This window comes from Heptranchias perlo, chromosome 13, assembly GCF_035084215.1.
Source record: "Heptranchias perlo isolate sHepPer1 chromosome 13, sHepPer1.hap1, whole genome shotgun sequence".
In the NCBI taxonomy this organism is placed as follows: domain Eukaryota; kingdom Metazoa; phylum Chordata; class Chondrichthyes; order Hexanchiformes; family Hexanchidae; genus Heptranchias; species Heptranchias perlo.
The window spans coordinates 9637798-9926155 of record NC_090337.1 but is presented as its reverse complement, the minus strand read 5'-3'; the positions used below and the strand labels follow the sequence as shown (position 1 = coordinate 9926155).

The window sequence follows — 288358 nt, the reverse complement described above, 5'->3', positions numbered from 1 at the left end:
GCAGCCTCATTGTGACGATGTTTTGTAAAATGTTTTTGGTGATAATTAATCATGACATTTTTTTTTTAAAAGGATCAAGATTGTTCTGAGCCACATTTTGAAGCATTCGCAACATCCTTTGGTCTCGATGATCCACCCACTTGCTTAAGTTGTGACTGCTGAGCCACTTAAAGGATTTGAGATGCCGTACCTTTGCAGCACGATGAAATGTAGAAAGGAATTAATCACCAAAGAAGGTCGTGAGAATGAAGAGCAGAACCAACTCTCACTAGCTGTGACCACCGTTCTACCTGCAAGAGGGGCCAGTGACTATAACTGGACAATGGCTACATGTTGTGTTCTGAGGCCAAGGTAGAGGCAATGCAGCTGCAAGTACTTTACTTGAAAAAAAGCATTTTGGTTTTCAAACTCTAGCAGCACAAAAAAAAATAAAGGAGCAAGAAAGCACTGCCTACCTTAGTATTAATAATGACTACAACACCCACAGCAGAAGCACAAGTCAATAACAACCCTCTATCAAACTGTACAGTGGTAACCCGATCAGCGTTTTGAACAATGTTTTTTTCTAGCCCCCAGCAAGAATTCCGATAGTTCAAGTTTTAGAGGTTTTAGAAGGTTTCACCTCAATTCCAACAGCGGGCATTGCTTACTTTGGAGAGGTGCTCTTTAGTCACCAGGTAAGTATATCAGAAGGCCTCATGCTGCTGAAATATAAGAAGCTATGATTGCCATGCCTCCTTAAGACAAATCGGGGTAGATCTTGACTTTGTCAGATAGTGTAAAATGGGCCATAGCCGGTCGGCACTGCATCGCTCCCCATTTTTATTTCCATTGGCTTCCGTCTTCCTCTTCCCCAACCCCTGCCAACTCATTAACCTGCCACACTTACTCCCTCACTGCCAGGCACCAACTCAGGTTCTTTCATCCGTGACGCATGAGATGTAGGTAGCACGGATGTGGCCCTGGGTGACTCACAGAAACATGAGGGAACCGAAGGAGCTGTCAATGTCTTTGGGACCCAGATCTGATGATCCCCTTAAAGAAGGAAGTTTGATAAACATTATACCAATGTGCAGGCTCTGAAGTCGAGGATTGTGCTGCAAATGGCTTTCCTTTGTGGTAACATCACAAAAAGTTATCTCTTCCTTGCAGGCACCAATGGAGTGATTGGCGGCTTCATCGGAATCTGCAGCAGATCCCCAGCCAAGAAGTGATGGGGACCAGTGGGTGCCTCCACCTCTAAAGAAGCACGGGCTGCATCTCTAGAGGCAATAGGGGACAGGTTGGAGTGCAGTATCAATTAAAGCTATAACTTGCATTTACATAGCGCCTTTAAAGTAGTGAAACGTCCCAAGGCGCTTCACAGGAGGGATTATCAGACAAAATTTGACACCGAGCCACATAAAGAGATATCAGGACAGGTGACCAAAAGCTTGGTCAAAGAGGTAGGTTTTAAGGAGTGTCTTAAAGGAGGAGAGAGAGGTAGAGAGGTGGAGAAGTTTAGGGTGGAATTCCATAGCTTAGGACCTAGGCGGCTGAAGGCACGGCCACCAATGGTGGGGCAAAGGAAGTTGAGAATGCACAACAGGCCAGAATTGAAGGAGCGCAGAGATCTCGGAGGGTTGTAGGGCTGGAGGAGGTTACAGAGATAGGGAGGGGCGAGGCCATGGAGGGATTTGAAAACAAGGAAGAGAATTTTAAAATCGAGACGTTGCTGGACCAGGAGCCAATGTAGGTCAACGAGCACAGGGGGTGATGGGTAAGACATAAGACATAAGAGATAGGAGTGGGAGTAAGCCATTTGGCCCTTTGAGCCTGCTCCGCCATTCAACGAGATCATGGCAGATCTGATTCTGGCCTCAACTCCACTTTCCCGCCTGTTCCCCATATCCTTTGACTCCCTTGCTGATCAAAAATTTGTCTAACTCAGCCTTGAATATATTCAATGACTCAGCCTCCACTGCTCTTTGGGGCAAAGAATTCCAAAGGTTTACTACCATCTGAGAGAAGAAATTTCTCCTCATCTCCATCTTAAATGGGTGACCTCTTATTCTGAGACTATGCCCCCTAGTTCTAGATTCCCCTATGAGGGGAAACATCCTCTCAGCATTTACCCTGTCAAGCCCCCTCAGAATCTTATATGTTTTAATAAGATCTCCTCTCATTCTTCTAAACTCCATTGAGTATAGGCCCAACCTGCTCAATCTTTCCTCATAAGAAAACCCTTCCATACCCGGAATCAACCTAGTGAACCTTCTCTGAACCGCCTCCAATGCAAGCATGTCCTTCCTTAAATAAGGGGACCAAAACTGTACGCAATACTCTAGGAGTGGTCGCACCAGCATCCTGTGCAGTCGTAGCAAGACTTCCCTGCTTTTATACTCCATCCCCCTTGAAATAAAGGCAAATATTCCATTTGCCTTCCCAATTACCAGCTGCACCTGAATGCTAATTTTTTATGTTTCATGTTCGAGGACACCCAAATCCCTCTGTACCACAGCATTCTGTAGTCTTTCTCCATTTATATAATATTTTGCTTCTTTATTCTTCCTACCAAAGTGGATGACTTCACATTTTCCCACATTATTCTCCATCTGCCAAATCTTTGCCCACTCGCTTAACCTGTCTATATCCCTTTGCAGACACTTTGTGTCCTCCTCAAAACTTACTGTTCCACCGATCTTTGTATCATCATCAAATTTGGCCTCAGTACACTCGCTTCCTTCATCCAAGTCATTGATATAGATTGTAAATAGTTGAGGCCTCAGCACTGAGCCCTGCGGCACCCCACTAGTTACAGCCTGCCATCCTGAAAATGATCCCTTTTATCCCAACTCTCTGTTTTCTGTTAGTTAGAAAATCCTCTACCCATGTTAATATATTACCCCCAACACCATGAGCTCTTACCTTGAGCTTATGTGGCACCTTATCGAATGCCTTTTGGAAATCCAAATACACTTCATCTACTCGTTCCCCTTTATCCCTGCTCATTACTTCCTCAAAGAACTCTAATAAATTTGTCAAACATGATTTCCCTTTCATAAAACCATGTTGACTCTCCTTGATTTTATTTTGAGTCTCTAAAAGTCCTGCTACTACTTCCTTAATAATCGATTCCAGCATTTTCCCAATGGCGGATGTTGGGCTAAACGTGACTTGGTGCGAGTTACGATATGGGCAACAGAATTTTGGATGAGCCAAAGTTTACGGAGGGTAGAAGATGGGAGACCGGCCAGCAAAGCAATGGTATTACAGCTTCCAGAGCGGGGTGACTGCTGTGTGTCAGGGCTTTCAGGATCTGCTGCCATTAGACCAATGCCGATCATTGAGGTCACAGGTTAAGGACATGCCTGATGCTGCCGTCTCTCAGGACCAGGCTGCCCAGGAGCACCCTCCAAAGATGAAGGCAGTACCCAGCTGCCACGAGACAAGGCCCACCTCAGTCTCAGGAGCCTTCTGTCCAGTTTAAGGAGCCAACCACATCCCGCAATCCAGGCCCTCAGGTGGCACTTAGAAGGAGCAGTAGAATAGGAGATAGAAAGGCACGTGTAGGCACCCGGGGAAGCACAGTGTTGGAAAAGAGTAGTGATTATAGAATGATAGAGCACAGAAGGAGGCCATTTGGCCCATCGTGCCTGTGCCAGCTCTTTGAAAAAGCTATCCAATTAGTCCCACACTCCTGCTCTTTCCCCATGGCCCGGCACATTTTTCCCCTTCAAGTATATATCCAATTCCCTTTTGGAAGTTACTATTGAATCGGCTTCCACCGCCCTTCTAGGCAGATCGTAACAACTCGCTGAGTAAAAAAAAAATCCTCCTCATCTCCCCCTCTGGTCCTTTTGTCGATTACTTTAAATCAGTGTGCCCTCCTGCCAGAGGAAACAACTTCTCCCTATTTGCTCTATCAAAACCCCTCATAATTTCGAACACCTCTATTGAATCTTCCCCTTTAAACTTCTCTGTTCTAAGGAGAACAATCCCAGCTTCTCTAGTCTCTCCGCATATCTGATCGTTTGTACTTTGAAGTTATGATATTAAAAATAGCCTGTGAACTGACGTGCTGCTTTGTTATTTGTGGCGATTAAGTCATACAGGGAAGGGTACACTCAGGTGATGAGTACTGGCACAGTCACGTCAGGACTGACGTCAGGACAGATGGATAGTGGATTGAGGGAATGTCTCTATATTTACAAGTGGGGGAAATGAGGTCAGGATGTGGTTTCAAAGGTAGACTGGGTTGAACAGAGGAATAGATACGTCAACAAAGCAACAACAACAAGCATTTATATAGAGCTTTTAATGTAGTGAAACGTCCCCAAGGTGCTTCACAGGAGCGATTTTCAAACAAAATTTGACACCGAGCCACATAAGGGAACTTTAGGACAGGTGACCAAAAGCTTGGTCAAAGAGGTGGATTTTAAGAAGCGTCTTAAAGGAGGAGAGAGAGGTAGCGAGGCAGAGAGGTTCAGGGAGGGAATTCCAAACAGGTGGCCAAAGAGACAGGTTTTGAGGAGCGTCTTATAGGAGGAAAGGGGAGGCGGAGCAATTTAGGGGGGGAATTCTAGAGCTTAGGGCCCAGGCAGCTGAAGGCACGGCCGCCAATGGTGGAGCGAAGAAAATTGGAGGTGCGCAAGAGGCAAGAGTTGGAGGAGCGCAGAGATCTCGGAGGGTTGTAGGGCTGGAGGAGGTTACAGAGATGGGCAGGGGTGAGGCCATGGAGGGATTTGAAAACAGGGGTGAGAATTTTAAAATCGAGGCGTTGCCAGAGCGGGAGCCAATGTAGGTCAGCAAGCACCGGGGCGATGGGTGAACGGGACTTGGTGCGAGTTAGGATACAGGCAGCAGTGTCCTCTGATGTCCTCTGATGCCCCTTGCTGCATTCAGCAAGGACTCCTCTGATTGCACGTCCTCCTGATGGTCTACTCGATCTAGTTCTGGATCCACTTTGGCCAGGGCCTCTTCCTCAGCCATGTCAGTCAAAGCACAGCCCTTCCTGAATGGTGTGGAGATGCCGGTGATGGACTGGGGTGGACAAATGTAAGGAGTCTTACAACACCAGGTTATAGTCCAACAGCTTTATTTGGAATCACAAGCTTTCGGAGCTTTCCTCCTTCGTCAGGTGAAGGACGAAGGAGGAAAGCTCCGAAAGCTTGTGATTCCAAATAAAGCTGTTGGACTATAACCTGGTGTTGTAAGACTCCTTACACTCTTCCTGAATGGAAAAGCAATGAAAGGCACAGCAGGTTATCTGGATACCCGGTCTAGAGCATACATCAGTTCCCCTTTCCAGGCAGCAAAAAGTGCATTTCAACACCCCAATGGTCCTCTCTATCACCAGCCGAGTAGCTGCATTTAAAGCAGAAAAGTTTAAGGGGAGATTTAATAGACACATTCAAAATCATGAGGGGTTTTGATAGAGTAAATAAGGAGAAACTGTTTCCAGTAGCAGGAGGGTGGGTAACCAGAGGACACAGATTTTTTAAGCAGAGAGTTGTTATGCTGGATGGCCCGACGAGAGAGGGGGCAAAACTTGACCTCCTCTTGGGAAATAAGGAAGGGCAGGTGACAGAAGTGTTAGTGAGGGATCACTTTGGGACCAGTGATCATAATTCCATTAGTTTTAAGATAGCTATGGAGAAGGATAGGTCTGGCCCAAAAGTTAAAATTCTAAATTGGGGAAAGGCCAATTTTGATGGTATTAGACAGGAACTTTCAGAAGTTGATTGGGAGAGTCTATTGGCAGGCAAAGGGACGTCTGGTAAGTGGGAGTCCTTCAAAAATGTGTTAACCAGGGTTCAGGGTAAGCACATTCCTTATAAAGTAAAGGGCAAGGCTGGTAGAAGTAGGGAACCTTGGATGACTCGGGAGATTGAGGCCCTAGTCAGAAAGAAGAAGGAGGCATATGACATGCATAGGCAGCTGGGATCAAGTGGATCCCTTGAAGAGTATAGAGATTGCCGGAGTAGAGTTAAGAAAGAAATCAGGAGGGCAAAAAGGGGACATGAGGTTGCTTTGGCAGATAAGGCAAAGGTGAATCCAAAGAGCTTCTACAAATACATAAAGGGCAAAAGAGTAACTAGGGAGAAAGTAGGGCCTCTGAAGGATCAACAAGGTCATCTATGTGCGGAACCACAAGAGATGGGTGAGATCCTGAATGAATATTTCACATCGGTATTTATGGTTGAGAAAGGCATGGATGTTAGGGAACTTGGGGAAATAAATAATGATGTCTTGAGGAGTGTACATATTACAGAGAGGGAGGTGCTGGAAGTCTTAACGCGCATCAAGGTAGATAAATCTCCGGGACCTGATGAAATGTATCCCAGGACGTTATGGGAGGTTAGGGAGGAAATTGCGGGTCCCCTAGCAGAGATATTTGAATCATCCACCGCTACAGGTGAGGTGCCTGAAGATTGGAGGGTAGCAAATGTTGTGCCTTTGTTTAAGAAGGGCGGCAGGGAAAAGCCTGGGAACTACAGACTGGTGAGCCTGACATCTGTAGTGGGTAAGTTGTTAGAGGGTATTCTGAGAGACAGGATCTACGGGCATTTGGAGAGGCAGGGACTGATTAGGAACAGTCAGCATGGTTTTGTGAGAGGAAAATCATGTCTCACGAATTTGATTGAGTTTTTTGAAGGGGTAACCAAGAAGATAGATGAGGGCTGTGCAGTAGACGTGGATAACATGGACTTTAGCAAAGCCTTTGACAAGGTACCACATGGTAGGTTGTTACCTAAGGTTAAATCTCACGGGATCCAAGGTGAGGTAGCCAATTGGATACAACATTGGCTTGACGACAGAAGACAGAGGGTGGGTGTAGAGGGTTGTTTTTCAAATTGGAGGCCTGTGACCAGCGGTGTGCCTCAGGGATCGGTGCTGGGTCCGCTGTTATTTGTTATTTATATTAATGATTTGGATGAGAATTTAGGAGGCATGGTTAGTAAGTTTGCAGATGACACCAAGATTGGTGGCATTGTGGACAGTGAAGAAGGTTATCTAGGATTGCAACGGGATCTTGATAAATTGGGCCAGTGGGCCGATGAATGGCAGATGGAGTTTTATTTAGATAAATGTGAGGTGATACATTTTGGGAGATCGAATCGGGCCAGGACCTACTCCGTTAATGGTAGGGCGTTGGGGAGAGTTATAGAACAAAGAGATCTCGGAGTACAGGTTCATAGCTCCTTGAAAGTGGAGTCACAGGTGGATAGGGTGGTGATGAAGGCATTCAGCTTGCTTGGTTTCATTGGTCAGAACATTGAATACAGGAGTTGGGATGTCTTTTTGAAGTTGTACAAGACATTAGTTAGGCCACACTTGGAATACTGTGTACAGTTCTGGTCACCCTATTATAGAAAGGATATTATTAAACTAGAAAGAGTGCAGAAAAGATTTACTAGGATGCTGCCGGGACTTGATGGTTTGACTTATAGGGAGAGGTTAGACAGACTGGGACTTTTTTCCCTGGAGAGTAGGAGGTTGAGGGGTGATCTTATACAAGTCTATAAAATAATGAGGGGCATAGATAAGGTAGATAGTCAAAATCTTTTCCCAAAGGTAGGGGAGTCTATAACGAGGGGACATAGATTTAAGGTGAGAGGGGAGAGATACAAAAGGGTCCAGAGGGGCAATTTTTTCACTCAAAGGGTAGTGAGTGTCTGGAACGAGCTGCCAGAGGCAGTAGTAGAGGCGGGTACAATTTTGTCTTTTAAAAAGCATTTGGACAGTTACATGGGTAAGATGGGTATAGAGGGATATGGGCCAAGTGCAGGCAACTGGGACTAGCTTAGTGGTATAAACTGGGCGACATGGACATGTTGGGCCGAAGGGCCTGTTTCCATGTTATAAACTTCTATGATTCTATAATGCACTGCCTGAAAGGGTGGTGGAAGCAGATTCAATAGTAACTTTCAAAAGGGAATTGGATAAATACTTGAAGGGGAAAAATTTTCAGGGCCATGGGGAAAGTGGGACTAATTGGATAACTCTCTCGAAGAGCCAACACAGACACGATGGGTCGAACGGCCTCCTGTGCTCTATCATTCTATGATTCTATGTGGCGTTCCTTTGCCGCGATTTAGGGCGTTCTGATTGGGTTGTCAGCCATGGGGGCAGGGGTAGGCTTTGTCACCCAGAAGCCACTCGTGGATCTGATTCTCTTCCCTGAAGAAGTCAGGGAGGGCCGAATGACGAAGGATGAAGGCATCGTGGGAACTTCCTGCATATTGGGTGTTGACGTGGAGACTCCTCTGCTTGTTGTCACACACGATGTGGACACTGAGGGAGAGGAACTCCTTCCTGTTGAGGTAAGTGAGTGTTCTGTGGGTGCCTATCAATGCAATAAGCATGCATTCGACTGCACCTCCATCAAACTGTGCTGCTCTGCTGTAAAGGGAGTCAGTGACCTGACGACTGCCCGTACTGCTCGCAGGCTGATATTGCAGAGATCCCACATGGCTGGCTGAAATGACCCTGTGCTGTGGAAGTTGAGGGCGGTGATCACCTTCATCGCCACTGAGGGAGCAGTGCGGGCAGACAGAGTCTTACACCGCAGAAGGATGCCTTTCTGCCCATCATGCCTGTGCCCACTCTTCGAAAGAGATTTCCAATTAGTCCCACTCCCCTGCTCTTTCCCTGTAGCCCTGCAAATGTTTCTTTTTCCATGTCCGCGGGGTTGGGACTCTTCACATTCACCTCTAGATAACCCAGAAGTCCAGTCAGTGCCCGAACTGATAAGGAGGTCCCTATCTGGACAAGCAGCATGAATTTTACAAATGTTCTGATTGAACTCCCATCAGTTCCTTGTGCAAACATGGGGACTTTAAGCTTCGTTAAATGTGTGTCAGTATGAAGAGAGAGTGAACTCTTTAACAGGCAAACAGAATCTCTGCAGCTATAGATTTTTCAGTAGCTTAGACTCTTAAACATGGCGATGGGTCTCTGTGATCGACAGACACTCAGCTAAGTTACTTAGTAACCATCCAGCTTAATCTCATGGGATATCTGTCCTGTTCCCCTGTTTTAGGAGGGGGGGGAGGGAAATCATCCAAGGTTCTTGCTTCTGATCACAATCCAGAAGCCCCTGCTGCAAGTGCACACGTGAGTCAATGTCAGGGTGAGGAGAGGAGAGGGGAGGGTATGTGAGGCCCTCGCAGTCGAATAGCCTGCTGGCAACTGCTGCCCGAGTTCACACACGGAGAATCGTTGAAGCACCGGGATGAGACCAACACAGAGTAAGGAGCGAAAGAGGAAGGGTGGGGGGAGTAGGGGAGGGAAATCGGCAGATAAAAAAAATTATAAAATTCAAATAAAACAACAGATGCTCGCTCCGACCAATGTAAAATTAGACGGCACTCCAGCATGGGATATGGTCGCTGCTTCCTGTGATGCAGTGCTCCTGTCGCACACCAGTGAATTCTGGAGGGATAGTGAAATGTTAGCATTTCAGGGGACGTAGATGCATTAAAGGGGAAGTAAGATGCACTGAATCGCACAAGTGTTGTGTAGGAAATTGTATTTAGTGGTTATGTTATTTGACTAGTAATCCAGGGAGCGTGAATCCCACCATGGCAGTTTCAGAATTTGAATTCAGTTTTTTTTTAAAAATTTGGAAATAAAAAGCTGGTGTCAGTAAAAGTGACCATGAAGCTGTGGGATTGTCGTAAAAAAAAACCCAACTGGTTCACCAATGTCTCTTTAGAGAAGGAAACGGGCCGTCCTCACCCGGACTGGGCCTATATGTGACTCCAGTCCCACGTTGTACCAAACCACTACCAGCGGTTCAAGAAGGCGGCTCACCACCGCCTTCTCAGGGCAACTAGAGATGGGCAATAAATGCCGGCCTTGCCAGTGACGCCCACATCCCGAGAATGAATGTAAGAGAATAATCTGTAGTCTCACTAATGCCTTTCAGTTGCGCCTTTTGTGTAACTACTTTAAGCTTAAGAAATGCTAATTAGAAGCAGCGTGGCAGCAGTGTGGATAAGGTCGACAAGGCCCTTTGGCAGCATTCCCTGTTCTTGATGGAATGATGTTCTACACAAAATGGCTGATCTCAGACTGCCTATATCAGTTGCTCCAATATGGTAATATGATCGCACTTTCTTAGAACTGTTTCAGGGACCAGCGCTTTTCATCTGCGTTCCAGCCACTATTGGTTACAGACGTGCATTTGTTTAGAAATATTACTTAACGAATAGAGGTGAACAGCATCGCTAGCCATTGGGCCCGACGGCCGCCATATTCCTTTTGCCACCTCCAGTTTTGTTGTTCCCGCTGCTCCATGTCAGAAGAATGGTTTGGGCCACCAATTTTGGGAGGGCCCATTTTCTCGATGGTAAAGCTCCCAAAAGACTAAAGGGATTGCAGGTTCGAGTGATTAAATTACCAACCAGGAGCAGGGCCCATCTTACAAGAACCTTTCCAACCTAGTGGACTGTACGAGAAGAACAATGCGCGCAGTGTAAATACTTCTCAAAAGCAGCAACTCATTGATTCCGTGGAATAAAAATGTGATCATGCAGCGCCTGTTTCTCAGGCACTAAACGGCCTCCTGAGCCTCCAATATGGCAGACACTAATTACGAGCCGGAAGTGCGCCACCCGCCATATTTGTATAGGCAAGAAAATAATCCTCCAGGCTCGTCCGGGGCCCTCTCCTGAAACAGGCATAGGCTCCATTGCATATTCTAATAAGGGGCCTACCGTCTGTTTGAGGCCCCCTCTGCAATATTGGGTTGCCCTGGGGCTGCTGGCACCGGCTGCACTCAGGAAAACCAGGGCTAGATGAGGCCTAATGGATCATCCTTAAAGGGACCGCTTCAGGCCGCCACCAACAAGGTGGAACCATAAGGAGCAGAAGTGTTTCTCCCGACCCCACATTCAAACAACGTGGGTCGCTGTCGGTCCACCGGTTGCTCCCCAACCCCCCACCCCCCACCACCTTTGCGGCCTCGACCACTCACCGCCCCCCCCCCCCACCCCGATCCCCACCGCTGCCCCTCTCCCGGTGCCCCCCCCCCCCTATACTTTAATGACTTAACTGAGGGCCACTGCCGCCTGATCTTCGAGGCCTCTTCTCCGGCCCGTTGCCAGGGGGCACCCATTAAGAGTTCTCAGCTCACCAATTCAATGGTAATGAGGCCCAAGGTCCAATATTAGGTGCGTCTCAGGCTTATCTGTTGAGGCGCAGGGATTGGTCCCTGCACCACCCGTTTTTGGGTGTGCTTGAACTTCTAGGTCACATTCTCACCTGGCCGCCTGTGTGTCAGATAAAAAATCCAGGAAGATGCAAACCTTTCTTGTATAAGATTTAACTCTTACTCCCACTTGACAAGAAGTGGGGTTTTTCGACATTTATTTGGTGCTCAAAAGTTTTTCTGACCAACACAAACTAAATTTGGCCTTGGTTCACTATCAAGTATGATCTGTCTTTTTCAACAGTTCTCCAAGGAGATTAAGGACGTCTGATAAATTCTGATAAATTCTGAGATTGTATTGTACTTTATTCCATTCCATTCCCAGCAGGCCAATAATCTTCTTTGTTTCTTGATTACACCCAATTTTCATGGTGATTAAAACAAGTAATTGATTTTTGCACGTAGAAATGTACTTATCTGCTACACTGGGGTGATCTTTTCAGTCAATTAGATGCATTGTCCTGACATTATCAGATGTTTATTTACATCTTGTTGTATCAGGCTTATATCTTTCCCCTTATTGGAAATTGTGTCAGTTTAAAGTCTCCCAAAGGCTGCCTTGGATTAGGACTCGGAGGCCCAGTGTCTGCATTCCATCCTATTGTCAAAAGCAAATCCTTGGCCTGCTCCGAGGTTTGAAATTGATATCCAGATTTGAAGTCAGGAGTTAACTTTTGTGTTAAAGCTGAGGTAATACACAAAGCAAAAAAATAAAGTCAAGGTTTTATAAGCAGAGGCAAAAGTAAGAAAGTTACGCTAAGCGTTTATAAATCACTGGTAAGGCCCCAGCTGGGGTATTGTGTCCAATCCTGAGCACCTCACTTTTGGAAGGATGCCAAGGCCTTGGAGAGGGTGCAGAGGAAATTTACTAGAACGGTACCAGGGGTGAGGGACTTCAGTTATGTGGAGAGACTGGAGAAGCTGGGATTGTTCTCCTTAGTGCAGAAAAGGTTAAGGGGAGATTTGATAGAGGTGATCAAAATCATGTCGGGTTTTGATAGAGTAAGGAAGGAAAAACTGTTTCCAGTGGCAGAATGGTTGATGACCAGAGGACACAGATTTAAGATAATTGGCAAAAGAATCGGAGGTGAGATGAGGAGAAAGTTTTTTACGCAGCGAGTTGTTATGATCTGGAATGCGCTGCCTGAAAGGGCGGTGGAAGCAGATTCAATAATAACTATCAAAAGGGAATTGGATAAATACTTGAAGGGGAAAAATTTGCAGGGCTATGCGGAAAGAGCAGGGGTCAGAGTGCCCTTTCAAAGAGCCGGCACAGGTACAATGGAACGAATGGCCTCCTTCTATAAGATCCTATGATTCTAAGGTAAGTCTAGGTGGTCCTCACACAATTTATAATCTCTTGGTCTCTTTCATTTGACTCCCAGTGGTTGCATAGAGTTAAAACATCAAGAAAATGGGATGCATGCCACAAAATGTTTCCTAAAAAAATACAATCTCCAACACATATCTTTTTGCCAGTTAACACTTACCTTTAACCAAAAACACCCAGTACCCGCAGAGCCAGACAGCGTAAAAAAATGTTATACACAGCAAGATGAAGGATGTCAACATTTGGAAATTAATTTTCTTTCTACTTTTTACTTTGAACATTCACTGTCAGATTCAAGCATTTCCATTTCAGATATATATATAATGTATGAACCAGGTGCAGAGTAATGCTCCCTTTAGTCTGTCCAAACAATATGCTTTAATTTCTCACTCCAATCGAGGCTCACACTCCAGTGCAGTACTGAGGGAGCGCCACACTGACGGAGGTGCCGTCTTTTGGATGAGATGTTAAGCCTCTCAGGCGGACGGTAAAGATCCAGCCACTCTATTTTGAAGAAGACCAGAAAAGTTCATCTTGGTATCCCTCAACCAACATCACTAAAAACAGATTATCTGGTCTTTATCAGCTGTTTGTGGGATCTTGCAGTGCTGCCGCGTTTCACACATTACAACAGTGACTACACTTCGAAAATACTTCATTGGCTGCGAAGCGCTTTGAGACGCCCTGAGGTGGTGAAAAACCCTTATATAAATGCAAGTCTTTCTTTTATTTTTATTTCAATTTGTTCTAGGAATGTGGGCTACACCAGGCAAGGCCATATTGCCTTCAGGGAGCCTATGGAGGTGATTCAAGATGGGGATGATTGCCCTGCGGGACTTTATGGGACAGGATATGGGTCACTGAGTTCTGGATGAGTTGCTGTTTGTGTAATGTGGTGCTGGGAAGGCAAAGCAAGAGAGTGCTGGAGAAATTGGCCAAACAGGCTGGGGCTCTTTTCTCCAGAAAAGAGAAGACTGAGGGGGTACCTGATGGAGGTCTTTAAGATCATGAAAGGGTTTGATAAGGTAGACATAGTGAAAGTGTTTCCACTTATGGGGGCTATCCAAAACTAGAGGTCATAAATATAAGATAGTTGCTAATAAATCCAATGGGGAATTCAGGAGAAACATCTTTATCCAAAGAGTGGTGAGAATGTGAAACTCACTACCACATGGAGTAGTTGAGGCGAATAGCACAAATGCATTTAAGGGGAAGTTAGATAAACACATGAGGGAGAAAGGAATAGAAGGATATGCTGATAGGGTGAGATGAAGAGGGGTGGGAGGAGGCTCGTGTGAAGCATAGACCAGTTGGGCCGAATGGCCCGTTTCTGTACTGTAGATGGTAATTCTATGTAACTATGTAAATTGAAGCTTGAGATGATGAAGGCATGGACGAGGGTTTCAGGTGCAGACTTTGGTGATGAATTAAATGTAGGACTGGAAGCTCAGCTCAGGGTTGGATAGGACCCAAAGGCTTATGGACTTCAGCCTGAGTGAGCAAATTATTTTGGATTCAGACACTGAATTTCTTGAGCATTGCCTTCCTCCAGTGTTTAATTGAGCATGATGTATTGACAAACAGGATACCTGACAGATTCTTCAGTGTTGAATCCTGCTGCACTGGACATGACCCAGGTCTTTAAAATGCTGACAGATATATGGATATAAGCAGTTTATTTCAATATAAATTTGATTGCAGGACAGGACCAGAAACTTCAAGCAAGAATAGGAATTAGGAGGAACTTATTTTTACTGCGTTACAGATGGGTGGAATGCGCTTCCAGCAAAACTGCTTAAAGCTATCTCAGCAAAATTCTGCAGATGCTGCACTGCCAGGTGAGTATGGAGAGCCTTCCTGCCACTTGGCGCCACTTTATGCTGTGTGAGTTCAGCACATGGCGAGCGAAGCACTGGGGCGATCGAGAACTGTGAACGAGTCCCGCAAGAAGCGCAGGACCCTGATTTAAATAGATTATTTCCACCGTTAAATGTTCCTGTCACGCGCTCCTGACGCCACTGCATCGACCTTGTCCGATACGGCCGACGGGGCACTTCTGTCCGGAATTCGAGCGCGTGTTCCCTGCCCGCCATATTGGAGGCTTAGGAGGCCGTTCAGCACCCAAAAAAAAAGGGCGCGGGGTGGCCGAATTTCTAGGCCTAGGGCTGTGCAAATTGTACCCGGCCAGTTAAGTGGAGCAGTCATAACGCATCAAATGGTTCAGCTTCTTCCATAGCCACTTCACTCTCATTAGGGTGTCCATGATGTCCCAAAATATGATGTGGAGATGCCGGTGATGGACCGGGGTGGACAAATGTAAGGAGTTGCACAACACCAGGTTATAGTCCAACAGCTTTATTTCAAATAAAGCTGTTGGACTATAACCTGGTGTTGTGTGACTCCCAAAATATGGACAGAGAATAATGGATGAAATGTCCTTTATCCCATTAGTGAGCAGGCTCTTATTCGTTATCAAAGTCTTGCTCAGGAGAAACTCTATTTCCGGTAAAATTAAAGAAATATAGAACCTAACTTGTTTCCACTGGCAGACGGGTCAGTAACCAGAGGACTCAGACTTAAGGTAAATGGCAAAGGAGCCAGAGGCGAGATGAGAAGTGTTTTTTTTTGATGGAGCGAGTTGTTATGATCTGGAATGCGCTGCCTGAAAGGGCGGTGGAAGCAGATTCAATAGTAACTTTCAAAAGGGGATTGGGTAAATACTTGAAGAGGAGAATTTTGCAGGGTTATGGGAAAAAGGCGGGGAGTGGGACTAATTGGATCACTCTTTCAAAGAGCCAGCACAGGCACGACGGGCCGAATGGCCTCCTTCTGTGCTCTATGATTCAAACTTGCACTGAGAACCTATCTTTTAATTCTGTGAACATTCAGTACCTGTTGTAACATATACTTTAACTTATATCTCCCCTCTCTGCCCTGGCGACTACTCCTAGTTTATATGTCCAATTAATATATATTTATGGAATGTACATCGAGTGGTTTCTATAACGGGTGGGTGATCCGCTCTGCCAGATTACCGCCCATGTGGTGAAGGCGAAAATTTGCCCCAAATTGAGTTTCCTGCAGGGTCGGATCTATTCTCCCCCCGCAAAACCCCACCCCACCCCGCAAAACACAGATGCAAGGTAACAAAAAGAAAGATCCCAAGTGCAAGGAGGATGGGCCTGAAGGAGAGGTTACAAATTTCAATCTCAATGGCTCAGAGATTACATTGAATTACATAGAATTTTACAGCACAAAAACAGGTCATTCGGCCCAACTGGTCTATACTGGTGTTTATGCTCCACACGAGCCTCCTCCCTCCCTGCTTCATCCAGCCCTATCAACATAGTCTTGTATTCCTTTTTCCCTCCTGTGTTTATTTAGTTTCTCCTTCAATGCATCTACACTATTCACCTCAACTGCTCCATGTGGTAGCGAGTTCCACATTCTCACCACTCTCTGGGTAAAGAAGTTTCTCCTGAATTCCTTATTGGATTTATTAGTGACTATCTTATATTTATGGCCCCTAATTCTGGTCTCCCTCACAAGCGAAAATATCTTCTCTATGTCTACCCTATTAAACCCTTTCATAATTTTAAAGACCTCTATCAGGTCGCCTCTCAGTCTTCACTTTTCTAGAGAAAAGAGCAGCCTGTTCAGTTTTTCCTGATAGTTGTAACCTCTCAGTTCGGGTATCATCCTTGTGAATCTTTTGCGCATTTTCCCCAGTTCCTCTATAGCCTTTTTATAATATGGCGATCAGAACTGTGCACAGTGCTCCAAGCAAGGTTCCATATAAGTTCATGATGTGGAGATGCCGGTGATGGACTGGGGTTGACAATTGTAAACAATTTTACAACACCAAGTTATAGTCCAACAATTTTATTTTTAATCCCGCAAGCTTTCGGGGGCTTTCCCCTTCCTCAGGCGGTGTGGACACACCCGCCTGAGGAAGGGGAAAGCCCCCGAAAGCTTGCGGGATTAAAAATAAAATTGTTGGACTATAACTTGGTGTTGTAAAATTGTTTACAACCATATAAGTTCAACACAGCTTCTCTGCTCCTAAATTCTATCCCTCTAGGAATGAACCTCAGTGCTTTGTTTGCACCTTTCATGGCTTTGTTAACCTGCTTTGCTACTTTTAATGATTTGTGAATCTGTACCCCTAGATTTTTGTACCCCCAGATCCCTTTGCTCCTCTATCCCATTTAGACTCTTATTTTCCAAGAAGTATGTGGTCTCTTTATTCCCCCTGCCAAAAATGCACCACCTCAAAGTTAGTATGTTGAAATTCAATTGCCATTTACACACCTATTCTGCCAGTTTGTTAATGTCTTGTATTGATTATTACCCCACCACCCCCACCCATGCTGATGAGTCAGTAAAAGGGGTTTTTCACTAAAGTATATGAAATATTAAAATGTCTTAGCAAAGATAAGAGCTGAAGATTTCTTTAAAATTAGGCAGGAGAGGAGATCCAGAGATCATTAACTGGTACAAAGTAAATTTAAATCAGATATCATAAAGGACTTCATCACATAAAGGGTGATAATCACAGAATCATAGAAACATGGAAAAGTTACAGCATGGAAGGAGGCCATTCGGCCCATCGAGTCCGTGCCGGCTCTATGCAAGAGCAATCCAGCCAGTCCCATTCCCCCGCTAACTCCCTGTAGCCCTGCAATTTTTTTCCTTTCAAGTACTTATCCGGTTCCCTTTTGAAGGCCGTGATTGAATCTGCCTCCACCTCCCCCTCGGGCAGTGCATTCCAGATCCGAACCACTCGCTGTGTAAAAAAGATTTTCCTCATAACACCTTTGGTTCATTTGTTCAGTGTTTTTAACACAATCAGTAACCTTTAGTTTAAAAAGGTTAACAAGCACCGTTAAAATGGGAATTACATACGGATGCATCCAGCATCTGCCGCTAATACTTGTACAGGGTAATTCCAACGCTTTATGTGGCTATTTTAAAACCCTCCGAGATCTCAGCGCTCCTCTAATTCTGGCCTCCTGTGCATCCCCACTTCCTTCACCCCACTCAAGGCTGTGCCTTCAGCTGACTAGGCCCTAAGCTCTGCAAACTCCTCCCTAAATCTCTCCCTCTCTCTAACCTCTCTCTCCTCTATTAAGACTCTCCTTTAAAATCTACCTCTTTGACCAAGCTTTTGGTCACCTGTCCGAGTATCTCTTTATGTGGCTCGTATCAAATTTTTGTCTCGTTGAGCTCCTGTGAAGCAGCCTGGGAAATTTTACTACATTAAAGGCACTATATAAATGCAAGTGGTTACTGTTTTCCCATTTTCAACTGTATACGGGGGGGGGGAGGGTTCAGGGAGGAGGAAGTTATGGAGCATTCCTATTAAAATACCTTTAGAAACATGTATATGAAATCACCATGTAAACACTTTTGCCTAGATTTTCCACTGGGCCTTTATGTGGGGGGTGGGGTGTGAGACGGGGTTGGGGGGGGGAGAGTGCAGTGGGGTGGGAATCCGTCTGTCATAAAGATAACCCCCCCCTGCTGTTCACAGCCAGTTTTCCAATATGAGACTCATTAGAATTTTCCCCGTGGGCTCCATGGCCTAATGCCAGAGATTCTGGGGGGTGGTTTTCAACTGCCAGCTGTCCATTTCCCTGCCTGAGAAACAGGAGGCCGGTAGATGGAAATCAGGTGGCACCTCGGCCGACCCCCCATTGACGCCCAAGGCCCTGCTGACGTAATTTGGCCTGTTAACGGGCGAGCAACATGACTGCCTGTTGTGGGCGTAAGGCTACTTAAATATGTAGATTTAAGACGATTGGCAAAAGAACCAAAGGTGACATGAGGAAAAACTTTTTTTACACAGCGAGTGGTTAGGATCTGGAATGCACTGCCCGAGGGGGTGGTGGAGGCAGATTCAATCATGGTCTTCAGAAGGGAACTGGATAAGTGCTTGAAAGGAAAAAATTTGCAGGGCTCCAGGGAAAGGGCGGGGGAGTGGGACTAGCTGGATTGCTTTTGCATAGAGCCGGCACAGACTCGATGGGCCGAATGGCCTCCTTCCGTGCTGTAACCTTTCTATGATTCTATGACTCTATGTAAATCGGGTCCTCTCCCGGTTGCCCCCCTCGTTTCCCCCCTCTCCCAATTGTTTCCCTCCCTCTCCCAGTCGCCCCCTCCCTCCCGATCGTTTCCCTCCCTCCCGATCGTTTCCCTTCCTCTCCCAGTCGCCCCCTCCCTCCCGATCGTTTCCCTTCCTCTCCCAGTCGCCCCCTCCCTCCCGATCGTTTCCCTCCCTCCCGATTGTTTCCCTCCCTCACCCAGTCGCCCCCTCCCTCCTGATTGTTTCCCTCCCTCTCCCAGTCGTCCCTCTCCCTCCCAATCGTTTCCCTCCCTCTCCCAGTCGCCCCCTCCCTCCTGATTGTTTCCCTCCCTCTCCCAGTCGTCCCTCTCCCTCCCAATCGTTTCCCTCCCTCTCCCAGTCGCTTCTCTCCCTCCCGATCGTTTCCCTCCCTCTCCCAGTCGTTCCTCTCCCTCCTGATCGTTTCCCTCCCTCTCCCAGTCGTCCCTCTCCCTCCCAATAGTTTCCCTCCCTCCCGATTGTTTCCTCCCCTCCTGATCGTTTCCCTCCCTCTCCCGATCGTTTCCCTCCCTCTCCCGATCGTTTCCCTCCATCTCCCGATCATTTCCCTCCCTCCCCCGGTCGCCTCCCTCCCTCCCGATCGTTTCCCTCCCTCTCCCGGTCGCGCCCCCTCCTTCCCGATCGTTTCCCTTCCTCTCCCAGTCGCCCCCTCCCTCCCGATCGTTTCCCTCCCTCTCCCAGTCGCCCCCTCCCTCCCGATCGTTTCCCTCCCTCTCCCAGTCACCCCCTCCCTCCCGATTGTTTCCCTCCCTCACCCAGTCGCCCCCTCCCTCCTGATCGTTTCGCTCCCTCTCCCGGTCACCCCCCCTCCTTCCCGATCGTTTCCCTCCATCTCCCGATCATTTCCCTCCCTCCCCCGGTCGCCTCCCTCCCTCCCTCCCGATCGTTTCCCTCCCTCTCCCGGTCACGCCCCCTCCTTCCCGATCGTTTCCCTCCGTCTCCCGGTCACTCCCTCCCTCTCCTGGTCGCCCCCCTCCCTCCCGATCGCTTCCCTCCCTCTCCCGGTCACCCCCTCCCTCTCCCGGTCGCCCCCCTCCCTCCCGATCGCTTCCCTCCCTCTCCCGGTCACCCCCCTCCCTCCCGATCGTTTTCCTGCCTCTCCTGATCACCCCCTCTTTCCCAGGACCTACCCGAGGGCCGCTGCCGGCGATGCAACGGCCCAAAATTGAAATCCTCTTTGCCAGCGAGCTGCTTGGGGACACCCAGCAGGTATCTGCAGCTCGCCGGGCCTCATGTAAAGGAGACAAATATTCCCACAAGAAAAAGACAAGGCCAAAAGAAACAAAAAGAAAGACCTGGACCTAGAAATTGGTCTGCGTCCAAGGCCTTGCTGATATTAGGCCTCGGGCCTACCCGTTCCGGCACAGGGCCAATTTCTAGGCCCAGGTCTTTCTTTTTGTGCCCTTTGGCCTTCTCTTTTTCTGGTGGGAACATTGGTGGTTTCTCGTTTGAAAAGCCCTGAGCTTTTATCGTCTTAACTATCATTTGCAGGCCATTGTCTGCAGCGGTCGGATGAAGATGGTGTGAAATGCAAGTCTGCCATGATTTATAAAGACTTTTTCTAACGGTTTAAGAATTGCGACTCTTTAATCTAAACAATGCGAAAAGGGGAATGCTTACTGCACACACTGCAGTATCTAGCCTCCTCTCTCATTTCTCAGCATTTAAAGCAGATAAGGCCAGTTGACAACGTGCAATGTAAAAGCTTTTAATAGTCTCTGAAAAGCACACTTTGAAACATTTTTTTATCATAAATCATCTGCACCGTAAATGCCTTGGAAAGCTCGCATTCTCATCCAACATGTCAAACTGTCAGTCAGATGTGGAGGTTAGAACGTCATACATCTCACGGGTTTAGAAATTACACATGAATGTATTAAGTTTACGGACGCTTAATGAGCTAGTTTGAAATTCCTTATCCGCTATTTTAAGAGGTGTTAACTAGTTGAAAGAACTTGGGCTGTGGCCACATCAAAATAGCAGAGGAACTTCATGGGAATGTGTTAAGCAAATATTCATTTGTACGGTGTGAGTTCAAAGCCACAGGGTTTAAATAAAAAGCAGAAAACGCTTCCTCCTAACTGCAGCCAGATGGTGCGTTCAACTGAGAACAGATTTATATCCGAATTTGTTCCGTTAGAATTGGTCTTATCTACGACACATTTGTAAGGGGTGTAGGAGGTGCCCTGACAGCTAGGACCAAGGCCAGGTGGGGTGTCGCACACGGCTTCAACGCTCCTGGGTTAAGGTGGAGAGAGATTAGCTCGGATTCCTGCTGCCGACTGCTGTTGGAAAATAAGGATGTGTGAACGTTGGATCGGGCTCACTGTAATTTTTTTCCCGCATGGTCGAACGACCTTTCCGGATTCCTTATCTAGTTGAGAGATCAGGGGATTGTCAGCGTTCCCTGTGTACCCCCCCACTCCCAACTTGGAACTGAACCCCATTAAGAGTCTGGGCTTGGAGGAGCAGGTGGAGAGAAAACAAAAAAAAAGGGAAAACAGAAAGAAATTAGACCTTGGAAAAAAAAAAGCAATACGCTGGAAATCTGAAACCAAAAGAGCTGGGAATACAGATTAGGTCAAACATTATCTAGCGAGAGAACAGACAGTCGATGTTTCTGGTCCGTATACTTCATCAGAACTCAAGAGTACAAATCTGAGACATTGACTGATTGAATTGCAATGTTCCTCAATCTTTTGACTGAAATGAGACCTTGGTTGCACTATAAAACCAGTCTCCTTCCCTCCCCCTCTCTTCCCCCACACCCCCCTCCCAATCACCACCACCACAATTGATACACATATGGAGACACAAGCTGACATCTTTATCTCAGTGCAGTATGCATTATTCATTCTTTAAGGTGCTGTCTCTCATCCGAGGCTGCATTAATTCCATTTGGAGAGATTCCTCGCTTCACGTTATTTTAAATGCAGATGTCAGTCGGTTTGGAATTGTCAAACCAAATGTAATTCCAAAAACAGACAATAAGTTTTCAGCTGGTCTTTGCATGAAAGAGGTGATTGTCCGATAGCAGCTGCAGACTGGTAGCTTGTGATAGGGGTTTATATATTCTGTGCTGTCGGAGCAGGGTTAAAGATAAGACAGTGTATACAGGAGTTCATTAATAAACTAGCTCTTTAGAGGTTTTCTTCCTAAGCACACGTGTTTTTTTGCGGGAAGGGCAAAATGGTGGCCGCCTTGAGTAATGCAAATATCTCCATGGCAATGACCGATGCTATTCTTTACTTGAGATTTGAGCCCATAACCCAGGCCGACACTCCCAGTGCAGTACTGAGGGAGTGCTGCACTGTCGGAGGCGCCATCTTTCACATGAGACGTTAAACCGAGGCCCCGTCCGCCCTCACAGGTGGACGTAAAAGATCCCACGGCACTGCTTTGAAGAAGAGCAAGGCTGTTCTCCCCGGTGTTCTGGGCAATATTTGTCCCTCAACCAACACCTAGAAAACATTTAATTTATTTCATTGCTGTTTGTGGGATCTTGCTGTGCGCAAATTGTCTGCCGTACTTCCTACATTACAACAGTGACTACAATTAAAAAGTACTTCATTGGCTGTAAAGCACTTTGACACGGTCTGAGGTTGTGAAAGGCACTGTATAAATGAAAGTTCTTTCTTTTTATTTCACCATGCAATTACTGGAAGAGCTTTTCTATCAAGAATGCACCTTTAAAATGTCCCAACCATAAAGACAATGCCATCTTCCATCCTTAAAAGAATGAATCCGTGGAAGGTCAAAGTGCCACTGACTTTTTAACGCCTCGGGGTAAGGTGAAATTCCGTAGCTGATTATTATCACTCATAATTACTGATTTGCAAGCCTTAATTCCTGATGGTAGATTAACTTTCTTCCTTCCAGCTGTCCTTATACAGAAACCGTGGACTGACCATCTTCATCTCAATTCTACAATGCGAATATATAACGCATTTAATGTGAACTGCTGGTGGATTCCAAATCAGCTCTCTGAACTCTTTATCGTAAGTCGAGGTTGTGCTGACTCCACATCCAAAACAATCAAAGGTCTATCTTTGTCAAATGTAAAGAATCTTACAACACCAGGTTATAGTCCAACAATTTTATTTGAAAATCACAAGCTTTTCAAAGTGATTTTCAAATAAAATTGTTGGACTATAACCTGGTGTTGTAAGATTCTTTACATTTGTCAACCCCAGTCCATCTCCACATCATATCTTTGTCAAGATACGTACTCTGAAATTGAGTTGGAAAATGCCCGAGGAGAAGACAGCAGCTCCTAAGAAGGCGTCAAGAAAACCTTGAATAAAGCGGCACCAAAGGGCGGTAAGAAGTGGGGAAGGTCGAGGAAGGAGAGTCGCTCCATCTACATCTACAAGGTGATCAAGCAGGTTCACCCCCGACGCCGGCATCTGCTCCAAGGCCACCGTGACCTCCGATGAAGCATGGAAGCATGAACGATATTTTCGGCGGATGATAGGTGAGGCTTCCCGCCTGGCCCATTACAACAAGCGCCCACACCGTCAGCTCGTGGGAGATCCAGACCACCGTCCGTCTGCTGCTGCCCTGGGGGGGGAAGCTGGCCACACGCGCCGTGTCAGAAGGGACGGGGGCCGTGACCAAGTACGCCGGCTCCGAGTTAAACTCCACAACATACTGAAAAAAAACATACACAGGCCCTAGAGGGCTAAAAAAAATAACAAACACAAAGCTTTACTTAATTCACATCTCTGCTGTTGCTGCAGGACGTCCCTGTGGACATCAGCTCTTTAAGTCGCTTAATGCCAGGGCTGTCGATCCTCCCTCATTAGGCATGAAACTCGTACACATGAGTGTCTGAGATGCTCTTGCAGCATAAATGATTAAAAAGTCTGATGGTGGCCAATGAAGCATGGAAAATTTCTTGAAAGAAATAGTTTGGCAATGCACGAGGTGTGTAGCTGGAGTTAGGATTCATGGCAGCAGTGACAATCCGCCCACCTGCTCCGAAGAAGACAAGATAAGAACTCGCATTCATATAACACCTTTCACGTCCTCAGGACATCCCAAAGTGCTTTGGGACGTCCTGAGGTTATGAAAGGCGCTATATAAATGCAGGTCTTTCTTTCTAATGACCAGATAATCTGTTTCAGTAGTGTTGGTAAAGGGATAAATATTGGTCAGGATACCAGGGAGAACTTCCCTGCTCTTCTTCAAAATACTGCCCTGCGAACTTTTACGTTCACCTAAGCAAGCAGAGAGGGCCCCGGTTTAACGTCTCATCCAAAAGACGGCACCTCCAATAATGTAGCACTCCCTCAGCACTACACTAGAGTGTCAACCTAGATTTTGGGACTCAAACCCACAACTTTCTGACTCAGAGGTGACAGTGCTACCAACTGAGCTACAGCTGACACACCGACCATTTGGCACTGGACAACTATTGAATGTCCCTGAGCCCAGTGCTTATCAAAGTTATACCACTGCCATATCTGTAATACTTTTAGCTTATTGTATTTTAAACACTTGACTATTGAGCGACCATTAGTTCTTCAAATCTCTTATATTCTTTGTCAACATTTCTGTCAGTGCATTTCCTGATATGTATACACTTTGTCTGTCACTAACACAGCTTCTTGTGCCAGCCGTGGATCAGTGGGTAGCCCTTTCGCCTCTGCGTTAGAATGTCACGGGTTCAACCCCCACTCCAGAGACTTGAGCACGTAATCCAGGCTGGCACTTCAGTGCAATTCTGAGGGAGTGCTGCACTGTCAGAGGTGCCATCTTTCAGATGAGATGTTAAACAGAGGTTCCATCTGCCCTCTCAAACAGATGACCTGGTCATTTAGTTCATTACTGTTTTCCTTAGGGAAATATAATACCATGTTCTGTTCCACATCAGTATCATGATATGTATAGTAATCGATGAGATAGTATGCAGGGTGATATACTGTTCTAAATCAATGTGATAGTGTGTACTGTAAGATGCTGTGTCTAGATCAATGTGATACTAATTGAGGTAACATACAGTTCCAGACCTATATGATACAGTAACGTACTATTGTAGATCATTGTGAGATTTTTAAATATAAGTTACTCCTATACATCAATGTGATGTAATAATGTACGACATGCTGTTCTAGATGAATGTAATATTTCGCAGCATAATATTCTGTTTTAGATCGACACGATTCTACAACGCATGAGATAAAGGCTGGGGTTTTCTACAAGTGTCCTCACCAGCCTGCGATTTCATCCCATTCATTTTAATGTATAGAAAAGCCATTGGCCGGTGAGTGGAAAAGCCCGACCACATAATCGATTACACCAGCAGGAATCAGATCAATAATCCCCTACACCAGCAGGAATCAGATCCATAATCCACTACACCATCAGGAATCAGATCCATAATCCACTACACCATCAGGAATCAGATCCATAATCCACTGCATCAGAAGGAATCAGATCAATAATCCCCTACACCAGCAGGAATCAGATCCATAATCCACTACACCATCAGGAATCAGATCCATAATCCACTGCATCAGAAGGAATCAGATATGTAATCCACTACACCAACAGGAATCAGATACGTAATCCACTACATCAGAAGGAATCAGATCCATAATCCACTACACCAGCAGGAATCAGATACTTAATCCATTACACCAGCAGAATCGGATCAATAATCCACTACACCAGCAGGAATCAGATCCATAATCCACTACACCATCAGGAATCAGATACTTAATCCACTATTAGCTTAGCATCCATTTTCCTTACACCTATTTGCGAAGCACCTCGGGACATTTCATAGAATCTTACAGCATGAAAGGAGGCCATTCATCCCATCGTGCCTATGTCGGCTCTTTGAAAGAGCTATCCAATTAGTCCCACTCCCCTGCTTTTTCCCCAAAGCCCTGCAATTGTTTTCCTTTTCAAGTATTTATCCAATTCCCTTTTGAAAGTCATTATTGAATCTGCTTCCACCGCCCTTTCAGGCAGTGCATTTCAAATCACAACAACTCGCTGCGTAAAATAATTTCTCCTCATCTCGCCTCTGGTTCTCTTGCCAATTACCTTAAATCTGTGCCCTCTGGTTACCCACTCTCCTGCTGGTGGAAATACTTTCTTCCTATTTACTCTATCAAAACCCCTCATTCCTTTACATTAAACGCAGGCTGTTGTTGTTTTTGAAATATGGGCTGCCAAATAGACTAGAGGTGGCTCAATTTGGGGGAACACTGGGAAGTTGGTTTACCATTCACCTCAATGCAAAGTGGGAAAAACTTGCTGCTGTTTCTGAAGGAATTGGAACCAGCCGGAGCCAAACCAGCCCAGGTTAATACTTTGCATTCAGAATGAATCTCTGCCACCTTTTTGAATCTTGGACTTTGAAACTAAGTAACAAGATTACAGTCTCAAACGCCACCTTGCAAAAAACGATGGAAAAAGTGAAGTCACACACGGACTCTCACCGAGCCAGCACAAATTTGCAATCAGTCATGTGCTGGTTTATGACAGTGATTACCAATAGCAGGGGATGTACATGCTACTAATTTTCAAGGAAATACAAACCAAAATAAGTTGGGGCAGTTCCGCTCACTGGTGAGAACGATCTCTGTGAGAACCATTACTTCTCTCCCTCTCCCTGTCTCTCTTCAATAAAAACAAACCTTTCCATATCCTATAAAAGAAAGACTTCTATTTAGATAGTGCCTTTCACGACCCCAGGATGTCCCAAAGCAGTATTAAGTTCTTTTGAAGTTTGGTCACTGTTGTAATGTAGGAAATGCGGCAGCCAATTTGCACACGGCAAGCTCCCACAAACAGCAATGTGATAATGACCAGATAATAGGGTTTTTCTTCAGTGATGTTGGTTGAGGGATAAATATTGGCCAGGACACCAGGGAGAACTCCCCTGCTCTTCTTCGAAATAGCAGCCATGGGATCTTTTACGTCTACCTGAGATGGCAGACGGGGCCCCGGTTTAACATTTCATCTGACAGATGGTACCTCCGACAGTGCAGCACTCCCTCAGCCTGGATTATGTACACGATAAACAGACACATGAAGGACGCAACTTGGCTGTACCTCCCAGCAGGCCTCGCAAACGCTAGCCTATAGATTCTTGATGTATAGCAGTTTTATAACGGGGACAAGTAGATTTAACCCATCGACACAACTCTCTACTTGAGTATGGGCTCCCACCAGTCCCTCTTCTCTCTGTTGGGAGTTCAGTGCATGTGGACAGGAGCAAACTCAGCTGAGATGCCCCACCCACCAACGTTCCCTCCCCCATTCCAGTCAAAGCCTCTGCCAGTACCCACTGAGAAGAACGGGTACTCGAATGCAACACTAAAGGGCGACTGGAGACTGTGGTGAAATGCATGTGCAGAGTGATAAACTGGCCACTGCACATATGTAGCCTGATCATATAATCAACAATCAGTGATATCATGAAGCACAAAACATATAGGAGACGGGGGTGCATATATGATGGTGTCGTCACCGAGATCGAACCAAAGTCACGGACAATATTCTCTCTGACCATGACCGTGGTGCACTGTCCCCTCCTTGACCTCTCTGCAATCTTTGACACGATCGACCACACCATCCTAGTCAAGCATCTGTTCTCCTCGGTTGGAATTCCCTCGCTTGGTTCCGCTCTTACACATCTGATCATACCCAGAGAATCTGTGACTTCTATTCCGGCCCCCAACACGGTCATTTCCGGGGTTCCCCCAAGGATCTATCCTTGCCCTCCCTCCCCACCCTCCCCTTCCTCTTCCTTATCTACATGCTGTCCATTGGCGTCATCATGTGCAACCAGGTGTATGTTTGACGACACCCTATGTCTCCAGCACTTCTCTTGACTCCTCCATTGCCTTTGTGCTGTCAGACTGCTTGCCCGACATCCAGTCTTGGCATGAACTGCAATTTCCTTCAGCTTAACATTGGGAAGACTGAAGCCGTTATCTTAAGTAACAAACTGACTCATTTTTAAGAAGCATTCGGAGGAGGACAATTAAAGGCAAGTTGGAAGCTCTCAGAGGGAGCCGCACTCAAAGGGAAAGCAGGTCAGAGATTTGGCACTAGCCTAATCCCTGACCAGCTCCCCCCTCCCCCCCCCCCCCCCGAGCCCTCCAAGCATGGCTCTCTGCTGGGAATGCAGGATTTACTGTTTACTATTAAACAGTGTGGTATTTTCCTGCAATTTTCTGTTTTTTCCTCCGTCCTTTTCTGAAGGCGTAAATTCTTGCTGGGGCAGAGTGCCACAGGCACCAACAGGTCCCTAATAGCTCCATTCCCCAAGTCTGAGCCTTCACGGTGATTGTTACATCGAGTTACATCGAGTTATAGCGAGTCTACAGCACAAAACAGGCCATTCGGCCCAACTGGTCTATGCCAGTGTTTATGCTCCAGACTAGCCTCCTCCCTCCCTACTTCATCTAACCCCATCAGCATTTCCTTCTATTCCTTTTTCCCTCATGTGTTTATCCAGCTTCCCCTTAATTGCACCTATGCTATTCGCCTCAACTACTCCTTGTGGTAGCGAGTTCCACATTCTAACTACACTCTGGGTAAAGAAGTTTCTCCTGAATTCCCTATTGGATTTATTAGTGACTGTCTTATATTGTTGACCTCTAGTTTTGGACTCCCCCACAAGTGGAAACATTTTCCCTACGTCTACCCTAGCAAACCCTTTCATAATCATAATGACCTCTATCAGGTCACCCCTCAGCCTTCTCTATTCTAGTGAAAAGAGCCCCAGCCTGTTCAGTTTTTCCTGATAGGTATATCCTCTCAGTTCTGGTATCATCCTTGTGAATCGTTTTTGCATCTTCTCCAATATCCTTTTTATAATACGGAGATCAGAACTGTTACCAGACTATTTGACCATGTGGGCTATCACAGCTGAGCCCAGTCCTGTCCACACATAAAACCTTTCAACATAATGTGATGCGGTCACTTGTAAAGGAAATTGTACAAGTCGGCATTTTGTGATCCTGTCCCAATATATGGTCTTTAAACTTGAAAAGAAATAGCTTTATTGGTCAAAAACAAACAGAAATTCCTGACTACAGCACTTAGAGGAGTAAATGCACTCCAAGGTATTCACAATTGTGAGGGGTTTTCATAGATTAAATAGGGAGAAACTGTTTCCACTGGCAGGAGGGTCAGTGACCAAAGGACACAGATTTAAAATAATTGGCAAAAGAACTAGAGCGGGACGATGAGGAGAATTTTTTTCTACGCAATGAGTTGTTATGATTCGGAATACGCTGCCTGAAAGGGCGGTGGAAGCAGATTCAATAGTAACTTTCAAAAGGGAATTGGATAAATACTTGAAAAGGAAAAAATATTGCAGGGCTATGGGAAAGAACTGGGGAGTGGGACTAATTAGATAGCTCTTTCAAAGAGCCGGCACAAGCACGATGGGCTGAATGGCCTCCTTCTGTGCTGAACCACGATTCTATAAATGACTGGAGCTGAAACAAACTGATGGCCGAGCTACAAATCTGCGATGGTGTCCAGTCCAAGCCTCCTGTTTCAGCCAACTGACCGCAGGGAGGCCGCCCCACAACTTTGCCCTTTCTACTCTCTCAGTCATTTGCAGCAGAGCCTGCCAGAGACACGTCAATAAGTGAGGGGTGAATGCTATTCGAATATAAGTAGATTATAAGTCGGAGGAAGCAAATGGTCAATCTGCGTAGCACTCCCGTCAGGCTGCACCTTGAATAGTGCGACCAGTACCAATCGCCAAGAAACAAGAGAGACATTCAAGCACTGGGGTCTGTGCAGGCAAAGAGCCAGGAGTTACGTTTGCCAATCCTCTAGGATTGGCCCTCGGAGTCTCCAGGAATTAAAAGATTAATTTCCAGGACACTGATACGAGCAAAACCTGGGAGAAAAAATCATAAAAAGGCATTAAACAAATAGTATGTATTTTTTCATTTTCGTTTATTAATTATGAAAATATTGGATTAAAAAAATAGCTGTTTAACTGGAAGGAGGCGGCAGGTCATGTGATGAAACCTCCAGGATTACATCCGACCAGAGTTAGCAACCCTAACTCAAGGGGCTGATCCCAAGTGTCAGGGGTCTGAGTTACGAGGAAGGAATGGAGGAACTTTAGCTTTTAAGGAAGGCGTCTGAGAAGTTATCTTATGGAGGTATAGAAGATCACTGAGGGGATAGAAAAGGTTATCCTGGAATACTACCTTAAACTGTGAAAGTAAGGAACTCGGGGACACAGGTTCAAACCAGTTAAAGGTAATTTTAGGACTGATATCGGGAAATTCTTCTTGACACAAAGAGTGATCAACAAATGGAAATACACTTTCAGATGGAATAATGGAGGCAAAAACCCTGGAATCGTTTTGAGAAACAAATGGGTGGACGTTAGGATCTCTCTAGATGGACTAAAATGGGTAGAATGGCATTCCACATCCATAATTACCTTGCGATCTTCCTTGTTTCTTTTTTACCAGATATCTCAAACTTTGGTTCTTCAGAGCAAAAGGAGATTGAGGAAACTTGAGATTCAGATTTAGATTTGGAGTTTGGGTCGGCCTTGGATCACCTGTAGGCCCGTTCCCCCAGCAACAGGGTGGCGTTACCAGTGCCCGGTAACCATAGCAACCTCAACTCTCTCATACTCGGCCTGCAAATACTATACCAGTTCTCTGGAAGGAGAAAACAATAATATTTGGGTCGTAATGCCTGTGGGATTTACATATTTTGGCCCTGAATTTGCTCTCACTATTGCTGTTGGGCCGCCATAACTGCGTCAGAAGTGCGATGGAAACCCCGTTTATGAGCGTAAAGGAGGTTTCCATCGCATTTCCGACAAAGATACAACGGGGATAACAGCAGAAAGTCCGAGGAAATTCAGGGCCATTCTCTTCAGAAACCTGCCAGAAACTGTGTAAAGCGTCTGATATTTCTGTAATGTAGCATGATACGCTGATAGGGTGAGATGAAGTAGTGTGGAAGGAGGCTCATGTGGAGCATAAACACCAGCATGGACCAGTTGGGCTGAGTGGCCTGTTTCTGTGTGGTAATTCTAAGTGGTAAAAATTCTATGTAATTCTATGTAGAAATATGTATTGTAATCAGTGTGTTGCTTATACAACTTGGAGCCTGAACAATCTTCATCTGATCACAATGGTTTTCAAACTCTTCTTTGTGAGGGGACTCCTACAAATGAGGCCACACTCCCAGCGACCCTTTTCACATATGGACATGATCCTAGGTATTTCCCACCCTACCCCACTCCACCCGGGGTAAATACGAATACACACCCCGAGACCTCCTACAAATGCTGAATTATTTCCAGGGGTCTCCACGGGACCCGTTGTCGTGGCTTCCAAAGGAAAACAGTGCCATCATTGCGTGCAGCCAGAGAAATACCTTCTATTAAGTAAGGAGTCTTACAACACCAGGTTATAGTCCAACAGATTTATTTGAAATCACAAACTTTCGGAGGCTTCCTCCTTCGTCAGGTGAAGTGTGGGATTCCATAAAGGTACAGCATATATAGTCAGAGAACAATGCCTGGTGATTACAGATAATCTTTCCAACTGCCTGTCATCAAAGCAATCAAAGGAGTTGAATGGTGTTCAGACAGAGAAACATTACATACAAGACTACTGAATACACAAATGGTTAGAACACAAAGACAGAGAGAGAGAGAGACATTTGAAAGGCAGAGAAAGAGAGAGAATGACCCGTTGTATTAAAAACAGATAACTTGTTTTCGCTGGTGGGGTCACATGTAGCGTGACATGAACCCAAGATCCCGGTTGAGGCCGTCCTCATGGGTGCGGAACTTGGCTATCAATTTCTGCTCGACGATTTTGCGTTGTCGTGTGTCTTGAAGGCCGCCTTGGAGAACGCTTACCCGAAGATCGGAGGCTGATTTCAAATAAAGCTGTTGGACTATAACCTGGTGTTGTAAGACTCCTTACATTTGTCCACCCCAGTCCATCACCGGCATCTCCACATCATTCTATTAAGTACAGACTATGCATCAGTCAAGGCTCAGTTGGTAACACTCTCACCTCTGAGTCAGCAGGTTATGGGCTCAAGCCCACTCCAGAGACTTAAGCACATAATCCAGGCTGACACTCCCAGTGCAGTACCGAGGGAGCACTGCACAGTTGGAGGTGCTGTCTTTCCCAGATGAGACATTAAGTCGAGGTCCCGTCTGCCCTCTTAGGTGGACATAAAAGATCCCATGGCACTATTTCGAATAAGAGCAGGGGAGTTCTCCCCTGGTGTCCTGGCTAATGTTTATCCCTCAACCAACATCACTAAAAACAGATTATCTGGTCATTATCACACTGCTGTTTGTGGGACCTTGCTGTACACAAATTGGCTGCCATGTTTCCTACTTTACAACAGTGATTACACTTCAAAATTACTTCATTGGTTGTAAAGCGCTTTGGGACGTCCTGCAGTCGTGAAAGTTGCTGTATAAATTCAAGTCTTTCTTTCCTACTTCACTTGCCTTCCATAAGGCCTGGAGATCTACATGCTGTTGAATCGAACACTAGACTATCCTGTCTATGGCTTGTGTGATTGACTCGATCTACCGGGAGTAAACAGTCTACAGCACTGACAAATAGGATAATGACTAGAATGAGTCATATTCCCTCACAGCTCAAATACATTCCACCAATCAGGCAGTTTGTTAGCAACGTCCTCTGGGCCCTTAGTGATGGGCAATAAAATTCCCTCATGAATCATAATGAAACAGGTAAGACAGGCTGAGATTGTCAGTGCTAAAAACCACACCCGAGTGTAGTTTGGGAACTGGGGCTGGAACATTCTCAGTAAAAGCGTCACAGAGGCACGACGTAGGGATTCATCATGTCATCTGAGTTTCAGGAGATCAGTCATTTGTCCTGATCTGGATGAACAACTAGTGCTGAATCAGCCTCTCAGTTGATTAACAATCATACAGAGAGTATTGACATTAGTCACCAGTGTTACCGGAATTGATCACACTCAGAGATTTATCACCAGGTACGAAACATGACATTACCAGAAATGTTCTTTTTTTTTCCTCTTTCCGATTTATGAGTTTTCCATCTTCAGAGCGAGAGTTGAAAGTTCTTACACAACTGAACCATGGAGAGAAAATCACGGCAGCAACACATCCCCCCAACGGCCGCATCAGAGAGGTTACAGTAATAAAGAAAGGCTTGAATAATCACTTTCTTTTTACTCCTGTAAACAATTTTACAACACCAAGTTATAGTCCAGCAATTTTATTTTAAATTCACAAGCTTCACAGGAGTAAAGGAGTAAAAATTCATTTTTACTCCTGAACAGAGGAGATTAAGGGGAGGTTTTCAAATTTGTTCCTGCTGGTTGGCGAATCGATAAGAAGGGGACCTAGACTCGAGATTAGAAGTTAGAATATTTTTTTTTCACACAGAGGACTATTAGAACATGCAATTAGCACAAGCAGATAATGAAGCAGAGGCTACGATATCATAGAAAAATAAATTCAATTAAGTATTTCAACAGGAAAAATATAAGAAGATATCTTCCATCCCTCCGAGTCTGACCTTTTGTGCATCCCTCCCTCCCTTCATCCCACCACTGGCGACTGCCCCTTCAGCTGCCTAGGCCCCATTCTTTAGAATTCCCTCCCATTCTCCCCCTCCCTCTCTTCCTTTAAGACCCTCCTGTTTTTTTAGTGATGTTGGTTGAGGGATAAATATTGGCCAGGACGCCGGGGAGAACTCCCCTGCTCTTCTTCGAAATAGTGCCACGGGATCTTTGACGTCCACCTGAGAGGGCGGACGGGGCCTCGGTTTAACGTCTCATCTGAAAGGCGGCACCTCCGACTGTACAGCGCTCCCTCAGCGCTGGACTGGAAGTGTCAATCTAGATATTGTGCTCAAGTCTCCGGAGTGCGAGTGTGAACCCACGCCCTTTTGACTCAAAGATGAGAGCGCTACCAACAGAGCCATGGCTGAAAGGAAGTGAAGAATGGTAGAGGTAAAAAATTCCACCGTCCTGGGGGAAAAAAAAAACAAGGAGGTGGTGAGATGAAGTTTGATTTCCAAAGATGAATGTCCTTTCGATAAAAGGAATTGAAAATGCAGAAGTTAGGTCGGATAAGAAATACAAAATGCAATTTCTTTCAAATACGAATGCGAGAAGAGATTTAGCCAGTACGTTGTCAGAAATGTGGATCTGTGCTCCTCTCAATTGGCTACTTGTTGAGTGACTTTATCTTGATAGGTCTAAATTAGTGTTGGATTCCAACTTGTTATCTGGCACCAATAGGCTGAACACAGTCTTAACTGAATTTCTTACCGAGTGATTTTTCTTGCCAGCAAGTCAACGGGAGGAGGTGGTGAGGGGCTTTGTTTCAGCTCTGAGTGGTCCTCCTTGCTGGGTTGGTCACTATTTAGCTTTGGCGGGTTAATCATCCTTGTGATGCTCCAAATGACTGACCTTTCTGTGTGACCACCTCTGGCCGAAACCATGGACAAAGATTCGTTCAAATCTAGAAATGTTAAAAATAACCCCAGGTAGAAAAGAAGAAAAAAGCCCTGAAAATCTGAAATAAAAAATATAAAACGCTGGAAATGCACAGTAGGCCTGTCAGCATCTCAACAGGGAAAAGGTAAGTTAATGTCAGAAATGGAAAGGGAAGAATGAGGGGGGTCCCCTTTAAATGATGATCAAAACAAAGAGGGAGTGGGGAACAAAGAGAAAGGTCGCAAGTTAGATAAATAACTAGTGGAACAAGGAATAACTAATGGGTTTACATAACAAAATTTGGGATACAGTACATGAGTAATTTGAGACATGACATGTGGTAAGTGTAGCAGGCTTGGGAGGAAAAAGGTGACTTTGGACCTATGGTTCCCAAAACTCTCCACCACTGGGGGTTTTCCTCATCTCATGTCTGGGTCTGTTGTAGACTAATTGACAGAGATTGATTACCATGATTAGTCAACAACTCCATTATCATTGTATCACGTGACTAGCAAGATGTAGAAGGCGAACTAGATGGACCTTGGTCTTTTCTCGTCTACAACAACTTACGCCTTTAACGTAGTAAAATGTCCCATGGCGCTTCGCAGGAGCGTTATCAAACAAAATTTGACACCGAGCCACATAAAGACAGGTGACCAAAAGCTTGGTCAAAGAGATAGGTTTTAAGGAGGGTCTTAAAGAGGAGAGAGAGGTAGAGAGGCGAAGAGGTTTTATTTGGATGGATATGGAGATCAAAGTTTGTCCTTTACATGAGGGGCTGTGGTGGTGCGATATTGTAATTTGAAAATGTTTCATCCCAACGGAATGGTTTGATGTTGACTTGTGCCCAAGGTTCATCTCAAGGTGCGTTCCGAAATCAGACAGAGCTATCAAGATGCCATAGGGGGAAGGGTATGAGGTCATATCCTCTCCATCACCAAGACCGCCAACTTCCACCTCCATTACATTGCCCGTCTCCGCCCCTGCTTCAGCTCATCTGCTGCCAGAACCCTCATCCATGATTTTATTACCTCTAGACTCGATTATTCCAATGCTCTCCTGGCTGGCCTCCCAACTTGCACCTTCCGTAAACTTGAGCTCATCCAAAACTCTGCTGCCCGTATCCTAACTCGCACCAAGTTTCGTTCACCCATCACCCCTGTGCTCGCTGACCTACATTGGTTCCCGGTCTGGCAACGCCTTGACTTTAAAATTCTCATCCTTGTATTCAAATCCCTCCAAGGCCTCGCCCCTCCCTATCTCTGTCACCTCCTCCAGCCCTACAACTCTCTAAGATCTCTGCGCTCCTCCGATTCTGGCCTTTTGCGCATCCCCGATGTACATCGCTCACCATTGGCGGCCATGCCTTCAGTTGCCTAGGCCCTAAGCTCTGGAATTCCCTCCCTAAACCTCTCCGCCTCTCTACCTCTCTCTCTGCCTTTAAGATGCTCCTTAAAACCTACCTCTTTGACCAAGCTTTTGGCCACCTGTCCTAATATCTCCTATGTCTTTGGAATTCTTTATCCGAGATGCCTGTGGATGCTGATTTGTTGAATAAGTTCAAGGCTGAGATAGATAGATTTTTGGACTCTAAGGGAATCAAGGGATATGGTGATCGGGCGGGAAAGTGGAGTTGAGTTCGAAGGTCAGCCATGATCTTATTGAATGGCAGAGCAGGCTCGAAGGGCCATATGGCCTACTCCTGCTCCGATTTCTTCTGTTCTTATGTTCTTACGTGACTCGGTGTCAAATTATATTTGATAACGCTCCTGTGAAGCATCTTGGGGTATTTTACTTTATTAAAGGCACTGCATAGATGTGAGTTGTTGTTGTTGTTGTTGTTGTTGTTGTTAGCGGCGGGGGGGATGAGATCAATTGTTTCACAACAGGAGTGAGGAAAAGTTATCAGGGAGTCAGCATCTGTCTGTCCTCACACAGCTCTGCTTGGCTGATTGAGGAGTGCTAGGGACTAAAACCTGGCCAGGTGGCTTCTTTCCCAATCAGTGTACGACACGGAGGTGAAGAAAACACTAAAGGAGTTTTAATCTTTCTCATTTTAAAGGAAGCGCTGGAATCAATTTTCTCACGGCATTGTTCACGGCAATTCAGGCTACGCACTGCTTTATAAGGACAGGTGGATCATACCATTTAACACACAACATATTGTTCTGCAGCTAAAGTGAAGTTACCTTTAACCTGGCCTGTCCCTTTAAAACCACAGGTTCTGAGATCAATTCGTTGTTAAGGGAAGTTCATGAATTAACTGGTGTTCGTAAATTCCCTCTTCCAGGTCAGAGAGAACTAGTAGGCAATGTCTGTCTCTCCTTTTTTATATACTTCCAACACTTCAAAGTGTGACATATATATATATATAGATAAATGATAGATAGGTAGATGGACAGATAGATAGATGGATAGATAGATAGATAGATGATAAATAGATAGATAGATAGATAGATAGATGGATAGATAGATAGATAGGTAGATAGACAGACAGATAGATAGATCAGTTACATTATGCTATAGAGTTGTTTTTAGATTAAAAATATTGGAATTGGTTTTTTGAGTTAATTCAATTGCATAAAAGGAACAAAATTACACATTACTGACTTCAGTAGTTCCAATAAATCTTAATTGATATAATTATTTCTGTAGGGCATATTTTCACAATGCCTCTTCCACGCATTGATTCCCAGTACTGTCATGGGGTGAATGATCTGTCTGTGGGAAAAGGCAATGATCAGAATTGATACAGAGAGCAGTGCTTTCATGTACAAGTTGTAGTAACGTCTGAGGCTTTCGCAATGTCCGATTACATCATGTCTGCTGGTTCTTATCCCGCCTGTGACAGGGAGAGCTATATTGTGATTCCATTAGCCACTGTCAGACGTGGGTTTATTTCCATGGGCCAATTCATTTTCAAATGCATTTATCAGTGTCAGCACCCAAAGGTTTCTCTGTAGGGATTTGTGGAGTAATCGTATCAGAAGGGGTAACTTAAGATCGCTACCTGATATACCACACTACAACTTACGTTAGAGAGGCTGTCTCTCCCACGCCCTCTTGACTTGCCTGTAAATCTAATCCTACTAGGCCTCGATTGTACAAAGGCTCAAATCCATCGCATGAGGTCCAGTTTGATCCTGAAATAGGCTGTATGATTGACATCTGCTGTATAGTTTCTGGAATAGTAATCCAGTCATGTGGCACTCAGTGGATCTGCCCCTATAGTAATCGAGTCATGTGGCACTTCATAGATCTATCCCATAGTAATCCAGTCATATGGCACTTGGTGAATCTACCCCCATAGTAACCAGTTATGTGGCACTTGGTTGATCTACCCCATAGCAATCCAGTCATGTGGCACTTCATAGATCTATCCCTTAGTAATCCAGTCACATGGCACTTGGTGGATCCGGCCCTTAGTAATCCAGTCACGTGGCATTCGGTGAATCTGCCCCCTAGGCATCAGGGAGAACTCCCCTGCTCTTCTTCGAAATACTGCCGTGGGATCTTTTACGGTCACCTGAGAGGGCAGATGGGGCTTCGGCTTAATGTCTCATGTGAAAGACGGCACCTCTGACAGTGCAGCACTCCCTCAGTACTGCACTGGGACTGCCAGCCTGGATTTGGTGCGGAAGTCTCTGGAGTGGGACTTTGAACCCACGACCTCCTGACTCAGAGGTAAGAGTGCTACCTACTGAGCCATGGCTGACACAAGAAGTGCAGTGGGAACCCCGTTTACGTGCGTAAACAGAGCTTCCGCCACAGGTCCAGTGCAGCTACGACGGTGGAGTGCGAGCAGCTCCGAGGAAATTTGCATCTGCGAATCAGTGGGCAGCACTCTCGCCTCTGAGTGAGAAGGTTGTGGGTTCAAGTCCCACTCCAGAGAATTGAGCACAAAATCTAGGCTAACACTCCCACTGCAGTGCTGAGGGAGGTGCCACCTTTCGGATGAGACATTAAACCGAAGCCCCATCTCCCCTCTCAGGTGCACGTAAAAGATCCCACGGCACTATTTTGAAGAAGAGCAGTGGAGTTCTCCCCGGTGTCCTGACCAATATTTATCCCTCAATGAACATCACCAAAAACAGATTATCTGATCATTGAAAGAAAGAAAGAAAGAAAGAACTTGCATTTATATAGCGCCTTTCACAACCTCAGGACGTCTCAAAGCTCTTTACAGCCAATGAAGTACTTTTTGAAGTGTAGTCACTGTTTTAATGTAGGAAATTATCACATTGCTGTTTGTGGGATCTTGCTGTGCGTAAATTGGCTGCCGCGTTTCAACAGTTCCCTACATTATAACAGTGACAACACTTCAAAAGTACTTCATTGTCTGTAAAGCGCTTTGGGACATCCTGAGGTTGTGAAAAGTGCTATATAAATGCAAGTTCTTTCTTATTTGCACTGTTATATTCCTGTATACAACCAGTGAGCACAGGCATATTGATGAAATTTGACCCATGAAAATTCCTTTCTGCAATTCCTTCCCTTGAGATAAGTTACTGAGTACAGTATGTGCTGATGGTGGGCAAACTCCTCCGCTGCCAGTGAATACCCAGTAAATCACCCTCCCCCATTGCACCCGTGGATTATGCAATGCCATTTGCATAATCCTGCTATTTTTATTTCTAATTTCAAAGTATCAGGATAGTCGGTAACCAGAGGACTCAAAAAAAAAAATGGCCTTCACTAGTTGGAAATCCGAACAGGTTTTCTCAACAGCTGTGATGTTAGAACTTGCGAGCGAGTTCATGCAGGAGCACTGTGGTGCAGTGTAGGAATTTTACAGGTACCTAGGAGACCTGGAGCAGGAAGCCACCGGAACAAGGCCTCTGCTCCCCGCCCATTAGCTCGGAATGTCTGTCTTTATGCCCCCAGAGGTAAAACGCCAGCTCGACACTGGCTGTAGAAGTTAACATCAGCTTTAACTGGGCTGTCCCGAGGCGGAATTCATATCCATGAGGTTTCAGTTAACCCTAAAAGAAATGTGTTGTTCATCACCGCCAGGTGCAAGTCTGGTGAAGAGGCAAACAGAAGCAGCGTAATAGAAACAGAGGGCACACTATTGCCTTTGAAGGCACCAAGCCCCATCTCAGAAGCTGGGTTTCCAAGGAGACAGTGAAAAAAAGAATGAAAGACTTGGATTTATATAGCACCTTTCATGACCTCAGGACGTCTCAAAGCGCTTTACAGCCATTGAAGTACTTTTGAAGTGTAATCACTGTTGTAATGTAGGAAATGCAGCAGCTAATTTGCGCACAGCAAGATCCCACAAACAGCAATAGAATAATAATCTGATTTAGTGATATTGGTTGAGGGATAAATATTGACCAGGACACCAGGGAGAACAATGCTGCTCTTCTTTGAAATAGTGCCATGGGATCTTTCACGTCCGCCTGAGAGGGCCTCAGGTTTAACGTCTCACACGAAAGGCGGCACCTCCGACAATGCAGCACTCCCTCAGTTGTGCACTGAAACGTCAGCCTAGACTTTGTACTTAAATCCCTAGATTGGGATTTGAACCCACAACCTTCAGAGTCAGAGGCAAGAGTGCTACCCACTGAGTCACAGCTGACACCTTTTGAGACAAAGCACCACCAGAGAATATAAATGGCTGCCTCATGACGGTAGAGGGTGCTACTGCCCACCATTGTTATTCTCACAGTGGGCGGGCTGGCAACCTTCGCTCCTGTACAGGATTGCGGTGGCGGGTTCTACATCGCCGTTCCACACAGATCTTTCCCCCACCCCCCCTCCCCAACGTTAAAGAGGTTCTTCGACCGGAAACCTGAACTTATAAAACTACAAATGCCCGTCACATAGCGAAGCTTTCCAAACTATCTCACTGGTAAAAGTAAGAGGAGGCCGTGAGGAGAATACGGACCCGAGCAGAAGTTAGCAGGGGATCAAAGTCATGGTTAAAGATAAAGATGTTGGGGAGTCTCTTGAAGTCACGGAAATGATGCGGCAAGTCGGAGGGTTGAGGATGAGAATTCCAGACAGCTGATCCATGGAAAGCGAAATTGATTTTGGCAATAGCGAACTGGCCATCCGTTTTACACCCAGGACTGATTTGTCTTTCCATCGCGATCGCCCGTTTCGCACCACCAGCGAAAGCCAATTTTTAAAAAATTCATTTACAGGATATGGGCATCGCTGGTAAGGCTGGCATTTATTGCCCGTCCCTAGATGCTCTGAACTGAGTGGCTTGTTACGGTCACTTCAGAGGACAGTTAAGAGTCAATCACGTTGGCGTCGGACTGGAGTCACATATCGGCCCAGACCGGGTAAGGACGGCAGGCTTTCTTCCCTAAAGGGACATTAGTTGGGTTTTTTACGACGATCCCACAGTTTCCTGGTCACTGTTACTGGTGCCAGCTTTTTATTTCCAGATTATGTTAAACTGAATCCAAGTTCTCAAACTACCACGGTGGGATTTGAAGTCACGTTCTCTGGATCGTTCATCCGGTAACGTAACTACCCTACGCTACCGTACCCCCACAATTTCACCCCCACGATGTCCACTGATGGTCGAGCAAGGAGATGGGGGTGAAAGGAGGGGCGGCGACACAGAACGTTGCACATGTGTAACTGCGACCACTACTCCCAATCCACCCACCATTTAAACAACTCTGAAAGAGGTACAGGAACAGAGAGACCTGGGGGTATATGTGCACAAATCATTGAAGGTGGCAGGGCAGGTTGAGAAAGTGGTTAAAAAAGCATGTGGGATTCTGGGCTTTATAAATAGAGACATAGAGTACAAAAGTATGGAAGTCATGATGAACCTTTATAAAACACTGGTTCGGCCACAACTGGAGTATTGTGTCCAGTTCTGGGCACCACGCTTCAGGAAAGATATGAAGGCCTTAGAGAGGGTGCAGAAGTGATTTACTAGAATGATTCCAGGGATGAGGGACTTTAGTTACATGGATAGACTGGAGAAGCTGGGTTTGTTCTCCTTGGAACAGAGAAGGTTGAGAGGAGATTTGATCGAGGTATTCAAAATCATGAAGGGTCTAGACAGAGTAGATAGAGAGAAACTGTTCCCATTGGTGGAAGGGTCAAGAACCAGAGGACATAGATTTAAGGTGATTGGCAAAAGAACCAAAGATGACATGAGGAAAAACATTTTTGCACAACGAGTGGTTAGGATCTGGAATGCACTGCCTGAGGGGGTGGTGGAGGCAGATTCAATCATGGCCTTCAAAAGGGAATTGGACAAGTACATGAAACGAAAAAAATTGCAGGGCTACAGGGAAAGGCTGGGGAGTGGGACTAGCTGGATTGCTCTTGCATAGAGCGGGCACGGACTCGATGGGCCAAATGGCCTCCTTCCGTGCTGTAACCTTTCTATGATTCTATGATAAACCGGGTGGAATCCACAGCTCCAGTCGCCTCAGCACCTCACAGAACTATAAAACATAAGCGCCCAAGAGATTGGTTGGGAGCTCGGGTTGCCAACTCTGATTGGGTTTATTCCTGGATGTTTCATCACATGATCTCTCATCTCGAACCCTACACCCCCACCCCACCCCCCACCCCGCCACGCTCCGGCCATTGGTCCATTCTCGCGGTGCTCCGCCTTCCCCCGGCCAATTGGAACTCTTTGTTATCCGATTCAATGAATCTTGAGTGTCAGTCAAACAGTCTTTCTCCCTCCATTTCCAATATTTTTATAACGAATAAAGAACATGAGTTTTTTTTAATGCCCCCCTATGATTTTTCTCCTGGGTTTTTTGCAGCAGAGCCCTGGTGATTAATCTTCAATTCCTGGAGGTTGGCAACCCTTGTGCGGAGCCTAGGAGGCTGTTTTTAAGAGGCTGTGAATTTTTAACTGCATCAATCTGACTCACTCTCTGTGGCTGGTGTTTTGTTTCTCTCTCGCAGGCTGTAAGGTGTTGGACCTGGAATGTCGAAACCAAAAGGGAACGCAGACAGCTGTCTGAAGTTTATAGCTTTGATTACATCGGTAAACAAAGGTGGTGCTGAGCTTTGGTATGTTGCAAAGTAGATGTTTTTGCCCTATAAGGATTTAAATAAAAATGAAAGCAGCGCTCCACTTATCTAATAGGCTGTGGTTATGCTTAGGCAGCATTTTCCTGACCAATTGAAATAGAATTATTCTTAAAGGGGCAATTTCTTAAAGGGGCACCGTCTTAAAGGGGCACTGTTTCAACAACAATAACTTGCATTTATACAGTGCCTTTAAAGTAGTAAAATGTCCCCAAGGCAATTCACAGGAGCATTATCGCTGCGCTAGTGACCTCTGCCAGAAAGTGTGCGTCAAGCAAGGGGGGAACTGGGTTCAGCTCTCACACTCTATGTAGTCGAATAGCCATTCCCAAGTGACCTTTCTGTATGTGTGGGCTTAGACAGGCAGTAGTATTGCAACAACAACTTGCATTTATATAGCGCCTTTAACAGAGTAAAACGTCCCCAAGGTGCTTCACAGGAGCGTAATCAGACAAAATTTGACACCGAGCCACATAAGGAGATGTTAGGACAGGCTTGGTCAAGGATGTAGGTTTTAAGAGGCGTCTTAAAAGAGTAGAGAGAGAGGTGGAGAGGTTTAGGCAGGGAATTCCAGAGGTAGCTGAAGGCACGGCTGCCAAAGGTGGAGCAATAAAAATCAGTGATGGGCAAGAGGTCAGAATTGGAGGAGCGCAGAGATCTCGGAGGGTCAGGGGAGGTTACAGAAATAGGGAGGGGGCGAGGCCTTGGTGGGATTTGAAAACTACGATGAGGATTTTAAAATCGAGGCATTGCCGGACCACGCTGCACATTTTGTATGGCTTGTGACATAAGTGGAACTGGTGCAGATTCAAAATCCTAAGAATGACAATCTGTATTGGGTCATTTCACTACGTTAAAGGTGCTATATAAATGTGAGTAGTTGTTGTTGTTGTTGTTGTTGTTGTTGTTGCTGTTGTTGTTGTTGTTGAGGGGGTGTCACTCCCATTAAAATGATTAGGACAGTTAGCTTGCAAACACGTGACATGATATCATTTATGTAGGACCTCGCCCCAAATGTTAACCTGTCTTTTCTCTTTTCCGCTGCTGATTAATCCATTGTACATTTCCAGCACTTTTATTTTGCAATTCGTGTGAGACCCATCCCTGACATTGCAAAACATGACAGTGTTACAGAAAGGTAATCGTCTCACTTGTCTATGATACATCATCGGGGGAAATGATCCTCAGGTCCTTGCATTCTCGTTCTTATCCCACGTCAGTGGCATCCGGGCATTGAATTTAACCGGGTGTATTTTTCGGTGCATTGTGGAGTTTAGCTCGGAGCTGGTGTATTTGGTTCACGGCCCTTGTCCCTTCCAACATGACGCACGCGGCCAGCTCCCCCCCCCGGGGCAGCAGAGGACGCACGGTGGTCTGGATCTCCCGCAAGCTGACGGTCGACCGCTTGTTGTGGTGGACCGGGCGGGAAGCCTTACCTGCCAAGCGATCGAAAATATCGCTCACGGAGGAGGTCACGATGCTCGTGGCCTTGAAGCAGATGCTGGTGTCGGGGGTAAACCTGCTTCCTCACCTTGTAGATGTAGATGGAGTGACTCTCCTTCCTCGACCTTCTCCGCTTCTTGCTGCCCTTTGCTGTGACTTTACTCACAGATTTCTTCTCCCCGTCACATTCACTTTAAGACACAGAAATGTAACCTGTGCGTTACGTTAATGCAGTTGCTAGCGCATCAGGTTTAAATAGTGTACGAAGGAACTTAACAGGAATTTGTTAACCATTGTTCAAGCAACAACAATAACGTGCATTTATGTAGCGCCTTTAATGTAATTAAATAGGCCTTTTCCTGCTAGCCACCCTCCTATTTAGCCATCTCCGAATCCTACTGTACTCTCCGCCTTCGCAGGATTGCAATGACTTCCTCCTCATTTCAGGTGCGGAGGGGGGGCACAAACTAAGGTGTCGGTAAGAAGCCCATAATGGGTATGACGCACCGTGCAATTAGAGTCCATTTGGGGCTTTTAGTGTGGTGATTGCATGTAATACTGTGCGGGAAGAAATACATTAAAGTAAAGGCTGAGGCTCTAAAGTAGCTCCTGGGCATTTATGGTAAGCAATTCACTCACTTTAACACAGAGGTCATTGTAAGTGGCTACCAAACTTTGTACAAGATGCTGCAGCCTTCTCTTACCTTGTCTGACCTGGTATGGTCCTTAAATTTTTTTGGGCCATTGTGTTGCGATACGTGGGGCGGTACTTTCACCGTTCACTGCCCTGGTCACCTACTGATGCGCTGGTCTCCTTTGGGGGCTTACAACTCTCTCTAACCCAAACAATGTGGCCCTCCTCTGCTTTGCTTCAGCCATCGCCCAGTTGGTAGCACTCTCACCTGTGAGCCTAGAAGATCATGGCTTCAAGTCCTACTCCAGAGACTTGAGCACGTAATCCAGGCTGACACTCCAGTGTGGTACTGAGGGAGCGCTGCACTGTCAGAGGCGCTGACTTTCAAATGAGATGTTAAACCGAGGCCCTGTCTGTCCTCTCAGGTGGATGTAAAAGACCCCCATGGCACTATTATGAAGAAGAGCAGGGGAATTCTCCCCAATGTCCTGGCCAATATTTATCCCTCAACCAACACCACTAAAAAAAACATTTTATCCGGTCATTATCTCATTGCTGTTTTTGGGATCTTGCTGTGTGCAAATTGGCTGCTGTGTTTGCTACATTACAACAGTGACTACACTTCAAAAGTACTTCATTGGCTGTAAAGCTCTTTGGGGTGTTCTGATGTTGTGAAAGGTGCTATATAAATGCAAGTTCTTTCTTTCTTACTTCATGGAGAAGCACATCCATTGCTGAACCGGGGAGGCTCTCAGCCCTCATGCTGCCGAAACAATTTTTGATGGCGTGGCCCCTTTAAACTGCTGCAGGCCTTTAAATCCTGTAGCGGCACACAACATCTCACTCTCTTCCCCCCCTCCCCCCACCCCACCCCCACCCCCAATGGCAAACTCCTAATCAGAGTTGGTTTAACCGCCTGGAGTTGGCCTGCGATACTAAAATCAGGCCGACCTTGGAAATTCAGTGGAGTCCGCCCAATTCCTATTTAGGAATCACACTCTGCTATTTTGCCGGGCGGGTTTTTTTTTTGCCTGAGCAGATATTCCTGCTGAGTAACTCTGATCCTTACTGTCGGTCAGTGAAAGAGACGGGCATGAAGGGTGGCTCCCATTGCCAGCGAGCGTGGCAACTTATCTCATTCACATACAGCTGCCATGGTGACAAGTGTTAGAGTGTGGCTGAGATATTTAAAAGACGATTAGAACTTCCTTGATCTGGTATCACAACGTGTCTTAAAAGGGCAATATCTTAACGGAAAGGTGGGGTTTTATTTTGTGCACTTTCTTTCCCATCCAATTTTCCCCCTCGCCACAAGGAGCCGTCAGGTAAGGTTAATCTGGACCGCGACTTCAAGACACACCAAGGCTACCAGATCACTTCCAGTTCTGATGAAGGGTCACTGGCAGAAGTGTTAACCCATCTTACACGGCCTGAGAGGGTGGTGGAAGCAGATTCAATAGTAGCTTTCAAAAGGGAATTGGATATACATACGAAAAGGAAAAATTTTGCAGGGCTATGGGGAAACGAGTGGGGAGAGTGGAGCTAATTGGATAGCTCTTTCAAAGAGCTGGCACAGGCACGATGGGCCGATTGGGCTCCTTCTGTGCTGTATGATTCTATGATCTTCCATTTTACTGATGCTGACTGGCAATTCCTGTCCTTTTAGATTTCCAGCATTTGCAGTTTCTTGATTTTTTTTTTCTATTTGTACTGGTACAAGGGGGCATGTATTAAAACTGGCGAAAGGAAAGTTTAGAATGGATGTCAGAAAGAATGCCTACACGCAAGGAGCAGTCAGTGTTTGGAATGGTCTTCCTGATAGGGGAGTGGAGGCACAGACCTAACGGGAGGACTGCGGACCGATCCACCTGGATTGATAACTATGTACCAAATGGCCTCCCTCATCTTGTGGGACTTGAGGTGTCAGTGTGTGCAGCCGCCTCACAAGCTGCCATCAAACTTCTAGTCAAAACTGTTTTCTCCCTCTTAGCTATGAGGTATGCGGTTCTCTGGGTCTCCAGTGGGCCTTAATTAGGAGCAGCAACGCCAGTTTAAGTAAACAGGAAGGAGCGGTACATGAAGGTTGCAGGTCTCCAATTGAGCGTCACTCCCCCGGAGACCCATTGTGAGGATCTAAGTTGTTTTATTTTTTTCCCCTGGACTCCCGATATGATGCGGAATTCACTCTACACGGGATCACTTGCATCCTGCACAGTACGTTGGTGGACTGGGGGGTGAAGTCGGGATGGGGGGTGGCGGTGAGGGAAGACAGTCTGTTAAAGGCTTCTCCTTCTTTGAATGTTAACTTACTTGTGATCATATCACTAAGACAGGGTACTTGCATTTGTAAAGACAATAATTTTTTTAAAAAGGCTTACATTTATATGGACCCTTTCACGATCTCAGGAAGTCCCAAAGTCCTTTACAGCCAATGAAGTATTTTTTTTTAACTGTAGTCACTGTTATAATATAAGAAATGTGGCAGCCAATTTGCACACAGCAAGATCCCACAAACAGCAATATGAAAAATGACCTGATAATCTGTTTTAGTGATGTTGGTTGAGGGATAAATATTGGCCAGGACACCGGGGGAGAACTCTCCTTGTCTTCTTCGAAATAGTGTCATCGGATCTTTTACTTCCACCTGAGGGGCCTCAGTTTAACATCCCATCCTAAAAGATCGTCTCCATCAGTACTGCCTAGATTTTGTGCTCAAATCTCTGGAGTGAGACTTGAACCCACAACCTACTGACATCAGAAACAAGAGTGCTACCCACAGAGCCACAGCTGACACCTAGCTAATAAACTGAGCAGGTGATTTAAATAGGCCAGATGCAATATTCCATTCAACTCTGAATCAATACAAACTGTGCAGTGTAATCTCAGGTGTGAAGTCACCCGAATCAGACTTAGGCAGATGGCCAGGGATTGCTTTAAGCGGTTGGCCTTACATGGGCCACAGTATAACACTAGGCCAACTGGAAACGTTTTAACTTTTTTTTATATATGGTAACAGAGAGCTGACATTAAGTATCCAGAGAGTGACAATGAGCCCAGTGTCATTCAAAACACTTACCAGTCTCAAACATTTGGTGTCATTGGTCCCTGAAACCTTTTATAAAGGTTGTGTTCCCCCACCTCCCCACTTCTCAAGCCACTGATTCTTTCTTGGGGCTGACAGATTTCTGTCACCTCTCCCAAGCGCCCATTCTTCATGTTTTCAAATCCCTCCATGGCCTCACCCCTCTCTATCTCTGTAACCTCCTCCAGCCCTACAACCCTCCGAGATCTCTGCGCTCCTCCGATTCTGGCCTCTTGTACATCTCCCACTCCCCACCATTGGCGGCCGTGCCTTCAGCTGTCTAGGCCCTAAGCTCTGGAATTCCCTCCCTAAACCTCTCCACCTCTACCTCCTCCTTTAAGACCCTCTTTAAAAACCTACCTCTTTGATCAACCTGTCCTACTATCTCTTTATGTGTCAAATTTTTGTCTAATAACGCTCTTGTGAAGCGCCTTGGGACGTCTTACTACGTTAAAGGCGCTATATAGAATCATAGAATCATAGAAGTTACAACATGGAAACAGGCCCTTCGGCCCAACATGTCCATGTCGCCCAGTTTATACCACTAAGCTAGTCCCAATTGCCTGCACTTGGCCCATATCCCTCGATACCCATCTTCCCCATGTAACTGTCCAAATGCTTTTTAAAAGACAAAATTGTACCCGCCTCTACTACTGCCTCTGGCAGCTCGTTCCAGACACTCACCACCCTTTGAGTGAAAAAATTGCCCCTCTGGATCCTTTTGTATCTCTCCCCTCTCACCTTAAATCTGTGCCCCCTCGTTATAGACTCCCCTACCTTTGGGAAAAGATTTTGACTATCGACCTTATCTATGCCCCTCATTATTTTATAGACTTCTATAAGATCACCCCTTAACCTCCTACTCTCCAGGGAATAAAGTCCCAGTCTGTCTAACCTCTCCCTGTAAGTCAAACCATCAAGTCCCAGTAGCATCCTAGTAAATCTTTTCTGCACTCTTTCTAGTTTAATAATATCCTTTCTATAATAGGGTGACCAGAACTGTACACAGTACTCCAAGTGTGGCCTCACCAATGCCCTGTACAACTTCAACAAAACATCCCAACTCCTGCATTCAATGTTCTGACCAATGAAACCAAGCATGCTGAATGCCTTCTTCACCACCCTATCCACCTGTGACTCCACTTTCAAGGAGCTATGAATCTGTACTCCTAGATCTCTTTGTTCTATAACTCTCCCCAACGCCCTACCATTAACGGAGTAGGTCCTGGCCCGATTCGATCTACCAAAATGCATCACCTCACATTTATCTAAATTAAACTCCATCTGCCATTCATCGGCCCACTGGCCCAATTTATCAAGATCCCGTTGCAATCCTAGATAACCTTCTTCACTGTCCACAATGCCACCAATCTTGGTGTCATCTGCAAACTTACTAACCATGCCTCCTAAATTCTCATCCAAATCATTAATATAAATAACAAATAACAGCGGACCCAGCACCGATCCCTGAGGCACACCGCTGGACATAGGCATCCAGTTTGAAAATAAATGCAAGTTGTTGTTGTTGTGATACTGCTGCCTGTCTAAGCCAGCACATAGAAAAAGGTCACTTGGCAAAGACTATTCGACTATGTGGGGCAGCAGAGCTGAAACTGGGTCCCTCCTCGCCTGAAGTGCACACTTGTGCACATTCCAGTAGAGGTCACTTGCACAGTGATCAGGAGCAGTAAGTCTTGCTGATTTTTCCACGCCCTGGCTCAGGGGCACTAACACCAGTTGTTTGACTGGTGCCCTCAGCTAAGATCAGCTTACAGCATTGGTCTGGAATCTGTATGACTGAGTCCCACATCAAGTGTTTACCCACCAAGCCTAAGCTAAAACTTATGGGCCTACCCTTCACTGCTGGTGAAGTTCGAGGATGAAAGTTTAATGCATTTGTTATGAGATTTCTCTGCCCATGGTTTTCAAATAGGGCTTCTATTTAAAATCCGTTAACGCTGCTATTAATAATCAGAGAGCAGAAGGTCATGCAAGACCGTTAACCCTTCATCCGCTAATGGGATAAAAATGTTACTGTGCCCATTCCTGGCCCAGGACGAGAGCACACAGCGGGAAATTGCGCACTGCCAATCCTTGAATTTCTGTCCATTAACGGAATGAGAATGATACCAGGGCTTGGAGGGTTAAATTACAAGGTCAGGCTGAATAAACCTGGCTTGTATTCCCTTGAAAATAAGAGATTGAGGGGTGGCCTGATCGAGGTTATTTAAAATGTTAAAAGGATTCGATAGGGTAGATCCAGATAAAACTATTTCCTCTGATGGGGGAATTAAGAACGAGGGGACATAATCTTAAAATTAGAGCCAAGCAATTCAGGAGTGAAATCAGGAAGCACTTTTTCACACACAAGGTAGTGGAAATCTGGAACTCTCTCCCCTAAAAGGCTGTGGATGCTGGGGGACATTTGGAGCGATAGATTTTTGTTGGGTAAGGGTATCAAGGGATTTGGAGGTAAGGCGGGTAAATGGAGTTGAGGGACAGATCAGCCATGATCTAATGGAATGGTGGGGCAGGCTCAAGGGGCTGATTGGCCTTCTTCTGTTCCTATGTTCCTATCTTTATGCCAATGTCACCAACTGCCCTTGCCAAGATTCCTCCCTCCAACAACAGCACCATAAAACAGATTAAGCCTGAAAATTCCTCCCAGGGCAGACTGTTTTTTACTGATTGTCAAAACAGAATAATATTTTAAACTGGCACACACTTTTGGCTTGATTGTTTTCACACTGCCTCCCTTGGTAAAGGGGGCACTTGTCAGAAACTGACCGTTACTTTGTGGCAAGTGACGCTTATTGGTTCAAACAATAGGAAGGTTCATCCCATCTGCCGTTTATGGGATCTTGCTATGCGCAAAACTGTTTGCCCCGTTCGTCTACGTATCAACAAGACCTGAACTTCAAAAGTAAATAACTGGCTGTGATGAGCCCCGAGGAGCTGATCAGGTGCTTTATAAATGTTCATTATTTAGAATAACCCAGCACAGAAGGAGGCCATTCGGCCCATCGTGCCTATCCAATTAGTCCCACTCCCCCTGCTCGTTCCCCATATAGCCCCGCAAATTAATGTGTCGGAGGTGCCGCCTTTCGGATGGGACGTTAAACCGAGGCCCCGTCTGCCCTCTCAGGTGGACGTAAAGGATCCCATGGCGCCATTTCGAAGAAGAGCAGGGGGAGTTCTCCCCGGTGTCCTGGACAACATTTATCCCTCAACCAACATCACTAAAGCAGATTATCCGGTCATTATCACATTGCTGTTTGCGGGACCTTGCTGTGCGCAAATTGGCTGCCGCGTTTCCTACATTACAGCAGTGACGATACTTAAAAAAAAAGCAGCTAATTGCCTGCAAAGTGCTTTGGGACGTCCTGAGGTTGTGCAAGGCGTTATATAAATGCAAGTCTGTGTGTGTTTCTTTCCTTTTCTTTCATTGTAGATCACCTCCTTTAGGGTGTGTACTTTTGAAGAAGACTTTTTTCCCCCCCCCCCCTCTCTCTCTCTCTTTCTGGGGTGCTGCTGGGACCCGAAGGTCTGCAGTTGCCCCTTTAAGAGCTTAGCTCCTCCCCGGCGGTGCAGTTTCAGGCTGATGCCGACGCGTTCACGTCCTGCAAAGTCTTGTGTGTGTGTCAATGGGAAGGAAGAGCGTGGGAGAGATCGCCCCGCTTCACTCGCTTCGCTCTCGCTCGGCAAGGAAGAGAGGAGGAGGAGGAGGGGGGGACTAAGCAAACCCAGGGAGCTGCATTGGCAAATAAATGCTGGGAGTCCCAACAGAAACCCTCCACACACTGGAAGAAGACTTCAGCAAGCACGTCCAGCATCGGATTTAAAAGTGGGGGGGTGGGTGGGTGGGGGGGGAAAGAGAAAGGAAAGAAAAAGGATTTTGGTGCTTTGTCTTTTTTTTTGCCCTTTGTCGGTTTCACTCTTGCAATTTCAGATCAATTTCTTCTTCTTGGGGGGGGGGGGGGGGTGGGGTGGGGTGGGGAGAGACGGTGGTTGAATTTAGAGACAGACACACACACACACACACACCCACCTCCCCCCAAAAAAAATAGAGAGAGAGAGAGAGAGAGAAAGAAAGTGGCTTTTGCCAAATCATGAGAGAATACAAAGTGGTCGTTTTAGGGAGCGGTGGAGTGGGAAAATCAGCCCTGACTGTGCAGTTCGTGACCGGATCCTTTATAGAGAAATACGATCCCACCATCGAGGATTTCTATCGGAAGGAGATCGAGGTGGACTCGTCCCCTTCTGTACTGGAGATTTTGGACACAGCCGGCACGGAACAGTTCGCCTCCATGAGGGACCTGTACATCAAAAATGGCCAGGGCTTCATCCTGGTCTACAGCCTGGTCAACCAGCAGTCGTTCCAGGACATCCGACCCATGCGGGACCAGATCATCCGGGTGAAGAGGTACGAGAGGGTGCCCATGCTGCTGGTGGGCAATAAAGTGGACCTGGAAGGGGAGCGAGAGGTGACTTACGCGGAAGGCAAAGCCCTGGCCGATGAATGGAACTGTCCTTTCATGGAGACCTCGGCTAAAAATAAAACCTCTGTGGACGAACTGTTTGCAGAGATCGTCAGGCAAATGAACTATGTGGCCCAGCCCAATGGAGACGACCAGTGTTGCTCGTCGTGTGTTATCCTGTGATCAGATTTCTATATAAATATATATTATACATTATAAAGGTGAGATTCGATTAAGTCTTTGGAGGGAGGGAGTGGGGGGATAGCTTTCAACTAACTTTTTTTTTAATGAAGAGGGGACTGAGATTTTTTTTTTTGTTGGAGGGTGGGAAGTAAAAACATTTTAATTTTTTTAATGATAAAAATAAGAGATGAGACACTGGTGTGACTGGGGGGGGGGGCGGGGGGTGAATGGAATAGGGGAGAAGGGGGAGACAGATTAAATCTCCCCACAGTTACTTGTGATGCTACTTCCAGGAAGACAAGTTGCAACCAGCAGGGTCTCTCTCTCTTTTTATCACACCAGCCTCCTCGCTTAAAATGGTGGGGCTGATAAGTCTTGCATGTGTTATTAGTCGGAACATCCAGTGCTGGTGTCTTAATTGCACCCCCTGCTCCTTATATATATATATGTTTTTTTTTGGTGGGGGAGGAGAGGGGGTGAGAGCGAGTTAGCAGACACAGATATGCATTAAAAACTCTTTTAACTGTAAAAGGGGAGGGGGGAGATTTATTTCAGAATCCAACTGACAGTATTTGATGCTACAATCTAGTCTTTTGTTCACTGCAAGGGTGGGTGGGGGTCGTAAGTGAATCTTTAAGTCTGGTGGTGAATTCCTGATTGATTTAATGATTATGATTTATTTTTGGCCCACCCCCTCCCCCCTCCCCTTTCACAGGCACAGAATTTCTATGCAAAGTTGGAATTATGGATATAGGCATCCCATCTCTCGTGGCACACACCTGACTTGGAGACTGCGTAACAGATGCCACCCAGTATGGATCAGAGCTCCATCTTACTGCTGTTTTATTCATGTTGGGGGGGGGGGGGTGCGGGGGAAGTACATCTATTTTTTCGTTGACCTGCTGTGACTTTTTGTTGCCTCCTTTTCCTCCCTCCCGCTCCACACCCCTGCCCCCCCCCCGCAAGCCCCCCCCCCCAGGACCACCCACCTACCCACCTGCCCCCCCCCCCCCCCCCCACCCAGTGGAAAGGAGGAGGAAAGTAGGGCAAATATATTTAACAAAAAAAAAGCAACAATGGTATTTTTTTGAACTGTGTGCTGTGAATGTGATATCCGTAGACTTGTACAAACAAGGGGGAAAGAGACAAATCGACAAATGGAAAACCCTGGAGGGCGCAGGCAATAACTGACTTCTGTCCTGTGGTCCATGGACCTCCTGATCACAGGCCACCAACCGCCCTTGTGTCTAGTGCCTTTGAGACTCCGCTGTCAATGCAGTACGTGCCAATCTGTGAAAGCCTCCACGCTATCCCATTAGCTGTTGGTGCACAAAAAAAAAGTACTTAACATTTTTCCTTCGAGTGTTTCCCACACAAAGCATGGCAAGACTAAAGAGCCTCTCTGGACGGAATCTATATACGTTTCGTTCTTTTTTTCGCTTCGCCTACGTTTCAGGTTGTTGGAGAATTCATCTCCCCCCACCCTTTTTTTTTTCTCCTCTTGTTTCCAAAGGAACTGTATCACCACCAACCCCCCACCCCCACTTTGTTACTCCGTGTACTAATTTAATCTCTCTTTCACCAGGCCAGCAATGACAGAGGTGGGAGGGCGAGAGAGGGAGGGAGGGAGGGAGGGAAATCTTACTCTGGCGCACCAAGGAATTCTAACATCCTCTGTATGTTACAAATCCAGACATGCATTTAACAGCTGTCTGCCTGTTCCAAGACTTTTAATACAAAATGCATTTTTATATAAAAAAAAACAAACAAAACAATACTAAGTGTTGGGTTTTTATTGTACATCTTGCGTTTTCAAATATTATAACTTAAAATGTCCCGGTGTCAGTCTGATTGTCTGTTGTAAACTGTTTTATACATTGTAATACGTGTGTTTTGAATACGGTTTAAAAGTATACTAGATATTGTGAAAGCAATTTTGTGAAATCGAGAACCATTTGAAAGAAAAGGAAAGCTTGCATTTTCATGCTGCTGTGTCAGTGACTAATCTCGGAAATCCCTCAGTGCGCTTTGCATACAATGAATTACGTTGAAGTTACGTTGCTGTGGGAAAGATACTTGCTTGGGAATTAAGGGTAATAAGAAATATGAAGAAAAGACTGAGGTGGGGAGGGAGGAATTGTGATTAAAAAGGTAAAGAGCTGCCGTGGCCTGCAAAATGGTGCAGATGGCTTGATGGGCCTGTGCAGCAGCCATTTTGCACAGAGCAAGATCCCACAATAATAAAATGTGTAATTATTTTATTCATTCTTTGGATAGCGCCATCACTAGCTAGGCTGGCATTTATTGCCCATCCCTAGTTGCCCTTGAGAAGGTGGTGGTGAGCCGCCACCTTGAACCATTGCAGTCCGTGTGGTGAAGATGCCTCCACAGTGCTGTTAAGTAGGGAGTTCCAGGAATTTGACCCAGCGACGATGAAGGTCGTGGGTTTGGGAGGTGCCGTCGAATGAAGCCTTGGTGAGTTGCTGCAGTATGAGATTGACTAACCTGTTTTGGGTGATGTTAGTTGAACATTGTTGAAAGTCGGAATAATTTGTGGGGGGAAGATGCATGTGATTTCTGATTCTCAACGTTTTGCAAGTCTGGGTCACGTGAACATCCTAGGTAGGTGTTTCCTGACGCGTCAGAATGAGTCAAGCATTAGATATGAGAGGTAAAGTCAACGTGAGTAATGCTGACTGAAAATGATTTACTTGTAAAATGATTTATTTATTTTAAGAACTGTTCTGCGTCTCTTTGTGGGCTATTTGCCACTACGTGCTCCTGGAGTCAGAATCGTAGTCCCGTTTCCCAATCCCTTCCCTACTTTGCAGTATCTCACCTCTTGTGTAGCAATTCAAACAGCAGTCTGGGCAAGACTGGGCAAAACACAGCCACGTACTGTAGGGAGAGTCAAATAACTGGCAGGCACGACTGAATTGCAGCCTCTGGAATTCTGACTCAAATGCTGCAATATGTTAAATCTGTAGGCAGTGATTTCAGCAAAGTCAGGTGGGGTTTAGCAATGGGAGTGCAGAAAATCCAAACTGTAATCAGATGAAGACTCTCCCGGGTCTTATGTAACTGTAAAAAGGAAAGGATTTACATTTATACTACAACACTGCATTTATATAGCGTCTTTAACGTAGTAAAACATTCCAAGGTGCTTCACAGGAGCGATGTCAGACAAAATTTGACACCGAGCCTCATGAGATATTGGCACAGGCTTGGTCAAAGAGGTGGGTTTTAAAGAGAGTCTTAAAGGAGGAGAGGGAGATGGAGAGGTTTAGGGAGGGAATTCCAGAGCTTAGGGCCTAGACAGCTGAAGGCACGGCTGCCAATGGTGGAGCAATGAAAATTGAGGATGCACAAGAGGCCAGAATTGGAGGAACACAGAGATCTCGGAGGGTTGTAGGGCTGGAGGAAGTTACAGAGATGGGGAGGGGCGAGGCCACAGAGGGATTTAAACATGAGGATGAGAATTTTAAATTTGAGGCATTGCTGGACCGGGAACCAATGTAGGTCAGTAAGCACAGGTGTGATGGGTGAACGAGACTTGGTGTGAGTTAGGACACGGGCAGCAGAGTTTTGGATGAGCTCAAGTTTACATGTTGTCTTTCACGATCTCAGGAACTGTACACATTGCAAGCGACTAATGTAGACCCTCCCCACCTACCAAATGGTAACCAGGACCTCTTCATTGTTCTTTTGAAAGTCGCCATTGAGAAAAAAATTGGAATTTTAGCAATTGGGATTGACTTTTAGTTTCCAGTTGGGTTCCCATTGGACGTCCAACCTGTCAGTATCTGTGTGGTGCTGTGGTCTCCTTGCAACCTGTCTCGGTGCTAATTTTTTACAAGTTCACAGTCTCTTCGGTTTTTACTTTTACACATATTTTCAAGTGAATTATTTTAGTCTTCCAGAAGAAACTGTCGCATTTCCACAAGTGTTGAAATGGTCGGCAGCTGTGGATTATAGAGTGACATCTAGTTTTGAAATGAAGTATCAGACTTTCTACAGTGCCTTCCATGACCTCAGGTCTTCCTAAAGTGCTTGGCAGCCAAAGAAATGCTTTTTTGAAGTGTAGTCACTGTTATAATGTCGGAAACGCAGCAGCCAATTTGCACACAGCAAGGTCCCACAAACAGCAATGTGATAATGACCAGATCATCTATTTTAGTGATGTTGGTTGAGGTGATAAATATTGGCCAGGGCACTGGGGAGAACTCATGATGTTCTTCGAAATAGTGGCCGTGGGATCTTTTAAGTCTACCTGATAGGGCAAATGGGGCTTCGGTTTACTCCCTCAGTACTGCACTGGAGTGTCAGCCTGGATTGTGTGCTCAAGTCTCTGGAATGGGACTTGAACCCACAACCTTCAGACTTGGAGGGGTGAGTGCTACCAACTGAGGCACGGCTGACACAAGTATGCAAAATATTGAGTCAGTCTTTCCGTGAAAGGTTTTATTTTTAGTAAGACTTGTTTTTGATTATTGGTTGGTTGGTCACATATTATCAGTATAATAACTTTGAGTGCTCGGAGATATATGGATAACTGTACTTTCTGACAGATATGGATAGTTATGTTTTACATTTTATTTATGTTAAGACAGTATGAAAAGGTGAGCGATTAACATTGTGTTAATTTTATTGTCTAATTTACTCGTCTCCGCTCCTGTAGGCCCTGATTATTGCTAGGGTACGGTTGTACAGGTTGCTGACAATCCTGTCTGGTACCACACCCAACTGTCCATTCTTAATGGTTAAGCCTTGATATGGAGTGTCAGCGGACTATTCAACCATGGGGTGACCTTGCAGTCGAATCCAATCCTGTTCTTGACTGACACGTACACGAGAGCACATTCCTGTAGAGGTGATCTAATAACGATGAGGAACGGGGACCCCCACTTGATATTGTTTTTAGCTTTGCCAGCTGAAGGATGCTGAGGCCAATCTTGGCATACCTGCCTCTGCCATGGATCACTCAGCTATCTGTCATTTCTGTATAAATCAAACCAGAAAGTCAAAAGGAATGTGAGTTTCCTCAGCTTCAATTAGATAACAAATTCAGTTCAAAGCTAGACCAGTAGTTCGAATCATACAGCACAAAAGGAGGCCATTCAGCCCATCGTGCCTGTGTCAGCTCTTTGAAAGAGCTATCCAATTAGTCGCACTCACCCCACTGATTCCCCATAGCCCCGTAAAGTTTTTCTTTTCAAATATTTTTCCAATTCCCTTTTGAACGCTACTATTGAATCTGCTTCCACCACCCTTTCAGGTAGTGCATTTCAGATCATAACAACTCGCTGCGTAAAAACACTTCTCCTCATCTCCATCCAACCCCAGGTTCTTTTACCAATTGCCTTAAATCTGTGTCCTCTGGTTACTGACCCTTTTGCAAGTGGAAACAGTTTCTCCCTTATTTAAAGCCATTCATAATTGTGAACCTGTATTAAATCTCCCCTTAACCTTCTCTGCTCTAAGGAGAACAATCCCAGCTCTCCTGGCCTCTCTACATAACTGAAGTCCCTCATCCCTGATGCCATTCTAGGAAATCTCCTCTGCACCCTCTCCAAGGCTGATCATTATTCATGATGGAAAGTGCTCACGTGCGAACAGAATTGGGCTCAGTGACTGTGAATCTCTGTCGTCGTTCACTGTCTAAAAGAAAAAAGAACTTGCATTTATATAGCGCCTTTCACAACCTCAGGCTGTCCCAAAGCGCTTTACAGTCAATGAAGTACTTTTGAAGTGTAGTCAGTGTTGTAACGTGGGGGAATGCGACATCCAATTTGCGTACAAATAGTAATATAATGATCAGATAATCTGTTTTTTAGTGATGTTGGTTGAGGGATAAATATTGGCCAGGGTACCGGGGAGAACTCCCCTGCTCTTCTTCGAAATAGTGGCCATGGGACCTTTTACATCCACCTGAGAGGGCAGACGGGGGGGCCTCGGTTTAACGTCTCATCCGACAGTGCAGCACTCCCTCAGTACTCCACTGAAGTGTCAGCCTGGATTATGTGCTCAAGTGGCTGCAGTCTAGGCTCACAGGCCACCAACCGCCTGTGAGGTACTTGGGAGGGTGTCTGACATTTTCGGAACCATACTCCAGTATGAGTCAGCACCTTCAGGAGCCGGGGAGAGAAAAGAAGAAGTAAGATATTTTAGCAATGGTGCACTGAATTCTTTTCCGATGCTGGTTGTCAAGGTAGCACTCGTAGCTAAATGCAGTGTTGCTGCTATGTAGTATAAAGAAACATTTTGACACTGAATTGGACCTGCTTTGTGCACAGTCCATTCATACTGCGGCAGATTGGTGTTAACACTTATTAACTGAAAGAAAGAAAAACAAAGGTGACAGGAAATGGGGGCCGGAAAGATATATATATATATATATATGTGTGTGGTATTGGGAGGGGCGGGGAGGATGTTGGTATCTTGCAACAGATCCTGTGTCACAGTAGTATTGCATCTTGGGCAGCATCAAATGATAAAGTCCACAATAGTTTTTGACTATGTGTTTTTGCTACAACTTTCAACTAATGAGTCAGTTTTCCTGGTGGGCCCTAATGATAAATACACTACCCAGTGTGGCAGGAAGTGCATTCATCAGTCTGTGCTGAGTCAATGGATCTCAGTCTGGGCCATAATTTGGGCAACACTGCAATTGGCCACAAGGCTTGCTGGACTGGGGTGGGGGGGTGGGGGAAGGAGCAACCAGCCAGACTTTTCCCCCTTTCCTGATCCCTATGCGGTGAAAGTGGCCAGTGTTTGGGCTAGACTGTGACTATTTCTTTCGGCAACCAGTGCCCACATGCGCATAGCGAGGGGTTGCCAACCCTCCAGGATTGTCCTGGAGTCTCCAGAAATTAAAGATAAATCGGCAGGAAACTGCTGCGGGTAAAACCCGGGAGAAAAATCATAAGGGTGTTAAAACAAATTATGTGTTTTTTTTTCTTCATTTTCTTCAAACACTTTCATTAATTAATTATAAAAATATTGGAGTTGAGGGAATAAAGGCTGTTTGACTGACAGTCAAAAGTCATCTAATTGGATAACAAAGAGTCCGTTCGCTTTCCAATTGGCTGTGGAAAGGCAGTGCGCCCGGGAGGGTGGAGGGGGTTAGTGTGGGGACGGGACGGTTGGAGGCGGGAGGTCATGTGATGAAACCTCCAGAAATATGTCCAACCAGAGTTGGCAACCCTACACACAGCTCCTGGGCGAGGTACCAGAGGAGCCCGTGGAATCAGCACCTTCAGGAGAATACTGAATTTTTGTAAAATTCATTGACTTTGTGCGATGGTGTGAGGCAGGCGGCAGCGATTCGGTTGCCTGTTTTACATCTCTCCCCATTTTTTTTTTAATTTCCCATTGAAGTCATGAGAAATGAAGAGGTGTAAAGCGGGCCGCTGATTCGCCATTGCCCGTTTCACACTGCCGCACAAAGTCAAAATTGCCTCCGCTGTTTCTGGCCTTCAAGCCAGGAACTTGAAACAAGGGCCGAGCCTGTAATGTAAACTGGTGTCAACCTGGCTCACAGGCGGAGGAGGATTCCCGTACGGAGGTGGAGGAGAGTATCATAAACTGAACTGCACGAGATAGGAAATAGTTGTACGGGTTTGATTTCACTGTGAGGAAGCCCTTGTCGTAACATTGATGCTGTGGACTCAACGACAAGCGAGAATCATTGAGCCATTTCCTTTCACGCATCCTCTATTTATTTATCTGCCTCATCGCAGCTTTCTGTGACTGGTCAGATAAGCTGATCACCGCTGCCCGATAGCCCCCTCAATGCTGAACCGAGAACAGCTTTCTGCATGGCATAGCCTTCTGATAGCTTAAAACAAAATGTAACGACATTTAATTTTACATAAACAAAGGCAAGTAATTGCGGCAGGCTCGTGCAATATATGTCCAGCTTAAAGGACGCTTCCAGAGTCCGGCCACCACCTATTGGCATTCTCCCTGTTGTTTCAACTTTCCCTTTAAGTAGTATAGGGGAGGGGCTTCAGATGATATCAACCAGGATCTCAATACTTTAATAAATTCTGCTTTTTTTTTAACCATATGGAATAGTTGAGGCCCATAGCATGGATGCCCTTAAGGGGAAGCTTGATAAAGTCGAAGGAGAAAGGAATAGAAGGATATGTTGATGGGGTTAGATGAAGTAGGGTGGGAGGAGCTGGGCCGAATGGCCTGTTCCTCTGCTGTAAATTCTATGTAATTCTATGTAAAAATGCAATGTATTTTAGCTCCCTCGTGATATTGTGGGCGCTGCCTGTTGTAATGAGGAACCAGCAGGACCGGGAAGGTGCCAGGTTCAGTTTCCAGTTAGTGCTGAGTCAGTTGAGCTTGGCCAAAGCTGTGGTAGGGTTAATACAATTAGTCTGCATGCCCTTGGGTCTAGGGAGGGGAAAAATCTGCTTCTGCTCACTATTCAGCCTCTCCTGCTCGTTGTGTGTCCGTGTCGTCGTTGGGTGACAACAGATATAGGCTCAGTTGTGAGGCCTCATACAGTAAGGTAGCCTGCTGACATGGCCTAGGCTCACCTGTGGTGAACGACTAAGGTGTCAGCCTTGGCTCAGTGGGCAGCACTCTCGCCTCTGAGTTAGAAGGTTGTGGGTTTAAATCACACTCCAGAGACTTGAGTATCGAGGGAGTGCTGCAGTGTCGGATGACAACTTAAACCGAGGCCCCGTCTGCTCACTCAGGTGGACGTAAAAGATCCCATGGCACTTTTTGAAGAAGAGCAGGGGAGTTCTCCCTGGGTGTCCTGGCCAATATTAATCCCTCAACCAACATCACTTAAAAAAAACCCAGATTGAGTGGTCATTATCACAATGCTGTTTGTGGGATCTTGCTGTGCGCAAATTGGCTGCCGTGTTTCCTTACAATACAACAGTGACTATGCTTCAAAAGTACATCATTGGCTGTAAAGCGCTTTGGGACGTCCTGAGGTCATGAAAGGCGCTGTGTAAATGTAAGTTCTTTCTTTTACTTGAGTGAGGTATTGAATGGCAATCATGTTCCAGGTAGAGTCAGTGACATCCAGGAAAGGAAGGGACAAAGCAAACAGGCTGAATACAAATTTAAAAAAAAAATTCGTTCATGGGATGTGGGCATCGCTGGCGAGGCTGGCATTTATTGCCCATCCTTAATTGCCCTTGAGAAGGTGGTGGTGAGCCGCCTTCTTGAACCGCTGCAGTCCGTGTGGTGACGGTTCTCCCACAGTGCTGTTAGGAAGGGAGTTCCAGGATTTTGACCCAGCGACGATGAAGGAACGGCGATATATTTCCAAGTCGGGATGGTGTGTGACTTGGAGGGGAACGTGCATGGGGATGTTCGCGGGTTCGGGAAGTGCTGTCGAAGAAGCCTTGGCGAGTTGCTGCAGTGCATCCTATGGATGGTACACACTGCAGCCACTGTGCACCGGTGGTGAAGAGAGTGAATGTTTAGGGTGGTGGATGGGGTGCCAATCAAGTGGGCTGCTTTGTCCTGGATGGTGTCGAGCTTCTTGAGTGTTGTTGGAGCTGCACTCATCCAGGCAAGTGGAGAGTATTCCATCACACTCCTGACTTGAGCCTTGTAGATGGTGGAAAGGCTTTGGGGCGGCAGAATTCCCAGCCTCTGACCTGCTCTTGTAGCCACAGTATTTATATGGCTGGTCCAGTTAGGTTTCTGGTCAATGGTGACCCCCAGGATGTTGATGGTGGGGGATTCGGCGATGGTAATGCCATTGAATGTCAAGGGGAGGTGTTTAGACTCTCTCTTGTTGGAGATGGTCATTGCCTGGCATTTGTCTGGCACAAATGTTACTTGAGTGAGGTATTGAATGGCAATCAATATGCATGAAGAATATATATGTATATATTTTAATAACTTGGTATGCCAGGTTTGAAGGCAAGAAGACAAATAAAATATTAAGTCAAAGTGTGTTAAGGTAATTGTGGGTAGATAAAGCTGAAGTTGAGTCTTTATCTTTAGGGATCTACTATCTAGCTGTCCCTCACGGTACATACTTTACAGATTGTGAACTACTTTTACATTAAAGGAGTGCCTTCTAAAGCATTCCCTTGATGCTCCTGCTGTCGACAGCCCTCTGTAATACTAAAGAAACCCTACAGCATCGGAGAACCACATTTTCGTGGGTCTCCCGAGATTCCTTTAGACATCAATTTAAACCCACAGAGCAGGACTCAATCCTTTTAGCTATGGTAATTGGGGTGCAGAGGTGGGCCTCAGGCCTTTAATGGGTCTTGCTTGGAAGCACTGGCTAAAGTGAGAGGTCAGGGGTCTATAATTGAGAGTCATTCCCTTAGGGCCCCTTGGAAAACGTAAAAATGCTTTTATATCATTTATGAATCACTCTTATCAGAGCAACATTGCTGCATGTTAATAGGGTACAAATTATGATTATTTGATGAACACACAGGCCCTGAATTTCCTTGGACTTTCTGCCGTTGCATCGTCGTAACTTCATCGCAAGTGTGTAAACAGGGGTTTCCGATAACGTTACAGTGGCGCAACGACATAAAGTCTGAGGAAATTCAGGACTTTAATGTATATGCACCAAATTGCCCTCTCCCTATTTTAGTGTAAGCGTTAACCCACAGACTGCACCTGTGTTAAATAATGCAGAGAGCAATTTGGTACGAGCCCATTAAACATTTGTATGAGAACATAGGAACAGGAGTAGGCCATTTATCCCCTCGCGTCTGCTCCGCCATTCAATTAGATCATGGCTGACCTATACCTCAAATCCATTTACCCGCCTTTGATCCATATCCCTTGATACCCTTACTTAACAAAAATCAACGATCTCAACCTTCAAAGATCCAATTGACCTAGCATCCACAGTCCTTTGGGGGAGAGAGTTCTAGATTTCTATTAGTCTTTGTGTGAAAAAGTGCTTCCTGATTTCACTCCTGAATGGACTAGCTCTAATTTTAAGATGATGTCAATAGGAATCAGGGGAAAACTCTCCAGTGGCTGGAGTCATACCTAGCACAAAGGAAGATGGTAGTGGTTGTTGGAGGCCAATCATCTCAGCCCCAGGACATTGCTGCAGGAGTTCCTCAGGGCAGTGTCCTAGGCCCAACCATCTTCAGCTGCTTCATCAATGACCTTCCCTCCATCATAAGGTCAGAAATGGGGATGTTCACTGAGGATTGCACAGTGTTCAGTTCCATTCGCAACCCCTCAGATAATGAAGCAGTCCGAGCCCGCATGCAGCAAGACCTGGACAACCTCCAAGCTTGGGCTGATAAGTGGCAAGTAACATTCGCATCAGACAAGTGCCAGGCAATGACTATCTCCAACAAGAGAGTGTCAAATCACCTCCCCTTGACATTCAACGGCATTACCATCGCCGAATCCCCACCATCAACATCCTGGGGGTCACCATTGATCAGAAACTTAACTGGACCAGCCACATAAATACTATGGCTAGAAGAGCAGGTCAGAGGCTGGGTATTCTGCGGCGAGTGACTCACCTCCTGACTCCCCAAAGCCTTTCCACCATCTACAAGGCACAAGTCAGGAGTGTGATGGAATACTCTCCACTTGCCTGGATGAGTGCAGCTCCAACAACACTCAAGAAGCTCGACACCATCCAGGACAAAGCAGCCCGCTTGATTGGCACCCCATCAACTGCCCTAATCATTCACTCCCTTCACCACCGGCGCACAGTGGCTGCAGTGTGTACCATCCACAGGATGCACTGCAGCAACTCGCCAAGGCTTCTTTTACAGCACCTCCCAAACCCACGACCTCTACCACCTAGAAGGACAAGAGCAGCAGGCACATGGGAACAACACCACCTGCACGTTCCCCTCCAAGTCACACACCATCCTGACTTGCAAATATATCGCCGTTCCTTCATCGTCACTGGGTCAAAATCCTGGAACTCCCTTCCTAATAGCACTGTGGGAGAACAGTCACCCGATGAACTGCAGCGGTTCAAGAAGGCAGCTCACCACCACCTTCTCAAGGGCAATTAGGGATGGGCAATAAATGCTGGCCTTGCCAGCGATGCCCACATCCCATGAACGAATTAAAAAAAAATGTCCCCTTGTTCTTGATTCCCCCGCGGGAGAAAATAGTTTCTCTGTAACTACCCTATCGAATCCTTTTAACATTTTAAACACCTTGATCAGATCACCCCTCAATCTTCTACACTCATGGGAATACAAACCAAGTTTATACAACCTGTCTTTATATCTGGTGTTTGTGATCCTGTTTCAGGTGAGTGTCCTCGGTGGGTTAAAGGCGAAGGGAGGGTGTCATTGGAGCAATTTCAAGATTTGGAGAGCGGGCAGAACTCATGTCTGTTCATTCCACTGTTGCCATTGGTTGTGTCCACATCGAGATCACAGCCCTTTTACACTCTGCCTCAGGACCTAATTCCTGTGGCACTGCTGGACTCCATTGTCCAATATGGACATCCAACGCGTAAACCTCATAGAACCAGCTCCCCACCTTTATTGGAGCTGCCATCCTTAACCCAACGACACATTCATTAACCCACGATGGGCCTACGATGCTGTTAGTTCCCCAGAATGTTGAACAGTTGACACTATCAAGCGGAGAGTAGCCGATGTGACACCCTTGTTCAAGAAGGGAGAGAAAGATGCATCAGGTAACTATGGACCAGTTAGTCTAGCATCAGTTGTGGGCAAACTCTTAGAATGCAGAATTCAAGATAACATTAGCGAGCTGCATGGATTCATGAAGAAGAGCCAGTACACATCTGTTAAAGACAAGTTATACTTGACAAAATTAATAGTTGTTTTGAAGAAGTGATCGATTGGATAGATAGAGGGCATACAGTAGATGTAGTGTATTCGGATTTTCAGAAGACATTCGTTAAGTTATCTCACAAGAAGCTTGTTAGAAAAATTCAGGCATATGGTATACTAGGAAATGCAGCAGCACGGATAGAGAGTTGCTTGATGGACAGTTAGCAGAGAGTTAGGGCAAATGAGTGTTGCTCGGATTGGAGAAGGTTTAGAAGATGTGTTCCCCAGGAGTCAGTGCTGAGTCTACTTATGCTCTTGGTATCTATAGAAGACTTGGACTTGGTACAGGGAACACAATCTCAATATTTTTTTTTGCTGGTTTGTTCTGTTTGATTTTTGTGGGCCAGGAAGTTTAGATGTGTCTGTCCCTAACATTGTTGCCTCATTGGAGGATAAATCGTCAATATATTATTCCGACCAAATATCCTCTCCATCGCCTCTGCCTCTGCTTCAGCCCATTTGCCGCTGAAACCCTCTTCCATGCTTTTGACACCTTCAGACTTGACTATTCCAATGCTCTCCTGGCCGTCCTCCCATCTCCCACCCTCCGTAAACTTCAGATCATCCAAACCTCTGCTGACTGTATCCTATCTTGCACCAAGTCCTGCTCACCCATCAGCCAGTCCCCAACACCCCCAATTTAAAATTCTCATTCTTATGTTTAAATCCCTCTTTGGCCTCACCCCTTCCTATCTCAGTGAACCCCCTCGAGCCCTACATACCCTTCCCCAAACTGCCCATTTCTCCAACTCTGACCTCTTGCGCATCCTCCCCTCCCTTCACCGCACCATTGGCCTTCAGCTGGAAAGGCCCCATACTCCCTTAACCCCTGCTCCTCTCCACCTCCCTCTTTTTTTAAGACCCTCCTTGAAATCCATCTATTTGACCAAGCTTTTGTCCACCCCTCCTAATATCTCTTTCTTTGGCTCAGCATCCATTTCTTTAATTACGTCTCTGTGAAGAGTCTTGGGACGTTTTTACTCCGTTAAAGGCCCTGCACAATTGCAAGTTGTTGTTGTTGATATCAGTACCTTGAGATACAGTCATTGTAACCTTATATATGGCCCCCAAAACGTTAATGATATGCACTTAAAGTGGCCAACGCAGACAAGAAGCTTGGATACTCCTGGTCTAGACGCAGTTATATTTTAAAGCTCCTTGGAGAGTATTTCCAAAATGATCTCACTTCTTTGCAGGCTGTCGTAGACCTGTTGAATGCATAGATATTAGTTCCCACATACACAGAGTGTCCTGTTCAGGAACGTTTACCAAGTCTAGAGAAGCGAAAAGATGAAAAGGTATCTATCCCTTTGACCGTTAAAGCTGATAGTACTGTTGTAATTATACTACATGTCTCGCAACAGTCATACAACAAAAAAATGCTTTATAAGAATTCTGATTAATCATTTTGATGCTTAGCCAACAACAACAACTTGAATTTATATAGCGCCTTTAACATAGTAAAACGTCCCAAGGTGCTTCACAGGAGCGATATCAGACAAAATTTGACACTAAGCCACATAAGGAGATATTAGGACAGGTGACCAAAAACCTAGTCAAAGAGGTAGGTTTAAAGGAGGGGAGAGAGGTAGAGAGGCGGAGAGGTTTAGGGAGGGATTTCCAGAGCTTGGGGCCTAGGCAGCTGAAGGCACGGTCGCCAATGGTGGGGCGAATGAAATCGGGGATGCGCAAGAGGCCAGAATTGGAGGAACGCGGAGATCTAGAGGGGTTGTAGGGCTGGAAGAGGATCCAGGCTCGTGCTTGTGTTTTGATGCTATTTTGTCTCACAGCACAAACACAAGGAGGCACTGGATCTGCACAGTCAATTGAAGAGATAACTGGGAGGAGAAGATCGGAGAGCAGATCGCAAGGCCCATGAGAGTCACTGCTGTCGGGCCTACAGGAGCGGCACAGTTTACTTTGAGACGTGTTGCCCAAGGCAGGAAAACTGTGGGTCTGGAGTCGATGGCAGTCAAAGTGTTACTGCCTCTTTACAATACACTGTCAGGATGAGTGTGAAAATATGTAGTGACGCTTCCTGGACATCCTGTTTCAATGACAACCTGTTTGAGGCTAGCTGGTTAAATGTGAGTCTTGTTTCAATGCCAAAATGATAAAGCACCAAATTGGCAACAGCCAAGGTATGATTGGTAAACTATCTTGAACAACAATTGCATTTATATAGCGCCTTTAATGCAGGATAACTTCCTGAGGCACTTCACAGGAGCGTCATCAGTCTAAAATTGACACTGAGCTAAAGAAGCAGATATTGAGACAGGCAATTCAAAGCTTGGTCAAAGAGGTAAGTTTTAAGGAATGTCTTAATGGAGGAGAGAGAGGTGGAGAGGTTTAGGGAGGGAATTCCAGAGCTTAGGGCCTAGGCAGCTAAAGGCACAGCTGCCAATGGTAGGGCGAAGGAAGTGGGGGATGCACAAGAGGCCAGAGTTGGAAGGAACGCAGAGTGCTTGTAGGATTGTAGGGCTGGAGGAAGTTACAGAGATAGGGAGAGGCGAGGCCATGGAGGGATATGAACACAAGGATAAGAATTTTAAAATCGAGGCGTTGCCGGACTGAGAACCAATTTAGGCAAGCGAGCGCAGGGGTGAAGGGTGAACGGGACTTGGTGCAAGTTAGGATATGGGCAGCAGAGTTTTGGATGAGCTCATGTTTATGGAGGGTAGAAGATGAGAGCCAGGAGAACATTGGAACGGTGAAGTCTGGAGTTAACAAAAGCATGCATGAGGGTTTCAGCAGCAGATGAGCTGAGTCAGGGACGGAGACGGGCGATGTTACAGAGGTGGAAGCAAGCGGTCTTTGTGAAGGAGAGGATACGGGGTCGGAGGCTCAGCTCAGGGTCAAATAGGAAGAGGAGGTTACGAACAGTCTGGTCAAAGGGCAATTTAATGTACTATATGTACTTCACTTGATCAATTGCAACCCTTCTGAGAACTGTTCTGAACCCTGTGCAGCTAGCAACATAACCTGTGACACTACCTTTAATTTCATCATCAGTAGAACCACTCATGATCTGCAGTGCATTCTAGGTGTCAATGACATCACTAAGATCGGCTTTGTTGCCCCTTAGCTGTGCTTACGACTTAGGTACGGAATGATTAGCTCCATTCAGAAAACAAAACAAAGACACATTTCATTCAAGAGCCAAAATGTCATGGAAAGTAGCACAGCTGCAACTGATGTCATGTTAACCAGGATGCACTGCAGGCGGGAAAAACAAGGCAGTCCTGGCTGTGAGAGGAAGTTATCTCCATGATTCAGCAGCACGCAGTCTGGTTGCATGGCCGAGGATTGTATTTGTTAGTAGGTACAAGGTTTGATTGTTTTTATCTCCCCAATATGCTTTCATTTCTTCCTTTATCAATTCAAAATTCAAAGTGAGGCACTAACCAACAATCTTCTCTATGTGAAGGGCCCATAATCTCGGAGAAATGTTGTGCTTCGGTCATGTGGCGAGACGGGAGAAGCTGGGGTTATTCTCCTTAGAGCAGAACTCTGTCTCTGTCTCCTTCCTCCCCACCCCCCAGTTGGTTAAAGGTTGATCTAATTGAGGTATTTAAGATGAGTTGATAGGGTCGATAGAGAGAAACTATTTCCTCCAGTGGGGGGAGTCCAGAACAAGGGGGCATAACCTTAAAATTAGAGCTAGGCCGTTCAGGGGTGATGTCAGGAAGCACTTCTTCACACAAAGGGGAGTGGAAATCTGGAACTCTCTCCCCCAAATGACTGTTGAGTCTGGGGGTCAATCGAAAATTTTAAAACTGAGACCGATAGATTTTTGTTGGGTAAGGGTATTAAGGGTTACGGAACCAAGGTGGGCAGATGGAGTTAAGATACAGATCAGCCATGATCTAATTGAATGGTGGAACAGGCTCGAGGGGCTGAATGGCCTACTCCTGTTCCTTTGTTAACCTGGTTCTACTGACTAAGAGTGACTCAACATGAAATCTCATAGTGAGAGTTCCTGTACAGAATTTCATTCTAATTACGAACTTTAATAACCCAAGACTGCTGTGGGATCCGTGGAACTGGTACAGCACTGAAGATAATCGAATATTTAAAGCCATTCAGTGTTTTTGAAAATATATATTTTTTTATTGCTGACTTAATAACTTATTTATAACTGACTTATTTATCTTGAGTGGCTCGATGTTTAATGTGGACCTGAGCAGGAAACTCCCGGGCTCAAACTCCAGCTTATGTTGACATGGTGGCAGTAGAGCTATAGCAATAGGCCCCAGTGGCCATGAACTAGGGAGGGGACTATTTAGTCCAGGATCCTGCTCCAAAAATGTGTTTGTGTGGAGGTCGATTATAATGGAATTGAAAACCGGGCGGTTTTCTATTAGGGCGGCTGATCTGCAACGTGAGATTTATGCCCGGGCGTTAGGTTTAAAGTTTGAGTGTCAGCCGTGGCTCAGTGGGTAGTGCTCTCACTTTTGAGGCAGAAGGTTGTGGGTTCAAGTCCCACTCCAGAGACTTGAGCCCATCATCTAAGCTGACCCCCACCCAGTGCAGTACTGAGGGAGTGCTGCACTGTTGGAGGGTGCCGTCTTTCGGATAAGGCCTTAAACCAAGGCCCTGTCTGCCCTCTCAGATGGACGTAAAACATCCCACGGCACTGTTTCGTAGAAGAGCAGGGGCGTTCTCCCTGGTGTCCTGGCTAATAATTAGCCCTCAACCAACATCACTAAAACAGATGATCTGGTCGTTATCACATTGCCGTTTGTGGGATCTTGCTGTGCACAAATTGGCTGCCGTGTTTCCTACATTACAACAGCGACTACGCTTCAAAAGTACTTCATTGGCTGTAAAGCATTTTGGGACATCCTGAGGATGTGAAAGGCGCTATTTAAATTAAAGTCTTTCTTTCTTTAACACGCTAACCTATGATGCACCACAAAATGCAGTGAATGCAGGTTCTATGCAAGTGTACACAAGATAAATGGGAGGTTCCTGATTCAGTAGGGAGGAACCTCATCATTGACACTAAGGCAGGAGAGAGGCCTCGTCATGCCTGGAAAGTAGACCTGTTTTTTTGTTCTTCAGTTGTCCAATATTAAAACCCTGTAAAACTTTTAAGATCGCACATTTGTGATTGCTCCCTATCTCCACCCTACATGTTGAGCTATCAAAACGTTAGGTCGGCCTCTCCAATATGTTACTAGCTGGCCTCATCGCACCAATCCTCCAGCTCACTCGCAAATTCTGCAGCCCACATCCTCTCCGGGGCTAAATCTCACTCCCCCTCCCTCCGGTCTCCACTGGTTCCTTGTGCCCCTGCAGGTCGATTTCAAAAATCCTCGTGTTTGTTTTCAGATCTCTTCATAGCCTCGTCCTACCCTCCCTTGGTGATCTCTTCCTGCCTTACCTCCCTGCTCCCGAACCACCCGTCCCTCTAACACCAGTCTACTTCGTGCCCCTCGTTCCCTCCGCTTCACCATTGGAGACTGCTTGTTCAGCCACTGCCCTTCTGCCTGCTCCCAGTTCTCTACCCAGTGCTTCCACTTTGCCACCTCTCTCCCAGCTTTCAAACACCTCCTTGAAGGCCTTCTTTTCGACAATGCCTCTGCTCTTCCTCCAAGTCTCTCCATTTCTCCCCCCTTTCCCCATGCTTGCTGTCCACCATATTCTTTTCCTCCTTAATGTAAACCATCCTGAGGACATTTTCTTGTATGAGTGTTATGGAAGTGTAAGTCATTGTTGAGTAAAGACTTATTTGGCCCTAGGCACTGCCTATATTCCGCCATGCTCATCTTCATCACCTTTCTATGCGTACTCTTCTTATTTTCTCCCCTTTTTGTTAGCTTGCGGGCATTGGATTGGATAGGCAAACCAACGTGCCTGTTTCATCAAATTCACTCTATTGGGAACTAAAGGAACTCTGTGTTCCTCCAACTCCGTCCCTTTTGCATCCCCCCACTTCCTTCGCCTCACCGTTGGCGGCCGTGCCTTCAGCCGTCTAGGCCCCAAGCTGTGGAATTCCCTCCCTTAACCTCTCCGCCTCGCCACCTCTCTCTCCTCCTTTAAGACCCTCCTTGAAACCTATCTCTTTGACCAAACATTTGGTCACCTGTCCTAATATCTCCTTTAGCTCGGTGTCAATTTTTGTTTGATTTACGTTCCTGTGAAACCTCATTGGGACGTTTTACTACATTAAAGACGCTATATATATGCAAGTTGTTGTTAATGCAAAAAGCACATGAATGCAAATTCCTGGTAAAAAAGGCTCTGCACCAGCAGCACAGTTAGAAAGTCGGCCCTATAATATCCCAGCTTTTGAGGTGGGGATGCGCCCTCTTCCCCAGAATCAGCTCTGCTGCTAAGAGGGCGGTGCTGAGCGGAGGCCAAACACATCCCCAGCCAATAGGCAGGGAAGGAAAAAAATCAAAGGGCCAGTCACGCTGGGCCTGGCGCATCACATAGCAACTGGTCTCAGAATGACATTGGCAGATGCTTTTAACCTGAGGAAGATTTCAGGAGACTGAACAGTCAGCCAAGTGTGGAAGGGATGAGGTGCAGCCAAGCCTGCTGGGGAATTCAGGGCCCACTTTGGGGCTCCAGCAATGTTGAGCCTAGAAATTACTGGCCCTGAAATTTGCAAGGGGTGGATGGGTCTCCTGTCTCAACATTAGCGGAATCCCCAGAGAAACAGTGGGAATGGTAGGTGATTGGGAGCAACCGTGTGAAATTTCTGGGCCGCTGTGTAGTGATTGGCGAATTAATAAGTCGATCACAGTGGCCTTGTGTCTTTGAGTACAAAAGCAAGGAAGTTATGCTACATTTTTATAAAACACTGGTTAGGCCTCAGCTGGAGTATTGTGCTCAGTTCTGGGCACCACACTTTAGGAAGGATGTCAAGGCCTTTGAGAAGATGCAGAAGAGATTTACTAGAATGGTACCAGGGGTGGGGGACTTCAGTTATGTGGAGAGATTGGAAAAGCTGGGATTGTTCTTCTTAGAGCAGAGATGGTTAAGAGGAGATTTGATAGAGGTGTTCAAAATCATGAACGGTTTTGATAGAGTAAATATGGAGAAACTGTTTCCAGTGGCAGAAGGGTCGGTAACCAGAGGACACAGATTTAAGGTGATCGGCAAAAGAACCAAAGGCGACATGAGGAAACATTTTTTTATGCAGAGAATTGTTATGATCTAGAATGCACTGCTTGAAAGGGTGGTGGAAGCAGATTCAATAGTAACTTTCAAAAGGGAATTGGCTATAAACTTGAAGGGAAAACATTTATAGGACTGTGGGGAAAGAGCAGGGATTACTAATTGGATAGGTCTTTCATAGAGCTGGCACAGACACGATGGACTGAATGGCCTCCTTCTATGCTGTACCATACTATGATACTATGATTGTTTAGTGGCTGATAAGGTAACTGATAGGAAGTGGAATAGGTGAGGGAGGGGACAGCTATTGTATAATGCTCACAACTATGACTCATTCTCTTATCTGTACCAGCATTAAAGGAACTGAAGATTTTTCACAAAGGCTTCATTTATTCAATACAAAACATACCAATACACTAAGTAACGAGATAACATTCGTTGGTTCCCCAAGTACCTGCAACCTCCACTGCCTCACCCATTCGGCCATTCATAGTGCTTATGTTACTGGACTAATAATCCAGAGGCTTGGACTAATCATCCAGGGGACATGCATTCAAATCCCACCACGGCATTTTGAGAATTTGAATTTAGTTTAAAAAAAAATCTAGAAATAAAAAGTTGATACCAGTAAAACGTGACATTGAAAGATTGTCATAAAAAAACCAACTGATTCACTGATGTCCCTTTAGGGAAGGAAATTTGCCATCCTTACCCAGTCTGGGCTATATGTGACTCCAGTCCCACACCGATGTGGTTGACTCTTAACTGCCCTCTGAAGTGACTTAGCAAGCCATTCATTTGCACAAGGGCAACTAGGGATGGGCAATAAATGCCAGCCTTGCCAGCGATGCCCCCGGTCCCGGAATGAATTAAAATAAATTCTTCAAGCATGAGCAGCCCCAGCCGCTATCTCAATTGATACCAGCTAACTCAGCACACAACACAGCTCCTTCCCAATAAATGTCTGATCCCAGGAGATATTTCAACAAATTTTATTTAATGCCTTTGTTTTGGTGCGTTGCAGCATATTTTGTCTATTGAACTGATCCTGGATCAGTACCAGAGCCCTAGTCAGGAAGGACAGATTGCCCTGGAAGTGTGGAGACCATCTCTATTGTGTTGATGAACCACTGTACCTTCTCCAAGAACTACAGTCCCAGTACAAAGGCAGGAAGTAGAAGTTTAGCTGTAACAATTCTCTTTTATTTCTTGTGGTTAAAGTTTAAACACTTTTTTTGTCTTGTTACTTCTTGAGCCTTACCTGTCACTCACTAATGGCGTTGGTTTGACTCAGTTGGTAGCACCATCACCTCAGGTTCAAGTGCATTACATAAAATTACGTAGAATTTACAGCACAGAAACAGGCCATTCGGCCCAACTGGTCTATGCTGGTGTTTATGGTCCACACGAGCCTCCTCCCACTCTACTTCATCTAACCCTATCAGCATATCCTTTTATTCCTTTCTCTCTCATGTGTTTATCTAGCTTCCCCTTAAATGCATCTATGCCATTCACCTCAACTACTCCTTGTGGTAGCGAGTTCCACATTCTAACCACTCTCTGGGTAGAGAAGTTTCTCCTGAATTCCCCATTGGATTTATTAGTGACTATCTTATATTTAAGGCCCCTAGCTTTGGTCTCCCCCACAAGTGGAAACATCTTCTCCACATCTGCCCTATCAAACTCTTTCATAATCTTAAAGACCTCCATCAGATCACCCCACGGCCTTCTCTATTCTGGAGCAGTATCACTCCAGGACTTCAGTTCATTATCTATGGGAGTTGAAGTACAGTTGTTTCTCTCAAAAATATTCAGGAGGCCTGGTCATATATGTTTGGCCATTCAAGATGGAAACTTGTTGGAGCAATTAAAAACATGGGATGGGCAAGTTTATGGGTAAGGTTGTGAGTTTTTCTCTGAATTAAGTTTGTCATGCATGTTTTCTATACTTTCCTTTAGTTGGGGACCACCCCCGCCCCTAAGAATATTGACACGTTCTTGAGGCCTTCCTGCAAATATTGAATACTCCCAGGGAACCCAATTCCCAATTTCTAAAAGACAGAGCAGACTACCCAAAGCAAAACAGTGCTATCACTGCAGAAAAAAAATGTATTAGCATGCAGCAGTATACTGTGAGTCAACAAATACAGAAAAAAATCAGAAATCTGATGACCTCATGGACCCCTTTAAGGTCTAGTTTAATCTATGGAACCAAACCTCAGCAAGAGTCGTAGGAACAAGGGAACAGGTGTAGGCCATTCAGCCCCTCAAACCTGTTCCACCATGGCTGATCTGTATCTTAACTCCATTTACCTGCCTTGGTTCCATAACCCTTAATACCCTTGCCTAACAAAAATCTATCAATCAATCAATGGGTGTATGGAATTCGCTGCCCGAATTGGTGGTAGAGGCAGGGACCCTCAACTCTTTTAAAAAGTACCTGGACCTGCACCTAAAGTGCTGTAAGCTGCAGGGCTACGGACCGGGTGCTAGAAGGTGAGATTAGAAAGGGCACCTGGTTGTTCTTCGAGCTAGCACGGACACGATGGGCCGAATGGCCCCGTTCTGTGCTGTATCTTTTCTATGGTTCAATGGTTCTATGGACCCCCAGCCTCAACAGCTTTTTGGGGCTCAGAGTTCCAGATTTCCACTACCCTTTTGAATCACCACCTTCAAGAGAGGAGACGGAAAATAGTTTCTGATGGAAGGAACCCAAAAGGTGATTTGGGGCTTCCCATCATTCCTCTTATGCGCAAAGCTGATAAAATGTTGCAGAAAATGCTGACAAGGACTCTTTAAAAGCAGCAAAAAATTTGAAAAAAACACTGAAGCACCAATCCAGGAAACTCTGTTTTGTTATCGAGAAGATTTCTCCAGATAATGAATGGAAATTCCCAGGAAGGGGGAGGGGAGAGAATGGGGGAGGTCCCAATACAAAGAAGGACAGAACATTCTGCTATACCCAATCATTTAATTATTTTTTTTATCATCTTCTTGAGCTTGTAAATAATTAGATTTAGCGCAGCGCCTGGCAGGAAAAGCCATACTAAACAACCACCACAGCATACAGTCAGACACATATTGGCTCATATCCTGCACGGGTCAAGGGTCATGTAGCAGAGCTCTCGGACTTTGCCCCGGTCATTGTCTACGACATCGCCCATTGAAATGTTAGTTTTAAAAAAAAGTGTTTTCCTTTCACTGTCCATTGTATCAGTAATGATTAAAATGCACAAAAAAGTGCCTTGTCTTAATGGGCAGTCTTTGTCACTCGACACTGATGGTGACATCAGGCAGATAGGGCATTGCACGTGTCACCCATTCAGTGGCCTGGAGATAAACCTTTAACCCCTCCGCTGCTGAACATACCCTTTGAGTTTTAGGGGTTGTTCAGCGATCCTGTGCTCACAGGGTTAAAGAAAGAAAGAACTTGCATTCATTTACCCACTTTCACACCCTCAAGGACATCCCAAAGCACTTTACAGCCAATTAAGTACTTTTGAAGTGTAGTCCACTGTCAATAAATAGGATTTGTGCACAGTAAGCTCCCACAATCAGCTAATTCCTGGTATGGGGCTTGAATCCATTCCTCCAATACTGTACTGGAGGGTCAGCCTATATTATGGGGTCATATTTTTGGCTGGCGAGGGGTGGGGGGTCTGGAACCCACCCTCCCAAACTGTACTGGAGGGCCAGCCTATCCAGTAATATGGTCTTGTGTCCTGGTGAGGGGCTCAAACCCATATCCTTCAGATATAGGAGGCAAGAGAACTCCCAAGCTTTTAATAACCCACAAAAACTCCAGCTGCTATACATTATCAAAATAACAAATGGCCGCAGAGGCAGAAGGCGATAATTGAATCTTGGGTTGTAAGGAGATTGAAAATCACTCAAACTTTGATCTCAATGCTTATCACATCATCGTAGCCCCTTAATTCAATGGTTGCTTTGTTTCTCACTGCCAGTCTCTATTATCCAATTTGGTGTATACTTCTGTAGTACTCGTGATAGCATTATTTTTGTACCAACGACCTTGGAACAATATCTCTCAGTCTCAGTCAATGTCACTTTATCTTTTTGATAAAATGGCAGGGGAATTTTTTACATTTTAGTTAGAACGTCGAGCACTGTGAAGAAAAATGATTGTTACCGACCGTACAATGTGAGCATAAGGCTAATTTAATCTCAGCATTCAGTGGTGTCCATGACTCATGTGTGAGTCATCCTGTTCAGCATCAAAAGCTGATGGAACCAGCAACCCTGGGCTCAGTTGGTGCAGTGTGCCACCTGGCGAGGTACTGAACTATACCAACCAGGAAGGCCGCTGCTGCGATCTTGACTAAGCTGACTGCAACTCGGGCAACTTCTGGGTCGCTGCAGTTGCTGGAAGGAAATTGGCTTTTATTGCTAGGGGGATAGAATATAAAAACAGGGAGGTATTGGTGAGACCGCACCTGGAATACTGCATACAGTTTTGGTGTCCATACTTAAGAAAAGACATACTTGCTCTCGAGGCAGTACAAAGAAGGCTCACTTGGTTAATCCCGGGGATGAGGGGGCGGACATATGAGGAGAGGTTGAGTAGATTGGGACTCTACTCATTGGAGTTCAGAAGATTGAGAGGCGATCTTATTGAAACATATAAGATTGTGAAGGGGCTTGATCGGGTGGATGCGGTAAGGATGTTCCCAAGGATGGGTGAAACTAGAACTAGGGGGCATAATCTTAGAATAAGGGGCTGCTCTTTCAAAACTGAGATGAGGAGAAACTTCTTCACTCAGAGGGTAGTAGGTCTGTGGAATTTGCTGCCCCAGGAAGCTGTGGAAGCTAAATCATTAAATAAATTTAAAACAGAAATAGACAGTTTCCTAGAAGTAAAGGGAATTAGGGGTTACGGGGAGCGGGCAGGAAATTGGACATGAATTTAAATTTGAGGTTAGGATCAGATCAGCCATGATCTTATTGAATGGCGGAGCAGGCTCGAGGGGCCGATTGGCCTACTCCTGCTCCTATTTCTTATGTTCTTATGAGTAAGGAGGGTAAAAATCAGCTGGTGTTTCTGCTCCTCAATGTCATCCGGTGACTCCTGTCAGGAAAGTGCAAATGTGTGGACATTGGGTGAGGGCAGAATCAGGGTTGAGTGCGATGCTGGCCCACCCCCCACAGCCAAATAACACCTGAAGCATGGCGCCTCGGACCAGGTAATGCTGCCTGGCTGGCTGGCACATGTGGAATTTTATTCATCCAAAACTCTGCTGCCCGTATCCTAACGCACACGAAGTCCCATTCACCCATCACCCGCTGTGCTCACTGACCAACATTGGCTCCCGATCTGGCAACGCCTCGATTTTAAAATTCTCATCCTCAAATCCCTCCACAGCCGATAAAATACTATTGAAGTGTAGTCACTATTGTAATGTAGGCAAACACAACAGCCAATTTGCCCACAGCAAGGTCCCACAAACAGCAATGAGATAAATGACCACATCATCTGTTTTTGGTGGTGTCTGTTGAGGGATAAATGTTGGCTATAACCTTTTAAGTAAATTACAGCTGGAAAAAATTCCTGGCTTCAGGAGTGTTGGCGAATCCTCAGAGTTACATTCTTCAAATAAATTCTCAAGAATCCTCTGCATCCCTGACCAGCAGATGGGAGATATGGGAATAATTCTTATGGTGCAATATACTGAACCACAGTAATGGATTATATTGGTGACCATTTATTGGTACCATGGGAGCTCAATCTGGATTATTTATTAAATTGAATTTTGATGTGCGAATGATTAGTGTGGTAATATCAGTTTTGAAATGATCATTTTGCCATCTATAAAGGAAGATATGTGTCATTGGGGAAATTTGTTAAGACTGTTTTAATTTCTGGAAACATTCTGAATCAAAAACATTACAATAGCCACTGACATCAGACCACAGCAGTTGCTGTATCAGATTTTCTCCAGTGCAGTACTGAGGGAGTGCTGCACTGTCGGAGGTGCCGTCTTTCGGATGAGACATTAAACCGAGGCTCCATCTGCCCTCTCAGGCGGCATTATTTCGAAGACGAGCAGGGGAGTTCTCCCCAGAGTCTTGGCCAATATTTACCGTTCAACCGACATCACTAAAACAGATTATCTGGTCATTTATCTCATTGCTGTTTGTGGGATCTTGCTGTGCGCAAATTGGCTGCCGTGTTTCCTATGTTACAACAGTGACTACACTTCAAAAGTACTTAATTGGCTGTAAAGCACTTTGGGACATCCTGAGGTCATGAAAGGCGCTATATAAATACAAGTGGTTCTTTTTCTTTCTTTCCTATAGTGTACGTGTATGTGTGTATATCTCTCGCTCTTGTTTTGATTTGCTCTTGGGTTGTGAGCAATACTGACAAGGCCGGCATTTATTGTCCATCCTTTCTTACCCTGAGACGGTGATAGTGGGCCTTCTCCTTGAATCACTGCAGTCCGAGTGTTGATGATATTCCCATGATAATGTTAGGTAAGGAATTCCAGGGTTTTGATGATTTAATGCCCAGATTAGTTATACATATAACAAATAAGCTCCAAATGCACTTTAAAAAATATTTTTAGTCCACAGATACACTTTCTGGGGCATGCCTGGATGTTGTCTTATGTGAAGGTTTATTTTCTTTAAGATTGGTTGCAGCCAATTTTTAAGATAAGGAGGATATTCCCTGAATATGTTAATTATTGCACTTGATGAATTGCCCAAATTTGGCAATTAAACAGGGAATAGGGTTGGGACAGTGATGAGTTTAATTTTTTTTAAATACATAAATGTTTCCATATATAGGATTTTCTCTTAAACATGTTAATCCCTCCATTAAAATAGTGGACAGAGAAATGTCGTATGAATACGTTTGTCTGCTATTATCATAAACTGTAATATCTAGCTTCCTGTTTTAAAGTTTTAAAAGATAGAGTCATAGAATCATAGAATAGTTATGGCACAGAACGAAGCCATTCAGCCCATTGAGCCCGTGCTGGCTCTTTGTAAGAGCAATCCAGTTAGTCCCATTCCCCCGCTCTTTCCCCGTAGCCCTGCAAAATTTTTTCCCTTCACGTATTCCTTTCTGAAAGCCACGATTGAATCTCCTTCCACCACCCTTTCAGGCAGCGCATTCCAGATCATAACTACTCGCTGCGTAAAAAAAGTTTTTCCTCATGTTGCCTTCGGTTCTTTTCCAATCACCTCAAATCTGTGTCCTCTGGTTCTCAACCCTTCCGCCAATGGGAACAGTTTCTCTTTATTTACTTTATCTAAATCCTTCATGATTTTGAACACCTCTATCAAATCTCCTCTCAACCGTCTCTGCTCTCCAGTCTATCCACGTAACTGAAGTCCCTCATCCCTGGAACCGTTCTAGTAAATCTCTCCTGCACCCTCTCTAAGGCCTTGACATCCTTCCTAAAGTGCGGTGCCCAGAATTGGACACAATACTCCAGTTGTGGCCGAACCAGTATTATATAAATGTTCAACATAACTTCGTTGCTTTTGTACTCGATGCCTCTATTTATAAAGCCCAGGATCCCGTATGTTTTTTTAACTGCTTTCTCAACTTGTCCTGCCACCTTCAAAGATTTGTGCACATATATCCCCAGGTCTCTCTGCACCCCCTTTAGAATTGTGCCATTTAGTTTATATTGCCTCTCCTCATTCTGCCTGCCAAAATGTATCACTTCTCACTTCTCTGCGTTAAATTTCACCTGCCACATGTCCGCCCATTCCACCAGCCTGTCCATGTCCTCTTGAAGTCTATCACTATCCTCCTCACTGTTTACTACACTTCCAAGTTTTGTGTCATTCTTGTTTTTTAAAAAAAATATGCAATAGGTGGATCATCATTTAAAGGAGGAAAAGACAAATTAATGTTCGTGTCTGACCCTTCGCCACAACTCGATTCCAAAGTTTTGTTTCAACGTCTTGAAGCAACTTAATTTAAAAAAAAATTAAAATAGCTAAAGAACTTGCATTTATATGGCACTTTTCACATCCTCAGGAAATCCCAAAGCACTTTACAGTTAGTGAGGAGCTATTGAACTATAGTCATTGTTGTAGCCAAATGCAGCAGCCAAATTGCACACAGCAAAGTCCCACAACAGCAATGAGACAAATGACCAGATAATCTGTGTGGTGGTCCTTAATTGAGGGATAAATGTTGGCTAGGACACCTGCCTGTTCCGTAGAATAATTTACATCCACCTGAGAGGCATGCTTAACACCTTTAGGGTGTAGCTAATTTAAATAAAGAGAAACTATTCCCATCGGCCTAAGGGTTGAGAACCAGAGGACACAGATTTAAGGTGTTTGGCAAAAGAACCAAAGGCGACATGAAGAAAAACTTTTATATGCAGCGAGTGGTTATGATCTGGAATGCGCTGCCTGAAAGGGTGGTGGAAGCAAATTCAATCGTGACTTTCAAAAAGGAATTGGATAAATACTTGAAGGGAAAAAATGTGCAGGGCTACGGGGAAAAAGCGGGGGAATGGGACTAACTGGATTGCTCTTACAAAGAGCCGGCACGGCTTTGATGGGCCGAATGGCTTCATTCTGTGCTGTAACGATTCTATGATTCTATCTTATCTGAAAGATGATGCCTCTGACAAATGCCGCACTCCCTCAGTACTACACTGAAGTGCCAGCCCAGAATAGGTACTCAAGTCTCTGGAGAGAAACTTGGATCCTGCAACTTTCTGACTCAGAAGCAAGACTGTCCAGATTCACACTTTTAAATAAAGTTTCACCAGGATACCCTCAATCCAAATCATTATCCACAAGCCTCTGGATTGTCATGGAGTCTCGGGCGGGGCACAGATACAACGGTGAGCCAGTTTTGTCTTGAGAACAAAGCTCTCCTGGCTGGGATCACTGTCGGTGTGTGTTGTAACAGGTTTCAGTTCACAGATTAACACTATGGGGTAGATTTTTGCCTTCATCGCCTGGGCGATAATCTGACAGGCAGATCGCACACCCTTTATAGAACCCATCCTATTTTCATTCCATTGATTTCAGGCGGGTTCTATTACGGGCGTGCGACCTGCTCCGCCAGATTACCCCACAGGCGAGGAAAATGAAGATCAACCCTAATGTATCTGGAGTTAGTTTCCCAATGAAAGGACCTGGACCTTGTAAAACTTAACTGAAGTCCCTTCATAGAAACATAGAAAATAGGAGCAGGAGTAGGCCATTCGGCCCTTTGGGCCTGCTCCGCCATTCAAAATGATCATGGCTGATCGTCTAACTCAGTACCCTGTTCCTGCTTTTTCCCCATATTCCTTGATCCCTTTAGCATTAAGAAATATATCTATCTCCTTCTTGAATACATCTAATGACTTGGCCTCCACTGCCTTCTGTGGTAGAGAATTCCACAGGTTCACCACCCTCTGAGTGAAGAAATTTCTCCTCATCTCGGTTCTAAATTGCCTACCCCATATCCTGAGATTGTGACCCCTGGTTCTGGACTCCCCACCCATCGGGAACATCCTCCCTGCATCTAGTCTGTGTAGTCCTGTTAGAATTTGATATGTTTCGATGAGATCACCTCTCATTCTTCTAAACTCTAGTGAATATAGGCCTAGTCAACCCAATGGAAGGGTACGGTAGCATAGTGGTTATGTTACTGGGCTAGTAATCCAGAGTCATGAGTTCCAATCCCGCCACAGCAGCTGGTGAATTTAAATTCAATTAATTAATTAAAATTCAATTAATTAAAAATAAAATCTGGAATTAAAATACTAGTATCAGTAATGATGGCCATGAAACTGCCAGATTGTCGTAAAAACCCATCTGGTTCACTAATGCCCTTTAGGGAAGGAAACCTGCCATCCTTACCCGGTCTGGCCTATATGTGACTCCAGACCCACAGCAATGTGGTTGATTCTTAATTGCCCTCTGAAATGGCCTCACCACCACCTTCTCAAGGGCAATTAGGGATGGGCAATAAATGCTGGCCTCGCCAGCAACGCCCACATCCCGTGAACGAATAAAAAAAAAATCTCTCCTCATACATCAGTCCTGCCATCCCAGGAATCAGTCTGGTAAACCTTTGTTGCACTCCCTCCATGGCAAGGACATCCTTCCTCAGATAAGGAGATCAAAACTGCACACAATACTCCAGATGTGGTCTCACCAAGGCACTGATCCCTGTGGTATCCCACTAGTCACTGGAAAAAGACCCGTTTATTCCTACTCTCTGTTTCCTGTCTGTCAACCAATTCTCAATCCATGCCAGTATATTCCCCCAATCCCATGTGATTTAATTTTGCACACTAACCTCTTGTGTGGGACCTTATCAAAAGCCTTCTGAAAATCCAAGTACACCACATCCACTGGTTCTCCCCTATCTATTCTATTAGTTACATCCTCAAAAAACTCCAGTAGATTTTTTAAGCATGATTTCCCTTTCGTAAACCCATGCTGACTTTGTCCAATCCCGTTAATGCCCTCCAAGTGTTCTGTTATCACATCTTTTATAATAGACTCTAGCATTTTCCCCATTACTGATGTTAGGCTAAGTGGTCTGTAATTCCCTGTTTTTTCTCTCCCTCCTTTTTTAAATAGTGGGGTTACATTTGCCACCCTCCAATCTGTAGGAACTGTTCCAGAGTCTATAGAATTTTGGAAGATGACCACCAATGCATCCACTATTTCCAGGGACACTTCCTTTTGTACTCTGGGAACTCAACTGCTCTTATTTTGAAATTTTAAAATATCTGCAACCTGTCCAGGGGAAATTATTTTTTGGTCGGACGGCAGAATTACAGCATTCATGTTATTTGCAGCTGACCATTATCAGTGGGGAATATGGTTTTGGTAAGGGACATACTACTGGTTAGATGGGCCCACCAGTAATGGGAAGATCAGGCTGGGTATTTGCTGTGTCTCCACTTGTAGCGTGGCTTGATGGATACAAGGTGCATCGCACCTCCCACTACCAACACCACAGGAGCTTCTGCTCCCTGAGTTGACGCTGTGCCATTACCCAGTGTTCTTATGAATAGCCAGAACTAAAGCCTGCTATGAAAAAAAGGAAGAAGACTTGCATTGATATAGCACCTGTCAGAGCCTCAGGATGTCCCAATGCACTTTACAACCAATGATAGAGTGATTTTAAGTGTAGTGACACTTGTAATGTAGGAAACATGGCAGCTAATTTGCATAACGCAAGGTCCCACAAACAGCAGGGAGATTATGACTAGATAATCTGTTGCTTAGTGATATTGGTTGAGGGATAAATATTGGCCAGGATACTAGAGAGAACTCACTTGCTCTTCTTCAAATAATGCCGTGGCATCTTTTACATCCACCTGAGATGGCAGACAGAGCCTCAATTTAACATTTCATCTGAACGTTGGCCCCTCATGACAGTGCAGCACTCCCTCAGTACTGCGCTGGGAGTGTCAGCCTAGATTTTGTACTCAAGTCTCTGGAATGAGACTTGAACTCGCAACCTTCATGAATTAGAGGTGAGAGTGCTACCCACAGAGCCACTGCACGTTTTTTTTTAATTATAAGGCTTTAAAGGGTTAAGTATATTTGTAAGACACTCATTTGGGATAAAAACCTAACAATGCTAACAGATGGAAGAATACAGTGTGAAGCCCTTCCTGTTTTATTTGGGGGAGGAAGTTATATCCTGTTTAGACCGACAAACTGAATTCCAGCCAAAGCCACTGACCTTAGTTGGATTTTGTCGCTGTGGCATTCTCTCTATCCTTTCTTAGTTTCCCTTTTTTTCTCCATCTCTCTACTTCTTCTGTCCCTCCCTCTCTCTCAATCTCACCGTGTGTCTCACTCCATCTTTATCGCTGCTCCTCTCACTCTTTCTGTCTGGCTCATTCAATCTTTCTGTCCATTTCCTCTCCGTACATTTTTCATCGCTCTCAGTCTGTTCCACCCTGTCTCTCTCTCTCTCTCTCTCTCTCACTCCCTGTCTGTCTGCCCCATTCTCTCTGTCACTGGGGAAAGATTCCCTCTGGTCGCTATGTGTTAATGACATTGTAAACATACTGGAAAGAATTCCTATTCTCCCTCATTCAAGCAAATTCCGAAAAATGTAGTAAAAGAACACGTTTTCGATTTCGCTGGAAATCTTCCCACTTTCCTTCGCCCCACCATTGACAGGCATGCCTTCGGCTGTCTAGAACCTAAGCTCTGGAATTCCCTCCCTAAACCGCCTCTCTACATCTCTCTCTCTTCCTTTAAGACGCTCATTGAAACCTACCTCCTTAACCAAACTTTTGGTCACCTGACCTAATATCGCCTTATGTGACTCGGTGTCAAATTTTGTCTGATTATGCTCCTGTGAAGCCCCTTGGGATGTTTTACTACATTAAAGGCTCTATATAAATGCAAGTTGTTGTTTTACATCTACGATGTCAACATGTACTGGCTCCCAAGTTTTCTCCTGCACTCCCCTGAAGTTACTAATACCATTCTGGTTCCATAGACACGAACAGCCCTCCAGTACCTCAGCCAAATAGCCACTCTTCAAGTGTGAGGTTAGACAGTGACAGCAGACCATTGGCTTATGGAGGGACATCACAAATGGGCCTGATCCTCACTCAACACCTATGCTGCACGGTTTCCAGTTGGAGTCATTGATGAAGATCAAGAGCAGAAGCCATAGGCAATCTGTTTCTACCCAAGCAGGATGAGGCCAATCGTACCATGACTACAGGGTCTCCGGTCGAAATCACATACCCGACACAGGCTAAGGATCGAACTTCTTCATCTTAATCATTAATGGCCATTTGGCCTTAGATCTAGAAATGCCAGTTTTTTCAGGGGAGGTGGGTGGAATCACACAGGTCACTGTCGGGTAAAAGTTTTGATACGCTGCTTCCCAGCTCAAAATTTCCCACCGTTTCCGCCGTTCCATCACCAAGTCCGCCTACTTCCACCTCTGTAACATCGCCCATCTCCGACCCTGCCTCAGCTCATCTGCTGCTGAAACCCTCATCCATGCCTTTGTTACCTCTAAACTTGACTATTCCGATGGTCTCCTTGGCCGGCCTCCAATTTTCCACCCTCCATAAACTTGAGCTCATCCAAAACTCTACTGCCCATATCCAAACTCGCACCAAGACCAGTTCACTCAGCACCCCTGTGCTCGCTGACCCACGTCGGCTCCCGGTCTGGCAATGCCTTGATTTTAAAATTCTCATCCTTGTTTTCAAATCCCTCCATGGCCTCACCCCCTCCCTATCTCTGTAACCTCCTCCAGCTCTACAACCCTCCGAGATCTCTGCACTCCTCAAATTCTGGCCTCTTGTGCACTCCCGATTTTCTTTGCTCCACCATTGGCGGCCGTGCCTTCAGCTGCCTAGGCCCTGAGCTCTGGCATTCCCTCCCTAAACCTCTCCACCTCTCTACCTCTCTCTCCTCCTTTAAGAGGCTCCTTAAAACATATCTCTTTGACCAAGCTTTTGGTCACCTGTCCTAATATCTCCTTATGTGGCTCGGTGTCACATTATGTTTGATAATCGCTCCTGTGAAGTGCCATTTACTACGTTAAAAGCACTATATAAATGCAAGTTGTTGTTGTTGCTCCAGGCACTGAGGCATGTGAGGGGGGATCAGGCATAGAATGGGATTCAATGCACCGGGAGCTCCCTCCCCATCGCGTTATCAGCCCCTTCTGTGTTCCTTCTTATATGTGACCTGTCTCAACGTTAGGAAATGCTCCCAAACATGTCGAGCTGTGTCCGTTCCATCCGCCATGGGGGCACGTTACCGCACCCACGCGTAGGCCTGGCATCGGCCAACTGGAGGCGGTTTACTGTCGAGGTCACTGACTTCACAGGAGAACGGGCAGAATGGTGGAAGGTTATCCCCAAAACTCTGCTAAAAGTCCCCTGAAATAGTAGAATCCAACACAATACAAAATGGAATTTGAAAGATATTGGTGGGAGGGTGGGGGAATTTGCTTGTGACTTCTCCCGCTCCTTTGCTGTGACTTTGGCGTAAACGCCGCTTACAAGCAGAAACGGGCTTCCCGCAAAAGTTACAGCGGCGAAGCGGGGGTGGTCTCGAGGAAATTCACCCCCCCAACCCCATAGCATCTTTCATGCCCTCAGGCCATCCTAAAGCACTTTACAGCCTATGAGTCACTTCTGAAGTGTAGTCACTGTTATGTAGGCAAAAGCAGCAGCCAATTTGCGCACAGCAAGCTCCCACAAACAGCCAATGAATGATTTGTTTTGGTTAGAGGATAAATGTTAACCAAGAGAACTCCCCTGCTCTTCAAATAGTCCCATGGGATTTTCTACGTCCACCTGAGAGAGGGAGACGAGGCCTCGGTTTATCAGCTCATCCAAAAGACGACACCTCCGACAGCGCAGCGCTGCCTCGGTACTGCACTGGGCGTGTCTGCCTGGGATGGGGCTCGAACCTATGACCATCTGACTCAGAGGTGGGAATGCTATCAAGGCAATAAATGACTCAGCAAAGTCATTGTGCAGGAGAGTGGGATTTTCCGCTTCAGCTCTCCTGTTCATTAACTTTAACGTTGGGAAAACCCCCGGCTGTGGGAGGCGGAATTTCCCACCGTGAAGATGTTTTTTGAATCTTTACCTGATTGGCCCCGTCCTTCTAAAAGGGCTGCCCAGCTTCCCCTGCACCATTGGACCTTAAAAGGATGATTTTAGATGGGCTTCTTTCAAAACTGAGATTGACAGACTTTTGTTGGGTAAGGGTTTTAAGGGATATGGAACGAAGGCAGGTAGATGGAGTTAGGATAGAGATCAGCCATGATCTAATTGAATGACGGAACCGGCTCGAGGTGCTGAATGGCCTCCTCCTGTTCCTGTGTTCCCATGTTCTTGTTGGAATGTCTCATCTTTCAGGGCAGGAAAAAGAGTGGCAGAGCTATAGTGATAGGGGACTCGATTGTAAGGGGAATAGACAGGCGTTTCTGCGGACGCAACCGAGACTCCAGGATGGTATGTTGCCTCCCTGGTGCAAGGGTCAAGGATGTCTCGGAGCGGCTGCAGGACATTCTGGAGGGGGAGGGTGAACAGCCAGTTGTCGTGGTGCATATAGGCACCAACGATATAGGTAAAAAACAGGATGAGGTCCTACAAGCTGAATTTAGGGAGTTAGGAGTTAAACTAAAGAGTAGGACCTCAAAGGTAGTAATCTCAGGATTGCTACCAGTGCCACGGGTTAGTCAGAGTAGGAATGACAGGATAGCTAGGATGAATACGTGGCTTGAGAGATGGTGCAAGCTGGAGGGATTCAAATTCCTGGGCCATTGGAACCGGTTCTGGGGGAGGTGGGACCAGTACAAATTGGACGGTCTGCATCTGGGCAGGACTGGAACCAATGTCCTAGGGGGAGTGTTTGCCAGTGCTGTTGGGGAGGGTTTAAACTAATGTGGCAGGGGGATGGGAACCGATGCAGGAAGTCAGTGGGAAATAAAGTGGTGACAGAAACAAAAGGCAGTAAGGGAGAGTGTACAGAACATGACCGGACAGATGGTCTGAGAAAGCAGGGCAAAGACCAAGGGAAGTCTAGATTAAACTGCATTTATTTCAATGCAAGAAGTCTGATGGGCAAGGCAGATGAACTCAGGGCATGGATGGGTACATGGGACTGGGATGTTATAGCTATTACTGAAACATGGCTAAGGGAGGGGCAGGACTGGCAGCTCAATGTTCCAGGGTACAGATGCTATAGGAAAGATAGAGCAGGAGGTAAGAGAGGAGGGGGAGTTGCGTTCTTGATTAGGGAGAACATCACGGCAGTAGTAAGAGGGGATATATCAGAGGGTTCGCCCACTGAGTCCATATGGGTAGAACTGAAAAATAAGAAGGGAGAGATCACTTTGATAGGATTGTACTACAGACCCCCAAATAGTCAACGGGAAATTGAGGAGCAAATATGTAAGGAGATTACAGACAGCTGCAAGAAAAATAGGGTGGTAATAGTAGGGGACTTTAACTTTCCCAACATTGACTGGGACAGCCATAGCATTAGGGGCTTGGATGGAGAGAAATTTGTTGAGTGTATTCAGGAGGAATTTCTCATTCAGTATGTGGATGGCCCGACTAGAGAGGGGGCAAAACTTGACCTCCTCTTGGGAAATAAGGAAGGGCAGGTGACAGAAGTGTTAGTGAGGGATCACTTTGGGACCAGTGATCATAATTCCATTAGTTTTAAGATAGCTATGGAGAAGGATAGGTCTGGCCCAAAAGTTAAAATTCTAAATTGGGGAAAGGCCAATTTTGATGGCATTAGACAGGAACTTTCAGAAGTTGATTGGGAGAGTCTGTTGGCAGGCAAAGGGACGTCTGGTAAGTGGGAGGCTTTCAAAAGTGTGTTAACCAGGGTTCAGGGTAAGCACATTCCTTATAAAGTGAAGGGCAAGGCTGGTAGAAGTAGGGAACCTTGGATGACTCGGGAGATTGAGGCACTAGTCAAAAATAAGAAGGAGGCATATGACATGCATAGGCAGCTGGGATCAAGTGGATCCCTTGAAGAGTATAGAGATTGCCGGAGTAGAGTTAAGAGAGAAATCAGGAGGGCAAAAAGGGGATATGAGATTGCTTTGGCAGATCAGGCAAAGGTGAATCCAAAGAGCTTCTACAAATACATAAAGGGCAAAAGGGTAACTAGGGAGAGAGTAGGGCCTCTTAAGGATCAACAAGGTCATCTATGTGCGGAACCACAAGAGATGGGTGAGATCCTGAATGAATATTTCACATCGGTATTTACGGTTGAGAAAGGCATGGATGTTAGGGAACTTGGGGAAATAAATAGTGATGTCTCGAGGAGTGTACATATTACAGAGAGGGAGGTGCTGGAAGTCTTAACGCGCATCAAGGTAGATAAATCTCCGGGACCTGATGAAATGTATCCCAGGACGTTATGGGAGGTTAGGGAGGAAATTGCGGGTCCCCTAGCAGAGATATTTGAATCATCCACCGCTACAGGTGAGGTGCCTGAAGATTGGAGGGTAGCAAATGTTGTGCCTTTGTTTAAGAAGGGCGGCAGGGAAAAGCCTGGGAACTACAGACCAGTGAGCCTGACATCTGTAGTGGGTAAGTTGTTAGAGGGTATTCTGAGGGACAGAATCTACAGGCATTTGGAGAGGCAGGGACTAATTAGGAACAGTCAGCATGGTTTTGTGAGAGGAAAATCATGTCTCACGAATTTGATTGAGTTTTTTGAAGGGGTAACCAAGAAGATAGATGAGGGCTGTGCAGTAGACGTGGTCTACATGGACTTCAGCAAAGCATTTGACAAGGTACCGCATGGTAGGTTGTTACATAAGGTTAAATCTCATGGGATCCAAGGTGAGGTAGCCAATTGGATACAAAATTGGCTTGACGACAGAAGACAGAGGGTGGTTGTCGAGGGTTGTTTTTCAAACTGGATGCCTGTGTCCAGCGGTGTGCCTCAGGGATCGGTGCTGGGTCCGCTGTTATTTGTTATTTATATTAATGATTTGGATGAGAATTTAGGAGGCATGGTTAGTAAGTTTGCAGATGACACCAAGATTGGTGGCATTGTGGACAGTGAAGAAGGTTATCTAGGATTGCAACGGGATCTTGATAAATTGGGCCAGTGGGCCGATGAATGGCAGATGGAGTTTAATTTAGATAAATGTGAGGTGATGCATTTTGGTAGATCGAATCGGGCCAGGACCTACTCCGTTAATGGTAGGGCGTTGGGGAGAGTTATAGAACAAAGAGATCTAGGAGTACAGATTCATAGCTCCTTGAAAGTGGAGTCACAGGTGGATAGGGTGGTGAAGAAGGCATTCAGCATGCTTGGTTTCATTGGTCAGAACATTGAATGCAGGAGTTGGGATGTCTTGTTGAAGTTGTACAGGGCATTGGTGAGGCCACACTTGGAGTACTGTGTACAGTTCTGGTCACCCTATTATAGAAAGGATATTATTAAACTAGAAAGAGTGCAGAAAAGATTTACTAGGATGCTACCGGGACTTGATGGTTTGACTTACAGGGAGAGGTTAGACAGACTGGGACTTTATTCCCTGGAGAGTAGGAGGTTAAGGGGTGATCTTATAGAAGTCTATAAAATAATGAGGGGCATAGATAAGGTCGATAGTCAAAATCTTTTCCCAAAGGTAGGGGAGTCTATAACGAGGGGGCACAGATTTAAGGTGAGAGGGGAGAGATATAAAAGGATCCAGAGGGGCAATTTTTTCACTCAAAGGGTGGTGAGTGTCTGGAACGAGCTGCCAGAGGCAGTAGTAGAGGCGGGTACAATTTTGTCTTTTAAAAAGCATTTGGACAGTTACATGGGGAAGATGGGTATCGAGGGATATGGGCCAAGTGCAGGCAATTGGGACTAGCTTAGTGGTATAAACTGGGCGACATGGACATGTTGGGCCGAAGGGCCTGTTTCCATGTTGTAACTTCTATGATTCTATGATTCTATGATTCTATGTCATGTTAAACTGAGGCCCTGTCTGCCTGTTTGGGGTTGATATTGAAGATCCCATTGAACCATTCAACGAAGAGCAGGGGAGCTCTCCCCAATGTCCTGGCTAGTATTTATTTCTCATTTGACATCTCCAAACGCAGATTAACTGGTCATTTATCGTCTTGCTCTTTGTGGGATCACGCTGCTCACAAATTAGCTGCTAGATTTCCCTATAAAGCAACAGTGACCACTCTTAAAAATCAGTTCATTGGCTGTGAAGCGCTTTAATATGTAAGAACATAGAATCATAGAAAGGTTACAGCACAGAAGGAGGCCATTCGGTCCACTGAGTCCATGCCGGCTCCCCCAGCCTATCCCCGTAGCCCTGCAATTTTTTTACTTTCAAGTATTTATCCAGTTCCCTTTTGAAGGCCATGATTGAATCTGCCTCCACCACCCCCTCAGGCAGTGCATTCCAGATCCTAACCATTCGCTGTGTAAAAAAGATTTTCCTCATGTCACCTTTGGTTCTTTTGCCAATCACCTTAAATATCTATCTACTCTGTCTGGAACCTTTCTCTCTATCTACTCTGTCTAGAACCTTCATGATTTTGAACACCTCTATCAAATCTCCTCTTAACCTTCTCTGTTCCAAGGAGAACAACCCCAGCTTCTCCAGTCTATCCACGTAACTAAAGGCCCTCATCCCTGGAATCATTCCAGTAAAATACAAAGAGACTATTTTGTCTGATGGGGGAAATCCAGAACAAAGGCGCACAAACTTAAAACATCGGGTGAGAATAGGACTGAGCTGGGCCGGGAAGCCGCCACAATCAAGCAGCCTCTCAACACTCATTGCCTGGACTGATCCAAGACAAATGGCCACTTTAAACTTGGTAATTGGTTGGGAGGTCAGAGACAGAGAGCAATGATGAAGGGAATGTATATCCCATTGGTGGGATGTGACAACTGGGATGTTCCCCAGGTATCAGAACAGGTGCCTTAGATTTTTACCATATATATCAATGACTTGGATGAAGGAATGACACAAAGTATGTTGTGCAGACGGGAACAGGAAGTTACAAAAGGGACGTAGACAGTGAGTAGGCAAAACTGTGGCAGTTGAATGTGGGGAAGCGTGAGTTCATCGACTTTGAATCCAAGAAAGGCAAATCGAAATATATTCTTAATGGCGAGAAACTAGGAATTGTGGAGGAGCAAAGGCATTTGGTGATCTAAGCAAAGTGTTTAAAATAATAAAGGGATTCGATAGGGTAGATACAAAGGACCTATTTTGTCTGATGGGGGAATCCAGTATAAAGGGGCACAATTTTAAAATTAGTGCTAAACCATTTAGGAGTGAAATCAGGAAGCACTTTTTCAAATATAGGGTAGTGGAAATCTGGAACTCTCCCCCCAAAAGGCTGTGGATGCTGGGACAATAACAACAACAACAACTTGCATTTATATAGCGCCTTTAACGTAGTAAAACGTCCCACGACGCTTCGCAGGAGCGATTATCAATCAAAATATGACACCGAGCCACGTAAGGAGGTATTAGGACAGGTGACCAAAGCTTGGTCAAAGAAGTAGGGTTTTAAGGAGCATATTAAAGGAGGCGAGAGAGGTAGCGAGACGCTGAGGTTTAGGGGGGATTTCCAGAGCTTAGGGCCTAGGCAGCTGAAGACACGGCTGCCAATGGTGCAGCGAAAAAAATCAGGATGCACAAGAGGCCAGAATTGGAGGAGCTCAGAGATCTCGGAGGGTTGTAGGACTGGAGGAGGTTACAGAGATAGGGAGGGATGAGGCCATGGAGGGTTTTGAAAACAAGGATGAGAATTTTAAAATTGAGGTGTTCCCAGACCGGGAGCCAATGTAGGTCAGCGAGCTCAGGGGTGATGGGAAAAAGGGACGAGGTGCAAATTAGGATACGGGCAGCAGAGTTTTGGATGAGCTCAAGTTCATGGAGGGTGTAAGATGGGAGGCCAGCTAGGAGAGCATTGGAATAGTCGAGTCTAAAGGTAACAAAGGCATGTTTGAGGGTTTCAGCAGCAGATGTGCTGAGGTAGAGTGCAAAAGTAAGCAAATTATGGCAAACCTTTATAAATTACCGGTTAGGCCTCAGCTGAAGTATTGTGTCCAATTCTGGGCACCGTACTTTAGGAAGGATGTCAAGGCCTTGAAGAGGGTGCAGAGGAGATTTACCAGACTGGTACCAGGGATGAGGGACTTCAGTTATCTGGAGAGTCGAGAGAAGCTGGGATTGTTTTCCTTAGAGCAGAGGAGGCTATGGGGAGATTTAATAGAGATGTTCAAAGTTATGAGAGGTTTTGATAGAGTAGGTAGGGAGAAATTGTTCCCACTGGTTGGTGTGTCAGTAACCAGGGGACACAGATTTAAGATAATTGGCAAAAAAATCCAGGAGGGAAATGAAGAGGATTTTGTTTACGCAACGAGTTGTTCTAGTCTGGAATGCACTACCTGAAAGGGGAAGCAAATTGAATAGGAACTTTCAAAAGGGAGTTGGATATATAAATGAAAAGGAGAAATTTGCAGGGCTATAGGGAAAGAACAGAGGAGTGGGACTAATTGGATAGCTCTTTCAAAGAGCCGGCACAGACACGATGGGCCAAATGGCCTCCTTCTGTGCTGTACGATTCTGTGAAGTTCTACTTGTGACACACGTCACCTGTTGACCCTGTTTCTGAAGGAAAACGATGGACTTTGATTCAAAGCGGGCTCGCAGTTCTGGGGCTGGTCCAGCCGGACAGCTCCAGTGTAAACGAGACTTCTCTTCTCACCGAATGTTCCCTGGTTGCAGTGAGTGTTGCGCAGGGGGGAGGGGTGGGGGCGGGGAGGGGTTGGGGGGTGGTGGGGGGGGGGGGTAGCTGGTGAGACGGGAAGGAAGGGCGTATCTGCTTCAGATTTCCTGTCCTGGCTTGAGTCACAGATACAGATCTACAGCTCTGCCAGTTTGTTTCTGACAGTCCCAGAACACAGCATTCTAACTGTGAAAGGACAGTATCCTTATTGTGTAGTCTATAGAACCCGCTTGATAAGACAAGGGAGGGGGAGGGGGAGCCACTTAGCAATCTACATTGGTCCTGTAATTCTGGAGTAGTTAAAGTCAATTTCAAATCCCAAATGATTCAAAATTTGCCAGAGGGCTGACCAAGATCCTCTCGGGTGGATGTAAAAGATCCCACGGCCACTATTTTGAAGAAGAGCAGGGGAGTTCTCCTCGGTGTCTCTTTCTTTCTTTAATCTTCCCTCATATCAATTTAGTAAATTATGATCATAAGGCGCAAAAACGGCAAAAGTTAGACAGGACCAGCGGTTTAAATAATTTTCTATATTTTGCCTTTAATGTCTTCCAGGTCCCACTCACCACGCCCTGGACGCATCACTAGTGTTACACCAGGTCAGGCCTGTAGTAACCTGGCCAAATAGGTACGTTTAATGTGGCTGTGTCTCCCTAAATCCTGCCCCAGGACGTGAGCACGCAGTCTGGGCTGACCCGATGAGGGAGCACTGCGCTGTTGTGAGCACCGTTGCTCACAAGGCCTGCGACGGTTCGAGGAGAAGGTAAGGGGTTGCCAACCCTCCAGGATTGGCACTGGAGTCTCCAGGAATTAAAGGCTAATCTCCAGGACACCGCTGCGAGCCTCCATAAACCCGAGAGGAAAATCACAGGGCAATAAAAATAAATGTTGCTTTTTTAAAAAAAATAATTCTTTGAACACTTTTGTTTATTATTTTCATGGGCATAAAGGCTGTTGACTGACAGTGAAGAATCATCCAATCGGGCAATGAAGAGTCTGCTCACTCTCCGATTGGCGTAGGAAGGTCTTACACTGTGAGGGTGGATATGTAGGCCGAGCAATATCGGGTGTGTGGGGACTCGGTCGTTGGAGGCAATTTAAGGGGAAGCTAGATAAACACATGAGGGAGAAAGGAATACAAGTTATGCTGATAGGGTTAGATGAAGAGGGGTGGGAGGAGGCTCATGTGGAGCATAAACACCAACACAGACCAGTTGGGCTGAATGGCCTGTTTCTGTGCAGTAAATTCTATGTTTCTGAGATCGGAGAAGGTGCGACATAAATGCAAGTTTTTGTTGGTTCCTGACTGTAATTCCGGATGTTATACAGACAACTGTGGGCCAAACCTGGCCAAACAGATCACTTGGTCCAGCTGACAACAACAACAACAATGATTTGCGTTTATATAGCGCCTTTAATATAGTAAAACACCCCAAGGCGCTTCACAGGAGTGATTATCAAACAAAATTTGACATCGGGTCACATAAGGAGATATTAGGAGAAGTGACCAAAAACTTGGTCAAAGAGGTAGGTTTTAAGGAGCGTCTTAAAGGAGGAGAGGGAGGAAGAGAGGCAGAGAGGTTTAGGGAGGGAATTTCAGAGCTTAGGGCCTAGACAGCTGAAGGCACAGTTGCCAATGGTGGAGCGATTCCAATCGGGAACGCGCGAGAGGCCAGAATTGGAGGAGCGCAGAGATCTTAGAGGGTTGTAGGGCTAGAGGAGGCTACAGATATAGGGTGGGGCTAGGCCATGAATTCCAGAGCTGACGCTAGCCCATTGCGTGCTGACAGGGATCGGACGGCTTGCTGCCCAAACCCACCTCGTACAAGTAGCACCAACCATTTGTCACAACACGTAAGGAACGACAGGAAAGGGCAGTGTAGATTCTACGCAACTCCATCATTGCCCTGGTACCCCTGTCATTGCTGCATCACAATCAAGTTCTCATCCTCGTACGGAGTACGATAGACACACGTACTGGATAGTTATTCCTCCATGGCCTCGCCCCTCCCCTTCTCTGTAACCTCCTCCAGCCCTAACCTCTGGAATTCCCTCCCGGGTTTTGCTTGCAGCATTTCTCAGGAGATTAATCTTGAGTTCCTGGAGAATCTTGGAAGTTGGCAACCCTTACCTCCCAAGCCCCGGGACACTGAGACCAATTGTAAGGCTGGAGGTGCCTGAGATCAGTGAAGTCAGCAGAGATCACGGACTGCACCAAGGCCCTTCCTGATCTGTAGAGCTCAGTTCGACACCGTGCAGCACCCTTACAAATTGCGTCAACGGGCCTGCTACTGGAAATAATAATTTAAATAATGGCCAACCTTTTACTGCTCATAGCAAATCTCATTTCTCATTGCACTTTGCATGCCATTTGACATTTATTTTTTGTGTTAAGCCTGTGCGGTATATTCGATGAGTGCAATTTGCATGTATGTAAATCATCTGTGGTTTTGCACCGCTAATCACATTTTGAAGATCAGTTACCTTCAGGTAATGTCTTCAGCTGCCTAGGACCTAAACTCTGGAATCCCCTCCCTAATCCACCTCTCTACCTCTCTCTCCTCCTTTAAGACACTCCTTAAAAACCTACCTCTTTGGCCAAGCTTTTGTTCGCCTGTCCTAATGTCTCCTTATATGGCTCGGTGTCAAATTTTGTTTGATAATCGCTCGTGTGAAGCGGCTTGGGGACGTTTTTATTACATTCCAGGCGCTGTATAAATGCAAGTTGCTGTTGTATTAGGTTCTGGCGATTAATAGGGATGAGCGGCGCAGCGTAATTCCAAAGAGCATGAGTCTGCCTGCAGTCTGAGCAGCTCTCCAATATGAGTTGACGTGGTATGTGGCTGTGCCTTCAAGCATTGAGTGAGCTCTGCTCAGACAAGTCCCATTCATTGCCCTGCAGGCCATTAAAACACCCATCAGATGACTGCGTTAAATGCTGCAGCTCGTGCTTAGTGGCCTAGTTAATTTGTAGGGCTGTGCACTGTAACATGTCCCACATGGCATTTAAAATGCTGCATGGCTTCTGTTTAATAACATGGAGTGGCTTTTGAAAGGAGGATTCCTTTCTCCCCTCCAGTCTAGGGCTTGAAAAATAACACGTCCAGACATGTAGTGCTGAAATCCAAAACATTTTAAAAACAAATTCCTTCCTTGGTTATTTCCAATTCCACAGAGTCGGCACGGTGATGTCACAAGGATTCCAAAACTGGGTTTCTTGTTCGACCGTCCTCCCACAACAACGACGACAACAACTTGCATTTATATAGCGCCTATAACGTCGTAAAACGTCCCAAGGCGCTTCGCAGGAGAGACGCCAAGCCACATAAGGAGATATTAGGACAGGTTTTAAGGAGAGGGAGGTGGAGAAGCGGAGAGGTTTAGAGAGCAAATTTCAGAGCTTAGGGCCCAGGCAGCTGATGGCATGGCCGCCAATGGCGGAACGATTAAAATCGGGGATGCGCAAGAGGCCAGAATTGGAGGAGCGCAGAGATCTCGGAGGGTTGTAGGGCTGGAGGAGGTTACAGAGATAGGGAGGGGGCGAGGGCCATGGAGGGATTTGAAAACGAGGATGAGAATTTTAAAATCGAGGTGTTGCCGGACCGGGAGCCGAAGTAGGTCAGCGAGCACGGGGATGATGGGTGAACGGGACTTGGTGCGAGTTAGGGGAAGGAGAGCAGAGTTTTGAATGAGCTCATGTTTACAGAGGGTGCAAAATGGGAAGCCAGCCAGGAGAGCATTGAAATAGTCGAGTCTGGAGATAACAAAGGTATGGATGAGGGTTTCAGCAGCAGATGAGCTGAGGCAGGGATGGAGACGGGTGATGTTACGGAGTTGGAAGTGGGTGGTCTTGGTGATGGAGAGGATATGTGCTCGGAACTCAGCTCAGGGTCACCTCTCCCGAAGGCACATTTTCTCAGTCCTATGAAATGAAAGAATCAGCCAGGACGCCCTCTGCTGATTGCTGCCCAGTGATGCCTGCTGCAAAGCGGAAGTCCATGCACATTGGATGAGGACAAGACCAGACTCAGATGTGATGCACCCACAGTGGAATAGCCCAATGATTGCAAAATAGTTGAGGATGAGGAAGGACATTTGGCCCATCTTACATTACCCTTCCAGAAAGGTGCTAGAGTCTCAGCATTGTGGTATCCATATTGCTCCACGGCTTTTGCTTCTACTATTTTTTCCGGGAGTCTATTCCATGTATTTCTCACTCTCTTTGTGGAGGAGGGCTTCCTGATATCAGTCCTAAATTTGACATTAAAGAAAAGAAAGACTTGCATTTATATAGCGCCTTTCATGACCTCAGGACATCCCAAAGTGCTTTACAGTCAAGGACCATGCTTTTGAAGTGTAGTGTAATGTATTTACTGATGTGAACGTGTGGACCCGTGTCCTTCTTTGGCCAAGTAGCCAACTGTGGCTCATTGGGTACCACTCTTGCCTTTGAATCCGAATGTTGTGGGTTCAAATCTCACTCCAGAGACTTAAGCATGTAATCTAGGCTACTGCTCCCAGTACTGAGGGAGTGCTACAGTATTAGGGGTGCTATCCTTCAGATGAGGTATTAAACTGAGGCCCTGTCTGCTCTCTCAGGTAGATGTAAAGGATCCCATGGTAGACGAGCAAACAAATTATCTGGTGATTATCACACTGCTGTTTTTTTTTTATTCGTTCACGGGATGTGGGCGTCGCTGGCGAGGCCAGCATTTATTGCCCATCCCTAATTGCCCTCGAGAAGGTGGTGGTGAGCCGCCTTCTTGAACCGCTGCAGTCCGTGTGGTGACGGTTCTCCCACAGTGCTGTTAGGAAGGGAGTTCCAGGATTTTGACCTAGCGACAATGAAGGAACGGCGATATATTTCCAAGTCGGGATGGTGTGTGACTTGGAGGGGAACGTGCAGGTGGTGTTGTTCCCATGCGCCTGCTGCTCTTGTCCTTCTAGGTGGTAGAGGTCGCGGGTTTGGGAGGTGCTGTCGAAGAAGCCTTGGCAAGTTGCTGTAGTGCATCCTGTGGATGGTACACACTGCAGCCACAGTGTGCCGGTGGTGAAGGGAGTGAATGTTTAGGGTGGTGGATGGGGTGCCAATCAAGCGGGCTGCTTTATCTTGGATTGTATCGAGCTTCTTGAGTGTTGTTGGAGCTGCACTCATCCAGGCAAGTGGAGAGTATTCCATCACACTCCTGACTTGTGCCTTGTAGATGGTGGAAAGGCTTTGGGGAGTCAGGCAGTGAGTCACTTGCCGCAGAATACCCAGCCTCTGACCTGCTCTCGTAGCCACAGTATTTATATGGCTGGTCCAGTTCAGTTTCTGGTCAATGGTGACCCCCAGGATGTAGATGGTGGGGGATTCGGCGATGGTAATGCCGTTGAATGTCAAGGGGAGGTGGTTAGACTCTCTCTTGTTGTTAATGGTCATTGCCTGGCACTTATCTGGCGCGAATGTTACTTGCCACTTATCAGCACAAGCCTGGATGTTGTCCAGGTCTTGCTGCATGCGGGCTCGGACTGCTTCATTATCTGAGGGGTTGCGAATGGCGGAACCCAAACTGAGCATCGGTGAGCAGGTTATTGGTGAGTAAGTGCCGCTTGCTAGCACTGTCGACGACACCTTCCATCACTTTGCTGATGATTGAGAGTAGACTGATGGGGCGGTAATTGGCCGGATTGGATTTGTCCTGCTTTTTGTGGACAGGACATACCTGGGCAATTTTCCACATTGTTGGGTAGATGCCAGTGTTGTAGCTGTACTGGAACAGCTTGGCTAGAGGCGCAGCTAGTTCTGGAGCACAAGTCTTCAGCACTACAGCTGGGATGTTGTCGGGGCCCATAGCCTTTGCTGTATCCAGTGCACTCAGCCGTTTCTTGATATCACGTGGAGTGAATCGAATTGGCCGAAGACTGGCTTCCGTGATGGTGGGGATATTGGGAGGAGGCTGAGATGGATCATCCACTCGGCACTTCTGGCTGAAGATGGTTGCAAACGCTTCAGCCTTGTCTTTTGCACTCACGTGCTGGACTCCGCCATCATTGAGAATGGGGATGTTTGCAGAGCCTCCTCCTTCCGTTAGTTGTTTAATTGTCCACCACCATTCACGACTGGATGTGGCAGGACTGCAGAGCTTTGATCTGATCCGTTGGTTGTGGAATCGCTTAGCTCTGTCTATCGCATGTTGCTTCCGCTGTTTAGCATGCATGTCGTCCTGAGTTGTAGCTTCACCAGGTTGGCACCTCATTTTTAGGTACGCCTGGTGCTGCTCCTGGCATGCTCTTCTACACTCCTCATTGAACCAGGGTTGATCCCCTGGCTTGTTGGTAATGGTGGAGTGAGGAATATGCCGGGCCATGAGGTTACAGATTGTGCTGGAATACAATTCTGCTGCTGCTGATGGCCCACAGCGCCTCATGGATGCCCAGTTTTGAGCTGCTAGATCCGTTCTGAATCTATCCCATTTAGCACGGTGGTAGTGCCACACAACACGTTGGATGGTGTCCTCAGTGCGAAGACGGGACTTCATCTTCACGAGGACTGTGCGGTGGTCACTCCTACCAATACTGTCATGGACAGATGCATTTGCGACAGGTAGATTGGTGAGGACGAGGTCAAGTAAGTTTTTCCCTCGTGTTGGTTCGCTCACCACCTGCCGCAGGCCCAGTCTGGCAGCTATGTCCTTCAGGACTCGGCCAGCTCGGTCAGTAGTGGTGCTACCAAGCCACTCTTCGTGATGGACATTGAAGTCCCCCACCCAGAGCACATATTGTGCCTTTGCTACCCTCAGTGCTTCCTCCAAGTGGTGCTCAACATGGAGGAGGACTGATTCATCAGCTGAGGGAGGACGGTAGGTGGTAATCAGCAGGAGGTTTCCTTGCCCATGTTTGACCTGATGCCATGAGATTTCATGGGGTCCAGAGTCAATGTTGAGGACTCCCAGGGCCACTCCCTCCTGACTGTATATCACTGTACCACCACCTCTGGTGGGTCTGTCCTGCCGGTGGGACAGGACATACCCAGGGATGGTGATGGAAGAGTCTGGGACGTTGGCTGAAAGATATGATTCTGTAAGTATGGCTATGTCAGGCTGTTGCTTGACTAGTCTGTGGGACAGCTCTCCCAATGTTGGCACAAGTCCCCAGATGTTAGTAAGGAGGACCTTGCAGGGTCAACTGGGCTTGGTGTTTTGCCGTTGTCGTGTCCGGTGCCTAGTGGTCTGATGCCGGGTGGTCCGTCCGGTTTTATTCTGATTATGACTTTTCGTAGCGAGATTTTACAACTGAGTGGCTTGCTCGGCCATTTCAGAGGGCAATTAAGAATCAACCACATTACTGTGGGTCTGGAGTCACATATAGGCCAGACCGGGTAAGGACGGCAGGTTTCCTTCCCTAAAGGACATTAGTGAACCAGATGGGTTTTTACGACAATCCGGTAGTATCATGGCCATCATTACTGATACTCGTATTTTTATTCCAGATTTTTATTTAATTAATTGAATTTAAATTCGCCAGCTGCCGTGGCGGGATTTGAACTCATGACTCTGGATTTTAGTCCAGGCCTCTGGATTACTAGCCCAGTAACATAACCACTATGCTACCGTACCCAGGAACGGGACTTTGCTGTGTTTCCCACTTTACAATGTACTTCTTTGGCTGTAAAGTGCTTTGGGACATCCTGAGGTGGTGAAAGGTGCCACATAAATGCAAATCTTTCTTTCTTCCTTTAAATTTAGTATAAAGTAATTTTTCCGATGCAACTTTTCAAAGCCATTTATTGACTTTACCTGCCTTTGTAAGATCACCTCTCCGGTGCTTCCATTCCAGGATGAAATGCCCAAGTTTTTTTCTCATAACCTAGACCTCCAACGCTAGAGATCAGCCGCATCGCTCTTCTCTGAATTGTCTCAGATGCTTGAGTATGCCCGCTGTATCTCGATGTCTAGTTCTGGACCCAATACTCAAGGTGTGGCCTGACCAGAGCACCATAAGGTTTGACCGTTACTTCCTCTGGTAGAAGTAGATCCGCAGGCTTGGTGTCTGAATGGATACTTACCATTTGGTGTCAATCCCTAAATTTACTAACAAACTGTCACCATTGAATGTTTTCTCTGGGTGCGACGTGTTAGCAACATCATAACTAAGAACATAGGAATGCACAGGACCGGAAAAGACAAAAGAGCCAGAGAGGAGATGAAGAGAATTTTTTTTTCTGCGGTAAGTTGTTACAATCTGGAATGCACTGCCTGAAAGGGCAGATTCAATAGTAACTTTTCAAAGGGAATTGGATATATGCTTGAAAAGGAAAAATTTGCAGTGCGATGGGGAAAGAGCGGGGGAGTGGGACTAATCATTTAGCTCTTTCAAAGAGCTGTACTTATCCATGCCTCTTGAATTTGCTGATACAATCAGTCCACACTAAAGGCAGGGGAATTAGTTTTGGATTGCTCTAGTAAAGGGATGGCACAGACACAATGGGCCGAATAGCCTTCTCTTGTGCAAGTTCCATGGTTCCATTCTGTCACTGCCTAGTGGAGAAAATTGCATGGAGAGATTTGCACTTTTTGAGGTTATGTTAGGTTTATTCTTTCTGTGCAAGGGATTTGAATTTATATTTTTATGTCCTCCTGACATTCCTATATGTCGTACACCCCCCCACCAAAACCCCCGCCACCCCACGGTGAATATTATCGTATCATGAACATTATTTGATATATAAACTACATCCATCAATCAGGAAATTCTCTCCTCTTTTCCCCTTTGCCCCCAATACAATTCCCGCAATTACCCATCACCTCCTTTGTACTGGATGAATTTCAAATGTTGTTTTCTATCTTTTTATTCTACACCGTTAAGATCTCTTTTCATACTTGCTTTAATTTTTGCCTTGTATTAATTTCGAGTTTGGTGTCGCAGTTGTCAAGTTAGACCTTTCTATTCTCCTCTTCTCCCCAACGTACAGCACTCAAGTGCTCCTGTACATCACCGCAGTTTTCTGAACGTTGGCAGATTGCAAATGCCTAGACAACTCACTTCAATACAGCTGAAGTCGCCAAACCAGAAGCTGTTGGATTTATTTTAGGGCTGTCACTGTGAACCAAATGTCCAGACTCCTGCAGATATTACTGTTAAAAGCTATCAACTCTTTACGGGTTTTATTTGCATTTTAAGGTATGCAATTAATCCTGCTGACAATTGGCACCCACTTGCCACAGTAAACATTTGTCACAGACTCAGGCTTGCTCAGTTGGTCGCACTCTTGACTCTAAGCCATAGAAGGTTGTGAGTTCAAACTCCCACTCCAGGACATGACGCAATCTAGTCTGACGCCTCGGTTCAGTGCTGAGGGGATTGCTACATTTACAGGTGTGTCATCCTTTGGGTGAGATGTTAAACCAATTAAGCCTGTTCAGGCGGTCATCCCATAGCATTATTTCCAAGAAGAGCGGGAGAGTTCTTCCCGGTGTCCTGGCCAATATTTATCCCTCAACCAACATCACCAATAAAACAGGTGAACTGGTCCTTCTCACATTGCTGTTTGTGGGAACTTGCTGGGTGCAAATTGGCTGCTGCGTTTCCTTGCATTGCAACAGTGATTATACACAAAAGTACTTCATTGGGTGTAAAGCGCTTTGGGACGCCCTGAGGTTGTGAAAGGCGCTATATAAATGCAAGTTCTTTCTTTATATATGTATTATGAAAAAGAGAAGCATGGGCCTTAATTTCTCTTCCTGTTTCATTGCTACTTCTCTAATTATAGTCATTTCCTATTGCTCTGTGTTAGCCCAACAGCCATATTGACCAGAGCGACTTCCTGTTTTGCTGTTTAAGTGGGGATCATCACCCCAGGATAAGGAAGAAAAAAAATGACGTTTTTGCAACACAATGATGCTTTTCAAACATGAATTGTGCAATTGTGTTGCATGTTGACAAACTGAGTTTGTCAAATTCTTTCTACCAGTAATTCAAAAATCGTGAGCAATGCATCCACCATTTTCCGATCTATGTGGTCAGCAGGCAAGCTTCCCTGTGACTGGCACACCATGGGTTGTTGCGATAATCTGATCAGGAAACAGCTTACACATATAGTGCCTTTCACAACCTCAGGACGTCTCAAAGCACTAAACAGCCAATTAAGTACTTTTGAAGTGTAGTCACTGTTATAATGTAGGAAACGCAGCAGCCAATTTGCACACAGCCAGGTCCCACAAACAGCAATACGATAATGACAAGATCATCTCAGAGCCCGAGGCAATTTAAAACAAATGTCTGCGGTAGTTTTAATACAACAGGAGGTGGCTGCCATCTTTGTGAAGTGAAAGATTACAACAACGAGAACAAATTGCATTTATATAGAGCCTTTAACATAATAAAAATGTCCCAAGGCATTTCAGAGGAGTGTTATCAGACAAAATTTGACACCAAGCCCCACAAAAAGATATTAGGACAGGTGAACAAAAGCTTGGTCAAAGAGGTAGGTTTTAAGGAGTGACTTAAAGGAGGAGAGAGAGAGTGGTAGAGAGGCAGGTAGGTTTAGGGAGGGAATTCCAGAGCTTAGGGCCTAGGCAGCTGAATGCAGGGCCGCCAATGGTGGGGCAAATGGATTGGAGGGTGCACAAGAGGCCAGAATTTGAGGAGCGCAGAGATCTCGGAGGATTGTTGGGCTGGAGGTAGTTACAGAGGTAGGGAGGGACGAGGCCATGGAGGGTTTTGAACACGAGGATGAAAATTTTAAATTTGAACTAGGCACCTTCTGGCCTGCCTTGCTCAGTAACACATGAGGCAGCACCTTTCACTGTATGTGCTGTACAATTGGCGTGACTGAGTATATTTGAAATGACCAGTGCCATCTGACACTGTCAGGTTGGTGGCTCCTAGTCATTAATCACTGGAAATGTATGCACCGTTGGTGAGCATGAGGATGATTTAATAATCCATGCAAATACATTTATAGTCTGAACTTACTTGAGACTGGATAGAGCACGGTGTGTGTGTGTGTGTGTGTGTGTGTGTACATCTGTCGGGGAGGGCTTAGGGTCAACAGGAGATGAATCAAGTTCCTGCCCTCTGGTGTGGTTTTACTATCCATTTGATACAACTCCGATCAGCAGCCCAGAGTGGAGGCATTTTCATGTCACCCATGTCTAGTGCTGCAATCATTAATTAAACATTCATAAGACCATAAGAGATAGGAGCAGGAGTAGGCCATTCGGCCCCTCGAGCCTGCTCCGCCATTCAATGAGATCATGGCTGATCTGATTTTTACCTCAACTCCACTTTCCCGCCTTTTTCCCCATTTCCCTTGCTGATCAAAAATTTGTCTGACTCAGCCTTGAATGTATTCAAATTAGTTGCTTTAATTATTTGTTGTTCAAACGAAGTTACCTTGATCTACTGCACCTTTTACCCAGGCCAGTCCCTCCGTCTTCGAATCAGTTGGATTAGTAGATGTAACCCTCAGCCCCACCACATGTCTCACTGTCCCTCGGGCTGCCTGTGAAGAGGGGTCAAAGTGCGAGTGGGCAGGGAGCTCACCAGCCTCTTCCCGGTGAAAATAAAAGTCCTGAGCTGAGATAACAGGACAACGGACACCAAAATGAATTCTTTTTTGATCAATGTATAATTAATTGGTGTCAGCCTTGGCTCAGTAGGTAGCACTCTCATGTCTGAGGCAGGCAGTTGCGGGTTCAAGTCCCACTCTAGAGAGTTGAGCACAGGATCTAGGCTGACATTCCCAGTGCAGTACTGAGGGAGTGCTGCACTGTCGGAGGTGCAGTCTTTGGGATGAGATGTTAAACCGAGGCACCATCTGCCCTCTCAGGTGGACGTAAAAGATCCCATGGGAATATTTCAAAGAAGAGCAGGGGAATTCTCTGTGGTGTCCTGGCCAATATTTATCCCTCAACCAACACCACTAAAACAGTCACTTCAAAAGTATTTCATTGGCTATAAAGGGTTTTGGGATGTCCTGAGGTCGTGAAAGATGCTACATAAATGCAAGTTCTTCCTTCTTTCTTGCTAATTGGCAGGTTGTTGGCTGCTGATTTATAAAATCACAGCAGTGCCAAATAAGGAATATTGAGGGTAAAGTTTCTTTTTTTAATTCATTCTCAAGATGTTGGTGTTTCTGACATTTATTGGCCATCCCTCGTTGCCCTGAGAAGGTAATTGTGGACCACCTTCGTCCTTGTAGCTGTTTGATACAACCGAGTGGCTTCAGAGGGCACTTAAGAATCAACCACATTGGCGTGGGACTGGAGTCACATATAGGCCCAGGCCGGGTAAGGACGGCAGGTTTCCTTCCCTAAAGGGACATTATTGAACCAGTTGGGTTTTTTTTACGACAATCCGACAGCTTCATGGTCACTTTTACTGATACCAGTTTTTTATTTCCAAATTTTTTGAACTGAATTCAAATTCTCAAACTGCCATAGGGGGATTTGAACTCGTGTTCTCTGGATTACTGGTCCCATGACATAATCACTGCACCCCCATATCCTTTTTTAAACCTGAAACACGTGATTCTTTTTTCTTAAGTTGTGGGCAATGCTGGCAAAGCTGCATCAAATGCCCATTCTTAGAAGGTGGTGGAGGGCCTATTCCTTTAACCGTTGTAGTCCTCCTGATGATAGTGCTGCCACGATGGTGTTAGGTAGGGAGCTTTAGGATCTTGACCCACCGATGATGAAGGAACGGTGATACGTGCTCAAGGCAGTACGGTGTGTGACTTAGAGGGGAACTTGGAGATAATGTCCTCCCACGATCTTGCTACTCTTGTCCTTCTTGGTCTCAGGACTGGGAGGTGCTATTGAGTGCCAATTTTTGTCCATAATTAACAACCCATTAATTAAATTCCAGTCTCAGAAATCGCACATGTTAAAGCCATATGTACCCACTGCAACGGGGATTTTTTTATTAAAAGCAGAGGTGATGCTAAAACTATACAAAACGGTCACAGTTAGAATATTGTGTCCAGTGGCGGGGAGGAGGCGGTGAGAGGTATGTAGGACAGGTTGCAGATAGTAGCGTTCTGGATAAGCTGAGGTTTATGTTAGGTAGAGCTGAGGAAACCAGCTAAGAGAGCATTGGAGATGGAGAACCTGGAGCTGAGGAAGATGTAGGTGAGAGTTTCAGCAATAGGGCAGGCGAGATAGGGGCAGAATTGGGCGATATTTTGTAGGTGGAAATAAGCAGTTTTAGTGACCTGGTTGAGGCTCAGCTCAGGATAAGGTTCAGCCTGAGTGAGCTGTCGCGGAGGAAGATACAATCAGGGGCACTGATGGCTTTGCTCTTTCAAGTGTTCAACTAGAGGAGGTTCTAATTGATCTACAACTTGACATTGGACAGTCAGACATCACAGCAACACTCGTGGAGTCAAGGACGGTGCTGGAATTTGACGTCAAGTTCCTTCCTCTGCTATTTTAACAGAGGTTAAGCACGGGTTAATGTCAGGGACTAAAATAGCAGACAAAAGAATTTCAGATGAATGCAGTAAGCCTCTATATGCTAATGTCAGCCTGTGGGTAGCACTATTGCCTCTGAGTCAAAACAAAGGTGGGTTCAAGTCCCAGTCCATGAGACTTGAACACATAATCCAGGTTGATACTCCAGTGCAGTACTGAGGGAGCGCTGCACTGTCAGAGGTGCCGTCTTTTGGACGAGATGTTAAACTGAGGCCCATTTCCCCTCTCAGGTGGACGTAAAATATCCCATGACACTATTTTGAAGGATAGCAGGAGAGTTCTCCCCGGTGTCCTGGCCAATATTTATCCCTCAACCAACATGACTAAAAAAAACAGATGATCTGGTCACTATCCCATTGCTGTTTGTTGAACCTTGCTGTGCGCAAAATTGGCTGCTGCGTTTCCTGCATTATAACAGTGACAATACTTTTAAAAAAAGTACTTTATTGGCGCTTTGGGACATCCTGAGGCTGTGAAAGGCGCTGTACAAATGCAAGTCTTCCTTCTTTCTTTCTATTATGTAGGGTCATTTTACTCCAACACAACTTCTTCCATTTGCAACAGTTGTGTGTAATATAAGCTGACCATTAGTTTCAAACAGAATGGGCTAGAAATTCGGCCATGTCGCGCCCATTCTTCAGGCGCTACGCGGCCTCCTGAGGTCTCAAAATGGTGTCCGGAATGCGTGTGCACGCTTCTAGCATGACGTCCGCTGGACGCCATCTTGGTAAAGAGGTTCGCGCAGGCGCAGATAACGAACATCGGCAGCGTGTAAAGTGAGGAGGGTATGCGTTAGATCAGTGTGCAACACTGATTTAAAGGGATAGAAACCACTTTGGCACTCAACGCTCCAGACAACGCACTGTCTTAACCACGACCAGCTGAACATGTCATAGACGGCCTGGAGGACCCCCCACCAGCGCTATTTAAAGGGACCATGCAGGATTTACACGTTAGTTGCTGGATTATTGCTTCTGGCTGCTGATGCCTTTGTACCTGTTTTTGGGAGTCTCCTATACTTGAATACTAGGACTAGGGGACATAGCCTAACATTTAGAGCCAGGAGTTGCAGGTTTGAAGTCAGGAAATGCTTCTACATGCAAAGGGTGGTAAAAGTTTGGAACGCTCTTCTGCAATCAGCAGTTGATGCTAGCTCAATTGTTAATTTTAAATATGAAATTGATAGATTTTTGTTAACCAAGGGTATTAAGGGAAATGGGGCTAAGTCGGGTATATGGAATTAGGTCACAGATCAACCATGATCCCATTGAATGGTGGAACAGGCTCCAGGGGCTAAATGCCTCCGCCACTTGCTACCTCCTGTTATGCGCCACCTGCTTCTGAAGAAAGCGGGATGTGTGTTAGTGATTGTCCTGCAGGTTGTTTGAGTGGTGTGGCTGTCATGGTTGAACAGCTGCCAGTGTGTGTGACCTGTGGGTTGTGGGTGTGTGGCTTGCAATAATGCTAATGTGTGAGGGTGAGAGGAAGCATCTGATTGGAAGAGTTGAGTACTGATTGAAAGAGTTTGTTGGTAGGTGGGTGATGGGGGGGTGTAGTGTGAGGAGCAGTGGATGCAGCTAGTGGTGCAGTTGGTGGGAGACGCCACTTGACAGCTGACCTCACTCACCTTGACCACTCGTATCAAAGCATTGAACTTCTTTCTGCACAACATCCATGATCGTGGTGCTATGCACCTGGCATTGACTTCGTCCCCCGCTGCCTCCCACTGCCTCGGGAGCATATGTATGGAGGGCCTCTTGCCCCCCCCCCCACTGTGGATATAGGATGTCCCTCCTTCTGTCCACCTCTTGCACCAAGGCCTCTAGTGCATCAGCAGAGAACCTTGGTGCACGCTCTCTCACAGGCCCGGTACAAACTCAGATCAGCAGATTGGTGAGGTCTGGTGTGCAGATTGGAGGATGTGGGATTTAATAGTGCGCAACCTTTTTTTAATGTTTTAACATAAATCAACAGTTTGTAAACATAGGGACGGGACCTGCATTTGAGTTTTACATGTACGATGTCTGATCTCCGGTATCTTATATTTTGCACATAAGAGAAGCAGGCTGCCTTTAAGAGGTGCGAGCAACTCTCGCGATATCTGGGTCCCCCCCCCACCACTGTTGGTGAGAAGCGCTACAATCAGGTGAATAAGGAGGCAGCATGAATTTAACGTACCGCTTGCATTGGAACCACCGGGTGAGGGCTAATTACACACCGCGATGCCCGCGTCCCGATTAAATGCCTTTAGAATTACAGTTCAGAGTGTTTCCCTTAGTCTATTTGTAGAGGAACACTAAGCTCGTAACAACTTGTACCTAATATAGGGGACACCCCTCCAATATTGAATTCCGAGCACTGCTTGGATTGCCACGTTTCATCTACTTTGTAAAAGCAAGTTTGAAATTGAATGTTTGCTGCTGATTGTGAACAGTCGTCAACTGATGTGGAGCAATCAGTTGCTGGGTGTCATCACTAGACGATGATATCAATTTGGAGCTATAATAAAATCATTCATTGTCAGTGATGGATCGGAAGAGGAGTTTTTCTTGATGGACGCCCATCAGGTGCTCTGCTGAGAAACAGCACGTAAAGCCCACGGAGATCCTAGATTTCCAAGGGTGCCACTGGTGGCAATCATTCAGATCATATCACCTTGACAAGAACAAAACTGCCAATAATCTGCAGACTATACGTTGGAGGGAAAGCCGGTAAGAGCACATCTTTAGCCCTACAACCCTCCGAGATCTCTGCGCTCCTCCAAATCTGGCATCGTGCACATCCCCCGATTTTAATCGCTCCACCATTGGCGGCCAAGCCTTCAGCTGCCTGGGCCCTAAGCTCTCGATTACCCTTCCTAAACCTCTCCGGCCTCCCTACCTCTCGCTCCTCCTTTTAAGTCACTCCTTAAAATCTACCAAGCTGTTGGTCACCCATCCTAATATCTCTTTATGTGGCTCAGTGACTGATAACGCTCCTGTGAAGAGCCTTGGGATGTTTTTACTACATTAAAGGCATTATACAGATGCAAGTTGTTGTTGGTCAACAAGGCACAGGGAATTGTTCAGCACCTGGATACAATGCAGAGAAGTGCCATAAGAATGGCCTCCAGCCTCAAGAGACCATATCAGAGTCCTTATCACTTACGCCCATCCATGTTTATCTTGGACAGCTGCCCATATCGGGCAAATGGAGCTGACCGTTTGCCATCACCATTTGGATGCTGTGGCGAAGATTTTCCAGATGAATGAGCTAAAATGGATTCAGTGGCCTTCCTGATCCCTGTGTATCTTGTACATCTCTCCAAGGCAATTAGAAGCCTCTATCGACCATTATGAATGTTTTTTGCGCGAGCAGATGACTTGATGAGTCCTTTCCCCCTGCCTTCTGAAGGTGCTGACTTCTGCTTGGATACAATTGCCCAGAGGCTAGCAGTCCTCACGTAACTGGTCCCAAGTGGTCAGTTTTTAACGTGTGAGCCTAGACAGTGAGTATCAGCAGATTATTTGACCGTTGGGGGGGGGGTGTACCATGACCAAGCTTGATCCTGTTAACTTACCCACACTTTCCAGCCAGAGTCAGTGGAGGGCGATCATAAGGGGGAAAGCCTGGATAATTTTTCCACTCCATAACCCAGGCACACTGGGGCCATTTCAATGCCCCATTGTCACCTAACTCAGCACAAATCAGGGACTGAACCTGGGACCTTCCTGGTCGCTATGGGCTGAGTTCCACTCCAAATGACACCCATTACCCACTGAATCATCGCAGCCTCCTTTGGTTTGAAAGGGAAATCTAACTTGAAACATTTATCTTCCTGCTATTTCATGAAGCCTCTATTGGGTCCCTTTCAAGAAAAATGGAGTTGGGGGGAAGAGGTAGGTTTGTGGACTGAATACAGAGTGATTGACAGGATACCATATAACACTAAACTGGGCTTAATTCTATTGTGTATATTGCTATTAACACTAGAATTTGGAACAGAAATCTAGAATTTGCGAAAATGGTACCAGAGACGAGGGACTTCAGTTATGTGGGGAGAGTGGAGAAGCTGGGATTGTTCTCCTTAGACCAGAAAAGATTAAGGGGAGATTTAATAGAGGTGTTCAAAATCATGAAAGGTTTTGATAGAGTAAATAAAGAGAAACTGTTTCCAGTGGCAGAAGAGTTGGTAACCAGAGGACACAGATTTAAGGTAATTGGCAAAAGAACCAGAGGGGAAATGAAGAGAATTTTTTTTTACGCAGCAAGTTGTTATGATCTGGAATGCGCTGCCTGAAAGGGCGGTGGAAGCAGATTCAATAGTAACTTTCAAAAGGGAACTGGATAAATACTTGAGCGGAAACATTTGTAGAGCTATGGGGAAAAGGAGGGAGGAGTGGGACTAATTGGATAGCTCTTTCAAAGAGCCGGCACAGGCATGATGGGCTGAATGGCCTCCTTCTGTGCTGTATGATTCTATGATTCTATGGGCCCGATAATGAAGCAGAGGCGGGTTCTGAGCAGGGGAGTGGGCGATAGCGGGCGCCAAACCCGGAGGAGGTTTCGGCGATTCGGAATGTCTGATTTCAACATGGCTGCCTAATTATAATTTTACTTGCGCGTTTCGCGTCTCCAATGCGTGACAGCGGGCGTGATGCGCACCTGCATGATGCAATCTCAAGTCGACTATTTAAAGGGCCGATCCAAAGATGGAATGTGAAGGAGTTGGGAGGTTGTGTAAAGAGATGGCGAAGTTTAAAGATGGACTCAGGACGATCAAAGGCCCGGTTTGACGACCCATCACTTGATGTACTGCTGGGTGCAGTAAGGAGCAGGAAGGAAATAATCTTCCTCAGCAACGAGAGGAAGAAACCTGCTGCTGTCACCAAGAAGGCGTGGTTGGAGGTGACTGAAGAGGTCAGCAGCAGGTCCATTATGGCCCATTCCTGGATCCAATGCAGGAAGCACTTTAATGACCTAGTCAGGTCAGGAAAGGTGAGTACAGTTGCAGACTCACCTACATCCTGTAGTGCACAACAGCCCCCCTCACTCTGTCTTGTCAAGCCCACTCCATCACATCATACCTCACACCCACTTCAGTTTCACGAGCACCCATTGTTCACTTTCTATGCTTCACTTCCTCACCTCCACATTTATCCATCCATCACTGCCACTCACCCCAGTCTTTATTCAATGTGATACATCTGCCTGACTATCACCCCCACTGGATCTATAGGGTAAACACAAGCCTTACAGTCACTCATAGGTTTGTTGCTTCCCTGGTGCAGAAGAAGAGAGCACAAAACAGAAGGGAGAGGGAGAGGAACGGAGGTGGCCCACCACAGATAGTGCAGCTGACAGATGCAGAAGAAGGGGCCACGGAGATCAGTGGCATCTCTGTGTCCCTGACCATCGGACATGGAGGGACTGGGACTTTGCAGCTACCTGGTGACAGAATTAAAAATATCTCTGACCCACATCTCATATAAGACACTAGTCATGTTGACTTGATTTCAGCAACGAGTGAACTATGATAAGCTAATTATGGTGTGTGGCAACATTTTTACATTACCAGTACTAATTCATATCTGAATCTTCTTTCCTCCAGGGTCTTCACGCGAAGAGCAGCAGTTTTACGACTTTTCTGAGGATGATAGCTCAGAGGACATGATTCCTTCTGAGAGTGCACCATCACAGGACACATTACCAGGCACCAGTGCAGATACTCGCACTGCGGGGTCCAGTTAGACATTTAGTTGGGTTTTCATCTAGTGAGTCACAGTTCACAAGTGAGCACGAGCAGAGCATGGTGGCAGGGACAGCTGTGGAGAGTCCGTGTCGGGGTGGGGGTGCACTCATCTCCCAGCTCTGCTCGGCTGGACACAGATGCTGAACCTCAGGGGCGATCAATAATGAGGACAATTATAGAGGGACAGCAGCAAATTTGCGAGGTACTGGCAGACGTGCCTCGCACACTCTCCACAATAGCAGAGCGGATGGAGGAGTCCAGCTCCAACATTTGTGGATTGAGGTCGCAGGCCATTGCGAGAATATCTGCCATGGAGAGAGTGGCCGCCTCTGCGGAACTTCAATCGCGGCTATCAAACCAGTCCATGCAGACCATGACCTCGGCTGTGCAGACTTTGGATGACAGCATGTCTGCTGTCTTAAGCAGGATGACAGATGCCTTATCCATGGCCTTACAAGGCGTCCCTGATCTGCACCAAGCTGCTCTCCCGCACTGTGGTGGGAGTGATGTGCCGCTGACCCAGGAGAAGGATGATGGCGAAAGGGGTCATAGAAGTGGGAACTCCACTCAAGGCGCTCCCATGTCTCACCCGTCGTCCCCCTCCCAGCCAGTACCGGACGTGCTGCCTCATCTCCCGATGGCCGAGTCTGTCCCTAAACAGGTGCCGATGGAGCAGTCTTTGGCGGGGCCCTCACGGGCTCCAACACCCAGAGGTCATCGGCCAAGAGTCAGAGCAGGGATCTGAGCAGCCTGTCTCTACCTCTGCTGAAGCCACAGGGGTCGTACTTCGTAGGAGTGGTAGGCAAACTAAGAAAAATAAATTTTAATTCACAAAGGGTGTTTGTGAGAATGTTCTGTCATTAAGTTTCCTTTTGTTATTATCTCACATAAAATTTATTACTTTGCACCACTTCCCCGTGTTGCCCTCTCTTGCCTGCCGAGTGCTAACTGGCCTTTTCAGTTGCTTGATGATGAACGTGAAAACATGAATTGATGGCACCAGTTGAGGGATATGCAACGGGTGGATGGTTGGTTCCAGGACTGCTTTGTGTCCGTGGTTGGGGGGGGAGGGGGGGAATGTGATACCTACTTTGGTCCAGTGTGAGTGACTAACTGAACCTTCGAGTTATTAGGGCATCCCTGGCATCCTGAGTGAGCGGCTGGCCTGGCGTTGGGTGTCCCATCTTCATCTTCCTCCTCCTCCTCCTCTTCTTCATTGGAATCGTCATCAGATGATGAGTGATGAGCGCCTTCTTCCTCCTCCACCTCTAATCATCGCTGCTGCGCAATGTTGTGCAGAACACAGCACACCACGATAATTCTAGACACCCTCGCTGGCGAGTACTGAAGGGAGCCTCCAGACCTGTGCAGGCACCTGAAGCGCATCTTGAACATGCCAATGGCTTGCTCGATGACACATCTGGTGGTGATATGGCTCTTGGGCTTCATCGGTGGGCTTCCTCACAGGTGTTATCAGCCAGGTGTGAAGGGGGTATCCTTTGTGTCCTCACAGCCACCCCTTAAGTCTTCTTCCAGGTATGAACAGTCGGGGATGTTGGATTGCCGCAGGATGAAAGCATCCTGGCAGCTCCCAGGGAATCTGGAGCAGACCTGCATGAACCTTTTCCTGTGGTTGAACACCGGCTGAACACTGATGGAATGAAATCCCTTGTGGTCGCCAAATGCTCCTGGTTGATCTGGTGGTCCTCGGATTGCCACATAGGTGCAATCGATGACACCCTGTACCTGTGGGAAACCAGCTCATTCTGGCTATTGTCAGCACAGGGGAAGTTTACATACCTCCCAGCCCTGGAAAACAACTCATCCGTCACCTGCCTTATGTGTTTATGTGCAGCCGACTGGGAGATCCTCGATATGAATCTGGTGGCACCTGGAAGAAGCTATATGCAAAGAAATTGAGGGCAGTGGTGACTTTCACAACGACTGGTAATGCGTGAGCACCAGGTCCAGCAGGGAGCAGCTCTTCTTCTAGGAGACCGCAGATGTCTACGACCACCTGATGTGTCAATCTCAGCCTCTGGAAGCACTGCTCTTCCGAGAGGTCAAGGTAGCTGAGCCTTTATCTGTACACCCTGTTTAGGTGGGTAGTGCATCCTGTGAACTCGGCCCCTCTATTGCTCCTCTCTCTGTTGGTCCCCTCTCTGTCGTCCACCTGCAGTTTCCACCTCAGCAGACCTCACTGCTGTGCATGATGATTGTCTTCCTCATCCGAGGTCCAATCTAAAGCAGCCTTGGTGCCACCCATCCTGGTGTTCTCAGGTTGAAATCCTCCAAAGCTCTTCAATACATCTGTCACACAAGAACTTTCCGCAAACCGTTTAGCAGAGGGTTCTGAGAAAGCAGCTGTGAGCACCGAGCCTTTATTCATATCGAGACACCTGACCTTTAACCATCCCCATGAAATTATGTATAAAATTATGAGGGGCCTGAATAGAGTGGATAGGAAGGACCTATTTCCTTAGCAGAGAGGTCAATAACCAGGGGCAGAGATTTAAAGTAATTGGCAGAAGGATTAGAGGGGAGCTGAGGAGAAATCTTTTCACCCAGAGTGTGGTGGGGGTCTGGAACTCACTGCCTGAAAGGGTGGTAGAGGCAGAAACCCTCAATCCATTTAAAAAGTACTTGGATATGAACTTAAAGTGCCGTAACCTACAAGGCTGCAGACCAGGAGCTGGAAAGTGGGATTAGGCTGGATAGCTCTTTTTCGGCCGGCACAAACATGATGGGCTGAATGGCCTCCTTCTGTGCCATAAATTTCTATGATTCTATGTAGTGTTGCTCAAACTTGCCTCCGTTTTGTTGCCAAGTTTCTTGAATCTTGGGAAACCTGTGCAGGAGGCGTTAATTTCAAATTGTTGCCAAAATCTCATGAAAGTACCCTCATTAACATATTATAATGAGGGACCCTCCTCTTGAGAGCAGGACACTCGGCCTCACCCAAACCCGCCTCCGTTAAAACCGGAAGTGGGCGCGTTGGAAGCGGGTTGGGGTTGGGCTTGCCATTTTTGAAATTTTAATGGACTGCCCCCGCCTCCCGCCCGTCCTGGGGGGGTTAAAATCCACCCCCCCCCTCCCACCCCCCCGCCTTACAATTCTATAATTCACAAAATATTGCCATGAGTTCAGCAGCGACTGATACACTTTGACCCTGGCAGAGGGACCCACATCTGTGTGTGGTTTGGTGTTGGAGAAAGCAGCATAACAGCTGGACTTTGTGCAAGACCCAGACACCAACATGTGCCAGACATCACAATGTTATGACCCAAACTGAAACTGATCTGTCTACTTACCGGCACAAATGTATCACGGGCCCCTTGCGTCACACAGTGATCGGTGACTCAGACTCGATTGAAACTTGGAGCACTGTAATGCACAGAAATAGATGACATTGTGCTGGGTGTGTGTACTAGTAACTGCCCTGTGGTTCCCTTGGGTTTTGTAGGACTGTTGAGTTCCAGTCCTACATGACCATATGAGGCTTATATGTCTCATATGTCTCATTCTCATTGGCGTTTTGGCGTACATAGGAACAGAAGTAGGCCATTCAGCCCCTCGAGCCTGGTCTGTCATTCAATGACATCATGGCTGATCTGCACCTTAACTCCATTTGTCCGCCTTTGCTCCATCCCCCTTGATATCCTAACCCAACAAAAATCTATCGATTTCAGTCTTGAAAACTCCAATTGTCCCTCAGCATCCACAGCCTTTTGGGGGAGAGAGTTCCAAATTTCCATTACCCTTTGAGTGAAAAAGTGCTTCCTGATTTCGCTCCTGAACAGCTTTGCTCCAATTTTAAGATTATTCCCTCTTGTTCTTGATTCCCCCGCCAAAGGAAATAGTTTCTCCGTATCTACCCTGTTGAAGCTTTTTTCACTTTAAACTTGATTAGACCACCCCTCAACTTTCTAAACTCAAGGGAATACAAGCCAAGTTTATGCAACCTGTCCTCACAATTTAACCCTTTAAGCCCCGACAACCTAAGTGTATTTTTTTCTTGTCAATCTTCTTGCATCCTCTGTGCTCCTGAAGGCATTAGAGGTAATTTTCCGACTGTACGCTCTCAGTGGAGAACTTTGCCCGATGGGGATCCATATTGGAAATTCCGTCAAAACTGCGAATGACTTAAACACGGAGTTAATTTAAATGGTCAAAAAATTCGTACACAATGTGTGCCCAGGTGTCCCATATGCGTTTCTAGCCAATGATACTCTCCACCAGGATAAGTGGAAAGTTACCCCAGTGACTCTTTTCTGGGGTACGGGTTTCACACCCTGTGCCTGGACCTAAGTGCCCATTTGGGGCTTGCTCTTGAGTGCCAGTAGGTTAATGAACCACAGCGGGGCATCATAGCTGAAACCAGCAAGCGTAGACACGCATTTCCAGCAAGATTGGTGGGTGGGGGTCCCTGGAGAGTGATCAGCAGCAAGAAGTCCACCTCCTTCATCCACGATCGCTGAGGCAAATTGTTGCACCTTTACTGCCTTTGGTGAGATAAATCAGCACTGAATCAAACATGGTCCAAACAGTTCAGTTATTCACCAGATTAACAGCCTGACCCTTCATTGAGGCCTGGCCCAAATACAACAACACTTATTGTAGGAGAACAGAAGGGTGAAGCAAACCAGTGAATGCGCCAGAACGCTCTCTGGAGTGAGAAGGTTGTGGGTTCAAGCCCCACTCCAGAACTTGAGTACAAAGCCCAGGGTGACAACTCAGGGAACGCTGAACAGTCGAAGGTGCTTCTTTCAAGATGAGATGTTAAACCGAGGTCCTGTCTGCCTGTTTCTGGTGGAAGGCTAGAAAGGAAAAAGCGAATTGATACAGTGACTTATCTTCAACTTGATGTTTCACGGAAAGATATTGGAGATGCTCCATGTGAGCAGGTTCCTACACTGTTAGTTCACAATAGGCTCTGTGATATGTGGGCGTCCTCCAGCCTGCCATGGAATGTGGGCCTGGAGCTTGGGGCTATAGTTAGGAGTTCCCTTTGTTTGACTGTTAGCATGCAGTTACGGTATAATGTAAAATGAATGTATTTTGAAGCATTATTTTAACATTTTTAGTGAAGATAAACTGTGTGATTGGTTAGCTGTGCTTCTTGTTACAATTTTGATTTATGACAAATTTTTATTATGGTAATTTTGAGCTCTTCAGCAGAGTAATTTGATCTGATAATTTTTTTTGAAGCTTTTCCTGACCTTTCTTTAAGACTCAATCGTGTGGCCAACACTTGTTTCCAGATCATAGAATCATTGAATCATAGAAAATAGGAGCTAGAGTAGGCCATTCGGCCCTTTGGGCCTGCTCCGCCATTCAAAATGATCATGGCTGATCGTCTAACTCAGTACCATGTTCCCGCTTTCTCCCCATATCCCTTGATCCCTTTAGCATTAAGAAATATATCTATCTCCTTCTTGAATACATCTAATCGCTTGGCCTCCACAGCCTTCAGTGGTAGAGAATTCCACAGGTTCACCACCCTCTGAGTGAAGAAATTTCTCCTCATCTCAGTTCTAAATGGCATTCCCCGTATCCTGAGACTGTGACCCCTGGTTATGGATTCCCCAGCCATCGGGAACATCCTCCCTGCATCTAGTCTGTCTAGTCTTGTTAGAATTTTATATGTTTTGATGAGATCACCTCTCATTATTCTAAACTCTAGTGAATATAGGCCTAGTCGACCCAATCTCTCCTCATACATCAGTCCTGCCATCCCAGGAATCAGTCTGGTAAACCATCATTGCACTCCCTCCATGGCAAGGACATCCTTCCTCAGATAAGGAGACCAAAACTGCACACAATACTCCAGATGTGGTCTCACTAAGGCCCTGCACAACTGCAGTAAGACATCCCTATTCCTGTACTCAAATCCTCTTGCAATGAAGGCCAACATGCCATTCGCCTTCCTAACTGCTTGCTGCACCTGAATGCTCGCTTTCAGTGACTGGTGTACAAGGACACCCAGGTCTCGTTGCACCTCCCCTTTTCCCAATCTATCACCATTCAAATAATAACCTGTCTTTCTGTTTTTACAACCAAAGTGGATAACCTCACATTTTATTCACATTATACTGCATCTGCCATGTTCTTGCCCACTCACCCAACTTGTCTAAATCACATTGGAGCCTCTTTGCATCCTCCTCACAGCTCACATTCCACCCCAGCTTTGTGTCATCCGCAAACTTGGAAATGTTGCATTCAGTTCCCTCATCCAAATCAATGATATATATTGTGAATAGCTGGGGCCCAAGCACTGATCCCTGCGATATCCCACTAGTCACTGCCTGCCACCCGGAAAAAGACCCGTTTATTCCTACTCTCTGTTTCCTGTCTGTCAACCAATTCTCAATCCATGCCAGTATATTCCCCCAATCCCATGTGCTTTAATTTTGCACACTAACCTCTTGTGTGGGACCTTATCAAAAGCCTTCTGAAAATCCAAGTACACCACATCCACTGGTTCTCCCCTATCTATTCTACTAGCTACCTCCTCAAAAAAACTCTAGTAGATTTGTTAAGTATGATTTCCCTTTCATAAATCCATGCTGACTTTGTCCAATCCTGTTAATGCCCTCCAAGTGTTCTGTTATCACTTCATTTATAATAGACTCTAGCATTTTCCCCACTACAGATCTTTGCCATTGTTGTTCTTCATTTAACCAGAAGCCAAGATCAACAACTCATCTGTGGGAGAGTCATAAGGAACAATTTTTATCCTGCATGCCCAGCAGAAACTGGGTGGGCGGGCAGATAAAATAGCAAGAGTGTTCCTCTGGGTCCAGAGTGGGGACATGTGCCAGAGTGGGGACATGTGCCAGAGTGGGGACATGTGCCAGAGTGGGGACAGGTGCCAGAGTGGGGACATGTGCCAGAGTGGGGACAGGTGCCAGAGTACTGATCTGCTGCTTCCTAGAATCTCAACCCAAGCTATCATTCATCATGTGTGACCCTAGACTTTTAGTGTCTACAGGCTAATCAACCATAGAAGGTATCACGGTCAATCCTGATATTGGCCTAACCCACATTGCCAGACATTCACTCTCCAGCAAACGTCACTGGTTGTTTACAAGGCATCAGCTGCCTAACCGTACCTCACCAAAATGACTATTATTCATGTGCGAACCTGGACAATATGCACTGGCAGGCCCTCTAACTGCAAAAGGATATCACAGGTTAGCTTGATCCCATAATTTCACTCCCTGCCATCTCTTTTTTTATTTGTTCATGGGATGTGGGCGTCGCTGGCCAGGCCAGCATTTATTGCCCATCCCTAATTGCCCTTGAGAAGGTGGTGGTGAGCCGCCTTCTTGAGCCGCTGCAGTCCGTGTGGTGAAGGTTCTCCCACAGTGCTGTTAGGAAGGGAGTTCCAGGATTTTGACCCAGCGACGATGAAGGAACGGCGATATATTTCCAAGTCGGGATGGTGTGTGACTTGGAATGGAACATGCAGGTGGTGTTGTTCTCATGTGCTGCTGCCCTTGTCCTTCTAGGTGGTAGAGGTCGCTGGTTTGGGAGGTGCTGTCGAAGAAGCCTTGGCGAGTTGCTGCAGTGCATCCTGTGGATGGTACACACTGCAGCCACTGTGCGCCAGTGGTGGTGAAGGGAGTGAATGTTTAGGATGGTGGATGGGGTGCCAATCAAGTGGGCTGCTTTGTTCTGGATGGTGTCGAGCTTCTTGAGTGTTGTTGCACTCATCCAGGCAAGTGGAGAGTATTCCATCACACTCCTGACTTGTGCCTTGTAGATGGTGGAAAGGCTTTGGGAAGTCAGAAGGTGAGTCACTTGCCGCAGAATACCCAGCCTCTGACCTGCTTTTGTAGCCTCAGTATTTATATGGCTGGTCCAGTTAAGTTTCTGGTCAATGGTGATCCCCAGGATGTTGATGGTGGGGCATTCGGCGATGTAATGCTGTTGATTGTCAAGAGGAGGTGGTTAGACTCTCTCTTGTTGGAGACAGTTATTACCTGGCACTTGTCTGGCACGAATGTTACTTGCCACTTATCAGCCCAAGCCTGGATGTTGTCCAGGTCTTGCTGCATGCGGGCATGGAGTACATTTATAATCTGAGGGGTTGCGAATGGAACTGAAAACTGTGCAATCATCAGCGAACATCCCCATTTCTAACCTTATGATGGAGGAAAGGTCATTGATGAAGCAGCTGAAGATGGTTGGGCCTAGGACACTGCCCTGAGGAACTCCTGCAGCAATGTCCTGGGGCTGAGGTGATTGGCCTCCAACAACCACTACCATCTTCCTTTGTGCTAGGTATGACTCCAGCCACTGGAGAGTTTCCCCCCTGATTCCCATTGACTTCAATTTTACTCGGGCTCCTTGGTGCCACACTCGGTCAAATGCTGTCTTGATATCTTGCTCCCCTCTTGGCTCTTAGACTTCCTAAAATTTATCTCTGTCTTGTTTCTTGTGAACTGTCACTCCCACACTCACTTTTTCTTTCTCCTCAACCTTTGATATTTCACTTTTTCCTATCAATCTCATTCCTAGTTTTTCTTTGTTGTCTTTCAGACTCCTTTTTATGTCTCATTCTTCTCACTGCTACTCTTTCACATCTTTCCAACACTTACTTCTTGCAGTCCTTCCCACCTCTAGGTTCTTACGGTTGCCAGCTCTGGTTGGACATATTCCTGGAGGCTTCATGGTGTGACCTTCCATGTCCAACTACCCCGCCCAGTCAAACAGCCTTTTTATTCTCCATCTGCAATATATTTACAACTAATAACCAAAGGTGTTCAAAGAAAATGAAAAAAAAACACAATTCCCCAGTGATATTTCTCCCGGGCTTTGCTCGCAGCAGTGCCGAGGAGATTAATCTTTAATTTCTGGAGATTCCAGGATAATCCCGGAGGGTTGGCAACCCTACTTGGTCTTCTTCCCCTCTACCTGCGGCTCCACTCACTGTACCCCACACACACTTCTTTCCCTGTGCTTTCTGCCATGTTTTCTTTTGCATTCTCTGCTGTGTCTTGCCCTCTGAATTCCCCTTTCTGTACCTCATGTTTGCTTCAGCTGATCTGCTCCTCTCACAAAGGCACCAAACCTTGCTCCTTTAACTAGGTCTCCTCCACTTCCTCTCAGTCTTTCACAACAACAACCAACAGGAAACTGAGAGCTGATGTTCAGTACTGTGCTCCAGCACCACTTCGCCTATTGTCAGACGATTGCTTCCGTCACATTTCCACCGTTAATGCTCCTGAACGATCTCACTCCATAACAAGTCAATACACAAGGGAAGAGCTTTGTTCAGGCAGGGGGACCTTGCATTGCATTGAATGCTGTCTCGTTAATAGTACAGTGGCTGCGAGCTCTGGGTACAGTAACTGTCGAGCATTAATCAGTTGCCATTGTTGTCTATGATTTTAACATTGAAAAAAAGTCGGAGTGCTGCAGTGGGACATTTTGATACGTGATTATAACGGTCCTACTGAGCCATTCGGTCACTATAGTTAGGAATTATTGGGTGCATTATCTCATTGCTGTTTGTGGGATCTTGCTGTGCGCAAGTTGGCTGCTGCATTTCCTACATTGCAACAGTGACAAAAATACTTCATTGGCTGTAAAGTGCTTTGGGACGTCCCGAGGTTGTGAAAGGCGCTATATAAATGCAAGCCTTTCTTTAGAATCATAGAACCATAGAAAAGATACAGCACAGAAGGTGGCCATTCGGCCCATCGTGTCTGCACCGGCTCGAAGAACAACCAGGTGCCCATTCTAATCCCACCTTCCAGCACCCGGTCCATAGCCCTGCAGCTTACAGCACTTTAGGTGCAGGTCCAGCTACTTTTTAAAAGAGTTGAGGGTCCCTGCCTCTACCACCAATTCGGGCAGCGAATTCCAAACACCCACCACCCTCTGGGTAAAAAAGTTTTTCCTCATGTCCCCTCTGATCCTTCCGCCAATCAGCTTAAATCGATGTCCTCTAGTTCTTGAACTCTCCTCCAGAGGAAACAGGTACTTCCTGTCTACTCTATCTCGGCCCCTCATAATTCTTTCTTTCTTTCTTTTCTTTCCTTTCATTACTTTAGTGTTGCTAGGCTCCCAGATCAAGGGTCTTACATTGGCTGTTAAACATGAGGCTTTCCACAACTGGTCCTCACACCTTTACATTTGGTTTGTAGCCGGTGTACAACATGCATTTGAGGAATGTGATGGCACTGTGGCGGGTCACACACAATAGCGCCGATTTGAACCCCCTGCGCCTGACAAGAACTGGGCATGTGGGGGCGGGGGCGCAGTTATAATAGAGGCAGCGTCCTCCCCTTTGGGTTGGTGCTGCACTCATGCCCGCACTAGTTTAGCTGGCGTGTTTCGGGCAGCCTGTGAGGTCAGGCGAGGGCCTTGTATAAAAGCAAAAGTCGGGGCCCTATGACATAAGCAGGTCCCCGACGCGATTTTAACGCACAGTCCTGGCGAGCGGAGACTGGAGCGCTGGCTCGGAATACTAGATTGGCGAGCAGCGGTGGTACTTGCATCTGATGGGTGTGGGAGGCCCTTCCTCCGTCATAAAGGGTAGGTGGTGGGGGAGGGAGGTCTTTAACCTTGGTTTCGGCCCACCCAGGAGAATGTAATCCAAAGAAAAGAATCGGGAGGAAGGCAACAGGAAACCACCTCAGCTACTCCTCCCTAGTAAGTGACTGAAGAATCTCATGTGTGAGACTTGAGTTGGGACCTGCCCCAGCAACAGAACAGACGGGCATATAATGAAGCTTCAGATGATGAAAGCTGAAAATATAATTTTAGTGCTCCATTCCAAACTCATTTAAGTCTTGCAGTCTCATTGTTCAGTTCCCCTGACTACAAACTCACCCCCTCTACCCACTCGGCCAGCATTGGGAGATGAGACTTCCCCACACTGTTGACCAAAGAAAACAGGATCTAAAAGCTGAAAATTCCAGCTTGTGGACTCCCTTAGTCCGTGTCGGCTTGGCTCAGTTGGTAGCACTCTCTCCCCTGCGTCAGAAGGTTGCGGGTTTGAGCTCATAACCTAGGCTGACCATCCAGTGCGGGACTGATGGAGTGCTGCATTGTCCTTTGGATCAGATGCCGTAACAAGGCCCGGTCTGGTGGGTTGTTCTGGTGGGTCAAGTGGATGTTTAAAGACCTATTTGGAAAAAAAAGCAGAGTTCTCCTGGTGTCCTGGCCAGCATTCATAGAATCATAGGATCTTACAGCACAGACGGAGGCCATTCGGTCCATCGTGCCTCTTTGAAAGTGTTAGCCAATTAATCCCACTACCCCCGCCTCTTTCTCCATAATCCTGCAAATTTTCCTTTTCAAGTATACATCCAATTCCTCCCTCAACTAACGCCACCAAAAACAGGTTATCTTACTGATGCTTGTGGGATCTTGCTGCGCACAAAATGTCTTCCACATTTGTCTACATAACAATGGCTGCTGCACTTCAAAGTAAATCACTGTATGTGAACGACTTTGAGCACTGAGAGAGAGATGATAAGATACTATACGAATGCGGGTCTTTCTTTTCCCTCTCCGTTTCATGCACTATAATATTTGTGCGCTTTGCAGTAACAACTATTATGCGTCGTACAAGTTGTAATCAGGTAGGATTACATGGAATATGCTTGAATGCTAATTCATTTGACATGAGCATAAGCAAAGGAGCCTTTTCAATGGAATTCATTACGAATTCTTTTATGCACTGTATACAGGAATCTGGAAAATTAGAGGATTTGGGTCACAGTAATTATTTGAAGGCAATGAATTAATAACAAACGTTAATTGGTAAAGAGAAAAAAAAAGATGTTGTTGTAGTGAAGCCAACGGAACAAGACCCTGACATCGCTGGGATAACAGGGTCTTGGAATGTGCCATAAATCTATTAGCGACTGAATCAGCACGCACGTGTGCAACAACAACTGACAATTCTATTGTGCTCATTGCATGGAAAAGAGTCGTCTCAGAGCAATTCACAAAGTGGTGGATGGCAAGTGGACACTGATCTGGGGGGAGCGGGGTGGGGGAGGAGGAAGAGGGTCAGGAGTCGGTAAAAGCACGGTCAAAGAGGGGAGTCCTAATGGGATTTTTGAAGACATAGAATTACATTACATAGAATTTACAGCACAAAAAACAGGCCATTCAGCCCAACAGGTCCATGCCGCTGTTTATGCGCCACGCGAGCCTCCTCCCACCCTCCTTCATCGCACCCTATCAGCATACCCTTCTATTCCTTTCTCCCCCATGTGTTTATCTCGCTTCCCCTTAAATGCATCTACGCTATTCACCTCAGCTATTTCTTGTGGTAGCGAGTTCCACATTCTAACCACTGTCTAGTAAAGAAGTTTCTCCTGAATTCCTTATTGGATTTATTAGTCATAGAGTCATAGAGTCATAGAGTTATACAGCACGGATAGAGGCCCTTCGGCCCATCGTGTCCGCGCCGGCCATCAAGCCCTGTCTACTCTAATCCCATATTTACAGCACAGAGGAGGCCATTCGGCCCATCGTGCCTGTGCCGGCTTTTTTGAAAGAGCTATCCAATTTCTACATGGAGAAAATGATGAGAACGCTTCAAGATGGTGTGCAGACTGAAGCCAAATGTGAATCTGTTCCAAATTCACGTGATCTGATGGGCGCAGGATGCAGAAGGTAAAGGTACCGCCCTCCTTCACAGAGGAATGAAGTCCCGCGGTTATATGTAAATTGAAGAATCCCGGTCTTCCCGAAGGATGATAGGCTCACAGCCTTGATTCACAGTGATATATCGAAGTTATGTTGCATGGGTTCGCTAATGAATGTTCATAAAACATTTCAATGGGGGAAAAGTTAAGTGAGGTCTCCGAAGCTACTTTTACTTTGGCCTCAAATGTATTCTTGTGTCAACAGCAACTTGTATTTATATAGCACCTTTAATGCAGCAAAACGTCCCCAAGGTGTTTCACAGGAACGTTATCAGACAAAATTTGACACCGAGCCACATAAGGAAGTATTAGGATAGGTGACCAAAAGCCTAGTCAAGGAGGTGGGTTTTAAGGAGCGCCTTAAAGGAGGAGAGAGAGGTGGAGAGGTTTAGGGAGGGAATTCCAGAGCTTAGGGCCTAGGCAGCTGAATGCATGGCCGCCAATAGTAGAGCGGTGAAAATCGGGGATGTGCAAGAGGCCAGAATTGGAGAAGCGCAGAGATCTCGGAGGGTTGTAGGGCTGGATGAGGTGACAGACATAGGGAGGGGCGAGGCCATGGAGGGCCATGTCGCCAGTTCCCAACTCTGGAGTCCTGTGCAGTCAATGACAACCCAGTGTAAATTTGTCCGATTTTCTTGGATTGGCTGACAGGAAGACCTGTTTATTTTAATGATGTGGAGATGCCGGTGATGGACTGGGGTTGACAATTGTAAACAATTTTACAACACCAAGTTATAGTCCAACGATTTTTATTTGAAATCTACAAGCTTTCGGAGGCTTCCTCCTTCCTCAGGTAAATGTGAGGAAGCTTGTAGATTTCAAATAAAAATCGTTGGACTATAACTTGGTGTTGTAAAATTGTTTACAATTGTTTATTTTAAGGTGAGCTCAGCTTAAGAGACTTGTCATACAGCAGCCACTGCCTCTGTAGCTCTCATTGCATCTTCTTTCAAGTGTCAGCTGTGGCTCGGTGGGTAGCAGTCTTGCCTCTGAGTCAGAAGGTTGTGGGTTTAAGTCCAACTCCAGAGATTTGAGCTCAAAATCCAAGCTGACACTTCAGTGCAGTACTGAGGGAGTGCTGCACTGTCGGAGGTGCCGTCTTTCCGATGAGACATTAAACCGAAGCCCCGTCTGCCCTCTCAGGTGGATGTAAACGTTCCCATGGCACTATTCGAAGAAGAGCAGGGGAGTTCCCCCCGGTGTCCTGGCCAATATTTATCCCCGAACCAACGTAATTAAAAAACAGACGATCTGGTCATTTATTTCATGGCTGTTTGTGGGACCTTGCTGTGCATCAATTGGCTCCCGTGTTTCCTACACTACAATAAGTGAGTACACTTCAAAAGTACTTCATTGGCTGTAAAGCGCTTTGGGACGCTCTGAAGTCATGAAAGGCGCTATATAAATGCAAGTTCTTTCTTTTCTTTTTGATTTTCTCACACTGCTGAATCACGGAGGAAGCCGGTATAAACAGGTGGGAAAGGGAAATAGGAGCAGATCTGGAATCAGAAGGGATTGAGGGATGTAATCAAATGGTGAGGGGGTGGGCCTGAAACTACGAGAAAGGGACGGGCTCGTTAGACCTAATGGTATCACCCGGTATCTCAACGTTGTCTAATATTTTGAACCTTGCCAGTGCATCCCCTTCAGGCAAACGCAAAAAGGCTATCTGGTCCATAAAAGCTCATTGCTCACTTCACCACTTATTCCTCTCTCGGAGGGCCCCGATATCAGCCTGCGGTGAATGACTCGATCATTAACCCTGCCTCCTTCCTAATGGCCTGCAAATCAGAAGCTTTGTATTAGGAGGCACAAGATTTTTTTGTTGTGGGTGGGTGGGCGGGGGGTTGTCTACTTAGCAAAGAGAACAAAAAGCACAGAGTGGAAGACAGAAATGTCCCATTGTCCCCAATTGTGTACACATCTTCTCCACTTAGCCATATAAGTGGGTCATTTAAAAGTCCATACTCTTGCCTCTCCCCCACCCCCTCTCGGTCTGTTTTGTGTAAAGTAAGAGAGTTAATTTTCTCCACTGTCAGCACTTCAGGGAGGATCCGGCCTTAATTTACAGCCTAGATCACACATCCTGCCTCTTCCTGACAGGGTTATTAGTGGTCAGGAAAATAATTGCACTAGGTTGGGAATTACAGATTAGTCCTGCCTACGACAACCCCCAGGCAGGGGCGTACATGACAGCAACCCTGGAATTTAGGGTTGAAGCTAAGCACATCCATTTAGTCATCCACCATTGGGGATTAACATGTTTTCTGAACTTCACTGGACTTAAGTGGACGCTGTCTCCAGCGACAATTACCGTAATAACACACCCAGGAGAACAGATTACATTATGTGGAGTCTACAGCACTGAAACAGGCCATTCGGCCCAACTGGTCCATGCCGATGTTTATGCTTCACACAAGCCTCCTCCCACCTCTCTTCATCTAACTCTATCAGCATATCCTTCTATTCCTCTCTCCCTCAAAGTTTATCTAGCTTCCCCTTAAAGGCATCTATGCTATTCGCTTCAATCACTCCTTGTGGTAATGAGTTCTTCATTCTAACCACTCTTTGGGTAAAGAAGTTTCTCCTGAATTCCTTATTGGATTTATTAGTCTATCTTATATTTATGGCCCTTAGTTTTGGATTTATTAGTCTATCTTATATTTATGGCCCTTAGTTTTGGATTCCCCACAAGTGGAAACATCTTCACTACATCTACCTTATCAAACCCATTCATAATTTTAAAGACTTCTATTAGGTCACCCTTCTTTATATATCATAATTATTCTTTATTGTAAAACCTCTTATCCTTCCAACATTCTCCCCAACCCTCCTGAAGAAGCTGGGCTGGATTCTCCTCCTCGCGAGGCCACCTCTCCGACACCACCGCAACCCCGACTCAGTCGCCTCAGTTGGAGGTCATTGGATACGTCCCACTCCAGAGACCTGAGCGCATAATCCAGGCTGACACTCCCAGTACAGAACTGAGGGAGTGCTGCACTGTCGGAGGTGCCGTATTTCAGATAAGACGTTAAACCAAGGCCCCGTCCGCCCTCTCAGGTCGACGTAAAAGATCCTATGGCACTATTTGAAGAAGAGGAGGGCAGTTCTCCCCAGTGTCCTGGCCAATATTTAGCCCTAAACCAACGTCTAAAAACAGGTTATCTGGTCATTATCATGTTGCTGTTTGTGGGATCTTGCTGTGTGCAAATTGGGTGCTGCGTTTCCTACATTACAACAGTGACTACACTTCACAAGTACTTCATTGGCTATAAAGCGTTTTGGGACATCCTGAGGTAGAAGATCCCATGGTACTATTTCGAAGAAGAGCAGCGGAGTTCTTCCTGGAGTCCTGGCCAATATTTATCCCTCAACCAACACCTAATTCTGGTCATTCATTTCATTGCTGTTTATGGGAGCTTGCTTTGCGCAAATGGTTGTCATGTTTCCTACATTTCAACAGTGACTACACTCCAGAAAGTACTCCATTGGCTGTAAAGCTATGCATGGTGGGCTTCTGGCACCAAGATGGAGATCCACCAGAGCCTGACTGCAATATCCTGGTAGTGACGCAGTGGGACTGGTGCAGCAGTGCCGACAAAGTTTCTGTTGCTGGGAAGTTTGTAAATTGGAGATCAAAATAGCCAATTTTCTGTTTCTTTGCCGATACTTTTTATAACTGTGTGTCATAGAGATTTCCATACGTGACAGTGTGACACCTGAAGTGTGACGTACATGTCTCGCAATAAAGAAAGAAAGAACTTACATTTCTATAGTGCCTTTCACGACCTCAGGATGTTCCCAAAGCGCTTTACAGCCAATGAAGTACTATTACAGTGTAATGTAGGGAAAGGCGGCAGCCAAATTGCAATCAGCAAGGTCCCACAAACAGCAATGTGCTAATTACTACTTCATCTGTTTTTTAGTGATGATGGTTGAGGGATAAATACTAGGAATGTAGGAACATAGGAACAGGAGTAGGCCATTCAGCCCCTCGAGCCCGTTCTGCCATTCAATGAAATTATGGCTGATCTGTATCCTAACTCCATCCACCCGCCTTGGCTCCATATCCCTTAATACCCTTGGCTAAAAAAAAATCTATCGATCTCAGATTTAAAATTATTAATTGAGCTAGCATCTACTGCTTTTTGTGGCAGAGAGTTCCACACTTTGTGTGAAGAAGTGTTTCCTAACTTCTCTCCTGAACGGCCTGGCTCTGATTTTAAGGTTATGTCCCCTTGAACTAGACTCCCCCACCAGCGGAAAAAGTTTCTTTCTATCTACTGTATGAATTTCTTTCAAAATCCTAAAAACCTCAATCAAATCACCGTTCTATATTTCAGGGACTACAAGCCCAGTTTATGTAATCTCTCCTCATAATCTAACCCTTGGAGACCTGGTAACATTCTGGTGAATCTGCGCTGCACTCCTTCCAAGACCAGTATATCCTTTCTAAGGACTGTACACAGTACTCCAGCTGAGGTCTAACCAGGGATTTGTATAGCTGTAGCAAAACTTCCTCCCCATTATGTTCCAGCCCTCTCCTTATAAAGGCTGACATTGCATTACCCTTTTTGATTATTTTTTGTACCTGACCACTACATTTTAGTGATATCTGCACATGGACCCCCAAATCTCTTTGGACTTCCACTGTTCCTAGCTTTTAGCCATTTAAGAAATACTCAGATCTATCCCTTTTTGGTCCAAAATAGATGACCTCACACTTACCTCCATTGAAATTCATCTGCCACACGTTTGCCCACTCACCTAATCTATCAATGTCTCTTTGTAATTTTATGCTCCCATCTACACTACTAACTATGCCACCAATCTTTGTGTCATCGGCAATCTTGGATATATGGCTCTCTATTGTGTTATCTAAGTCATTAATAAATATAGTGAATAGTTGAGGCCCCAGCACAGATCCTTGTGGAACATCACTGGTCACTTCCTTCCAATTCAAGTACATACCTATTATCCGCACTCTCTGTCTTCTACCATCTAACCAATCTCCTAACCAGGTCAATAATTTGCCTTCAATTTCATGAACTTTAATTTTATCTAACAGTGGCCAGGACACCAGGGAAAACCACTCTGCTCTTCTTCAAAATAGTGCCATGGAATCTTTTACATCCACCTGAGAAGGCAGACAGGATCTCGGTTTAACGTCCATCCAAAAGATGACACCTCTGACTGTGCAGCACTCCCTCAGTACTGGCACGGGAATGTCAGCCTAGATTATGTACTCAAATCTCTGGAGTGGGACTTGAACCTATGACCTTCTAACTCAGAGTCAAGAGCACTACGCACTAATCCAGAAGCCTACCAGATTCTCCCAGCCCCTGGTCTTAGAAAACCTGGTAATTTACTGCATGCTAATTGGGTGCTGCGTTTCCTTCATTGCAACAGTGACAACACTTCAAAAGTATTTCGTTGGCTATAAAGCACTTTGGGATGTCCTGAGGTCACTAAAGGTGCTAAATAAATGCAAGTTCTTTCTTTACGCTGGGTGTTGCCACTGGCTGTGCGAAGCTGGCACATCGGGAGCTAGCAGCAACAGCACAGTATAAAAATCACTTAAAATGGGTTTGGCAGTTCAACCCAGCTTTAGGTGGGCATGGGTGCAGAGTCAAAACTGCCGACAAATTGGCAGCAAGTTATCAATCTCAATAAGAGAACATGAACAGATGGTTGGTATGGGGAAATGCAATGTGGTGGAGTATCAGATGTTGTTCTAAGGTTGCAGTTAAAGCACGTGATGGGAAGATTTCCTCTGGTCATTTCATTGTAAACATAGTGAGAAAATTTCCTACATTGGCTATGTCTAGCAAGATCAGGAATGAATTCTAAAAGAACGCAATTATAATTTAGCTCGAAATTTCGATCTCAAATCTTCCCACTTTGTATACAATGCCATTAAGATATAGCAACTGGAGGAAAAGTTCCCATTTATGAGATCATTAAGCCATAGAAACCGAGGGAAATCTTCCAGCTATGTTTACGATGTCACTAAGACATAGCAACTGGAGAAAATCCAGCCCCCATTGTGTTTATTACGTTGTTAAGACACAGTGGCATAGAAATTCGGGCGTCCACCTGAATGGTGAGGCCGGAGGTGCCCCCGATATTGCATCTGCATCACCTGTTTCAGGCATGGCCTCCTAAGCCTCCAACATGGTGGGCGGCGCACTATCAGCCCATAATCAGCGTGTGCTTCCTGCTTGCCATATTGGAGTCTTAGGAGGCCGTTTAGCTCCCAAAAAACTGGGCACCGCGAGGCCTCATTTCTAAGCCATTGACCAGAAGAAATCTTCCCACTATGTTTACAATGTCGCTAAGATAAAGTGACCTGACGAAATCTGTGCCTTCACTCGAACGTTAACAGAGAGTAGAGACTGTTTATCTCTGCATCTTAACTATGTCATACCCCATCTGGGAGTGTTGCATCAGGTACCAGAAATGGTAAAGTCTTCCATTCTTCCTGGTTAGGTAAGGTCATTAAGGGTTACAGAACCAAGGTGGGTAGATGGAGTTAAGATACAGATCAGCCATGATCTATTGAATGGCGGAACAGGCTCGAGGGGCCGAATGGCCTACTCTTGTTCCTATGTTCTTATGTTTCTATCAATATTAATGAGCATAACTGAAGTCAATGGCTGCTGAATGTATACTTTAGATGGTCTTTTGAAAAATAGACAATCATTTGAACCAGTTCTTTAAGAGGAGCGCCAATGCTAGGAATATAGGAACAGGTGTAGGCCATTCAGCCCTTCGAGTCTGCTCTGTCATTCAATTAGATCATGGCTGATCTGTACCTCAAATCCATTTAACCGCCTTAGCTCCATATAGTTAGATACTGCTACCTAACAAAAATCTATCAATCTCTGATAGAGGCGTTTGAACCAACTAATCTTTGCTACGTTCAGTCTCTATTTCTTGATGACACAATCAATGTTTTTCAAACAAGCACTGATTAACTGTTACATATGACCTATCACAGCTCTGGCATCTCCTCATGCTCGGCAAATAGCAGTGCAACTGGTGTGCTCCGATGTTTTTCCCTTGCACCTCAATTGGCTGCAAGCTACCACATTATGGAGACTTACAGGCCTGTTTCCCTTCGTAACAAGTTCACAGAAACCGTCTGGTGAAGTTACTGTCAGCATTTTGGAATTCTCTTGGTTTGGCGAAAGAGGTCCAGCAGGATGTCCCTCAGGAAGCTGACCTCTCGCTGACCTTTCTCCCCTTCTCCTCTGTACATCCTGCAAAATTCTAGCCAGGATAAGTGGACCATAAATTGTGATCACCTCCCTCCCGCCTCATACGCTGAATGCTTTTAGTGACTTTGCAAAAGGAAGAAAGCAAAGAATTGCATTTATATAAGAGCTGATCATGTCTTGGAAATATCCCAAAATGTTTCACACCACTCATTGCACCATCTCCTACTCTCTCATTCTTTCCCAGGGTGCAAAACTGTGGAAATCTTCACTTAGGAACTGAAATAGGGCATTCAGCCCCTCGAGCCTGCTCTGCCGTTTAATTAGATCATGGCTGATCTGTACCTCAACTCCATTTACCCGCCTTACCACCATATCCCTTGATACCCTTACCTAACAAAATTCTATCGCTCTCAGTCTTGAAAACTCCAAGCGATCCACAGCATCCACAACCTCTTGAGGCAGAGAATTCCAGATTTTAACAACACTTTGTGTGAAAAAGTGCTTCCTGATTTCAATCCTAAATGGCTTAGTGCTAATTTTAACATTATGTCCCCTAATTCTTATTTTCCCCGATGTGGAGATGCCGGTGATGGACTGGGGTTGACAATTGTAAACAATTTTACAACACCAAGTTATAGTCCAGCAATTTTATTTTAAATTCACAAGCTTTCGGAGGCTTCCTCCTTCCTCAGGTGAACGTTGTTGGAAATGAAATCCTCGAAATGAAATCGCATTTATAAATCACAGAACAATGCTTGGTGATTACAGACAGTTTTTTCAACTGCCCGTTGCCAAGGCAATCAGTGTGAAGACAGACAGGTGTTACCTGCAAGGTCTCCAAATATACAAATCACCAATAAAAAACAGAGATAGAGAGGTAGAAACATAGAAAAGACAGCAACTGACCCGTTATATTAAAAACAGATAACATTTGTTCGCTGGTGGGGTAACGTGTAGCGTGACATGAACCCAAGATCCCGGTTGAGGCCGTCCTCATGGGTGCGGAACTTGGCTATCAATTTCTGCTCGACGATTTTGCGTTGTCGTGTGTCTCGAAGGCCGCCTTGGAGTACGCTTACCCGAAGGTCGGTGGCTGAATGTCCTTGACTGCTGAAGTGTTCCCCGACTGGGAGGAAACCCTCCTGTTTGGTGATTGTTGCACGGTGTCCGTTCATCCGTTGTCGCAGCGTCTGCATGGTCCCCAACAAAGGAAATAGGATCCTGGGATGTGGGCGACGTTTGCAAGGCTGCAAATATTGCCCATTCCAAATTGCCTGAGAAAATGATGCTGGGACTACATATTTGAACTGTGGCACACCGCACACTAATCACTGCAACAATCAGATCATCATCATAACCCACACTAATCAATAATAATCACATCCACATCATATCCCACACTAATCAATAATAATAATTACATCCCGATCACACCCCAAACTAACCAATAATCATCACATCCCCATCACACCCAACACTGATCAAAATAATCACATCACAATCACTACTTACAGTAATCAATAATAATCATAACACCATTGTACCCCGCAATAATGAAAAATAATCATATCCCCATCACATCCGATCTTAATCAATAATAATCACAAACCCATCATACCCCACACTAATCAATAATAATCACATCCACATCACAACTTACAAAAATCAATAATATTCCCATCCACATCATACCCCACACAAATCAATAATTATCACATCCCCACGACACTCCACACTAATGAATAATCACATCGCCATTACTATTTACACTAATCAATAATAAGCACATCCCCATCACACCCCACAATAATCAATAATAATCACATCCCCATCACACCCGCCACTAATCAATAATAATCATATCCCGATTATATCCCACACTAATCCATAATAATCACATCCCCATCTCTCCCCACAGTAATCAATAAAAATCATATCCCATCATACCCCAGACTAATCAATAATAATCACAGCCCCTTCATTACTTACACTAATCAATATTAATCGCTACCCCATCACACCACAAGCTAATCAATAATAATCACATCCCCATCACACCCCACACTAATCAATAATAATTACATCAAATCACAACCCACACTAATCAAAATAATCACATCACAATCACTACTTACAGTAATCAATAATAATCACAACACCATTATGCCCCACACTAATGAAAAATAATCATATCCCCATCACATCCAATCTTAATCAATAATAATCACATCCCCATCACATACCACACTAATCAATAATAATCACATCCCCATCATACCCAACACTAATCAATATTAATCAGATTCACATCACACACCACACTAATCAATAAACTCACATCGCCATCACTATTTACACCAATCAATAATAATCAGGTCCCTATTACACCCCACATCCACATCACAACTTACAAAAATCAATAATATTCCCATCCACATCATACCCCACACAAATCAATAATTATCACATCCCCACATCACCCCAAACTAATGAATAATAATCACATCCCCATCACATCTCACACTAATCTATAATAATCACATCCCCATCACACCCCATACTAATCTATAATAATCACATCCCCATCACACCCCATACTAATCTATAATAATCACATCCCATAAACGAATTTTTAAAAATCCCCATCACAGCCCACACTAAACAATAATAATCCACATCCCAATTACATCCCACCCTAATCAATAACAATCACATCCCCCATCACAACCTACAATAAACAATAATAATCTCATCACCATCACACCCCAAACTAATCAATAATAATCATATCCCCATCACAACTTACACTAATCAATAATAATTACATCCCCATCACAATCAACAATAATCAATAATAATCACATCCCCATCACATCCCACACTAATCAATAATAATCACAACCCCATTACGCCCCACTCCGACCAAAAGTAAACACTTCCCCATAACACCCTACATGAATCAATAATAATCAAATCCACATCACAACTTACACTAATCAATAATAATCACATCCCAATCACACTAATCAATAATTATCAAATTCCCATCACACCCAACACTAACGAATAATATTCATATTACCATCACTACTTACACAAATCAATAATAATGACAACCGCATCACACCCCTGACTAATCAATAATAATCACTTCCCAAATCACACCCCACACTAATCAATAATAGTCACAACCCCACCACAACTCACACTTTTCAATATTAATCACATCTACATCACAACCAACACTAATCAATAATAATCACATCCCCATCACATCCCACACGAATCAATAACAATCACATCCCCCTCACAATCCACACTAATCAATAATAATCACATCCCCATCACAATCCACAACGAATCAATAATAATCACATCCTCATCACACCCCACACTAATCAATAATTGAACAGTTACAATTTTGAATTGTCTGTAAAAGCACCTCAGAAATAGACCATTTCCCCCAAACCCCCAACACCCTCCAATCTGATGTGTATGTGGAAGTGGAGTGGGGCAGCTTTAACATTTAAATGAAGTCCTTGCTATTCTAAGTCGGCCGCCTGATGGTTGCAGGGGTATTTATTTGTCAGTAATTGCTTCTGTCGTAATCTTTGAGGACTCTCCTGCGACCATAATTCGCAAGGAAAGCTATAATTAATTATTCTCGTTATTATAGGGAAGGGGGGGGGATTTGATTAGGCTTCTCATGATTGATTTGCTAAAGTGACAATTCTATAAAACGTGAAAATGTGCAAAGTATGTTAACAAGGCGCAGGTGAGAAAGCGCTACGAAGATAGGATCTGCACTGCTGTGCATATGTACGGCCATGAATACTGATATCTCAGCACGGTAGTCTGAAGAGGATTTTATGCAGATCACTGCACGGGGTAACATCTAGAGATTTCAGGGGGTTTGTATGAATGGAAGCCGGTTCACTTTGAATTAACCCTACAGTAATTCTAATATAAATGACTTCAATCAATTCAAAAACACGGCTTAATATGATGCTTTCTGTCACCTTCGGTCCCCGTGTAATGTATAACTAACTAGGATAGTGCTGGAGAACTGAAATAAGAACAGAGATTCGCAGCAGGTGTGCCCTTATATGAACAAAGGGAACAAGTCAGGTTGGGCGTTCCCTTAAGGCGGATTGTGCTAAGACACTGTGCCCCCCCTGGGCAGCTGGTAGATTATTGGAAAATCAATAGCAGTGGCGCTGCAATTGTGCACTATGCCACCTCCAGTGTGCGAGGGCCAGGCAGTGGCACGGGCTGTGGGAGACTTCTGCTCCTTTCCTCCTTCTTTATGGGTGCTGACGGACCTCCTGTGCCATGCGACTGGCTTGCGGGAGGTGAATTCTGAAGAAGGAATGGATCAGTTTTCCGGGAAAGGCTACACATCAATGGGATTGGGCTCGGATCCCATGTTGTGGTATCTTCCATGTAAACACAAGCCCAAAATTTCCTCGGTACCTCTCCTGCTCCCCCTCCGTAACATCACCGAAAATGAGATGGCAGAGTGGAAACAGTTTTAAGAATCAAAGCTGTCCAATTAGAATGTTCCAACAACAGCAACTTGCATTTATATAGCACCTTTTAATGTATTAATTCGTCCTAAGGTGCTTCACAGGAGCGTTAAAAAAAAATTTGAAACCGAGCCATATAAGGAGATATTAGGAAAAGTGACCAAAAGCTTGTTCAAAGAGAGAGGATTTAAGGAGTGACTTAAAGGAGGAGAGAGAGGTGGAGAGGCAGAGAGGTTTAGGGAGGGAATTCCAGAGCTCGGGGCCTCGGCAGCTGAAGGCACGGCCGCCAATGGTGAAACGATGAAAACCGAGGAAGTGCCAGCGTCCAGGATAGGAGGACCGCAGAGCGTTGTAGGGCTGGAGGGGGTTAAAGAGAAAGATGGACCCCCCATGACATTGCCACACTGTACAAAGGGACAAATGTGGAGACTGCACATAACGTACAAATGGCTTAAAAACTGGCAATGCAGAAACATTTATGCTCAAAAATCGAAAAGCATTCTCAGCACGAATGAATGCGTAACTTTCATTAATTTAAAAACCTATCCAAAATGAAAGACACTTTCTCGGTAAGGAAACGAATAAACCATTGAAATGTTCCAGTTTCTTGTCACAGGTGCATCTTGGCATGTGGGTAAGAAGGGAAGAAAGCACAGCCAACAAAGGCAAGTGAGTGTCAGACAGCTGACAGGTTTGAAGCATGCACCAGCTTGAGAATGGAAATCCCTCAATCGCCAATAATGTGCATCGACCCCAACTGTCTTTTTCCACACCAGCCATCCTTTGGCCACTCCGAGTGAGATTGTCAATTTTAATGCCAATTAGAATGGAAAAAAAAGAACTTGCATTTATATAGCACCTTTCATGACCTCAGGATGTCCCAAAGTGCTTTATAGCCAATGAGGTACTTTTGAAGTGTTGTAATGTAGGAAACATGGCAGCCAATTTGCACACAGCAAGTTCCCACCATCAGCAATGAAATAAATGACCAGATCATCTGTTTTAGGGATAAATATTGGCCAGGACACTGGGGGAGCTCCCCTGCATTTCTTTGAATGGTGCCATGGGATCTTTTACATTCACCTGAGAGGGCAGGCAGAGCCTCAGTTTAACATCTCAATGGAAAGATGGCACCTCTGACAGTGCAGCACTCCTTCAATACTGCACTGTCAGCCTGGGTTATGTGCTCAAGTCTCTGGAGTGGGACTTGAACCCATGACCTTCTGACTCAGTACTACCCACTGAGCCATAGCTCAAATAAGGAGCAATTGTGCTATGTGCCCCTACCCACTCGGTACTGGAATAAGATGAGCCAAGCCCATTCCCTATAGAACGCTTGCAGCCACCGCGATCCGATCCCTCTTCCCCCACCGCGATCTCTCCCTCCCTCCATCTCAATCTGGCCGGCTGCCCGGTGGGAAACTGAACAAAAAAATTCTAACGCGGTCCTGCTGTTAAATTCGGCAGGCCCTCCGCCTTTCCTGTATTTCCAGGTTTCCAAAGAAGAGCATATTCGGAGGGGCGACCAAAAGCTTGGTCAAAGAGGCTTGATTTATGGAAAGTCTTAAAGGAGGAGAGGGATGAGGAAAGGCAAAGGGGTTTAGAGAGGGAATTATAGAGCAAAGGCTGGATGAAGCACAGCCGCCAATGATAGGGCAAAGAGAGAAGGTACTCACAAGAGGCCGAAGTCAGAGGAATGGAGAGTTTGGGTGTGGGGAGGGAGGGTTGTAGCAGTGGGAGAGGCTATGACGTTTGGGACGGCAAGGCCATGGAGGGCTGGAGATATGTTGAGGGACCAGAAGCCAATGTAGGTCAGCAAGGACAGAGACGACGGGCAAAGCAGAACATGGTGCGGGTTAGGATATGGGCAGCAGGGTTTTTGGATGGGTTGAAATTCCCAGAGGTGGAGGATGGGAGTCCAGCCTGGAGAGCAGTGGAATAGTTGAATCAAAAAGTATGGATGTGGGTTTCAGCGGCAGATGGGATGAGGTAGGGGAAGAGGTGGGAAATAAGAACATAAGAACATAAGAAATAGGAGCAGGAGTAGGTCATACTGCCCCTCAAACCTGCTCCGTCATTCAATAAGATCATGGCTGATCTTCTACCTCAACTCCACTTTCCCGCCCGATCTCCATATCCCTTGATTCCTTTAGATTCCAAAAATCTATCGATCTCAGCCTTGAATATACTGAATGACCGAGCATCCACAGCCCTCTGGGATAGAGAATTCCAAAGATTCACAACCCTCTGAGTGAAGAAATTCCTCCTCATCTCAGTCCTAAATGACCAGCCCCTTATCCTGAGCCCCCTAGTTCTAGACTCTCCAGCCAGGGGAAACAGCCTCTCAGTATCTACCCTGTCAAGCCCTCTCAGAATCTTATATGTTTCAATGAGATCACCTCTCATTCTTCTAAACTCCAGAGAGTATAGGCCCATTCTACTCAATCTCTCCTCATAGGACATCCCTCTCATCCCAGGAATCAATCTAGTGAACCTTTGTTGCACCGCCTCTAAGGCAAGTAAATCCTTCCTTAGATAAGGAGACCAAAACTGTACGCAGTACTCCAGGTGAGGTCTCACCAAAGCCCGGTACAATTGTAGTAAGACTTCCTTACTCTTGTACTCCAACCCCCTTCCAGAGGTATAATTAGGTCATCTTTGTTTTGGAGTGTCTAAAACCCAGCATCCCCATGGGTTTGGGTGACCTAATGTCGCCATGAATGGTGCGGGCACCTGTCCCTGTTATGTAAGTAATGGAGGGAAAGTAGAGAGTGAGGAGGACATAAAAAACCTACAAGGGGATATAGACAGGCTGGGTGAGTGGGCGGAGATTTGGCAGATGCAATACAATGTTGGAAAATGTGAGGTTATGCACTTTGGCAGGAAAAATCGGAGAGCAAGTTATTATCTCAATGGCGAGAAACTGGAAAGTACTGCAGTACAAAGGGATCTGGGGGTCCTAGTGCAAGAAAATCAAAAGGTTAGTATGCAGGTGCAGCAGGTGATCAAGAAGGCCAACGGAATGTTGGCTTTTATTGCTAGGGGGTTAGAATATAAAAACAGGGAGGTATTGCTGCAGTTATATAAGGTATTAGTGAGACCGCACCTGGAATACTGCATACAGTTTTGGTGTCCATACTTAAGAAAAGACATACTTGCTCTCGAGGCAGTACAAAGAAGGTTCACTCGGTTAATCCCGGGGATGAGGGGGTGGACATATGAGGAGAGGTTGAGTAGATTGGGACTCTACTCATTGGAGTTCAGAAGAATGAGAGGCGATCTTATTGAAACATATAAGATTGTGAAGGGGCTTGATCGGGTGGATGCGGTAAGGATGTTCCCAAGGATGGGTGAAACTAGAACTAGGGGGCATAATCTTAGAATAAGGGGCTGCTCTTTCAAAACTGAGATGAGGAGAAACTTCTTCACTCAGAGGGTGGTAGGTCTGTGGAATTTGCTGCCCCAGGAAGCTGTGGAAGCTACATCATTAAATAAATTTAAAACAGAAATAGACAGTTTCCTCGAAGTAAAGGGAATTAGGGGTTACGGGGAGCGGGCAGGAAATTGGACATGATTTTAGATTTGAGGTTAGGATCAGATCAGCCATGATCTTATTGAATGGCGGAGCAGGCTCGAAGGGCCGATTGGCCTACTCCTGCTCCTATTTCTTATGTTCTTATGTTCTTAACCCTGCCCTGGCTTTTGTGATTGGATCCAGGCTGAGTCAGATAGGTGGGTGGAAGTCTGACCAGCTACACTTCCGAAGGAGGAGTGGCAGGTCCTGGAATGTGCATTATCAAAATTATTATTAATGTAACAGATGCTGAGCATTTGAAAGAAAGTTCGGGCTTTCGAACAGACAACATTGGGCTGCTCTAAAGTCTGCCCAGGACTGTGGGTCTGCTGTCTGTGGAGATTTCAGCTCGACTTAAGTGTCAGACTGGAAAGGGTTAATTCAGGAAAGTCGATCAGCAACGGCTGGAGGTGATGAGCCACGTTGTCCGCAGTGTTGTATGCAGGAGGAATAAAATGGATTGTTTTATTGCACGCTGAGTAAACTCCTACCCTGCAGCACTCACTGAAACCAGCACCCAAGGAGAATATTACCTTCAAACAGGCCCGAACCTGCCCACATCTCCATCAGTGTCAAAGCTTTGTGATAAATGCCAGGCTCCCTTCGGGGGGCTGATTACACATTGGTGCAGTCAGCGTTGTTCAGTTTAAAGTGTCAGTTTAGTTCAGTTGGTAGAATTCTTACCCCTCAGTCAAAAGAAGCATTAGGAACAGGGGTAGGCCATTCAGCCCCTCGGGTCTGCTTCGCCATTCTATTAGGTCATGGCTGATCTGCACCTCAACTCCCTTAACCTAATGAAAATCTACCTATCTCAGAAGGATGTGAACTCAAACCATCCTTCAGGATCTGAGCAAATACGCTAAATACTGAGAGAAGTGTGGCATTGGTGGAAGTGCCGTCTTTGGGATGCGATGTTAAACTGAGGTACCTTCTGCCTATCTGGTTGAATGTTAGTGACCCCTTAGCATTATTGGAAGACGAGCAGGGAGTTCTCCCACTGCGATATGGTTCCAATTTGTAAATGTCCAGGTAGTTTGTAATGTCAGCAATATCATCCTCAAAATCTCTGCGTAGGACCAATATAACTCGGCCCATAAATCAACTTGGAATATCAGCAGGAGGACCTTTGGAATGCCAAAAGGAAGACACTACGATGATATTATCCTTGAAAATTCATCGAAGGATATATCTTTTTATTATTTTGCTAAACCTTGGATGTCTGTGCTGCATTAATTACTCACTGCCAGGGCAGCAGTGCGAGTTCTTTAGGTAACCCCTGGGCTAGAGAGGGGAAAATCAGCCAGCGTTCCCCTCCTGATCACTGGAAATTGCACATGGATGATAACTGGGATGAAGATAGCATCAAGCTCAGTTATGTGTATGTGGACAGTGGGTGAGAACAGGACTAGATTGGGTTTGGCTGTCTCCCCCCTCCCATGCTTGAACCATCTGTTCTTGCCTAAGTTCACAATGGCCATTTGGCCAAGCCTGTGGAACCCCAGTTTGCCACAACAACTTCAGGAGAGGGAAATAAAACTCCCTTTTTCTAAACAAAATATTTAAAGAAAAGGAAGAACTTCCAATTTGTGCACAGCAAGCTCCCACAAACAGCAATGTGATAATGACTGGATAATCTGTTTGAGTGATGTTGGTTGAGGGATAAAGTCTTTAGAGAACTCCCCTGCTCTTCTTTGAAATAATGCTGTGGGATCTTTTACAACGACCTGAGAGGGCAGAGGGGGACTTTGTTTAACGTCATATCTGAAAGACAGCACCTTTGAGAGTGCAGTACTGGAGAGTCACCCTTGATTTTAGTGCTCAAACCTCTAGTGTGGGGCTATGAACCCACACTCTTCTCACTCAGAGGCAACAGTGCTACCAACTGACCTACAGTTAACACTACATTTAAATCTTACCTGGCAGACGCTGGCCTCCAGATCCCACTGCCACCTTGGCCTAGTTTCCCAAACCTAGGGTGCATAATATGGCCTTTCCGTGCTCCTCCTTCACTTGCAAGATGCCTTTGCTGCTTAATGGAGCTACCAGAGATGTTTGCAGGTGAAGCTGAATGCTGAAATGTCGCAAAGCAACACCTTGTCAGCTGTGGTTCAGTAGTCGTGCTTTTGCCTCTAAGCCCGAAAGTCACGGGTTCAAGCTTCACTCCAGAGACTTGAACACAAAATCCAGGCGGGCACTCCCCGTGCAGTACTGAGGGAGTGCTGCACTGTTGGAATGGTGCCGTCTTTCAGATGAGATGTCAAACCGAGGCCCCGTCTGCCCTATCAGGTGGGTGTAAAAGATCCCGCTATTTCGAAGAAGAACAGGAGAGTTCTCCTGGTGTTCTGACCAACATTTCCCTCTTAACCAACATCACTAATGCTATCTGGTCATTATAACATTGCTGTTTGTGGGACCTTGCTGTGCGCAAATTGGCTGCCACATTTCTTATATTACAACAGTGACTACACTTCAAAAGTACTCTATTGGCCGTAAAGCACTTGGGGACGTCGTGAAAGGTGCTATATAAATGTAAATCGTTCTTTTTTCTTTTTAGCTTCAGAAACTGCACCAAGGTGGCAAGTTTCACTGTGAAAGCTGCCACAGTGTCGTAAAATCTTAACCTCTTTTTACATGCAGGTGGAGTATGTTTAGAGCTTCTCGTTTTCAGTCTATATCAATTTTTTTAACTGAAAATTTCTTGTTTCCCCTCCCCCCGCTTCTGATCAATTTTTCATCAATTTTCGTTCTCGTGTTCCATTATTCACCAGTTTAAACATGGTTGCTTTGATTTTGTTTAAAACCCAGTTCGGCAAATGTTGCTCATTGTTTCCTAAAAATGACACATCCTCTTCCTGCCCCGCACTCTGATCGTTTTACACAAACGTACAACATACTGACAATGGGCAGAACTTTTTTTTTAACCAGTTCGTGATTACTTTTTTTTAGATCCCAATTTTACTGAAATTTTAATTTGTATTTCCCTCCGCCCCACAAATCCGGTTTCCAAAGGTCCAAAATAAACCGTGAAAAAATTCCTCAGAGTTCCAAGTACGTCAATATGGCACATTTTGTGATGTGGAGATGCCGGTGATGGACTGGGGTTGACAATTGTAAACAATTTTACAACACCAAGTTATAGTCCAGCAATTTTATTTTAAATTCACAAGCTTTTGGAGATTTTCTCCTTCCTCAGGTAAATGTTTTGTGGGTAGACTACAACACATTTTGTGGGTAGACTACAACACAAAGCTGGGGTGATCTGTCTGAACCTGAAGATGTTTTACCACATTGAAACACTATGTAACCGCCTGCCCTGCTTTGCAAATAACAGGGAAAAATAAGGACAAATGCTGTTTATTATTGAACTCAAAGGCACAGTGGCTTGATTGGATTTTGGTCGGGTCTGCAGGCTTAAGCCACTTCATGAAAGAGACATAAGTACAGATTTCCCTGCTCCTGGGGCACAATGAATACAGGAAAATCGGGCGGGGAGGAGTGCAAGCCCCTAATGGAGCCTGCACAGTTCTCGGCCCATTCATTTAAATGAGTGGACAATGGGCTGGTCTCCGTTGGGGGCCTGGGCTCCACCTAGCTCAATTTTCCTGTATTGTATCTCCAGGGATTCCAATAGCTTCAGGCCCAGGAACAGAAAAATCTGCCCGATACTTTCATCCATTAATGAGCTCCTTAAAGGGAATAGAGCCGTGGGAGGGCAGACGGGGCCTTGGTTCAACATCTTACCCAAAAGGCAGCACCCCCTCAGTACTGCATTAAAATGCCAGTCCAGATTATGCAATCAAGTCTCTGGAGTGGGACTTGAACCTACAACCTTCTGACTCAGAGGCAAAAGTGCTACCCACTGAGCCATTTTACAATGCTGAGTGCGTAGCCCACTGATTTCTGTTTACTTGTGATAGTAACAATACCAACTTGCATTTATGCAGCATCTTTGAACTAATAAATGTACTAATGTGCCTCACAGAGGTGGATGGGTGCCCAGCAGAAGTGGAAGAAGCAGCAGGGGATGTGACTGAAGGCTTGATCAAAAAGAGGGATTGAAGGTGGGGAGAGAGGTAGCATGTAACCTCTTCATTGCAAAGACCGCCTATTTCCACCTACGTATCATTGCCCGTCTCTGCCCCTGCCTCAGCTTATTTGAGGCTGAACCTGTCATCCATGCTTTTGTTACCTCCGGAATCAATTATTTCAATGCTCTTCTGGCCAGCCTCCATAAACTTCAGCTCATTGAAAACTCTGCTGTCCATGTCCTAACCCACACCAAGCCCCATTCACCCATCACCCGTGTGCTCGCTGACCTACATTGGCACCCGGTCCACCAATTTTAAAATTCTTATCCTCGTGTTCAAATCCCTCCATGGTCTCACCCCTTCCTATCTCTGTAACCTCCTCCAGCCCTACAACCCTCCAAGAACTCTGCATTCCTTCAACTCTGGCCTCTTGTGCATCCCCCACTCCCTTCACCCAAACCATTGGCGGATGCTCCTTCAGCCGTCTCAGCTCTAAGCTCTGAAATTCTCTCCCTATACCTCTCCACCTCGCTTCCTCGCTCTCCTCCTTTAAGACACTCCTTAAAACCTACCTCTTTGACCAAGCCTTTAGTCCTAATATCTCGTTATGCAGTTCGGTGTCATATGTTGTTTGATAACACTCTTGTGGAGCAACTTGGGATGTTTCACTACGTTAAAGGTGCTACATAAATGCAAATTGTTGTGGCAGACAGCTTAGGGCCCAGTCGGCTGAAGGCTTCACCACCAATGATGAACTGAAAAGGGATGAAGCAAAAGAACCCATATTGAGGGAAAAGGGTTAGAGATGGGGTTATAACTGGAGAGGATGGGAAGGGACGTGAGGAGAATGTGATGATGTCAGCTGAGGGATCTATTGGTGAGCATTGGGCTATGAAAAGAAAGCTGGGTGGTCAGGAGTTGGGCCAGAGTGGGGTAAGGCCACAGTAGATGGGTCTCATATAGAGAGATGAGCTTGATAAAGGCTGGAGAGGAGCTGGAGGAGACAGTGCAGAGAAATATAAGATCAAGGGTAGAGTAAGTGGAGAGTTGAAAGGTTCAGAGGTGGAGGAGGCTAAAGCAGCTGAGTGGATAATCTAAATCTTTGAGATGAAAATGTCCATGAGCTCCTCAAATTTTGAGGTGAGGATAGGGGGAGCAGAGGAGGGGGAGTCTAAGCACACGATCTGTTGTGGAGGAGAGCAATTTTTATCCTGAAGAATAATTCTGGAGAAGTAGGAGCATTTAGTCATGGAGAGGAAGACCGAGTATTGCTTAAGGAGATCTACTAGATCTGGCAGTGAGCACCAGGCCATTGAGTGCCAAGTACATTCAAGTCTACGTCCATCTTGAGGATGCCGAGGTGGGGGTTGAACCAAGGGAAACAACGGGAGTAAATGAGCAAGAGGGACTTGGTGGGGACAAGGATGTCAAAGGCAAAATGAGAAAAGAGCTGTTGAGCAGTGACGTTGTGGTAGGTGGAAAGCCAGAGGAGAGAAAGTTCTTGTGCCTTGGAGCTGAAGAGAAAATCTACCCCACCATCCTTTAACGGCTGTAGATAGTACTATGCATATTGGAGAACAATACAATCTGATTCGCTTTCCTTGTTCATCCGAGTACCATTTCAGGCCAATCCATCTAACCCAGTAAAAAATTTCTTCTATGAACAAGAGCTAGCGAGCATGTTGGCACTACAGCTGGGAGTTAATTTTCTTTTCCAGTGGGGTTGAAGGGAGTCAGGGTGATGCTGAGGGAGATGAGGAAGTGATCTAAAATGGCCTTTTCAATCATTGATACCTCAGAAGTGTCAAGTCTTATGTGATGGCTAGGATAAGAAGGTGGGTGTGGGTAAGGAGCATTGATGCGTGGAGTCAGATTGAATGAGGACTGAATGTTACAGAAACCAGAGGAGAGAAGCCAAAGGGAAGTTAGGTGAAGATTGAAATCACTAAGGATAAAAAGTCACTTGGTGCAGAGGCAAAGTAAGGAGAGGAGAGAAGAGAAGAGATTTGAGTGAGGACGTTACTGGCGGGACTCAGGACAATGGTGGTCAATAAGGACTTTGAAGAAGAGATGTGAAGGGTGTTAGAGGGTGAGGTGATGAAAGGAGTAGAAAATGCCAGAGAGAAAGGAGACAGTTTGAGATGAAGCCTGACCATGACAACCACTCTGCTGCCACAAACGTTTGCGCAGGTCATCTGAGAGTATTTTAATCAGCAGTTTGCAGGATTCTGGGTTTATGTGTTTATGAAAGGGTGGTGGAAGCAGATTCAATAGTAACTTTCAAAAGGAAATTGGATATATATTTGAAAAGGAAAAATTTGCAGGGCTATGGGGAAGGATCTATGGGGAAAGAGCGGGGGTGTGGGACTAATTGGATAGCTCTTTCAAAGACCAGGCACAGGCACGATGGGCCGAATGGCCTCCTTCTGTGCTGTATCATTCTGATTCTATGATTTGAGTCGTTAATTTATTGTTGCGTATTTCATTTTTTTCTGCTGGAAATTTTTCACTTTAGGGAAAATGTTGATGACATTTGTGGTCATTAGACAGATTCCACTCCATGTTTTGAGATGGGCACATTCCAAGGCACATCAATTCCATTACTTTTAATAAAATCCAGGCCATGTTTTATGACAGATGTAATCAACTGGGGGGATCGAGGCAGGAAGGAGCGTAGAAAAGATGTGAGCTTAGTGCACATGGTTGCAGAAGATGGTGTAATAAATGTCACGGACGATATATCTGAGTTATTTTAAACAGAAGCACGCAGTGCCCTTTATTTGCTGCAGCAGAATTTGAACTTGGTGCTGACTGTAGTACGTTGGCAGATTTTACACTGGATCGGTGTCAAAATTAATGCCAGTGGAGGAATCAGGTGGGGAACAGCTCAAGGGTCAGCCCAGCACTGGGCAGAATTGGTCTTGCCATTGGAAGTTGGAAGAGTTATGTTTTCTAGCTTCTCCTTTAGGTCAATGAACTACTTGTGCCCTCTCCGCGCAGCTCGCACGCAGTTTTGTTTCTGCCATTCCCTGCAAACAGTGTGCTTCCTGCAGCATCTGGTGCCTGAGGCAGCATTGGAAATGCACCATCAGTCTCCATGGTTCCAGGTCCTTCACCCTAACCCATCAGAGAAACTGACCCGATTCTTTTTTGTTTCAACGGAAATGAAGACCGGCGGTTTCTATAACGGGTGGGCGATCCGCCCTGCCGATTTGTTCCCCAAGCGGTGAAGTGGAAAATGACCCCCAGGATCTCATTGGTGTTTATGGGATCTTGCTGTGTGCAAATTAGCTTGCACGTTCCTTACGTTACAACAGTGACTTCACTGCAAAGGAAAGAATTACTTGCATTTCTATAGCGCGTTTCATTACCTCCCAAAGCACTTTACAGCCAATTAAGTATTTTTTGAAATGTAGTCACTGTTGTAATGTAAGAAATGCGGCAGCCAATTTGCGCACAGCAAGATCCCACAAACAGCAATGTGATAATGACCAGACAATCTGTTTTGGTGATGTTGGTCAGCACACTGGGGAGAATTCCCCTGCTCTTCTTCGAAATAGTGCCATGGGAACATTAACGCCCACCTGAGAGGGCAGACGGGGCCTCGGTTTAACGTCTCATCCGAAAGACGGCGCCTCCAACAGTGCAACACTCCCTCAGTACTGCACTGGAGTGTCAGCCTGGATTTTGTGTTGACTAAGAGGCGAGAGTGCGGCCAACTGAGCCACAGTTGACACTAAGAAAAGTATTCCATTGGTTGAAAAGCGTCTTGGGACATCCTGAGGTTGTGAAAGGTGCCATATAACTGCAAGTCTTTCTCTCTTTTGCACTTCAGTGCTGTTCTACTGAGACCGACTCCCAACAAGTGCCGCTGTATAAATGCAAGTTCTTTCTTTTTCTTCTTTCCCATGTCCTAAGAGAGTGCTCTCACTTGCCCAGATATCTAGGTCAATTTGTAGCATGCCCATAGATCAAACAGAGAACCCTCTTTACTTTATTTTATTTTACTGGCTTTATAATATATCCTCTTGTGATTTTCCTTCACTTTGGAAAGTGTCAGAATAACATTACACTAGACTGTGACTTAGGCTTTGACCATGAAACAAATTGATTAAACAGTTAAAAGTCAGTAGTAGCAATGACACAATATAACTTTTATAGAAGTTATCGAACTTAACTATATCTTCCAGTAAGTAGAAAATGACAAATAATCATGACTGTTGTGCTAAACTATGTATTCTTATATGACAGCTCTTTTCCTTTCCTCATCCTCCGTAAAATCTACCTGATTTGACGATAAATCTTCAAAACCTTCGGACAGGGTCCTCAGGTTGAACAAGGCAAACTAAACACATTTAAGTAGCTATCTGTTAAATTTTAAAAAACTGTGAATCAAGCATATATTTGAACAAATCACGCAAGATGTTTGTATTTGAATTGATGGCTTGGCTCCTCCCTTGGACCACTAGCCAAGAAAAACAACTGAAATCTAACATTTATATCACAATAAACCAGCACATGTATTTCTGTGAGTGAAGTTATTTAATCTCTTATATTTAAAAAATTCTTTCTCGGGATGTAGATGCCACTGGAAAGGCCGCTATTTACTACCCATCCCTAGTTGTCCTGAGAAGGTAGTGATGGGCCTTCTTCTTGAACTGCCGGTAACAATTTGATACAACCGAGTGCTTTGCTGGGCCAGGAGACCCACCTCCTTCTCTTGCGACCCTATTTCCACTAAACTGCTGACAGCCCAGTTTCGCTACCTGGCCCCCATGCTATCTGATCTTGTAAACGGTTCCCGCTCCTCTAGCTCAGTGTCAGTTTTTGTCTGATTACGCTCCCGTGATGCGCCTTGGAACGTTCTACTACATTAAAGGCGCTATATAAATGCAAGTTGTGGTTTCCATTTTTGGATGCTGATCAACTTGTGCGTTTGAAACATTTTCTGTTTGCAAAACCGTAAAGCCCAAAACTAGAAACTGCTGTTGGTAATCATAGTGGACTGATGCTTAACACATTGATAAGACATTCCTCTGTTTTTTATTTTAATGGAGGGGTTAACATGTTTCTGTTAAAATGATGGATAGAGGAATGTCAAGAGAACAAGTTAAGAATTTATTTGCTATTTTTTCCAATAGTAATTTCTAGCCAATAATGTTCTTTCACTCTGCACCTCCACCTTTTGTAACATCGCCCATCTCCATCCCTGCCTCAGCTCATCTGCTGCTGAAACCCTCACCTATGCCTTTGTTACCTTTTGATTCGACTATTCCAATGCTCTCCTGGCTGGCCTCCCACCTTGCATCCTCTACAAACTTGAGCTCATCCAAAACTCTGCTACCCGTAACCTAACTTGCACCAAGTCCCCTTCACCCATCACCCCTGTGTTCGCTGACCTACATTGTCTGGGAACGCCTCGATTTTAAAATTCTCATCTTTGTTTTCAAATCTCTCCATGGCCTCGCCCTCCCTATCCCTGTAACCTTCTCCAGCCCTACAACCCTCCGAGATCTCTGCGCTCCTCCAATTCTGGCCTCTTGCGCATCCCCGATTTTCATCGCTCCACCATTGGCGGCCGTGCCTAGGCCCTAAGCTCTGGAATTCCCTCACTAAGCCTCTCCGCCTCTCTACCTCTCTCTCCTCCTTTAAGACACTCCTTAAAACCGAGCTCTTTACCAAGCTTTTGGTCACCTGTCCTAATATCGTGTTTATGTAGCTCGGTGTCAAATTTTGTATGATAATCGCTCCTGTAAAGCACCTTGGGACATTTTACTACATTTAAGGTGCTATATAAATGCAAGTTGTTTTTGTTGTACAAAGAATAAAAGTCATGACATACTGCGGTCATTAAAAAAATCTAATGTTCACAAAAATGTGGTTTCCAGTAACAGGCGAGGGGGGTGGGGGGAAGGGGGAGGTGGGGGGGGTGCAGCTGAATTTAGTGCTTGAAATCTACTACAGTCTTATTGATAATTAAAGCCACACCTCACGTTTCCCCATGGAAGTTGATTGCTCTAATACAGACAGTGCAAGCTCCTTCCTTGGTTACCAAATGGTAACATGGGGACATCCATAACGGTCGTATAAACGTACTAAAAGAAACTTTCAAAGTCACAGAACACATCCAGATGCTGCAACTCATCCATGAATGGACCAGCAGTCTGCACCACACATCACAGTAGTTTGCTGTAGTAAGATCCTTAATACGGGAATTTTAAATTAAGTAAAACACTCATCAACGCTCTAATCTCACTCCCTATTTTATTTCCAAACCCCCAGGCAATTCTACAAGTGCAGTGACTGGAATGCTCAAAGAAGAGCAAAGTCCCAAGGCGCTTCACAAATAAACATAAGGAGCTAGACACCAAGCCAGAAAGGGAGCAGATTAGGAGGCGTGACTGAAAGCTTGGTTGAACAGATGGCTTTTGAGAAGATTTAAAGGAGGAGAGAGGGGTGGAGAGAGGTGGGGAGGGAATTCCAGAAAGTCGGACTGAGGCAACCGCTTAGGGCTAAAAAGCTGGTTGTCAGCTTAAAAATTCTAAGGGATTGAGGTGTATCCAGACAAGCAACCAAGGGTCCAAACCCATGGCCTTGTTGGCAAGGTATAATGGTGAGCTTGCAGGCAACACCATCCTTTCCTTCTTCAGTTTTCTCTGCTTAACACTCCTACCAGACTGATTCCTGGGATGGCAGGATTGACGTATGCGGAGAAATTGGGTCGACTAGGCCTATATTCACTAGTTTCGAAGAATGAGAGGTGATCTCATCAAAATACATAAAATTCTAACAGGACTAGACAGACTAGATGCAGGGAGGATGTTCTCGATGGATGGGGAGTCCAGAACCAGGGCTCACAGTCTCAGGATACAGAGTAGGCCATTTAGAACCGAGATGAGGAGAAATTTCTTCACTCAGAGGGTGGTGAACCTGTGGAATTCTCTACCACAAAAGGCAGTGGAGGCCAAGTCATTAGATGTATTCAAGAAGGAGATAGATATATTTCTTAATGCTAAAGGGATCAAGGGATATGGGGAAAAAGTGGGAACAGGGTACTGAGTTAGACGATCAGCCATGATCATTTTGAATGGCAGAGCAGGCCTGAAGGGCCGAATGGCCTACTCCTGCTCCTATTTTCTATGTTTCTATGTTTTCTTCTCCTTTCCTGTGTCACTTTTACTGGGGAAAAGTTCCATGGGCAGCAATGCTCCACCATAACTAACCTAGTTGACCATGCTTCACCTGTGAGCCCTAGATAGTGAGCATAGCTAACTGTGGGAGCTGTCACAGTGGTACGCAATCCTGTTCTCACCCGGAATCCACACAGATGTATTTCCAATTATAGGTTGTTTTAGCAATGAGGAAGAGGAACTAGGCCCTGTTTTTGTTTTCCTCGCCCAGGATCAATGAAGGCAATTATAACAAACTTATATTCCCTTGAGTACAGAAAATTAAAGGGTGATCTAATTGAGGTGTTCAATTCGATGATTAAAGGGTTCGATAGGGTGCATAGAGAGAAATGATTTCCCCTGGTAGGTGGAGTCTAAAACAAGGGGGCATAACCTTAAAATTACAGCTAGGCCCGTTCAGGGGTGATGTCAGGAAGCACTTCTTCACACAAAGGGGAGTGGAAATCTGGAACTCTCTCCCCCCAAAAAGCTGTTGAGGCTGGGGGTCAATTGAAAATTTCAAAACTGAGATTGATAGATTTTTTTTTTGGTAAGGGTATTAAGGGTGACGGAACCAAGGCATGTCGATGAACTTCAGATCCAGATCAGCCATGATCTAATTGAATGGCGGAACAAGCTCGAGGGGCTGAATGGCCTACTTCTGTTCCTATGTTCCTATTCCTATAATCCAGTGTTTTTTTTTAGACAAGTTAGCTGGCTCAGTCCTAATTCACACAGCATATTTACCCACTCAGCCATTTCTGGTGATGAGGGAGGACATGGAGACAACAATGTATGATTGAAATTTGATGGAACAGCCCAAATCAGTTGGCCAATCCGTAAGGCTTTCCTTAACCTATCCCTACTATTATAGTTTCCGACTGTGGCCTGCTTGGTGAACTCAGTGTGACCTCACATCACTAGTGTTTAACAGCAAGTAAATTAAATGTCCCAAGCAGCCAGCTGGAGTTGCACACCAGAAAGATGTGTATGACAATCGATAAATCCAGAAGGTCCTTCGGTTATAATAATGGCAATAGGAAATCCCCTGCCAGATCATGGACGGACTTTTCCTGTGGACTACACATTGGGCCAAATCTGGCTGCAGTGGGGCATCTTGTGGCCGTTAGTTCGACTTTTTACTGCACCCTTCAGCTTGGAAACAAAAGCACATAAGGGGCTCGATTTTTGGACGTCCGAGCCGGCGGGTTCGTTGTGGGTGGGGGGGGGCTCCAAAAATCGGGGATTCCCGGGGCGGGTCCGGAGCCCGGCTCCAACCCACCTACTTCCGGGTTCCCCAGTGACGCGCTGACATGCGCCACAGCCCCCGCATGCGGGACTCCCGCCGGCAATTAAAGCCAGTGGGATCCCACTTAAGGCAATTAGTCTGATAGTTCAGGTCGTTAGCAGACCTGATTTGTAGGATATTTTAGGAGGGGTGGGATTTTCATCTCAACTGAGCGTGCTTCCCCTACTGGGGGAAGCACTCCCAGTTGATATGGACGGGTTGCAGCCATCAGCCTGTGGCAGCTGCAAAGGTCTATTTGACAGGTGGTGGGGGAGACCCTCACTCATTGCAGGAGGCTACTCTGTCACTTTGGACAAAGTTTGGCCTCCACCACCCTCCTCCTAACAATAAAATTCACCAACTTGGAACCTCAACCTTGGTGTCCAGACACATGTAGCTACTTTGCGGACCCTCTCAAACGTACATCTTCCGGATGGGGGCCGCCGTAGCTGCAGTCATGACCTCCTCGGAGGACGAACAGCATCACCAGCCTTGCCGGCCACGCCGTCCACCTCTGACACGTGGAGCTCCACAACACAGTGCTGTGACACATCCACCTGCACAGCAGGAGGGAGGGCAACTCGCCACAGGGTCTACAGACTGAGGCTCAGCTTCCTGGACCTCTCTGAGCAGCAGTGCACACGGAGGCTCAGAGTCACTCGACATGTAGTCATGGACATCTGCAGCCTCCTTCATGCCGAGCTGCTCCCGGCTGGCCCGAGCACCATCTTCTTACCTGTCACTCTCAAAGTCACCACTGCCCTCAACAACTTCTCCTCCCCATCCTTCCAGGGTGCCACCAGGGACATCGCTGACGTCTCTCAGTTGTCTGCACAAAAGAGCCCTGCAAATACACCTACACCCACTCTGCAGTGACACAATGGGTGGCATCAGTTGTGGGTCTTCATGGTGATCCTCAGGAAAGGGCATTATTGCACAAACCAGACAAGATTCGCAAAGACATGGCAGTAGTGGTGACAATATAATATGTGATGTGAGTTGATCAGAAATCAAATATAGGTAAACACCATGACAAACCCTCAAACATCCTTGTGCATCTCCTTCATGCTCACGACACGTTTGCCTTACGCTGCCTACTGCACATATGTGATGCATGCCCTGTGGCTGCAGCACAGATAGTGGCAGGTTGAGTGAGGCTGACCGTGAAAGAGATGCATGAGAGGGTGAGTATGAGATAGAGCCATGAGATTGTATGAGGATTGGGTTGAGTGGTAGTGGTGGGATGAGTACCGGCGAGGTGAGTAAGTGCAGGTAAGATGAGGACGAGTTTTGAGTGGGTGTGAGGAGTGATGTGATAGAGTAGTGTTGGCAGTGCAGAAGGAGATGTGGGGTGGGGGCGGTGATGTGGCAGACGGAGTGTAGGGGAATGAGTAAGTGTACACACTTCGGCTGACCTACTTAGGTCATTGAAGCGCCTCCTGCACTGTATGCAGGTGCACGATATGTTGGTGGTGCTAGTGACCTCCTCTGCCACCTTGAGCCAGGCCTTCGTGGTGGCAGAGGCAGGTCACTTCCTCCAGTCCGTCGGGGAGAAGATCTCTGTCCTCCACCTCCTCCTCACCCCATCCAGTAGGACCTGGAGTGAGGCATCATTAAACCTGAGGGCAGCCTTCCCCCTGGGCTACTCCATGCTGTAATTTTGGCTCCTTTCTGCAGCATCTGTCAGTGGAGGACTGCCCCTTTAAATAGGGCTCCTCCAGCTGACAGCCTATGATGCGGGTGCACAGTCCGCCCGCTGAGCAGCTTTCCAGCGCAAAACCCAGAAGCCAAGGTAAGTGCCTTCAATTAGGCTGCAATCACGTGCGGAGCACCCCGAATTCACTGGGTGCGTTACCCACACGTCCAGTCGACCCCCCGCTGCCAACCCACCTCCCTCCTAATATCGAGCCCAAGAAATATGAGCAGGCGTAGGCCATACGGCCCATCGAGTCTGCTCCGCCATTCAATAAGATCATGGCTGATCTTCGACCTCAACTCCACTTTCATGCCCGATCCCCATATCCCTCGATTCCCTTAGTGTTCAAAAATCTATCGAACTCAGTCTTGAATGTACTCAATGGCTGAGCATCCACAGCCCTCTGGGGTAGAGAATTCCAAAGTTCCAAAAACATTTTTGCCCTGTAAGTTGCAGGAAGTGTGAGCTAATAGAGCAACAGGGCATCTAGGACCTGAGTGAACAACGGGACCAACTGTCTATCTACTCAATCAATGAGATTTAAGGGATTGAGAAAGATGCAGAGCAAAGATGGAGAAGGAAATAGGATGAATTACGGTCAAATCAGGTACAGAAAGAGAAATAAAGAGAGGGAAAGAAAGACTGGATTAAGAGAGAGAGAAAAGCAAGAAAAAAAATTTAAAAACGTAAAATTTAAAATCTCTAAGAATTGACCAACTGCAGGAATGAGACTCGACAGTTAAAATTGTGCCCCCTCATGGGCCGGAGAGGTTGTTTGTCATTGCATTAACAATTATCACGTCGTTAATAGGGTACTCATGCTGTTAAGTACGAGCCCTAACTTTCTGTGGCGAGTTTAATGGGCAATTAAATTGCAAATCCAGCAAGTTCTTAAAAATAATGAAGAAGTTGAGGGTGAGATGTCGTTTGTGCAACTCACAGTGTATCTCTTCACCCCCTGAACTTGCTGGCCGATTTGTGCATTAATAACTGTGTGCGTCATGAACTTGCCATTATTTAGACAGCAAGATCTGGCCTATTATTTTTGCATGTTCGTGTTTGATGCTTTACTGGTGTTTTTCCCCTTGCGTCCCTACATGTCCACCTGTGCAGCTGGATGAAAAAAAAAATCCCACAGCGCTATGCAAAGAGCAGACAGTTCTCCCGGTATTCTCGAGCAATATTGATAAAGTCGAGTGGCCATTCATCTCATTTCATTGAGGTTTGTGGGATTGTACTTCAAAAGTAATCCATTGGTTGTGAAGCACTTTGGGATCCTCTGACCTTCCATCCTCCGTAAACTTGAGCTCATCCAAAACTCTGCTGCCCGTATCCTAGCTCACACCAAGTCCTGTTCACCCATTGCTCGCTGACCCACATTGGCTCCCTGTCCGGCAAAGCCTCGATTATAAAATTCTCATCATTGTTTTCAAATCCCTCCGTGGTCTCGCCCCTCCCTATCTCTAGAACCTCCTCCAGCCCTACAACCCTCTGAGATCACTGCGCTCCTCCAATTCTGGCCTCTTACGCATCAACGATTTTCTTCACTCCACCATTGGCAGCCGTGCCTTTAGCTGCCTAGGCTCTAAGCTCTGGAGTTCCCTCCCTAAACCTCTCCGCCTCTCTACCTCTCTCTCCTCCTTTAAGATGCTCTTTAAAACCTACCTCTTTGACCAAGATTTGGGTCACCTGTCCCAATATCTCATTATGTGGCTTGGTGTCAAATTTTATTTGATAAAGGTCCTGTGAAGCGCCTTGGGACATTTTACTATGTTAAAGGTGCTATATAAATACATGTTGTTGTTGTTGTTGTTGTTGTTGTTATTGTGGTGGTGGTGGTGGTGGTGGTGGTGGTGATGGTCCGTAAATGGAGGTCCATTCTATCACGTGATCGTATGAACAAGGTAAGATCGATTGTTCCAAAGCTGCAGTTACAACTTTAAGTTTCTGACTGTGGACCTTGGCTCTTGCTTGATTTTGAGGGAAGATTCGTACAGATGACCAATACGATTAATTCACTGACCACTCAGCCTGCTCGTGGCATGAAACCATTGGGCCTCCTGGGTGTAACAAACACAGGAAAATAGGGTGGGGAGGAGTGCAGGTCCCTGATGGATCCTGCCCAATAATTCAAAAGGATGGAAAATTGGACTTGTTTCCTTACACCTGACCACCCGATTTTCTTGTATTTGCTTCACCCAGGTTATCCTATAGCCCCAAGCAGAGGAAACAGGAAGAGCTGCAGGGTCATGGGGACAAAGCAGGAAAATGGGACTGATTGGTTGGCTCTCTCAAGGAGCCGGCATAGATATGATGGGCTGAATGGCCTCCTTCGGTGCTGTACGATCCTATGATCTGGCCTATGGTCCCCAGGGGCAGCTATTACTATTTGCCAAAGCTCTCCTTTGGAGAAAAGTGGTCACCTGAGAGTGGCAGACTCTGTGCCATCAGAGGTGGGGCTATTCCTGCACCGGCATTGTAATGTCAATACAGTGTGAAATTATAGAATCATAGAATGATACACTCCCCTGCTCTTTCCCCAAAGCCCTGCAATCTTTTTTCCTTTTCGACTATTTATCCAATTCCCTTTTGAAAGTTATTATTTAATCTGCTTCCACCACCCTTTCAGGCAGTGAATTCCAGATCATAACAACTCGCTGAATAAAAAAAAGTTCTCCTCATCTCCCCCCTGATACTTTTGATAATTACATTAAATCTGTGTCCTCTGGTTACCGACCCTTCTGCTATTGGAAACAGTTCCTCCTTATTTACTCTATCAAGACCCTTCATGATTTTGAACAGCTCTATCAAATCTCCCCTTAACCTTCCCTGCTGTAAATTGAACATCTCCAGGTACTCCAGTCTCTCCACATAACTGAAGCCCCTCATCCCTGGTACCATTCTGGTAAATCTCCTTTGCACCCTCTCGAAGGCCTTGACATCCTTCCTAAAGTGTGGGGTGCCCAGAATTGGATACAATACTCCAGTTGAGGCCTAACCAGTGAATTATAAAGGTTCATCATAGTGTGGTACAGTACAGGAGGAGGCCAGTCAGCCCATCATGCCTGTGCCGGCTCTTTGAAGGATCTATCCAATTCGTCCCATTCCCCTGCTCTTTCCCCATAACCCTGCAATTTTTTTTCCCTTCAAGTATTTATCCAATTCCCTTTTGAAAGCTACCATTAAATCTGCTTTGACCACCCTTTCAGGCAGGGCATTTCAGATCATAACAACTGGATTAAAAAAATGTTCCCTCTGGCTCTTTTGCCAATCACCTTAAATCTGTGCCCTCTGGTTACCAACTTTTCTGCCACTGGAAACAGTTTCTCCTTATTTATGCTATCATCTCGATCAAACCTCCCCTTAATCTTCTCTGCCCTGAGGAGAAGAACCCCAGTTTCTCCAGTCTCTCCACATAACTGAAGCCCCTTCATCCCTGGTAACATTCTAGTAAATCTCTTCTGCACTCAATGCAAGGCCTTGACATCCTTCATAAAGTGTGGTGCCCAGAATTGGACACAATACACCAGCTGAGGCCTAACCATTGATTTATAAAGGTTCAGCATAACTTCACTTCAATCTGAGGACACTGTTTCTCTCTTTCATTCCCTTGGCAATGGCTGTGGCCAATGTGCACTGCAGTCTGGACGGATTAGATTCGACCACACATAGGGTAACCAAAGCCAGAGCTCCCTGGATGATGAAAGAGATAGAGAGTAAGATGATGCAGAAAAAGGGGGCGTATGACAGGTGTCAGGTTCATAATACAAGTGAGAACAAGGCTAAATATAGAAAGTACAGAGGAGAAATGAGAAAGGAAATAAGAGGGGCAAAGAGAGAGTATGAGAATAGACTGGTGGCTAACATAAAAGGGAATCCAAAAGTCTTCTATCGGCATATAAATAGTAAACGGGTAGTAAGAGGAGGGGTGGGGCCAATTAGGGACCAAAAAGGCGATCTATGCATGAAGGCAGTGGGCATGCTGGGGTACTAAGTGAATTCTTTGCATCTGTCTTTGCCAAGAAAGAAGATGCTGCCAAAGTTGCAGTGAAAGAGGAGATAGTAGAGATACCGGATGGGCTAAAAATTGATAAAGAGGAGGTACTAGAAAGGCTGGCTGTACTTAAAGTAGATAAGTCACCCAGTCCAGATGGGATGCATCCTAGGTTGCTGAGGGAAGTAAGGGTGGAAATTGCAGAGGTACTGGCCATAATCTTCCAATCATCCTTAGGTATGGGGGTGGTGCCAGAGGACCGGAGAATTGCAAATGTTGCATCCTTGTTCAAAAAGGGTGTACGGATAAACCCGGCAACAACAGGCCAGTCTGTTTAACCACAGTGGTGAGGAAGCTTTTAGAAACGATAATCCGGGACAAAATTAATAGTCAAATGGACAAGTATGGATTAATAAAGGAAACCAGCAAAGGCAAATTGTGCTTAACCAACTTGATTGAGTTTTTTGATGAGGTAACAGAGAGGGTTGATGAGGACAATGCAATTGATGTTGTGTAAATGGACTTCCAAAAGGTGTTTGATAAAGTGCCACATAATAGGCTTGTCAGCAAAATTGAAGCCCTTAGAATAAAAGTGGCAGTGGCAGTATGGATACAAAATTGGCTAAGTGACAGGAAACAGAGAGTAGTGGTGAACGGTTGTTTTTTGAACTGGAGGAAGGTGTACAGTGGTGTTCCCCAGGGGCCGGTACTAGGACCACTGCTTTTTTTGATATATATTAATAACTTGGACTTTGGTGTACAGGGAACAATTTCAAAATGTGCAGATGAAACAAAACTTGGAAGTGTAGTAAACAGTGAGGAGGATAGTGATAGACTTCAAGAGAACATAGACAGGCTGGTGGAATGGGCGGACACATGCCAGATGAAATTTAAGGCAGAGAAGTACGAAGTGATACATTTTGGCAGGAAGAACAAGGAGAGGCAATATAAACTAAAGGTTACAATTCTAAAGGGGGTGCAGGAACAGAGAAACCTGGGGGTATATGTGCGCAAATCTTTGATGGGAGCAGGGCAGGTTGAGAAAGCGGTTAAAAAAGCATACGGGATCCTGGGCTTTATAAATAGAGGCATAGAGTACAAAAGCAAAGAAATTATGATGAACCTTTATAAGACACTGGTTCGGCCACAACTGGAGTATTGTGACCAATTCTGGGCACCACACTTTAGGAAACATCTGAAGGCCTTAGAGAGGGTGCAGAGGAGATTTATTAGAATGGTTCCAGGGATGAGAGACTTTAGCTACATGGATAGACTGGAGAAGCTGGGGTTGTTGTCCTTAGAGAGTGAGGAGGACATAAAAAACCTGCAAGGGGATATAGACAGGCTGGGTGAGTGGGCGGAGATTTGGCAGATGCAATATAATATTGGAAAATGTGAGGTTATGCACTTTGGCAGGAAAAATCAGAGAGCAAGTTATTTTCTTAATGGCGAGAGACTGGAAAGTACTGCAGTACAAAGGGATCTGGGGGTCCTAGTGCAAGAAAATCAAAAAGTTGGTATGCAGGTGCAGCAGGTGATCAAGAAAGCCAACGGAATGTTGGCTTTTATTGCTAGGGGGATAGAATATAAAAACAAGGAGGTATTGCTGCAGTTATATAAGGTATTGGTGAGACCGCACCTGGAATACTGCATACAGTTTTGGTCTCCATACTTAAGAAAAGACATACTTGCTCTCGAGGCAGTACAAAGAAGGTTCACTCGGTTAATCCCGGGGATGAGGGGGCGGACATATGAGGAGAGGTTGAGTAGATTGGGACTCTACTCATTGGAGTTCAGAAGAATGAGAGGCGATCTTATTGAAACATATAAGATTGTGAAGGGTCTTGATCGGGTGGATGCAGTAAGGATGTTCCCAAAGATGGGTGAAACTAGAACTAGGGGGCATAATCTTAGAATAAGGGGCTGCTCTTTCAAAACTGAGATGAGGAGAAACTTCTTCACTCAGAGGGTGGTAGGTCTGTGGAATTTGCTGCCCCAGGAAGCTGTGGAAGCTACATCATTAGATAAATTTAAAACAGAAATAGACAGTTTCCTAGAAGTAAAGGGAATTAGGGGTTATGGGGAGCGGGCAGGAAATTGGACATGAAGCTGAGTTCGGATCGGTCAATGCCCTGTGGGTGGCGGAGAGGGCCCAGGGGCTATGTGGCCGGGTCCTGCTCCGACTTCTTGTGTTCTTTAGATTTGTGGTTGGGATCAGATCAGCCATGATCTTATTGAATGGCGGAGCAGGCTCGAGGGGCCGATTGGCCTACTCCTGCTCCAATTTCTTATGTTCTTATGTTCTTATGTTCTTAGAGTAGAGAAGGTCAAGAGGAGATTTGATAGAAATGTTCAAAATCGTGATGGGTTTAGATAAAGTAAATAAAAAGAAACTGTTCCCATTGGCGGAATGGTCGAGAACCGAAGGACACAGATTTAAGGTGATTGGCAAAAGAACCAAAGGCGACATGTGGAAAAACTTTTTTATGCAGCGAGTAGTTATGATCTGCCTGAAAGGGTGGTGGAAGCAGGTTCAATCGTGGCTTTCAAAAAGGAATTGGATAAATACTTGAAGGCAAAAAATTTGCAGGGCCACGGGGAAAGAGCAAGGGAATGGGACTAACTGGATTGCTCTTACAAAGAGACGGCACGGGCTCGAAGGGCTGAATGGCCTCCTTCTGTGCTGTAACAATTCTATGATTCTATGATTCTACATCACCTCCCACGTTTAATTTTATCTTAACGCCTTAATTTATGTTAGTTTCCACTTAATACACTTAACTTTGCATGCTGCATCTTGTAGTTGAGTTCAGTAGGTCAGAAGAGACAGTTCCTTCCTTGTTCTGTGTGTAGGAGTTTTTTCTTTGTATGTGAAAATAAGGGAATTCCTGTATGAGGAACTGTGTAATAGCTTTTCAGAGTTGTCTATGATTATTTTGGCCTCAAGGTTAGAAAAAAAGAACCTATAATCCGTCTATATAAGCATCTAAGAGTAGACTATAAGTCAGGAGAAGTAATGCACAACAACAACAACAACAACAACAACAACTTGTATTTACATAGGGCCTTCAATGTAGCAAAACGTCCCAAGGTGCTTCACAGGAGCGTCACCAAACAAAATTTGACACTGAGCCACATAAGGAGTTACAGAGTACAGTGCTCTGTTCAGGCCACACCTTGACTCTGTTTACGGTAGCATAGTGGTTATGTTACTGGCCTGGTAATCCAGACCGCATTAATCTAAATTCCACTTCGGCAGTATGAGAATTTGAGTTCAGGTTTTTTTTTAGAAAATCTGGATATAAAAAGCTGGGATCAGTATCATGAAGCTGTTGTAAAATCTGAACTGGTTCACTAATGTCCTTTAGGGAAGGAAAACTGCCATCTTTACCTGGTCTGGGCCTATATGTGACTCCAGTCCCACACCAACGTGACTGACTCTTAACTGCCCTCTGAAGTGGCCTAGCAATTCCATTCAGTTGTATCAAAACCACTACCAGTGGTTCAAGAAGAAGGCCTACCACCACCTTCACAAGGGCAACTAGTGACGGGCAATAAATACCGGCCTTGCCAGCGACGCCAACTTCCTGAGAATGAAAAAATAAACTGTACTGTGTCCAGTTCCAGACACCAAAGCACAAGGGGGACATTCAAGCATTGGAGGCAATGCACGAGGTGAATCCTTAGTGTCAAAGGTCTGCGTTATGAGGAATGACTGGAGAAACTTGAGCTTTTCAGCCTTGAGAGGAGGTGCCTTATCTTACAGCGATATATAAGATAGTAAAATGTATGAAAAAGGTAAATCTGGAAAATTACCTTAAATTCAATTACGAGAGTAAGATGAGAGGACACAGGTTCATATCTGCAGACGAAAATGACGGACGGGGAAAGACCAGCTTGCCTGCCCCACACTCGTGATGGTGGGAGCATCCTGACTGGACACTTCCTACCCCCCCCAGTAACCAAGTAATCTCCTGGGAGAGGCAAAAATAACAGAAAAAGAAATCCAGGGCCAAAAAGGGGAAAAAAAATCTGGAAAATTCCTCTGCGACCACCCCCCACCCCCACCCCCCCCCCCAACCACCCTAGATGATTGAACCCAGTCCAGGAGATCACATTGACCATACGTACTTTAACTGCTAATCCACTTACCTTCTATATGATGCGATCTCTGCCCCAGTCAAGAGCTGGTCCAACTCCCTCTTGAAGGCAGAGAGTCAGCAAACACCTCACCAGCCAGCAACACATTCCAGAGTCTCACTACTCTCTGGGCAAAGAAGCATCACCTGACATCCAATCTATTCCTACTCTTCCATAGTTTAAATGCAAGTTAAGGGGCAAATTTGGAACTGATATCAGGAAGCTCTTCTTCAGACCAAGAGTTACCCTCTAATTAGAGTAGTGGAGGGGAAAACCCCAAAATCACTCACGAAACAATTGTACGCTTTACTGGGAGGAATTTAGGATCTGGATGGATGGACTAAGATGGTCAGAACGGCTGTCCTCATCAGTAAATATCTTGTGAACTGGCTCTTGAATAACTCGAAGGGGTGAATTTTCACTTTTATCTCCGGGGGGAGGGGGAGGGGGAGAATGGATAGTCGCATGTCGGACGTCCATTTCACACCCTGCCCTAATTTTCGTTTCCATTGATGTAAAAGTGAAAATTCACCCTAAGGCTTTACAAGGTCACAAGATACGTAAGGATGAGTTTAGGCCATTAGGGGCATTTTGAGCTCTTCCTTCCAGAGAAAATCTACTGTTCCCCCACTCCTGATCACAGCATTCAAATGTTTCTTAAAGTCTCCTTTACGTTACACCAGTACCCTGCTAGTGCTGATGGCTCCTGATACGTGGGCCACTTGCATTCAGCGGCTGCACCAAAGTATACTTAGCAGATTCATTGAGGTTAAAGGCCTTTCTTTTTACTGGGTCTTTTTGGCCACTGGCCTTACTCAATCTGGCAAATTTGCTCTGTTGCTGCCAACGGCTGCGTGAGACCCTCACAATCGAGAACCAGGACCGCCAGTGCAAAGTAAACGTGATTTAAATGAGTCCAGGGCTTCCATCTCGAATACCCTAGTCCATTCCATGTGTTGATCACTCTTTACATGGAAAAGAACTTCCTGACATCAGTTCTAAATTTTCCTTTCACATATGTGAATTGTGTTCCCTTATCCCACTGGTATGATTCAGCTTGAAATATTGTTCCAGATTTCTATTCCATTTACTATCGTACATACTGAAAGGGTGGTGGAAGCAGATTGAGTAGCAACTTTGGAAAGGGAATTGGATATATACTGGAAAAGGAAAAATTTGCAGGGCTATGAGGAAAAGGACTAATTGGCAGCTCTTTTAAAGAGCCAGTACAGGCACGATGGGCCGAATGGCCTCCTTCTGCACTGTGTGATTCTATGATTCTCTATGATACTCCCATAATGTCACTTCTCAGGTATTCCCTTTTGAGGCTCTCCAGTCTTTTGTTATTGTTCAGTCCTCTGATGCTGGGGATCAACGTCAGGGATCTTCTCTGTGCCACTTCCTGGGTTTGAAAGTTCCCCTGAAATCAAGGAGGCGCCGCATTTGAAGTACTTCCATAGCGAGGCGCCAGGAGTGGGGACTTTCCCTCGGAGCACTGCGCTGGCGCGGCAGATAACTCCCTCGGTATCGACCTGCTTTTTTCTTCTCCCAGGTTGCTGGGCCGCTTTGCCAGATTTTCATGCTTCCATTTCTATCTGCCTTATCCCCTCACCTTCTTTAGCTGGTCACATGTTCTCTGTGCCCTTGTCATTGTCTTTCATTTCTTAGATTTCGCTCATTTTGCCTCCTATTGTCTCATGTTAAAATCACTTCGCAACATAGGAATTGCTGGACGAAATAATGATGTGGAGATGCCGGTGATGGACTGGGGTTAACAATTGTAAACAATTTTACAACACCAAGTTATAGTCCAACGATTTTATTTTTAATCCCACAAGCTTTCGGGGGCTTTCCCCTTCCTCAGGCAGTTTTCCACACTGCCTGAGGAAGGGGAAAGCCCCCGAAAGCTTGTGGGATTAAAAATAAAATCGTTGGACTATAACTTGGTGTTGTAAAATTGTTTACAATTGGACGAAATAAGACCAAGGGTCCATCTAGTTCGCCTTCTACTATCCTGGTAGTTGCATAATACAATGATAATGGACTTGTTGACGAATCAATCCCCATCAATTAGTCTACAACAGACCCAGACTTGAGGCAAGAATATTCAGATAGGACCTCTGCTATTTAACCATCTTCTGCTTTCCACTGAAACACTTCCACAGGTCATTGTATATGCTTTTTTTTCTGGTTTTGTATGCATTTTACCCCCGTCCCCTAGTTCCCTTCCTTTGTTAAATGCTGTTCGTCTGTAATACCTTCCAGTTCTGGCAAAGGGTTCACCCCTGATGCGCTAACTCGTCATTCTCTCCAAGAATGCTGAGTATTTCCAGTTTTTCTTCCAGATTCCCAGCATTTGGGGTAATTTTCCTTTATACCTTTTAAGGTAAGTTGGGTGGTTTATATCACCAATCCCAGCCGGCATCAAGGGAAGCATGGGCTTGCTGTCGACTGTAGATTTTAACCTGAAAAAGCACTTTTTCAGTTCTTTGTGAGTAAGTGTAAAACTAGTCATGCACGGAACTAATCGACCACGTACAAACCATTGGAAAACTCAGGTTTTATTTCCCCCCATTTAAGCCTCTATTGATTTTCAGAATAGAATAAATCCCTCCCGCTCCCAGGAAAAAAGAAATGCTGAATTGCACTATTGTGCAATTTATCCCTCTCTCATATATCAAGTGTACAACATAACCTTCGCATAAATTGAACTCATAGAGGCAATAGGGTAAAACTACTTATATCGACAGATCCTGCAGTGCTCTACAATGTGAAAAATATTCAGTGAATGGTCAGAATTGACGTACAGGTAATGAAATACTTCCTTCATTATTTATTCTTTGAGGCCTCTTAGAATTACTGTCACAATGAATGATTTTTATTTATGCTGTTGACATTTTGTTGTCTCAAACATGCAGTTTATATCAGCATATCTGTACATATTTGTTCTCTTATCGTTGTTCTTTTTTAAACACTTTTTTTTTAACGTGGTGAATTTTATGCCCATCAAGTTGAGGGAATGATCGCACTGGGGAATTAAACGATTATATATTTCAAGTACCCAGAGCCAATATCAAATACTCCCAGGTCAGGTGTAGTATAATTGAATGAAAAGCAAAGCTCCCTCTACTCAAGCCCCAACAATGGAGTACTGTGAACAGCTGTGGTCTCCATATTATAAAAAGGATTGGGTTTGATAGGGTCGACAGAAGATGTTTCCACCTGCGGGGGAGACCAGAAATGGGAGCCATAATTATAAGATAGTCACTAATAAATGCAATAGGGAATTCAGGAGAAACTTCTTTACCCAGAGAGTGGCTAGAATGTGGAATTCACTACCATAAGGAATAGCTGAGGCGACCAGCATAGATTATTTTAAGGGGAAGCTAGATAAATCCACGAGGGAGAAAGGAATAGAAGGATATGCTGATAGGGTGAGATGAAGTAGGGAAGGAGGAAGCTCGTGTGGAGCATAAACACCGGCATGGACCTGTTGGGCCGAATGGCCTGTTTCTGTGCTGTAAATTCTATGTGATTCTATGTAATGTGCCTCAGTCCCAATCTCAAAAGAGCATGTTTCCATTTCCCACAAACCAGCGCTCCTGCGGCCTCTCCAAGTGAGATTGTTATTAAGTGCCAAATTAGAGGGGTTCTGTGCTGTGGGCCCGTCCGCACTAGGAACTGGATTGATATCACTCAGACTCATTTCACTTTACACCCTTACAGACAGCAGAAATGGGGAGACTTTCATCCCATCAATCTGAGTTGGCTTTGAATGCAAGATCCCAGAGATAAAAGGCCAAAGAGCTAGTCGGTTAATATCAAAAAGAAAAAAGGAACTTGCATTTATATAGCGCCTTTCGTGACCTCAGGACATCCCAGAGTGCTTTACAGCCAATGAAGAACTTTTGAAGTGTAGTCACTGTTGTAATGTAGGAATCACGGCAGCCAATTTGCGCACAGCAAGGTCCCACAAAAATCTGTTTTTTAGTGATGTTGGTTCAGGGATAAATATTGGCCTAGGACACCGGGGAGAACTCCCCTGCTCTTCTTCAAAATCGTACCACGGGATCTTTTAAGTCCACCTGAGAGGGCAGACTAACGTCTCACCCGAAAGACCGTACCTCCAACACTGCAGCGCTCCCTCATCACTGCACTGCAGTGCCAGACTGGATTATGTGCACAAGCCTCTGGAGTATTACTGTAATAGTTAACACCGATAGAGTGGTTTCATGAATGCTGTATGGGGCTTTATTTTAGCATTGCCATGTAATGAGCTGGAAACCATCTGGCCCAGGGAGAGAGAGAGAGAGAGAGAGACACTTCCCAGGGGCTGTCGGCAGCCTCAACTTTCTGCACCAGGGTCTGCATGACGCGGATGAATGGGAAGTGCTCAGCACATTGCAATTCTACGCTTGGGCGAAGCAAGCATTCACCTTGAATCCACGAGCGGATGGTGTGAAAAGGGAACTGCGGCTCCGAGAGACAAGAAAATAAATAAGTAAGAGGGCAGCTTTTTTTTAATCACGAGGGTGGGCTGCAGATTGATTTGGTCGATGCGGCTTGCATCCTGCAAAGAGAGAGGGAGAGAGTGCGACAGATCAATCAGCGGGCCGTGTGGGAGACGCTGCGATCGTGCTCCCCCCTCGCCCCTGCTGCAGAAAGGAATGTCGGGAGCTCTTGCAGAGACCGGGGGAGTGCGTGACGTGTATGAATTATTTCACCCAGTATTCACATGCATGCTGAGGTCTGCAGATTATTTGAAAAGTAAGTGACGCATAGCAGAAGTCAATGATTACATTATTATTATTTTTTTTTACAAAAACCACAAGTATAGTCATGGGATGTTCAGCCTGAAGGCAGTTTGCAATCATTCGAAGGGAAATTGCACACAATAGCTCACTTGTTTTCAGCATCTCACTACATTGAACTGTAAATGCATTAAAAAAAATCATTACAGACCATTAAATAAACAGCCACACTCACCGCTGGTATAAACCATATTTTAGAGGCGTTTTTTTAAAAAAAACGACACAAGCTGCACAAATTATTGGAAAAATACACAGAGGCTGACGCTGCATTAGTCGTTTCCATGTTTTATTGCACAGAGGAGGGATTCGAATAGGATTTTTTGGCCCAAAAAACGCTAGTTCAAGATGGGATTATCTTTTCACCTCTGGCATCTAGGTTCAAATCCTGCCAGACTGATTGGGAAAGGAAAGTTTTATCTCTGTAATGGCATTGAAATGAGTTTGGGCAGCCTAGGCCCAGTTCCTGTGGGCATTGATTCACAGCTCAAACCGACCCGCATTTCAAGATTTAATTGCAATTAATTGGCAGTCTCGCTCAAAGAGGCTGTAAGGGTAGCTAGTAAGTGAGGCAGAAAATATATGCTGGTACGTTTGAGATGCAGGAATTGGGCTTAAAGCACATTGTTGGCACGATAGAGAAATGCTTTTCAAAATTATCTGTGTAGGAAATCCCCTGCAACTATTGGCACACGCATAGGGATCCCAAGCAAATATTCAAATGTTCTCGGGGATATAGGAGCATAAGAAGAAGAGAAGGCCATTCGTGCCATTGAGCCTTCTCTGTTATTTGGTTTAGCAATACAGACCTATCTCTTCCCTCCAATTTTCCTCTCTTCTCTAGATCCTTTAATACGTTCACTTCAAAAGTAAGTATCTATCTCCCGCTCTCAGTTGATTCTCCATCTGTTCCCTCCTGGGGGCCGTGAATCCACTCTTTTGCAATCTTTGAAGAAGCTTTTCCTGGATTCGCTTTTAATTGGCTTAGTTATAATTCTAAGATTATGCCTCTTTGTTCTGGATTTCCCTTGCTAGATGAAAGTCATTTCCTGTCTATTCCTGTCAATTCCTTTCATTATTTTAAACACCTCAATCAAATCAACCCTTAACCTTCTCACATCAAGAGAGATCTAAGTCTATCCAATGCCCCTATACTAAATTCTGATAGATAATGTCAACTACCTGAAGGTAAACTACATTTTTATCGCATAAAACATTTCTTTCTGGCAGATCAAAGCAACAGGAAGAGCACATGGTAAATCAACAAACGCCAAAAGCCCCTGGAACATTTGTGACGTTCTACTTGTGGTTTGCTGTATAACTGGTCTTAGATGGAATCTGATTCATTATCGTGTTCCTTATGCATTCTCAACAACAATAACTTGCATTTATATAGCGCCTCTAACATAGTTCAACATCCCAAGGCGCTTCACAGGAGCGTTATCAGACAAAGTTTTGACATCGAATCACATAAAGAGATATTAAGACACGTTGGTCAAGGAGGTAGGTTTTAAGAAGCGTCTTAAAGGAGGAGAGGGAGGTAGAGAGGCGGAGAGGTTTAGGGAGGGAATTCCAGAGTTTAGGGCCTAGGCAGCTGAAGGAACAGCCGCCAATGGTGGGACGAAGGAAATCGGGGATGCACAAGAAGTCAGAATTGGAGGAGCGCAGAGATCTCGGAGGGTTGTAGGGCTGGAGGAGGTTACAGCAATAGGGAAGGGCGATGGAGGGATTTGAGCACAGGGTCCTGATCGAAGGTTTTACACTGCATCTGGCCTTGCAACGTCGGATCTGGATGCTGACACTGGGAGCAGAAAGATGGAAGTATACTGGATTCCCCGGTATGGCATCCCTCAACTTTACCTCGATAAGTAGAAAGAATTCACTAAGGAACATAAGGGAACAATTACCAATTACAGATACTGCTATCTGAACCGTATAGTAGGACCCCCTCTCCCCCAAACCCCACTTTTCCTGCATCCAGATTTCAATGTTTGGTTATCCAGTGTTACATAGAATTTCATAGAATTTACAGCACAGAAACAGGCCATTCGGCCTAATTGGTCTATGCCGGTGTTTATGCTCCACACGAGCCTCCTCCCACCTTGCTTCATCTAACACTATCAGCATATCCATCTATTCCTTTCTCCTTCATGTGTTTATCTACCTTCCCCTTAAATACATCTATGCTATTCGTCTCAACTATTCCATGTGGTAGCAAGTTCCACATTCTAAACACTCTCTGGGTAAAGAAGTTTCTCCTGAATTCTGAATTGGATTTTTTAATGACTATTGTATATTTATGACCTCTAGTTTTGGTCTCCCCCACAAGTCAACCCTATCAACCCCTTCATATCTATCAGGCCTTCCCTTTCCTGATAGTTATAACCTCCCAGTTCTGGTATCATCTTCGTAAATCTTTTTTGCACCTTCTCCAGTCCTCTATATCCTTTTTGTAATATGGAGACCAGAACTGTCCACAGTGTTGGGAAGAGTTTTAATCTCGCAGGGTCAGAACCTCAAAGACATAAATGCTGGTTTTCCCTAATTAAAATGGCAGCTTTGCTGCCACCTTAATTCAGCAATTTATTCTCACACTTCCACCAGCTCATTTTTAATGGTTCTGCCATTGTCGTCTGTCAACGTGCAAAATGTAGAACAATGCAGATAAAGAGAGAAATTAATCCTCGGCCAGATAGAGCACAATTGTGTCTTGTGTTCAACATCAATTTCCTCGTCAGCCGTGGCATTTCCCCGAGTCACTTGCCATCTTTAAAGCAGCACTGCCTTCCCTCGGTTGGCCTAACCCCACACCTTTCTTTCAGGGGTCAACTCTTTTCATTGTGTTTACAGGCACCCCGATGTCAGCAGCAAATGCTCCCCAGGTCAGAAATAGCCTGGTTAGATTGGTCACTTCTTCAAGGTACCTAAATAACAGCCAGTCCCCGTAAAACCATACCCCAGCATGAGTGTCCTGCATATAGGAGGGGAGAAAAACTGTCGGGGCAAGAAAAAATGGTAAAAAGAGACATAATTCTATACAATGACGGTGGCAACAACAACAACAACAACTACTACTACTACTACTACTAGTACTACTACTACTACTACTACTACTACTTGCATTTGTATAGCGACTTTGAGGTAGTAAAACGTCCCAAGGCGCTTCACAGGAGCATTATCGAACAAAATTTGACACTAAGCCGTGTAAGGAGATATCAGGACAGGTGGGCAAAGAGGTAGTTTTTTAGAAGCATCTTAAAGGGGGAGAGAGAGTTGGAGAGGTTTAGGGAGGGAATTCCAGAGCTTAGGGCCTAGGCAGCTGAAGGCACGGCCGCCAATGGTGGAGGGATGAAAATCGGGGATGCACAAATTATTGTAATACGTTTGAGGATGATGCAGTGAAGGTCTTTCAAAGTATTACAATTCATTTGGAATGTGTTCAAAGCATTGGTCACCTTTACCATTCTAGGAACATAGGAATACAGGAACAGGTGTAGGCCATTCAGCCCCTCCAGCCTGCTCAGCCATTTAATTAGATCATGGCTGTTCTGTACCGTAACTCCACTTATCTGCCTTAACTCCATAATCCTTTGATACCCTTACCTAACAATTATTTCCCTGACTATTGAATGCCCAATGTCACTCTTAAAATAAATGGATGCAAAAATGTTGATGATCCCACCCCCATTTTCCGTTATATGCAAGCTCCAAGCAATTCATAAAATCAAACCTTAAAGCATAACCCCTATGGATATCACTTCACTTGGCAATCTCTGTGGGTACATCGATTCCCCTGAGGGCTCAGTGAGTTTGGTGAGCAGTTCAGCCATACTACCTGTGCTGGTTACAGGTTCAATCCCTGGTCTGTGCTGAATTGGTTATTCTCAGATAAGACAGTAGTAGGTGTGCTATAATTGGCCTGAGCATTGTCTGCCTTAGGGAGGGGCAAATGGTTCCAGATTCCTGCTCTCAACCGCTGTCCAATACCTCTGTTTGAAATGTGCCCTCATCAACATGATGAAGTTTTACCTCTGTGGTGGGCCAATTATGGGAAACAATTCTGAGGGACAGTATTAACCGTCATTTAGAAAGGCACGCATTAATCAAGGACAGTCAGCATGGATTTGTCAAGGGAAGGTCGTGTCTGACTAACTTGATTACATTTTTTGAGCAGGTAACAAGGAGGGTCGATGAGGGTAGCGTGTTTGATGTAGTGTACATAGATTTTAGCAAGGCTTTTGACAAGGTCCCACATGGCAGACTGGTCAGAAAAGTAAAAGCCCATGGGATCCAAGGGAAAGAGACAAGGTGGATCCAAAATTAGCTCAGTGGCAGGAAGCAAATGGTAATGGTCGACGGGTGTTTTTGTGACTGGAAGGCTGTTTCCAGTGGGGTTCCACAGGGTTCAGTACTAGGTCCCTTTCTTTTTGTGGTATATATTAATGACTTAGACCAAAATGTAAGGGGCATGAATTAGAAATTTGCAGATGATACAAAAATTGGCCATATAGTTGATAGTGAGGAGGAAAGCTGTAGACTGCAGGAAGTTATCAATGGACTGGTCAGGTGGGCAGAAAAGTGGCAAATGGAATTCAATCTGGAGAAGTGTGAGGTAATGCATTTGGGGAGGGCAAACAAGGCAAGGGAGTACACAATAAATGGGAGGATACTGAGAGGTGTAGAGGAACAGAGGGACTTTGCAGTGCATGTCCACAGATCCCTGAAGGTAACAGGACAGGTAGATAAGGTGGTTAAAAAGACATACTTTCCTTTATTAGCCAAGGCATAGAATATAAGAGCAGGGAGGTTATGCTAGAACTGTATAAAACTCTAGTTAGGCCACAGCTTGAGTACTGCGTACAGTTCTGGTCACCACATTACAGGAAAGATGTGATTGCACTAGAGAGGGTACAGAGGAGATTTTCGAGGATGTTGCCAGAGCTGGAGAATTTTAGCTATGAGGAAAGATTGGATAGGCTGGGGTTGTTTTCATTGGAACAGAGGAGGCTGAGAGGTGACTTAATTGGGTGTATAAAATTATGAGGGGCCTAAGTAGAATGGTTAGGGAAGACCTATTTCCCTCTACAGAGGGGTCAGTGACCAGGGGTCATAGATTTAAAGTAATTGGTAGAAGGATTAGAGAGGAGCTGAGGAGAAATTTTTTCACCCAGAGGGTGGTGGGGGTCTGGAACTCACTATCTGAGAGGGTGGTAGAGGCAGAAACCTTCAACTCATTTAAAAAGTACTTGGATGTGCACCTGAAGTGCCGTAACCTACAGGGCTACGGACCAAGTGCTCGAAATTGAGAATAAGCTGGATAGCTCTTTTTCGGCCAGCACAGATACAATGGGCAGAATGGCATTCTTCTGTGCCGTAACTTTCTATGATTCTATGAACCTGGCTGCGATGTCCCCTTGAGATCAAATTGCCACTTGGACAAGATATCAAACCACCTTCCAGCAAGGAATCAGCACCTGAAGGAGAGGAAGGGAGAAAATTGGCAAAAAAAGTAAAGCTGTACAATTAACTGATTATTTTCCATTTTTTGATTACTTGATTATTTTCCATTTTTGGTATCTATTGCAACCGGCAGAGCAGATGGAGGCTATAGTACACTGATGGGGGCTGTGGGAAGTGGATGGAGGCTGTGGGAAGTGGATGGGGGCTGTGGGAAGTGGATGGGGGCTGTGGGAAGTGGATAGGGGCTGTGGGAAGTGGATAGGGGCTGTGGGAAGTGGATAGGGGCTGTGGGAAGTGGATAGGGGCTGTGGGAAGTGGATGGGGGCTGTGGGAAGTGGACGGAGGCTGTGGGAAGTGGATGGGGGCTGTGGGAAGTGGATGGGGGCTGTGGGAAGTGGATAGGGGCTGTGGGAAGTGGATGGGGGCTGTGGGAAGTGGATAGGGGCTGTGGGAAGTGGATGGGGGCTGTGGGAAGTGGATAGGGGCTGTGGGAAGTGGATGGGAAGTGGATGGGGGCTGTGGGAAGTGGATGGGGGCTGTGGGAAGTGGACGGAGGCTGTGGGAAGTGGATGGGGGCTGTGGGAAGTGGATGGGAAGTGGACGGAGGCTGTGGGAAGTGGATAGGGGCTGTGGGAAGTGGATGGGGGCTGTGGGAAGTGGATGGGAAGTGGATGGGGGCTGTGGGAAGTGGATGGGGGCTGTGGGAAGTGGATGGGGGCTGTGGGAAGTGGATGGGGGCTGTGGGAAGTGGATGGGGGCTGTGGGAAGTGGAAGGGAAGTGGATGGAGGCTGTGGGAAGTGGACGGAGGCTGTGGGAAGTGGATGGGAAGTGGACGGAGGCTGTGGGAAGTGGATGGGAAGTGGATGGGGGCTGTGTGATGTGGATGGAGGCTGTGGGAAGTGGATGGGAAGTGGATGGGGGCTGTGGGAAGTGGATGGAGGCTGTGGGAAGTGGATGGGAAGTGGATGGGGGCTGTGGGAAGTGGATGGAGGCTGTGGGAAGTGGATGGGAAGTGGATGGAGGCTGTGGGAAGTGGATGGGAAGTGGACGGAGGCTGTGGGAAGTGGATGGGGGCTGTGGGAAGTGGATGGGGGCTGTGGGAAGTGGATGGGGGCTGTGGGAAGTGGATGGAGGCTGTGGGAAGTGGATGGGAAGTGGATGGGGGCTGTGGGAAGTGGATGGGGGCTGTGGGAAGTGGATGGGAAGTGGATGGAGGCTGTGGGAAGTGGATGGGAAGTGGACGGAGGCTGTGGGAAGTGGATGGGGGCTGTGGGAAGTGGATGGGAAGTGGACGGAGGCTGTGGGAAGTGGATGGGAAGTGGACGGAGGCTGTGGGAAGTGGATGGGGGCTGTGGGAAGTGGATGGGAAGTGGACGGAGGCTGTGGGAAGTGGATGGGGGCTGTGGGAAGTGGATGGGAAGTGGACGGAGGCTGTGGGAAGTGGATGGGGGCTGTGGGAAGTGGATGGGAAGTGGACGGAGGCTGTGGGAAGTGGATGGGAAGTGGATGGGGGCTGTGGGAAGTGGATGGGGGCTGTGGGAAGTGGACGGAGGCTGTGGGAAGTGGATGGGAAGTGGACGGAGGCTGTGGGAAGTGGATGGGGGCTGTGGGAAGTGGATGGGAAGTGGACGGAGGCTGTGGGAAGTGGATGGGGGCTGTGGGAAGTGGATGGGAAGTGGACGGAGGCTGTGGGAAGTGGATGGGAAGTGGATGGGGGCTGTGGGAAGTGGATGGGGGCTGTGGGAAGTGGACGGAGGCTGTGGGAAGTGGACGGAGGCTGTGGGAAGTGGATGGGGGCTGTGGGAAGTGGACGGAGGCTGTGGGAAGTGGATGGGGGCTGTGGGAAGTGGACGGGGGCTGTGGGAAGTGGACGGAGGCTGTGGGAAGTGGATGGGGGCTGTGGGAAGTGGACGGGGGCTGTGGGAAGTGGACGGAGGCTGTGGGAAGTGGACGGAGGCTGTGGGAAGTGGACGGAGGCTGTGGGAAGTGGATGGAGGCTGTGGGAAGTGGATGGGGGCTGTGGGAAGTGGATGGAGGCTGTGGGAAGTGGATGGGGGCTGTGGGAAGTGGATGGGGGCTGTGGGAAGTGGATGGAGGCTGTGGGAAGTGGATGGGGGCTGTGGGAAGTGGATGGGGGCTGTGGGAAGTGGATGGAGGCTGTGGGAAGTTGATGGAGGCTCCTTAGTTGCGATCCGAGGAATTTGGGGATCTTTGCCTTTGACCCACTCTCCATCCTGCATTGTTGTTTGAAACATGTTCAGATGGAATTGGGTTAATTCTACTTTTCTGGCAGTCTTGTTCACTGACACCGACAAACAGGAGCAGACTGTAATGTCTTGTCATCAAACCAGTGGACGTGAACTGTAGAGATATCAGTTTTGATTTTATTGCATGTTACAGGGAAGTATGTATATTTCATACTGTTCTACCTTTCAGATGAGACGTTAAGCCAACCAGACAGACGTCTGCCTCCTCAGGTGGACATAAAAGATCCCATGGCACTATTTCGAAGAAGAGCAGGGGAGTTCTCCCCGGTGTCCTGGCCAATATTTATCCCTCAACCAACGTCACTAAAAACAGATTATCTGGTCATTATCACATTGCTGTTTGTGGGATCTTGCTGTGCGCAAATTGGCTGCCACGTTTCCCTACGTTACAACAGTGACTACACTTCAAAAATGCATTTCATTGGTTGTAAAGTGTTTTGGGACGTCCTGGGGTCGTGAAAGATGCTTTATGGAGGAGGAGGGGTGTTTGTGGGAGCTGTGAAGATAGCCAAGGGCCTGCTCTGTGCTTTGTCCACCAAGTTAGATTGATGTTGAAGAGCCCCATCCTGGCTTGTCGTCAGAGAAGGGGAAGAAAATGTGTAGGTCGTCAGTCTTCTCCACTATCCCGCAAATGAACTGTCAGCTTTTCTAAATGAACAACTTCACCGAGTGAATTTAACTGGAATCAGAGGATTGGGGACCTGAGTTCAATAAAACTCTTGTCTTTTGGCAATAGAGCATCAAGACATAGTGCGCGTCTAATAATGCTGCGAGAGGGAAAGTAGCGCATTGGCCTTTCCGACAGCCCCACTGTTACATGTGACGCCCGGTTTGTTTATCCGCATGTTTACATTTGACGCTTGCTTAGATTGGATGATGGATAAGCGGTGTCTGTGTGTCGTCTCCCTGCGTTTCCGTTGCTCCTTATCCCTGATGGCAAAATTGTAGAACCAATGTTTGTGCCAACACAAGGTTTGTTACTCTCCTGCGATCCGCCCTGTGATTGTGCCATGTAATAAACAACAACAACTTGCATTTATATAGCGCCTTTAACGTAGTAAAACGTCCCAAGGCCCTTCACAGGATCGATTATCAACAAAATTTGACACCGAGTCACATAAGGAGATATTAGGACAGGTGACCAGAAGCTTGGTCGAAGAGGTAGATTTTAAGGAGCAACTTAAAGGAGGAGAGAGAGGTAGAGAGGCAGAGAGGCTTAGGGAGGGAATTCCAGAGCTTAGGGCCGAGGCAGCTGCAGGCACAGCCGCCAATGGTGGAGCGATTAAAATCGGGGATGCGCAAGAGGCCAGAATTGGAGGATCGCAGTGATCGCAGGTAGGAGGTTACAGAGATAGGGAGCGGCGAGGCCCTGGATGGATTTGAAAACAAGGATGAGTATTGTAAAATTGAGGCTTTGCTTGACTGGGAGCCAATATAGGTCAACGAGCACAGGGGTGATGGGCGAAAGGGAATTGGTCTGAATAAGGATATGGGCAGCAGAGTTTTAGATGAGCTCAAGTTTATGGAGGGTGGAAGATGGGAGGCCAGCCAGGAGAACATTGGAATAGTCAAGTCTAGAGGTAACAAAGGCATGGATGAGGATTTCAGCAGCAGATGAGCTGAGGCAGGGGCAGAGATGGGCGATGTTACAAAGGTGGAAGTAATTGGTCTTTGTGATGGAGCGGATATGTGGTCGGAAGCTCATCTCAGGGTCAAATAGGATGCCAAGGGTGCCACCAGTCTGGTTCAGCCTCAGATAGGGACTTGTGCAAAAGACAGAGAGTTGTCAAGTCATTTTTTTATATGCAGACTGTGATCGAGATGTTGTTACTACCTCAAAGGGGATGGTCCAGTTTGTCAAAGGCAGGAAGAGCTTGCCCATCTACGATCATTATATAGGCCCCAATTTTAACTCCGGGCGGGTTTTGGGAAGGTTGGATGACGTGGTGAGTTCAAAACTCACCCACTGCTCCTGAAATGAGGCCCAGACTAATGTAAACCCTGGCCCCCATTTGAAATTCCATCGGCTGATTTCCTGTCTGGAATGGGTAGGATGTCGGAAAAGTCTCGCCGACACAAGGCAGGTGGTGGGATTGGCCTTTTCAGGCCCTGTATCCTCTTCCCCCTGTCTTCCCACTGGCGGGAAAACCTCAATGGCTTTGTCGCTCAGGTCACCAGTTAAAATTGCAATCGGGTCTCAATGACATCATCAGGACCTGACATGCATATGTGAAGAAGGACTCTGTACTTGCCACCTGATCAGTAGAACAGGTTAAAATCCCAAACGGTGGGATCCTGGGTTAACGTGTAGTAATATCGTTAATGCATTTGTGAAGATTTGCTCTAATCTTTTACCAAGATTGTGAGCACGTTCATTTTACGATTTCACCGGTAATATTGTCTGATGGAGACCGCCACAAACACATTTGTGACGCTACACATAGTGACCAAAGCAATTCTTCTCTCCCATGTTGGCATTTGGTGAATGCTTATAGCAGACGCTGATCCGATGTAGAACCAGAGTCTGGCAACCTCTTGTTCCTATGGAAACTGGAAAAGTAACGATGGCAGCACTGCTGTAGAGTTTCTTCTATTCAAATAAACTGATTAAACAAATGGTGGAGGAGGAGTGGAGAATATATTGATGCCTTAGGCTGAGCTTTTCTTTAAAGAGACTTGTATGTGTACAGCACCTCATCTCGCCTCTCAATGAATTACTTTTAAATGCAGTCGGTTGTTATGGCAATAACCTGGACAATATTTATCCCTCAACTAACAGCACTAAAAAAACGATGATCTCATTGCTGTTTGTGGGAGCTTGCTGTGCGCAAATTGGCTGCCGGGCTTCTGTACGTTACAACTGTGACTTCACTTCAAAAACACTTCATTCGCTTTAAAGCAATTTGGGACGCCCTGAGGTCATGATAGGTGCTATATAAATGCAAGTCTTTTGATATTGTAGTCTTTAAAATTCTTAACATGCGTGAAGAACTGGCCTTAAGCAATTAATCTACTCTTCATGGGCAATGTAGAACTTTATGAAGAACAAAAGTCCTGTGAAACAGATACACTTAATGCCTGTCTGCACATGGAGCCATCTGGTCCACATCATTTGTAGTCTTAAGGATTAATCATACAACAGTCGCCTGGGTTGACACTGAATTGAGAACAAGGATCTTTGGTGTTACGGATATATCGGATAGAGCATTATCCTAGAATTAGGCAACATTCCAACGTTAATTAGTATCAGATTAGGCAAGAAACCTTCATACGATTAACGATAATGATTTTAATATAGAGTCCCAACTGATCCATGGGGGCACCTTGTCAGGAGAAAGTGCTGCCTTCCTCGAATTAAAGCCATTATATTCTGTAATACCAGTATGTCTGGACGCTGAAGGCACTGTAGGGGGGTGGGGGGCGGAGAGAAACCATTGTGTGGACCGTCCTTATAGAGTTTGACGCCTTATGTGGATAGAGACAACTGCTGCAGCCAAATTTCCTCTTTCCCACATTTCAGATATTTATCTCTCTCTCTCTTTCCTTTTAACTGTATCAAGTAAAAGAATGAATATTTTAATCATATGCAATGACATAAATCTGCAGCAGGTATATAAGTGATCCCCGAGTTCAAAAATGGCTCACTAACATGACCATCACCAAAGTTACTAAGAGAGGCCGTATATTGAGTTTGGATGGAACTCAGAACCCATCTATTTTAAGGAAATATGCTTTTTAATTCATAATACTTTCTCCTTCCTTAAGACAAATAACCTGGAAGTAACTCAAAAGGATGAAACTGAAACTCAAGATATACTTCTGTCCCACCTGGCTCACAAGGAAACCTAAAATTAAATATAATGATTGACTTGTCTGGACCTTTTCTGGCCCACGATCCACCCTCCTGGCAGCTCTGACCCAATGGGGAAGGCCCATCACTGCTTCCCCTGCTCAGGCCTCCAACTTACATTGAAGTTCAGGCCCCTCTGGGTGTCCCATTCGCCTGCTCAGAAGAGCAGGTTAAGATCGGGACATGGCAGGAAGGCAGCGAGATCGAAACAGGTAAATCGCTGTCCTCATTTTAACTGTCCCCTTCGCCCAGTCTCCGCCAGACAGAGGAGTTAAAATCAGGCCCAGTGTGAATCTGTTCATACTGTGGGTAGATTGTTCGGTGTGATGATTGTAGAACTCAGAACATCATTAACACATCAAGAAATTTGTAAAATTCCTTCCCCCACCCCCCTCAGTTCAATCATGAAAAACAGATTTTAACGTATGATTTGCCGCTGTCCTTTGTACAGAGTTTGAGTCATGTGGTTTAGCTTTACAGTAGTTCGTGTTCCTGCCTTTCGAGCCCACATTGGCAGGACAGGAAGCCATCTGAGCAACCAGCTTACTGAACCGGAGGGAAATGGATAACTTGCAGTTTTGCTTTTGAAACAAAATCTGCAGAGTTTTGAGAAAGGCGGAAGGCGAATTCGCAGAAATGCACCAAAAGGTGTCGCCTTAATTTCCTCATACCGTACACTGCTTTTTAAAGGGGTTATTCCTTAGGGGTACCTACACTACATGTTTTGTGTCAGTGCGAAGCTGTTTCATCTTCATGTCGATTTTAACCTAGCCCACCTGACGGGAATGGGACAGGTTCAGGCCAGCTGCCCCTATTATGCCCTGTCAGTCAATGGAGAGTAAAATCAGGCGGCATGTCAAACATCCTACACCTTTGACTTTGATTGGTGCCCTGCTTGTCATTAAACAAAAAACAAAACATACCGGCCAACTCATGGACGAATAAGGAGAAAAATAAAATCTAAAAGGGAGTGATGCAAAAAAATTAAGGTTAGCAATACAGGGCAAAAAAAATCCAGCAGAAATAGCCAAAGTAGAAAGCAGAAGTAAAAAAAGTTAAGTTGCAGGGCTATGACAGAGCATAAAAATACTGTCAGTCAACATAAAGGGTGACAAGATTTTCATAAATTCATGAAATCATAGAATCATAGAAAGTTAAGACACAGAAGAAGGCCGTTCGGCCCATCGTGTCCATGCCAGCCGAAAAAGAGCTATCCAGCTTAATCCCACATTCCAGCACTTGGTCCGTAGCCCTGTAGGTTACGGCACTTCAACTGCACATCCAAGTGCTTTTTAAATGCAATGAGGCTTTCTGCCTCGACCACCCTTTCGGGCAGTGAGTTCCAGACCCCCACCACCCTCTGGGTGAAAAAAGTTTTCCTCAGTTCCCCTCTAATCCTTCTGCCAATTACTTTAAATCTATGATTCCTGGTCACTGACCCCTCTGCTAAGGGAAATAGGTCCTCCCTATCCATTCTATCTAGTCCCGTGATAATTTTATACACCTTAATTAAATCTCCCCTCGGCCTCCTTTGCTCCAAAGAAAACAACCCCAGCCTATCCAATCTTTTCTCATAGCTAAAATTCTCCGACCCTGGCAACATCCTCATAAATCTCCTCTGTACTCTCTCTAGTGCAATCACATCTTTACTGTGGTGACCAGAACTGAATGCAGTACTCAAGTTATGGCCTAACTAGAGTTTTATACAGTTCTAGCATAACCTCCCTGCTCTTATATTCTATGCCTCGGCTAATAAAGGCAAGTATCCCGTATGCCTTTTTAACCATCTTATTTACCTGTCCTGCTACCTTCAGGGATCTGTAGACGTGCACTCCAAGGTCCCTCTGTTCCTCTACACCTTTCAGTATCCTTCCATTTATTGTGCACTCCCTTGCCTTGTTTGCAGCCCCCCCCCACCCAATGCATTGCCTCACATTTCTCTGGATTGAACTCCATTTGCCACTTTTCTGCCCACCTGACCAGTCCATTAATATCTTCCTGCTCCTCACTATCACACGGCCAATTTTTATGTCATCTGCAAACTTCTTGATCAAGCCCCCGAAATAATCGGATTTTCAAAGAAGCTAGTGGAGATTGAAGAGAGATGCCTCACCTCTTTATTTGCAAAAGAGGGTGGAGGAAGGGTTGGAGCAATATCCGAGGAGGATGTGAAGGAACAACTCGTATTAAAATACAATGTGAGCATTGACACCACTGTGTCAGCCAATGAATTGGAGGCGGGGCGGTACTTACTGCAGGATTCACAGCAAACAATCAATTTTACAGCAAACAAAGTCTATTTACTCAGCAAACAGAGTCTAGTTAAACAGAGTCTCTATGAACTACAGCAAACAGAACTCATGGCTGAAACTACAGCAAAGTCTCCCAATAAAAGCAGGATTATTTCTCCAGCAATATGCAGTGAGTGGAGGATAGTTACATAATATAAATTGTGTGCGTAAAATCGATCACAGTCACTTACATTAGTGTGGTCTCCAAGCGTGATCGATGGGGGAGTTACCCAATCATCTCCATTCTGGCCGGGAATAGTGGTGTCACTATATACAGCCATTAAAATATTAAAAAGGAGACAGTATTAAAAGAGTTAACAGGAATTAAAATTGGATAAGTCACCAGGCTCAGATGACCTGTACTCCACAATGAAGAGGAAGGTTTTTGAGGAACTAGGGTTATGTTTCAAAATTCTTTGGAAACGAGAATTATACCAAAGGACTGGAGGGTGGAAAATGTTACAAAAAAGGGGGAAGGGATGAGATAGGTAATTGTAGAGCCATTAGCCTCACATTGGTATCAGGAAAACTAATAGGGATCATAATAAGAATCACATTACTGAGCACTTAGAAAAGTATCAGAGTGAGTCAACATGGATTTGTAAAGGGCAGATCATGCTTAATTAGTTTATTCCAATTTGTGAAGAAATTAGTGAATGGATAGACAAAGGGAATTCAGCGGATGTTATATGTTTGGACTTTCAATTAGCATTTTGATAAAGTGCCACATAAATGACTTGGGAAGATTAAGGCCCATGACATGACTGCAAAGTGGTGGCTTGGAGGGAGGGATAGCTGAAAGCAGAGCGTGGGAGTAAATGGATATTAATTAGCATTGGCAAGGCACACCTAGTGGTGTACCCCAGGGATCTGTGTTGGGATCTCTTTTGTTTTCTACATTCATAACATGATTCGGACATAGTTATAAATATCAAGATTTGTTGACGAAATCAAATTAGGAAGCACGTCAAACTGTGAGGAATAGTGCAGAAGACTACAAGAGGACACAGGCAGATTGAGGGAGTGGGCAAGTATGTGGTAAATGCAGTTCAATGAACATAGTATGAATAGTGCATTCTGGGGAAAAGACAGGGAATTGATAATGGTCAAATTCTCAATGGAGTGCAGATACACAGACATTTAAAAAAGTAGAATTACGGGAGGGTGGGGTGGGGTGGGGTGGGGGGTGGAGCCAGAATCTGCACTAGACATTGGTTAGGACACAGTTGTATGCAATCTTGGGCGTCTCATGAAAGAAAGACGATGGAAGCCCTGGAAAGCAGATTCAGCAGATATAAGAAAGAAAGGACATCTGGGCCTGGTGACTTATCCAATTGTAATTCCCATTGTCTTTCAGGACATCTCAAAGCACTTCACAACCAAAGGACCACTTTTTAATTGTTATAATGTAGGAAAAACAGCAGCCAATTTGCACAAAGCAAGATCCCACAAACAGCAATGAGATCATGACCAGATAATCTGTATTAGTGGTGTTGATTGAGGGATAAATATCAGCCAGGTCACAGGGGAGAACTTCAAATTGTGCCATGGGATCTTTTATGTCCACCTAAGAGGACAGAAAGGACCATAATTTAACATCTCATCCAAAAGGTAGCACCTCTGACAGTGCAGCACTCCCTTAGTACTGGGCACATCAGCCTAGATTTTGTGCTCAAGTCTCTGGAGTGGGATTTGAACCCACAACCTTCTGACTCAGAGGCAAGAGTGCTACCCACTGGGCCACTGCTGACCCCTTTGTCTTATGATCTGTTATCACAAGAGACTTGAATAAGTAGGGGTGTATGCACTGCAGCAGAGAAGGATCAAGGGAGATCTAATAGAAGTGATCCAAGCTCTAACAGGATTTAAGAGCATAGATAGTGAAAGATTGATTCCAGTAGTTGGTGAATTGGTAACAAAGAGCTGTCAATTTAAGAGGCATAACAGGCTAGATTAGAAGACATTTATTTATACAATGGGTGATTAGGATTGTGGAATATATTATCACAAACAAAACCGATTCAATCACAAAGTTTTGGGGAGAACTAAAGAAAAACTTGAAGAAAAATAATTAAGGGTATGGGGAAACAGCAGGAAAATGGCACTGCAGTCGATAGCTTTAGTGTGGAGCGAGCAACTTCACAGGCACGATTTGAGGCCAAAGTGGACTCCTGCTGTGCTTAAGTTTCTATGATTGACTCAAATGCAGTTTAAAGACCATCAAGACATTTGCCATAGCATTTGATGTGCTTTCTGTATAGAGCTTGTTAATCACTATGGTGAAGGTTCGATATTCAGGGTGAAATAGATACAGGAATTCCAGCTGGAGTGCTATACTTTTACATTAACATAAATCCAATTTACAGTGGGTCTATAAAAAGCCCGTATAAAAGACAATCTGCAATTGATCAAAAAAATTCAATAGTAGGGTTGCCAACTCTCCAGGATTGCCCTGGAGTTTCCAGGAATTGAAGATTAATCTCCAGGACACTGCTGGGAGCAAAACCCAGGAGAAAAATCACAGTGGCATTGAAAAAAAAATGTTTTTCTTTCAACACTTGTTTAGTTATAAAAATGTTGGAGTTGGGAAATAAAAGGCTGTTTGACTGACAGTCAAGAATCATCCAATCAGGTAATGAGGAGTCAGTTTGCTTTCCAATTGGCTGTGGGAAGGCTTTGCGCTGTGAGGATGGACGTGTTGGACGACCAATAGGGGAAGCGTGGGGGCGGGGCGGTTGGAAGGAGCCGCTCATGTGATGAAACCTCCAGGAATACCTCCAACCAGAGTTGGCAACCCTATTCAATGGTCGCAGCTCTTTTAGCCAGTATAGGGTCTCACAACAACAACAACAACAACAACAACATGCATTTATATAGCGCCTTTATCATAGTAAAACATCCTAAGGCACTTCACAGGAGCGTTATCAAACAAAATTTGACATCGAGCTACATAAGGCGACCTAAGGACAGGTGACCAAAAGCTTGGTCAAAGAGGTAGATTTCAAGGAGCGTCTTAATGGAGGAGAGCGAGGTGGAGAGGCAAAGACGTGAATGATGGAGCGATGAAAATCAGGGATGCATAAGACTTGACTACTACTGCTTGAGTAAAAATACAAGCCTAGTTTCCAGCTGGCATCTATGGGTCTTCAGTGGTCATTTTACAAGTTGGTGCTACTAGCAGGGACCCTCTCCCGCCACAGTGTAAATCAGAAATTCAGACATGCCCTGCTCACGATTTGTCCACTGCACACCCAAATTTCTGATTTGCAGTGCCAGTAGGGAAAGTTCCTCACCAGCGCCGTAAACTCGAAGTTCAACTGGACCTGGCCATGTCAATACCATGGTTACGGGGGACAGAGTGAGTGACTCCTCAAAACCCCGCCAACATCTCTACAAGGGTCAAGTTAGGAGCATGATGGAATACTCACCATTCACTTGGGTGCATGCAGCCACAACAACATCCAAGAAATTCAACACATCTAGGACACAGCAGTCCACTTGATCAGCAGTCCTGCCACTAGACTTGATATTCATGCTCTTCACCACCAGCGCACTGTGGCTGCAGTATGTACGACCTACGAGATGCAATGCAGCAACTCAACAAGCTTACTTTGACAACACTCCCTGCACTCAACCTCTACCATTGAGAAGGACAAAAGCATCAAAGATGTGGGTACATCTTCACCTTAAGTTCCCCTTCAAGTCACACACCATCCTGATTTGTTCAAGTATCACCATTTCTTCATCATTGTTGGATTTCTCTGCGTATCATCACTGCGCCAGCACCACAAGGACTGCAGAAGTTCAAGAAGAAGGCCCACCACCACCTTCTTAGGACCATTAGGGATGGGCAATATATGCAGTCATGCCAGTATCACCACAAACCGTGATCAAATAAAAAAATTACCCTTTCTATGTATATGTGTGCGTGAGGAATATATACACACATAAAATTCAACAGCTGTTTTCTTGAAATTGAACATTAGCATTAACAAAGACATACTTTGGCCCCCTCACTTCAAATCTCTCTCACAGTCTTCTCTCTCCCCCACTCATAGAATCGTAGAATCGTTATAGCACAGAAGGAGGCCATTTGGCCCATCGAGCCTGTGCCCGTTCTTTGTAAGAGCAATCCAGTTAGTCCCATTCCCCCTCCCCACCGTGCTCTTTCCCTGTAACCCTGCAAGCTTTTGCCCTTCATATCAACTCTTTCTCTCTCACTTCTCTCTTTCTCTCTCTCTCTGTCGCCTTGATCAACTTTCTAAAATTTTTAGAACACAAACCAAAAGCTACAGCAGGTTGTGTCGCACACACTTTGACACAACCTCTTTAAAAAAAAAACTCAATGTAAATTTTACCTCAACTGAGCCGTTGAAATTTGTCAGCTAGCTTTTCAAAAATATTTGCCGAAAAGCTACTGAGCCCAATTTTGAAGAAACTGACAAAAAATATCGAATCAGTACAGCTGACGGAAGGGTACTGAGGCATCCTGGGAAAGCCGAGGGTACACTGCACATGCTCAGACGGCACGATCCAAATTCAGCTCAAAGAGTCACGGGTCTGGGCAAAAATATCTGCCTGGAATTTCCACAGGGTTCGGCTAATTTCCTTTGAAGCCCCAGAGACCAATGTAAACTGCCCATTATTATGCTTTCTCCAGGGTTTCTGCAGGAGTTCTGGTAGGTGATCGAGGAACCTCCCCCGCCACCCTGCCCAACCTGTGGAAATCCTACCCCATCAACTTTAAGCCCAGGCTTTTGGGAGAGGTTGGGGCCTTCGAGTGAACGATTTAATGAAGGTGTTAAAAGACAATGCAATGAATAAATGTAATCATGTTATTTGTGTAAATATATAATTGTTGATCTTTAAAATTTGCTTTGAACCCTTACTTTGGACATTAGAAATTTTAGTCACTGAAGAGAAAAGAAATTTCAGAAAACATTTTGAGAGAATTGTGGGAACCCGGTGGCCACATTATGCAATCAGTTTACATCGGCAAATCCCGCAGTTAATGTGGACATAGGAATTAATAATGCAAAAGAGTTGACGCAAAAAATGTCAAAAACATGACAGGAAGAATTAAATGCATTAAAAATAGAGAAAGAACGCTATTTTTTTCTGATTTAGATAAATTGGCTTCTCCCCAAGGGCAGGACTAACAAGCCGCAATCACCTCCTAATTTACCTCAGAGTGTGTCTATTCAGATCATTTCCCCACATGAATTACTCGAGTTGGGCCCTTAAAGGGGCAGGTTAGGTTAAACATTGCTCCGTGTGAACATCACAACACTGGTCCCGTCCCCAGACTGACTGTGAGCAGTGCCACAGGAGGTAAGCTCACTCGTTCAAATGAATAAATTCATGGCGGCAGTCTGAAATTATAGGGAAATTAAATGGAGATATGCAGTCCAGGCTGGGGTGTGTAGTGGCATAAACAAACTATTGCAATTCAGCCCCGCTGGAAACAGCAGTTCAGCCTTTTCTGGAGAAGGAGGAGGAAAAGAGCATCTTAAGAACGGCACTCATAGCTACTTTGAGTTGGTTTCAATACCTCACAATAATCACAACTTACATTGATGTCGTACCTTTCGGACAACATAAAGTTCCAAAGGTGCTTTGCAGGGAAAGTGACAGTGCCCAATCAAGCATTTAGGGGAGGGAACCAGAGAATGGTTCAATAAGTTGGTTTTGAGGTTTGTGGCTTTTAGTTCTATTAAATCCTTCTATTTTTATAAGAGCCCTTCCACTTCCTGCATAGAAGTTGTATGATTATGTTGCCTCCTAATTGCATTCAGTGTCTTGATGATACCAGAACTGAGAGGCTACAACTATCAGGAAAGTCTGAACAGGCTGGAGCTCTTTTTTGTCCAGAAGAGAGAAAGCCGAGAGGTGACCTGTTAGAGGCCTATAAAGTTATGAAGGGGTTTGATAGGGTAGACGTAGAGAAGATGTTTCCACTCATGGGGGAGACCAGAACTAGGGGCCGTAAATATAAAATAGTCACTAATAAATCCAATAAAGAATTCAGGAGAAACTTCTTTATATGGAGAGTGGTGAGAATGTGGAACTCACTAGCACATGGAGTAGTTAAGGTGAATAGCATAGATGCATTTAAGGGAAAGCTAGATAAGTACATAAGGGAGAAAGGAATAGAAGGAAATGCTAATAGGGTGAGATGAAGTAGGGTGAGAGGAGGCTCCTGTGTAGCATAAACACCGGCATAGACCAGTTGGGTTGAATTGCCTGTTTCTGTGCTGTAAAATTCTATGTAATTCTATGGATACATATTAATGACTTAGACTATATTAATGACTTGGACTTGGGTGTACAGGGCACAATTTCAAAATGTGCAGATGAAACAAAACTTGGAAGTGTAGTAAACAGTGAGGAGGATAGTGATAGACTTCAAGAGGACATAGACAGGCTGGTGGCATGGGCGGACACGTGGCAGATGAAATTTAGCACAAAAAAATGCAAAGTGATACATTTTGGTAGGAAGAACAAGGAGAGGCAATATAAACAAGAGGGCACAACTCTAAAAGGGGTTCAGGAACAAAGAGATCTGGGGGTATATGTGTACGACTCGTTGAAGGTGGCAAGGCAGGTTGAGAAAGCGGTTAAAAAAGCATATGGGATTCTGGACTTTATAAATAGAGGCATAGAGTACATAAGTATGGAAGTCATGATGAACCTTTGTAAAACACTGGTTCGGCCACAACTGGAGTATTGTGTCCAGCTCTGGGCACCGCACTTTAGGAAAGACATGAAGGTCTTCGAGTGGGGTGCAGAAGAGATCGACTAGAATGATTCCAGGGAAGAGGGGCTTTAGTTACGTGGATAGACTGGAGAAGCTGGGGTTGTCCTCCTTGGAGCAGAGACGGTTGTGAGGAGATTTGATAGAGGTGTTCAAAATCATGAAGGGTCTAGACAGAGTAGATAGAGAGAAACTGTTCCCATTGGTGGAAGGGTCAAGAACCAGAGGACATAGATTTAAGGTGATTGGCAAAAGAACCAAAGGTGACATGAGGAAAAACTTTTTTACACAGCTAGTGGTTAGGATCTGGAATGCACTGCCCGAGGGGGTGGTGGAGGCAGATTCAATCATGGCCTTCAAAAGGGAACTGGATAAGTACTTGAAAGGAAAAAAAATGCAGGGGTACGGGGATAGGGCGGGGAAGTGAGACTAGCTGGATTGCTCTTGCAGAGAGCCAGCATGGGCTTGATGGGCTGAATGGCCTCCTTCCGTGCTGTAACCTTTCTATGATTCTGTGAAATTGTTTTGCTAGTGAGCAAGAAAAATACAAATATGAGTCTTTCTAACAGTAGAGAGAACTACGCTTAATTCCAGCTCAGTTGACATCCAACATCTGGGCAGGCATTGGATAGAGGCCCAGAGGCACATCGAACAGCCTGTCTGCCAAAGGCCATAGCTGAATGGGAACTAGGTCATAATTGATTCCCCGATCTGTATACTGAGTATCACTGACATGATGCGTGGAACAGGGATGTACCATTGACCCGCTCTCAACTTACATGAAATGCTCATCAGGGTGTTAAGCTCTCTGACTAGCCAGACAGGGCTGGCGTGTGGCAGTACTTTGCAGTTGCTTGATTCCAAGCAAAAGGAAGCTCATGTTCACTGAGGAGAGAGGCCCCTTAACCGTGTGAAGGATCATCTGTATCTGGTGCTCCCCTTCGCTGCAGCCATGTAAAGGAAAAGTGGCAGTCGTCAGAGTGAAAATAAAAGATGTGAGGAAGTCATGTACAACAAATAACACATTGGGTCCTTCCTTGCAGCAAATCATCGGGACTGTTTTGGGGTTTTTCCAACTGACATGGAGCTGGATTTCACTCCACCATCCCAGCGCCCAGACTGCGGCAGAAATGACCTGAACATGGGGTGACCAGGCCTTCAACGGCCTCCCCATGCTGACCTCGAGGTTCTTTCTCCCACCCCTCCGCCGGGGGCCCGTTGGCTGGCAGGCTGCCTCTTCCCCAGCTCCCGCATGGAAATGCCAGAGGGGGTTTGGGGGGGAGAGAGGGGGGTGAATGGGGAAAGGCCCAATCACCCATCCCATTTCCCTCCCTTCTGTCCTAGTTAACGGAGGGAGAGACCTCGGGGCAGGTGGGGGAGGATCTCGACCTCTGCCCGAATTGGGTGCAAAGTTGGCCTAGTGGCCGCGCTGCCCGCCAAAGCAGGTCTGAACCATATTCGGGCTTGGGTCTTAATTTAAATACCTTCAGTGAGCTGCAGGTGCCAAACAGGTGTCCTGCTCCTACTCACCGGTTGTGGGACCCCAGGATTTGCCTGTTTACAGCAATTCAATCTTTTGGCCTTAAAAGGAGAGGCCAGGATAAATGCAGCTCTGTCTTAGCAGCAGAATAATACATTGGGGGCAATTTTGACTGCGCGATAGTGTAAATTGGCCGATATCACATCAGCTGCCCTGCATACATCTCTCCCAGTAGATATATTACATTTAATATATCTATTTATATATTCCGATTTAATATATCTATAGATGGATATCTTTGTGCGGCAGTATTTTGTTTTGAGGGAATGGAGACCCAGCAACCCATGGCTGAAAAATAATTGGGTCCAGTGACCATAGCACATCAACATATCAAAACCAACTGCTCTCTCATCGGGACAGCAAGACAGTAACACTAGAATAGTACTAGTGTCAGCCATGGCTCAGTGGGTAGCACTCTCACCTCTGAGTCAGAAGGTTGTGGGTTGCAGATACTTGAACCCATAATCTAGGCTGGCACTCTGGTGCAGCACTGAATGGAATACTGCACTGTTGGAGGTGCTGTCTTTCAGATGAGGCGTTAAACAGGTCCCCGTCTGCCCTTTCAGGTGGACGTAAAAGATTGAAGGATAGCAGTGGAGTTCTCCCTGGAGTCCTGGCCAATGTTTATCCCTCGACCAACATCACTAAGAAACTGATTATTTGGCCATTATCGCGTTGCTGTTTGTGGGAGCTTGCTGTGCGCAAATTGGCTGTTGCATTTCCTACATCACAACAATGACTACGCTTCAAAAGTAGTCTGTTGGCTGTAAAGCGCTTTGGGTCATACTGAGGTCGTGAAAGACACTGCATAAATGCACGTCCTTTCTTTCTTTTGACTGATGTAAATGAGAAATGCAAATTACAACTGCGAACAATAACTACTCTTGTGCGATAAATCACTCGCCAGCTCCGAACAATGAACAAGTGACAAGCTTTCTGTTGATTTGGGGGAGGGGGTTGTGGGGTGGGGGGGCGGAGGGGGAATCAACGATTGTTGCTCGCACCGTTTATTCTGTTCATAATTTTTTTTTGCAGCAGCAGCCACTGACGCTGAGAACTGAAATGCTGCCAATGTGTCAAAGGGGAACCATTGCCATTCTGCCCAGGCAGTGCGCAGAGCCAGCGTTGGATTCAGACTCTGTAACAAGGGGTCAGCTTTAGTATGTGCCTCTGTAATAAAAGCCCCATTTCATGCTGCTTTCTGTACATTCCCTTTCAATGAGATAAAACCCCCTACAATGTAACGTCACACAACTCAGGTCAGTTTGATGAATTTGACCATGGGTTGTCACAGTGCATAAGAAAATCTGTAATAGAGAAGAAGCTTTATATTGCTTTCTCTGTCTTATTTTGGACAGGGGAAGCAGCGGGTACATTTAAAAAAGTGACGTAGTAGTTTAAAAAAAAGACTATGGGCTCCATTCATTTGCTAAGAAAAAAATAAAATTGCTGAACCCGGCAAAATTGTTATTGGCAGAGCTTTCACTGAAATTTGTGCTGATCTGGAACTGCGCTCAATGCCATTAGTTGGCACGGTAATGATGTGTAGATAGTGTTTCTGCGGGAATTTTTGAGAAAGTAAAAGATTCGCTGAAATCGGCAGAATTGGCAGTGCAGAGAAAAAGAACAGACTGTACAATCGGGGGTCCCGCTCGTGGTTTGCTGTTGTAGCAAGCCACGTCTCTGGGGGGAGAGTCAGCTGGCACTTCTCATAGAGGGCTTTCCTTACAGCAGTGAATGCTGGGGTAGGCCTGTCTCCATAGCTTCGATAATAACTTTCAAAAGGGAATTGAAGGGGAAAAAATTTGCAGGGCAAGAGCGAGAGGAGTGGGACTAAATAGGATAGGAACATAGGAACAGGAGTAGGCCATTCAGCCCCTCGTGCCTGCTCCGCCATTTGATAAGATCATGGCTGATCTGTGATCTAACTCCATATACCTGCCTTTGGCCCATATCCCTTAATACTATTGGTTGCCAAAAAGCTATCTATCTCAGATTTAAATTTAGCAATTGAGCTAGTATCAATTGCCGTTTGCGGAAGAGAGTTCCAAACTTCTACCACCCTTTCAAAGTGCCGGCACTGGCACAATGGGCCGAATGGCCTCCTTCTGTGCTGCATCATTCTATGATTCTATGATTCAATAGCTGAATTAAGCAACTTTGAATTAAGAGACTTAGGCTACAATGGCTCTCAATGGACACCTTTCTTCTTATTTCGATGCAACTGGTGAGTGAGCACGTGCATTAATGCCAGCAGAATCAAACAGGCATCGTGACAGACGTGCAAAGTCAGCTGACGCACCAACGTGTCTGATGCATCGCAAAGTGATGAAGTGTTTCTTTGGACGTAAACTGATTCCAAAGGTACAAGGATGGTTCAGCGAAAATAAAATACAACAGCAACTTGCATTTATATAGCGCCTTTAACATAGTAAAAACATCCCAAGGCGTCTCACAGGAGCGATAATCAAACAAAATTTGGCACCAAGTCACATAAGGAGATATTAGGACAGGTGACCAATAAGCTTGGTCAAAGAGGTAGGTTTTATGAAGCGTCTTAAAGGAGGAGACAGAAGGGTAGAGAGGCAGAGAGGTTTAGGGAGGGAATTCCAGAGCTTAGGGCCTAGGCAGGTGAAGGCACGGCCGCCAAAGCAAACAGGCTCTTAATTACTCGATAAATGTTGCTTGACTGTCAGCCAAACAGCCTTTTTATCCCATCTCCAATATTTTTATAATAATAAATGTTCAAAGAAAATGAAAAAAAAATCACACGCTCTTGTTTTTTAATGTCCCTATGATTTTTCTCCCGGGTTTTGCTCGTAGCCAGTATCCTGGAGATTAATCTTTAATTCCTGGAGACTCCAGGACATCTTGGAGGGTTGGCAACCCTTAGTTGAGTGTGATTCCTGTGTCAAACCTGACACAGTCGGGTCGGACATGTCCCTTTTTGATCAGACGGTTCGAGACAAGTCAGTACATGCCCAATGGGAAAGAAAATGGGAGGGAAACAATAGGTCCAAATCAAAGATTCAAAACGAACTAATAATGGGCTTCTTGAGAAAGCTGTTAGTAGTTTGCCCTTTTGACCTCTACCTGTTGTTTCTGTTTCCACTTTTTTTGTCTTGGGCATGTCCTGACTTGTCCAACATCGGTTCTGGAAAGACACTTACGTCTTATGTATCTTCCTTCAGGAAAGTAACTTCTAAGTGATCCCCCGTGTTAACGCTGGGAATTTTTTTTTACTATTCGTTCATGGGATGTGGGCGTCGCTGGCGAGGCCGGCATTTATTGCCCATCCCTAATTGCCCTTGAGAAGGTGGTGGTGAGCCGCCTTCTTGAACCACCGCAGTCCGTGTGGTGAAGGTTCTCCCACAGCGCTGTTAGGTAGAGAGAGTCTCTTGTTGGAGATGGTCATTGTCTGGCGCGAATGTTACTTGCCACATATCAGCCCAAGCCTGGATGTTGTCCAGATCTTGCTGCATTCAGGCACAGACTGCTTCATTATCTGAGGGGTTGCAAATGGAACTGAACACTATCAGCGAACATCCCCATTTCTGACCTTATGATGGAGGGAAGGTCATTAATGAAATAGCTGAAGATGGTTGGGCCTAGGACACTGCCCTGAGGAACTCCTGCAGCAATGTCCTGGGGCTGAGATGATGGGCCTCCAACAATCACTATCATCTTCCTTTGTGCTAGGTATGACTCCAGCCACTGGAGATTTTTCCCCCTGATTCCCATTGACTTCAATTTTACTAGGGCTCCTTGGTGCCACACTCGATCAAATGCTGACTTGATGTCAAGGGCAGTCACTCTCACCTCACTTCTGGAATTCAGCTCTTTTGTCCATGTTTGGACCAAGGCTGTAATGAGGTCTAGAGCCGAGTGGTCCTGGCGGAACCCAAACTGAGTGTCGGTGAGCAGGTTATTGGTGAGTAAGTGCCGCTTGATAGCACTGTCGACAACACCTTCCATCACTTTGCTGATGATTGAGAGTAGTCTGATGGGGCGGTAATTGGCCGGATTTGATTTGTCCTGCTTTTTGTGGACAGGACGTACCTGGGCAATTTTCCACATTGTCGGGTGGATGCCAGTGTTGTAGCTGTACTGGAACAGTTTGGCTAGATGCGCGGCTGGTTCTGGAGCACAAGTCTTCAGCACTACAGCTGGGATGTTGTCTGGGCCCATAGCCTTTGCTGTATCCAGTGCACTCAGCCGTTTCTTGTTATCACGTGGAGTGAATCGAATTGGCTGCAGACTGGCTTCTGTGATGGTGGGGATGTCGGGAGGAGGCCGAGATGGATCGTCCACTCGGCACTTCTGGCAGAAGATGGTTCCAAACGCTTCAGCCTTGTCTTTTGCACTCACGTGCTGGACTCCGCCATCATTGAGGATATGGATGTTTCCAGAGCCTCCTCCTCCCGTTAGTTGTTTAATTGTCCACCACCATTCACGACTGGATGTGGCAGGACTGCAGAGCTTTGATCTGATCCATTGGTCGTGGAATCGCTTAGCTCTGCCTATAGCATGTTGCTTCCGCTGTTTAGCATGCATGTAGTCTTGAGTTGTAGCTTCACCAGGTTGGCACCTCATTTTTACAGCCTGGTGCTGCTCCTGGCATGCTCTTCTACACTCCTCATTGAACCAGGGTTGATCCCCTGGCTTGTTGGTAATGGTAGAGTGAGGAATATACCGAGCCATGAGGTTACAGATTGTGCTGGAATACAATTCTACTGCTGCTGATGGCCCACAGCGCCTCATGGATGCCCAGTTTTGAGCTGCTAGATCTGTTCTGAATCTATCCCATTTATCACGGTGGTAGTGCCATACAACACGTTGGATGGTGTCCTCAGTGCGAAGACGGGACTTCGTCTCCACAAGGACTGTGCGGTGGTCACTCCTACCAATACTGTCATGGACAGATGCATCTGCAACAGGTAGATTGGTGAGGACGAGGTCAAATAGGTTTTTCCCTTGTGTTGGTTCACTCACCACCTGCCGCAGGCCCAGTCTGGCAGCTATTTCCTTCCGGACTCGTCCAGCTCGGTCAGTAGTGGTGCTACCAATCCATTCTTCGTGATGGACATTGAAGTCCCCCACCCAGAGTACATTCTGTGCCCTTGCTATCCTCAGTGCTTCCTCCAAGTGGTGCTCAACATGGAGGAGGGCTGATTCATCAGCTGAGGGAGGACGGTAGGTGGTAATCAGCAGGAGGTTTCCTTGCCCATGTTTGACCTAATGCCATGAGATTTCATTGGGTCTGGAGACAATATTGAGGACTCCCAGGGCCACTCCCTCCTGACTGTAGATCATTGTACCGCCACCTCTGGTTGGTCTGTCCTGCCGGTGGGACAGGACATACCCAGGGATGGTGATGGAAGAGTCTGGGACATTGGCTGAAAGATATGATTCTGTGAGTATGGCTATGTCAGGCTGTTGCTCGACTAGTCTGTGGGACAGCTCTCCCAATTTTGGCACAAATCCCCAAATGTTCATGAGGAGGACTTTGCAGGGTCGACTGGGCTTGGTTTGCCTTTGTCGTGTCCGGTGCCTAGTGATCTGATGCCGGGTGGTCCATCGGTTTTATTCTTATTATGACTTTTTTTAGCGAGATTTTACTACTGAGAGCTGGTCTGTGCAGGCACAGTGAAAGGAAAGGAAAGGAAGACTTGCATCTTTATAGCACCTTTCACGACCTCAGCACATCCTAAAGTGCTTTACAGCCAATGAAGTACTTTCTCGAAGTGTAGTCACTCTTGTACTGAAGGGAAACGCGGCAGCTAATTTGTGCACATCAAGATCCCATGAACAGCAATGTGATAATGACCAGATAATCCGTTTTTTGGTGATGTTGGTTGAGGGATAAATGTTGGCCAGGACACCGAGGGGAACTCCCCCGCTACTCTTCTTCGAAATAGTGTCCCATGGGATCATCTACGTCCGCCTGACAGGGCAGATGGGGCAGATGGGGCAAAAGACAGCATCTCCGACAGTGCAGCACTCCCTCAGTACCTCACTGGAGGGGCTTCACTATTAATATGGGTCACCTGTGGTTACATGAAGAGCAGTTGGCTTATCTCGACAACGCAAACGCAGACCCACGTTTCAGTGCCCCTGAACCCTGGGGTTGTTGGTACTCTGGAATTCAACCAATGGAGAGGGAGATCTTTATGACTGGATTCCTGTAGTGCAACAAGAGTCGCTAACTCTGGTTGGGCGTATCCCTGGAGGTTTCATCACATGACCTCCTACGTCCAACCGCCCCGTCCAGTCAAACTGCCTTTTGTGCCATCTGCAATATTTTTAGGATTAATAAGCAAAGGTGTTTAAAGGAAATGAAAAAAAAAACACCGTTTTTGTTAAGGCTCCTATGATTTTTCTCCAGGGTTTTGCTCGCAGTAGTGTCCTGGAGATTAATCTTTAATTCCTGGTGACTCCAGGACAATCCTGGAGGGTTGGTAATCCTAAGTGCAACAGCACTTTAAAAAGGGTTATCAGCAGCCTGACCGTGCCTGTCATCAGAAAGGGCCGGGTGGCATCTGAAACATTCAGAATGATGCCAGGGCTTAGAGTGTTAAATTATGAGGGCAAGTTGCATAAAGTTGGCTTGTCTTCCCATGACTTTAGAAGATTGAGGGGTGATCTGATTGAGGTGTTTAAAATGTTAAGAGGATTTTATAGGGTAGATGCAGAGAAACTATTTCCTCTGGTGGGAGGAATCGAGAGCAAAGTTGACATAATCTTAAAATTAGAGTTTGGCCATTCAGGATCTGAAATGAGGAAGCACGTTTTTTTTACCCAAAACGTAGTAGAAATCGGGAACTCTCTCCCCAAAAGCTTGTAGATGTGGGGGTCAATTGGAGCTTTCAAGACTGAGATCGATAAATGGGGTTAAGGTGCAGATCAGCCATGATCTAATTGAACGGCCGAGCAGGTCCGAGGGGCTGAATGGCCTCCTCTTATTCCTAATGCTGCTACGTTACGTTGATGTGACTTTCTGTTTCAGATGCTGATCAAGTTACTGCACAATTCCAGCATTTCCCCTTTTTATTTCTGCATGGGGGCAGTTGATCCCTGTTGACGTTAGTGTAAGATTGTGTTACAGCTCCAGCTGCCTCATTATTCACAGTCAGAATTGGAAGAGGCTGTGACGTATAATCCATGCCAGTTTGTTTCAAAATCAAGGCACCAGCTGGTTAAAGGCCAAACGAGTATAGGACACTTCTGAGCAACGTAAGACGGAAGACAAAGAAAAGAATAGAAACGCTTTAACCGGGACTTAGATATCCAGGAGCAAAGGGACTTGTAATCTGTAAATGAAGCTTACCTCCTTTTTACCTGAACCAATGATCAATATTTGGCATTCTACAGTGACCAGATCCATTTTCAACAACTTTGTCGAATTTTACAGGACAGAGGGAGGCTGTTCAGCCCATTGTGCCTGTGTGAACTCTCTGAAAAAAACATCGCCTAAATTCCATTTTCCTGCACTTTGCCCATCCTCTTTTCATTTTCTTCCCCAAATACTCATCCACTTCCCTTTTAAAAGTTATAATGGATTCTGCTTCCACTGTTGTTTCTGGCAGGGCATTTTATGTAAAAAAAAATCTTAATTCTCCCTTAATTCATGTGGTCTAGATTCATGTACTCCAGTTACTGACTTACCGACCAGTGGAGATATTTTTCCCTATTTAGCCTGCATCATTTCAACACGTATATCAGATCTCCTCTTAATCCTCTCTGTTCTAGTGCAAAGACCTCCAGCCTTGCTAGTCTCTTCTCGTAACCAGTGTTTCTCATCCCTGGTGTCATCTTAGTGAATCTCTGCTGCACTCTGTCCATGGCCACCGAAAGTAAGGCACCGGAATTGGACACAATGAGGCCTGACTAATGATTTGTATGGGTTTAGCATTACCCTCATGCTTTTGTACTCAACGCCATATTTTTAAAAACCAAAGACCCCATAAGCTTTTTTAACAGCTTTTACTATTTGTTGTCCCACTTTTAAAGATATGTGTATCTGAATCTTTAACTTTCTCTGCCCCTCATAGAATCATAGAACCTCACAGCACAGAAGGAGGCCATTCAGCCCCTCGAGCCTGTTCTGCCATTCAATTAGATCATCATAATTTTTATCATTTAGTGTACCATTTCTTACTGTACCTCCCAAAATGTATCACAGTATATTTCTCTGCATTAAATTTCATCTGACATCTATCTATCCAATCTACTAACCTGTCTACATTCTCCTGAAATCACTTACTGTCCTCTTCACAGTTAACCACACTCTATTTTGGTGTCATCTGCTGATTTTGATACTGTACTTCCATACCTAAGTGCAGTTCTTTTATGTGCATTGGGCCTTCCAAATAATGAAGTTCCCACCTTCATGTGCTCATGGAATTGGATGTATACTTGAAAAGGAGAGAGCGGGGGATTGGGACGAATTGGATAGATCTTCCAAAGAGCCACCACCGGCATGATGGGCTGAATGGCCTCCTTCTGTGCCGTATGATTCTATGATTGTAAATGAGGAACAAACTTGTTGGGACTCCTTTCAAGGCTCAAAAAATTGTGACAGTGCTTTTCAGCCTCTGCGTGGGAGGGGGGGGGGGAAAAGAATTGGTTGGCAAGGGCAAGAAAGACAATCAACGCCATGTGATGGCATCAAGCAGAGTCTGTGGGGCAAATGGCAGAGCAGTTTTGCCCCCGAACTCCCTGTTTGCTAGACTAGGGAGTAAGTATGGGACAGTGTTGTATGTACCTCATGGGGTGGGTTTATTCATCCATTAACAACTGTCACAGGAACCTCTAGAATTTTTACCATAGATCCTTCAGGCAGAGTTGGAACATTAACTCATTCATCTGTAGCGGTTTTAATACACCACATAAAAAAAGAACTTGCATTTATATAGCGCCCTTCACGACCTCAGGACTTCCCAAAGCGCTTTACAGCCGATGAAGTACTTTTGGAGTGTCTTCACTGTTGTAATGTAAGCAATGCATCAGCCAATTGGTGCACAGCAAGCTCCCAGAAACAGCAATGGAAATGAATGACCAGATCATCTATTTTAGGTGTTGTTTGAAGGATAAATATTGGCCAGGACACCGGGGAGAACTCCCCTGCTCTTCTTCAAAATTGTGCCATGGGATCTTTTGCATCCACCTGAGAGGGTAAACGGGGCCTCGGTTTAAGGCCTCATCTGAAAGACGGCGCCTCCGACAGTGGAGCACTCCCTCAGTACTGCCCTCGAGTGTCACCCTGGATTATGTGTTCAAGTCTCTGGAGTGAAACTGGAACCCACGATCTTCTGACACAGAGGCCAGAGTGATACCCACTGAGCCCCGGCTGATGCCTGATCATAGAATCATAGAATGTTACAGCAGGGAGGGAGGCCATTCGGCCCATCGAGTCCGCGCCGGCTCTATGCATGAGCAATGCAGCTAGTCCCGCTGCCCCGCCCTATCCTGGTAGCCCTGCACATTTTTTCATTTCAAGTACTTATCCAGTTCCCTTTTGACGGCCGTGATTGAATCTGCCTCCACCGCCCCCTCGGGCAGTGCATTCCAGATCCTAACCACTCGTTGTGTAAAAAAAAGGGTAGATGCAGGTGAGGAAAACCATTCAATCCAATCTAGCTCATCAATCCAAAACAAATTACAGCTCTCCTCCCCCTCCCCCTCCCCCCCCCCCCACCCTCCATTACAGGATCGGACTGTTTCTTAAATGGATCCACCACACTCGGCAGATGATGAGAAGAAGAACTTCCCGTTTTTGGTCTTTAATCTGCTTTTGGCCAGTTTGGACCTGTGCTCCCTTGACCGACTGTTATGGTTTGACTCGACGTGGTGCCTGTGGATTGAACTTTTCCAATCTGCATGCTGTCTCGTAAACCTCGAAGAGGCTTCTTTTTTTTTTCGGGAGTGATGAGTCCGTCTGTAAGGAGCTGCAATGTTTGACCAGTGGTCCTGTGCTTTTATCTGCAATTAATTGCATTGTTTGTTAAATTTCTTGCATACTTACCTAAATGTCATTATTAACTCCAAACCCAGTCTGATTCAGAATGAAACTTCAGACTGCGATTTGCACCATAGTTATTGAGAAATGGTGTTGGGAATAAAAAGCACCACCTCAAAATGATACCCATCTCTTGCTCAAAATAATGTTTTTGCTTACGACGTTGTCCAAATGGAAACAAGTACATATATATTTAACTGGGGTGTGAAGTAAAGTGGGGTGGAATCTCACCTGCTTCCCACGCAGGGGTGGAACTGCAGAAGGACCTCACATTGTCAGCTTGTCTCAGCTGGCAGTCCTCTTTTCTTTTATTCGTTCATGGGATGTGGGCGTCGCTGGCGAGGCCGGCATTCATTGCCCATCCCTAACTGCCCTCGAGAAGGTGGCGGTGAGCCGCCTTCTTGAACCGCTGCAGTCCGTGTGGTGACGGTTCTCCCACAGTGCTGTTAGGAAGGGAGTTCCAGGATTTCGACCCAGTGACGATGAAGGAACGGCGATATATTTCCAAGCCGGGGTGGTGTGTGACTTGGAGGGGAACGTGCAGGTGGTGTTGCTCCCATGCGCCTGCTGCTCTTGTCCTTCTAGGTGGTAGAGGTCACGGGTTTGGGAGGTGCTGTCGAAGAAGCCTTGGCGAGTTGCTGCAGTGCATCCTGTGGATGGTACACACTGCAGCCACTGTGCGCCGGTGGTGAAGGGGTTGAATGTTTAGGGTGGTGGATGGGGTGCCAATCAAGCGGGCTGCTTTGTCCTGGATGGTGTCGAGCTTCTTAAGCCTCAAGGTGAGAAGGTTTGGGTTTGACCTAAACACTGGGAAGTTGAGCCTCATAGTCAGAGCTGTTACTCCAATGCAGCACCACAGAGCATTGAGTATCTCAGTCCTATGGGATGCGGTGTTGTTTGAGGTGACAATCTTTTGATAAGATATTCAACTGAAGCCTTGTCTGCTTGCTTTGTCGATTCAGATGTGGAGATGCCGGTGATGGACTGGGGTTGACAATTGTAAACAATTTTACAACACCAAGTTATAGTCCAGCAATTTTATTTTAAATTCACAAGCTTTCGGAGGCTACCTCCTTCCTCAGGTGAACGATGTGGAAAATGGACATCAAAGATCCCGTAATACCATTCGATGGGCAGGGAGTTCTCCTGGTATCCTGGCCAACATTTCTCCCTACCACCTACAAAACAGATTAACAGGCCGTGTACCACATTGCTGTGTATGGGATCTTGCTGTGCACAAGTTGGCTGCCTTTTTTGCTTGCACAACAGCAAAGTAATTCACTGTATGTGAAGCACTTGGAGGCATTTCTTTTCTTTTGTTTTATTAGTGAGAATGGAAGACATTAATAGGCATGAACCAACTGCATGGATAGGGTATATTCATGAATAGACCCAATTAACTGTTGTAGGAACTAAATCAAATTCTTAATTGCAAATTTGATTGGAACTACTGTACATAATCTAAGCTTTTAAAACCTAGAACAGAACCAGTAGAGTAATTCAGTAGAAGATGGGTGAAGAGTGGGTACAGCTCTTAAGGTTGTGGGTTCAAGTCCCACTCCAGAGATTCGGGCACAAAATCTAGGCTGACAGTGCAGTACTGTCTTTCAGATGAGATATTAAACCGATGTCTGCCCTCTCAGGTAAAAGATCCGACAGCATTATTTCAAAGGAGAGCAGTGGAGATCGCTCTGTGTTTTGGTCAATATTTATCCCTCAATCAATGTCACTAGAACAGATTATCTGGTCATTATCACATTGCTGTTTGTGGGACCTTGCTGTGCGCAAATTGGTTGCTGTGTTTCCTACAACAGTGACTACACTTCAAAAGTACATCATTGACTGTAAAGCACTTTGAGATGTTCTGAGCTTGTGAAAACCTCTATATAAAGGCAACTATGAGATGTTCTGAGCTTGTGAAAACCTCTATATAAAGGCAACTATTTCTTTATAATTTGGGGACAATGTAAAGGCTGGGATTTGCAAAACACAAAGATGCAATGCTTCGCAAAAGTACAGATTGAAGTTCCTCTGATTGCTCAATGCTGTGGAACAGAGTAATACAGAGCAGGAAAGTCTGTACTGGATGAGGAACTCTATATAACTGCCTTAACTTTTTTCCCCATCCTACTCCAGAGACACAGACCCTAAGGCCCCGATATTACCAGGGAGGCGGGATGGCAGCGGGGGGAGGCCCAGTGAAATCCGTCCGTTCCCCATGCGATCGTGGGTAAATTGAAGCCACTTACCTTGGCTTCCGGGTTTCCCGTCGGAAACCTGCGCGGTGGGCGGACTGCGCACCCGCATCACAGGCTGTCAGCTGGAGGAGCCCTATTTAAAGGGGCAGTCCTCCAATGCTGCTCCTGCAGCAAACAGCCAAAATTATAGAATGGAGCAGCCCAGGGGAAAGGCTGCTCCCAGGTATAATGATGCCTCACTCCAGGTCTTACTGGATGGGGTGAGGAGGAGGAGGGATATTTTCTACCCGGCGGACGGGAGGCAGTGGCCTGTCTCTGCCACCAAGAAGGCCTGGCTCGAGGTGGCAGAGGAGGTCACCAGCGGCAGCAACGTCACCCGCACCTGGACACATTGCAGGAAGCGCTCCAGTGACCTGACTACGTCAGCCAAAGTTATTCATTCTCCTACACTCCTTCTTCCAAATCACCGCCCCCATCCCCCAACTCATTCTGTACATGCCAATACTACTCTATCACATCACTCCTCACACCCACTCAAACCTCATCCTCAACTTACCTGCACTTACTCACCTCCCCAGTACTCATCCCACCACTACCACTCAACCCAATCCTCATACAATGTCATGGCTCTGTCTCATACTCACCCTCTGATGCATCTCTTTCACGGTCATCCTCACCCAAACCAATGCATTCAGCGGTTGGCCATATCACCATCACTCATTCACGCCTCTCTACTTTCTCCCCTTATAGGAGAAGAGAGCCCAGAATGCACGGGAGAGGGCGGAGATCGGAGGGGGGGCCGCAACATCAGGCCGTCCTCACCGGCGCGGAGCAGGAGGCTCTTGAAGTGAGCCGCACCCTCGGGTGCCCATCTGTTGGGGACACTGAGACTGCCACCCAACAAACGGCTGGTGACAGAACTTTAACATTCAGCACTCACAATAGCAAATGATGTTAACATGCCTTGCCATCTTCAGCACCTCAACATCTGTCATCATGCTTAATATTGCCTTCTGTTCTTTTACAGGGCCTTCAGCAGCTGCCGTGACAACGGAGAGCGATTCCTCAGAAGAACTGCCGGCCTCTGAGGGAACATCATCACATCTGAGCGAGCCATCCACCAGCGCAGATACACACACCTCAGTGGGTCCCCGTCCTCACTTAGTTGGGGTCGCACATGGTGAGTCACCACACACATGTGAGCACGAGCAGACACCGGTGGCAAGGGCAGCTGTGGAGAGTCCGCATCAGTGGGTGCATTCTTCTCCAGGCTCTGCTCAGCTGGACGCAGATGCTCAACCCTGGGGGCCATCCTTTAAACGGAGAATGATTGAGTGGCAGCAGCACATTTGTGAGGTGCTGGAAGAGGTACCACGCGCACTCTCCGCAATCGCGGAGAGGATGGAGGAGTCGATTGGGTACGGCCTCAACCGGGATCTTGGGTTCATGTCACGCTACACGTAACCCCGCCAGCGAAAAAAAGTTATCTGTTTTTAATACAACGGGTCATTCTCTCTCTTTCTCTTCCTTTCGGATGTTTCTCTCTCTCTCTCTGTCTGTCTTTTGTTCTGGCCGTTTGTATATTCGGTGATCCTGTACGTAACATCTCTCTGTCTGAATACTTTGATTGCCTTGACAACGGGCAGTTGGAAAGATTATCTGTAATCACCAGGTATTGTTCTCTGACTATAAATGCTTTAACGTTCAAGGAATCCCAAACTTCACCTGACGAAGGAGGAAGCCTCCGAAAGCTTGTGATTTTCAAATAAAACTGTTGGACTATAACCTGGTGTTGTAAGATTCCTTACATTTGCTTTTTTTATGGCCTTATTAACCTGCGTCGCTAATTTTAGTGATTTGTGGATCTGTACCCCCAGATCCCTTTGCTGCTCTACCACATGCGACTCTTATTTTTCAAGGAGTATGTGGCCTTCTTAATCTTCCTACCAAAATTTACCACCTCACACTTATCGATATTGAAATTCATTTGTCATTTACATGCCCATTCTTCAAGTTTATTAATGTCTTCCTGTATTTTTTTTTTATTCGTTCATGGGATGTGGGTGTCGCTGGCGAGGCTGGCATTATTGCCTATCCCTAATTGCCCTGATAAGGTGGTGGTGAGCCGCCTTCTTGAACCGCTGCAGTCCGTGTGGTGAAGGTTCTCCCATAGTGCTGTTAGGAAGGGAGTTCCAGGATTTTGACCCAGTGACAATGAAGGAACGGTGATATATTTCCAAGTTGGGATGGTGTGTGACTTGGAGGGGAACGTGCAGGTGGTGTTGTTCCCATGTACCTGCTGCTCTTGTCCTTCTAGGTGGTAGAGGTCGTGGGTTTGGGAGGTGCTGTCGAAGAAGCCTTGGCGAGTTACTGCAGTGCATCCTGTGGATGGTACACACTGCAGCCACAATGCGCCAGTGGTGAAGGGAGTGAATGTTTAGGATGGTGGATGGGGTGCCAATCAAGCGGGCTGCTTTGTCCTGAATGGTGTCGAGCTTCTTGAGTGTTGTTGGAGCTACACTCATCCAGGCAAGTGAAGAGTATTCCATCACACTCCTGACTTGTGCCTTGTAGATGGTAGAAAGGCTTTGGGGAGTCAGGAGGTGAGTCACTCGCCCCAGAATACCCAGCCTCTGACTTGCTCTTGTAGCCACAGTATTTATATGGCTGGTCCAGTTAAGTTTCTGGTCAATGGTGACCCCCAGGATGTTGATGGTGGGGGATTCCACAATGGTAATGCCGTTGAATTTCAAGGAGGGTGGTTAGACACTCTCTTGTTGGAGGTGGTCATTGCCTGGCACTTATCTGGCGTGAATGTTACTTGCCACTTATGAGCCCAAGCTTGGATGTTGTCCAGGTCTTGCTGCATGCGGGCTCAGACTGCTTCATTATTAGAGGGGTTGCGAATGGAACTGAACACTGAGCAATCATCAATGAACAACCTAATTTCTGACCTTATGATGGAGGGAAGGTCATTGATGAAGCAGCTGAAGATAGTTGGGCCTAGGAGACTGCCCTGAGGAACTCCTGCAGCAATGTCCTGGGGCTGAGATGATTGGCCTCCAACAACCACTACCATCTTCCTTTTTGCTCGGTATGACCCCAGCCACTGGAGAGTTTTCCCCCTGATTCTCATTGACTTCAATTTTACTAGGGCTCCTTGGTGCCACACTCGGTCAAATGCTGCCTTGATGTCAAGGTCAGTCCTCCTCAGGATTGACTGCACCTCCCAATTTGGTGTTGTCTGCAAATTTTGAAATTGTACTTCCGATTTCTGAGTCCAAAACGTTTATATAAACGGTGAGCAACAGTGGTCCCAGCACCGATCCTTGTGGAACACCACTTCCCACCTTTTGCCAATCTGAGTAACTACCTTTAACCCCAATTCTCTGTTTTCTGTTTTGTGGGCAGCTTGCTATTCACTCTGCTACTTGTCCCCTGACTCCACAAGCTCTAATCTTAGTCATGAGTCTACTATGCAGTACCTTATCAAAGGCCTTTTGAAAGTTCTGTTCTTTATGTAGCCATGTTTCAGTTGCTGCCACTACATCTGGTTCCTCGCTACGGATTATTGACGTTGTTTACATTACTGTACACGCAGTTTAATTCATCTTTAATAGTTGTTCCTTTAACTTTATTTTTAACAGGCCTTGTATACTTCTGTTTTATAACTGTTTTTGTTCCTTGACCGTTTATGTTATCTTTAATCTTTATCCCTTACCCTGGTCTGACCTTTACACTCATCTCCTGTTTCTTTTATCTTTAGGCTTTTGTCATTGCTACAAGATCCCTCTCCCCATCTTGCTAATTTAAAACCTTATGCACCACCCTACTTATCCTTTCTGCTAGGACTCTGGTCCCATTCCAGTTCAGATGGAGCCCATCCCAATGGTACAGCTCCTTCCTGTCCCTGTACCATGAAATGAAACCCCTCCTTCCCACACCACTCTTTCAGCCACGTATTCACCTTTCTGATCTGCCCATCCCCATACCAATTAGCATGTGGCTTGAGTAGTAATCCTGAGATTACCACCCGTGAGGTCCTGCTTTTTAATTTACTTCCTAGCTTCTGATGTTCCCTTAGCAGGACCTCCTCCCTGTTCTTCCTTATGTCATTGGTGCCGACATGGGACCACGACAACTGGTTCACATCTGCATTAAAATAACGGAGGAACGTCAAATGAATATATCGAGCATTTGTTTGCTAATATTGCTAACTGTAATTTCTATCTTTATGTCAGGGGTGTCCAAACATTTTGTCTTCCTAGCCCCCGATGGCACATCCAATCGAGCCTTCGGGTCACATATCAAGTTTGTCAATATTCTCATTATTTTGCATATATCACAAGTTGTTCATCCTAACAGATCTTAGCCCCAATTTTGACTTGGGCGGGGTGCGGATTGGTTGGGGGGAGACCCCCACGGATTCCTCGACATGAGGCGTGGGCCATTTTAACTCCCAGGCCTCGTTTAAATCTCTCTGCACTGTCTCCCACCTGAAGCCGGCTGGAATGACATAACATCCGGCGGGCAGGAACGGGAAATTGGGCGGGAAAACGGGGGTGGGGGGGTGCGGGTGGGGGGGGGGCGGTGGCAACGGTCTGGGCCAGTTGCAGCTGGAGAAGGGGGAAAGGATGCCCACGGTTTCCTTGTTGGGCCTGCTCCTCCTGAAAGCACAAGGAACCTTTAGGAAATGTAAAAACAAATGACTTACCTGGGCCTCTTCTGGCCAGAAGCTGATTTCCGCGAACTTTTTGCCGGCGGGTTCGCTGCTTGTGCGATCGCGGGGGTTAAAATCGCGCTGCGGGTACCCGTGGCATCAATGCGCCGCTCCTTTCCCATCTTAATCAGGCTCCCACCTGCCTGGGGCATGGGCGGCCTCCACGCTGCCGGAATCCCGACAGTTAAAACGGTGAGGGATGGGAAAGTGGCACCCACGCCCCGCCCCACTGCCATTTTAACTACCTGCCTGTCCCGTTCGTGCTGGGCGGGCTGGGTTAAAATCGGGGATCTTGTTTCTGATTTAGGATTTATTCACCAACAGCGCTAAAAACAAACCTTTGGGTCCACCAAATTCAAACATTACAGACCTGCAAATAAGGAACATAAGGGTTGATTTTCAACTTGCCACCTGGGCATAACGCTGGCATGGCAAATCGGCCACCCATTATGGAATTATAGAATCATAGAATAATACAGCACAGAAGGAGGCCACTTGGCCCATCTTGCCTGTGCCGGCCCTTTGAAAGAGTTATCCAATTAGTCCCATTCCCCCGTCTCTTCCCCAAAGCCCTGCAAATTTTTCCCTTCAAGTATTTATCCAATTCTCTTTTGAAAATTACTATTGAATCTGCTTCCACCGCCCTTTCAGGCAGTGCATTTCCAGCTCATTACAACTCGCTGAGTAAAAAAAAATTCTCCTCATGTTGTCTCTGGTTCTTTTGCCAATTACCTTAAATCTGTGTCCTCTGGTCACTGACCCAACTGGCACTGGGAACAGTTTTGCCTTATGTACTGTATCAAAACCCTTCATGATTTTGAACTGCTGTATTAAATCTCCCCTTAACCTTCTCTGCTCTAAGGAGAACAATCCCAGATATTAGAAACTGCCCGATATTAATTTCCAAAATGGTCTCTGCCTCAATTGCTCCCTGTGCCAAAACATTCCATGCTCTAACAATTTAATCAGATCATCAGAACAAAATAGAAGAAATCTTTGTCAAAACTCTAGGGTACAATGACTGAAGGAACCTCATTCCAAATGGATGAACACCTCCATTCTAATAGCATAGAGGGGAAATTTGGTACAAGGCTGCTAAACATTCATATGGTAACATCACTGACGGTAATCACCCTATGTTCTGTACTATGCTGATTTGTATTGTTACAGGATACCAAATGTCATTAAACTGATAAAATTACACAGAGGGGAAAAATTAAGTTGTTAACAGTTGTTTTATGAGGCTTTAGTCGATGAGCCACTGATTCCTGGAACGCTGAAAAGCTCTCCCTTAATGTATAATTTTTGATTTACTCCAAGCTCAGAGAAGCCAATGAGAATTAATGACCGTCAATGCATCCAAAAATTGATACAAAATGTTTCACTTCCATTTATTGTCTCTGTTATTTTTTTGTGCTTTGTTGGCTGATTATAGTATTGAGGAGAACTCTTTTGTTTCGTCTTTTAAGGATGCTAATTTTTCTCCCTCTGTGTCAAGCCAAACTGACAAGAGAGTGCCCAGCACTCCATCAATCTGAGTACCATTTAGAAATGTGCTGGCAGCACAATGTTTTAAGGTCAAAAGACAGACCCGCAGAAGTGATTACATTTTGTGAATTCCAAACAGAGTGACGCATTGTATTTAAATTGCGACTGGCAATGCAAAAGTGATCTGCACAGGAACACTGAAACACAACCACCACAACAACTTGCATTTATATAGCGCCTTTAACAAAGTAAAATGTCCCAAGGCGCTTCACAGGAGCGATTATCAAACAACATCTTACATCGAGCCTCATAAGGAGATATTAGGACAGGTGACCAAAAGCTTGGTCAAAGAGATAAGTTTTAAGGAGCGTCTTAAAGGAGGAGAGAGAGGTAGAGAGGCAGAGAGGCTTAGGGAGGGAATTCCAGAGCTCAGGGCCTAGGCAGCTGAAGGGACGGCTGCCGATGGTGGAGCGATGAAAATCGGGGATGCGCAAGAGGCCAGAATTGGAGGAGCGCAGAGACCTCGGAGGGTTGTAGGGCTGGAGGAGGTTACAGAGATAGGGAGCAGTTTATTAAACTTCCCTTAGTTTCTATTGAAATATCTGTATCCTAATAAACATGACGATGCAGTCGATAATCTCCATAACTCTGGACATCCGACCGTATTGATAATGCTTTATATAAGTTGTTAGAAATGTCAATATTCCTTTTGCATACATTAAACCTTTGAAACCTTTAAAATTATCATCTTTGTTTTCAAATCCTTCCATAGCCTCACCTCTCCCTATCTCTGTAACCTCCTCCAGACCTACAACCCTCCGAGATCTCTGCGCTCCTCCAATTCTGGCCTCTTGCGCATCCACCGATTTTACTCACTCCACCTTTGGCGGCCGTGCCTTTAGCTGCCTCGGCCCTAAGCTCTGGAATTCCGTCCCTAAATCTCACTGCCTCTCTAACTCTCTCTGCTCCTTTAAGGCGCTCCTTAAAACCTACCTCTTTGACCAAGCTTCTGGTCACTTGCCCTAATGTCTCCTTATATGTCTCGGTGTCAAATTTTGTCTGTACAAGGACTTTGTAAATCAGGATTTCTATCTGTTCAATACCCAGGCGTATACATTGTTGGTGAGAAGTGAGCCTTCGGCTCAGGGGTAGCATTCCCACCTCTGCGTGAGAACATGAAGGGTTCGAGCCCCACTCCAGACAGACTTGGCGAGTGCAGACTAGAATTTGGTCTCTAATTACAGGGTTTGACAGGGGGTCTTCAGCCTTGGTTTGCAGCCCACCCAGGCGAAGGTAATCCCTAAGATAAAAACTGTGAGGAAGGTGATGGGAAACCACCTCAACTACTCTTCCCCAGTAAGTGGCTGAAGAATCTCATGTGTGAGACTTGAGTTAGGACCTGCCCTCGGGGCAGAACACAATGGAGGGATGGACTCTGTAGGTGACAAGCAGGGTCACCTGATGTGATGGTTTGTTTAGCTCTGAATGAGCTTCGGCTCCTGTAGCTCGGCGACCCCAGCTCACTTGCACCCAAGGGAGGAATGTGAATGGGTTCAGATATTTTAAATAGAGTGACATAGAATTTACAGCACAGAAGCAGGCCATTCGGCCCAACAGGTCTATGCCGGCGTTTATGCTCCACATGAGCCTCCTCCCACCCCTCTTCATCTAACCCTAACATCATAACCTTCTATTCCTTTCTCCCTCATGCGTTTATCTTGCTTCCCCTTAAATGCATCTATGCTATTCGCCTCAACTACTCCTGGTGGCGTGTTGTACATTCTTATCATTCTTTGGGTAAAGAAGTTTCTCCTGAATTCCCTATTGGATTTATATTTATGGCCCCTAGTTTTGGCCTCTCCCCCACAAGGGGAAAAATCTTCTCTATGTCTACCCTATCAAACCCTTTCATAATCTTAAAGACCCCTATCAGGTCATCCCATAGCCTTCTCTTTTCTAGAGAAAAGAGCTCCAGCCTGTTTAGCCTTTCCTGATCAGGAAATAAGCAGGTTGATGCAGAACTGACTGCAAACCAAAAATGGGCATGAAAAATGCAGCAAAGTAAGGACTATGCGAGAGGCTTGTATCAGTGTAGGGTGTCCGGCTCCCAGCTGCAAATTAACATTTGTTACATAAGAACATAAGAAATAGGAGCAGGATTAGGCCATACGGCCCCTCGAGCCTGCTCCGCCATTCGATAAGATCATGGCTGATCTTCGACCTCAACTCCACTTTCCCGCCACATCTTCATATCCCTTGATTCCCCTGGAGTCCAAAAATCTATCGATCTCAGCCTTGAATATACTCAATGACTCAGCATCTACAGCCCTCTGGGATAGAGAATTCCAAAGGTTCACAACCCTCTGAGTGAAGAAATTCCTCCTCATCTCTGTCTTAAATGGCCGATCCCTTATCCTGAGATTATGCCCCCTAATTTTAGACTCCCCAGCCAGGGGAATCAACCTCTCAGCCTCCTCCCTGTCAAGCCCCCTCAGAATCTTATATGTTTCAATGAGATCACCTCTCATTCTTCTAAACTCCAGAGGGTAAAGGCCCATTCTACTTAATCTCTCCTCATAGGATAACCCTCTCAACCCAGGAATTAATCTAGTGAACCTTCGCTGCACCGCCTCCAAGTCAAGTGTATCCTTCCTTAGATAAGGAGACCAAAATTGTACGCAATACTCCAGGTGAGGTCTCACCAAAGCCCTGTACAATTATAGCAAGACTTCCGTTCTCTTGTACTCCAACCCCCTTGCAATAAAGGCCAACATGCCATTTGCCTTCCTAATTGCTTGCTGTAACTGCATGCTAACTTTCTGCATTTCTTGTACGAGAACACCCAAATCCCTCTGAACACCAATATTAGATAGTTTCTCACCATTTAAAAAATACTCTGTTTTTCTATTCTTCCCACCAAAGTGAATAACCTCACATTTCCCCACATTATACTCCATCTGCCACCTTCTTACCCACTCACTTAATCTGTCTATATCCCTTTGCAGACTCTGTGTCCTCCTCACAGCTTACTTTCCCACCTAGCTTTGTATCGTCAGCAAACTTAGATACATTACACTCGGTCCCTTCATCCAAGTCATTAAAATAGATTGTAAATAGCTGAGGCCCAAGCACTGATCCTTGCGGCACCCCACTAGTTACAGCCTGCCAACCTGAGAATGACCCGTTTATCCCTACTCTCTGTTTTCTGTCCGTTAACCAATCCTCAATCCATGCTAATATATTAAACCCAACCCCATGAGCTCTTATCTTGTGTAACAACCATTTATGTGATACCTTATCGAATGCCTTTTGAAAACCCAAATATACTACACCCACTGGTTCCCCTTTATCTACCCTGCTAGTTACAACCTCAAAAAACTCTAATAAATTTGTCAATCATCATTTCCCTTTCATAAAACCATGTTGACTCTGCCTAAACATATTATGAGCTAAGTGCCCTTTTACCACTTCCTTAATAATGGATTCCAGCATTTCCCCGATAACTGATGTCAGGCTAACTGGCCTGTTTTCTCTCTCCCTCCTTTCTTGAATAGCGGGGTTACATTTGCTACCTTCCAATCCGCTGGGACCATTCTAGAATCTAGGGAATTTTGGAACATCATATTTGTTCTAAATAGGCAGCTGCTCTATATTAAAATTCATATTTGTTAAAGTTCAGAACTGTGGAACCTGGAGACGGTTCAGTGGGCGTTCTGCTGAGATAAATTCTTCGTACCAAGTGCCTGTATTTGCATGTGTAGGAGGCAGCATTGTACTGCCTGAATGTTGAGTGTAACGCACAGGTTCAAGAGATAATCAGTGATTGACATGTGTCTGGTCCCTGGCACAGCACTGCATGTGTCTGGTCCCTGGCACTGCTCTGTGTGTGTGATCCCTGGCTCTGCTCTGTATGTATCTGATCCCTGGCACTGCTCTGTGTGTGTGTGATCCCTGGCACTGCTCTGTGTGTGTGTGATCCCTGGCACTGCTCTGTCTGTGTGTGATCCCTGGCTCTGCTCTGTGTGTGTGTGATCCCTGGCTCTGCTCTGTGTGTCTGATCCCTGGCTCTGCTCTGTGTGTGTGATCCCTGGCTCTGCTCTGTGTGTGTCTGATCCCTGGCTCTGCTCTGTGTGTCTGATCCCTGGCTCTGCTCTGTGTGTGTCTGATCCCTGGCTCTGCTCTGTGTGTCTGATCCCTGGCTCTGCTCTGTGTGTGTCTGATCCCTGGCACAGCACTGCATGTGACTGGTCCCTGGCACTGCTCTGTGTGTGTGATCCCTGGCTCTGCTCTGTATGTATCTGATCCCTGGCTCTGCTCTGTCTGTGTGCGATCTCTGGCACTGCTCTGTCTGTGTGTGATCCCTGGCACTGCTCTGTCTGTGTGTGATCCCTGGCACTGCTCTGTGTGTGTCTGATCCCTGGCTCTGCTCTGTGTGTCTGATCCCTGGCTCTGCTCTGTATGTATCTGATCCCTGGCACTGCTCTGTCTGTGTGTGATCCCTGGCACTGCTCTGTCTGTGTGTGATCCCTGGCACTGCTCTGTATGTATCTGATCTCTGGCACTGCTCTGTGTGTGTGTGATCCCTGGCACCTCTGTGTGTCTATGTGTGTGTGTGTGTGTGTGTGTGTGCGCGTGTGATCCTTGGCACTGCTCTGTGTGTGTGTGATCCCTGGCTCTGCTCTGTGTGTCTGATCCCTGGCTCTGCTCCGTGTGTGTGTGATCTCTGGCACTGCTCTGTGTGTGTCTGATCCCTGGCACTGCTCTATCTGTGTGTGATCCCTAGCACTGCTCTGTGTGTATGTGATCCCTGGCTCTGCTCTGTGTGTGTCTGATCCCTGGCTCTGCTCTGTCTGTGTGATCCCTGGCTCTGCTCTGTGTGTGTCTGATCCCTGGCTCTGCTCTGTCTGTCTGATCCCTGGCTCTGCTCTGTCTGTGTCTGATCCCTGGCTCTGCTCTGTGTGTCTGATCCCTGGCTCTGCTCTGTCTGTGTGATCCCTGGCTCTGCTCTGTCTGTGTGATCCCTGGCTCTGCTCTGTGTGTCTGATCCCTGGCTCTGCTCTGTCTGTGTCTGATCCCTGGGTCTGCTCTGTGTGTGTCTGATCCCTGGCTCTGCTCTGCGTGTCTGATCCCTGGCTCTGCTCTGCTCTGTGTGTCTGATCCCTGGCACTGCTCTCTGTGTGTGATCCCTGGCTCTGCTCTGTGTGTCTGATCCCTGGCTCTGCTCTGTGTGTGTCTGATCCCTGGCACTGCTCTCTGTGTCTGATCCCTGGCACTGCTCTCTGTGTGTGATCCCTGGCTCTGCTCTGTGTGTCTGATCCCTGGCACTGCTCTGTGTGTCTGATCTCTGGAACTCCACTCTATATGTTTGATCCCTGGCACTGTTGCCCGAATCTCCTTTGATCACACGGCGTGCTCCTGCTTGCTGGCACGGATCTCACCAGAAGTCTGCCCTGCCTGAATAATCAACCCTGGCCCAGGAAATTGGATTCGGATCATGGTGGGGTTAGAGAGGAAGTCCCACACTAGCCTGCCTCTTGCAGAAAGAGGAGATTCCAAGCTAAACTCTCTCACACATACAGGCATACTCTCTATCTTCATGTGCCTCATACACTTGCACTTGTGTCTCTGTCACATACACTTACACACTCTCTCACTAACACACCCTTTTTCACATATGCACGCACTGTGCCGAAATTCCACGGCAGTTCACTATACTGCCACATCTTCAGCAGCAGACTGGCTGAACCCCCAAGGACAGCCGATTATATCAGTCGGGTTTCTCCCATTTCTGGCCGTGTTCCGGTTGCCTTGTGAGGAGCAAGTGCTGGGCCAGGGTTTGGGCTCCGTAAGCCAGAGTTCCCATTCCTGAGCCTCAGTGGGGGCCCGTTGTAGTAGAGGCAGCCGGTCCTGGATTCTCACCACATTTTCCTCTCGCCTTCCCCCCCTTTTCATTGCCATCAAGCGGTGGTTGGCCCCTGTAGCGACGATAATGATCGCAATGTGTAGAAATGGAGAAAGAGGCCTTCGGTCCTTGGAATCAGCTGCCTAGGCCCGAGAAGCTCTGGAATTCCCTCCCCAAACCTCTCCACTTCTCTAACCTCTCTCTCCTGCTTTACATCGCTCCTTAAAACCCACCTCTTTGACCAAGCTTTTGGTCGCCTGTCCTAATATCTTCTTATGTGGCTCGGTGTCAAATTTTGTTTGATAACGCTCCTGCAAAGCACTTTGGGGCATTTTTACTGCATTCAAGGCGCTATATAAATGCAAATTGTGGAATCTTGCCCCGAGGCAATTACCTTTAGGCCTTGGTCTTTGCCAAGGGTTCTAAAACTGCAGCTCCTGTCTTCTTCAGGATTAGGGATGCCAACCCTCCAGGATTGGCCTGGAGTCTCCAGGAATTAAAGATTAATCTCCAGGATACTGCTGCGAGCAAAACCCGAGAGAAAATTCATAGGAGCGTTAAAAATAATTGTACTTTATTTTCATTTCTTTGCGCACTTTCATTTATTAGTTGTAAAAATATTGGAGTTGAGAAAACTGGCTGTTTGACTGAAGGTGAAGAATCAGCCAATCGAGTAACAAAGTGTCCATTCATTTTAGACTGCATTGAGATGGCGGAGCACCGCGAGGACGGACGTGTTGGGCGAGTGTGTGGGGGCAAGTGATCATGTGATGAAACCTCCAGGAATACATCCAATGGATAAAAGGTTCCTTGCTGCCTCTTGTGGTTTGCAGCGTGGCGTTCCTTGCAGCTCCTGCTTGGGTTGCCCTCATTGGCCCTAGTTTACTCCCAGTTGGCACATGAACCCAACGCTCACTCACTTACACTCTCACTCACACTCTCACTCACTCACACTCTCACTCACTCACTCACACACACATTCACTCACTCACTCACTCACTCACACACACATTCACTCACACACACTCACACTCTCACTCACTCACACACACTCACACTCTCACTCACTCACACTCTCACTCACTCACACTCTCACTCACACTCTCACTCACTCACACACACTCACACTCTCACTCACTCACACACACACACTCACACACACTCTCACTCACTCACTCACACACACTCACACACACTCACACACACTCACTCACACACACTCTCACTCACTCACTCAAACACACTCACACATTCACTCACTCACACATTCACTTACTCACACACTCTCACTCTGGATTACCGCACCCGGTAGCATAGTGGTTATGTTACTGGGCGAGTAATCCAGAGGCCTGGACTATAAATCCAGAGTCATGAGTTCAAATCCCGCCACGGCAGCTGGTGAATTAAATTCAATTAATTAAATAAAAATCTGGAATTAAAATGCTAGTATCAGTAATATTGGCCATGAAATGACCGGATTGTCGTAAAAACCCATCTGGTTCACTAATGTCCTTTAGGGAAGGAAACCTGCCGCCCTTACCCGGTCTGGCCTATATGTGACTCCAGACCCACAGTAATGTGGTTGATTCTTAATTGCCCTCTGAAATGGCCTAGCAAGCCACTCAGTTGTAAAATCTCGCTACGAAAAGTCATAATAAGAATAAAACCGGACGGACCACCCGGCATCAGACCACTAGGCACCGGACACGACAACGGCAAAACACCAAGCCCAGTCGACCCTGCAAGGTCCTCCTTACTAACATCTGGGGACTTGTGCCAAAATTGGGAGAGCTGTCCCACAGACTAGTCAAGCAACAGCCTGACATAGCCATACTCACAGAATCATATCTTTCAGCCAACGTCCCAGACTCTTCCATCACCATCCCTGGGTATGTCCTGTCCCACCGGCAGGACAGACCAACCAGAGGTGGCGGTACAGTGAGATACAGTCAGGAGGGAGTGGCCCTGGGAGTCCTCAACATTGACTCTGGACCCCATGAAATCTCATGGCATCAGGTCAAACATGGGCAAGGAAACCTCCTGCTGATTACCACCTACCGTCCTCCCTCAGCTGATGAATCAGTCCTCCTCCATGCTGAGCACCACTTGGAGGAAGCACTGAGGGTAGCAAGGGCACAAAATGTACTCTGGGTGGGGGACTTCAATGTCCATCACCAAGAGTGGCACGGTAGCACCACTACTGGCCGAGTCCTGAAGGACATAGCTGCCAGACTGGGCCTGCGGCAGGTGGTGAGCGAACCAACACGAGGGAAAAACTGACTTGACCTCGTCCTCACCAATCGACCTGTCGCAAATGCATCTGTCCATGACAGTATTGGTAGGAGTGACCACCGCACAGTCCTCGTGGAGATGAAGTCCCGTCTTCGCACTGAGGACACCATCCAACGTGTTGTGAGGCACTACCACCGTGCTAAATGGGATAGATTCAGAACAGATCTAGCAGCTCAAAACTGGGCATCCATGAGGCGCTGTGGGCCATCAGCAGCAGCAGAATTGTATTCCAGCACAATCTGTAACCTCATGGCCTGGCATATTCCTCACTCTACCATTACCAACAAGCCAGGGGATCAACCCTGGTTCAATGAGGAGTGTAGAAGAGCATGCCAGGAGCAGCACCAGGCGTACCTAAAAATGAGGTGCCAACCTGGTGAAGCTACAACTCAGGACTACATGCATGCGAAACAGCGGAAGCAACATGCTATAGACAGAGCTAAGCGATTCCACAACCAACGGATCAGATCAAAGCTCTGCAGTCCTGCCACATCCAGTCGTGAATGGTGGTGGACAATTAAACAACTAACGGGAGGAGGCTCTGCAAACATCCCCATTCTCAATGATGGCGGAGTCCAGCACGTGAGTGCAAAAGACAAGGCTGAAGCGTTTGCAACCATCTTCAGCCAGAAGTGCCGAGTGGATGATCCATCTCAGCCTCCTCCCGATATCCCCACCATCACGGAAGCCAGTCTTCGGCCAATTCTGTTCACTCCACGTGATATCAAGAAACGGCTGAGTGCACTGGATACAGTAAAGGCTATGGGCCCCGACAACATCCCAGCTGTAGTGCTGAAGAGTTGTGCTCCAGAACTAGCTGCGCCTCTAGCCAAGCTGTTCCAGTACAGCTACAACACTGGCATCTACCCGACAATGTGGAAAATTGCCCAGGTATGTCCTGTCCACAAAAAGCAGGACAAATCCAATCCGGCCAATTACCGCCCCATCAGTCTACTCTCAATCATCAGCAAAGTGATGGAAGGTGTCGTCGACAGTGCTATCAAGCAGCACCTGCTCACCGATGCTCAGTTTGGGTTCCGCCAGGACCACTCGGCTCCAGACCTCATTACAGCCTTGGTCCAAACATGGACAAAAGAGCTGAATTCCAGAGGTGAGGTGAGAGTGACTGCCCTTGACATCAAGGCAGCATTTGACCGAGTGTGGCACCAAGGAGCCCCAGTAAAATTGAAGTCAATGGGAATCACGGGGAAAACTCTCCAGTGGCTGGAGTCATACCTAGCACAAAGGAAGATGGTAGTGGTTGTTGGAGGCCAATCATCTCAGCCCCAGGGCATTGCTGCAGGAGTTCCTCAGGGCAGTGTCCTAGGCCCAACCATCTTCAGCTGCTTCATCAATGACCTTCCCTCCATCATAAGGTCAGAAATGGGGATGTTCGCTGATGACTGCGCAGTGTTCAGTTCCATTCGCAACCCCTCAGATAATGAAGCAGTCCGAGCCTGCATGCAGCAAGATCTGGACAACATCCAGGCTTGGGCTCATAAGTGGCAAGTAACATTCGTGCCAGATAAGTGCCAGGCAATGACCATCTCCAACAAGAGAGAGTCTAACCACCTCCCCTTGACATTCAACGGCATTACCATCGCCGAATCCCCCACCATCAACATCCTGGGGGTCACCATTGACCAGAAACTTAACTGGACCAGCCATATAAATACTGTGGCTACGAGAGCAGGTCAGAGGCTGGGTATTCTGCGGCGAGTGACTCACCTCCTGACTCCCCAAAGCCTTTCCACCATCTACAAGGCACAAGTCAGGAGTGTGATGGAATTCTCTCCACTTGCCTGGATGAGTGCAGCTCCAACAACACTCAAGAAGCTCGACACCATCCAAGATAAAGCAGCCCGCTTGATTGGCACCCCATCCACCACCCTAAACATTCACTCCCTTCACCACCGGCGCACTGTGGCTGCAGTGTGCACCATCCACAGGATGCACTGCAGCAACTCGCCAAGGCTTCTTCGACAGCACCTCCCAAACCCACGACCTCTCCCACCTAGAAGGACAAGAGCAGCAGGCGCATGGGAACAACACCACCTGCACGTTCCCCTCCAAGTCACACACCATCCCGACTTGGAAATATATCGCCGTTCCTTCATTGTCGCTGGGTCAAAATCCTGGAACTCCCTTCCTAACAGCACTGTGGGAGAACCGTCACCACACGGACTGCAGCGATTCAAGAAGGCGGCTCGCCACCACCTTCTCGAGGGCAATTAGGGATGGGCAATAAATGCCGGCCTTGCCAGTGACGCCCACATCCCGTGAACGAGTTTCAAAAAACTCGCTCACACACACTCTCACACACACACTCACTCACACACACATTCACTCACACACACACTCTCACTCGCTCACTCACACACACACACTCTCAGTCACATACACACACAATCACTCACTCTCATTCATTCTCACACTCACTCACACACCCTCACTCTCACACATACTCACTCACACACTCTCACTCATTCACTCACAGTCCCACTCACTCACTCGTTCACTCTCACATACTCACTCACACACACTCACACACTCTCAGTCACATGTGCACACTCACTCACTCTCACTCATTCTCACACTCACTCACACACTCACTCACACACACTCTCAGTCACACACACTCACACACTCACTCTCGCTCATTCTCACACTCACTCACACACTCTCACTCACACACACTCACTTGTTCACTCTCACTTACTCACTCACACATTCACTCACTCACTCATACTCTCACACACTCACAGTCCCACTCACTCACTCGTTCACTCTCACACTTCCACTCACACACTCACTCACTTGCTCACTCACACTCACTCTCACTCACACTCACTAACTCATTCATTCACTCACACACACGCTCATTCACTCAATCATTTACACTCACTCACACTCTCACTCACTCACACTCACACACTCACTCACACACAATCACTCAATCACAATCTCACTCACTAACACTCTCACTCACTACCACACTCACTCACGCTCTCACTTACTCACACTCACTCACTCACACACTCTCACTTACTCACTCACTCACACTCTCACTCATTCACACTCACACTCACTCAATCACACCCATACTCACACTCGCTCACACTCACAATCACACACACTCTCACTGACACTCTCACTCACTCACATGCTCACTCACACTCTCACTCACTCTCTCACTCACTCACACGCTCACTCATTCACTCACACTCTCACCCATACTCTCACTCACTCACTCACACTCTCACTGACTCACACTCTCACTCACTCACCCTCTCACTCACTCACTCAATCACACTCTTGGGGTAGAATTTGATCTTGGAAGGTTGGGTATCACATCAGCCGCCCATTAGGAACATAGGAACAGGAGTAGGCCATTCAGCCCCTCGAGCCTGTTCGTAGTCATAGTACCATAGTAGGTACAGCACAGAAGGAGGCCATTCGGTCCATCGTGCCTGTGCCGGCCCTTTGAAAGAGCTATCCATATATAAAACCTATGTATTTACCTATAAAACCTATTATTAAAGAAGCTCTAAATTTATATTACAAATATAAATTTTTTCTCACACCTTTGTGAAGTGCCTTGGGATGCTTTTCAATGTTGAAGGTGCTCTGTGGACGCAAGTTGTTGTAATATAAATATAAGACCTATCTGTAATGAATTACTTCCTATAGACCAAATGCAACATTAAATACAGTTTAAGATTAATAACTTTTTGTACATTGGCGTGAAACGCTGGGGGAAGGAACATAGGTACACTGTGTATATGGAGTCAGACCTGTGCCTTCAATAGGCGAGTCTCAATAGGCAGGTCGGTTCATTTTTATCCAGAATTCAGATATATACAGTACCAGAATTCAAAGTAAGAAGCTCATTCTTGTGAGCTGAACTTTCACAATCAGGACTAGAAGGATATATCGAAAATGTTATTTTCACCCCTATCTGTTTCAAACAGATCGACCATTAATATTACAGAATAAATGTGTGTGTGTGCGCAGAGTGACTGAATGAGAGAGAGAAAGGGATAGAAATTTGTTCCATCACTCAATTAGGTCATAGAATCATAGAATCATAGAAGGGTCACTGCAAGGAAGGAGGCCATTTGGCCCATCGAGTCCGCGCCGGCTCTATGCAAGAGCAATCCAGCTAGTCCCACACCCCCGCCCTTTCCCTGTAGCCCTGCACATTTTTTCGTTTCAAGTACTTATCCAGTTCCCTTTTGAAGACCGTGATTGAATCTGCCTCCACCACCCCCTCGGGCAGTGCATTCCAGATCCTAAACACTCGCTGTGTAAAAAAGTCATGGCTGATCTGTATCTTAACTCCATCTACCCGCCTTGGTTATGTAACCCTTACCTAACACTTCAAAGTAAATTTCATTGCGTTTCTGAGAGATGTGATAAGGTGTTTTAGGTAGGATGAGAGGTCTTAAATTTGGTCACAGCCATGGCTCAATGGGAATACTCTCAGTCACAAGGCTGTAGGTTCAAGTCCCACTCCAGAAATTTGAGCACATAATCTTGACTGACATTCCAGTATAGTACCAAAGGAGCACTGTACAGTTGGAGGTGCTGTCTCCCAGATGAGAATTTAAACTGAGGTCCTGTCTGCCCTCTCCGGTGGACGTAAAAGATCACATGGCGCTATTCGAAGAAGAGCAGGGGAGTTCTCCCCCGTGTCCTGGCCAACATTTTTCCCTCAACCAGCATCATTAAAACAGATTATCTAGATTATTTATCTCATTGATGTTTGTGGGACCTTGCTGTGCGCAAATTGGCTGCCGTGTTTCCTACATTACAACAGTGACTACACTTCAAAAGTGTTTAGTTGGCTGTGAAGCGCTTTAGGAATGTGGAACTCTCTACCACTCGCTAGCATGGATGCATGTAACGGGAAGCTAAATAAGTACATGAGGGAGAAAGGAATAGAAGGACTTGTTGATAGGGTGAGATGAAGTAAAGTGGGAAGAAGCTCATGTAGAGCATAGACCTGTTGGGCCGAATGTCCTGTTTCTGTGCTGTAAAATTCTATGTATTTCTATGTATTAAAGGTTTTACTATCATAAAGAAAAATAAACTGAACAGGTATCAGAAGAAACTTATTCACACAAGGGTTGATAATCTGCCGGGCAGGGGAGGGACATAAATTTTATGGGCATTCGAAACACAGTTGGATTTTGGGCTGAGTTTCACTGAACCAAATGACCTTCCTCCAGAACTTAACACGACAAAGGTCTGATTAAATTCTTCAGTATGGTCGTACCTATTACAGGCTTTGGTCATTGAGGAAGAACTGTTTATCTGGCCTATTAATAACTTTGTGCAGGTGAAAGAACAATTAATGGGTATCATCAACTGGACCTGATTAGTAAAATGAAGCAAGAAATTTGAATTATAAGTGATTTGCTCCCTTAGATATGCGGATAGATAGGGAGATATATATATATATATATGTTATATATATAGCACATGTGCTCTGTGCTCCAGTGATTGATGAGATAATTGTTCTGTTTATACATAGTTAATCAGCAGGAAGTGTTTGCTCTTTTCACTTCAGTTGCTCTCCCTTTCCTGCCGACTGCGGTGGTTTTTTCGCTGACAGAAGCACTCGGCCGTCTACACTCTAACTGCTTCAATAAATGCCGGCCTTGAGACACTAAAGCCATTTTAGATCAAGAGCATGTTGGGACAATGGACTGGGCAGTTTATTGGGTTTAGAATGCAGGTATGTGTCCAATCCCTGATGGTCCAGGGTTGGGTATGTGTCCGTTCATTGATGGTCCAGGGTTGGGTATGTGCCCGTTCATTGATGGTCCAGGGTTGGGTATGTGCCCATTCATTGATGGTCCATGGTTGGGTATATGCCCATTCATTGATGGTCCAGAGTTGGGTATATGCCCGTTCATTGATGGTCCAGGGTTGGGTATGTGTCCAATCCCTGATGGTCTAGGGTTGGGTATGTGCCCGTTCATTGATGGTCCAGGGTTGGGTATGTGCCCGTTCATTGATGCTCCAGGGTTGGGTATGTGCCCGTTCATTGATGGTCCAGGGTTGGGTATGTGCCCGTTCATTGATGGTCCAGGGTTGGGTATATGCCCGTTCATTGATGGTCCAGGGTTGGGTATGTGCCCGTTCATTGATGGTCCAGGGTTGGGTATGTGCCCGTTCATTGATGGTCCAGGGTTGGGTATGTGCCCGTTCACTGATGGTCCAGGGTTGGGCATGTGTCCGTTCACTGATGGTCCAGGGTTATGTATGTGTCCGAACCCTGATGGTCCAGGGTTATGTATGTGTCCAATCCCTGATGGTCCAGGGTTATGTACGTGTCTGATCCCTGGTGGTCCAGGGTTTTTTTTTATTCGTTCATGGGATGTGGACGTCACTGGCGAGGCCGGCATTTATTGCCCAACCCTAATTGCCCTTGAGAAGGTGGTGGTGAGCCGCCTTCTTGAACCGCTGCAGTCCGTGTGGTGAAGGTTCTTGCACAGTGCTGTTAGGAAGGGAGTTCCAGGATTTTGACCCAGCGACAATGAAGGAACGGCGATATATTTCCAAGTCAGGATGGTGTGTAACTTGGAGGGGAATGTGCAGGTGGTGTTGTTCCCATGTGCCTGCTGCCCTTGTCCTTCTAGAATCATAGAATCATAGAAGTTTACAACATGGAAACAGGCCCTTCGGCCCAACATGTCCATGTCGCCCAGTTTATACCACTAAGCTAGTCCCAATTGCCTGCACTTGGCCCATATCCCTCTATACCCATCTTACCCATGTAACTGTCCAAATGCTTTTTAAAAGACAAAATTGTACCCGCCTCTACTACTGCCTCTGGCAGCTCGTTCCAGACACTCACCACCCTTTGAGTGAAAAAATTGCCCCTCTGGACCCTTTTGTATCTCTCCCCTCTCACCTTAAATCTATGCCCCCTCGTTATAGACTCCCCTATCTTTGGGAAAAGATTTTGACTATCGACCTTATCTATGCCCCTCATTATTTTATAGACTTCTATAAGATCACCCCTAAACCTCCTACTCTTCAGGGAAAAAAGTCTCAGCCTATCCAACCTCTCCCTATAAGTCAAACCATCAAGTCCTGGTAGCATCCTAGTAAATCTTTTCTGCACTCTTTCTAGTTTAATAATATCCTTTCTATAATAGGGTGACCAGAACTGTACACAGTAGGTGGTAGAGGTCACGGGTTTGGGAGGTGCTGTCGAAGAAGCCTTGGCGAGTTGCTGCAGTGCATCCTGTGGATGGTACACACTGCAGCCACTGTGCGCCGGTGGTGAAGGGAGTGAATGTTTAGGGTGGTGGATGGGATGCCAATCAAGCGGGCTTCTTTGTCCTGGATGGTGTCGAGCTTCTTGAGTGTTGTTGGAGCTGCACTCATCCAGGCAAGTGGAGAGTATTCCATCACACTCCTGACTTGTGCCTTGTCGATGGTGGAAAGGCTTTGGGGAGTCAGGAGGTGAGTCACTCGCCGCAGAATACCCAGCCTTTGACCTGCTCTTGTAGCCACAGTATTTATGTGGCTGGTCCAGTTAAGTTTCTGGTCAATGGTGATCCCCAGGATGTTGATTGAGGGGGATTCGTCGATGGTAATGCCATTGAATGTCAAGGGGAGGTGGTTAGACTCTCTCTTGTTGGAGATGGTCATTGCCTGGCACTTGTCTGGCACGAATGTCACTTGCCACTTATCAGTCCAAGCCTGGATGTTGTCCAGGTCTTGCTGCACGCGGGCACGGACTGCTTCATTATCTGAGGGGTTGCAAATGGAACTGAACACTGTGCAATCATCAGCGAACATCCCCATTTCTGACCTTATGATGGAGGGAAGATCATTGATGAAGCAGCTGAAGATGCATGCGGGCTTGGACTGCTTCATTATTTGACGGGTCGCGAATGGCTGTATGTGTCCGATCCCTGTTGGCCCAGTGACAACTTAAAGTTAAGGATATATATGACCTCTGGATTAGTGTTATGTTCTTAGGTCACTTGGAAAGTTGGCATCAATCATGTATCTCTCCCTTTATTTGAGCTTGGAGACTGGAAAACCTTGGTTTTGTTCTGAATCAAACTCCAAAATGCAGCTATTGCTCAGCCCAACCTAGAACCTCTATGGAGGAACATAGGTACAGGACTAGGCTATTCAGCCTCCGAAGCCTACTCTGCCATTGAATTAGGTCATGGCTGACCTGCACCTAAACTCCATTTACCCACCTTGGTTCACATCCCTTGATTTCCTTACCTAACAAAAATCTATCCATCTCAGATTTGAAAGCTCCAATTGCCCTCCAGCATCCATAGCCTTTTGGGGGAATGAATTCCAGATTTCTACTACCCTTTTTGTGAGAAAGTGCTTCCTGATTTCCCTCCTAAATGGCCTAGCTCTAATTTTAAGATTGTGTCCCCTTGTTCTTGATTCCTCCACCAGACAAAATAGTTTCTCTGCATCTACCCTATCAAATCCTTTTAACATTTTAAATACCTCAATCAGATCACCCCTCAATCTTTTATGCTCAAGGGACTATAAGCCACGTTTATACAACCTGTCCTTATAATTTAACCCTCTATTGCTCTGTATTATTCTGGTGAATCTGCACTGCACCCCCTCCAAGGCCAATATGTCCCTCCTGAGGTTCGGTGCCCAGAATTGAACACAGAGGGGGTCTGACCAAGGCTGTATACAACCTGGGACTACCAACAACAACTTGCATTTACTTAGCATCTTTAATGTAGTAAAACGTCCTAAATCACTTCATAGGTACGTTATCAAATAAAATTTGACACCAAACCACATAAGGAGATATTAGGACGGTTTTAAGGAGCATCTTAAAGGAGGAGACAGTAGTAGAGAGGTGGAGAGGTTCAGGGAGGGAATTCCAGAGCTTAGGGCCTAGGCAGCTGAAGGCACGGCCGCCAATGTTGGGTTGAAGGAAATCGTGGATACGCTAGAGGCCAGAATTGGAGGAGCGCAGTGATCTCAGTGGGTTGTGGGGCTGGAGGAGGCTTTACCCTACTAAATCGAATTCTTCTGACTACCACTTGAGATTCCAATCGGAACTGACTTTGGACTCAAGTGAACAGAAACTGCAGACAGGGTTTCAGAGAGACTTCTTCCTATGTGGTCATTTAGACATGACGTTTTAATAGAACATGACTTGACGGTGTTGGCCGTGAATCCGAGCTACCTGGAACGCTCCTGGGAGATGGCTCCAATGCGCTATTGACGTAAGTTATTCCGAATCACGCTGCAAGCTCCCAGGAGTTTGTTCCACGTTCGATATAATAAAAAGCGAAGCAAAAGGATTTGAAATGCAGCCTCTGACGGTTACTAATGAATTATGTTTTTCTTTACATCTTTGTTTTGCCATCTGCACCCTGTGGATTAAACACAGCAGAAACCTTTGCTGAACGAATATAAAAGTACAGTCGGATTTTTTTTTCTGTGTGAAAAACCTTACACTTTAATCATGTGGACTTGGAATCTAATCCCAATTTGCCTCAAATTGTCCGCATCCTATAATTTTACAAGACAGTTTCCTATCCATTCAAAGTAGGAAATGCAAATCCTGCCCGCCGTTGACTTAACCTGGCTTTGTGGAACAAAATCTCTCTGGTGTTTTGAGAAGAGAAACAATGATTGAAAAGAGATGCAAAGTTCAATTGTCTTTTGAATGCCTCCTTCTTCTTCTCAGTGAACTGAACACAGTATGGAGTCCTGACAGTGTTGGTGCCAAATGTTAGTAGCCAGGGTTTTCCCAGGCAACAGGAGTTGCAGCTGGCAACGGCAGAGTATTTTTCCTAGCTTTCTCTCCCATCAGCGTTTTCCCCTTGTCTCCTGAAGGTGGTACCTCATGCTGGACTACCAATCCCAAGGGCGGGCCAGCCTTTGCCCAGTGTTCATCCTTCATGGCTGAGCTTAATTAGCGAGCGTGGGCAGGCTGCGGGTGAGGCACGCTAACCAATGGCTCTCTCTCACACCAGACGGCCACCCACGTACACTGGGGATCACTGAATTGCAATCAATTATGGGAACCCTGGCTGATCGTTTTTTTAAATCCTTTTCTAACCAAGCGGTGCTGAGGTCCATTGCTACACTCTTACTACACGGTTTCAGCTGCGGCTCAGTTGCTAGCACGCTCGCCTGTGAGGCAGACGGTACTGGGATCAAGTCCCACTCCAAAGACTTGAACCCAATATCTAGGCTGACACAGAACTGAGAGAGTGCTGCACTGTTGGAGATGCCGTCTTTCTGATGAGATATTAAATAGAGTCTGCCCTATTTATCTTTCAACCAACATCACTAAAACAAATGATCTGCTCATTATCTCATTGCTGACTGTGGGATCTTGCTGTGCGCAAATTGGTTGCTGCGTTTCTTAAATTACAACAGTGAGTACGCTTCAAAAGTACTTCATTGGCTGTAAAGCGCTTTGGGATGTCCTGAGGTGGTGAAAGTTGCTATATAAATGCAAGTCTTTCTTTCAGTCTTTCTGCCTCTGTCCTTCTCCCCTGGAGCAGCACTTTCAGCAATGCTACTGCTCTTATTAAAGAAGCAATTTGACCACCAGATCTATATTCCCAACACCAAACATGCACAGTTAAAAGCAGCTCAATTAACTTTGATACGTTTCTGTTGCTCTCTTATGGGAATTTGTGTTTAAATTATACTAATTACATCATTTGGGGAATTGGTTGAGAAGAATTTCAGAAGCTTACAATGAGAGGCAGCATATTTAAATCAGCAGAGACACAGGACGGAATTGTCCTGACAGCAGCTCTTTGGGTGGTAAATTCAATGCGATTTACCTCATATTCTCGTTCTAAATTACTGCCAGGGGTATATTGAGCCATCCAATAAAATAACAGATGCAATCACGCCAATGAACAGCTCAACAACAGGAAGTGAGCCATTTGACCTCTGGTAATAAACTTACTTTCCACTGGCAGTATCACAAGAAAATGACCTGGAAATACCGCACTCAGCCATAAGCTATGTTAAAGGGAGTGTCAGCTTCATATCTCAGTTGAAGATTTTAGTGAACGTTTCTAGGGTACATTCACTGATCCTTCCCCTCCAGTGGGAGCCTCATTCAAAGGGAGTGCAGATCAGAGAATCAGCGTGACTGTATTGTAGTCGTATCTGCGATCTGCTCTCTCTTCAAGCGCAATTCCCTGCTGAGAGTGCGGAACTGATGAATTTACCCTTTTATTAAAAGGAAAGAGGCGGTCCTTAACTCAAAAAAGCCGTAGCCGTTACACTAAACGGGTAAAGTTAAATCCCTTTCCTAAGGGTAAAGAACATTTTCGAAAGCAAAAGGGCCTGTGGGAACTGGGTTAATAACACCAATATAAAAATAACTTTGCGTTTCTATAGTTCTGATGAAGGTTTCACACCTGCAACATTAACTTGTCTGCTCTCTCCGCAGGTGCCGCCTGACCTGCTGAGCGTTTCCAGCATTTTCTGTTTCTGCTTCAGCTTTCCAGCATCTGCACTATCTTACTTTTTTATGCATTTACGTGTCAACCGTGACTCAGTTGGCAGCACTCTCGCCTCTGAGTCAGAAGGTCGTGGGTTCAAGCTCCATTCCATGAAACTTGAGGACATAATCCAGACTGACACTCCCAGTGCAGTATCTGAGGGAGTAATGCAATGTCAGGTGCCGTCTTTCAGATGAGCAGTTAAACCAAGGGCCCTGTCTGCCCGCTCAGGTGGATGTAAAAGATCCCATGTCACGATTCGAAGAAGAGCAGGGGAGGTGTCCTTGGCCAATATTTATCCCTCAACCAACACCACTAAAAAACAGATTATTTGGTCACTATCACATTGCAGTTTTTGAGACCTTTGTGTCAGCCTAGATTTTTTTGCTCAGGTCTCTAGAGAGGGACTTGAACCCATGCCCTTCTGACTCAAGACAAGAGTGGTTCCACTGGACCAAGATTAACAGTCATTACTTATACTGTATTATAGATTGACCCTTCAAGGTTGGGTTATGTCTGGATATAACAAGGTGAGCTTTATAACATTAAGGTGAAGGGATGATAAGTTTATCGGCTGCGACTAGTGGTGGGAGCAATTTGAGAGGATGAATTAAAAGAATCACACAAAGTGTGTACTGCATAGCAGTATATCCTGACCGATTGTGCTTTCTGTCCCCGTCCCCCTGCCACACCAGTATCAGGAGGCAGGAAGCAAGAGCAGAGGTGTGGGCCTGAGAGGCTTTGAGCCTTCCAGCCGTGGCTCCGAGATCTGAAGTTGGCGCTGGGAGGCAAGTGACTTCCTTAACCTTCGGTGAACTTCTACCGCCATTGAACTTCAGGTTGCTCCACAGGTCCACCGGATTGCGATGGGTTTTGGTGCACATGCCCTCCAGTTCTTCTGGGACGTCTGTCCATTTGGGCTCCCCACATCGCCGCTGACATTGGAAAACGAGGCAGATGCACCGGGAGTGTTGGTGATGTTCCTTCTCACCTTCCTTGACTTCATCCTCACCACCTGCTCCACTTTCTTCATGTAGCTTCAGCTCCTGTTCATTGCTGTAAATTTGTCTCAGAAATTCGATTGTCCTGTAATGAAGTATTCATTTGAGACTTTAATTTTCTGGGAATTTTTGAATGCCAATGAATAGATGCATTCACCGTACCTTTCAATCTGCACTGTGTTGAAAGGGTTAGTGAACAGGACTTGGTGCGAGTTAGGATACAGGCAGCAGAGTTTTGGATGACGTCAAGTTTATTGAAGGTGGAAGGTTGGAGTCCGGCCAAGAGATTATTGGATTAGTCATATCTCGAGGTAGCAAAGGTATGGATGAAGGTTTCAGCAACAGATGAGCTGAGGCAGAGACGGAGACGGGCAGTGTTATGGAGGTGGAAATAGGCAGTCTTGGCGTTGGAGAGGATATGGGGTCAGAAGCTCAGCTCAGGGTCAATTAGGATGCCAAGGTTGCAAACGTCTGGTTCAGCATCAGACAGTCGCCAGTTGTAGGGATGGAGTCAGTGGATAGGGAACAGAGTTGTCTGTGTTTGAATGGATTGGGAGGGTCGGGTCGTTGTGCAGAGGGGCCCCGAATGTTCTTGATGCCCAGAGCCCCAAGAATTCTTGATCCGGTTCGTAAGGTTTACAAAGAAAATTCCAGAGTTCAAGGTGCAGGGCACAGAGGCAGAAAGTTCTGTCACCAGTGCTGGAGCGGAGAAAGAGGCTGTAGCCAAAGTCAGTCAAAGTGTGTGATGGGAAATAGGGCTGGAGAGGAATGCAGATTTAGGGTGGAGCTGGCCATAGGTGAGGACAAGCACATTTATGATGCTGCTACACAAAATGACTCATGTGTTACTGCAAACTGACAGAATTCTCCTTAGGCAAGGTCCGTCATATCAAAATGTAATGTTCCGCTCCTGATTCTACTGTTTCGCTACAGACTATGGTGAAGCTTTGCTCCCTCGGCCCAATATTTTTGCATGTTGGAGCCCACATCTGGGAGATTTTTATGGAATTAGGCCCCTTTCTGTCAGTGCCAAGACAACAACAGCTGTGCAATTAATGATAACGCAGCCAAGATTCCTTACAAATGATACCAGGACCTCTCAATCCGTTGATTGAATGTATATTTCTCTCAGTCAGACTGGAGCCAGGAGTTTTCCAATCACTGAATCTCTTATAATGAGGTTGTCCTGAATTTCCTGAGGCCCCGTTCTGTCAGTTCGGGCCTTCTGGATCCCAGTCTGCTGCTCCCCCTGACCCTGACTCAAATCCTGGGGTCATTTGCAATTTTTTTGGTATTACTGAGGAGTCCACCTCGGTGGGGAAGGACTGGCGGGGGGAGGAATTTTGGAGCTTCGCCTTGCTCGAATGTTGAGGGGGTCAGTCGTTCTGTCTGAAGATGATAAGAGCTGGTCAAAATTTTGGACAATTCAGTGCTGTTCTTCGGAAACTGGTAATTGTGGGTCCCAATTCCTCCAGGATCTTGTCCTGGCACCCAAGTACACCTTCATCATGCAAATATACTTAGAGCTGGGGTACACGTGGCACAACTCATGGAATCTTACAGCACAGAAGGAGGCCACTCAGCCCATCTTGCCTGTGCCGGCTCTTTTGAAGGAGCTATCCAATTAGTCCCATTCCCCTGCTCTTTTCCCATAGCCCTGCAATTATTTCCCCTTCAAGTATTTATCCAATTCCCCTTTGAAAAGTATATTGAATCTGCTTCCACCACCCTTTTAGGCAGTGCATTCCAGATCATAACAACTCGCTGCTTAAAAAAAAATTCTCCTCATCTGCCCCTTATCTTCACCCTGTGTCCTCTGGTTACCGACCCTCCTGCCACAACGCCCACAACTCCATGGGGGTTAATGAGTGCAATGCCGCACTCTCAGTGGGAGGCTCTGCTCACAGCGAGCATGGTTCAGAGACTTGGGGCTACAACACTGTCGCATTAGGTAGGTCCAACCCGCACTCCGCGTGAGAATGCAAGGGTGAAGAATTGCCCCTCTTGTGTTGACACGTGTTTGGAATCTGTATCCCTCTTGCTGATCATGAAGGCCACTCCAAGTACATCCTCAGTGTTAACCGTTCTCTTGTCACATGTCAGGATTCAGCTACAAACAGGGAACAATGAGCCCAATTTACACGACCTAACTAGTGGGAATGGTTTCTCCTGCAGGGCACACCAGTTTGATAAGACAACTGACAGTTTGATAAGACAACTGACAGTTTGCTCCATTTACACTAGAGATACAGCAGAGGGGCTCTTAGTGACGATAGAACATCATGAGAGAGACCATCAAGGAGAGAGAGGAGGAAGCAATAAAGTTTGTCATGGGCAAATGACAGCATGAAAGTGCCACATTTCTTGTCAACTGCAGATATAACATCCTACACACTCTTCTGACATTCGGTTGTGTTGAAATTAAGACTCAGCACACCATCTCCTAATCTAACTCTTTCTTTCCCATGACATTAAGAGTGTGGAACTCATCACCTCCCCCAGTTGTTTCGTCCTCCTACAAAATTCAAGTTTTTATGGAAGCCTAAGCTTGATGTCACTTAATTGGCACCTCATAAAGATTTACCTCATCTTTTTCAATCTTGATGGCACCCTGTACAACACCCTTTCATCCTTGGCTTCTCAATACAAAGACTCAATCACCGGAGCTAAAATAGTTAAGTTATGAGGACAGGTTGCATAGACTAGGCTTGTAATCCCTCGAATATGGAAGATTACGGCCTGATCTAATTGAGTTGTTTAAAGGAGTTGATAGGGTAGATAGAGAGAAACTATTTCCTCCAGTGGGGGAGTCCAGAACAAGGGGGCATAACTTTAAAATTAGAGCTAGGCCATTCAGGAGTGATGTCAGGAAGCACTTCTTCACAGTGGAAATCTGGAATTATTGTTGAGGCTGGGGGTCAATTGAAGATTTCAAAATTGAGATTGATAGGTTTTTGTTAGGTAAGGGAATTAGGGGATATGGAACCAAGGCGGGCAAATGGAGTTAAGATACAAATCAGCCATGATCAAATTGAATGGCAGAACAGGCTCGAGGGGCTGAATGGCCTAATCCTGTTCCTGTGTTCCTATGTACCACAGTGACAACTAAGTCTTTGGGATACCAATCTTGGCTAACTCAGTACAGATCAAAGATCAATGCTGCTGCGTGCAGGTACGTTTATGTTAGGGTCCTGGGACAGTGTTGCTCCAAAATACAGATCGAGACCTTCACCACCATCCACCACCCTAAACATTCACTCCCTTCACCACCGGCGCACAGTGGCTGCAGTGTGTACCATCCACAGGATGCACTGCAGCAACTCGCCAAGGCTTCTTCGACAGCACCGACCAAACCCGCGACCTCTACCACCTAGAAGGACAAGAGCAGCAGGTACATGGGAACAACACCACCTGCACGTTCCCCTCCAAGTCACACACCATCCCGACTTGGAAATATATCGCCGTTCCTTCATCGTCGCTGGGTCAAAATCCTGGAACTCCCTTCCTAACAGCACTGTGGGAGAACCTTCACCACACGGACTGCAGCGGTTCAAGAAGGCGGCTCACCACCACCTTCTCGAGGGCAATTAGGGATGGGCAAGAAATGCCGGCCTCGCCAGCGACGCCCACATCCCATGAACGAATAAAAAAAAGCATTTGTTCACTTGTCCTAATATCTTCTTCTTTGGCTCAGTGTCAATTTATGTCTGATTTACACTCCGATGAGGCACCTCGGGACATTTTACTATGTTAAATGTGCTTTATAAATACATCTCTGATTTACTTTCTTTCGGCCTCAATCTTGTTGATTTGCCAAACACTGTTATCCCCTGTCACCCTACCGCCACCTATCATGAAATTCAGCCAATCCAGAACTCTGCCATCCGAGTCTTCTCTCACTCATCCTGCAGTGGTGAGGCTAAGATGAACAGCAATGGGACGCCTCCTCAACTAACTCCATGAGCACCATTATATTGCTTTGAAAATCCTTTTCCACCTCCTCGGTTTCCTCTACAGACTCTCTTTGGTATAATGCCATGCGTCTTGTCCCAGCTTCATCCCTCTGTATTGCTGCTTATTCCCCATTCCCTCTGCTCGTTTTATCAGACAACAATCTTTCAGTCACAGTGCCCTGCCGTCTGAAATGTTTTCTTATCAAAACCACTTGATACTTTCTTCAAAGGTTCCTTTTGATCATGTCCCGGCCCAAATTTCTTTAATTCCCCCTTTTGTAAAACTCTGCTGCCCCTATCCTGGTTCACACCAAATCCCGTTCACACATCAACCCCTGTGCTCGCTGACCTACATTGGCTCCCGGTCCAGGAACACCTCAATTTTAAAATTCTCACCCTTGTTTTCAAATCCCTCCATGGCCTCGCCCCTCCCTGACTCTGCAACCTCCTCCAGCCCTACAACCCTCCGAGATCTCTACGTTCATCCGATTCTTGCCTCTTGCGCGTCCCCGATTTTAATCGCCCCACAATTGGCGGCCGTGCCTTCAGCTGCCTAGGCCCTAAGCTCTGGAATTCCCTCCCTAAACCTCTCCCCCTCTCCACCTCTCTCTCCTCCTTTAAGACGCTCCTTAAAACCTACCTCTTTGACCAAGCTTTGAGTGTCCTGACCTAATATCTCCTTATGCAGCTCAGTGTCAAATTCTGTTTGATAATCTCTTCTGTGAAGTTCCTTGGGACATTTTACTGCGATAAAGGCACTATATAAATGCGCGTTGTTGTTGTTGTTGTTGCTGTTGTTGTTGTTGTCATCATCGTTGTTGTTGTTCGCCCTGAGATGTTCTTCTATACAAGGAGCAGTAAGTAGTTGATTCTCTTCTGTGGGGAAATTACCCCTCCTCTCAGCCTGAGGATGAACAGTCTGGACCACGGATTTCTGCATAAAGAACAGCCGGGCCCAGGGATCCATTCAGAGCCTGCCCCATGTGCTGTCGTGGCATGAAATTGTCTCACGTTGCAATCACGCAGGCCCACGAAACTAGCTCCGCACGTTTAGCGGGTGAGGACAGGCACACCCGCGTTAAGAATTCTGGGGGCCCTGGGCAACAGGAACATTCAGGGGTCCTCCGCAAACCCCCCCCCCCACCTGCACCGACAATGACGAGGTAAAGCGGATTTGCAAAGGCCTGACCCAAAAAAAAAACCCCCACCCATTTTATACTGATCGTTGACCTTATCAAATCTGGCAGGTTTACTTCAGCACTGCCGTCTGCAGCACCAGAGTCCCGAGCCAGGGAACTGTACAAAATAAGCAGTTCATCGGATTGACCATGGGAAGAATTCTGGGATCAAAAGGGTTAAAGTTTGGTGCTTTCCTTTCCCTTATCGTGGGACTGAGTGGGTTTACTCCAGCTCCCAACTCCACACCCATTAAATTATCCCTTTGATAATATCAGCCTGGCTGTGCTCGGGTCAGGCATGGATGGTCAGGGAGATACCGGTATGGGACATCAAGAGCTTGGATTGTCGCCCTGATTGATTACTCAACGAGGTTGGCCTGCCTTAGCTGCAGGCTACACTACAGCACAGTAATAAAGATGGTTTTCTATTAAAGGAACCCCATCGACAGCAGATGAAAGGCCCTCCTGCTACTGTGACACTCAAACCATAAAGCTGGCAACTTCTGGGCAATGGAAAACCATTTTTTTTGAGCTGCTTATGTTACCAATTTTTGCAAGAGCGACAGACCGACAAATGTTAATAGGGGAATGAGGGGCACAGACATGGTGGGTCTCAGCTTCAGTGCCCCTGTCCTGAGGCCATATATATATATTTACGTCATTAGAATAACTCAGTGGGGTAGATCTTGACTTTGTGCAACAGTGAAAAACGGGTGATAGCGAGTCGGCAGCCCGTTTTACACCTCTCCCCATTTTTATTTGCATTGACTTCAGTCAGGACAACAACAGCAACTTGCATTTATATAGCCCCTTTAATGTAGTAAAAATGTCCCAAGGCGCTTCACAGGAGCGATTATCAAACAAAATTTGACAACAAGCCACAAAAGGAAACATTAGGACAAGCGACCAAAGGCTTGGTCAAAGAGGTAGGTTTTAAGGAGCGTCTTAAAGAGGAGAGAGAGGTGGAGAGGCGGAGAGGTTTAGGGAGGGAATTCCAGAGCTTAGGGCCTAGGCAGCTGAAGGCTCAGCTGCCAATGATGTGGCGATGGAAATCGGGGATGCACAAGAGGCCAGAATTGGAGGAGCGCAGAGATCTCGCAGGGTTGTAGAGCTGGATGAGGTTGCAGAGATAGGGAGGGGACGAGGCCATGAAGGGATTTGAAAACAAGAATGAGAATTTTAAAATCGGGCGTTGCCGGACCAGGAGCCGAAGTAGGTCAGCGGGCACAGGGGTGATGGGTGAACGGGAATTGGTGCAAGTCAGGATACGGGCAGCAGAGTTTTGGATGAGCTCAAGTTTACGGAGGGTGGAAGATGGGAGGCCGGCCAGGAAAGCATTGGACTAGTTGAGTCTGTAGGCAACAAAAGCATGGATGAAGTTTTCAGCTGTAAGGAATCTTACAACACCAGGTTATAGTCCAACAGTTTTATTTGAAAATCACAAGCGATTTGAGAACCTCTCATTCACTCACTCACCTGACAAAGGAGATAATCTCCAAAAGCTTGTGATTGTCAAATAAAACTGTTGGACTATAACCTGGTGTTGTAAGATTCCTTACATTTGTCCACCCCAGTCCATCACCGGCATCTCCACATCAAAGTTTTCAGCAGCAGATGGGCTGAGGCAAGGACGGAGACCAGGTGATGTTACGGTGGTGGAAGTAGGCGGTCTTGTTGACGGAGATGATATGGGGTCGGAGGCTGGTACTGAATGCTCCTGGGCTAGGGAGGAAACAGAATCGGCCAAGGTTGTTGCTTCCGATGACTGTCCAGTGACTGCCACTGGACAGTGCACGAGTGCTAATGCTGGGTGTGTTTAATGCTTGCAATCATTGTGCAGGCGCACAAATGAAGAATGGGAACCTGCCTGAGATTCGGGAGCTGCAGCTATAGTGTCAATGCCTTCACGAGAGGTACAGCAAAAATCGGAAGGGATAGCATTTTTTTTTAAAAAGAAGGAAATAAAAAGAAAAATACTTTGTACGTTGGTAAATATAATGGAGAAAGTATCAAGGCATTTGACCCAACCTCATCATGGTTTGACGCTGAAGAAATAATAATTCAGCCTTTGAAAGTATTTTTTTCTCTCTGGTCATAACGGAGTGGAATAAGTTTGTGATGTAGGTGCAATTTAGACCAGTGAAGAGGTGCTAATGGATTGAAAGAGTCCGTCCAGACCCGTGGGAAATAATTATACAAAGTGCCCTAGATTTTGCTGATTGGTACAAGGCTGAAAAACAAACATGAAAAGGCAACCAAATACTGGAGCTTCCTGTTTTTTCTTATCCTCTCTATTTGCGTCGTATGGTCACGGTGACCAACCCTTGCGACATACTCTGGTGCCTTGGTAGAAACGGGTTGGTTTGATGCGTGATGTACAGTAAGCAGAGAGGAAATCACATCCTGTGCTTAGTTTACACCACTCAAGTGGCCTTTTATCCCGTGGAGCTTATCTTATGATCGACCCTATAGTAGAAATTGAGGTTAAACGGTGTAAGTCATAGGAATATTAGGATCAGGGGCCGGCCAGTCAATGAGATCATGACTGATCTGCACCTCAACTCCATTTACCCGCCTTTGCTCCATATGTCACATGAGCATCCCCTAATGGGGAGGGCAACAACAACAACAACAACTTGCATTTATATAGCACCTTTAACATGGTGAAACATGCCAAGGCATTTCACAGGAAAGATTATCAGACAAAATTTGACACCGAGCCACACAAAGAAATATTAGGACAGAGCTTGGTCAAAGAGGTCAATTTTAAGGAGTGCCTTAAAGGAGGAGAGAGAGGTGGGGAGGTTTAGGGAGGGAACTCCAGAGCTTAGGGCATAGACGGCTGAAGGCACGGACGCCAATGATGGAGCAAAGAATGTCGGGGATGTACAAGAGGCCAGAATTGGAGGAACGTAGAATTCTCGGAGGGTGTAGGGCACTGCCAAAAGAACAAAGCCAAATGGTTTTGAGTTGTACAGCTCCTTATCGTATCTGCCTGTGTCATCGCAAAGTGCATCAAATAGGGCCTGATGATGGTGTTCAAATTCCTCCACGGCCTCACCCCTCCCTATCTCTGTAACCTCCTCCAACCCTGCAACCCTCCGAGATCTCTGCGTTCCTCCAAATCTGGCGTCTTGCGCATCCCCGATTTTCATCGGTCCACCGTTGGCGGCCGTGCCTTCAGCTGCCTAGGCCCTAAGCTCTGCAACTCCCTGTGTGAAGTGCCTATATAAATGCAAGTTGTTGTTGCTACAACGTGAGGTTAGTTCATTACCACATTCCCGTTGCTTAGCGCCGAGTACAGACAGAGGTCAAGAGGGCGTAATATCCGGCATCAGCAGCTTTTAAGTTGCTGCAGGTCAGCCTTAAAGGGGTCTTTCCTTTTATGGCCAAGACTCCGAACAGAAGATTTTGAGGAAGCAGCTTTGGTAGGCCTCTGCAACAGGCCTTGCTGAGAAACGTAAGAACATAAGAAATAGGAGCAGGAGTAGGCCAGTCGGCCCCTCGAGCCTGCTCCGCCATTCAATAAGATCATGGCTGATCTGATCCTAACCTCAAATCTAAATTCATGTCCAATTTCCTGCCCGCTCCCCGTAACCCCTAATTCCCTTTACTTCTAGGAAACTGTCGATTTCTGTTTTAAATTTATTTAATGATGTAGCTTCCACAGCTTCCTGGGGCAGCAAATTCCACAGACCTACTACCCTCTGAGTGAAGAAGTTTCTCCTCATCTCAGTTTTGAAAGAGCAGCCCCTTATTCTAAGATTATGCCCCCTAGTTTTAGTTTCACCCATCCTTGGGAACATCCTTACCGCATCCACCCGATCAAGCCCCTTCACAATCTTATATGTTTCAATAAGATCGCCTCTCATTCTTCTGAACTCCAATGAGTAGAGTCCCAATCTACTCAACCTCTCCTCATATGTCCGCCCCCTCATCCCCGGGATTAACCGAGTGAACCTTCTTTGTACTGCCTCGAGAGCAAGTATGTCTTTTCTTAAGTATGGAGACCAAAACTGTATGCAGTATTCCAGGTGCGGTCTCACCAATACCTTATATAACTGCAGCAATACCTCCCTGTTTTTATATTCTATCCCCCTAGCAATAAAAGCCAACATTCCGTTGGCCTTCTTGATCACCTGCTGCACCTGCATACTAACTTTTTGATTTTCTGGATTGGAGGGACATCCTCCACGGCAGAACAGCACCAGAGGTGTGCGGATGGGGGTGGCTGAATAATTTAATGTTCCCTCACGGGCGCACAGGTCCTGGGTGTCAGTGGAAAAGAAACTTGCTGCTCTCAGGAAGGCTGCCAGAGCAAGCTCTGCTCACATTTTGATTAATTATACAATATGGTTTTACAAAGCACTGTAAACTTGGTCAAACATCATAGAAGGTATCTTGTTCCTGCAGTGTACAAATGCTCAGCAGGCCCATGTTGATCAGCCCATTCTGCATTGCCGCATGGACAAAGTGTTTGCCCTGTGGTCTATTAAATCTGGCAAGCCACAACCTGAAACAAGAAGAAGAACAACAACTGCATCGATGTAGGGCTTTTAATGTAAAAATACATTTCCAGGCGCTTCACAGAGGAGTAAAATGGACGCCACTCCTAAGAAGGAGATATTAGGAAGAGTGACCATGAGCTGGGTGAAAGAAATGGTTGTAAAGGAGGGTCTTAATGGAGGAGAGGATGGCGGAGGGGTTGAGGGCGGGAAATGCAGAACATTGGGGCCAAGCAGCTAAAGGCACGGCTGACAATGATGAGGTGGAGGGATGTGAAGGGACATTTATTGTACCATGGTTAATTGCTGTGGAGGAGAAGCAGTTTCTGTGCTTTGAAGATGTCTTGAGTATGTTGAGCTTGTATTACTGGAATTATTGAGAAAAAATGAAGAACCTGTATTTATACAGTGGACTTTCATGATGTCAGGACATCCTTTATAATACAATATACCTTTCAGATCCACCTGAGAAGGCAGACAGGAACTTGATTTAGCATCTCACCTGGAAGATGGCACCTCCAACAGTGTGGCACTCCCTCGGGATGCATTGAAGTGCCAGCCTAGATTGTGCACTCAAGTCCCTGGAATGGGGCTTGAACCCACAACCTTCTGACGCAGTGGGAAGAGTACAATCCACTGAGGCAAGGCTACAGATACTGGTCATTAAGGAGAAAAGATGGCATAATACAACAAAGAAAAAAGAAAAAAAGACTTGCGTTTATACAGCGGCTTTCACGGCCTCAGGACCTCCTAACGCGCTTTGTAGCCAATGACGTACTTTTGAAGTGTAGTCACTGCTGTAATGTAGGAAACGCAGCAGTCAATTTGCAAACAGCAAGATCCCACAAACAGCAATGTGATCATTAGGTATTATGTAAGGAATCTTACAACACCAGGTTATAGTCCAACAGTTTGGACTATAACCTGGTGTTGTAAGATTCCTTACATTTGTCCACCCCAGTCCATCACCGGCATCTCCACATCATCATTAGGTATTGGTTGAGGGATAAATATTGGCCAGGACACCGGGGAACTGCTACAGGCACAGGCACGATGGGCCGAATGGCCTCCTTCTATGCTGTAAGATTCTATGAGAGGAGAGCCCCTGTTTAAAATAGCTACTGCATTGAGTGCTCTCCTACCACTGAACTTGGCTGAGGGATACCAGCAAAAGTATGTGGAGAGATTCGGGAAGCTGGGATTGTTCTCCTTAGAGCAGAGAAGTTAAGGGGAGACCTAATAGAGGGGTTTTGATAGAGCAAGTAGTGAGAAACTGTTTCCTCTGGCAAGTGGGTCGGTAACCAGAGGTCATAAATTTAAAATAATTGGCAAAAGAAGAAGAGGGGAAAATGAGGAAAATTTTTTTCACACAGGGATTGTTAAGATTTGGAATGCACTTCCTGAAAGGGTGATGGAAGCAGATTCCATCGGAACTTTCAAAAGGCAAGTGGGCATGTACTTGAAGGGGACAAATTTGCCTGGGCGTGGAACTGTGTCCCCATTGATCAATAGGATGAGTGGTCTAATGGCAGATATCAGACTCCGAGAGCCCTGAGAGACAGCATCGGGGTGGATTGCAATGTATTCCATTCTTGGTTCCCCTGAGCACTTGCCATGCACATGAAGAACGGACACTTGGCTGAATTGTGCGACTATGGAGCCAAATGCCCCAGCAATAGACACTAGAATTGAGCAGCAAAACTAAAAGAAAGACAATGCTGTCTCCCCTCTGCCCTCCCCTGCCCCTCCAACCAAAGCTAATTACAGTGAGATGAGAGTGTCTATTTACAGTGTTAAGGACTGATTCCCTTTCTGTGACTTCCGTGACCCGAGAGCGTGAGAGTCTTTGTGATCGATTGTGTCAGCTCACTCTGCCCGTTGAACCAAGCTAAGTCAGCACAGTGCTCGCTTTCTCGGAAGGCTCAGCTGCCAGCTGGGGGAGATCCATCAGCACCAGCTCGACAGCGACTGTTGCCTTCTGTGGCCTAACTTGCGCTCAATGTTCATTATCCTGCTGTACTTCTTTGCCCTTTTTGTGTGAGATCACTTCCACGTTCCAAAGCAATTTTATAAAAAGTACCCACCTTTCCCTTGTGAGTGAACCATGTGATCTTTGTTTCTCAAGACAGCCGAGCTCTCGATGTGAAAGGAAAGAACTTGAAATTACATAGAGCGTACAGCACAGAAACAGGCCATTCGGCCCAATTGGTCCATGCAGGTGTTTATGCTCCACACGAGCCTCCTCCCACCCCTCGTCATCTACCCGTATCAGCATATCTTTCTCATATGTTTATCTAGCTTCCCATTAAATGCATCTATGCTATTCACCAACTACTCCTTGTGGAACCTGCATTCACAGCACCTTTCACAACCTCAGGACACCACAAAGCACTTCACAGCCAATGAAGTACTTTTAATCTGTAGTCACTGTTGTAATGTAAGAAACACAGCAGCCAATTTGCAAACAACAAGGTCTCACAAATAGCAATGTGATAATGACCTGATAATCTGTTTTAGTGATGTTGGTTTAGAGATAAATATTTGACCAGGATACTGGGGAGGACTCTCCCGTTCTTTCTTTGACATAGTGCCATGGGGTCTTTTACATCCATTTGAGAGGGCAGGCAGGGCCTTGGTTTAACATCTCATCTGAAAGGCAGCACCTCTGAGAGTGTAGCACTCCCTCAGTACTGCACTGGGAGTATCAGCCTGGATTATGTGCTCAAGTGTCTTGAGTGGGAATTGAACCCACAATCTTCTGATTCAGAGGCCTATACAACCTATGCCACCGCTGACAGACTATGAGGGATTTTAGCTGGCTGGTGTCTAGCCCCGTGACCTTAGGGTCCCTCGAGATACAAGGGCTGTTTTCATGATCAGGTGGTCCCAGCGAGGGGCAATGCTCGGAGGAAGCTCAAGTAGTTCAGCCCTCGATTTCTCTGTCCATTCATTTTAATAGATGAAACGTGTGGCCTTTAAGCCCTCAATTTCCTAACCTGTTTTCTCTGCAAACATCACTCCTTGCTGGGAATGAAGAACCGTGAAATCAGCCCTAGGATTTCATCATGCACTAATCTTATACCTTTTTCCCTGTTCATTTCTCCCATCCGTTCCTGACGTATTAACATTGCTATGGTACACTATCTGGGTGCAGTGCTCAACTGGCCATTCTTCATGTGTGAACCTTAATGGGCTATTCGATCATGGGAAGCATCGCAGTTGATCCCTTCCTTGCTCCACATGCACGCAGGGCTTCTCACCGGGTGTATTTTTTTATTCATTCAGGGAATGTGGGCGTCACTGGCAAGGCCAGCACTTATTGCCCATCCCTGATGGCCCTTGAGAAGGTGGTGGTGAGCCGTCTTCTTGAACCGCTGCAGTTCATATGGTGAAGGTTCTCCCACAGAGCTGTTAGGTAGGGAGTTCCAGGGACCCAGCGACGATGAAGGAACGGCGATATATTTCCATGTCGGGATGGTGTGTGACTTGGAGGGGAACGTGCAGGTGGTGTTGTTCCCATGTGCCTGCTGCCCTTGTCCTTCTAGGTGGTAGAGGTCGTGGGGTTGGGAGGTGCTGTCGAAGAAGCCTTGGCGAGTTACTGCAGTGCATCCTGTGGATGGTACACACTGCAGCCACTGTGCGCCGGTGGTGAAGGGAGTGAATGTTTAGGGTGGTGGATGGGGTGCCAATCAAGTGGGCTGCTTTGTCATGGATGGTGTCGAGCTTCTTGAGTGTTGGAGCTGCACTCATCCAGGCAAGTGGAGAGTATTCCATCACACTCCTGACTTGTGCCTTGTAGATGGTGGAAAGGCTTTGGGGAGTCAGGAGGTGAGTCACTCGCCGCAGAATACCCAGCCTCTGACCTGCTCTTGTAGCCACAGTATTTATGTGGCTGGTCCAGTTAAGTTTCTGGTCAATGATGACCCCCAGGATGTTGATGGTGGGGGTTTCAGCGATGGTAATGCCGTTGAATGTCAAGGGGAAGTGGTTAGATTCTCTCTTGTTGGAGATAGTCATTGCCTGGCACTTGTCTGGCACGAATTTTACTTGCCACTTATCAGCCCAAGCCTGGATGTTGTCCAGGTCTTGCTGCATGCGGGCACGGACTGCTTCATTATCTGAGGGGTTGCAAATGGAAATGACCACTGTGCAATCATCAGCGAGCATCCCCATTTCTGACCTTATGATGGAGGGTATGTCATTGATGAAGCAGCTGAAGATGGTTGGGCCTAGGACACTGCCCTGAGGAACTCCTGCAGCAATGCCCTGGGGCTGAGATGATTGGCCTCCAACAACCACTACCATCTTCCTTTGTGCTAGGTATGACTCCAGCCACTGGAGAGTTTTCCCCTTGATTCCCATTGACTTCAATTTTACTAGGGCTCCTTGGTGCCACACTTGGTCAAATGCTGCCTTGATGTCAAGGGCAGTCACTCTCACCTGACCTCTGGAATTCAGCTCTTTTGTCCATGTTTGGACCAAGGCTGTAATGAGATCTGGAGCCGAGTGGTCCTGGCGGAACCCAAACTGAGCATCGGTTAGCAGGTTATTGGTGAGTAAGTGCCGCTTGATAGCACTGTCGACGACACCTTCCATCACTTTGCTGATAATTGACAGTAGACTGATGGGGCGGTAATTGGCCGGATTGGATTTGTCCTGCTTTTTGTGGACAGGACCTACCTTTGCAATTTTCCACATTGTCGGGTAGATGCAAGTGTTGTAGCTGTACTGGAACATTTTGGCTGGAGGCGCGGCTAGTTCTGGAGCACAAGTCTTCAGCACTACAGCTGGGATATTGTCGGGGCCCATAGCCTTTGCTGTATCCAGTGCACTCAGCCATTTCTTGATATCACGTGGTGTGAATCGAATTGGCTGAAGACTGGCTTCTGTGATGGTGGGGATATCGGGAGGAGGCCGAGATGGATCATCAACTCGGCCTCCTCCCGATATCCCCGTTGCTGGATAACGATCAACAATGGGATCCCTGGATGAATTTTCCCCTCCCAATCCCCAGCCAATTGTAACACTCCAACTACTGTTGGCGCTGAAATCAGTTCACTCAGCATGGACTGAAGCTGGGAACCTCTGGTTTATATTAGTTACACACTCCCTGAACCAACTGAGCTGTGGGGGCAGGAGGAGGGCTGGGGGGAGCTTTGAATGACGTTACATTTGATAGTGACCTGACCGGAGGCAGTGCTATGACTGAGCACATCACAATCTTGGACACTCTCAAGAGCGCGATCTGTACAAGAGCACGGCCTTATGAAGGCAATATTCTTTAAGCCACGGCTATGCATGTCCCTCAGCCCCTAGCAATCTGGCCCTCCAAGCTAAGGCAACTCATGTCCTATTTGTGATCGTTCATTTTTCTTCTATGCTGGTTTGTTCTGTTTAATTTTTATTGGTCTGGAAGTTTGGAAAGGGCTGTTTTTAACGCTATGGATAGAGCCTTAATCAGAACACCAAGATCTGCTGGTGTCAACAACTTATATGCAAGATAATAGGAACAGGGACTTTAAGTTATGGATGGGCCCTCGAGACTCCATGGCCTGCACCTATGAGGCCCACAGAGACAAAGCTTGGACACCCACATTAATGCTGAGTGTTTCAATTTCATAAATCCCAGGGCAGTAAAACAGTGGACACAGATTGAAGGTTGTGAAGGGTTGTACAGGTACCAGCAAGTATTTCTTTACACAGAGGTTGTTCAAACATCGGAATGATTTGCCAGCAAGAATGGTTGAGCTAAATGCTGTGACGGGAAGATGTCGGGGTAATCCCTCCATGGTCTCGCGCCCCCACTCCCTACCTCCGTAACCTCCTCCAGCCCTACAGCCCTCTGAGAACTCTGAGTTTTATCCAATTCTGGCCTCTTGCACATCCCCCACTTCCTTCGCTGCACCTTCACCTTTGATAAGGTACCTCACACCAGGTTACTTCACAAGATAGAATCTCGTGGTATTAGCAACAATTTGAAACATTGGATTAGGAATTGGCTCCAATTCCGCAGCCAAAATGTTGTAGTTAACGGATGTGGTTCGGCCTGGAGACATTTTACTGGTGGTGACCCCCAGGGATCGGTACTGGGCTCACTATTCTTCATGGTCTTTATTAATGACCCGGACAGCGGTGTTGGCAGTATGGTAAGTAAATTTGCAGGTGACACCAAAATCCGTGCAAGGGTTAAGAGAGTAGCAGAGCGCGATCATATCCAAAAGGATTTAGCTGTGCTAGGGGATTGGGCCACACATTGGCATATGGCATTTAATTTAAATAAATGTAATGTCATGTATGTTGGTAGGGCCAACACAAAATACACGCATCATTTGCAGAGAATAATGCTGAAAAAGATTGAGAGTTAGGTGTTATTGCGGGCAGATCATTAAAGGTTCATGATCAATGTAGAGAAATTGTAGCTAAAGCTGACAAGGTATTGGGTTGTATGAATAGAACCATTCAGTATAAATCAAAGGACACCAGTTTGACGCTATACAGGTCGCTGGTCAGACTGTATCTCGAGTACCGTGTACTGTGCCCAGTTTTGGTCCCCCCACATGGTGGGCGATATCGTGGCCTTGGAAAAGGTCCAGAGGAGAGCTACAAGAATAACTCCTACTCAGACAGGCTCAAGGACCTTGGCCTATTCACTTTAAAGCAGCTTGGACTTAGAGGTGACCTGATAGAGATCTATAAAATAATTAAAGGGCTGGATAGCGTCCCTATTGATAGATTGTTCCAGTTTGACAGATTGGGGAGGACTAGGGGTCATGAGTTCAAACTATGTAAGAGTAGGAATAGACTGGATGTTGGGCGGTTCTTCTTTGCCTTCTTTGCCCAGAGAATTGTGAGCCTCTGGAATGTGTTTCCGGCTGGTGTGGTGAGTGCTGACTCTTTGCCTTCAAGAGGGAGCTGGACCAGTTCCTGACTGAAGCAGAGATCGCATCGTATAGAATGTAAGTGTCTTTATAGATAAAACTTGGTCCATGTGATATCCTGGACTAGTTTCCATTGTCTGAGGGAGTTGCAGAGGAACTTCCCAGAGTATTTTTTCCCTTACTGATCCCGGGTATTTTTCTCCGTTGTTTTGCCTCTCCCAGGAGATTACATGGCTGCCGGCTGCAGAGTGGGGGTTGGGGGCTGGGGGAGGAGGTCGGGTGTGGAAAGAAATGTTTAGCCATGATGGTCCGTTCATCATGGTGTGGGGCAGGCTTGATGGACCAGCTGGTCTTTTCCTGCCTGTCATTTTCGTATGTTCGTATGGTTGAGCTCGGGATGCAATTAAATGCTGTGATGAGACGATGTAGGGGTAATCCCTCCATGGCCTCGCTCCTCCCTATCTCTGTAACCTCCTCCAGCCCTACAACCCTCTCTGCGTTCCTCCAATTCTGGCCTCTTGTGCATCTACGACTTCCTTTGTACCACCTTTCGTGCCTTCAGCTGCCTCAGCCCTAAAGCTCTGGAATTCCCTCCCTAAACCTCTCCGCCTCTCTACCTCTCTCTCCTCCTGTAAGCCACACCTTAAAACCTACCTCTTTGAGCAAGCTTTTGGTAACCTGTCCTAATATCTTCTTATGTGGCTCAGTGTCAAATTTATTCTGATAACGCTCCTGTGAAGCATCTTGAGACGTCTTACTACGATAGAGATGTTATATAAATGCAAGTTGTTGTTGTAATGTTTTGGAACGATGACTTTACATGGGTTGAGAGGGCTTTTTAGTCCAAAGCCTCCCTTGTGAGCCTATGAATAACTGCAGCTGAGATTTACCATTTCTACTGCCAGTGGACAGCCTGATCTATAAAGGCCTAATCTTGGCATTGACAATGAATATTTGGATGCATTCGAAAAACCCCTTTCTTCCAAAATTTCAGGTCTTGGGAATGCCTGTCTCTCCAAGGAGTAGAAGTTTATGTTGAATTCATCCTGACGTTTTGTCTAAGTTTTTGTGAAAATTGGTCTTTCTCCAAGAATTGAATCATTTTGCAGTTGGCAACCCTAAATCAAACAGAAACAAGATGAAGCAGAATTCAAAGCTATGTTGACTTGTCCATTGTACTCCAACCAATCTCTAAATTACAAATGCCTTTATTCCCCACACGGCCTATCCAAGCCAAACAACTGTCATACTGACACTGTAGCAGACAAAGCCCCATATCCTGAATGGGTCAAATATAGCGGAAATGTATAACATTGCACAGGCTGTCATCTGCACTGATTCATTTATTCTGCTACAGTGTTCATTTTATTTTTAATAATAAAAAAGAAAGACTTGCATTTATATAGCGCCCTTCATGACCTTCGGGATGTCCCAAAGCGCTTTACAGCCAATGAAGTACTATTAGAGTGTAGCCACAGGAAACGCGGCAGCTAATTTGCGCACAGCAAGCTCCCACAAAGAGCAATAAGATAAATGACCAAATTATTAAGTATTGATTGAGGGATAAATATTGGCCAGGACACCAGGAGAACTCCCCTGCTCTTCTTCAAAATAGTGCCGTAGGATCTTTTACATCCACCTGAGAGGGCAAACATCTCATCTGAAAGACGGCACCTCCGACAGTGCAGCTCCCCCTCAAGTGCTCAAGTCTATGAATGCAGCATGATGTAATACTCCACGCATTTTTAAGGAAAGGGGTCTGGATTATGTGTGCTATACCTGGCAGTGGGACCAACACAGACCAGTTAAGTAAAGGTATCAAGGGATATGGAGCAAAGGCGGATAAATGGAGTTGGGGTACACGTCAGCCATGATCTGATTGAATGGTGGAGCAGGCGCAAGGAGCTGAATGGCCAACTCCTGGTCCTCCTGTCCCTATGTTCTTACCTTCTATTTTTAAGTCTTTATGGGGTAAATGTGATGGTTTAGCACCAAGCTTCGCATGACTGGAATGGATAGCAGGAATTTGGGTGGAGAGCTCAGCATGTCCCAATTCACAACTCGGTCAGAAAAGCTTGGTGGGCATCAACTGGGCTGGGGGAGTCAAGCTGCCCGAATTCCCAACGTGCTCTCCCGTTGCACACGTAGCGATCTGCCCAGAACGCTAAATCATCAAATTCACCCATGGTAGTATTGTATTCTAATTCATCCAGGACTAAGATGACAGGTGGACTAATTGGTAAGAGGGCTCTTCATAGGTGGTGCTGAAGTAATGTTGTAAGGCACTGAGATGGGTTGCTGATGAACAGGTCTGTGAAGAATTGGTTAGTCCTTGAACTGATCTTCTGATTGAGGCAGCACAATGCTGTATTCACACCTTCCATTTACCGTTACAGAGTAACTGCCATGTTAGCTTTTATAGATACACTAGAAGAATGAAAGCTGAAAGGCCGATTCGATTTTCTGTATCTAAAGGCATTCCCATCATCCTGTAAAGGTGGTAACTACTGGAGCACGGTCCACTGCACTCCTCCAAGGAAAGAGATAAACCTCCACACAGCTGACTGGTTTTTATGGGTCTCCCGATCTCCTTTCAGATCAATGACCTCCTCCATTTGCCTGCTACGTCTGTTCAACTGGTACAATGCATCAATATGCCCCTGCATCATGAAACAGCTAGCCTCATAACGTGACATAAGAGACTGGCTCAGTGTCACATCCCTGTGTCAAGTGCCTGCCATTGTTTATTCATTCTAGGGTTATGGGCGTCACGAGCAAGGCAGGCATTTATTGCACAGCCCTAGTTGCCCTTGAGAAGGTGGTGGTGGGCCTTCTTCTTGAACCGGTGCAGTCCACGTGGTGAAGGTTCTCCCACAGTGCTGTTAGGTAGGGGCAGTCCAGGAATTAGACCCAGCGACCATGAAGGAACGGCCGATATATGTCCAAGTTGGGATGGTGTGTGACTCGGAGGGGAACCTGGAGGTGATAGTGTTCCCCATTCACCTGCTGCCCTTGTCCTTCTAGGTGGTGAAGTTCACGGATTATGAGCTGTGTGTGATGTCATCTCGATGTAACGTTCCCAAAACCACTGCCTCATCCCAGTCCTTGGCAGGCAAATATGGAAAGTGGCATAAATAGGGAGAGCAGCACACATTACACCCCTTGGGCATTAAATATGAAAGCGCCCTGAAGAACTCAATATGAGCGACTAATCGCTAATGACGGTGGCTGGAGAAGTCACAGTAGATGCCATGACGTTGGTGCTTGTTTAGTTTGGACCCCAGGAGAGTGTCACCTGTGCACATGCTTCCCTGTGTTTACATTGCTCGAACTAGCCCTCCAATGCCGGCACCAGAGGCAGCACCAAAGCGCTTTGGGACGTCCTGAGGTTGTGAAAGGTGCTAAGTAAATTCATGTTCTTTCTTTCTATTTATATAGCGCCTTGTCATGTCGCAAAGTGATTAGAATGGGCACCTGGTTGTTCTTCGAGCCGGCGCAGACAAAATGGGCCGAATGGCCCCCTTCTGTGCTGTATCTTTTCTATGGTTCTATTCTATGGTTCTACATCGTGAAGCGCAGTCACTGTTGATATGTAGGTGGACCGTGGGCTAGATGTAGAAGAAAGCTCTCAATAGACTGCCTGAACATAGATGTAGAGATCTTGAGCCACTCGTGCAGCAGAGTGACATTACACTTTTTACACCATCCATTCTTCTGATCCATTGAAATAAGGATGGCAATTTAGTGCCAATTAGTAGAGGCAGTACAATTTCGAAGCTTGCGGTTGATACAAAACTTGGCAATGTAGTAAATAGTGAGGAGGAGAGTAGCAGACTTCAGGAGGACATAGACAGACTGGCTAAATGGACAGATGTGGAGATGCCGGCGATGGACTGGGGTGTACAAATGTAAGGAATCTTACAACACCAGGTTATAGTCGAAAAGCCTCCGAAAGCTTGTGATTTTCAAATAAAACTGTTGGGCTATAACCTGGTGTTGTAAGATTCCTTACATAAATGGACAGACACATGGCAGATGCAATTTAATGTGGACAAATGTGAAGTGATGCACTTTGGGAGGAACAACATGGAGAGACAGTATAATCTAAATGGTACTATTTTGAGGGGGGTGCAAGAGCTGACGGACCTGGGGGTGCATTTTCACAAATCTTTGAAGGTGGCAGGGCAAGTTGATAAGACGATTAAGAAATACAAAAAGAAGAAAGTCATGCTAAACCTTTACAAATCACTGGTTAGGCCTCAGCTGAAGTATTGTGTACAATTCTGGGCACCACACTTTCGGAAGGATGTCAAGGCCTTGGAGAGGGTACAGAGGAGGTTTACCAGGATCATACCAGGGATGAGGGACTTCAGTTATGCGGAGAGATTGGAGAAGGTGGGGTTGTTCTCCTTCGAGCAGGGGAGGTTAAGTGGAGACCTAATAGAGGTATTCAAAATAATGAGGGGTTTTGATAGAGCAAATAGGGAGAAACTGTTTCCACTGGCAGGAGGGTTGGTAACCAGAGATCATAGATTTAAAATAATTGGCAAAAGAACTAGAAATTTTCACACAGAGGGTTAAGATCTGGAAAGCACTACCTGAAAGGGTGGTGAAAACAGATTCCATAGGAATTTTCAAAAGGCAATTGGACATGTACTTGAAGAGGACAAATTTGCAGGGTTATGGGGAAAAAGCTGGGGAGTGGGACTAAATTGGGCAGCTCTTTCAAAGAGCCGGCACAGGCACATGAGCCAAATGGCCTCCTTCTGTTCTGTAAGGTTCTATGATTCTATGATTCCATTCTCAAGTTAGGGCCAGTTTTGCTCAGTTAAAATAGCCCCCTTGTAGCTGGCGGCAAGAGAAGATTTTTTAAAAAATTATTAATTTGTAGAATGTGGGCAACATAAGAACATAAGAAATAGGAGCAGGAGTAGGCCATACGGCCCCTTGAGCCTGCTCCGCCATTTAGTAAGATCATGGCTGGTCTTTGGCCTCAACTCCACTTTCCCGCCCGATCCCCATTTCCCTTGATTCCCCTAGAGTCCAAAAATCTATCGATCTCAGCCTTGACTATACTCTATGACTGAGCATCCATAGGCCTCTGGGGTAGAGAATCCAAAGATTCACAACGCTCTGAGTGAAGAAATTCCTCCTCATCTCAGTCTTAAATGGCTGACCCCTTACCCTGAGACTATGTCCCCCAGTTCTAGACTCGCCAGCCAGGGGAAACGACCTCTCAGCATCTCCCCTGTCAAGCCCGCTCAGAATCTTATACTTTTCAATGAGAGCACCTCTCATTCTTCTAAACTCCAGAGACTATAGGCCCATTCTACTCAACCTCTCTTCACAGGACAACCCTTTCATCCCAGGAATTAATCTAGTGAACCTTTGTTGCACCGCCTCCAAGGCAAGTATATCCTCCTTTAGATAAGGAGACCAAGACTATATACAGTACTCCAGGTATGGTCTCACCAAAGCCCTGTACAACTGTAGTAAGACTTCCTTACTCTTGTATTCCAACCCCCTTGCAATAAAGGCCAAAATGCCATTTGCCTTCCTAATAGATTGCTGTACCAGCATGCTAGCCATGATCATTTTGAATGGTGGAGCAGGCCCGAAGGGCCGAATGGCCTACACTTTCTCCTATGTTCTATGTTTCTATGTTTCTATGGATTGCAGCATTTTTCCATCGACTGATGTCAGGCTAACTGGCCAGTCGTTCCCTTTTTTCTCTCTCCCTCCTTTCTGGAATAGCAGGTTTACATTTGCTACCTTCCAATCCACTGGGACCACTCTAGAACCTAGGGAATTTTGGAAGATCAAACCAATGCATCCACTATCACTGCAGCCACCTCTTTTACAACTCTCGGATGTAGGCCATCAGGTCCAGGGGATTTATTGGCTTTTAGTCCCATTAGTTTCTCCAGTACTTTTCCTCTACTGATATTATTTATTTTAAGTTCTTCACTCTCATTAGCCCCTTGGTTCCCCACTATTTCTGGTATGCTTTTTGTGTCTTCTACTGTGAAGACAGATACACAATATTTGTTAAACGTCTCTGCTATTTCCTTATTCCCCATTATAATTTCTCCTGTCTCAGCATCAAAGGGACCAGCATTTACTTTTGCTACTCTCTTCCTTTTTACATACTTGTAGAAGCTCTTACAATCTGTTTTTGTATTTCTCGCTAGTTTACTTTCATATTCTATTTTCTCCCTTTTTATCAATTTTTTGATCATCCTTTGCTGGTTTCTAAGACTCTCCCAATCCCAGGGCTTATTACTCTTCTTGGAAACATTAGAAGCCTCTTCTTTTAATCTAATACTATCCTTAACTTCTTTAGTTAGCCACGATAGATCACTTTTCCCATGGAGTTTTTATTTCTCAATGGAATGCATATTCGTTGAGAATATTGAAATATTTCTTTAAATGTTTGCCATTGTTTATCTACCGTCATACCCTTTAATCTAATTTCCCAGTCTACCTTTGCCAACTTGCCCATCATAACTATGTAATTGGCTTTATTTAAGTTTAAGACTCTAGTTTCTGACTTTAGTAGGTCACTCTCAAACTCAATGCCAACGCTGGCATTTATTGCCCATTCTCAGTTGCCCTGTGAAGGTGGTGGTGGGCCTTCTTCTTAAATGGTTTGACTTGCTAGGCCACTTCAGAGAGCAGTTAAGAGTGAACCACGTTCGTGTGGGACTGGAATCACACTTAAGCCCAGACCGGGTAAGGACGGCAGGTTTCCTTCCCTAAAGGACATTAGTAAGCCAGTTGGGTTTTTATGACAATCGGACAGCTTCATGGTCACTTTTACTGATACCAGCTTTTTATGTGCAGATTTTTAAAAACTGAATTTAAATTCTCAAAGTGCCATGGATGGGATTTGAACTCATAGGTCTTAAGGATCACTAGTCCAATGTAACCACTACGCTACTATACCCCTCCCCTGAGTCACTCCTACAGCAATGTGACATTACATTTTTCAGGGTCCGACTTCAGCTCTGGCAACAAGAGTGAAAGAACAGCCTTCTGAACCATTGTAACAACCATCTGGAAATAGCTGAAATGGAGAAATCCCTCAACTGATGGGAAGGAAACCACATCGACCTCAGGGGCAGAATGTGGAACTGAGTCACAAAGACCAGGAAAACCTGCTCTGTGCTGAGTTCGCTGATTTCATCACCCTTGGGCTAAGATGCAAAAAAAATCATTCGGGAGGTTCCCACTTTCGATGGCTACCTGGTGACCAGCCCTTACTGGAAACTGCGCTTATAGAGTCATAGAGTTATACAGCACGGATAGAGGCCCTTCGGCCCATCGTGTCCGCGCCGAACATCAAGCCCTGTCTACTCTAATCCCATATTCCAGCATTTGGTCCGTAGCCTTGTATGCTATGGCATTTCAAGTGCTCATCCAAATGCTTCTTGAATGTTGTGAGGGTTCCTGCCTCCACAACCCTTTCAGGCAGTGAGTTCCAGACTCCAACCACCCTCTGGGTGAAAAAGTTCTTTCTCAAATCCCCTCTAAACCTCCCGCCTTTTACCTTGAATCTATGTCCCCTTGTTATAGAACCCTCAACGAAGGGAAAAAGCTCCTTAGTGTCCATCCTATCTGTGCCCCTCATAATTTTGTACACCTCAATCATGTCCCCCCTCAGCCTCCTCTGCTCCAAGGAAAACAAACCCAATCTTCCCAGTCTCTCTTCATAGCTGAAGCGCTCTAGCCCTGGTAACATCCTGGTGAATCTCCTCTGCACCCTCTCCAAAGCGATCACATCCTTCCTGTAGTGTGGCGACCAGAACTGCACACAGTACTCCAGCTGTGGCCTAACCAGTGTTTTATACAGCTCCATCATAACCTCCTTGCTCTTATATTCTATGCCTCGGCTTGTGGACGTTGGGCAAGAACAGAAGTGAACCCAGTTGTGGTTCCTTTCATGGATCAGTGGGTCGTGCTCTTACCTTCTGAGTTAGACAGTTGTGGGTTCAAGCTCCACTCCAGCGACTTGAGTGCAAAATCCAGGCTGATGCTCCCAATGCAATACTGAGGGAGTGCTGTGCTGTTGGAGGGCCATCTTTTGGATGAGACATGAAACCAAGGTACCTCACTGCCCTCTCACGTGGACGTAAAAGATCCCATGGCACTATTTCAAAGAAGAGCAGTGGAGTTCTCTCCAGTGCCCTGCGTAATATTTATCCCTCAAGCAACATCACTGAAAGAGATGATCTGGTCATTATCACATTGCTGTTTATGGGACCTTGCTGTGTGTGAATTGGCTGCCACGTTTCCTACAGTACAACAATGACTACAATTCAAAAATATTTCATTGGCTGTAAAGCGCTTTGGGATGTCGTGAAAGGCGCCATATAAATTTATGGCCTGCCAATTCAACCATCTTAATGGCCGATTGAGATGCCAGCATGGCCTGCCTCTGCCAATTCTTTGGCCAAAGTTGGGTGAGCATGGGATGGGGAGTGACATGGGCCTTAGCTCCAATGCATCCCCGCCCATCTGATTTCCCACCAGAAGCGGCGGGAGATGTTCAATGCATCCGCCTACGTACTGATGGGTGTGGAAATAATACACAAATGACATCCAGTACACTATACAGGGCGCGGGAGTTATTTAAAATGGAATTGCCCCCCTCCCCGAGCCTGTCCAATTCGTCACAGAGATATTGATTTGCATTGATCACACGGAGGCCACCGGCAATGTGAGGCGTATCATGCCTCGGAGCTCCTGCCTCAGCCAACATCCAGGGAATCTTCCCAAAATATTTCGGTGACTCCGGTGCCGGATAATCAGCCGTGGTCACGGCATATTATTCGTGGTGGGTGAACATCGAATACCCACCAAAGATGTTCCCCAGTCCAGCGAAAAATTGCAATGTCCAGGTGCAATTGTGAAATCGTACACTGCCCGGAGAGGCAACAGAAGCTGAGATCGTCCTCCTTTAGATCAGAGAAGGTTGAGGGGAGATTTGATAGAGATGGTCCAAATTATGAAAAGTTTTGACAGAGTAAATAAGGAGAAACTGTTTCCACTGTCAGTGGTGGTGGGGCGGGGGGGTCGGTAACCAGAGGACACGGATTTAAGGTAATTGGCAAAAGAACCATAGGGGAGATGAGGAGACGTTTTTTACGCAACGAGTTGTTATGATCTGGAATGCTCTGCCTGAAAGGGGGGTGGAAGCTGATTCAATAGTAACTTTCCAAAAGGGAATTGGATGAATAATTGCAACGGAAAATTTGCAGGGGTATAGGGAAAGAGTAGGGGAGTGGGACTAATTGGATAGATCTTTCAAAGAACCGGCACAGGCACGAAGGGCCGAATGGCCTCCTTCTGTGCTGTATGATTCTATGATTGTAGGAGTCACCATAGTCAGAAGGTAGCTGGAGACATAAACAAGCAAAAATAAAAATCCACAGCAGCATCAGTGATCTTAAATGTAAGAGATTTTTACATTTTAATGATACTTTCCCCTTAAAAAAATAACTTAGCTTGTCACTGATAACATGAATTATGCAATCCAACTTCAAATATTCAATTCTCCAAAATCCCTACGTCATTTCTTTTGGCGTCAGTATGTATCGCCTGGCTCTGTTTTTTTTTTCTATTTACTTATATCAGGTGTTCGAGCCTGCGTACGTCCATTAGCCAGTGATGTTACTGCAGATGTACTGCACATTGCTGTCATTTATAACCTCAGGCACTTGACGCACCAGAAATAGTAATACCCAAAATGTTCAACCCTTCAAAACAGGATGTGCGCTGTGACAGAGTTTGACAGACAAATTTGCTTCTGAAAGTGTCTGTTGGATGGGTGCGAAGTTTAGATTATACCAGATTTAGAGAACAAACTCCACAGTTCACTTTCAAAAGACAGAGAATTACATTTCTATCTTTCAGACTGCGGAGAGCAGCCTTTAGGAAACCAGTCACTTTTTTTTTCTGTCTCAAGTCAAGCGGAACCCATCAATTAGAATTTCCACATTACCTGCTGCTGCAAAAAAAGAAAATTCCCGTCGCTGGCACTTCTCGTACACGCAGAGGACATTCGTCACAATCTCCATTAGAACTTTCCCTCCAGCTGCCCCAGTGGTTCAATCGGGTGTATTTTCCAATACACTAGGTTTCACCCCTAATGAGTCCACCTCCGTCTCCGCCCCTGCCTCATCTCACCTTCTGCTGAAACCCTCATCCATGACTTTGTCACCTCCAGACTCGACTATTCCAATTCTCCACTGGCCGGCCTCCCATCGTCCACCCTCCAAAACTATGCTGCCTGTATCCTAACTCTCACCAAGTCTCGTTCACCCATCACCTTCTCTGCTCGCTGACCTGCATTGGCTCCTGGTCCACCAACTAGATGATTTTAAAATTCTCATCCTGGTGTAAATTCCCTCCATGCCCTCGCTCCCCCCTATCTCTGTAACCTCCTCAAGCAATACAACCCTCTGGGATCGCTGCATTCCTCAAATCCTGGCCTCCTGTGCATCCCTCGCTTCCTTCGCTCCACCATTGGCGGCCGTGCCTTCAGCTGCCTAGGCCCTAAGCTCTGAAATTCCCTCCCTAAACCTCTCTGCCTCTCTACCTCTCTCTCCTCCTTTAATTCACTCCTTAAAGCCTACCTTTTTGACCAAGATTTTGGTCACCTGTCCTAGTATTTCCTTACGTGGCTCGGTGTCAAATTTTGTTTGATAACGCTCCTGTGAAGCGCTTTGTGATGTTTTTACTACGTTAAAGGAGCTATACAAATGCAAGTTGTTGGTATAAGTGTCTATGGTTCTATAGGATCCATTTATAGGCTGGGCGCTGGAGTGACAGATGTTAAAGTAAGTCAGCTCGTAAAAAAAACATCTTTAATGTGATGCCGAGAAAGAAACTTGAGAATTAGAAACATGGAAAGTAAACTGATTCCTCAAAGGATGTCGAGTTAAACTGATTCAGGGAATGGAAAGGAAAATTGTGACTTTGTTCCAATGTTGTAATGTTTTAATAATTCGCCACTGAATGTCCTCCATACATGTTACAATAATTTAGCTGGAATGAGACTAACCGCCTCTCTAAAATGTACGTCTCCTGGTGCTATTAAAATAAAAGGAAATACAGCCTCAGCCACAAGAACAGGAGAATATTGCATCTTCTTTTTATAGAATTATAGAATCATAGACTGATACAGCACAGAAGGAGGCCATTCGGCCCATCGTGCCTGTGCCATCTCTTTGAAAAAGCTTTCTAATTCATCCCACTCCCCCTGCTCTTTTTCCATCGCCCTGCAATTTTGTCCCCTTCATGTATATATCCAATTCCCTTTTGTTAGTTACCAGTTAATTTGCTTCCACTGCCCATTCAGGCAGTGATTCCAGGTCATAACAACTCACTGCGTTAAAAACAAATTCTCCTCATCTCGCCTCTGGTTCTTTTGCCAATTACCTTAAACCTGTGTCCTCTGGTTACTGACCCTCCTGCCACTGGACGACTCGGGTTTTCATGTCTGCTGTGATGGTGAAAAACTCTTTGCAAACTGACCAGGGGGCAGAAATGAAACACAGAAGCTTTGTGCTTTTTATTAATTTGCTTCCATAAGGATGTTGACACTGCAGTCCTGCTGGGCTCATGAAATAGTTTGTCCAGATGTGCTAAAGTCCATTGCGTCCAAATGGTGAGGAATGAATAATGTCCCTTTGACAGGAAAACCAGATTGAGAACATCTCATTGCAAAATAACATGAGTTTGCAATATAATCTCTTCACTTCTATTCTTCCGAAACAACTCCCAATTCCCTGAAGTGGGCAAGCAATTGCAAATCCCAAGCCTTTTTCCAATACTACGCTGCTACTTACTGAGAATGGGGATAAAGCAGGAAAATGCCATTGTTACCTCTAGACTCGACTATTCCAATGCTCTCCTGGCCGGCCTCCCACCTTGGCCCCTGCATAAACTTGAGATCATCCAAAACCCGACTGCCCATATCCTAACTAAAACCAAGGCCTGTTCACTCATCACCCCTGTGCTCGCTGACCTACATTGGCTCCCGGTCCGGCAATGCCTCGATTTTAAAATTCTCATCCTTGTTTTCAAATCCCTCCATGACCTCGCCCCCTCCCTATCTCTGTAACCTCCTCCAGCCCTACAACCCTCCGACATCTCTGCGCTCCTCCAATTCTTGCCTCTTGCGCATTCCTCATTTTCATCACTCCACCATTGGCGGCCGTGCCTTCAGCTGCCTAGGCCCTCAGCTCTGGAATTCCCTCCCCAAACCTCTCTACCTCTCCTCCTTAAAGACGCCTCTTAAAACCTACATCTTTGAACAAGCTTTTGGTCACCAGTTTTAATTTTTCCTTACATGGCTCAAACTCAAATTTTGTTCAATAATCACTCTTGTGAAGCAATTTGGGATGTTTTACTACATTAAAGACGTTATATAAATGCAAGTTGTTGTTGAAAATCAGCCCTGGGGAGCCCAAATTCAGGACAGGCACGAAGGGCCAAATGGGCTCCTTCTGTGCTAAATGTTGTGGGTCAGATTTATCCGTTCCTGGGGCTATTGCATCGCCTGGGCACAGCGATGGCAAGAAAATTAGACAGGCTCATAGATGGATGGATTTTCCTCCAAATAGCCCCAAGCACAGGAAAATCTGCACCTTTATTGTTCAACACTTATTGTCTGATACTATGGTCGATGCCTTATGTTGGCAACAGAGACTCAAAACACTGAAAAACACCTTCGACTTTCTGATGTGTTGGGCTCATCTCCATGTTGGTTATCAGCTAATAGAGCCTTGAACAACCCTCAGTGTAGAGACAAGGGGATAGGTTTTTAACTTGTCTTCTAGGTGTAAAACTGGCGTTGCAGGTTGGCCGCACATTATAGAAACCGCCCGATTTTCAATGGAAATATCTCAAGGTCGTATCTTTGTGGTGGAAGGAAGTCCCACTCTGCGGAAGATGCACCCTCAATTCAGCAAACCGGAATATCTCGGCCCGTGCATGTTAAGTAGCCTTAACTCATCGCTATTTCAACTTAAACCATGCCTGTTGGACAAGGTCATATACGCAAGCTGGTAAAAGCAAGTTCAGGGCTGATGCCAGAAACCACTTCTTCACATGATGGGTGATTAACACCTGGTGTGGTTTTCCGGGTAGGACAGTGCAGGCAAAAACTCTGGAGCCATTCAAGAGGCAATGAGAAGCCGTGAAGGGAAGATCATAGGTTTCCGTGGAAGGATTCGCTAGATGGGCTGAATGGCCTCCCTCCTCTCTACTTACCTTTGTGTTCTATGCAACGTGATATAGGACAAGTTATTGCTCTGTGTTGAAAGGGTGGCTGGTCATATAAGGAGAGCCCTCTGATTTCTGCTGAATCGTGCTAGAGGTTTCCTTCCAAAACCGCTATAACCCCAAATCTAGGTGTAGTGGGCCACCCATGAAGGGAAGGCTCTTTAATAGATGCTGTTTGGTGAAAATGCACATTTCTGAACGCTGCCGCAGAGAGGGGTCCCCATAGCACTATGGGATCTGGTATGAACCATAGCAAGGTGGTCACGAGTCAGCATTGCCTGCGTGGCTGGGTAGTTTGATGGATTTCATCAGCCCTTGTGGAATTGGAAACCCAATGAAGTAAAAGAGCCTACAGATGAACTCAGATGAGTGTTTGGCTCGGGCTGAACTGGGCTGAGAATCCAAACTTGTTTTCAGCTTTTAAGGTCTAAGACCTGTGGGAGGGGGGAATTTTAAGGGAATGTGTTTGTAGGTCAGTTATCATAAATTTTGAGTACTATTACACGTTAATAGTCATCAGCAAGGCCAACTGCGTTACATTGTTGGAAATAAAACAAATTCCACTTTCAGGCAAGGTGTTAGCCGTGGCTCAGTTGGTAACGCTCTCACCTCTGGTCAGAAGGTCGCAGGTTTCTAGTCCCATTCCACAGACTTGACCACAAAATCTAGGCTGACAAGCCTATGCAGTACTGAGGGAGTGCTGCATTGTCAGAGGTGCCGTCTTTTGGATGAGACGTTAAACTGAGGCTCCGTCTGCCCACTCAGGTGGACATAAAAGAACCCATGACATTATTTCAAAAAGGAGTAGAGGATTTATCACTCAATCAGCATCACTAAAACAGATTGAGTGCTCATGATCACATTGCTGTTTGTGGGATCTTGCTGTGCGCAAATTGGCTGCCACATTTCCTACATTGCAATAGTGGCAATGCTTCAGAAGTACTTCATTGGCTGTAAAGCGCTTTGGGATGTCCTGAGGTCACGAAAGGCGCTATATAAATGCAAGTCTTTCTTGTTCTTGGTTGAAATACTGGAGGGTGGGTGCTGCTAGTCACCATACCCCGAAATGGAGGCGGGAGGGTAGAAAATCGGTGATGCAGGAATCGAATTAAAAAAAGACATTTTTTGCCCAGTAGATCTTGTGCAGTGGTGGGCACTAAGCCCTGTGGGGGGGGTTGGATTTTAAAACCAGTGAGCATAAATAGCTGCGAAAAGGCAGATTTCCTCTTTCACTTTTCACAGTTTGACAGACTGACGGGGCCTGTCGCTGCTGACAGGCCTCATCGGGCTTTCGTGCAGTTGACAAGTCACACTTTTAACAACCAAAATAAAGAGGGGTGGGGGCACTTTTTAAAGTAGCTCTCCCAGTATGGTGCGAGCTGGCCGCAGTACCACGTAGGGGAGCTTGTTAGGTTGACAAGGACTGTGCCACGTATAGAAGTTGGCTGGTTCCATTTCTTCTAGGCTGCAGTTGGAGAATCCAATTACATGTCATGCAGTTTAATCTCAGTGGGTTGATAAAATTAACCATTATGTTCTGTGGAGTGTTATGTTAGTCACTGATACACGGTTTATAGACGGCGTGCTGCTCTGTAGAAGAAGTTTTGGTTCCAAGACCATCTGGCTTAGGAAAAGCCTTGTTGGCTCTCACCCTGAGGCTCAGTGGGTAAACCCTGGTATGGTGCTGAGCTGGGCAGACCAGGTCGGTGCCAGGTACCATCCCTACCGTGTCCTGAGTTAGCTAAGCTCAACCACTGTAGTGTAGTGGTTATGTTACTGGACTAGTTTTTTTTTTATTCGTTCATGGGATGTGGACGTCGCTGGCGAGGCCGGCATTTATTGCCCATCCCTAATTGCCCCTTGAGAAGGTGGTGGTGAGCCGCCTTCTTGAACCGCTGCAGTCCGTGTGGTGACGGTTCTCCCACAGCGCTGGACTAGTAATCCATGCACGGAAGGTGAGTTCATAATCCCACCACGGCTTAAAAAAAATCTGGAAGTAAAAAGCTGGAATTGGTAAAAGTGATCATGAAACTGACTGATTGTCGTAAAAACCCAAATTAGTGGTTCACTAATGGCCTTTGGGAAAGGAAACCTGCCGTCCTTACCCAGTCTGGGCTGATATGTGACTCCAACACCAACGTAGTTGACTCTTAACTGATGTGACCTAGCAAGCCACACAGTTGTATCAAACTGCTCACCACATGGACTGCAGCAATTCAAGAAGAAAATCCTCTGGTAATTAAAAGTGGGCAATAAATGCCAGCCTTACCAGTGACACCCACATCCTGAGAACGAGTAATGAAAAAAAACCTCAGGCTGAGCCTTGACACCTGATTTATGCTCCACAAATTTGGTGTTGAAGCTAAAACCACTTTACACTGATGTTAAACTTGTGGCGTGAAGTGACAGGTAATGAATAATTGTTTGGAAAATCTTTTCATTGTTTGGGGAATGCAAAAGAACCAGAAGAGTTGTGTCATCAACAACAAAAATCTTATATTTATAATATATTTTTTAATTCATTCTGGGGATACGGGCATCGTTGGCAAGGCCGGCATCTATTGCCCATCCCTATTTGCCCCCTTGAGAAGGTGGTGGTGGGCCTTCTTCTTGAACCGCTGCAGTCCGTGTGGTGACGGTTCTCCCACGGCGCTGTTAGGCAGGGAGATCCAGGATATTGACCCAGCGGCGATGAAGGAACGGACAATATTCGTCAAAGTCGGGATGGTGCGTGACTTGGAGGGGAACCTGGAGGCGACGGTGTTCCCGTACACCTGCTGCTCTTGTCCTTCCTTCCAGGTTCTGGAGGTCGCAGGTTTAGCAGGTGCAGTCGAAGAAGCTGCAGTGCGTTTATACCGTGCCTTCAACATAACAAAGCGCTTCATGGGGGAGACGTGACCGTTAAACGGTGGTAGGAGATTTACAAGAGATGGCCATAAGGTCCTATGTCAGATTCATCCTGGTGTTATCACACAAACAATGGAATAATGCACCATTTTATTGCGTGTCAAGACCTTCTGACTCACCATCAGTTCGAGAGGGACTGCTTCAGTTCTGAACCATCACTCACATTTTTTGATATACGTACTAGAGTTACCTAGAAACAACTGTTGGTGATATTAGTGGCCGAGTGCTTAACACGCTCATATGACGTTCTTCTGCTTTCAATCCATTCATTTCAAATGGGTTATTTATATAAGTTTGCCATTTTTTTTTTGCACATGCGTTAAGGCCCCTTTAAAACAGAACTGACAACTGCTGACCGGCCGCAGAACGAAACTGATCCGTGTTCGCCACCAATGACGGTTGCACGGCAGAGGACTATTCCCCGGGCAGGTCTGGCTTCCTCATTTTCCACACCGTTCACCTGACGAAGGAGGAAGCCTCCGAAAGCTTGTGGAATTTAAAATAAATCCGTTGGACTATAACTTGGTGTTGTAAAATTGTTTACAATTGTCAACCCCAGTCCATCACCGGCATCTCCACATCTCAGTCACCGTATACAGTGGACATTAAACTTGAGGTCAGACAATGACATAAGCCTGCAATCATGCATTTATTTTAAGTTATTATCGCAAAAAAGATATATTCCTCTAAATCCGTGTCGCTGTCAAAAGTAGCGGCTTCCTCTTTCACTTTTGTTAACGGCCTGTCCTGCTCTCCCTCCCCGTCCTCCCACCCCCGCTGTGTCTTTTTTCAGTCTTGTGAAACTGGACCCATTATTATTTCATGACAAGCTGGCGGGGCCTGTCACTGCAGCAGCTATCAGTGGGTTCCGGTGCAGTTGACAAGTCACTCGTTTGACACCCTAAAAGATGGCACTTTCAGAAGGTCCTCCCATTAACACAACTACCGGCCACAGTGCTAAATGGACAAGTTAATTAAAAGCTGACAAGGCCTGAAGTGGTGTTTTCGCGACCATGTTTTGCATACTGAAGACAGAAAATCCAGCTAAATATCACACAGTTTAATCTAAGTGTATTTGATAAAACGTGTTGCTATGGTCATCGGCCACAACCTAATTGAAATTTTTTTTTATTCGTTCACGGGATGTGGGCATCGCTGGTAAGGCCGGCATTTATTGCCCATCCCGAACTGCCCTTGAGAAGGTGGTGGTGAGCCGCCTTCTTGAACCGTTGCAGTCCGTGTGGTGAAGGTTCTCCCACAGTGCTGTTACGTTGGGAGTTCCAGGATTTTGACCCAGCGACGATGAAGGAACGGCCGATATATTTCCAAGTCGGGATGGTGTGTGACTTGGAGGGGAACGTGCAGGTGGTGTTGTTCCCATGTGCCTGCTGCCCTTGTCCTTCTAGGTGGTAGAGGTCGCGGGCTTGGGCGGGGCTGTCGAAGAAGCCTTGGTGAGAATGGCAGAATCGGCTTGAGGGGCTGAACGACCTGTTACTGTTACTATGTCAGCCGTGTTCAGCGGTACCACTCTCACATCTGATTCCCACTCCAGAGTCTTGAGCATAAAATCTACGCTGACACTCCAGTGCAGTGCTGAGGGAGCGCTGCACTGTCGGAGATGCCGTCCTTCGGATGAGATGTTAACCCGAGGCCCTGTCTGCCCTCTCAAGTGGATGTAAAAGATCCCATGGCACTATTTGAAGAAGAGCAGGGGAGTTTTCCCTGGTGTCCTGGCCAATATTTATCCCTCAACCTATATCACTAAAACAAATTATTGGCTGTAAAGTCCTTTGGGACAACCTGCGGTTGTGAAAGGCATTATATAAATACAAACCTTTCTTGCCCCTAGTGAAATAGTGCCGTGGGATCATTCACATCCACCTGAGAGGGCAGAGGCTTAACATTTCATCCGAAAGATTGCACCTCAGACAGTGCAGCACTCCCTCAGTTCTGCACTGGCGTGTCAGCCTGGATTTTGTGCTTAAGTCCCTGGAGTGGGACTTAAACCCACAACTTTCTGACTCAGAGACGAGAGTGCTACCCACCGAGCCAGGGCAGACACATCTGACAAAGCTGATAGTGTTGCTCATGACCCGAGAACAAGTTAAAATAAAAACTTGGGTGGGATATCAGGGGCTACTGGCATCCGTAGCACTGTACTCCAGCATGTTTTCAGGAGAGCAGGGAGTTGGTGGGGAGGGGGGTGGATAGGTTGACCAATTCTGGCTGAATATATTCCTGGAGGTTTCATCACATGACCGCCTGCCTCCAACTGCCCCGCCTCCACACTCCCGCCATTGGTCGCCCGACATGTCCATCCTCACGGCGTCCCGCCTTCCCATGGTCAATTGGAAAGTGAAAAGACTCTTTGTTACCCAATTGGATGATTCTTGGCTGTCATTCAAACTGCCTTTTATCCCCCTGTCCAATATTTTTATAACAAATGAACAAAATTGTTCAAAGAAAATGAAAGAAAACACATTTTTTTTTAACGCCCCTATGATTTTTCTCCTTGGTTTTGCTCGCAGCAGTGTCCCGGAGATTAATCAGTCTTGGAGGGTTGGCATCCCTGGGGAAAATTTATACAGGCTCCATTTGTAACGACCAAGATATCATGGGTACTCTTTATTTCCTTGTGGTTTTCTTCCAAATTCCTGAACAGTAGTACTCTCTTATCAGACATTCGCAGTACTGTAATTTAACTCGGGACTCTCATTTGTCTTGTCTCATCTTAAGCTTCAGAAATGCTGCACTTCCTGCCCACATTGAAGTGGGGTAGGGTTTCAGGAAACAAGTTGTCAGTTCTTGCGGATGTTCCGTGACTTAACCACAGCATGTAGCAACAATGCTGCCTCTTTTAATAGTGCATCGGCCTTGTCTAATCAAGTGTGGTATGTCTGAAGTTGTTTTCCCCCTCGCTTTGTGTAAACGGGCCCGTATTTTTAATTCCACTGCTTTGCATACAAAGCTCCGGCCTCACCGTAATTATTAGTCGTGTCAAAATCTCACCTCCCTCCCTGATGTGCCAAAAAGTAGCTCAGTCAATCAAGAACAGGAAAGACGAGTCTGTGTTGAGTTGGTTGATCGCAACAAAAACAACAATTTGCATTTATATAGCGCCTTTAACATAGTAAAACGTCCCGAGGCGCTTCACAGGAGCATAAATCAGACAAAATTTGACATCAAGCCTCATAAGGAGATATTAGGACAGGTGACCAAAAGCTTGGTCAAAGAGGTAGGTTTTAAGGAGCGTCTTAAAGGAGGAGAGAGAGTAGAGAGGCGGAGAGGTTTAGGGGGCGAATTCCAGGGCTTAGGGCCTAGGCAGCTGAAGGCACAGCCACCAATGGTGGAGCGATGAAAATCAGGGATACGCAAGAAGCCAGTATTGGAGAGTCTGTATGGGTGTGACACTTGGACCTCAGCGCCCTAGAGTAGGGAGGGTAAAATCAGCCAGTGTTTCTGATCCCATCGCTGTCCCACTGTGACCTCTGATGGAAGTGCCAGCACGTGGACCAGGATCTAGCTCGGTCGCGATGCACCTTGTGGTTGAATGCCCCACTGACACTCACCGTCAAGCCTCACGCATGAATATTGACTGCTTGAGGGTGATATTGGAGGGAGACTGGCTCGTAGTGTTCAGTTTAACACTGAGTTTAGGGGAGTGTACTAAGTACTAAGTAAAATAGCTCTTTCAGAAAGAAGAAAGAAAGAACTTGCATTTATATAGCGCCTTTCACAACCTCAGGATGTTCCAAAGTGCTTTACAGCCAATGAAATACTTACAGCCAATGAAATACTTCTGAAGTGTAGTCGCTGTTATAATGTAGGAAACGCAACAGCCAATTTGTGTGCAGCAAGGTCCCACAAACAGCAATGAGATAATGACCGGATAATCTGTTTTAGTGATGTTGGTTGAGGGATAAATATCAGTAGGGCCACCGGTGAAAGCTCTCCTGCTCTTCTTCAAAATAGTGTCATGGGATCTTTTACATCCTCCTGAGAGGACAGGCAAAGCTTCGGTATAACATAAGAACATAAGAAATAGGAGCAGGAGTAGGACATATGGCCCCTTGAGCCTGCTCCGCCATTCAACAAGATCATGGCTGATCTCCTACCTCAACTCCACTTTCCCGCCTTATTCCCATATCCCTTGATTCCCTTAGTGTCCAAAAATATATTGATCTCAATCTTGAATTGACTCAATGGCTGAGCATCCACAGCCATCTGGGGTAAAGAATTGCGAAGATTCACAACTCTCTGAGTGAAGAAATTTTTCCTCATCTCGGTCCGAAATGTCCGACCTCTTATCTTGAGACTATGATCCTTAGTTCTAGACTCTCCAGCCAAGTGAAACAGCCTCTCAGCATTTATCCTGTCAAGCCCACTAAGAATTTTATGCATTTCAATCAGATCACCTCTCATTCTTCTAAACTCCAGCAAATATTGGCTCATTTTACTCAATCTCTCTGCATAGGACAACCCTCTCATCCCAGGAATCAATCTAGTGAACCTTCATTGCACCTCCTGTAAGGCAAATATATCCTTCCTTAGGTAAGGAGACCAAAACTGTACACACTACTCCAGGTGTGGTCTCACCAGAGCCCTATATAATTGCAGCAAGACCTCCTTACTCTTATACTCCAACCCCCTTGCAATAAATACCATTTGCCTTCCTAATTGCTTGTTGTACCTGCATGCTAACTTTCTGTGATTCATGTACAAGGACACCCAAATCCCTCTGAACACAAATATTGCTTAGTCTCTCACCTTTTAAAAAATATTCTGCTTTTCTATTCTTCCTACCAAAGTGGATAACTTCACATTTCCCCACATTATACTCCATCTGCCACCTTCTCACCCACTCACTTAACCTGTCTATATCCCTCTGCAACCTCTTTGCATCCTCCTCACAACTTACTTTCCCACTTGGCTTTGTATCATCAGCAAACTTGGATACATTACAATCGGCCCCCTCATCTAAGTCATTAATATAGATTGTAAACAGTTGAGGCCCAAGCACTGATCCTTGCGGCACTCCACTAGTTACAATCTGCTAACCCAAAAATGACCTGTTTATTCCTACTCTCTATTTTCTGTCCGTTAACCAATCCTCAATCCACGCTAATATATTACCCCCAATTCCATGAGCCCTAATCTTGTTTAACATCTCATCGGAAAGATGGCACCTCCGACAGTGCAGCACTCTCTCAGTACTGCACTGGGAGTGTCGACCTGGATTACGTGCTCAAGTCTCTAGAGTGGGACTTGAGCCCACAACTTTCGGACTCAGAGGCGAGTGCTACCCATTGAGCAATGACTGACAACTTCAGAGATCTGGCATGGGACTGATTGGCCAAATGGTGTCTTCTGTACTGTAAAACTCTGGTTCTATGAAAAAGTAAATGAAAAAAGTGCAAGTGGAAGGGTTCTAAATTGGCTTGTATTTGGAGCAAAAATCCCTGTTCCAACTCCATTAAGGAGTCAAAACATTCAAGAGCAGAAGGAAGGAAATTTTAGGAGAAAAAAAAGAAAAATCTACTTTACAGATCAAAATTGTACCTAGGCCTCCCCAGTGGCCAGAATGAGCTGCACAGAACGATCCCAAGTTCAATCCCTGGTGTGTGCTGAGGCTGCTAGAAATTGCCTCGGTGTCTCTGGGCTGGGGAGAGAAAGAAAAATCAGCCAGGGTTCACTCTCTCCTCACTGGCCAGTCACTCCTACTAGAAAGTCTGTCTGTGCAAGGACGTTGGATGAGGGCAGAATGGGGCTTGGCCGTACACCCATCATTAGGACTGTAGTTGGTCAGTATCCACTGTCTAGGCTCACATGAAGCATAGTCACTTAGGTAAAGTACCAGAGGAGGACAAGAAGCATAAGTTACTTAGAGGGTGGTACTGTTGTACAACCCTCACCCCCTGATTTTCCTCTCCACTGACTTCAGATCAGGCAGGGTGTATAATGGGCGGCTGATCTACTATCGCCCGTTTTTGCTGACGATGCAAAGTTGAATTTTAACCCCGATGTGTCCAGACTCTGCCGAACTACGGGCACCTTATTAAATATTTTTAAAGCTGAGCTGTACATTGCCCACGATCAGTTGAAGATCATAAGTTTTTATATACACAAGATGGCAACAGAGCTGGAAGTCTTGAGAACTTACTCCACAGCACCAGCTAGTGGCCAGAACCTGCAACTACACCATGACCATTGACATAGTCAAATTAAATGGGAATTGTTGACATAACAATTTAGAATGGTAATAAAGCACGACCGCAAATTGTGACAACGGGAAGTAAGATTTGTAAATGGGAAGCACATGCTTTACACAAATAATATATAGATTATTATTATTTGACCTGATCATTCCTTGTGAACTTTACCATTCTGGAACCAGGTCTCCACAGCAATTGTAAAAACTGAAAATGCTGGAAATATGCAGCAAGTTTATTAGCATCAGAAAAATATCACAGAGGCACTTCTGTTATCCAGCACTCCGGATGGGATGTGACTCTCGCAGGGCTGACATCTCGGGAAGTCACTGGAATCCAGTCCATGATTTTCCAACTTGGGTAATCACAGGTTGCTTACCTCCAAGTTCCCATGGTTGCATTCCCTACGACTCCTGCTCCCTACTGGGAATTGCAAATCACAGAATCACCCCTTGCATTTTGGGTGTACACCCATCATTGGGACTGTAAAGTGAAGGGTGAGCAAGCTCCTTTACAGAACTGAACTAAAACAGTGGGGAAGCGGGAACAATTGGTGAAAGTCAGTGACTGGGGTATATTTTCTGACTGACACAGTTCCCGTACAAACACTTAACGCGCTCGTACTAAACCCCACCGTGTGATTTTTAAAATCATTTTAAATGTGACAACAACAACTTGTTTTTATGTAATGCCTTTAATGTCCCAAGATAAAAAGAAAGACTTGCATTTATATAGCAGCTCCCACGACCTCAGGACAACCCAAAGCGTTTTACAGCCCATGAAAGAACTTAAGGCTGATAGATGTTGCAGTTGTGAAAGGGAACTTACAGCTGAACTTAGTTGCTGAAAGCACAGATCCTCAACACCAAATATTAAGGGTGAACATTCCAGCAACTCTTTAAAAAAAAAGTCTTTGTCCAAATCTGGAGCACCAGCCCAGTGAAGTTCCCAGTGCATAATGCAACAAAAACATGAAACTCAGTAATGTTGCAGAGAGAGTGCCCCTGATCATAACTTTGCTCACTCTCTGCATTACCACGATGGAGATGGGTGGTGCTATCACACATCAGGCAAGAAGGTGCTTTCACACCGATGGATGATAACCAGATCTGTCAATCGTGTGGCCATTAACAGTAAATGAGACACCCCTCCACTTCCCAACTAAGCAATAATATTCTTACCATTCATATTATAACTTAAAGAAAGACTTTTATTTATATAGCGCCTTTCATGACCTCAGTACGTCCTAAAATGCTTTACAGCGAATGAAGTACTTTTGAAGTGCAGTCACTGTTGTAACGTACGAAATGTGACAGCGGATCTGCGCACAGCAACATCCCATGAAAAAAGGTGAGAAAAGGCTACGGTCCAACTAGTTCACCATCTATCATCCTGTTAGTCACATGATTTGAGCGGTGGATCAGTTGGTAGCACTCTCGCCTCTGTGTTAGAAGGTTGTGGATTCAAGTCCCATTCCAGAGACTTAAACACAAAATCTAGGCTCACACTCCAGTGCGGTACTGAGGGAGTGCTGCACTGTCGGTGGTATCGTCTTTTGAATGAGACGTTAAATCGAGGCCCCGTCTGCCCTCTCAGGTGGACATAAAAGATCCCATGGCACTATTTTGAAGACCAACATCGCTAAAACAAAACAGATCATCTGGTCATTATCACATTGCTGTTTGTGGGACCTTGCTGTGCGCAAGTTAGCTGCCGCGTTTCCTACATTACAATGGTAACTGCACTTTAAAAGCTCTTCATTGGTTGCAAAGCTCTTTGGGACGTCATGAGGTTGTGAAAGGCGCTGCATAAAAACGCACGTCTTTTTTCTTCCTTCTTATTTCCGGGGTTCCCGTGGCTCCTCCAACCAAGGTTACAGCAGACAATTGGGAGAATCTTTGATGTCTACCTCGATTGAGCTGCAGAGAGTCAAGCAAATACTGATAATGCTACCCAGTTCCACCTGATGGAACCACTATTCAGTAGGGTATGGTGTGCGTTCCGAAGGATAGTAGCATTCCATCACGTGATTAATGGTCAATTATACTGCTCACCGTACTGCTCTTGGGGAGCTCCTGGAACCTGCAGTTCACCCATCAAGGGTTCAAATCTATGCTACAAATCCACAAGAAACACAAAAAGTTAGAACGCAAGTACAGCAAGCAATTAGGAAAGCAAATGGAATGTTGGCCTTTATTGCAAGGGGGTTGGAGTACAAGAGTAAGGAAGTCTTATTACAATTGTACAGGGCTTTGGTGAGACCTCACCTGGAATACTGTGTACAGTTTTGGTCTCCTTATCTAAGGAAGGATACACTTGCCTTAGAGGGGGTGCAGCAAAGGTTCACTAGATTAATTCCTGGGATGAGAGGGTTGTCCTCTGATGCGAGGTTGAGTAGAATGGACCTATACTCTCTGGAGTTAAGAAGAATGAGAGGTGATCTAATTGAAACATATAAGATTATGAGGGGGCATGACAGGGTGGAGGCTGAGAGGTTGTTTCCCATGGGTGGAGAATCTAGACTATAGGGCATAGGCACAGGATAAGGACTGAGATGAGGATGAATTTCTTCACTCAGAGAGTTGTGAACCTTTGGAATTCTCCACTCCAGAGGGCTATCGATGCTGAGTTGTTGAATATGTTCAAGGCTGAGATAGACAGATTTCTGGACTCTAGGGGAATCAAGGGATATGGAGATCGGGCAGGAAAGTAGAGTTGCGGTCAAAGATCAGCCTTGATCTGATTGAATGGTGGAGCAGGCGCAAGGGGCCATGTGGCCTACTCCTGCTCCTACTTCTTATCTTCTTATGCTCGTCACTTGTCTAATGGCCAATTAGTGACTATCCTCCTCGGGAAGGAGGCATGTGGGGTCTCTTTAGAGTCAAGATGGTTCCCAATGACACATCCAGTGGCATGTCAATCCTCTGTGATAGACTCCTTAGCCTGCAGTACTCCACTGTTAAGAATTGACCAGCCACTCTGGCTCACTAATGGGTGGTGGAAGCATAGACAACAACAACAAGCACCTCTAACACAGAATAACATCCCAAGACCTATCACCTTTTTCCGGGATTCTGCCCATTTGGATCCAGATAAGCCCCCAAACCGATGCCCAAACGGATAGGATGATGGGATCTTTTACAGCCACCTGAGAGGCCAGACGGGGCCTCGGTTTAACATCTCATCCGAAAGACGGCACCTCCAACAGCGCAGCACTCCCTCGGTATTGCACTGGGAGCATTGTTTTGTACTCAGGTCTCTGGAGTAGGTCTATGAACCCACGAATCTCTGACTCGGAAGCTTCCCACTGAGCCACGGCTGGCACCTACAGGAGGGGAGGAAACTGGGGGAAAAAAATTGTGTATTTTCCTCAGGGACACTGTGGCCAGAGAATAAAAATAGATGGGGATTTCTTCGAGTGAGACAACAATAGGGGAAATCCCATTTTCATGGTACATTACAAAGCACACATAACTTAACATGCTGTTTATTAATTGCACTATTGTTTCATTTCTTGCATCGGCTCTCCTGAGTTTACTGTGTTCACACAGAGCTAACAAACTAAAGCAATGGCGATGCATTTGTCACATTCTATGGAGATCTTATTACCTTCAGGGTACATAAGAAAGGAGATGGAACATTGAATGTCTGCAGACATCTGAGTTTGTGTAATCGGAAACAATTTTACAACACCAAGTTATAGTCCAGCAATTTTATTTTAAATTCACAAGCTTTCGGAGGCTTCCTCCTTCGTCAGGTGAACATCGTGGGAGGAAGCCTCCGAAAGCTTGTGAATTTAAAATAAAATTGCTGGACTATAACTTGGTGTTGTAAAATTGTTTACAATTGTCAACCCCAGTCCATCACCGGCATCTCCACATCATGTGTAATCGGAGGCACTGTATATGTTTTGTGTTTCATACCCATGGTTTGATTTCCTGAAAAACTTGTTTGAAAATAATAACTTAGAAAGGAATAAAAAGCCGATATTTACATAACGCCTTAACCACATCTCCAGGGCATTTAAAAGAATTTTACAACCGATAGTGTACATTTGGAATGCGGTCACTGTCAATATGCAAAGAATTGAAAAAGAAAGGATGCATTCAAGGGGAAGCTAGATAAACACACGAGGAAGAAAGGAATAGAAGGTTATGCTGATAGGCTGAGATGAAGAGGGGTGGGAGGAGGCTCGTGCGGAGCATAAACACCGGCATGGACCAGTTGGGCCAAATGGCCTGTTTCTGTGCTGTAAATTCTATGTAATTCTATGTAATTTGCACACAGCAAGATCCCACAAACAGAGAGTGAATGAATGAGCGGACAAAGGGGGTGAATTTCCTCATTGTTGTTACTGCACTGGAAAGGATCGGTAGGATAATCAGGAGGAAGCCATTTCCGCCTGATTTCCACCATTAAAACGTTTCTTCCTTGCTCTCTCGTGCTTGTGGCGTCTTCCCACGATTGGCCTGTCGAGTCCTGACTGTACTGTGAACAGTTCTGGTCTCCATGTTATAAATAGGATAGAAAGGCTTTGTAGAAGGTGCAAAAAAGAGAGGTTAGAACTATCAGGAAAGACCGAACAGGCTGGGGCTCTTTTCTCTAGAAAAGAGAAGGCTGAGGGGTGACCTAATAGGGGTCTTTAAAATTATGAAGGAGTTTGATAGGGTAGACGTAGAGAAGATGTTTCCACTTGTGGGGAGGCCAGAGTGGTCATAAATATAAGATAGTCACAAATAAATCCAATCACGAATTCAGGAGAAACTTCTTTACCCAGAGAGTGGTGAGAATGTGGAACTCACTACTACGAATGATTGAGGTGAATAGCGTAGATGCATTTAAGGGGAAGCTAGAAAAGCAGGGAGAGAGGAATAGAAGGATATGTTGATCAGATGAGATAAAGTAGGAAGGGAGGAGGCTCGTGTGGAGCATAAAGACTGGCATGGACCAGTTGGGCCGAATGGCCTGTTTCTGTGCTGTAAATGTTATGTAATTCAATTACCTTAAAATTAGAGCTAGACTGTTTAGGGGTGATGTCAGGAAGTACTTCTTCACACAAAGGAAATGTGGAAATCTGGAACTCTCTCCCCCAAAAAGCTGTTGAGGCTGAGGGTCAATTGAAAACTTCAAAACTGAGATGGATAAATTTTTGTTAGGCAAGGGTATTAAAGCATAAGGAGCAAAGGTGAGTAAATGGAGTTAAGGTACTGATCAGCCACGAGCTAATGGAATGGCGGAACAGGCTCAAGGGGCTGAATGTCCTACTCCTGTTCCCATATTCCTATGTTTTACACTCCCAATACACTCCAGGTAACTTAGGTTGAGATTTATAAGGCACAGCTGTTGCCAGGATCAACTGATCAAGTTGGGAAGCGAGTCGTTTCTGAGCTTGAAGAGTCGGGAGCTTTCAAATCTCCAGGTTTCTGCAAGTGGGAAATAATATATTTCTTTTAGCACAATTTTTTTCCCGTCATTCTGCCTACAGACACTCGGGGCTCAATTTTAAAATCAAATGGCGGGTGCGTTGGGGGTAAGAGGGCTGCGAAAGTGCCGAACATCCCGAGCGGGCTCAGAAGCCGGCTCCAACCCGCCGACTTCTGAGTTCCCCACAGACGCTTCACGAATCCAGAGGTCCCACCCGCAATTTAAAGCCGGCGGGATGATAGTTAAAAAATCAAATGTACCTCATTGAGGTGCTTAAGGTACTTTATCTCTGACGTAGTAGATAGTTGAAACGATTTTAAACTTACCTGGGCGGCTTTCCCACGGCTTCATGACTCACGCCTGGTGAAACCAGGGCCGGAAATCGCAAAGATAAACAAAATAAATTAAATAAAAAACCATTGCGCAAAGTTAAAAAACAAAATAAACCTACCTTTCCACCCTGCTCCGATGTCTCCCTTTCCAATGTCCCTCTCAGCCCCCGTTGTCTCTCTCTCCGATGTCCCTCTCAGCCCCCCCTGGTATATTTTTAGGGTCCCACCCCCTCACCTCCAGCCCTTGCCCCCAGTGAGGGCTTCTCAGGAGCAGGTACGGCTTTCCCTATGGGCATACCCTTGCACGCCGTTATCACGGATAATGATCAAACACCGAAAAGCCATGATCTAATTGAATGGCGGACAGGCTCGAGGGGCTGAATGGCCTACTCCTGTTCCTATGTCCCTCGGAGGAGAAGGAGCAGCATAGGGATGGAACAAAGGAGGGTCAGGCAGCATTTAAGATGGATAGACCCCACCAAATATTATCCCCCTCCTCCATAGAATATACAGGAAACACAGGTCATATGAGGTCAAAGGGCATTGAGAGAGATGTACCACTGGTGACTGATCCGATATGGTCCGTTTTACACTAACGCCAAAGTCAAATTTACCCCCGCTTTAATCTCTGTGATTTAGATACTCACAGAGCCATTGAGAGAGTTAAATCCCTTTTACTTAAACCACTGACAAGCCCAGTCCTTTCCCTACTCACTGCCCACACACCCACCCCTGTACAATTCCACATGTGCAGGTTGCCCCCTAGTGTCTTGTCCAGCTGTTTTTAGCTGCTCACCCACATAATAATGGTAACTGCACCTCAGAGCCCCGATATTTACGGGGAGGCGGAGAGGCAGCGGAAGTGTCTGCCCATGGCCGGGAAACCCAGAAACACCGGTAAAGGCGGAGGTCCGGCCGAATTTAACGGCAGGACCTTATTAGAATTTTTGTACTCAGTTTCCCGCTGGCCAGATTGAGAGGCTGGCCACCGTGTGGGAAAGCCTGCTGTGCTGGGCTGCAGCCGGTGACCGGAGAGGAGGGAGGGAGGGAGAGATCGCGGGAGTGAGAGATCGCGGAGGGGGTGTCATTGCGGACGGAATCGGGAAGGCCCTTCAAATTGTGCTCATTTTCTGAGGCGCACGGGCACTAGTAGGCATAGAATCAGAGAATCATAGAAAGGTTACAGCACGGAAGGAGGCCATTCGGCCCATCAAGTCCGTGCCGGCTCTATGCATGAGCAATCCAGCTTGTCCCACTGCCCCGTCCTATCCCCATAGTCCTGCACATTTTTTCGTTTCAAGTACTTATCCAGTTCCCTTTTGAAGGCCATGATTGAATCTGCCTCCACCACCCCCTTGGGCAGTGCATTCCAGATCCTAACCACTCACTGTGTAAAAAAAAAATTTCCTCATATCACCTTTGGTTCTTTTGCCAATCACCTTAAATCTATGCCCCCTGGTTCTTGACCCTTCTCCCAGTGGGAACAGTTTCTCTCTATCCACTCTGTCGAGACCCTTCATGATTTTAAACGCCTCTATCAAATCTCCTCGCAACCTCCTCTGTTCCAAGGAGAACAATCTGTTCCAAGGAGAACAATCCCAGCTTCTCCAGCCTGTCCATCATCCCTAGAACCATTCTAGTAAATCTCCTCTGCACCGTCTCTAAGGCCTTCACATCTTTCCTAAAGTGCAGTGCCCAGAGCTGGACACAATACTGCAGTTGTGGCCGAACAAGTGTTTTATAAAAGTTGATGACCAATGAAACCATTAAATGGTCCAGTATAGTTTTTTTTAAGTCATTTTCAATGATTTTAAATCAGGTTACTCACAGATGCAGAGACCTGAGGGTATATGTACACAAATCTTTGAAGGTGGCAGGACAAGTTGAGAAAGAGGTTAAGAAAGGGCTTTATAAATGGAGGCATAGAGTACAAAACATAAAGTTATGTTAAACCTTTATAAAACACTGGTTAGGCCACAGCTGGAGTATTGTGTCCAATTCTGGGCACTGCACTTTAGGAAAGATGTGAAGGCCTTAGAGACGGTGCAGAGGAGATTTACTAGAATGATTCCAGGGATGAGGGACTTAAATTATGTGGATAGACTGGAGAAGCTGGGATTGTTCTCCTTGGAACAGAAAAGGTTGAGAGGAGATTTGATAGAGGTGTTCAAAATCATGAAGGATTTAGGTAAAGTAAATAAGGAGAAACTGTTCCCATTGGGCAGAAGGGTCGAGATTTAAGATGCTTGGCAAAAGAACCAAAGGTGACATGAGGAAAAACTTTTTTACGCAGCGAGTTGTTATGATCTGGAATGCGCTGCCTGAAAGGGCGGTGGAAGGAGATTCGGTCGTGACTTTCAAAGAGGAACTGGATAAATACTTGAAGGGAAAAAATTTGCAGGGCTACGGGGAAAGAGCGGGGGCGTGGGTCTAACTGATCACTCTAACAGAGAGCCGGCACGGGCTCGATGGTCTGAATGGCCTCCTTCTCTGCTGTAACCATTCTATGATTCTAGGTGGGGGACTGGACACCCCTGTTAAAAATGCTTACTTTTGCTGATAAACCCATTTTCAGCTGTATTCATAATACTGCACTAGGTTACCTCTCTTAAATATATCAAGGAATACTTTTTAATGGTAGGAAAAAGAAAGAAACAATTATGTTCTATTACATTTGTGATTATGCAAATTAATTTTAGTGGAAATTTAAAGTGTAACCTAACCAGCGCAATTTCAAGTGTATTTTGGGTGCAATTTCCCACCTATACTTTTAATTACCGACAGTTCCAAATGGGCGCTGTGAGCCCGGACCGCTGCTCAGGCGACCCAGTTGCATTGCGGGAAGGCCCCCTAATTTAAATATTCTCCACAGCCCTAATGAACCTTCCGCACAGTTCGTGCACAGACTCCCAGGATGGGATGGTTTCCAGCTGGAGCATTGTGTCCAATTCTGGACACCACACTTTAGGAAGGATATCAAGCCTTTGGAGAGGGTGCAGTGAAGATTTACTAGAATGGTGCCTGGGATGAGGGAGTTCAGTTAGGTGGAGAGACTGGAGGAACTGGGATTGTTTTCCTTAGAGCAGAGAAGATTCAGGGGAGATTTGATAGAGGTGTTCAATATTACGAGGGGTTTTGATAGAGTAAATAAGGAGAAACTGTTTCCATTAGTGGGTGGGTCGGTAAGCAGAGGACACAGATTTAAGATAATTGGCAAAAGAACCAGAGAGGATGAGGATAAATATTTTTGTACAGCGAGTTGTTATGATCTGGAATGCACTGCCTGAAAAGGTGGTGGAAGCAGATTCAATAGTAACTTCCAAGAGGGAGTTGGATAAATACTTGAAAAGGAAAAATTTGCAGGGCTATGGGGAAAGAGTGGGGGAGTGGAACTAATTGGACAGCTCTTTCAAACTGCTGGCACGGGCACGATGGGCCGAATGGCCTCTTCCTGTGCTGTAAGAGTCTACGATTCTATGAGGCTTTGCGCTGGTCGATTGCGTTGGGCTGCTTTGAGCGCATGAGGGGGAAGGGTGAAGGCTTCTGGGAGAAGGTACCTCAGCTCTGGATGTCTGCCAGCACATTTTGTGGCTCTATTTAATCATTAAGTGAGGGAAAAAAGTAGGCATCAAAAAAGTTGACCAATGACAGGGAGTATCCCAGTCGCTAAAAAAAAACACGGTGTTTTCTGCACCAGAGCATCTGATATTTGATGACGGGGTTGGTCAGTTAACTTCAGATCTGTGTTTTAAATACTCTGCAGATGTTCAACAGTTTGACTAAAAATAATAGTTTTAAAATAAGATTTCACTCATAATTGTTTCAATATTACATATCCTTCTCCTTCATGTGGTTGCTGCTGTCTTTTTACACTGTTCCTCAAAATATCATTTGCATTAAGGTCTGAACTGGCTTGCCCTTTTCGCTGCTTTCAAATTGGAGCCATTTTAATTCACCTCCTGAGAGACCAGCAGGCCTGAGCTGCTCAGCACGGTCTCCTTCTCTCACGAGACACTTGCGGACTTTAGCGGGATCATTTTAACTTTCGGCCGATTAGTCGGGAGAGGCACGCGCACAAAGGGCCGACAGATCCATTATTGCTCGTTTGTACACTATCGCCGAGAGTTAAAATGACCACCTAGTTTTCCTGTGGGCCTACCTGTCTACCGCATGGACAAAGAGAGACGGATTTAACCACTTAAATCCTGGAGCCAACTCCCCGACACCCACCTGTCAGGACCCGAATTGAAATGGCGCATGTTATAAAAGCTAATTTTCCTGAACTTGCATTTGTATCGTGCCTTTCATGACCTCAGGATGTCCCAACACGCTTTACAGCCAATGAAGTACTTTTAAAGTGTAGTCACTGTTGTAATGTAGGATACACAGCAGCCAATTTGCGCACAGCAAGGTCCCACAAACAGCAATGTGATAATGACCAGATAAATCTGTTTTAGTGATGTTGGTTGGGAGATAAATATCGACCAGGAAATTGGGGAGAATTCCCCTGCTCTTCTTCAAGATAGTGCCATGGGATCTTTCACATCCATCTAAGAGGGCAGACAGGGCCTCAGTTTAACATCTCATTTGAAAGATATCACCTCTGACAGTGCAGCACTCCCTCAGTACTGCACTAGGAAGCATCAGCCTGGACTGTATCTCATGAAGTGGGATTTGAACCCACAATGTTCTAGATTAAAAGGCAAGTGCGCTACCCACTGAGCCACAGCTGACACCTGAAGCTGCTGACCCCTTAATTGGTCTGTTGCCCCGTTACTTTCTTCTGCTCCCGTAACAGTTTTTTTTTTATTTCAACAATGTTGATATCGTTATTCAGACATACGGAAAGACCAACAGGCCCACTTCATCCTGAGACCAGTGTAAACTTGTATTCTAATCACCCCCTAGCTCATATAAATATGTGTTACCTGCTCAACCAGAGGTAACATTAGGTGGCATTAGAGGTCACTGCAAGTTTTACATGTTCATTAAATCCTGTCCGCTGGTTTAATATGTTGATAAATACACATCGTAACAGCCGACTTCCAATCTTGTTTGACTCACTTTACACACCCACTGCTCCTCCCATGCTCTTGTAGCTAATTTTATCCGCCCAAATCTCACTTCCGTTGCCACTTTTACTCCGTGGCTTCATATAAACCTCCTCAAGTGCCGTCAGTGTTTGAAGAAGGTCCCCAGTGTCATTGCCTCTTTTTCACCACAATAGACATTTCCATTCTGCTGACTGATGCCCAACACAAAACGTTGCCCTTGCTTCTCCGGCAGTGTTTACCCATCTCCATGTGTCACGATATTTGAAGTATTAATTGTCTTTATGATTGGTGCAGTCACATACTTTTTGAAAAACTCTTTGTGGCCAAAGAGGATGACCTTTAACCCCCTCGTTTGACAGACTCGTTGACGTCCCATGAATATCCCAACACGTGTCACAATAATGTATTTGCATTCCTCAAGGTTCTATGCTTCATGCAAGGACGTTTTAGAGTATGTCCAACATCCCTGTCCTCATTGATCTACATTGGCCCCGGTCTCCCCGTGGCTCACATCTTAACATCTCATTCTCGTGTTCAAATCCCACCATGGCCTCACCCCTCCCTATCTCTGAAACCTCCTCTAGCCCTGCAACCGCTCCCCTCAAACTATCCATTCCTGCGACTTTGGCCTCTTGCACATCTTTTCTTTGCCCCACCATTGGCGGCCGTGCCTTCAGCCATCTAGGCCCACGCTCTGGAAATCCCTCCCTAACCTCATCCTCCTCTCTACCACCCTTTCCTTCTTTAAGACCCTCCTTAAAACCCACCTCTTTGACTTACCTTTTGGTCACCTGTCCCAATGTCTTCTTTGGCCGGGCCTCCATTTTTTTATCCTTCATGCCTCTGTGAAGCACCTTGGGACGATTTTCCACGTTTACAGGCGCTATATAAATGCAAGTTGTTTTTGTTGCCACTTTTGTGTTGAAGCAAAGATTTGAGTGAGACCCTCTGCAAGAGGCAGTCTCACATCACTTTGAGTTGAGCTACACATCAGCCATGATCTAATTGAATGGCGGAACCGACTCGAGGGACTGAATGGTCGTCTTTCGGATGAGACATTAAACCAAGCCTGCTCAGCTGGACGTAAAATATCCTACGGCCACTACTTTAAAGAACAAAAGGGGAGTTCTCCCCGATGTCCCGACTAATAATTACCCCTCAACCAACGTCACTAAAAAACAGGTTATCTGGTCATTATCACGTTGCTGTTTGCGGGTTAGGTGGGTGGGGGGCAATTAAAGAGTTAAATATGGGGAACGCAACCCCAAAACGCTGCCCTCTCGATCGTTACCTCTCTCCCCCCTCTCGATCGTTACCTCTCTCCCTCCTCTCGATCGCTTCCTCTCTCCCCCCTCTCGATCGCTACCTCTCTCCCCCCTCTCCCGATTGCCGAACTCTCTCCTCCTCCCGATAACAGCCTCTCTCCCCCACTCCCGATTGTCGGGGACCCTCCCCAAGGATCCTCGGCTGTGGCCTCCTGCCGTTGGTGTTCCCTCCCGGCCGCCGACCAAATGGACAATTTGGCTGACCTCCGAGTGAGAAACAGAACTAAAAAGTGTTAACGACGTTCTGCCGTTAAGTTCGGCAGGCCCTCCGCAGCCCCAGCCTTGCCGGGTTCTTTGTCCATTTTAAGCCTCCCCCACGCCCTCTGATAATAAGCCGAAAGAGATTTCACTAGGAAAATAATTCTGTACATTTTACAGAGGAATAGCACAAGGTGTAGTACTGGATATCTCTGAGGGAATCAATCACTTCTCCAGCTTGCTTTAGACAACCACGGGTTCTGATGTGCTTTGAGTGAACTCTATGCTTCATCTCTTCTCTCATGGAGCGGTATAACGATTCATTTCCCCCTTGACCATCAGTCCAGTTTGGAAAGCTGAAATGTTGAACTATCCAGCAATGTGGAGTGACTTGTCTTCTCTTGTGTCAAGCCATCCTTTAGCATATAGTCAAATTCAACGGTTTGAGATCTTAATTTAATCCAATAGCTTGCTTAATCTTGGTCATTCCATTCTCAGGTGAGGGATAAATGTAGCACAATGATGGTTTCAATCTTTGGAACGAACGTCAGCTGAGCTGACTTCCTCATTGTCAATCATTGTTCTCATCTTAGGTGGATACACTGCGCTCAGTGTCTCAGCAAAATTCATCCCCTCGCCTCTCTTGTAGGCAACATTAAACATCTGTACTTTTACAAAATCACAAGATACTTACGGATGAAGAAGGCCATTCCGCCCATCTTTAAAATGTGCCCATCCAGAAAGATGTCACAGTTCGCCCATTGCTGCATTTAGTTGTTCCTTAAATGACCCCAGGGTTTGCTCCTTCACCACTCTATCTGGAAGCACATTCCAAGTGTCGATCACTCTGTGCCTGAAGAACAACTTCATATCAGTCCTAAAATTATCTTGATTAGTTAATCCCTCGTCCTATTCCCAAATTTTACTTTGAAATTGCATTCCGGGTGTCATTTACTATCTTATATGCCTCTATAAGATCACCTATTTGATGCCTTCTTTTCAACAACAAAAACTTGCATTTATATAGCGCCTTTAACGTAGTAAAATATCCCAAGGCGCTTCACGGGAGCGTAATCAGACAAAAAATTGACACCGAGCCGAAGAAGGAGACATTAGGACAGGTGAATGAAAACTTGGTCAAAGAGGTAGGTTTTACGGAGGGTCTTAAAGGAGGAGAGAGGTAGAGAGGCGGAGAGATTTAAGGAGGGAATTCCAGAGTTTAGGGCCTAGACAACTGAAAGCACGGCCGCCAATGGCTCGAAGGGAGTGACAGATGCGCAAGAGAGGTTTTCCTCGCTGAAAGCTAACATGGGAGGAGGCTTGAGTGGAGCATAAACACTGGCATCGACCAGCTGGGCCGAATGGCCTGTTTCTGTGCTGTAAATTCTTCGTAATTCTCTGTACTGATTCCCTGGTGCCGTTTGAGTGCACTAATTAAATGTTTTTTTCTTAAAATGGCTTCCAGCATTTTCTGATCACTTTCCACAGGATTATCCTGTCCAAGGACAGACCATACAAACTTCTCCAAACCAAGAAACAATGGAGAAGCCTTCTATTTCTCAATCTGAGTGTGGCTGACCTCTGTTTAAGTTAGAGATCTTCAGGCATAAGCCGCGTGTTGATCTTCTCGTGTGAGATATGCTTCCAGTCCTCTCAGATGTATCACACATATTGATGCCAAAATCTTTTAGTACTTATGTTTGAGAAATGATCTTCTTGACCTCATTAAGTCTTCTCTGAAATGCCTCAGGAGCTGGCGAGATTCCAAAAGGTATACACAACCATCTGTATCTTCGAATTAGTGTTAAAAGGTAAAAGGAAAGGAAGTGGCATTTATATAGCGCCTTTTATGACCTCAGAACGTCCCAAAGCGCTTTACAACTAATGAAGTGTAGCCACTGTTGTAATGTAGGAAACGCGGCAGGCAATTTGCGCACAGCAAGCTCCCGCAAACAGCAATGTGGTATTGAGCAGATCATCTGTTTTAGAGATGTTGGCTGAGGGAGGAACTTTCACCAGGTCACTGGGGAGAACTCCCCTGCTCTTCTTTGAATAATGCAGTGTCAACCAGAACAGGTAGATGGGGACCTGGGTTTAACAGCTTATCTGCAGGATGGAATTTATCAAGGAGTGATGGCAAGAACAATACACAGGGACCGTTAAAATCAGTGGGATCATTGTGTAGGAACTGACTACACAGCTGACACAAGGCTGAACTTACCATTGTCATGAAAGCGGCAATTTGCTTTACTTCACGCTGTTCCCCGGAGAGCAAATCAGAAATCCAGATGACATGCTCAGACTGTTTAAAATAATGTCCGGAAAAATCAGAAGCAGCTCGCTCCCAAACTTCCGAACTGCACCAGCAGGGGGGCGTGCGCCATGCCGGCAGCTTGAGAATATTATCAGAGTTCCCCCGTAGGTCCATTAAGTTGGGAGGATGCAATGGGATTTCCTAGAAATCTCTTGAAATCCAATTCAGTAAAATTACCCCCAGACCCTCTCCCCCCTCCCCTCCCACCCTGGGCTTCAGGGACTCTGCTAAAATTGCACCCCAGGGAGAAACTACAGGCTTAAATATTAAGAACTGTTTCCACTGGTGAGAGGGTCGGTAACCAGAGGGCACAGATTTAAGATAATTGGCAAAAAGGCTAGAGGGGAGATGATCAGGAATGCACTGCCTGAAAGGGCGGTGGAAGCAGATTCAATATTGACTTACAAAAGGGAATTGGATAAATACTTGAAAAGGGAAAATTTGCAGGGCTATGGGGAAAGAGCAGGGGAGCGAGACTAATTAGACAGCTCTTTCAGAGAGTCAGCACAGGCAGGATGGGCCAATTGGCCTCCATCTGTGCTGTATGATTCTATGATTCTATTCTAAATGGAATGAGCATGTGGAGTCCGTTAATTCTGGAGGTCAACAGGCACCAAGGGAGAAACTCCTGCAGTGAACGGTGTTACAAGAAAAGTCGGCATGGGTACAGAATGGAACATCTTTCACGAAAATCATCAACAAGGTGTTTGTTCATCCCTTAATTTTCTAATGCCTTGAAATTAGGCTGTGCAAATAAGAGTGTACCAATGCTTGATGCTTCATGTGAAATTTCCATCTTGGCTATTTTAGCAGAAGTGTTAATCTGTTTGAGTTCGAGTTTGTAATATTTGCCCAGCCTAATTTCTAGGCCTCGCCGTTTGTTACGTTAAGATATTCGAGTTTTAATTGATGACGCAGTGGGTAAACATATCAATCAGTATGGTACGGGGCCATTTACAGCACAAGATTAGTTCAGTGCAAATTCAGAGATGACCCATAGAAGTTTACAGCACAGAAGGAGGCCACTTGGTCCACTCTGTGCTGGTTCATTGCAAGAGCAATTCAAAATGAACCCCACTGTTCCGCTTTATCTCCATAGCCCTGTATATTCCTCTGCTTCAAAATATTTATCCACTTTTCCGTTAAAAAATATCAATGATCTCTGTTTCAACCATTCCCCATGGCAAAGAAGTCCATGATCTGGGAACCTGCTGCGTAAAGGAATTTCCCCTAACCTCTATCCTCACTCTTGTAGTGACAATTTTAACCTGTTGACCACTCGTCACCAACTCCCTAGCCACAAGCAAGAGTCTTTCACTATTAACCCTATCAAAACCCTACATCATTTTTGAAAACCTGCATTATCCCTCCTCGTGTGAAGAGTGGCTCAGTGTTGTCAATCTCGTCTTTGAGCCAGAAATATGATGTGGAGATGCTGGTGATGGACTGGGGTTGACAATTGTAAACAATTTTACAACACCAAGTTATAGTCCAGCAATTTTATTTTAAATTCGCAAGCTTTCGGAGGCTTCCTCCTCCCTCAGGTGAACGAAATGAAATCCTCGAAATGAAATCGCGATTTCATTTCGAGGATTTCATTTCGTTCACCTGAGGAAGGAGGAAGCCTCCGAAAGCTTGTGAATTTAAAATAAAATTGCTGGACTATAACTTGGTGTTGTAAAATTGTTTACAATAGCCAGAAATATGTAATGGTCTCTGCCTCAGCTACTCCCTGTGGCAAAGCATTCCATGCTCCAACAAGCCTCTGTGTAAAGAAATTTCTTCCAACCTGCTCACCTCACTGTCTTAAATCGATGACCTCTCATCACTGACGACCCAACCAGAGGGTGTGATCTTTCCCTATCTCTGTAACCTCCTCCAGCACTACAACCCTCCGAGATCTCTGCGTTCCTCCGATCCTGGCCTCTCGCGCATCCCCAATTTCCTTCGCCCCACCATTGACGGCCGTGCCTTCAGCCATCTTGGCCCTAAGCTCTGGAATTCCCTCCCTAAACCTCTCCACCTCTCCACCCCTCTCTCTCCTCCTTTAAGACGCTCCTTAAAACTTATCTCATCTGTCCTAGTATCTCCCTATGTGGCTCGGTACCAAATTCTGTTTGATAATCGCACCTGTGAAGTGCCTCGGGATGTTTTACTACATTAAAGGCGCCGTATAGATGCAAGTTGTTGATGTCGTTAATCAAAATCCTTCATTATTTAAAAAAAATCTTGTTTCATCTACTCTATAAGCAACTCATTAGTAATTAGGTTGGTAACCATCACTACAGTTTACTTAGTATTCTACCAATTGGAAGGTTCATTTCAATGGGATTAGCTTCCTTCACTTGGCGATTCATGCTGTCACTCTTTGCTTTCACAGACACGCTGACGAACACACTGATTGTACTCATTAAATCCTCTGTGTGCGATTTGCGACTGCTAATCTTATTTGTTTGGCTGAGACCCTTTCGGTGACATTTTCTGTCACATTAACTGGCGGCAGAGATCTGCTGCTGGGCTTTTTCGTGAAGACCAGTGATTTGCTGCACTGCAGCGTCCAGTGGGGTTTATCCCTGAGTACTCGACATGGCTGGCACGATCGACTTCAAAAAAGGTCCCAGAGGCAGGTTAACAGTAGCTGAGTCAGTCCGAGGTGAGCGTCAGATGAAAGTCAAGGGTTTGAATGGGCAGACGGAGCAGGAACAGGGGTAATGGGCCCATGCGGAGATAGAGTTGCCAACCCTCCAGGATTGTCCTGGAGTCTCCATGAATCCAAGATTAATCTCCAAGACACCGCTACAAGCAAAACCCAGGAGAAAAATCATAGGGATATTAAAAAATTGTATGTGATTTTTTTTTTTCATTTGCGTTGAACATTTATTAGTTGTAAAAATATTGGAGACCGGATAAAAAGGCTGTTTGACTGACAGTCGAGCATCATCCAATCGGGTAATTAAGAGCCTGTTTGCTTTCCAATTGGCCGTGGGAAGGCGGGGCATGGCGAGGATTGACGTGTCGGGCGGCCAATGGCAGGATTCTGGGGGCAGGGTGGTTGGAGGCAGGAGGTTGCTTGATGAAACCTCCAGGAATATGTCCAACCAGAATTGGCAACCCTAGCGGGAGTGTAGAGGGAAGAACATGTGACACGAGCATGAGAGACACAACACAGCGACACCCAGCCCGAGAGGCATGGCAACTGGCCCTGCCATTTTCGGCGTTTCGTTTTGCCTGAACAAGTCCCTCGCTCCAGTTATTGCAGGAGTATAGACCGTGTGTGTTTTACAACAAAAACAACCTGCATTTATATAGCGCCTATAACGTAGTAAAACATTCCAAGGCACTTCACAGGAGCGTAATCAGACAAAATTTGACACCAAGCCACATAGGGAGATATTAGGACAGGTGACCAAAAGCTTGATCAAAGAGGTAGGTTTTAAGGAGCATTTTAAATGAGGAGAAAGAGGTAGAGAGGCGGAGAGGTTTAGGGAGGGAATTTCAGAGTCTAGGACCTAGGCAGCTGAAGGCACGGCCGCCAATGGTGGGGTGAAAGAAGTGGGGGATGCGCAAGAGGCCAGAGTTGGAGGAACGTAGAGATCTCGGAGGGCTGTAGGACTGGAGGAGGTTATAGAAATGTGATGGGGAGTTGGGGGGGGAGGCGAGGCCATGGAGGGATTTGAACAAAAGAATGAGAATTTTAAATTTGAGTCGTTGCTGGACCGGGAGCCAATGTAGGCCAGTGAGCACGGGGACAATGGGTGAACAGGACTTGGTGTGGGTTAGAATATGGGCAGCAGTTTTTCAGATGATCTTAAGTTTATGGAAGGCAGAAGATGGGAGGATGGCCTGAAGAGCATTGGAATAGTCGAGCGCAAAGTAATGGGAGTAATTTTATGAGTCCATGCTGAAGTCTGGCGCCTCGCCCACCGGCAGAGAGATAAGAAGATGTTAGGACAGGTGACCAAAAGCTTGGTCAAAGAAGTACGTTTTAAGGAGCGTCTTACAGGAAGAGAGAGGCGGAGAGGTTTAGGGAGGGATTTCCAGCGCTTAGGGCCTAGGCAACTGAAGGCACGGCCGCCAATGGTGGAGCAATGAAAATTGGGGATGTGCAAAAGACTTGATTTGGAAGAGCACAGAGATCCCGGAGGGTTGTGGGGCCGGAGGAGATTACAGGGATAGGGAGAGGTGAAGCCATTCAGGGATTTGAGAACAAGACCATGGAGGGATTTGAAACGCAGGTTAACAATCACAGAGGGATTTGCATACAAGGATTTGAATTTTAAGTCTCAGCCGCCAATGGTGGAGCGATAAAAATCGTGCAGTAAATGCTTGAGGATAGCAGCCCATCTCAAGGCTCATTGACAAGTCAGACATCAGTGCTGGAGATTCCTGAATCATTTTACATTGTCACTGCTGCTTTTCCCTTGTCCATTAACCAACGTAATCCCAACACCTTTTGGTTTTAATAGAGTTTACAGTGACGTGAATTGAGCCAGCCTGACTGGAAAATAATGAGACAATTTAGCTCCACTGCAGTATTTTTGTTCTAATGAGGTTCTCGGCTTGACACTGCCTCAGTCAGATTGATAATAGCTGATGTAATGTGATTTAATGCAGCACCATTGTGATCCAGGCCCATTAATATGGTCCAGTACCGTAAATCTGATAGTTTTCCTAACAGACCAGTAATCCAACTCCCCACTGTCCCTATATATAAAAAAACTATTAAAACAAAGAGAACATGTTGGAAATACATAGCAGGTCCACAAGTATGTGTAAAGAGAAAGGAGAGGTTAGTATTTTGGGTACAGACAGAGCCCTGCATCGAACTCCATGTATTGGTTCTTCTATTTGCAGATCCCGATACACCTGCTGCATATTGCCAAAATGTTCTCTTTTTTTATTATGTAATTTCAGTATTTTTTTTCCCCTTTTTATCTCTGTAACAAATGTGGAGGCTAGAATGCCTCTGGCCGGTACAGAAAGAACTTGCATTTAGGAACATAGGAATTGCTAGATGAGAAAAAGACCAAGGTCCATTTAGTTCGCCTTCTACCATCCTAGTAGTCGCATGATACAATCATATTTATATAGCGCGATTCATGAACCTCAGGACATCCCAAAACGATTCACAGCCAGTTAAATACTTTTGTAGTGTAGTCACCGTTATAAGGCAGGGAAATGTGGAAGCCAATTTTCACACAAGCAAAATCCTGCAAAAAGCAATGAGATAAATGACTAGATGACCTGTTTTAGTGGTGTTGGTTGAGAGATTAATATTAGCCAGGACTCCAGGAGAACTCCCCTGCTCCTCTTCGAACAGTGCCATGGGATATTTTACGTCCACCTCAGCAGGCAGATGGACATTAAAGATCACAGTTTAATATCTCACCAAAAGACAGCACCTCCAACAATGTAGTACTGCCACAGATGTGTCAGCCTTGATTATTTGCTCAATTCTCTGGAGTGGAGTTTAAACCCACAACCTTCTGACTCAGAGACGAGAGTACGACCACAGAGCCAGGTAGATACCCACACATATGCCTTCTTGTAAATGTGTTTGTGAAGATTTCCTCAATTTAATATCTTTACTGAAAGTTCCTTTGAGAACAAGTTGACCATTTCAGACATGCCACCTTTCAGATGAGATGTTAAACTGAGGGCCTGTCTGACTGTTCAGGCGCATGTAGAAGATCCCACAGCAATATTTGAAAAAGGGGGAGTTGCTAAGACTACCATTAACCAAAAATAGATGAACTGGTCATTTGTTGTTAGTGGAATCTTGCTGTATGCAAATTGGCTGCAGCTTTTGTGGCCATAACAAAAGCGACTACACTTCAAAAAGTAATTTATTGGATATGAAGTGCTTTGAGATGTAATATAAATGCAAATTTGTTTGATCTTTCTTTAAACAGGTATTAAAATCATCACAAAAAGGTCTTATACATTTGATATTTTTTTTCAATGTACACGGTAGATTTACGATCTATCGTAAAACTTACGTTGCGGATCGGACACTCGTTATAGAAACCGCCCGAGTTTCATTTCAGTTGGGCGTCAGCTGAGGCTCAGTTGGTAGCACTCGGG

General features: G+C 45.9%; 2 protein-coding genes across 15 annotated transcripts; both read left to right on the top strand.

The window, feature by feature from the left end:
• The first annotated feature begins 50944 nt into the window (after nucleotides 1-50944).
• LOC137331266 (ras-related protein Rap-2b) lies at nucleotides 50945-53748 on the top strand. Its single transcript, XM_067994927.1, has 2 exons — nucleotides 50945-52011; nucleotides 52689-53748. Exon 1 carries the CDS (start codon nucleotides 51422-51424, stop codon nucleotides 51971-51973), a length of 552 nt encoding a protein of 183 aa, XP_067851028.1. The 5' UTR covers nucleotides 50945-51421; the 3' UTR covers nucleotides 51974-52011; nucleotides 52689-53748.
• A 608-nt stretch (nucleotides 53749-54356) lies between these two features.
• Nucleotides 54357-203584, top strand: LOC137330999 (uncharacterized). 14 transcript variants are annotated; one of them, XM_067994585.1, is made up of 5 exons: nucleotides 54357-54448; nucleotides 93684-93756; nucleotides 190629-190753; nucleotides 202560-202720; nucleotides 202837-203584. In XM_067994585.1, the coding sequence occupies exons 4-5, from the start codon at nucleotides 202576-202578 to the stop codon at nucleotides 203271-203273; spliced, it is 582 nt and encodes a 193-aa protein (XP_067850686.1). In that variant the 5' UTR covers nucleotides 54357-54448; nucleotides 93684-93756; nucleotides 190629-190753; nucleotides 202560-202575; the 3' UTR covers nucleotides 203274-203584. The 14 variants fall into 14 exon arrangements, with proteins under 14 accessions (XP_067850686.1, XP_067850683.1, XP_067850688.1 ...); XM_067994582.1 differs by lacking the exon at nucleotides 54357-54448 and adding an exon at nucleotides 54459-54595; XM_067994586.1 differs by lacking the exon at nucleotides 54357-54448 and adding an exon at nucleotides 68013-68088.
• The last annotated feature ends 84774 nt before the right edge of the window (nucleotides 203585-288358 follow it).

Bases quoted from the DNA above. Each gene is read 5' to 3' on its own strand.
- LOC137331266 (XM_067994927.1), top strand. From the start codon at position 51,422: ATGAGAGAATACAAAGTGGTCGTTTTAGGGAGCGGTGGAGTGGGAAAA.
- LOC137330999 (XM_067994576.1), top strand. From the start codon at position 54,538: ATGCATGTGATTTCTGATTCTCAACGTTTTGCAAGTCTGGGTCACGTG. The intron at 54,596-93,683 runs GTAGGTGTTTCC...AATGTCTTCCAG, and splicing joins GGGTCACGTGAACATCCTAG to GTCCCACTCACCACGCCCTG. The intron at 202,721-202,836 runs GTGACAGAACTT...GTTCTTTTACAG, and splicing joins TGCCACCCAACAAACGGCTG to GGCCTTCAGCAGCTGCCGTG.